At 41.3% G+C, this 220186-nt stretch overlaps 5 protein-coding genes across 7 annotated transcripts; 2 read left to right on the forward strand and 3 right to left on the reverse strand.

Moving 5' to 3' along the window:
* Window positions 1-8341: 8341 nt before the first annotated feature.
* Window positions 8342-85383, forward strand: veph1 (ventricular zone expressed PH domain-containing 1). Its single transcript, XM_030744974.1, has 14 exons — window positions 8342-8746; window positions 8901-9119; window positions 13692-13866; window positions 35381-35544; window positions 37899-38108; window positions 45945-46165; window positions 48185-48388; window positions 51037-51386; window positions 55506-55645; window positions 55993-56127; window positions 67010-67127; window positions 79055-79191; window positions 82647-82700; window positions 83012-85383. Exons 1-14 carry the CDS (start codon window positions 8609-8611, stop codon window positions 83192-83194), a joined length of 2448 nt encoding a protein of 815 aa, XP_030600834.1. The 5' UTR covers window positions 8342-8608; the 3' UTR covers window positions 83195-85383.
* ptx3a (pentraxin 3, long a) lies at window positions 18417-27430 on the reverse strand. Its single transcript, XM_030744975.1, has 5 exons — window positions 27075-27430; window positions 24261-24420; window positions 23448-23878; window positions 19754-20430; window positions 18417-19696 (listed from the first exon to the last, which is right to left on the reverse strand). Exons 1-4 carry the CDS (start codon window positions 27211-27213, stop codon window positions 19775-19777), a joined length of 1386 nt encoding a protein of 461 aa, XP_030600835.1. The 5' UTR covers window positions 27214-27430; the 3' UTR covers window positions 18417-19696; window positions 19754-19774.
* Window positions 85384-87572: 2189 nt separating the features above from the next.
* Window positions 87573-89791, forward strand: LOC115789985 (zinc finger BED domain-containing protein 4-like). The gene is made up of 2 exons (XM_030743609.1): window positions 87573-89068; window positions 89207-89791. The coding sequence occupies exons 1-2, from the start codon at window positions 87687-87689 to the stop codon at window positions 89730-89732; spliced, it is 1908 nt and encodes a 635-aa protein (XP_030599469.1). The 5' UTR covers window positions 87573-87686; the 3' UTR covers window positions 89733-89791.
* Window positions 89792-93018: 3227 nt separating this feature from the next.
* On the reverse strand, window positions 93019-102483 carry ccnl1a (cyclin L1a). 2 transcript variants are annotated; one of them, XM_030743515.1, is made up of 10 exons: window positions 102149-102483; window positions 101836-101910; window positions 101283-101392; window positions 99199-99319; window positions 98976-99040; window positions 96554-96653; window positions 96324-96428; window positions 94988-95238; window positions 94776-94874; window positions 93019-94637 (listed from the first exon to the last, which is right to left on the reverse strand). In XM_030743515.1, the coding sequence occupies exons 1-10, from the start codon at window positions 102386-102388 to the stop codon at window positions 94163-94165; spliced, it is 1641 nt and encodes a 546-aa protein (XP_030599375.1). In that variant the 5' UTR covers window positions 102389-102483; the 3' UTR covers window positions 93019-94162. The 2 variants fall into 2 exon arrangements, with proteins under 2 accessions (XP_030599375.1, XP_030599376.1); XM_030743516.1 differs by lacking the exons at window positions 101283-101392; window positions 101836-101910; window positions 102149-102483 and adding an exon at window positions 100690-100826.
* A 7015-nt stretch (window positions 102484-109498) lies between these two features.
* Window positions 109499-190707, reverse strand: lekr1 (Leucine-, glutamate- and lysine-rich protein 1). Of its 2 annotated transcripts, none has more exons than XM_030744881.1 (12): window positions 190604-190707; window positions 187688-187791; window positions 168538-169067; window positions 153864-153941; window positions 150944-151107; window positions 143419-143497; window positions 133354-133431; window positions 131726-131929; window positions 126201-126276; window positions 122010-122174; window positions 117748-117951; window positions 109499-110433 (listed from the first exon to the last, which is right to left on the reverse strand). In XM_030744881.1, exons 1-12 carry the CDS (start codon window positions 190605-190607, stop codon window positions 109978-109980), a joined length of 2142 nt encoding a protein of 713 aa, XP_030600741.1. In that variant the 5' UTR covers window positions 190608-190707; the 3' UTR covers window positions 109499-109977. The 2 variants fall into 2 exon arrangements, with proteins under 2 accessions (XP_030600741.1, XP_030600740.1); XM_030744880.1 differs by having other exon boundaries at window positions 109501-110433; window positions 143419-143500.
* Window positions 190708-220186: the final 29479 nt, after the last annotated feature.

A 220186-nucleotide genomic window follows, 5' to 3' on the forward strand; every position in this document is an offset into this window, starting at 1 on the left:
GCGTTTCTCTCCCGCTCACACTCTGTTTTCTTTATCTCACCATATTTCCTAACATATCATTCTTTTCATCAGGGTTTGAGTGTAGCTGTTTTCTATACCTCAGATCATGCTGTAATTCCCAATCGTTGATCCACAGCTGCATAACTGCAGGACATAAATTATGGAGAAGTTTCCCCTTTGTCCCACACAAGCATAGACACACACGCACACACACACACACACACACACACACACAATACAATACCTCTACAGTATGCTCGTATGCTGAACCTCGGGGGTCTATCTTTCAAGTCTTAACTCAGTTCTCTGCGGCGATGTGGACCTATTTCCACAGACATCTTCAGGGAGCCTCTTCTTTGTGACTAATTTATCGTACTTATTCATGAAATCCAAGGCATCAGTTACATAACTGATTGGCCCAGTTATAGGATAACTACTAACTTAACCAGAATGTAATCATATCATCAGTATGGAAAGTGGATATGACAGGAGGATTTTGAGGACAACCTCTATCCCCTCATTTTTTTAACATATAGAGTAAAAATGTAAATAAAGTTGAAGACATATCATGACATTTTTTTAAACCACTGAGGACTTTAGCTGTTCAAATTTGCCGAATACATATTTGTTGTTTGCTGTGGTTGTATAAATTAAAGTCACTGTAGCCACTCGTTGAATGATCGGTCAGTGGTCCGGCCAGAAAACTGTAGGTTATAATAGATCACCAAAGTTTGACCACAACCAGCATGGATTTAAAGACTGGCCATCCTCCAACCACCCCATGCATCAAGTTGTATGAGTATGGGCTACACACATATTCTCAGAAATGGATTTCCATTTTTCTACTCAAACCTTTTTGGGGACCAAAAAAGAAATTTAAAACAATGATAATTTTCTCAACCTTTACAGATCTGTTTTTTGTTTTGTTTTTTTAAAATTAAATTTAATGTTAAATCTTGTTATCCAAGTCCCCATTGAGCACCCCTGCATGGTGGTCATGGCTGCATAAGCAAGTGAGTGACCACAACAATGGACTGTGAGCCCTACAGCAATTTTTCTTAAGAGGAAAAAAGTAAACAGACATCCTCTGACATTGGTGCCACCCCGATGTAAGTAATGGTCTCAGCCTGTCTCCACTTCTGTGGCTGTAGACTCTTGGTTTTGCTACAACACAATATTGTTAGAGACAGTTACACTGACGATTAAAACGCACGCACACACACACACACACACACACACACACACACACACACACACATGGTACCAAAAACTAAGAAGAGAAACTTTGGTTTAGGTTGTTGGTTTAGGTTGTCTCTATTCCAACTCCTCCTCCTTTCCTTACCCCAGTCTCCCCACTCACAAATCCACATTATATGAGTTAAGAACGAAAGGCAGAGTTGAACTTTGGTTGATCAACCAAATCTTTTATTCTTCCTCAACATGCTGTTTCTTAATCCATGCTCAGATAGTCTGATATGAATGCAGAGAATGCAGAATGCACGCGCTTTCTTCTATAGTCTCTTCTGTCTCCCCACAGCTCTTTTCTAAAGTATTTGTGTGCGTGTCTGTGTGTGTGTTTGTGTGCCCGATGTCTTGCAGGCTGAGCAGGTGCACATTACACAGAAAGACAGGGCTGACTGAGCAGAGGGAGAGGGGGGGCAGATGGAGAGACGGGGGAGGAAAGGAGGGAGGGCTGGTTTGTCTTCATAGGTCATACAAAAGACTCAGTGTTTTCTCTCCCCCTCTCTGTGTGCTGAGTGAAGACAGTAGTGCCAGTGGTGGAGGCAAGAAAGAGGGAGAAGCCCTTTGGTCGCATTATACTCATATAGCTCCTAACCATCATATTGGCCCCCTAGCACGCACCCTCTATCACCCTTCACCCAGTGGCACACAGCTCACCTTCAACATGTGGGTACCTGCTAGAGCTCTGCATTTAGTTGAAGGAAGTGACAGATGCAACTCACACGTGTTGTTAACTGTGCAACTACAATTTGTATTCGTCGTGTGTGGCGATACATCTGCTCCTGTGCTGTAAACCTTTAGGGTGACGATTGAGTGCAAGGTTAGGCTTGGTTAATAGATTGAAGTCAATGTAATGTCCTCTGAAGTGAGAGAAACGTGGCCGTGTGCGTTTGTGTGTGAGTGCGTGTATGTGTGTGTGTGTGTGTGTGTGTGTGTGTGTATGTGTATGTGTATGTGTATGTGTTTGTGTGTGTGTGTGTGTGTGTGTTCAAAGGCTGCATTCCTAAGCTTGTTGAGCCGTAGCTTGGTGATTAATAGTAACTAGCTGATTGTTTAAGAACTGAAATTCCTCAGGCCCATTTTTTCCTGTGCTTGCACACACAGTCAGTCACACACATGCACACCGGTGCTCAGTTACGCAGGCGGGTTGTGATGTAGTGAGAGCAGGAAGGGATACAGCACATAACAGTATCTCACTAGTAAGGAGACAGAAGTGCATGTAGTACTTATGATACTGTGTATGCTGGATGTAAAGGTGAATGCAAGTATTGTTGTGCACTCAGGTGGAATAATGGAAGCTCAGTATGTGAGGTGTCTGCAGTTCACACAGGGAGTTCAGAACATGGAAACATTATCCTTCCCCTGCTTTATCTCAGTCTGCATCTCAGCCTGTTGGCTCCATTTCATTCTTCTCCCCTCTGTTATTTGGTCTTTTCCATCTCTTCCCCGTGTCTCTTTTCTTCTGTTTCAGTTTGGGTCCAAATATTGTGGACAGTATGCTATCCTTTACCTGACATTAACTGATCAGACCACATTAGAGACTGTATATTAATGCTGGATGTATCCACTGTTTATTTGTGGAGCCTTGAGTTTAGAATTTTGGTTGTTGAAACCAGATATCTGGATACCAGAAATGAGAAATATCTTAGTTGGTACCAACACCAGTAGAATTACACTATTCTTGATACCCAATTCGATATCAAAACAAAGCAATGATCTCGCATACTTAAACATAAACTCTCGTAAAAATGGTTGTTTTAAAACACTGACATAGCAGCAGAATATTTCTTTTAAATGTTAACATTATATTTTGCTGACAAAACCCAGACTGAAATGTTAGGATACTTGCCAAGTACACTGCTAATGTTACAGTTACATTATGTTAGCATAAGCAGTTAATGTTAGCCATTGCTAAAATTTTAGCCTATGGAACAATGTTGATTTTAGTGCTGGCGGTCTCCAACAAAATGGTAAAGCACACTTGAGAATAATGCACGAAGGATAATACTGTGGATATTTTTACTGCAGATTGAAACTTACTCAACTTGAATTCTGGATGCCGGTCTTTTAAGTGTGTCTGTGTATCGGAAGTATGATACGCATTTATATTTGGCCTCCCCACGACTGTTGTCTCTTCTGTCTCATCTTTTCTTTTTCTTAAGTGATCTTGGTAGTGTAGTATTGTTGAAATGGCTGCTAATCAAGAAAAAGGTTGTAGTGACTTGTTGGCTTTGAATAAAATATGGCCCCCTGCTGGTACTGCAACTTAAGCATGCAACTTGTATGCGTTTCCATTTCACACCCGGGACAGGCAAAGTGTGACATCCACACAGTGGTACCAAAGAAAATCAAGTACTGTCATGTTTTCAATTCAGCTATCAACGACAGACGACAGTCAGCGGAGTTTATCCGCTGTCCGTCTGGCGACCGCCCGGCATCTGTTGGCAGCATCCTTCTGATGTCAGGCGGCGTCTGTCTGACGTCTGGCACTGTAAGAACCGGTTCTGGTGACATCCCTAAACCAGATGTTAAGAGTGAAGATTTGACTGCACGCTCACACCGTAGTGAGTGGTAGCTATACACTAAAGCATGCTTTATAATGTTTTTTTTTATTCCACATTGGACAGTAGTTATAAAATAACCATCATGATTTATTAAATACAACATCAAGCTAGCAATGTAAATCACAAACTCATTAGGAAAGTGTTAACTGAGTTTAATAATTCAAGTGACAAGCAGGGTCATTTTTTTCTTTTGACCTTTTTTGCAAAGTGAGGTGTCAATCCCTACTGGCCATTAAAAAGAATGCAGGTTTAAGCCACTTCCTTCTTTGGTTTTCTGCTCAAATGCGCTGCTTACATCCATCTATCATATACAGTTTGTGTTAGAAACACAATATATTGCAGTATAATTCAGTTTCAACAGCTTTCAATGCTCATCATGTCTTTAAAACATAAAAGAGAACATTTTAGTACAAATGAAGTTATGATTCATTAGTATGATTGGTGTATTAGGCTATGACCCATTGAGCAAAAACTTGTTGAAAATACCTCAAACCAATGTTGACATTTGGTATGTCTTTGAACTGTAGGAGGAAACCTGAGTACCCATGCAGGCACAAGGAGAACATGCAGATTTCACACAGAAAGGCTCCAGCTGAACATCCTTGCTGTGATGATCTAATTTGTACCCACATGTATATAAATAGCATGAGCACATTTGTTATATTAAAAAAGGAATTCTCTGTTAATATTAGTCTGTGTACCTAGAGTGGAAAACATGTGGCTGTCTGACCACAACCGCTTCACAACTAAGACACACGTGCTTCCATTTTTGAAACAATGGCTAGTTGTGATGTAGACATCTACAAACATTCACTTTTTTTACAGTTTAAAGTCCAACATGTTGTAAAGAGGACTCTTCAACTTTCACTTTTCAAACAAATTCAGATGTAAAGTGATGTCTTTTTAAAAGTCATGAATGGTCAGCCAGATTTAGCCCAGGAAACAACATCCATAAATGGAATACCTGTTGTATTTCATGTCATACAGTACATCTTATGAAAAAGTTATGAAATAGACAGTATATGGGTTTAGAGTATATGTACACAATGTATATAAAACACACTCATACTATAAATTTGGTAACTCCAATCTTGTGCAGAAAGATCTTGTTATTGTTCCTCTTCACAGCTGTGTGTTGGCCTGTCTTTGTTTGACAGATAAACCTCTTTGCTCTGTGTTTATGGCTGTTTTGTTGTTTTTGGTCCCAGAACCCCGGCTTGGACCAGTAAGAATTCCCGACGTGGTATCCTGGCGATGGTCGGGTTTCCATGGCCATCACTGGCTTGGCAGGAGAGATAACGGCCTCCCAAGTGGTCAGCTTTGTGCTTTCCTTTTGGTCTGGCTTGGGCTCACTCCAATGTAGCTTTCAGGGAAATGGTGTGAGGATGAGATGTGTGATTGTGTGAGGGAAGCTGGTGCAGGAAGCAGAAAATGACACAGATACATATGTTTAGCTGCTCCTCCTCTCAAAGGAGGCAGAGTTCTGCTGTGAGCAAAGTCATCATGATCACAGGCAGCAGACACGCTGTGGGTGGCTGCTTCGGAAAGAAAGTGCGCGCTGAATACTTCAAACAACCCAGAAAACAGTGAAAACAGTGGTGCGCTTATGTGTTTACATTTGCGCTGTGTATAGAAAGTAAGGCGCGTTAAGCCGGGGATATGTCACACTTTTCACTTTTAGAAACAAGCATATGGTGCATGTATGTTTGCATGTATGTTTGCATGCGTGTGTGTGTGTGTGTGTGTGTGTGTGTGTGTGTGTGTGTGTGTGTGTAATCCTTTGCCCTTTCGGTGTCACTTGTAGTGTGAATGCTTTAATGTTTAATTGAGGCTGACAAGAACAACAGTAATAGAAGTAAATGGTTAACGTGCCACTTTTGAGTTCCCACAACTTTAACTCCATTCATAGCACTTTATGGTAGAAAACTGTGTATACTGGGTCTGATACTGTTTCTATTTTAACCCGTTATATGCATTTACATTACTAATCATTATTATCCATCATTTATGCTACAGTATAGAGTGCAGAAAACCTTATATTTCTCATACCTGTGAGTGTGTGTGCAGTTTGGTAGTTAGAGTTGTACCAGATATGTGACGTATTGCTAAGAAGTTATTTAGCTCTCATCATCATGTATTAACTTACTCATGCTGCTAAAACGAGGGCAGAAACAGAAAAACGCTGAAGTAGGGCAGACTTTGAAAAGGAGAGGGAAAGAAACAGATTGACAAAACTCTCCTCTGCAGCACACGTGTCCTCGCCACTCCTGACTTCGCTCATCCCTTAAAATCAGCGGTGCCGGTGCAGTGTTGCCGCAGGAAGAATAAGCGCGGCATGGATTGCCCACCCTTTAAAAAAACAAAAACAAAAACAAAACAGAACGATTGAGAAAGAGGTCTTCTCTCTGTTGCTTGTGCTGCAGCACGTGTATGCTGGCTCCGGTTCATCACTTGTTGTGTACACAAATATTACCCTGAAAAACTCTAACCAGAGGCTCATGAAAGTGCCTGCACAACGAGCAGGATTTCAATTTAGAGATACACCACAAGAAAGGAAGAGAGAATGTGATGGCGAATGCACTTTCTCGTGATTCTTCCTGTTCCTAATCATCAAGCATCTCTCACATTTGGTCTTTGAGAAGACGGGGAAGAGGGGATGTTACGGTCCTGTCTGCATTTATTGCAGTTTTATATGTACTGGTTTTATATGAGAGTGTGGCCTCTTTGGCTTTGAGGATTTTTGAGTGTACCTGCATGTCTCCTCCTGATTGGCTGGCCTGTCAGTGTCTCAGCTGCTGACTGGCCCCAATCAACATCTGGCCGTTTTAAAAACCCTGGTTCCAGCAGCAATATTCTGGTCCTGTCCTTGGCCTCCAAACCTCTGTGACAATTTGTGTGTTTGTTTTGGCACGATCTTAGTTTTGCTAGGCTTTGTGACTATTTGCCAGTTTGTATATAGCACGTGTTATAAATAGATTAACCCACATGTTGTATGTATCACTGAAGCAGAAGGAGTGAACCGCCTTTTCCTTTAGTACAATTTTCTCCTGTTTTTATTTTAGGGAGTTAGGTTTAACACACATCTTTTGTTTTGATTTTGTTTTCACTTAGGGTCTAGGTAACACTGTTCCTTGAAATACAGTATAAGTCAAACTTTGGCCTTGGTTCACCCTGGAGTAATTTGCTTACAGTTATTGGTTTGCATTAATAAATAACACCTTTAACTGAGAATCTCAGGTTAGACTCACACATTCTCCTGCTGCCCAACCAAATAAGAGGGAGTCTTAAATCTTTGCCTTTATGCCTTTATATTTATTTAAAAAAAAAAAAAAAAAGGCTAAACTTATCTGCATACATGATAAATTCTGTCCGTCAAGCTTATCTCACTGTACTATACTATAATACTGTTCCATACACTTTACCAAGAGCCACACAATACCATTTAGCAAGTGGTATTACTGTACCACAAAGTGGGAGCGTTTAGGAACCACAGAAACTCAGGCAGGAAGTGGCAGACCATGTAAAGTTGCCGAGTGCTGAAGCGTATAATGTGTAAAAGTCACCCACGTTCTGCTGACTCAGTAACTGCAGAGTTCCAGACCTTCTCTGGCATTAACATCAGCACAAAAACAGTGTGCCGGGAGCTTCGCTTCATGGCATGGCTGAGCAGCTCCTGTAGGTGTAATGCACATATAGTGTATCTATTATTTCTAACATAGAGACAGGGCAGCACGGGGAATCTCACTCTGTACTTTTCTACATCTCACACAGGTGAGCTTTCACACACACTCACAACTTCACAGTCACATCGTTTGTTACACAGTGGCCATCACGAGCTTCTGTCATATGGACATTTTGGCTATATTGTGACTTTCATCTTTTGCTAAAGACAAAAATGATTTCTTGTGATGTTTTATTGGAAATCAACAATTTGGGGGCTGACAATTATTATTGTTATGGGACTTTGAGCTTTGCAGAAGTGATTTTTTTTTTTTTTTTTTTTATTCCCCACAAATATACAGAGGAATTTCTCCACATAAGCTACTTAAAGGACCAGCCACCTAAATTACTAAACCGAATGTGTCACTCTCAGCTGAACACGCTAAGCTGGGAATCCTGTGCTAATGCTGGTTAACTTTACCCTGCAGGTAACTAATTAACAAAAACGTGACAATAGCATGTTGTTATTAAGTGCTGGATTAAGTTGTATCAGTCTTCCTGTCTGTTTCTTGCAGAGAATGTTATTCCTTTAATTTGGATGTTTTTGAGACCATTAAAAAAAAAACCCCAGTCCTCGGCAGCCTCTCTGACTCGCTCAGAATTGTTTTTCCCAGCTTTTCAAATTACTTCTTGCTGCAAGATGATTTTGTGCACAAAATTACTATCCCAGCATTTCCTTCTCTTTAGTTAATTTAATCCTTCACTCTTTATTTTTGTCCTCGCTCCTTCAGGACTCAGCTGCAGAAAGACCGCCTTCTCCAGAATATGCCTTGTCTCCATGGTAACAGGCCTCAGGCAGACCAAACTGATCCATTCTCGTCTAACTCACCTGGTCCCGGACTGCACTGAAGAGGATTTTAACATAAATTATACAGCTAATAATTCCTAATATGATACAGTCAGTATTGCTGGCAGAAAAGACTAAATTCTATATAAATATCTTTCCAAAACCAGGAGGTGAATGAAAAGGTACTATGTTGTTCAAGACATTATTTCAGGGATTTACTCTTTCTCAGTTAAGTGATCTTAGACTGTGTGGAGGCAGTCCCAGGCTGGTCTCAAGGTCCTAAACCAGGACCAGGATGCATCAGCTGTTTAGCCAAGTGCTGGGCCAGAGGGATCTGTCCAGAGCAGGTGATCTGTTCTCTCTGGAGGACACAGACATCGAAGACTGTCTGTCTCAAGCTCTGGACCAGATTAAGGCAATCTCCTGCTCACTGGTAAGTAGATGTGTTTAGATAGGCACAACCAACACACATAGTTGATATTTATCCAAAAATGACAAGGCAGATGTCATTAATTATTTATGTCCTTATGCATAATTTATTGCTTTTGTCCTTAATTTATCATTGTATTCCTAATTTTATGTGACAGGACTATTTGACCAATGACAATGACCAGGCGGTGGTGGAGATTTGCATAACGCGCATCACCACAGCTATAAGGGAGACAGGCTCCATCGAGCGGCACAGCACGGCGCTCGTGGGACTGTGGGAGTCCTGTCTGGAGCATAACCTCACCCCGCAAGGTGAAAACACAGAAGATACTCCGCATGCGAAAATCGCCTCTGACATCACCAGCTGTATCCTGCAGGTACACACACACGCGCGCGCACACACACACACACACATCATCGTTTACAGCGGTGTATTGGTTTTACGTGGAGCACATAAAGGACATACCTACTCTCATACCTGCTTACACTTGGAACTGGAGATTAAAAGATTTAAGCTACTTCTGCTGCTCATGGGCCCGATCTTTAAACTTACAGTGTTGTGTAAAAGTTTCAAGCCATTTGCGCAGAGTCATTTCTTTTTTCTTCCAATGGAGTGCTTCTTGATGGAATTATGAACCCAGAAAACTACTGTCACATTTTGATCCACCATGCAATACCATCAGGAAAGAAGGATAGTCAGCCTAGTAAAAGCATACTTGGCTAGAAAAACATACAATGAAACACTATCAATCATGGATTGGCCTCCTCAGAACCTGGACCTCAATGTAACTGAAGCAGTGTGAGATCAGCCTGACAGAGAACAGAACAACTGGCAGCCAACGTCCAAAGAACAGCTTTGAGTGTCCTTCAAGAAGCCTGGAGAACTATTCCTGAAGAATCCTTAAAGAAATTCCAAGAAAGTTGCCTCAGAGAGTTCAGGCTGTGTTGAAGTGTAAAGCTGGTCAAAAAAATACTGACTTTCAAGATCATTAGAACTGCGCAAACTCTGTTTTTCTTTTGTGTGTGTGTGTGCCTTTTATACAGTATTATCATTTATGTTTGCATGTTTCCAATTAAATATAAAGAATAAGGGGTGGCTCAGGACTTTTGCACAGTACTCTAACCTCCACTTTGAGCTCAGCTACACACCTGGAAAGTTCCGTGATTATATCTTGCGCAGTTGCAACCTTATTGCGTTAACAGATCTGTATGACTGTGGACAGACGCATTAACAACAAAGTGCTTTAAACTGCATGTGGTCGTTCCTGCTGCTGTCTACAGGACACTCACACACAAGTACACACAGACTCACAGAATGACAAAAGGCCATTGGCAGCATTTTGCTGTAACATATTTTATTATTTTGTTATTACTGATGTATTTTTATGCACTGCCTTACACTTACATCAGTAGCTCTTCTATAAACTGTTGGGTAGTACAGACTGGTTTTCTTAGCTGAGTCCTAAAGCTGTCAAGCTTGTCAGACAAAAGCCATGATTAAATTTAAATAGAAAAATGTAAAAAAAAAAAAAAAGAACTTATTTTTCCCCAAAATAATCATCTCATGACCATTCTGCTTTATCATTTGGTCACTGACAAAGGTTAACGTTAGTTTTGGAGCCCATTGTCTAAAACAGCACATTAAATACCTGGTGGTGGTACACTTTTTTTCTTTCTTTTGCTGGTTAAATGTTTTCCTAATGCACATAAGCCATCCTGTGCTGAAGCTGTTCAGCTCTTTATAGCGTCGGTGGAAAGCGCGAGGTTGTTAAAGCTTTGCGGGGAGAAGGAGTTAAGGAAGGCAAAGTTGGTGCATGAGAAAGAAAAAAAAAATCCTCACAAAATGGTACGAGCATAACAGTGAACATAAAAATTAATAATACATGATCTATTTTAAGAGCTAGTAAACTTTATGTAGTCACTGCTGGAGGGGGGGGGGGGCACAAAAATATACATTTAAACCTTTCCTATTTTCCTCAATTTTCAGACCTCCAGTACTAAAAGGCTTAACAGTAGAGTGACTCTCCTCCACCTTTCCTCTCCCTCCCCCTTTTTTCTTGGGAGAGGGAATGTGCTTAATACCACTGTAATGAGACCGACTCTTCAGGAAAAAGACACACACACACACACACACACACACGAAGGGGAGGTTAAAAGTTCTGAAGGCTCCTTCTGGCTCTGATGTCCAAGCTCCTGTAGTTATCTCTCTCTCTTTCTCTCTCTCTCTCTCTCTCTCACTCTCTGTCTCCACAAATATGTTTCTCTTCATTTCAATTTTCCACATTTCTTTCCCTCCTCACTTCTCTTGCCCTCCGACTACCTTTATCTCTGACCCCTTCCGTTCTCTCTTTGCCTCCCTGTCATTTTGAATCATAAACACTCGTCTTACACTTCCACAGAAACTCCCTCGGAGAGGAGGAGAGATGCACGTAACAGATTCTAGGAAGAAGATTTCAGTTCTGGCTCCTTAACTGTTTGCTACGGGCTCTTTGATCTGTGTCGTCGTTAACGTATGCCATGAGATGACGAAAAGAGACCGGACAAATTAATAAAACAATACATTAATTCATGAAGAACCTGCTACTGACTTGCACCTCATACCCACTGTCTGCAGCTGTCAGACCTGACAGCCTTCACACTGTGTTTAAATCTTCCCCCTTTAGACAGACTAAAAACAGTTTGCACCCTAAAATAACTCAGCTCCAGTAACAACACTGCGTTTTATTGTGATTATTGTATGTAGATTAATTTTGATACCTTTTAATAAAGTGGAGGAAATCACAAAGACTATATTGGTCATATCATATTGGTGGGTAAAATAATTTTTGCAGAGCCTGCACTGCCACCATGTGGCCAAACAGAGGCACAACAGAGGGAGAAAGTACTCCCTGAAACATTGATTGACCAGTTTTAGTTTTTTTGTTTTTGTTTTTGTTGTTTTTTTGTAGATAGCAATTAAATATAAAAAAAAAATTAAAATAGATATAGAGTTACAGGCGTTATTGGTGTATTAATAGAAACAGGTGTGTTAGATGTGGGTACACAAGTGTTACGTAAATATACACTATATTGCCAAAAGTATTCGCTCGTCTGCCTTCACACACATATGAACTTGACTGACATCTCATTCTTAATCCACAGGGTTTAATATGATGTTGGCCCACCCTTTACAGCTATAACAGCTTCAATTCTTCTGGGAAGGCTTTCCACAAGGTTTAGGAGTGTTTATGGGAATTTTTGACCATTCAGTCTCCGCTCTAATTCATCCCAAAGGTGTTCTTTTGGGTTGAGGTCAGGACTCTTTGCAGGCCAGTCAAGTTCTTCTACACCAAACTTGCTCATCCATGTCTTTATGGACCTGCTTTGTGCACTGGTGCGCAGTCATGTTGGAACAGGAAGGGGCCATCCCCAAACTGCTCCCACAAAGTTGGGAGCATGAAACTGTTCAAAATGTCTTGTATGCTGAATTAAGAGTTCCTCTCACTGGAACTCAGGGGCCGAACCCAGCTCCTGAAAAACAACCCCACACCATAATCCCCCCTCCACCAAACTTTACACTTGGGACAATGCAGTCAGACAAGTACGATTCTCCTGGCAACCACCAAACCCAGACTCGTTCATCAGGTTGCCAGAGTGGAAAGCATGACTTGTCATTTCAGAGAACAGATCTCCACTGCTCTAGAGTTCAGTGACGGCGTGCTTTACACCAACTGCATCCAACGCTATGCATTGTGTTTGGTGATGTAAGGCTTGGATGCAGCTGCTCGGCCATGGAAACTCATTCAATGAAGCTCTCTACACACTGTTCTTGAGCTAATCTGAAGGCCACCTGAAGTTCAGAGGTCTGTAGCGATTGACTCTGCAGAAAGTTGTTGACCTCTGTGCACTATGCACCTCAGCATCCACTGATCCTGCTCTGTGAATTTGTGTCGCCTACCACTTTGTGGCTGACTTGTTGTTGTTCCCAATTGCTCCCACATTGTTATAAAACCAACAGTTGACTGTGGAATATTTAGTAGCGAGGAAATTTCACAACTGGACCTGTTGCACAGGTGGCATCCTATCACTTTACACTGGAATTCACTGAGCTCCTGAGAGCGGCCCATTCTTTCACAAATGATTGTAGAAGTAGTCTGCATGCCACAGTGCTTGGTTTATACACCTTTGGCCATGAAAGTGACTGGAACACCTGAATTCAATGATTTGGGTGGGTAAGTGAATACTTTTGGCAACAGTGTAGCTGAGCTGCATTGAACATAAACTTTGTATCCAACTGTCCTCTGGAGGGTGCTGGTGCATTTTAAATTCCATTCCCTCGTTTGTAAATGTTCAGAGAACAAACCTGCGCATATTGTTGTGTCTCTCCCCCTTCTCCTCCGTTCTTATGGCCCATTTTAACCTCTGTGGCACTTATCACACGGATTAAGGAAAATACTGCTGGTGCTCTTTGTTTAAAGTTACTAAATATATTTGATGTGTGGCTTGCTGTTAATGAGAATATCTTCAGGCTATACTGTCTTTTCTAATGAGTGTTCACACCACGCACATATTGTTGGATCTGAAATGGGAAAGGACAGGGAAAGATCTTGTTACTTGTCTTTATGGATAATGTGAAGTGAAGGTTGGGACTGTAAAATTTAGCCTACTTTGCTGCTCCTTCTTTTTAAGATGTAAGCTTAATCCAAGTCAAACATGTTTCTGTGTGTGTGGCACTCTGTGATTGCACTCACTCTGTGTCCTATTGTTCAAAGTTATGGTCGTCGCCCGTTACCCTCGCGTTGCAACAACAAAATACAGTTTTATCTGTGCATGTGTGCTCACTTTGACCAATCATTGGCATGTCTCTTAAAACGTTAAAAAAATAAAACATGTACTATGAGCATGAAGATGACAAGGCTTTCCCCCATGTTGTCTTTGCCTGAATAATCTAACAATAAGTGTCTCCTCAGAACTACAGTTGTCCTTCGGTCATGGTGCTGGCTGTCCCGGTGGCCGTGCGGTTCCTGCAGAGGGGGAACAGGGAGCTGAGCAGGAACATGTCCAGTTACCTCTCGCTGGCCGCTATAGCCAAGGCTGATCTGCTGGCTGAACACACAGAGGCCATAACAGTCAGTGTGCTGGGAGGTAGGATACACATACAAACGCTCACACACAAGAAAGGAAATTGGTCTCCTTAGTTTTGCAGAAAAACACAGATGTTCTAACACAATGCGTGTGCGTGCGTGCGTGCGTGCGTGTGTGTGTGTGTGTGTGCGTGCGTGCGTGCGTGTGTGTGTGTGTGTGGTGGTGGGGTTTAAGACTGTAAGGAGGAGAAGAGCTTTTTCTAACAAGGCTATTATAGGCCTTAACGTGTTTTACTGTAGTTGCTGTTTGGCTTGTAGGAGCAGTTGGTACCATGAGGGATGCTAGTAGATCTGAAACATTAGGATCAACTGTTTCAACTGGAGTGAAATTGGAATTATTATTGTAATCTGCAGTTGTAGCTAAGCATGGAGGATAATATGGTTCATACAGTGCACCTCTTACACATCATCATTTCCCTCTTGGAGCTTTGATGGCAGATAGAAAAACATATATAAGAATTAGTTTAGAGAAAAGAGAATTGCTGCTTTTTTGCACCACTTTCATACGCCGCTGACGGGGCGATCACCCGTGGCGGGTGGGCAGCATCCATTGAAGTGTACCAAACTTAATGGCTAGTTAGCAAGGTTGGGATTGTATATACGGTCACTGGGGCCAAGGCCAAAGGTCAAGGTCATATGGTCCATTTCATATCAAAGAATTGGTTTGAAGGATTTTGATGAAACCTTGCATGATTATTCTCCATATCAAGACATTAAGCAGAGATAAACTCCTGGAGATCAAGGTCAAAAATCAAGATCACATAATTATTAAAACTTTGTTTTTCATGTGACAACAAGCAGGTTTAGTACAGTGGGACAGGCGGTGTTCTTGTTTTTGTCTTGCTTTTTTGTTTGTGGATGCTACAGATAATCATTTTAATTGCTTCTCTTTTCTCAGTTTATCAATAACAGCGTCTTAAATGGGGTTGTTGTTTTTGCTGAAAAACTGTTTTCATCTGATTCTTTTCAAGTATTTCTCCCAGTGGCCAAATAATACCTGCATGCTGTGGTGAAGTGCACATATCCTCTGGAAGCAGAACTAATGTGAGGGAAAGGACTCAGGGAAGAGTGTAAGGTGACATTACCCTTAGGCACTGATCATATTACTGTTTTCTTCAACTTCCCAACTTAACAGCTCAGGTCAGAAAGGGTAACTGAGCTGACCTCCAGTCAGTTGTTAAAGAAGGCTATTCCCTGAAACATGAAACATTTGAAGCCCTTTTAACCCTTTTTAACATACATGTTGCTCATTAGTGAGTTCCCTAAAGGTCCAAGGTCAATAGTCAGCCTTGCTTAATGGAGATCTGTTTACCCCTGAGGCACGCAATCACACACACACACACACACACACACACACACACACACACACACACACACACACACACACACACACACACACACACACACACACACACACACACACACAGGATCATAGGATAATACAAGGGAGGGCCTGTGTTGGGGTTCTGTTAATAGAGCATATGCATTTGGATGTGCTGGTGTGTTTTTCTATATGAATCAGTCTGCACCTTTGGGAACATGCTGAACGTATCAGCTCACATGCAGACACAACACACACACACACACAGACACACACACACACACACACACACACACACACACATACAGTGGATCAGGGTAATCACCTCACACAGTGGGACAGTGGGACGCCCACCATGGTGGCACTTGATGCTCCCACTTTTCTGCCAGCAGCTGTGGTGAAGTGCACATATCCCACATATCCCACTTTTCTGAAACAGCTCATCTCTTCACTGTCTGCTTTTACAGGTGAGATTTTGTCAGAGTTTGGGCTTAGATAATAGATGGAAGACAATTAGCACCCTTAGTTCATGAATTTGTAAATGGTTCCTGATTAAAAGGGGAAAAAAAAGATCTATTTGAATAGATAAATAAGATAGGCGTGGGGGAGGAACAAAAGAGAAACAGCCAACAAAACTTAATGTTGAAGTAACAGCTGCTAAATGATGGCTAAATAAACACAACTTTTCTCTAGAAAATGCTTTCATCACATCCAATCAGTTAAAGCACAAAGGAGTGGAATAAAAGCAATAACTTGCAAAAACAAACACGCACTATTGCACAATTTAAAACACTGACAAATGCAGGGAGTCGTGGTGCACACAGGAAACTGTTGCTTAGGTGCATGTTGCAGTGTGCTGTTGAACCCAGCTTGTGGATTTTCCATCTTTTGAGCACAGGTCACAATAGCAACAATAAATAAAATCTGCTTTGTGATTCAAACACACATTTTGGCTGTTGAGTTTCTTGCCATTTGGGCTTTGAGACATTTGTAAGCAACAAGGCATCTCTGGGACTGTTGTCCTCATGTGACTCTGCTTTTGATTTGATTAATACAGCTTACATATAGTCATTATCCTGCACACGTAGCATTGCAAAGTTTTCTTAAGGCCACTTTAATACTGACAAACCAATTACAAAATAACTACTTGGATTCTGACTATTTGCACTGTTGGCCCTTGCTGAGTATTACGTCACAGTCGAGCTTATGAATGTGATAAATTAGGGAAGGTAATAATAATAATAATACCCCAGTATCACTTCAACATTTACACTTAAGTCCCCACACGTATCAGGTTTCTGATTGCCGGCTCCTCCAGAGACATCTATGTGTAATGGCTGTTTTAAAAAAAAACATTTCTTTCCACTAGATATATGACCCCCGCCTCCCCCCAAAAGCTATATTACACTATGATATTATTACACTACTGGACATGAAAGTGTACAGTAATACCTGGTTTTCTTTTTGAGCTTAGAGAGAAGTGGAGAAAGGGGAAAGAAAGGAGGAAAAAAACATGATAGTTTTAACGTTTTGTACACTAAAGTAGTCCAGTGGCTATAATCCAGCTTGACAGGGGTTGACCAACTGATAGTGGATTTTATTAAATCTGGAATATGACACAAGATGAAAGTGAGCGAGTCTAGCTGGGAGGCTTTTTTTCTTTTTTTTGTAGCAAGCTCATATTTATCTTTCATTGGGCAATTTTTAATGCAGCCGTGGCAGTTTCAGTTTTGTTTTATCCCCTTCTACATCTGCTGTTGATGATGGTTTAGCGATGGATGGACCGCGCATGCATGTGTGTCTACTGCCACATGCAATATTTTCTTCTTCTCTGTTCATGTTGGTGCATGTTGTGTGTAGAATAGTTAGTTTTGTGCATAGTGAGCTTAATAAGTGTGTGTGTGTGTGTGTGTGTGTGTGTGTGTGTGTGTGTGTGTGTGTGTGTGTGTGTGTGTGATTCCTACTTACAGGAAGCCAACAGCAGGATACTGTGTGAAGGTTTTATAGCTACAACGGGGCTCGTCATTATACTATGTCTCACACACACTCAGTACAGGCTTGCTTTGGCCCCATAGGGGTTTAGAGCCAAGAGTTCTTTCAATCTCTGAGTAAAACCTTAAGGTAACAGAGAAGTTTGGAATGTGTCATTATTCAAAGTTGCATGTCTGTTTCGGCTCTACTGCTGGGGGGAAAAAAAACAAACAAAAAATAAAACTGCGCTCTGGTTTGTAATGTTAATAGATGGCAGGGAGAGAAAAGTGAGGGAAGAGGGTGAGTTGTATGTGAGTGAGTGTGAAAGGTGATTTTGTTACAGGTCACAGTTACACGGAGGTTGTAGCTGTGGGAAAAAACTGTGGGTCCATATTTCATTAATGGGCCCAAAGCAGTAAACTGTAAGCATATGTGAGCTGCAAAAAAAAAAAAAAATGTGCAGGCAATTTCCCCACTGTTGCAGACATCACTGTAACAGTTTTAATCAGGAAGAGACTAAATACAGTATAATTTACTAAAGAATCTTCATGGCATAGAGTGCTGTGCAGAAGTCTTGGGGCACTCCTCATTTCTGTATATTTTGCTTTGAAGGAGACAGACTTTCTTGCCAAAAGTGGTCGTAATCAATAATTCTCCACGTGTTTCAGAGTTTTTCTTTGGACATTGGCTGATTTTTCACTCATTTTCAGTTCAGTATTTGTACCTGGCCATTTTCAAACGTGTTTGCCTCTTACGAAAACGCATCATTTGTTCCCATTTCTTTATTTTAACAAGGTGAGTCCCAAAGACCTATTAAACTTGGCAAATCTTGGCATGTGGTGCAGTGTATCCTTAAAAAAACTGAGAAAATTGGACAGCTGGACCTGACACAGGACCTGACAGGTGACCCTTCAGTTGATCCATCAACTGTTCACTTGGAAAAAAATAAAGAAATATAGGGTGGCTCAAGCCTTTTGCACCGCACTATATGTTTTGATTTGATATTGTATCTGCTATATGTCACATATACTCATGTCTGTTGGGAGCTTTGTGATGTAGCTGTGTTCCTTCATGAGGTTTGAGTTCAGTGTTGCAGATGTATTTTTCAGTCGCAAAGCTACAGTCCAGTGACGGTAACAACTGCCCCTGATGAATAGGTCAGCATCCCTCATGACAGCCGCTCTGCTGCTGCTGAATTCTATTTGATTTATCTATAAGATTTTAATGACAGCTAAAACAAACAAACACTGCTCATTTAAAACAGGGGATACTTGTTTATTCATACCTCACTTTATGACTCTAGCCATGTTATGAAAAATATATTTATGTACAAAATACATTCGGTTTTATATTTTCACAATAATAAAAGCAATTTACAGTATAATACAAGACAATTTAGTTCATAAAAGATTGTGTAAACTTTCTTTTATCAAACCTCACAAGACAAAGAAAAAAACACTTCTACTCTTATTACTTTATGCAGGATCAAAAAGGCGACTCCCCCTTATACTTGAATGAGAACTATGACAATCAAACAGGCAAAACAGGAATTACATAACTTGTATGAATGTAAACACTGGTAAGTACAAATTTAGAAATATAATGTTTGGAAATCATTTCAAAGCTTTCAGAGACATTTATGACAATAAAAAATAGTAAGCTGATATAAAGCACTTCTATAGCAGTCAGTCATGCTTAAAATGATAGCAAGTACAGCAGTTTTCAGTCACAGATATTTCATAGATTATACATTGTTCTACAGATAACATTAAAAGACATTATTAACACATCAGTATGACGCCTGTGCTTCTGGTTGTAATGGGTTAGATTATGTGGCTAATTGTACTCACTAAACTGAAAAGGCAGGAAAGCAAATATATTTTCTGAAAAAAAAAAGAGGAAAACAAGTTCTTTTTTTTCTTCTTTTCTTTTTGTATTGACATTTTGACAAGCTGCACTTGGCCATGTCTATACAAATTTCAACAGAAAGATGAAAAATGCATTGTTACTCTGAAACACCCCCCCCCCCCCCCCCACACATATTACACAACACAAGATAATCGCTCCTAATTGTCAGATACCCCTCTTTTGCTTGCTGTGTGGCTGTCTGCTGATTACTCTGTTTACTGGCTCAGAACCCATTCACTTTCACAATAGACTCTTTGTCTTTCTTGCAGTCTAATTAAGTCTTTGGTAAATGCCACTTGCAGCACGTTTTCTGCTAAACTTTTCCAAGATAAGTGTGCATCGGTGGGAGTGTGTTTGTGTGTGTATTACGGTGGCAGTTCAAAAGGCTTTGTTGCAAAAGTAAACTTAAGTCTCTGACAGCATTGACTCTGTCTTATTTGAACATGTCCAAAGTTCACTGCGGTATTAGCAGTCATGGTAATAAAAACTGAGATGAAGAGGAAAATTGTGGTCTCTATAATAAAATAATTAAAACATTTCACTTTAGGAACAGAGACGATAAAAACAGTTGTAAGTCTCCTCAGTTTACAATGAAATTCAGGACAATGATGATTGTGATGCTGATGGCTATTTTCATGATGGAAATAGCCATCAGCATCACAATGATGATTGTGATGCTGATGGCTATTTCCATCATGAAGAGTATGTATTAGTAGGTGAACTGAGCGCCTCCATGTGGCACCATCTCCGTTACACCCCACGCCACTATGTTGCCCGTCTGCTCGCAGCCATGGCCTTCCCGCAAAGCCAGCTGGGAAATCTTGTCCTCTGACAGCACCTTGTCCCACATGTTCACTCCTGTCATCTTCCCCGCAAATGCCAGCTTCGATTCGAACCCCGCCTCAAACCCTGCCACGCCACTCCCGCTGCTTAAAGACAGAGGGCAGCAGCCGTTTCTTTCCTGACCCAGCTGGAGGGAACCTCCGTCAGGTAAGACATGCCCCTCGGCCACCCCCGGAGTGGAGGCCACCTTTTTGCCATCCGCCCATAGGGATGCCAGGCCCTGCTCCGCGGACCAAGCCCCACACAAGTGGATCCACTGCTCTGGGTTCACCACTCCCCGTGCCTCCACCAGGTGAGCTTCTCCTCCGATGGTGAAGAGGACGGCGCTCTGCCTAAGCAGCAGCTGGATCTCATATGGGTTGCGGCGGTTTCCGTAGGTGAACAGCACGGTTTTGTTGGAGATAGTGGTTGGTTTTATCCACATGCAGACAGTGAAGGAGGACAGGGAGAGAGGGACATCTGGTATGACAGAGGTGTAGATTCGACTGGAACGCATGGGGAAGAGGAGGGCCATCTCACAACCTGGGCAACAAGAAGATATGATTGATATTGTGCAAAAGATAATTATAGTCACTGAATTTTGACTTTTCTCCAAACTGTGAAAAGTCAGAATTCTGTTTTTAATCTCAGAATTCTGAATCTGATTGTTTTCAGAAGTCTGATTTTTAATTTCAGAATTTGGTATTTTTTTTTCAGAATTATGACTTTTTCTTTTTACTCAGAATTCTGGAATTTCTGAGTTTAATCTCAGAATTTTCTTCAGAATTCTGAGATTAAAGTTCACAATTCTGAATTCTGACTTTAGTGTTGGAATTGAGTTTTTTTTTTCTGTGTCCTATGAAAAAAGGTAGAATTTAATGACCTTATCCTCTTCCATAATATTGCAACTAATTAGTCCATTACTTAAAAAAACCCATTGTGTGTAGCACTCAAGCACTCATCCAGCAAAAATAAATCCTCCCATTTGCCCACAAACAGTAATGATTTTGAATTTTGTGAGAACAGATGCCTGTAATTTGTGGTAAAAACACTTGGATAACTCCTAGATCATTTTACCCCTTGCTGCCACAGTAATAGTGGTTCAGTTTGGAAAACCAAATGCAATAATTTCAAGGTTATCTTTATCATTTAACTGTGACGGCCCAAAATTGGATGTCAGTTTATTGTTTCTTAGATTTGTCCAGCATCACCTGCATGACAGTGAAAAGAAAATGGTATTACCTCAGTAAACGAGGTTATATTTTTATTGTCTGTCTGTCTGTTGGCAAGATTATGCAAAGAATATCAAGCTAAAATTTGATTAAACTTGGCAGAGAGAGCGATGAAACCATCACTTTTTTTGGTATAAATCTGGATCAATTTAAATTTCCAGAGGTCTTTGTGAGGTTTTGTTCCACAAAATTACCCAACAAAAGTAGATTCAAAGTATTTGGTGGATAACATGTTTTAAGGAGCAAAAACAGCACAAAACAGGGAAAAAGAACATAAAATGAAGCATAACAAACTGATGAAGCAGATGACCTGCAGGGCTGTGTGCATGTGTGACAGGAAAAAAAAAATCTCACGATTCATGATCTTATCACATGACCATAACTGAACTTTAGAGCTCAGTCAATCAGACTTTAATATTTAATGCTGCCACCGACATTTAAAACAAACATTCATTGTTTGGGAAAGTGGCCAAGGTCGATGTGAGGGCACTGGCCTTGACCTTTAAAGGATTTGGAGTGTTAACATTCAGCCTTGCGGGGTTCCACTTTACATAAGTGTTGAGGATGAGACTCAATCTCCACCACAGACTCACTGAGTCCCACAGATATAAATATAATGAAAATATATCAAAATCTAAAGCTTACTCAAGTAAATAACTCAGATTATTGTCTTGCAGTTACTGGCCCCTTGTGGCTGTGGGGCTGCCACTGCTGTGTTGTAGTACCTGTGTGAACAGGACACTGTTCACACACTGAAGGCTGTTTTGAAATAAGTGGCATCATGAGCCTGATTGAATGTAATACAGTCAAGAGTTCAGTTACTGGTCAGGTGATGAGATCATGAATCACTGGAAGTTTTTCCTTTTCACCTCACACACAGACACACACCTTTCTAGGTCATCTGGTTCATTTTTTTTTTTTAATATGCTTCATTATATCCTCTTTTCCCCCATTCGTCTCTTTTTACTCATTCATACACATTCTCCCAAACACTCACTTTTAAGTGTAATGTAAAACCAACTTTTGTTGGTCAGTCCTTTGTGGGACATACATATACCCTTTTGACTGAGGCCTTTCTTGGCAATTTAGTCTACATTACATAATGGAGTGTAAGTGCATGTTGTTGACAAAGCCAGCTTTCAATTATTGGAGTTGGTGTGAGATGTGGGTGGGGTACAGCAGGATTGATAGATCCAGTCTAGCACCCAAGTGTTTTGAGGAAATAGTCATTTATAGTTATTTAGCTCATCTGAAATCATAAAATTATTAGTTTATGATTTCCTTATTTCCTGCACACTGAAATTCTCTTTATGTGAAATGATGATTTAACTCTGGTGCTGTATGTCTCTGTATCACCTGTCTGATTTAGAGAAAATCAAGATTGGGATTTCCAGCTAGATCCTGATAAATCCCAAGAAGTCTCTGAGTTGGGATTACGCAATTAAATACACACAACTCTCTCTCTCCAACAACCAGCTGTAAGCAACAAAGAAAACTTCACTCTCAGTTGTGTTTAAGGTCCATGTCCTAGTTTTGCTCAGAGGTTTTTGGGCAGGATGATAGTTGAAGGTAAAAGATGATACTTGGCGACACTGATTTTGAGCAGAAGAAAATGTGTTCTGAACTGTACACACATTGCACATTATACACAATGTTACTTCCCTCATTTCCCTTTCCTTATCATGCTCTTTTGAGTTTTTTTCTCTCCTATTCTCTCTGTTGTTCTTACCCCACCCATTTTTCATTTGCTCTCTTTCTCCATCCAGTTAGCAGACACACTCCTTGCTTAAACCCAGAGATCTTGTTTCAGGTTCCTGCCACTCAGAAAATAATAGTGAAAAAAATAAATTTTGAACACACTGAGCGTGTGTTTGTGTGTGCTTGTGATGGTTTCCATCTGGTTCTACTTTCCCAGGGTGCTTTAGTGTGGTTTTTGTGGCGACTGACTAATGAGTACACCTCCCTCTGCTCTGTGTGTAGGCCAGATTTATAATTTTGTGTATAAGTGCATGCATAAGATGAATAGTATAATTTAGCCTTTTTGTGGCTTTCATTTGATTTATTCTAGGAAGTAAAGTTGTCTTACTGATATCAGTGATGCTGGTCCAAGTTTACTGACTTTAATTTGCTTTCTAATTTTACATTGTTATTAGTCGGTATTAATGTCAGGAAAACCAGTAGACTTTGTTTTCTGTTTTGTTTGTATGTTTTCATGCTCTTCCTTGAGTTTAATCTTATTTTTAAATTTCTACAAGTACCTGTAAGTATCTGCCAGCTTCAGCGAAATCACTCACTCACGGATGGCTGATAGTAAGATCAATATCGTACCTGCAGGTAATTGTCTTTGCCTTGAAGACTTCAGCACTTTCTCCATCTCCATCCTCATTTTTTCCAGTGCAGCCAGTGCCAGGTCTAAAGTGGCTTCTCTTGTCGTGACTTCTTGCTCATGGTCCCCAGCCTCTTCAACTCTTGGAGGATGAAATCCTGTCTTGGTATTCATCCCTCCTGGGCTGCTGAAGCAGCTGGTCTCCAGCTTGGTAAGTCTGAATGCTTGTGTTTGTGCTGCAGAGAGGAGCTCTTGTAGCATTGCCTCCAGCTGGTTGGAATTCCCAATAGAATTCCCAGCAGCAGGAGAATCCTGATGACTGAGTTTGAGGTGCCCCAGAGTCTCTCTGAGGCGGCTGTCCAGCTGCATGGCCATCCTTCTTCCTGCGTTCTCCACTGCAGCCCCACAGGACCCGCCATACTGAGCTACAAACCTGACAATTCAGAACCAAGGATCAATATGAATGATGTGAACCCTTTCAAGTTAAGAGATTTAATCCTGTGCAGTCAAGAAGCATTTAGCATTCGAATTTGCTAGAATTTCTCAAAAATTTGTTAAATTGAACCAGATCAATTCAGGATTTTGTTCTGAAGCAGAGCTGAGTCGATGTGGCAGTCGATAGAGAAAAATATTTTAATCCTCAGTTGTGTTTTAAAAAGAATGTTTAAAGAGATTGATTAAATATTTAGTCCTTTCTAAGTTGCTCAGACCTTGAATCGTCTTTGGCTTAATCAAAAATACTCATTTCTCTGCTGCTCATCTCCAACCATCATGACCCGATGCTGATTGCATGACTTCCCAGTCTTTCAACCAACCTTAGCATTTCATTGCGTAGCGACCCCATCTCCACCTTGATGATATCATCGGCATACTGAAGCAGCATGTTCTCCCTCATCTGACTGTTCTCCAACATGGAGAACATCTTGTCCCATTTGGTTAGGTCTGGAGAACTGCAGGGGGCTGAAGTTGGTGTGGCTGCAAAGAGGGATGAAAAAAAAAAATAGGGACAAAGAGAAAGAAGGAAAAGAGCAAAGTTTAAGCATCCAACAGAAAATTAACTCATTCAGGTTTCTACAATTTGTAGAGCCAACCACACCCCTCACTCCTGCACCTCCCTGGAGATCCAGACAGATAGACTTTTCCTGCACAAGGAATCCAAGATTTACTCCTTAGGGACTCCTTTAAAATCATGTCGAGATTTATTAATTTTGTCATCGAGCAGGTCTAGGGAAACTGCATTTGTCTCGTCCTTCAACTATACATTTATACTTAATATATATGTAAGGACAATAAGGCAGGAAAAAGATCCAAATATAAACCACTATTAGCTACATTTACAGTAACAGTCAAAAGTTTGGACACACTTACCCATTCTGGGTGAATATATGAAAACTAAATCAACTACAAATCAAACCTTCATTTCAAAAATGTAATGTGTTGAGCTGAGAAAGCTTATTTGCCACATGCAATTGCAGATTTGCTTCCAGGTTTGTCAGAAACTTGGAAAAAGGGAAATGGATTTAATTGTGCTTGAATAGCTAATTGCCAGAAATGCTGTGGTGGGCATAGTGGAGGTAGATGGTAAAAGTACAGATGGGAGCAAAAGAGGATGTCAAGTTGTTGGGAGAAAGATAAGAGCATGAGAAAAGCAAAAGCTTTAGGAAGGTCAAGACCTGCTCGTAGCATGGGTAGAGATAGCAGGAGTCGTCAGAAAAGGGGCGCTAAAACAAAGCCAGGGGGTAAAACAATCCAGGAGTAAGGATATGTAGGTTACTGTATCAGACACACTGTTCTGGTTAACCGTTGAGCCTTTTGACCTCGGTTTATGCCTGCAGACATATGGCAAAAGGGCAGTATTACAGAGCTGCACTGCTTGTTTTGGCTTCCTGTTCTCTAAGTCAATTAGACACAAGGTTCATGCACTCTGGACCCCCTTACCATCCATAAGAGTGGTTTATGAATGATTAGGGTAGAAGTGGATGTAAGTGGATTAAAATAATAACTTTTGGAGAACTATAGGATGTGTCTGTTTTTTTTTTTTTTAAAGATGTGAGTGATTGTTTCTACAACCTACTCTAAATGTACACTTAAAATTGTTGAAGCAGTATTCAACAGGAAATAGGCACTGAGAAGCTGCTTTAATGAGCAGAGGCACAACCTTTTGTATCCTTTTACAACTAGTCAGTGTGTGTTAGAAGAAAGAATCATTTAATAAATTGGTCCACTCATCTGTTGCAGGTTATTTTTTTAGCCTGTCATTCATTTTAAACGTTCCTGTGTCGTGACCCCTGTCATGTGGCCTCATTAATTCAGATTCCTCTCAGAGATTCCGAGATTTGAGCAGGTCAGAAGCAGTGATCTGTGTCTCCTTCCAGCCTTTTGACCTCTCTCCTTTCTCGCACACTTGCACACAACCTCACGTGATTTGTCCTTCTTGCCCCCCCCCCCCAGGAGGCAGAAATAACCTTTTTCCTCGTCTGCTGCTGTGAATTGTGTTTGTTTGTTTTAATATTCACAGTCATTTATTTCAGCCAGTGTAATATTTGCCTCTTTAATCAAATTGCACACTGCGCCCAGTTTTCTGCCCGTTAACTGCTAGTGCTGCAATTACACCTCCTGCGAGGTTTGAAACAACTAACAAAAGCAAAATGCGTGCTGTGAAGCATGTTTTTGTGTGTGTCCAACAGACACACAAAAACACGTACACGCACTCGCACTTTCTCCTTTTCATTCAGACTCTTTTCCTCCCACACATACAGGTCTGAACGAGCATACACGCACACGTGCTTTGATGCTTTCCAAGACAGCTGAGAGAGGAATTTCCTAATGATATACCAGAGTCTTTCTGCTCCTGGTGACCGGTGATTAAAGCTGTAATATGTGTTGGTCCCAAAACTCAAACACAAACTCTGTCTCTGCCAGCTGCCTGTATACTATACAAACTACATGTGCTTTTCTTTTCTGGATTTTCCTTCACTATTTATTGAAAGACACCATCCTAAACATCTAACACTGCAACTTGTGGCAACTTTCAGTTTTAGTGAATCTGTGAAAGATTTGCATTTTTTTTTCTTCTTCATCAGAACGTCTTGCTCCCAGATGATGATATTACTGTCATTCAACACAGTTTCTTCCCATTTTTTTGTGGTTAATGCACAATAAATCTAAAGACTGAGTGTTTTGTCTGTTTCTGCTCCCCTGTAATGCTAAATGGTCCTGTTCTTATAACACTTTCCTGCTATAATTAAGCACTTACGTCTTCATTCACACAAGCACTTTTTTTCTACACCTGCTTTCTAACATTCACACTTCGAAATGCATCAGAGGGCAACTTAAGGTTCAGTATATTGCCCAAAGATGCTTGCATGGCAAGCAGACCGGAGGGATTGAACCACCAACCTTCTGAGTTGTAGGTGACCTGCTCTGCCTCCTGAGCTACAGCCACTCACAGAGGCTGAACATGCAAACTAGTGTCCTGATCTTACCTTTCACATAATCCATACATGAATCCAAACAGAAAATCAATTTCATGCTTCAGAATTGAATCCAGCTGAAGTGATAGACAGTTTTGATCTGATAAACTTGTATGTCCAGCACACACGCACACACTTTAACACTTTAACACTTACGTTCTGGTGTTTCTTGGTCTCCAATTTCATTGTAGTAGGGGTCAGAAAAGTTGACCTCGATGTCGTCCTCATAAGCTGGAGACAGACACACACACACTGACAGCAGGCACGCTGCCTGAAGGAGCCTCCAAAGAAACATGCTGCTGCTGCTTCCTCCTGAATGTGTGTGAGAGAAAATGTCTGTCTGCCTGTGAAGGTTAATGAGTGTGTGTGCTGATTATTTTTTCTTTTTGGTCCTGCTACCTGCTTTTCTGCCTGTGTGTCTGTTGTGCAGGACGGTTAGTCAGGTATGCTGTGTGTGTCTGCTTTGTTTGCCTCTGCTGCTGCTCTCTGTCTGTCTCACGTTCTTCACGAGCTGCAGGTCCACCACTCTCTTTTTCAACCCCTCACTCTCTCATACTGTATGTTGCCCCTCCTCCCTAATGACTCTCCACCTCTCTGTCTCATTAAATGCTGAGCAATCCTTTGGCAAGAAGCCCACTGGTGTAGAGTAATCCAGCCAGAGAGAGGGGCTGCTTGGGTTCGCATATATTCAGTCGTACTTCTTTTTGATACTTTGAGAGTGAGAACCTATGTGCTTAAACGTTGACCTGCTGACTTTAACTTTTTTACTACATGCGACTTGTACTTAAAAGATTCAGCTTGTTGTTATTTAATCACGGACAAGTTGCCCACAGCAATGATAAGGCAATTTGTAAACAAGTCAAAAATTTTAGTTTCAACATTTAATTTTATGATTGTCATATTACTGCCAAAAAAGTCAACCAATACCCAATATTTGGTTCACTCCTTCATACTAACATTAACTCTAAACCCAAGCTTCTCATTACTTTTAACTGCCTTTTTTAGATATCTGAATCGAATCAGTACTGTAAGTTTAACCTACATCATAACTTCCCAGTTATGATGCAGAAATAAATTATCAAGCACACGGGGAAAATCCGCTGAGCAAATGAAGAAATGCCGGAAAGCTTTTCTAAAATCTCTATGCTCCATAAGGCAGTGTGAAAGCAGAGCCCCAGCACTGAGGCGATGAGTAATGCATCGCTGGAGGTTGCCTGTGTGTCATAATCAGACATAACTGCGGCTTCTGTGACCAACAGAGAAGAGGAGAGGTAGAGAGCTAATGGGGGTGGGTTGGGTGTGGGGAGCAGGGAACACAAACCTTATTGATATTTGCCCCATGCAGGGATGCTGTGTGCGTGGGTGAAGTTTAAATGGAACCCAGACAGGAGACAAGTTTCTAAATGGGTTTATTGTTCTCTGTTCATTTATTTATTTGTGAGCCTCACTGCTTCTGTATGCCTATATTTGTGTTTATATACTGTGTGTGCTTCCGTACGGTAGGACAAGATGCCCATTCTGTTGTGTGTGTGTGTGTATGCGTGTGTGCGTGTGTGTGTGTGTCTTCATGCTTGTTTGCGTATATTCAGTAGGATGGAAATAGTGACTTCCTCACGCGATTTTGGGATGTGCTCGCTCTCATCCTGCTCCCTTCCCTCCGACTTTCTGTCAGGCCGTGCCTCTCTTCCATTGTTTCTGTATTTCTTACCCTCAAATGCCTGCTGAAACGCACACTTGGTCACTTGTTATCAGGGTGGAACAGCCTTTTCATTTAGCAACACAGAGAGAGTGTGGGAAAGAAGCAACAAAAGTTGTATCTCTTCATTAGCTCTGTATTTCCAGTCGATTGTTGAAGCTGTTAGAATGAAGCATTAGAATCTTTTTTTTAAAGCTTCTTCTTAATGATCTTTGCAATAAAACACTTTGGGTGTTGTTCCTCTCACCTCTTGGCTGATTTGCTAATTCATAAAACAGAAGGTGAGCAAAATGAATATTCACATGTGACAGTTCATTTCTGACACTCCATTTATGATGCCAACAGCAAAACCTGTGATGTTCCAGTGTACTCCAGTACGGCATCACTGCTGTGTGTAACTGATGCCACAGAAGTCAGTGCAACTGTTTCTCCCATGTTTACCCCCTTATCTTTGCTGTGGACAGTTAGATCAGTTTTCTATAAAGGCAATGAAAACACACTTTTCAAATGTGTGTGTAGTTGGTGCTTTGTCTATTTATGTGAAAACATAGAGGAGAGAGCATGAGAGGACGGCAGGTCTCTTGTAACTAAGCAGAGAGAAGCTAATGAAAATCTGTTTATAAAACTGAGAACTGGAATTTTGGCAGAAAAATCCATCCATTCTTTTTCTGCTGCTTATCCCGGTTTGGGTCACAGGGGCAGCAGTCTTAGCAGAGATCCCTACAGCCCCCTCTCCCCAGCCATCAACTCCAGTTCTTCCAGTTGGACACTGAGGCGTTCCCAGGCCGGCTGAGAGATGTAAACTCTCCAGCATGCCCTGTGTCTGCCCGGGGCCTTAAATACCTCACCTAGGAGGCCTCCAGGGGGCATCCTAGTCAGAAGTCCGAACCATCTCAGCTGGCTTCTTTCAAAGTGGAGGTGTAGCAGCTCTACTCTGAGGCCTTCCCTAATCAGTTAGCTTCTTAGGCTATCTCTACAGGAGAGCCAACCTACAGAGGTTGCTCATTTCAGCCGGTGGTATCCGTGATCTCATTCTTTCGTGAGGGTAAGAACGTAGGAACCCTTTTTCCGACTTAGAAGCATGGCCTCAGGCTTGGAGGTGTTAATTCTCATTCCTGCCACTTCACACTCAGCTGCAAAATCCCCCAAGTGCAAGCTGGAGGTCACTGTCTGATGATACCAGAAGAACCACTTCATCCGCTTCTTGACTCTCAAGAGTGACTGAATCTGAAATTCTGTCTATAAGAGCTTTGAGCTAACTTGGTGATAAAGGGTAGTCCTGACAGAGTCCAGCTCCCACTGGGAGCAGGTCTGACTTACTGCCGGCAACATGAACCAAGCTTTCATCATGATCGTACACAGACCAAATGGCTCGTAACAAGAGGCCAGATTCCCCATAATCCCCAAGCAATCCCCCACAGGACACCCCTGGGTGGTCAGATGCCTTCTCCAAGTCCATGAAACACATGTAGACTGGTTGGGCAAACTCCCCCTCATCCTCAAATGTCCTCAAACGGATAAAGAGCTGGTCCAGTGTTCCACAACCAGGACAAAAACAGCAAAAATAAACTTTCAAGCAATATTGTGTCTCCTAAGGACACACTTGCACTTTTGCTGTAGTTGTCTTCAACAAATCTGGGATGAACCTAACAAAATCATATTTTTCCTGGCTTCTGAACTACACATTTAAAATATGTTATTTTAGATGCACATTTCTTTTCTGGGTTAGGTTGAGGCTTTCTCTGCCAGCGTTTGTGGGAATACCTGGAGATAGAATAGGAGTCAGATGTTGGACACATACACACAGAAAAGAAGCGTTTATATAGGCTGTATTGTGGGCATGTGTGCATTGTAAATGTTTCCATGTTTTGCCTTATGGCTGCCACTTTAGGTGGGAATTCAGCCAGCTGGAAACACATCTTACAGGCTCGTCTGACAGAACAGCAAAGAAATGACTTCACTGCGTGCTCACGCATGAGTTGTTTCCTTGCAGTGACAAATGACTTACATATTATAGTTTATGTATGACTTAGTTACATAGCTTTACACCAAGGGAATATATCGTATCAGCCACACAGATGCGTTCAACATTTTTCCCCAATGCGCTTCATTAAGCGCTGAGTCAGCAGAAAGAAGTGCAGAGAAATGTTTTGTTTGAGGCTTAATAGCCTGAAAGCTTCACCGAGGAGCCTCGGAGACAAACAGAAGACACACACACACGCGCGCGCATGCGTGCGTGCACACTCAGTCTTTGAGCTGGAAGGGGAAGATCATCTTTGCTGGAAAGATCTATCCTACTGCTGCTACTCGACATCTGGCAGTGCTTACTGTGTGCACTTTATGATTTAAATATTTTTAAAAAAAATTGTATTCATGTAACATTTTGATTCATTGTGTACACGTGATGAAAATCCTTCGCGGTCTTTCGATGAATCCCTTCCAGAGATCTGTGCAGTCATGTTTCATACGAGCCTGAATATTTTAAACAGTTTTTTTCTTTTTCTGCGTTGCTGGGGGGGGGAATTGGCTCATCCAACAAAAATATACACAAATGTATGGGCTTTCTGGGAGAGGTTCATCTCATTTGTTTTACATTTTGATTTGACAGATTCTCCCTGCCATCACCCACCTGAGGCTATTTGATTAGTATGAAATATGACTGGCAGGACATGCGTACATGGAATGTGTTTTGGAAGCTGCGTAAAACACGTTAAAGTCGCAAAGCTCTCCAAAATCATCCCTCTGGATATTGTTTGTGCTGATCTCTGCAGTTTTGTCCTGTACCGTAACCCCCCCCCGGTGGAAGAGTTCAGTGTTTTGTCAGGTTATGTACATTGTTTCATACGAAGAGAATGCAGTCATCCAAAATAGAGCAGGAAGACTAGCAGATTAGTCAGTATGTCAGCTGACAATGAAAACCTCCTTCTAGCTTTTTAAATGTAATGTAAAACTTCTGGCACAACTTCAGCTCATTTCAACCCACATTTCCATGTGAAAGTATCTTGATCTTCTTGAGGTTTTGGTCTTAGAGTTTCAGGGAAAGTTTTCTTTTACCATAAAACACGTGAGAATGTTTACTTTCCTTATTGGCCATATCTGGGGAGGGAAAGTAAATAATGGAGGAAAGTTCCTATTAAGGAGTCCATTACACGTACCCAAGCTGTTTCAGTTTGCATGGTCTGACGCATCCCGGAAAATGAAACACTGGGTGGACCACACTTCCAAAATTCACGTTAATTGAGTCAGATTGAGGTCAGATCGCGTCACTGCCACAAACAAATTGCTCCTGAATTTGTTTAGGACCAGACTGAGATCATTTCCTCTAAAGGCTTTCTGTGCAGTTATTTTAGTCTTCGTTCAGGTGTGATTACTTTCTTCACTGCTACCCAGACCAGAGTTTGCTTTTCAATTTAGGAATTTGTTGTCTGTTGTTTTTTTGTTTTTTTAATGTGCAAATACACCAGCTCATGCACCTGAAATCCCTCTCACTGACAGCGGAAGGATGTCATTAAATTTAGCAATCTTTCATACCCCCTTCTACAACATTTTTTCCTCTTAAAAATACACCTCGCAAACTTCTGTGGGGTCGGAGACATTAGGCATTTGCACTTCTGAATGTGATGTATGATGGAGGCTGTAAACTGTGTGACATACAAAATGTATATTTATAGGAAAACTATGATTGCTAACAGCTGTTTCTTCTTTTTTTTTTTTTTTTTAATCAAAGTTGAACGTCTCTGTAGAACTGGTCATTTTTGAGGGACACATTTTGTGATTCTAATGTGACATTTGGAAAACTTGACAGTCGACAGTGAAAATGTCAGAGAAAAATGTCGCCTTTGTGTGCTTCTAAAAAGAAAAACAAAGGTCAGTACATGAGATTTTGTCACAGTGATAGGTTGGGTGTTTGTTGGAATGAAGGTATGAAGGTCAGATATTGTATGAAAACGTGTGAGCAGCGGCACACACACACACACACACACACACACACACACACACACACTCATTAAGTACTGTATACACAGTGCAGTGCAGCAGGAGGAAGTTTTTGCTGTCCATAAAGAACATTAAATAAAATGACAGTTTTGGAATAATGTGCTTCAAGTAATCAAAGACCGAGTTGTTGGGCCACAGAAACATGTTTGGTGCAGACCAAAGACAGCTTTTTAGCAGGTGAAACTCATGGCTTGTGAAGCATGGGGGGAGTTGCTCCCTCATATATGTAGTTCGCCTCATATTAAAATGCTTGAACATAATGTGAGGCCTGTCTGAAAGTTAAAGTTGACCTGAATTGGCCTCTTCAGCAGGATGTTAATCCTACTAGAAAATCTGCCAAGAAATAGCTTGGAAAGAAGAGCTGAAGGGCTACGAATGACCAAGTGGAGAAAAGTATGGCTTAGAATCAAATGGAAACATTATAGTGATTTGAAATGGCCAGCATATGCAAGAAAACCCTGCAACGTGCTGAAGCTGAAGAAGTTTTACATAGAAAGGTGGTGTAAGTTTCCAGGAAGCCAATGTCAGAGACTGGATTACAAGCATGCAAAGATGCCTCCTGAAAGTTGTTTCTGCTAAAGGTAGCAACAATAGGTCCTGATGCTAAGGCAGTACTCACATTAACCAGAGAAGAATACATATTTGTTGAATAAATGATTGACAGAGCTAATTTTCCTTGTGATGTTGTTCAGATAGAGCTGTAGTCTTCACTACAAATATGTGCTTGTCCAAATGTGTCAAAAAATCCAACAGCTCACAATAGAATGCACTTTATTTTTCAAATGACTTTTTTTTTTTTTTTTTTTTTTTTATATGCAAGTGTGTCTGACAGCATAAGGGGCTTAAATAGGTAAGCTGTGTTTCTGGGCAGACTCTTGTCTCCTGCCTTTTAACATTCCTGTAAAAGACCTTTAAAAGCTGCAACCTCAGCTTTGTGGTTATTACAAGCTCTCTCTGTCTTTGCACTAACTGTGTCTGTCTCTTTTTATGGTGATTTGTGTTTAAAGTACAGAGCCTGTGTGTAATAGTCTACGTTAGCGTACATTGTAAGCTACACTTAAAGCAAGAGAAGTGGACATAAATAGAGCCAACCACTGTCTTCTAAATATTATCTTCCATTTGCACAGAATAGTGCAGAACAGTCAAACCTTTCTGTTGGTTGGGTCTAACATTAAACCTGCAGAACTTTTTTGAGTGGACAGTGATTTATACTGTAGTAGTGATAGGGTGCCCTATGACAGCTAGGATAGGAGGTTATAGAGGTTTCAGCTTAAACCACTGCACCATTACATCATTCCTCCTGCGGCATTTTGACTTATTTCTCTGTATACTGCTCACCTGATTTCATCTGACACTCCTCTCCCTGTGATTGGCCAAAGCCTCCTGATGGAGCTAGATTTGCTAAAGCTTAAAAACAGAGCCCAAGTGAGGTGCAGGACTCTCGAATTTCTTTACTGAGCTTTAATGAACTTAAGATGCTGGTAGATTAATTTTATTATGTTTAAACAGTGCCAATCTATCAGTGTTTATGCTAAGGCAAACTTAGCTTCGGAGAGTCAAAGTACTTCTTAAAGCCCTCCTCCCACAGTTATTCCCCCAACTTTAAACACTTTACATCTTCCATTAACTCATATATTTTTCATTCTTTACTATCATTTGTTCCATCTGTTCTGCAAATACTATAAATCCCAGTGCTTTAAACCAAACCACTTCTTTCGCAACATCAAGCTTTAATTTATACAATTTACATCATTTGCAACAGAATCTTACAGCAGTTAAACGTTCAGGGTCAGTCTCTCTTGTGATTGGGCTTTCGGCTTTATGTATACTCAAAAGCCATTGCACAGAATCCTGAAATGTCCTATTGTGAACCTACCATTTGTAAACAAGAGTCCTTGTTCAGTGATGGGAATCATTTAAAGATGTTTTATATGTTGGGCTGTTGGGTAATACTGTGGGATTTGTTGGGCTGTTTGCTGATCAGCGAATGCCTTTTTGCCATTTGTGCGTCACTACGGTCTTTTTTTTCCCCTGCATCAGCATCACTGCAGGAATATTGACAACAAATGTAGAAAATTTCATGCCTGAACAAAGGTGTTGTATCATGACTGGGAATGTGTCTTCTGAGGATGGTGTTACAGCTACTCAAACAGCAAATAAAAAAAGAAATGTCAGTCTTGTCAATCTTAACATCTTTCTTTAGTCAAACACAGAAAGAAACATAGAAAGCAGGCTTGGATAGGACAAAATGCCAAAGTGACCTTTTTTCACCTCCTGTAATAAATGTGCCAGTGGGACACTGACCAGACCGAGCTAATGGCCTCCTCTAACTCCTTATTGACCCCGTTTTGGTCATCCTGCTGCAAACAGCAAAGGAAGAGAAAGGGACAAAAGAAACCTCACAGCAGCATTATTTTACCGTATTAACAAAAGAATGCTTTGTGCTTCTTTCTCACCTTCTACCTCGTCCTAAAATTATTGGTTAAAATTTTGTTTAACAGAAAAAGCAAAGGAGGAGCTGACCTGCTTGTGCTTGACATGGGGTCGTAGGTGCTCCTTGAGTCATGATACATAACATGTAATTTGTGCAATGCGCATACAATGGTCACTTTGTGTTTCATTTGTGTGTGTGTGTGTGTGTGTGTGTGTGTGTGTGTGTGTGTGTGTGTGTGTGTGTGTGTGTGTGTGTGTGTGTGTGTGTGTGCGCGCAAGGCTTTGAAATTGTCTCTGGGGCCTAATGAAAACAGCTGTGTTTCTCTTTCCCCGGCAGGTAACCACATGCTGTTACGAGTGCTGCCCTCAGTCTACCCCAAACAACCAGATACCATTCACCATCACCTAGGCAACCTGACTGCCATGATGCCACAGCTGGAATCCACTGAGCAGCAACACCTGATCAGACTTCTCCAAATGGTCGCTGAGCAACATCCACTTGTGAGTGTTTGCGCTGTTTTCACAATGTTAGAAATAAAGCACACTTGGGGCGCCCGGGTGGCTCTGTGATGGAGCAGGCGAACATGTGCATGTCCCATGTTGCGGTGCAGGTGGCGTGGGTTCAAGTCCCGGCCTATTGCCTTTTTGCCCGCGTCTTCCCCTATATCCTTCCCCCATTTCCTGTCTCTATAGACTGTCAATAAAAACCACTGTGGCCAAAAAAGTAAAAAAGAAAAAGAAATAAAGCACACTTTACTGTGGGTGAAACCAATGATCCATTTTTCCTTCACCAGCAATTTAGAATCACTGGATTTCTAGAAGTGAGTGTTACCACTTTTCAGCCAATATGATAATAAATTCCAGGTAGTTATTCAGGAACAGAGAAATTAGTTTGAGTGATTTTAATTTCTCAAATTTTTGGTATCAAAACGTTTTTAGTTTTAAACAAGTTTTTGACAGATTTCTAAAAATATTTGTGTTTTCTTGTTTTCATGACAGGTGGTCTTATAATCTTGTTAAGTTCTGTACATCGTTTAAATGTCTGCTACTACACAGTTCAAATGCGATTGGTTAAAATAGTTCTTGGTTTGGGCTGTACAAGCAGATGATTGGCTCATTAGGCCGAACCAAGGGGGGGGGGGGGGGTAACCTAGTGATATTTAAACAGTACATACATGCTATGCACTCCAGCGAAGATTTACAAATACTCATTGATCGGTTTAGTAAAGCTTGGCAAGATTTCGGGCTCACCATCAGCCTCAAGAAAAGGCAAGTCATGAGTCAGGGCGTGGACTCACCTCTGGTCATGATGCTGGGAGTTGTCCTTGACTTTGTTTATCTAGGCTCTACCATTTCCAACACACTCTCTCTGGACTCCGAATTAAGCAAACACAAAGCGTCCACCATGATGTCCAGACTGACCAAAAGAGTGTGGGCCAACAAGAAACTGACAGAGCACACAAAGATTCAAGTCTACAGGGCCTGTGTGCTGAGCACACTCCTGTATGGCAGTGAATCCTGGACTCTTTGTGCCTCTCAGAAAAGGAAACTAAACATCTTCCACATGCGATGTCTCTGACGCATTGTCAACATCGCCTGGGAGGACAAAATCTCTAATCCTACACTTCTGAAGCGACACTTCTATCAAAATTTGAAGACACATCAATGCAGCAAACAGAAGCGAAAAGACTCAGACGGAAAGCCCGTTTCCTGAGTGATCGACCAGCCGCTGACTACATCTGCTTGCAGTGTGGAAGGGACTGTCATTCCAGGATCGGCCTGTACAGCCACATTCAGCCCAAAACATTTACCCAAAGTGTTTATCCATAGTCTCTCGAGACTAACGGATGCCAACAACAACAACAACATGCTATGCATAGCATTACATAGTATTGCATTGCTACTAAAAGCTAAAATGAGGTGAATATATTACAGTCAGAACTGATGAGTCATCTGAAAATAAAACACTATTCAGAAAAGTCGTGAAATGCAGCATGTGTGATTGTGCTGCTTCCGCCAGTTGACTCATTTCCACCTATGAGTCAAACGTATGCAAATGAGTGTGTACTGAAATGTAAAAAAAATGCCCTGGAAAAAGGAGAGGATTGAGGAATTGGAGCTTTGCATGTGGTGTACACGTTTCTCAGCAGGAATTCCCTTAATCCTGAATGTTTTAGACTCGAGCTGCTGATGTTCAACATGAATTGCGGAGGGGGGGAAGTACCACATACCAAGCAGAGCACATGGTGGTAAAATTCAGCCTCAGTTGAGAAACAAAACCAGCCATCTGGAGTTATTCTGATCTGAACCCCCCACATAGGCACTGGAAAATATTTTTGCTGTGATTGTAGCTGTGTTTGTCACAGCAGTTACCAAATGTTCAGCATCTTGATATTCACTTACCGAAAGTGATGCAGTATTAAAAAATGGCATTCATGTGGAACTTTTAAATTGCATAACTTATTTTTCATTTGTCAGACAAAATTGTTAACAGAGCAGATACGGTTTGATAGTCTTTCTGAACAAGTGACTCATATAGTAGCAATAGAAGGCCGGGCTCTGGAGGATGTTGTTGGACTGTTCCAGTCCATTATGACCCATACAGATAATGAGGAGGAGCTTTTTATTCACGCTTTCCAGACAATCCTGCTGGCAAGCTTTTGTTTATTAGTCATGAGTCTTTTCATCTCACTCCAAGGTCACTCCTCTCACCTCCGGTCTTCACTGGAAAGATCAACCCTTCTTTTGATAGTTTTTATTTATAATGAATGATGTTTTGTTTTTATTTATTTTCCTTCCCTCTCTCTCTCTCTCTCTCTCAGTGTCTGTTTCTTTCTTTCTTCTCATCCATGCAGATGTTGAGTCCTCAGGTTCCCACATTGGTCAGTTACCTAGGGAACCAGTCTCTGACTGAGGCTCTTTTGGGTGCCCTTGTCGATGTGTCTCAAGCAAGTCCTTCCTCACTGGTCAGCTTTCTGCCAGCGCTCAGGATTGTGGGACAGCAGTTCTCTGCTTTCCTGGCTCATGTGGCCAAAATCCATGGTGCTGTGGGTATCATCAGTGAGGTAAAAACACACACACACACACACACACACACACACACACACACACACACACACACACACTCAAAACATAAAATCAATCATTTAAAAAAAGCCATATCTTCTTGTTCACCTCTGGATCACATCAAGTGCAGTTATTTTTAGATTGTTTCCTGGTAGTTTTCATAATTCTCACATACCACCTGCCCTCCTCACCAGATTTGGCATCCTTTGACTTTGTCTTCCTGTACAAAATAAAATTCAAGTTTAGAGACTTAAGTGTAGGGTGACAGAATGTGACTTCCAAGGAATGATCTGAAAATAGCAGCTGTACTGGAAGTGGTACAATGCTGCCCAAGGAGACTACCTTGAAGGGGTGATGGGTCACGTTTAAGTCAGGTAAGGATTTAGAATTTTAGGAGTGGATTTGGGGAATTACCTGATCGCATCGCTTACATGTGCTTGCAGCAGTTTGCTGTTGCTACAGAAAGTGAAACTGTGTCTTTTAGTGGCACTTCAGGTGGATTGTGACTAGATGATATGCCAGTTTTATAGGTGGCTGAATTGCATACAAAATCTGTGAAAGATGGAAACGAATATGAGCTACATTGGCCTAATAATACAGGGCACATATGGTTGAAAAGGTAGGATTTTTCTTGTGTTGTCCAAGTGTTCCTGGAAAATATGCTGAATCCCAAAGTGAATTCCTGATCAGGTCATTACTTTGCATCAGTGTGTGAATGAGATAAGTGGATACACTTTAAACACTTTGAATAACAACATGACATAAATTCTTATTTTACCGTCTGTTCAAGCATATTAACTCAATTAACTCTAGTTAAAATATGAAGAGAAACAAGTCTGAAGAAAATAACAGAAACAAGTGGAGGTCATTGAAACACACTTAAACAGGCAGGAGTGATTATTTTAATGGGTAGGGAAGAATGAGCACTCATATGACTTGTTCTCTCATGGTCTGCCAAGTATAAAACACACACACACACACACACACACACACACACACTGGATAGGTAGGCTGGGCAGATCCGGCGGTTTGGACTGCCGTCTAACACCTGCATGCGTCAGTGTTCAGTGGAATTGTCTTTCCCAACACGTGCCGACACTTCTTAGGGCTTAGAGGGGTCAGAGACTGTTATTCTGGCAAGTGAAGATCTAATTTGAAGCAACAGTGAAGGAGCAATGTTCTAAGCCTTAGCCTAATGTTGCAAATATAACACAATTTTAGGGAACATTAACCTCAGGCTCTCTGCGTGCTTAGAGCGGAAAATCAGCTGTACTGGAAAATGTATTTTTAAATCTTAGCTGCACATGTGTGAAAATTTGTTTTTGAAATTTGTGAATGTTTTCCATGCATCCAGAAAAATTATCAATAGAATTGGTGGCAAAGGGCAGCCCTGTAAAGTCCAGCACCCACTGAGAACAAGCCTGACTTATAGGTGAGAATGCGAATCAAGCTCTTACAGTGGTTGAAAAGGAAGACCACCGCAATCTGTGTGTCCCTGACTTCCACGCAGCTTCCAGTGAGGCGTATCAACCATGATGGACCAATGACATTCAGAACTCAGGGTTAATCTCATCCCAAGCGGTCAGCCACCAGGGAGTTTTTTTAACTACCTTGGCAACCTCTGCCACAGCAATGAGCAAGTCGTCTTCCCGTTTGTCCCCAGTGCCTGTTTCCTCTGTGGAGGTGTCAGTAGGGATCAGGAGTATACTTTCTCTCCCTGACTACATCCTTAGTTGAGATCATCAGCACTCTTAAGAGCTTGAAAAAAGAAGGCAGCTGGACTTCTTCAGGTTTGTGATGACATTTTGCTCTTAAGACTACCATGACCTGGATGACTGAGAACCTACACAGACATGTCATCAGCACTTCATTCCCATTGTAGGCAGTGTGGGTAAGAGACTACACCCCCTACCCCACCCCCACCCCCCTTGAGCTGCTAGTTTACCATAACCCTTGCATCCTCTGGGTCAAACAGGCACCGGAACCAGGGGGATACAAATATACACACCCCCACTCTGTGCCTCTCACCAGGGGCAATGCAAGAGTGGAACAGAATCCAGCACCTTTCAAGGAAATTGGTTCCAGAGCCTGAGCTGTACATTGAGGTGAGCTTGACTATGTCTAGCCCGTATCTCTAAATCTCATGAACAAGCTTGTGCTCCTTCCCTACCAGAGAGATGATATTTCATGTCTAAAGAGCCAGCTTGACTGCCAAGGTCTGTGCCTCTGACTGCCACCCAATCCACATAGTACCTCCCCATGGGCTAGTTCCTCCTGCTGGTCCCTGTGGCTCATTTGGGCTGAGCCCGTGGGCTAAGGCCCAGTCATAAAGCACTTTCCAGTGAGCCCCTCCCCCAGCCACAGTGACCCCGTCCTGGGGGAAATAACATGGACCATTGATTTCACTTTGTTTGGCCTCTCAGCAAGAACCAGTTTGCCCTGGATGACCTTACGAGGGGAAAACCGTCCCTGACACAGTTCTTGTTATCACTTGGGCGCACAAATCCCTCCACCATGATAAGGTGGTGATTCAGGGAGTTGCTGACCCAATGAATCACGTGTGACCCCCCCCCCCCCCCCCCGTCTTATTAAAACTGATCACAGACACAAGTTATTCATGTCTGTACTGATTCATTCACGGCATTCATGCTTTTGAGTGCTGCTAATACAGTATGACAGCTCCTGTTACATCTAATAACTTCACATTTTGTAGAGATTAAGAATACCAAAATTTGTTTTGAAAGAGACACAATTTGTTCCATGTGCATCATTTAACCTATGGGTTACGCACATGGCTGCCATCAGACGCTGCTCAGTTTGCACTATAAGCATGTTTGTTGAGTTAAAAAAGGGATATTTCAGTCACTGTGGCCTCAAACACTCAAGCTGGTTATAACGCGTTAAACAGCAAATAGTCGTTTTCCTTTTCCTGTCACACTGTGAGGAGGTTCACATCATGGGTCTTGACAAATATTGGATTGCTTTTTATTAAACTTCATAAAAATGAATAATAAAAGTAACACGCAAACTCCACACAGAAAGGCCAAGGTGGATTCAAACCCAGGAGGCAACAGTGCTAATCACCGTGCCACTGTGCTGCCCCCAACAGTAACCTACAAAATTAATTTTGTTCTCTTCAACCTGTGATGTACAGTTAAGCAAATGTTAATAAAATAAATTAATACAGAATGCTTAACAATTATCATAGTGAACACACAGGTACAGCCTCACAGAGCCCCTAATATAGCTCTATATGTTTTGCTGTGTTCTTTTAGTGTTTAAAATGAGCTGTTGTTATTCTGTTTGTATCATCTTCATCTGAAAGTGTTCAGTGTAGACCCTTGTGGGGGACGGGTTTAAAAAAGAACAGATCTCTTTGCAGAGGCCACAAGACTTGAAGTCCAGCTCTTTATGCAACACTGTAATAATACATACGATAAAGACCCACTTCATAGTCAGACTCTGTGTGTGTGTGTGTGTGTGTGTGTGTGTGTGTGTGTGTGTGTGTGTGTGTGTGTGTGTGTGTGTGTGTGTGCGCGCGCGTGTGTGCGCGTGCTTGTGTTGGGGGGGTGAGATTGACAGCCAGACAGGTGAGGGCTCCCACTTTCTCTTTTCCTCTGGGTGCATTTTAGGCAGTTTAACAACAATTTGGGGGAAATTAGCAAAAAAGGAAAATACATTACGACTGTCTCCACATGAAGTGCTCCCCCTCTGCTCGTACACATATACAAACACACACAGAAACCTACATGCACAGAAATCTCAAAGCTTGAAACCATAATAGGTTTTCTATTACTCCAGGGCAAAGTTTCCCTATGAAAGTTCCCTTCCTCCTCAATCTTCTTGTCAGAAAACCTGCCAGCGCAGTTTTAACACACTCACAAATATGCATACGCTTTCAGATACACAGTTTGTCGGACCTCAGTGTCCTGCCTTTCTTCACATTGGAACCATTTGGAAAATAACCAGTGTTTTCTGGGAAATGCCCCTGCTGAGGCCTCCTGATGATGGCAGTGGAGAGAGCCTCCCGTGGGTTCGTGTTTGTGCCCTGCAAACACACACACACACACACACACACACACACACACACACACACACACACACACACACACACACACACACACACACACACACACTCACACAAACACATTCATACTGGGATGCATTTGTTCTTGATTGCACAAGTCTTTCTCTGGCTTCCCTCAGCCACCTGAGGGGAGTTAGTCTATACTGTGTTTGTGGACTTATTGCGTGTTAGATCAGAATATGTCACCGGTGAAAGAAACCCCTTTACACTGTGCGTCCTCGAGCAAAATGAAATAACTGTTGCAAAGCACACAATCCCGCTGTATGTTAAAAAAAAAAGTTCCAGTAGTTTGGCACCTAACCAGTCCCACTCAATTTGTTGTAGAAACACTGTTGAAGCAACTAGATGACCGACTTGTGACTCCTTCTGTTGCTTTTCTTAAACTGTTTCTGGGGGACTGTTCTGAGCTAAAGTTGACTAATTAAGTGTTAGAGTGGAAGAAGCAGAATCTTTCTCTCACTTACTGCTGAGGTCATCTTTTTCACTCTACAGGCATCATTTTATCACTAAGAAATATCATTAAAAATTGTCATCCTCTGAATGATCTGTTTCGAAGCCAACAGATGTGCACCCTTTGATCTGCAGGCATCTGAGGAAGAGGAGTGCTGTCTAATTGCCCCATAGAGATGCGTGGTAATTTGATCAAAGATAATTGGAGTAAAATAGAAGCTACCTCATTTTCTAGCTTGCTCCCATGAGCACATTTCTAACACTAGCAACACAAAAATACCACACATCTGTAGATCAACTCCATGGGGCGCTCACAGTTTTTAAACCATATCGATACGAGTTGCGGTTTTGATTTCATGAGCTGTTTCTTAGCGACATTTCACATGAATTTTGTTTATCAGTTACAAGGAATGCCATCACCACCAACTTTAACTGCTGCTTAACAGGTGATGAGCCTTGATTTGTTTTGGATTTGGATCTTTCTGATTAGCGGAAAAACGCAGAAAACTTTTTTGTTTACATGAAATGTGTTAGCAGCATGTGACAGACAGAGTCTGGCAGTAGCAACAATCCCACCGTAGTTTCTCCAAACAACACATTGTCTGATTTTTCGTTGGCTGCTGACGTCAATTCAGAGACGTGGTGATTCAGCTCTGAACTTATTCTGTACTTAGGGGTGATCCAGTAATATTTACAATGTATTTAAAATTCCTATTTCCTTTGTATTATTATGTAGAAATAAATGTAACAGCTTCTTTAATCTGTAGTAGTACGCCTGGTTCTGTTGGAGGTCTCTTGCTGTTAAACAGGAGTTCTTCTTTCCCACCATCGCCAAGTGCTTGCTCTGATGGTTGCGGGGTTTTCTCTCTAACACTGTAGGGTTTTTGCCTTCCAATATAAAACACAGTCAGACAACTGTTGTAGTGAATTCGCTCTGTATAAATGAAATTGAACTCAATAGAAAAATAATAAGAGATTTAAGATGTAAAAATGGATATTTGCTTGGTTACATTAGATTATTTTTATACCCTGATAGCTTTGTATCAGAGAGGTCACAAAGTCAAGCTCAGCTGATAACAGCTGATCTCAGAGCAAGCTCCTATGCCAGCTGATGACCGTCACTAATGTGCATCCCGCTGGCAAGTCTCAGACGGAGTGTGTTGTTCCAGTTTCTTTAGCCAGTTGCAGCTGCCTCTCCAAGCCCACCCCCACCCCTGCTCCACCTTTTCATGCTCCACCTTTTCATGATGCGCCTGACTGTGTGGCAATTGATTTTAGGCATTATTGGAAAAAATTTTATATATCTGAAAGATAAATATATTCATATGTGTTTTGGAGGTTAATCCTTTTTTACCCAGTAATTTTGGCCATTAATTAATTCATGAAGAGGCTATAGAGTGGCTGCAGCTCTCATGGAAGCTAGGGAAGAAAGGAAAATAAAAATAAATAAATAGATATAATTGGTTAGTGAGCAGGGAGAGGGTTTGGCTTGTCACTGGACCGATGCAGTGTTTTCTTTCTTTGGTTTTCCTTGTTTTGCTTTGAATCCCTCAGTATGTAATGATTTGAACGCACCAGCACAGGTGCCACTGCCAGAAGAGCTCGGCTCAAATTGTCAGTGACTGCAAAGAATGGGCCACAGTTTGAGTCTCCCAGGGGATGTATTTAGGCATTTATTTGTGCAGACAGTCTGAAAAACCCTAATCTCTAGATCTGTGTCAGTCTTCTACAGATTGGCAGATTGGAAGAATATCTTCGACCCTGCCATCATTTTTTTTTGGAAAACATGGAAACTCATAATTAAAAACAGCGAACAGTTCTGTTTTTGAGACCTTCCTGTTATTGTCCTTTTTGGCAGAGTTTTACAAAAGAGTTTAGTTATTAAACCCATAATGTGTTCAGGATATGAAATCAACGCCAAGTGCTGTCTCCAAATAATTAAACATAATTTGAAGATTGAAGAGAGCTTCATATGTCCGGCAGATTTTTTTTTATTTTTTACGCTGTTACTGTGAAGTGTTTCAATTCCAAACGGAAAATGATGCGAGCCCTGCATATGCATATGCTGCAATATTTGGAAGAATTTTAGTAAGTCGTTAAAAAGTCAAATGATCTTGACACTAAAATCCTGAATTTTTGGTAGAGAAGCAGCACACATTCTCATAAAACCTGAGCTCCAGCCGTGCTCCTGATTCTTTTTTGTGCCGGGCTTTGGAAACTCCTAAATACCTGCTTGGCATGTTGTTATGATTAAAAAAAAAAAAAATCAAGTTCCCTCTTTTCTGGTGCTTTTAGGATCCACATAATATAAATGTGGTATCCTACAGAGAGTGTTTGTGAGAGGTCTGAACTGCATTGTTCTCTCCTGGTTACAATGTGTTCTACAGAGCTGTAAACAGAGGCTGGCTCTGTCCTCCACCGGTTCTTATCTCAGTCAAAGGAGGAGAGAGAGAGAGAGTTTTAGGTTTTTAGTTCAAAACCGGGCGTTTTATAAGCCCCGAGAATTTTTAAAAAAAAAGAAGGGTTTCTGCTTTTGACCACAGATGGGGATTTTTTGGCTTTAGTTCTGCCCTAAAACACTGCAAGAGAGCTCTCGCTCACCTTTGATCGTCTGCTGTTACGAGGATTTGTGTGCTCTGTTCAAAATGTGGCTGCTCCTGTTAAAATAACCATCCGAAATGGATGGGGATATAACCTTGCAGTTAAAGAACTGATTACATTAAAGTATGCGTTACACAATGTTGTATACAGAACCGTCTATTGAGGAAGGGGGGAAAAAGTATGGATTGACTAGGTCATATTCTTTGTTAAATATTAGTCTGTCAACAGTCACCAGATTGTATATGTGCCTGATTTCATTTATACAGAAACATGCCGGGAATGATGAAATGCGGTTATTTCCAATGGGAAAGAGATTACATTTGGGAAAAGAAGAAGTTTGTATTTTAAAATGTTTGCTGTGAACCAGCCTGCATGTGTTTGTATTTATGATTGTTTGCCATGATTTAGAAACAAAAGAAGTAACACCAAACCCTCCCAAACAGCCTGGAAGAGGAAAACTCATGTGTGTTGAATTACCATAGCTAAAATGTAGTCTTTCTTCACCAAAACACATGCAAGTCAACAAACCGCCACAAAACACACAACACTGGCCCCTTTTTAAATGAAAAATAAGCTATTAAACCGTAAAATATCAACATTAAAAATCCTCAGTTGTTTTTCTATTCCCTTTGTTTAATTTTAAACCAAGACCAGGATTGACTGTAACTGATACGATGTGTTTGTCTCCTTTCTCCAGACTCATGCTCACAGCTCATTGGTCTACCTGGTGTCCCTTCTGGGCAGCATGGAGCACAGCTTTCACCACACCCTCCTGCTGGAGATCAGAGTTCTGACTGACCGTTACCCATCTTTGCTGGGCGGCTGCGGTAAAGACATCTATAGGATGAGTAACTCTTTCACTGCTATAGCCAGACTTCTGGGAAGACGGCTGGAGGAGAAATCAACCACGTACCGCAGGTTAGTAAACACATGCTAACATGGGATGGCAGGGGAGATACCTACTTTATATTTCTGCATGAAACCTAAAACCTTAAATAGTGTCTCTATAGCCTCTGTCTCTGGATTGTAGCAAGCTAGTATAGAGAGTAGCTAGAGACATCTAAAGTTTTGTTATCAGTGTTGAAAAGTGTTGCTGATTATTTTCTCAGGTGTTACTTTAAGTAAGAACATTACATTACAGTGCGCTATTTCTTCCTTTCATTTAAAAGGGATGTCTACACTTACCAGCCACTTTGTTAGGTACACTTGTTCAACCACTTGTTAATGTAAAAGTCTAATGAGCCTATCACATGGCAGCAACTCAATGCATTTTGGTATGTAGACATAGTCGAGACGACCAGCTGGAGTTCCAACCTGAGCATCAGAATGGGGGAAGAAGATTTAAGTGACTATGAGCATGGCATGGTTGTTGGTGCCAGATGGGCTGGTCTGTGTATTCCGCAAACTGCTGATCTACTGGGATTTTCCCACACGACCATCTCTAGAGTTTTTTTCAACCATCTGGTTGAAACAGATGGTCTGAAAAAGAGACAATTTCCAGTGAGCAGCAGCTCTCTGGGAGAAAATGCCTCGTTGATGTCAGAGCTCAGAGGAGAATGGCCAGACTGCTTTGAGCTGATAAGAAGGCAACAGTAATTCAAATAACCACGTATTACAACCAGGAGAGCATCTTTGAATTAACAGAACATCCAAACCTGAAGCAGAGGCTCACCAAAATTGGACAACAGATTGGAAAAGCATTGCCTGGACTGATGAGTCTCAATTGCTGCTGTGACATTCAGGTGGCAGGGTCAAAATTTGGCATGAACAACATGACATCATGGATCCATCCTGCCTTGTATCAGTGATTCGGGCTGCTGGTGGTGGTATAATGGTGTGAGCGATAGTTTCTTTGCACACTTTGGGCCCCCAAGCATCGTGCCAACAGAACATCGTTTAGATGCCACAGCCTGCCTGAGTGTTGTTGCTGACTATGTCTATCCTTTCATGACCACAGTGTATCCATCTTCTGATGCCTGCTTCCAGCAGTATAACACACCATGTCACAAAGCTCAAATCATCTCATACTGGTTACTTGAAAACCAATAATGAGTTCACTGCACTCAAATGGCCTCCACAGTCACCAGATCTCAATCCAATAGAGCACCTTTGGGAGATTTGCATCATGGATGTGCAGCCGACAAATCTGCAGCAACTCTGTGATGCTGTCATGTCCATATGGACCAAAATCTCTGAGAAATATTTCCAGCACCTTGTTGAATCTGAGCCACAAAGAATGAAAGCAGTTCTGAAGGCAAAAGTGGGTCCAACCCGGTATGAGTCACTATGACATACTAGTCAGTATCAGAAAGAGAATTTACATACTGAGTCGACACATTCATTACTTTGATTGTGACACTAAAATCAAATCTGGGTCCGTTACAGCACGCTGTCATTTAAGGTCATTAAAATATTTTCTTTTTGGTTTTGTATTGAAAACTGTTTAAAAAAACAGTCTGCATGCACAAGATGTGAACACACCATACTATGCATAAGTTGGCCAAGAGTCATCTGGCTGCCCTGTGGGAATGACACACATGGCTCTCTTCTAAATAAGAACATTGTGTGCAGAGTTTGAGGCTTCGAAAAGCTTTGCTTGGGGTCTTTTGGAAGAAAGCTAGAAGGAAAAATGTATTTGAGGGAGGCAGGGTGGTTTATTAGTGAAAGAGCAGGGGGTGAAAAGGAAGCTCTCTTTCAAACAAGTAGAATGTTTGAAGGACATTTGTGTAAAAACAGAAGTAGGGACCAAAAGACAGATTCGGGGGTGGGGCACACAATTGGAACCAGTCATTGTGCGAATGCACCTAACTAAGCAAAAACTTGAAAGAAGGAGAGAGTTTGCTGAAAATATGTCCGCTTGTGCCTTTTCAGCTTCCCATGTACAGCATCCATAATCCAAACTTTGACTCTGTGTGTGCATTTGTTTCTCTGTTACAGGGTGGAAGAGGGGTTCCCATCAGATGGAGGAGGAGGGGCACCAGAGCAGCAACTGCAGGTGAAGATCCAGGCCTTTGAGGAGAAATTGGGGCAGACAGGGCAAGAGGAGGAGGCGGAGGCAGAGGAGGACTCTCCTGCCCCCCAGCGACGCTACAGCCTCAGCCAAACAGTCAGGGAGGAGAGACGTGAGATGAGGTTCAACAGGTCAGTTAGTATGTAACAAGAACACACTTCTGCTCAGTATCTTCTTAAATATGACTTGATAGGAAGACTTATTTTTATGAAAATGTGACTGTTTTTGCTGTCACCGTGTGGCCTGGTGTATTTGAAACCAAGAAGATATTTCTCTTTGTCTGTTTGTTGAAGAACGTAAACTCTACCATAGTTGGAAATGTTGTTTATTTTAGGAATAAAAACACAAATATATCTGTTAAGGGATTATATTGATAGGTGGGGGGTGTAACCTTTGGGGAGTGAGTGTCTATCCCCCAGACAGTAACATAGTGAACAGGTTACATCGCTGTCTCTGGACCACTTTTGACTGAAGCGGCCCAGAGAGAAAAGTTCTTTCTGTGTACTGTGATTTATAACTGGCAGTGTGGCACTGTTGATCAAAAGTGGTGGAGGTGGGTTGCAAAGCGGCTTGCAGCAACAGCTGGAACTGTAGCAGGCTAAAGCAATTACAATAGGGCCGCCTTTATGAGACTGGCTAATGGGATGAGCAAAAGGGTATCAGCTGAACCAGCAGCCAATGTGGGCTGGCGTAGAAAACAGCTGGTACATTAGCTGTGTTTTAGCAAAAATATGCATATCTTTAATTCTTCTGCAATGCACTAAAATTTAGTCTGATGGGGAGGTTTTTTTGTCTTTTTTTTTTTTTATCCATGTTGCAAAACAAATTACTGCTACTTTAATCAACTCTTCATTACCCATTAATCCTTTGGGTCTTACAGTGAGCCCTATGGTGCTATCCACTCTTAAATTTTGGGCCCACCCTCTACTAGGATGCAGTTATTGAAAAATCATCATTTCCCCCCTTCTCTTACTAATGCCTCCTATCATCTGTAGCGTACTCGAGGCATTAAAGTTATCAGTGACCTTTACAAAGATGGTGTCTTTACTAGTTTTCTTTTTTTTTTTTTTTTTTTTAGCCTGTCATGTCTGGTAGATCTTGCAAGCAGAACTGTGATCTGAATGCGTTGTTGTGCCAAACATATTTGCTATTTCAAGATGAGCTCTATAGGTTCTCAATAGGCTCTTCTTGTTGATGTTTTAACCCTTTATTTTATTTATCTGAGTTATTTTTCCACATACTATGTAACAGCCAGAGCTGACAGGCTGAAGAAGAGGAAAATAAAGAGAAGAAAAAGGGAGAGAGAAAGGGAGCAAAAAAAAAGGGGAAAGAGCACAAGTCTATTAATCAGATACTTCATCACTTTAACATATAAAAAAATACTATCAATACTTGCAAAAATAAATTTGTGTGTGAAAAACAAAACTAACAATGCATGTTACGCACACCAACAATTTTGTTGAGTTGTGATTGAGTGGGCGTTTGTGTCTGTGTCATGTTTGTGTCTGTGTCATGGAACGTACTTACCAATGAGGGCAAAACGCTGCAGCTCCACCCATCAGAAGCCAGAGGCAGGTACGGAAAGCCCCCGGAACCCCAGGCCACCAGCAGCCCACCAAGAGCCAGGAAGACCCCCGGCCACTCAGTCCAAAGACAACCGCACACCTCTTTACTAGTTTTCCAGAATTATCTTCAGATTTTAATTTGCTTGCATTTTTACTTTCACATCAGATGCTGTGCCTCTTCTCTTTTACCATGTTTTCCTCTGTCCCTTGAACCTAATCTTAAATCACTCATATCTAGTATATATGGCACACTCATGACTCCTGATACCAATTCTGCAGTCAAAACTAGAACAGCCTGGGAGTGTGAGCTTGGAATTGAGCTGACAGATCAATGGTGGGATAAAGCAGTGCTTAGTATACAGTCAAGTACACTTTGTGCTTGGTTGCCATTTATGCAGTTTAAGATACTAAATAGAGTTCGATTCTCAAACTCGTTTATCAAAAATTGATCCCCGTATGGTGGACCAGTGTGACACACGCCATGCCTCATCCTGCAGCATGAGCCACATGGTTTTCTTTTGCCCCAAACTGTCTAAGTTTTGGAGTGATTTTTTTTTTTTCCAATTCTGTCCAAAGTTTTAGGAACCCTGATACAAAAGGACCTTTTCATTGCAATATTTGGGGTTTTATTTGTACCCCTCATGTTATCATCTTTACAGTACAAAGTACTCACTTTTACATCCATCCTACTCCTGTAGAAGTCCTCCAAATCCCCCAGTTATTGTTTTGTGGCTTAAGGATGTTATGTCCTTTCTCAAAGTAGAAAAGATCAGCTTAACAGTTAAAGGTTGTTCTGTTAGGTGTCTTAAAAACTGGAATGATTTCAATGATTATTTTAATATCTTACTAACTCTCAATGTAGATTGACCCCCGTATAGAATGCCTCGTATAGGCGTTCTATACACTATAACACTTTGTCTAATATATATATATATATATATATATATATATATATATATATATATATATATATATATATAGTTAGTTGCTTTATGTGTTCTGTGTCTTTAGGGAAACAAAACCCAAATGAACCTATTGTAATATGAATGTTGCCGATCCTTTCTCTTGATTAAAAAAAAAAAATACTGTCCGTAATGTCCCCTCATTTCCCCTCATTCCATTTTACTTCAGTGGCTTTCCAACAGAAATGATGTGACATTTTTTATTTGTTCTGCAGCACTTTAACTGTTATTATTTCATGCTCTCTCTCTTAGGTCAAAGAGCCTGGCTCTCCATGTTGTGCGTTCTCGCTCCATCAACTCAGACACCGGGGAGGAAGGTGAAGGGGTGGAGCTCAGCACAGATAGCACCTTTTCCAACACTTTGCCTAATCAGCATTCAGAAAACCATGACGACTCACCTGCTGAGAGGAAACTGACTCCACTAGACAGAGCGGTCAAAGAGGCTGAGAAAGATCAAAGTGGAGAGAAGGATGGACAGAAGAGGGAGCGGGGGGAAGCTGACAGACTCTTCATCCATTTAAGAGACAATATGCAGATGATCAGAGAGTTCTGTAAAGAAATGGTGCAGCAGATCCCCATCCCAGAGCAGTGTGTGATAGAAGGTAATGCATGCTTTCTCTGAGGCCACTGGTAGAAGCAGAATACAGTGTTACTGGCCTTTAATATTATATTAAAGGCAATGGTATTTACGGAGAAGCTGATCTATAAAAGTAGAATCCATGGAGAGAGAGACAGGGGCAGGGTTTATCTAACCTGCTGAACCTGAATGAGATTATAGTCAGACATTGTTGATTAATGGGATGCGGTATGAATATACCTCATCTTCCCCTTTCTTTCATTCCAGCGTTTTGTCTTTCAAACATACAGATGCAGACGCAGTCTTGCACAGCACTCAGCTGACGGTTGATTTGTGCCTCCTAAGCCCCACATTTAAATGGATTTGTTTCTCCAGGGGCACTAGTTTGATTTTAGTTAAGCATGAGCTGATTACAGATTTTAATCCTATCCAGAGGGTATATAAGTGTACTTGCCCTGCCCCCCCCGAGCTTATTAGTTACACTCCTGAATGCCTGTTGTATTTTTTACAACAGGCATACTGGACGCTGATTATTTGTGTGCTAAAAGCTTTCCAGTCACTGAGAATCAGCAGCCCATGACGTGATGAGGTTCATGTGATTTTTCCTGTGGAATTTTCAACCGCCTCCTGTAATTTAGTGGTGGCTAAAACCCCATCCAGACAGCATCAGTCTAGTTAGGGAGGTGCACAGCAACTATATCATGCCCAACATGCCCAATATGTCATATTAATCATTTATATATAAGCCTTTTTAAGGTTTTCTTTTTACATTAACAGTGAGAGGGGAATCAGCACACACACACACACACACACACACACACACACACACACACACACACACAATACACACACACACACACACACACACAATACACACTGAAAAAGTAGCCACTGTTTCAACTGAACTGCTGATCTGTGTTTGCACCCACCAAGGAAACAAGAGAAACATTTGGATGACATCTAATCTTTGCAATTCAGTTTCAAAACCACATCATCTTAATGGGATCAAAATATCATTATTTTCAATGGGAACTGAAAATAGTTGTTAGCTGCAAACCAGGCCTTGAAGAAAGGCTGGTGATTCGATTATAAAATTAAACCAGCTGTGTGTGTGTGTGTGTGTGTGTGTGTGTGTGTGTGTGTGTGTGTGTGTGTGTGTCAGTACTTTTATATTTCCTGGCATTATCACTGGCTGCAGTAACATGCACACATCTTTTCATTCTGATTGAAAATGTTTCAATTGAAAATTTTGGGTCAGCTATTTACATGGAATGTGATTTAATACGGGATCGTGCTTACATGCACCGATGTCCTAATCGGAACAGTGTGACATATTAAAAACAAGCTCCCTCCACAGAGGGACAGTCCAGCTGGGACGCTGTCGTATTTGGAAAGAGGAGAAGTGTACGTCCCCATGCACTTACCTCAAGGTGGAGGGCATGTATAGAAGGAATGCAGCCAGAAAGAAATCAGTAATCAATTTATCTTGTGACCGGCTTACGAAAAGGTTTATTCCAACCCTCTTGGGCCTGCTTATTCTGATTGGGGTGTTTATATGAAGCATTTTTATTCTGTTTGGGGTTAATTCTAGTCTATGACTATATGGCAGCTAAGATATGGTGAACTAGGGTTATAAATACAGAGGGAGTTGATTAGGGCAGTGTGTTTAAGTGAGCAGAGAGGCACTGAAGGTCAGTTGACTGGCAGTGGGAAACGGGTCAGGTGGGAGTGGCTGAGTCTGAAATGACAGAAGAGTCAGTGTGTGGAAAAACAGGCAACCAGAAAGAATCACACAGGCAAAACCTGCAAAGCTAAGTAGAAACAGATGAATGATATGCATATGTAGTGCGCATGCATGAAGTCCATGTATGTATGAGAGCAGTTTTGGTGAGTTTGCATCACCACTTTCCTACCTTCGTGCTAGGAGTGCACACAGCATAGAAACATGGGTTCAAACAGTTCAAATATATTAAAAAAAAAAAAAAACACAACAACTATGAAATCAGAAACCACTTAGATCTCAAACTAATCGAATCATTTCCTAAAACTTTCCGATCCATTTTCACGATTCCACACTCACTCTTCTCATATTTAGGGATTTGACATTTTGTTTTTCACTCAGTTCAGTTTATTCCTGCATATTTTCAGTTTTTCGATTTGTTTCGGTTCACTTGAATTAAACCTTCACTTCCATCTTTTAGCGGCTCCTGTCGTCACCTTTTGCACATTGAAACATTTTTTAACTCGATCCAGGCCCTCCTAAGATGATAAATCAAAATGCATCATAGATTTATTTTACAAAATGAGCACATATAGAAAGAAAGACCTGGTTTGCATACATATTACTGCACTTAAGAACAGACTATTAAGAACAGACTCACACACACACAGAAAACCAGACCCATACATGATACGGCACAGGAGGTGATGATATTTTGATTGACATGTGAGGATGTTATTGCTCCGCCTTTTGGCCTTAATGTCATTTTATCTGAGAGGCAGCCAGGAGTCAAACAGCACCCACACATTACACACATATAAAAACAGGAAACAAGACAGAAAATAACAAACTCCTCCTTTGGCCTCTGGTTAATTGATTAAATCTGAAAATGAATGTAAATATACCTAACACTTGTGAAACACACACACACACTCACATGCTGCATTTCTCTTTCTGTAATTGATGATTTGCATTTGATGGCTCAGGATTAGGTCCTCCTTGGCAATGAGAATCAACCCCAAGGCTTGCAGCATATGATGTCACGGGTGGTCTCAGCTGGATGATGTCATTGTGCTGCTGGCTGACCTTTCCGTGAGCTGCTGACCCTTCATCTCACAGGATGAGGATTACACAGAAGAGTGCGCTCGATTGCTCAGTCCAAACATATATTCTGCACATTTGCACGTGCACACAGAGACAGTAAAAACACACATGCTTTTTGTTGATGCTACATTGACAGGCGGGCTCTTTGCTGCTTGGGCTTTTTCCTGCTAGTTTCATCTCGGTTTGTTGGTACTGCCTGTTGGGTGGGATTCAGTTTCAATCATCAGACTTAGTTGTTCTCTTTCTGTTGCAATTTTTAAAGCATAATTAGCAGCATTAGTGTAATACAACACTTTATAAAGTGTAAACTGGAGCTCATGTACAGCATTGTGCAAAAGTCTTTAAGCACCCCTCATTTCTTTATATTTTGCTTCCAATAACCCAGACGTTCTTGCACTTTTTTAAAGTGCTCTTGAGCAATAGTTCTCCAGGCTTTCTGAAGGTCTTTCAGATGTTTTCTTTGGACATTGACTGCTTTTCCCCTCATTTTCAGTCCAGTCCTTGTACCTTTTTAAGCCACTAACCCTGACTTATGAATTATTCAAGCCAAAAAAAGGCACCTAACTCGAGGGATGAAGAAGCGTTATGTCTACACAAAACAACCTTGGTAAAGAACTGATTCTGAATTGTATCTTTTGGCTCTTTCTTACTAGAAGTCTGTCACATAAACACACTATTTGTTCCCATTGCTTTAGTTGCATCTACAAAAAATGCCAAAGGTAACACGGTTTGACAAGCATATAATAGTAATTTTTGTACCAACAAGGTGATTCCAAAAGAGCTGTTGGCTGAAATCTTGGCATATCTCAGCACGGTATGCAGCGTGTCCTTCAAAAAAGCTGAAGACTGGGCAAGTGGAGGACAAAGAAGAAGTGATGGACCTAAAAACTACCTAGAGCTGATGAACAGTATCTGAAAGTCATATCCTTAAAAAAGTCTGGCCCTTCATGTTGATCCATCTGCTGCTGACTGAAGCCTCATCAGGGTCTCAGTGGAAGGATGCTGTCAGGATGTCATTCTTAAGGAAGGGAAATGGGGAAAAGGCTGAGATGTGCCAAATTACTCAAGAGCTGGACTGAAAATCAGAGGCAACAGGTCTGATGGTGTGATGAATCCAAATCTGAAAACTTTGGTTCAAACCTGAACAGGGGTCAGGGGTTCAAATGCCAGGGCATGTATCCAGTAAGGGTCTCCATGTTTATCTGAGAGACAGAAGTTCATAGGAGGTCTTTTATGTTGTAAGTCATACCGTAGAGAGTTGTTTTGGATTATTTGCTAAATATTGACAAATTTATAATTTTTCCTCTTGTTGTGTGACAGATTCCAGTCGAGGCTGTGTGGCCAAGCTTTCGTTCTCCTGTCCTTTGAAGGGCCACTACTGTCTGTACGCCAAATCCTGCTTCACCCTGACCGGCCGGCAGCCACATCTTTGGATTCACATCATGCTGTTACATTTACAGGTGCACCTTAATATACAAATGTGTTAGTAAGTGTAAGACAAGCACCTAAAATAGCACCGATTGTGATTCATGGTGACATTTGTTTTTGGATGCTGCTTTAATTTTGTGGTATGTTTTGGATTTTTCAGAATTTCATTGTGCAAATGACAACCTTGAATTCTTTACATTTATAAGTAAAACCTGAAACTGTTCAGACTCAATTTGTTGTCTCTTAAACAAAGTTGTATGATGGCTTTAATGTTTTTTTTTTTTTCCTTCTTGCTTGCGTGTCTTCTGTGTCTTTATCCGAGCCACATCTCTGTTTTGAATTTGTTTTTGTTCTCCTGCTCTTGTGTTTTCTCTTCCAGAGTAAATCCAGCGTCCCTCTCAGCACCGGGGACGAGTGTGTCCAAAATCTGGCTTCTCTGTGGGAAAAGACGCAGCTTAAAGGAGCTCACAGCTTTTCCATGGCCATGACACAGCAGACTACCCCACACAGGAAGGTACTGGACCACCACTGTGGGTGTGTGTGTGTGTGTGTATGCGCTCATGGTGCTTCCTCGTAAAAGCTATCTGTTTCCACCAGAGAGGATGAAGTCATTGCTTGCGTCAAAGAAAGAAAGAAAGATAGGGAAGCGTCAGCATCCACTTTGTTTAGATGTGGAACGCACTAAATGGACGTTTTTGTATACAGGGCCTCGTTCACCCTGACTCCTCATCTTTATCATGTCTGTTTGTGCGAATGCATATTTGGAGGGTGGGGAGGGTGAGGAGCAGCGTGTGGGTGAATATGGTTTGGAAGTGGGAGGTGTTCCCCATGCTGTCTCTTCATATGTGTGACAAGCTAAGTGCTCATTAGAAAATAATTAGGCTCGCAAATAAAATACAGCTGTTGTTGTCTTTCTATAAACATGTGTTGGGGTTGCAGCCGGATATGGTTCCCATATGGAGCTTGTATATTGAAAAATACATGCATGCATACAGTGCTGTGAAAAAGCACTTGCCCCCTTCCTGTTTTCTTTTTTTTTTTTGCATATTTCTTACACTTGTGACAAATATGTTTCAGATCATTTGAAGAGCTTGGAAAAAAAAAAAGGCGATCAAACAAATTTTAATATTAGACAAAGGTAACTGGGGTAAATGCAAAATGTCATTTTTAAATGATGATTTCATTTATTAAGGGAAGAAGCTATCCAAACCTACCTGCTCTGTGTGAAAAAGTAATTCCCCCCCTAAACCCGATAACTAGTTGTGCCACCCTTGGCAGCAAGAACCGCAATCAAGCATTTGTGATAACTGGTAACGAATCTTTCACATTGTTGTGGAGGAATTTTGGCCCACTCTTCATTGCTGAATTGTTTTAATTCAGGGTTTTTGAGCATGAACGGCCTGTTTAAGGTCATGACAAAGCATCTCTATTGGATATGAGTCTGGACTTTGACTAGGCCACTTTTGTTTTGTGTTTTTGAACCAGAGGTGGACTTGCTGGTGTGTTTCAGATCATTGTCCTGCTGCATAACTTAAGTGAGCTTGAGCCTCAGAGCATGAACTGATGGCCTGATATTCTCCTTCAGGATTTTCTGGCTGTGCCAAGTTTTCTCCATTTGTGGATAATGGTTCTCACTGTGGTTCACTTGAGTCCCAAAGCCTTAGAAATGGCTTTGTAACCCTTTTCCAGACTGATAGATGTCAGTGACTTTGTTTCTTGAGATCCTTTCTTCACTTTGTCAGACAGCTTCTATTTAAGTAGCTTCTTGACTCAGCAGGTCTGGCGGTAATCAGGCCCAGATGTGGCTCGTGAAATTAAAGTCAGCTTTCCAAAAAATGTGGTTAATCAGTTAATTCATGATTAGGCAAGTTTTAAGTGTAAAAAATATGCAAAAAAAAAAAAAAAAGAAATCAGGAAGGGGGCAAACACTTTTTCACAGCACTGTATCCATTCAGTCATTTCACACAAACACGCACATTTAAAGGAAGCAAAGTTGCTGTCCTCTCATGCATTTCATGTGGGTGTGGACTGGTTCTGCCCTCACTGTAATATGCAAAACAGGGTTGTCATTTCATCTGATTGTAACCACATGACTATTGCAGCCAAGTGAATTCACTTTAATACTTGCAACAATAACCTGAAATCCAACCTTAAACTGTGCTCTCCAAACTATGAGAGGGTGTGTGAACATGTTTATGTCCCCACAAGTAAAACAGCTGTGCGCTCACACACTCATACCTGCCTCACATGCATGCCCATAGGGTAAACAGCCTCACTCTGTCACTGTCTGATTTGATTAGCCACTAGCAAATTAGCTTTCCTGATTGGACACATTAACAATACCACTCATGCCTCTTGTTTGTTTTAGGCCTATAAACGTAGAGATGGAAAAGCAACAATTTTACATTTATTTGCCATAAATACACGCTGATAACACAGTAAATCAGCTGACACACTCTGTGTGGTGTTTGGTCAGAAAAATGACTTGTATGTGACGACATCCACGATGACTTTACAACTTACGAGAATCGTTCACCTTCATTGTTTTCACTTCATGCTCATAAAACCCGGTCGATTCTCATTCCCACAACATCAAATACTGCTGCTTTATCACATCTCTGTCAGCAGATTTTTAAAAAACTACAAAGTCCTCATCAGTTAGTTGGAGGGGTGGCAGCTGTCAGCCACGAAGCTGGGAGCTTTGTGCTGTGCTCTTTGGTTCCCTTTGTTTTGATTTACTGACTCTTTCCTTTTCACCCGCTTTTTTATCTTTGCTTTTATTTGCTGGAAATAAAAGCAAAAATATTACTTGGTCGGTTTTTAGAAAAGATCGTGGATGGTGGTTCACTACATTAACTCTCTCCAGTCTGCATGTTGAAGTTTCCTTTTGCATGATAATGAACCCCAAGAACCCCTACGTAAGGACTCATGGCATCTCTGAGGCGCCACAGGCTTTGATTAAACAACAGCATTTGTTGCCCAGGGAAATAGAAGGGGTCTGTAAAGTTTCAGCACAAATTTTCAACAGTGAAGACATCAAAATGTCTGCTTAAGAAGTTATACTGTGTAAACGAACTGCTAATTGTCATGGTTAAGACTGCTGCCTTCACATTAAAATGTGCTTATTGCGAAGCATTGACAGGGAGCGGCAAATACCGCGTCGATAGCTTTAAACAAATTTGCTCACTGCTGCTAATTTTCTTAGCAGAATGAAAAAACATGCTGATGCCAATAGCTTCAGTTTGGGTGCTGATAAAGATCCAGGAGCACAAAACAAGCAGAGTGACTGATTTTTAATGTTTGTTTTTACTTTAAAATTAGTGTAGTGTTATTATTTTTTTTCAGGGAGGGTGAAAAAAAAAAGAGGCAGTGAAAAGAAGGTGTGAAGAAGGAAGAAAGCCACAACCCTTTTCTTCATCCACATTTCCTCTGTGCTTTCTTTCCTCCCCCTGTGAGACCTACGGCTTCACTCCTGTCACTGTCAGACAAACAGGATCACACCTTATTTAACAACAACAGGAAGAGCTGCAAGACAAGGAAAGCTGTTCCATGTATGAGACAGAAAAGGTTACCAGTTACGCCTGCACTGACAGGAAGATTTAAAGGGAGACCGTTGGCCTTTACGAGGCTTTGGTGATTTAAGAGGGTCTATGTTTGGCTTCTGACATTTTAGGTTAGCATTTTTATGGCACAGAGAAAGCTGGTGGGGGCTAAAATGCAAGAGATGGATGGCGGTAAGGGCAATAAGAATAAAGAGAGGAAAAGGACGGGATATTATAAGGAGCCAAAGATGCAGTATTAACCAAAACTAAACCTATGATTAAAACTAAATGAATCACAGATGGATTTAAAATGATAAAAGGTTAAGAGAATGAAGACATAAAAAGAAAAAAAGAGAGTGAAATAAGGGAAAAGAGGAGCTAAGATGGTCATATGGGATGCAGATGACGATGAAAGGAAAGGTCATGGAAAAGGAAGGAGCTGAAGGCTGGTTAGCAAGGGGTAAACTTTGGTGAGGTGAAGACTAAGGAGTGGGGATTATCTTACATAGAGGGAGGAAGAGAGGGAAGACATGGCACAAGATACGAAAGGAGACAGAACAAAGCGGAAGTCTGAGGAAGGAGGTACTTGAAGAGTATTGTTTGACTTTTTCCCTCAGTTTGCCCGGACCGTGAGGGGTTTGTTGATACAACTGTGGTGAAGATAACGCGATGGAGGGAGAGGAGGGACGAAGGCGGGGACCTTAGAGATAAAGACAGAGCCGAGGCTGTGATTAGATAAAGATGTTAGGGGACAAAAAAGGATAGAGGAGGCAGCTGACCTCTGTGTGTGCCCGTTTGAAATGAGGGTTTATAGTCAGGACCCCCTGCCTGCCTGACAGAGCCGTAGATGAAAGTCCACAGAGACAGAAATAAAGCACGTCACCGTTTATTGCTTTAATCCACCTCACTTCCACTCCCCTTCCCAACACTCCCTCTTCTTATCCACTCACCTTTCTCCAGATGTACACTCCCCTCTCCTCCTCTTCCTGCGTCACAGTCTTCTCTTCTCTCCGCAAAAAAATTCACATATATTAATACAGCCTCATCAACCACATTTTTTTCCCCATTTCTGGAGTTAATACCAGTTTGGCTTCTTAAAAAATGTCTATAGACATCTTTTATATTTTCCCAATATATATTAGATAATCTGGATTTTAAGTGACACATAGATAACCTGCAGGACATGCTTTGCAGATTTGGTGCCTTGAGCATTGTTGCACAAAGGGGCAAATTGAAAGGGGGGGGGGAGTTATATGAGGACAGACAGATTATATTCAGACTCACATAATTCAGCCATTGTTTCTTCCTCTCTTTATTGAATCCACCTTTCTGGTCTTGATGACTCAAATATGGTTGTGTTTGTCCACATCAGGCTGTTGCCCAGCTGCAAATTTGTCTCTCTAATCTTAGCAACCTAAAAGCTCATTCAAAACATATACCGCATATTTATTCTGTGCATTACGGCCTTTCGGCTGCGATAATGTGATTATACACACACGCTGTAGTTTAAGGTTTTCTTGTAATGGACTCTGGAAGCAAATACATCTGATCTTACTCATTTTTCTTTGTTAGTGATTCATTTTTTTTTCCGTGTTATGCAGCAGATGTAGATTCTGCGTCCACTCTTACACATTGTTGCTCAACTTCTGACTCACAGCCTTTTTTTTTTTAATCTTTTTTTTCTCCTTCTGTCTCCACTTGCTGCTTTTAAGATGTTTGCTGTGTAATTGGTAAACAATGTTAAAGCTTTTTAAATAATCAGTTGCATGAACTAAAATGTCCATAGAAATGCTTTATCCAGTTTTTTTTTTTCTGAAAGGCAAGAAAGATGAAATGAAGATGACTATAAAGTATGAAATGATTGAGGAGACTTCTCATCCTCTGGTCAAAACACTGAAATCTACAGTCAGGTCCATAATTTGTTGGACAAAATGCATACCTCTGTGCACCACCACAACGGCTTTAAAGCAAACAATCAGCATGGGCTTGAAGTGCAGACTTTCAGCTTTAATTGAAGGAGTTTTACAAAATTTGTGTATGAACTGTTTATGAATTAGAGCAATTTATATACACAGTACAAAGTAACTGGACTGTTGACTGACGAGCACTTTAATGGCCACATGGTCTGTCTCCTTGTTAATTCATGGCAAGTGAAACAGTCACAAAATCTGAAGATGACTCAAAGTGTTGAATTTGTATTTTAGAGCTTTTCACTGTAATTTTAAATACGAGGGAGTGAGGGAGGCCACCGCGAGGCTGAAAAACCAAAACAAACCTGTTAGAGAGAGATTAAAAAAACTTTAGGTGAGACTAAATCAACAATCTGGTGCATTGTTAAAAATGATGAATGCACTGAACAGGTCAGCAACAGCAAAAGGCCTGAAAGACCACAAAAGACACTGAAGTGGATGATGACAGAATTATTTTCACGGTTAAAAAAAACAACCTCCTAACATCTAACCAAGTCAAGAACACTCTCAGGGAGGTAAGAGTATCATTGTCAAGGTCTATAATTAAGAGACGCCTTCATGAATGTAAACAGAGTTTACAACAAGCTGCAAACCACTGATTACACTAAAGAAGAAGTAGGCCAGATTATTCTTTGCCAGAAAACATCTAAAAGAGCCAGCACAGCTCTGGAAAACATTCTTTGAACAAATGAAACCAAGACATATGATGAATGATGGTGAGAGAAAATTATGGAGGAGAGAAAACAGCTTATAATCTGAAGCATATCATCTGTCAAACATGGTGGAGACAGTATTATGGCGTGGGCATGTATGGCTGCCAGTGGAACTGGGTCACTGGTGTTTATTGATGATGTGACTGCTGATAGAAGCAGCGGGCTGAATGGTGAAGTGTACGGGGCTATGCTCTCTGCTCACATTCAGCCAAATGCTGATCAGACAGCACTTCACACTGCAAATGGATAATGACTCAAAGCAAACTGCAAAAGCAATCCAAGAGTTTCTCAAGGTAAAGAAATGGGATATTCTTCTATGGCCAAGTCAGTCATCTGATCCCAACCCAACAGGGCAGCTTTTCAGTTATTACCCACAAACAAGCAGCAATTGAAGGCAGCTGCAGTAACGGCCTGGCAGAGCATCTCAAGGCTGGAAACACAGCGTTTGGTGATGCCCATGGGTTCTAGACTTTAGACATTCATTGACTGTAAATGATTTTTTATGCAAGTATTAAAACAAAGTTAAAGTTATGTTAGTGCATCCAATTACTTTTGAGCCTCTGAAAATGGGACCATGTATAAAAATGGCTGCAGTTCTCAACTGGTTAATGCAACACTTTTGTTGAGCTCCTTTAATCAAAGCTGAAAGTGTGCACTTCAGCCACATCTTGATTGTTTGATTTAAAATCAACTGTGGCAGTGCACAGAGGCAAAACTGACAAGAACTGGGTAACTTATGGATATAACTGTTGCATTATTACTTGAATTAAAAAGAAAAAGATATATATAAAAAAAAAAAAACTAGATAATTACCAAAAAGTAAATGTCCTGCATTCAGAATCCCACAAAAGCAAAAATACAGACATATAATTAGACAAATGTACTTGAATTTTCAAATCAAAAATATTTATTTTGCGGATAAATGGTGAAATATTTGATTTTTAATTGTGATGCATGAATGTGAATGAAAAGTTTTAATGCTGTAGATAGCTGAGGCATTGCTAGTGCAGAACTTTGTATCTCCTTCTATGATTTAGATCTCAAAAACCCCGAATCCCTCACTTCCCATAATGCAGCCTGATAGCACCTTTTGCTCCTTGGTAAACTTTATGTTTTTTTTACATACACTGAACAAATGTTTTCAGAGCCTGACGAGTGCTTCTTGTGCTGCTCTTTGTAGAACTGGTGGAGTGGTTTTTCAGCTATGTTGCCATTTGGTAGATGAACCCACCTTTGAGTCTTTATAAAGGCGGGCGTAAAAAGTCGTGGCACCATCTGTTGGTTTACATTGGAGCCAGTTTGCAGCTTATTGATGTTTCCTGGAAATACTGACTGATCCACACATGGGCAACATTAGATACCTTCGCTAAATTGCACTAGCATATTATAATCATAATCATCATAATCAGTTAAAACAATAAACGTTCAGCAATATTTCCAGATAGCAACATTTTATGGAGTTATTAGTGTAATTATAAAGCACAGTTGGACTGTGTTTGGAGAAAAATTAGTTTACCTTTTGCAAAATCACTGTTCAATAGGAATACACCGTATTTTCTAATATATTTGTGATGCAAAACCTTAATATGCAAAGCAAAAAAAAATAAGTCAAACAGTCACATTATTGCAGTGAAGTAAATAAATACAGATGCAATATACCTCTGAAATGTAGTGGAATACAAGTATAAAGCAGTGTATTGTGAAAACATGAGGGAAAGTAATTTTCTCTCATTTTTTTTCTGTTCATTCTTTGTTCCGTCTACCCTCATCTACTTTTATTGACCCTCTTTTCTTTCACTCCTGCTCTTCTTTCAAAATTCATAATCTTGATATGTCTGTTTTGCAGCAGATGCCTCCTGAAGGTCACTCAGTCCACTGCACATTATGAATATAATAATGCCACACATGGTCCAGGTTTGTCTGTATTTGCAGGCAAATCCCCTTCATTTCAGTTATTTAAGTTGCAACAACATAAAGAAAGCTCTGATCTGTGGAAGACTGAATGCACATGGAAATCCACGGGGAAAAAAATCAGCTTTCACTTTGACATCTTTCCTCTTTAACATCATGGGGGAAAATCAAAACACACTAGTAGCTCAGTGCAGTGTAGCTACGTTTTTTTTTTTATAGTCATTTAAATCCAGCTGCATTTGTGAGGCTGTTTGCTGAAGTGAGAGCTACTCCTGATGATCCTTTCAGTGTACAAGAGCTGTATTTCAGAGAAATGCCGAAGCTGCGGTAAGTTTCTGGGATATTTGAACTGTGCATTCATGATAAATAGGTTTTGGGCAAACCCACATAACAGCACTATAGAAACACTGTTTTAGTTAAAGGTATTGTAAATTTATGGTAAATATACAGTAAATGTCTAAACTGCTGGCAGGAATCTCTCATTTCCATGTATTTCTCCAAGCAAGAAAAAGAAGAAATATCTCGAGGGTTTGAGTGTCACTGAAGTGTATTTGTGTGTATTCACAGTAAAGTATAACTCTTACCATGTGCAGGAGGGCTTCTGGGATTTCTGCTGGGGGTCCAGTCTTCCATTGTTCGTTCTTCTCACACAGATTGACGCTGATATTTTCAGGATTTAAGTAGCTACTTCTTGGAATTGAGGATCACTTATATATGTGTGATTTTGCATTTGCTGGTACCCTGAGCTGTAACAGCATCAGGAATATTAGTGTAATCTAGATAAAACCAATATATATATATATATATATGAAGTCAGGTCTTTTTTTTTTTTTTTTTCATCAGGTTATGCCACCTGTCAAAAATGTCTGATTGCAATTCTGGAAACTGCTTGAAATATCTTTTACTGCACAGTGTCAAGGGTCTGTGCGTTGCATGTAAACCATAAAGTGATGGCAAGTGAGTGCTAGCTGTCATCACTTTCACCTTCATGCCTTGGCTAAGCCACCTTATGGATGTGTCAGATATCTGCAATGAGTTTCTCATCTTGACTTGACAGGTCAGGTGTTCCTTGTCCTCTACCACCTTCCTTCTTTTTTCTTCTTTTTTATCCACATCAGCTTTGGTGTCCAGAAGGTTCTTTTTTAATCTTTTCTTTAAGTTGTTTTTCAGGGGGACACAACATTCACCACCTTAGTTAATTCAGCCCAACTTTTTTCACATCAGATTCTTCTGCTTTAGCACAGATGCCTGATCTCTCCATGACTTACAGTACCAGTCAAAAGTTTAGACACACCTTCTCATTCAGTGATTTTTTTCATTATTTAAAAATTGTCTGCATTGTAGATTAATACTAAAATCATCCAAACTATGAAAAAATACATATGGAAGTAAAGAAAAACGACAGTCCATCATTACTTCAAGAAATTAAGCTCAGTCAGTCTGAAAAATTTCAAGAACTTTGAAAGTATCCTCAAGTGCAGTCGTAAAGACCATCAAACGTTATGATGAGACCACCCCAGGAAAGAAAGACCAAGAGGTTGCCTCTGTTGAATGGGATAAGTTCATCAGAGTTACCAGCCTCAGAAACTACAAGTTAACAGTACCCCAGATAAGAACCCACCTAAATGCTTCACAGAGTTCAAGTAGCACAAACATCTCAACTGTTCAGAGAAGACTGCGTGAATCTGGACTTTATAGTTGAATTGCTGCAAAGAAGCCACTTCTAAGGAAGCACAACAAGAGGAAGAGAATGGCTTTGGCCAAGGAACACAAGGAATGGACATTAGACCAGTGGAAATCCATCCTTTGGTCTGATGAGTCCAAATTTGAGATTTTTGGTTCCAAACGCCATGTTTTTGTAAGATGCAGAAAAGGTGATGGTTCCAACATGCATAGTTCCCACTGTGAAGTATGGAGGAGGAAGTCTGATGGTATGGGGGTGCTTTGCTGGTGACACTGTTGGTGATGCATTCAAAATCCAAGACACACTTAACCAGCATGGCTGCCATAGCATTCTGCAGCGACATGCCATCCCATCTGGTTTGCACTTAGTGGCAACATCATTTGTTTTTTAACAGGACAATGACCCCAAAAACACCTCCAGACCGCAGAGTGAAGGCAAAGCAGCCAACGAGTGCTCAGCACCTCTGGGAACTCCTTCAAGACTGTTGGGAAATCATTTCAGGTGATTGCCTCATGAAGCTGACTGAGAGAATGCCAAGAGTGTGCAAAGCTGTAATCAAAGCAAAAGGTGCCTACTTTGAAGAATCTAAAATCTAAAACATATTTTGGCTATTTTAACACTTTGAAGTTTACTACATGATTCCTTTTGTGTTCCTTCGTAGTCTGGATGACTTCAGTATTGATTTACAATGTAGGAAAAAATAAAGAAAGAAAAACATTGAACGAGAAGGTGTGCCCAAACTTTTGACTGGTACTGTGTCTTGGGGTAAATGGGTTTCCTTAAATAAAGAAATGGGAGTGTGGCAGTATCCTCTTTCTCTTTAGGCTGCTCCCTTTAGGGATCACCACAGCAGATCATCTGCCTCCATCTCACTCTATCTCTAGCATCCTTCTCTGTTACGCCAACCCTCTGCATGTCTCCTTCACTACACCCATTAATCTTTTCTGTGGTCTTCCTTTGTTCCTCATGTCTGGCAGCTCCATATTCAACCCCCTTTCTCCAGTATATCCACTCTCCCTCCTCTGACATGTCCAAACCATCTCAGCCTTGCTTCTCTAACTTTGTCTCCAAACTTCTTAAACCTGAGCTGTCCCTCTGATATACTAATTTCTAATCCAAGGAAAATTGGAACATCTACCACCTCCAGTTCGGCCTCCTGTCTTTTTACCAGTGCCACCATCTCCAAACCATAGCAGGTCTCACTACCATCTTGTAAATCTTTTCAGTCTTGCTGCTATCCTTCTGTTATAAATCACCTCGACACTCGTCTCCACCCACTCCACCCTGCCTGCACTCTCTTCTTCACCTCTCTCTGTTGCTTTGGTTGGGGGCGTAGCAGTATGCTGGCTGCAAACAGCAGGCACGGTTAAAATGATTCTGATACAATAACAGCATGAACTCTTTGCATATTTTATTTTATTTTTTTACCTGTATAATTCATGTGTTGTTGGACTAGATACATAGTCACTATCGATCACAGCGTCACCACCATGAAGTTTAAATATAATATAGGACAGTTTAATATTTGTGCAGCTCAGCTGTTCCATGTCTTTGTTTTCTTTCTGTTTGTCTCCAGGACCTGGACAACCTTCAGATCCAGCTGGAAGAGGTGCGTTTCTTTGACCTGTTTGGATACAGTGAGGAGGAAGGAGGTTGGCTCTGCTTCATGTGTAACAACCCTGAGAAAGCTACAGGTATAAACACACACACACACACATGCACACACACACACACACACACACACACACACACACACACACACACTAACAGAGGCAATGAGAACAGAAGGTCTTACTATCTGAAAATTGAATCCCTCCACATTTATAAACATTTCAGTGTACATTTCCGCTCTTGCATATCATCAGACATCAAAATTACACACTCTGCCTCACACAACACGTTCTCCTGCACTTTCCCCTGAATTGCTCCCATCCTTTGCTCTCTTCTCTAAACAGAGGAATGAACAACTAAAGCAGGATTTTAGAAGATTGCTTTTTCATCTCTTGTCATTTCAGCAGCTCTCTTGGGCATAGTTTTCTTTCTCTGGGGAGCTCCATGGGATGCTTTCCCTCAAAATGCCTTCAAGAGATATAAACTTTTCTCAGAACAGTGAAGGAAACTGGAGCAAAAACCAGCTGTTACGAAACAGCTGCCAGCCTGATTTAAGCCTTTTAAAAGTCACTATAAGCAGTCAGTCACTGCCACCGTGACTCAGATGTGATTACTTTACTTTGGACCAGTGGCCCCTTTCAGTGAGCACTTTGTGCTGATGAAGTAAGACTTGGAATAATGACCACATCTTAAATCACCTTTGGTTAACAATCTGAGTACGTTTGTGTTTTCTGTTTGCTGATTAGACCTCTACACACTAAAATCATGGTACAGTGGTGATTGAAAGTTTATAAACCATTTTCAGATATTAGATAAAGAGAACCCAATTAAATGAGATGAATATATCAGACTTTGTCCTTTGTTTACTGAGGAAAATGATCCAGTATTTGTGAGTGACAAAAGTACATGAACCCCTGGTTTAGCTGCAAATGTAGAGGCAAAAAGAGGTGGTTTTAATCAACAGATTCCAATCGGGTGCGCGATGGCACTTTGTTTCATGAAACAGTGATCCGTCAGAGTCTGATCTTCATAACCTTGGTTTGTGGAGGTGAATCATGGCCTCCTATCAAGACTTTGAACTGCATCTACACCCAATATTTAATGGAAGACGCTCAGGACCGTTGTTAGAGCCTGAAGTGGTCAGTCGTGTAATAAAGGTAAGTGCAGAATATGCAGAGCATTTTTCTGTAAGAAGGTAGCCTGATGTTATGAGGAAATGAGGGACTGCCTCCTCTGCTCTGAGTGTGTGAGAGTGAGTGAGAGTAACATTAGCTGTATGTAGCCTCATCCCTCTGTGAAAGCATGCTGATAGAGGGAGCTACAACGGCCCAAAATGTGTCTAAGTGGCCCGTGTTAGAGTGAACTGTTAGTATCCAGCAGTATACTGTGTTCACTGCATCCTAAAGGAATAAAGTCCTGTTGGTGCAACTTTCCTTCAGCTTCTGCATCTGCACTGTTCTGCATCTGTCCACTTTGCCAAGTTGGCCCAGACATGAAAGCTAGTAGCCAACTAGGAGACAGGCTAAAGTAAGAACACTTACATTTCCCAGAGGTCTCCCTACTACAGCTACAGTAGGTGCGCGAATCTGGTGGAGGTAACAATCATGGCAGAGCATCAAGTGTAAAACACAGGGCAGACCCAGCAAAACATTTCTTCCAACTTTACCAGCAGCCGACAACTCCGGAGTGCACTTTAAATATCATTTAGAAATACTGAGGAATGTTTTTGCATTGCGTGGGTTTGTGTTCATGGAGATGCTGATGATTGCTGCGGCATCATCATATTTAACTTTTTCCATTTTACATCTAAGCCAACTGATGTAATGTAGCAAACAGTTTAGAGTCAAACTGTTGCTCTGGGTTTAGAAACTCGCTTGTATACTGTACGTCAGAGTTGATGATAAACTGCCTCAGACATCAGAGCAAATGTCTTGTATGATTAGGCACGGTTCCACTACAAGCTATTGGATTGGTTTCTGCAAGGTTTTTGCTACCACTTGTCATAATTCTGATAATGCTTCTGCCTTTCTTAAAAACTCCGTAATCACTAAACACATTTCATTTATGTTGAGGTTTCCCTAATTCTCCTTTATCTATAATTTCACTTCTATTACAGACTATCTGTAATCTGAGGTTTGACAAACTGCTCTTTCTATAACCTCCAAATTAGGGAAATTCTAACCCCACAGTTATGTCTATGTAGGGTCTTTACCTTACAGTATAAAGTGCCTTGAGGCGACTGTTTGTTGTGATTTGGCACTGTAAAAATAAAATTGAATTAAAGTGCATTATGGCATAAAATAAAAAAATACGGAAATCAGCAGTATGCCATATTTAAGTGTTGGGAGGGTTTCTTTAGCTTTATGTAATTAGAAAAATCCTGTAAAAGTCAGGTAGAGGTAAAGACTTGTGTCTGTGACAAAATCTCAAATAGATGAACCTGACCTGGCTACCATTAATATGGTCTTGACTACACTGGATGCTTGGAATAACACGACACAGTCCAGTTCACTTGGAATTGCTTCTTTATAATAATCAGAAATAAGATGAGCTTATTGTGAGTCCATTTAAACAAATGATCTTCATCCATTTAAGTGGTATTGATATTTATATGGCTCATTTTGAGACTTTGCAATCTAGACAATACAAAAGCCAAATGAACGGCATTCTTTGAGCTCTGCTGCACAGAACTAACCGGAGTATTCACTGAGCTGCCTGAATGACTGGAAGGAATGGATGATTACCTTTTAAGTTCATGCCAGTCTGTCTTCATTACAAGAGGCTTTAGAAAGGAAATGGTGATATCCTGTGTGTGTGTGTGTGTGTGTGTGTGTGTGTGTGTGTGTGTGTGTGTGTGTGTGTGTGTGTGTGTGTGTGTGTGTGTGTGTGTGTGTGTGTGTGTGTACAGTACTGTGCAAAAGTCCAGAGCCACCCCTCATTCCTTTACTCCAGGATGCTCTCTTGTCATTTTTTTTAAGTGGTCTTAGACAAACAAAAATAATCATCTAAACATTACAAAAGATGCCCTGCTCAAGGGATGACTCAGTGTTGTCTCTACACATAAGATACAACTTAGCAAAGTTTAAAGGTTATCTTTAAGCACTTTGTTACTAGCAGCCTGTCGCAAAATTTTTTACACACAATTTTTTTTACAGATTTATTTAGTTGCCAGTGCCAAAGTTAACACAGTTTACCAGCCATGAAATAGTATTTTTGCAGCAGGAGGGTGATTCCCAACACGCTATTTGCTAAAAAGCATGGTGTGAAGCATTTCCTTAAAAAAACCTGAGGAAACTGAACAAGTGGACAAAAGAAGAAGTGACAGGCCTAAAAAATTATCTATGGTAGATGAACAGCATCTGAAAGTCATGTAATTAAGAAACGGGAAAAAAAAATCCTATAAAGACCTGACATCAGACCTGAGAAATGGTCTCAGGGGAAGAGTGGCTGTCAGAGGAGGAATGAATCCAGATTTGAAAATTTTGTAAAACACGGTGGAGGCTCTGAAATTGTTTGGAGCTGCATTTCAGCCAGTGGTGTTGGAGATTTTGTCAAAATTGATGAAATTATGAATATCAGATTTTGATCCACTATGCAATACCATCTGGAAAGCATCTGGTTGGCAAACGGCTTCATTTTTCAGTGTGACAGTGATCCCAAAAATGCTCTTCTCTGCATGCTTCTCTGCATGTCTGTCTGAAGACTTGGACGGTTTTTATACAGTAGTTGCTGCTTTTAGCCAATACAGTATTCTTAAAAAGAGGATATGATGTTGAATATTGGTACACTAAAATGATTGACACCGTATTTATGCATGTTTTCAAAGCAGTATCACGCCCACCTGTTGAGTACAAATGTTCCAAAATTAGACTTTAGTGTTTAAACAGTTCAGTTAACACAACACATCACAGTGACACCTGGGTTTGATAAGACACATTAATAATGAGGCCACCAGCAATCATAAAAGAATATATATCTGTACCAAAGTCAGGCTCAGTCACTCAGGCCCTTAAATCAGCTAAAATCACTTTCAATAAACCTGTAAAGAGATATCATACCACTACAGCAAACATGGAAACATAAGCACAGTAAGCTTTAACTAATGAGTTTTTTTGAAGTCATTAAATTTAAATTTTTTCATATTTAACATTTGATATTTATGAGATTCTCAGTTGAATAAAGATTTGCAGTAATTTGGAAATGAATTGATAGGGTGTGCCAATTTTTCTCCATGTACGGTTATAAAATATGTAATGTATTTACTGAAATAGTAGAATCACCCTGTCTGTGGTATTTTAGCAGAAAATGACCTGAATTGCTTAATTCGGGTAAAACGTGCTGTCATCTTTCTGTGCTCTTCTTCTCCAGCCTTGTTGTGCCAGAGATTCCTTCCTTTTTTTTTTAAAGGTCTTTACCTTAAAATATAAACTTGCTGGAAATTATTGCATTTATTCAGCCAGACTGGATTTACAGGAAATGTATTGCACTACTTCAGTCATTGCAGCACAGTGTCTAAATCCGTGCCATGTGAACATGTTTTCACCAAAATGAATATGGTCATAAAACAAGACCACAATGTGCAGTGAGAGCCAAAATGAAAACTCAGAACCATCCACTGGGAACTTAGCTGTCCAACTGAAAGCTGTCCAGTGTTTTAGCTTAAATTACTGTAAATGACAACAGTGACTCAACTTATCAACTCAACTTATATGTGTGCATTTTGGAACTGGAATATTACACTTTTAGATGGCCCTAGTTGTTTTTTCCTTTTATAAATAAAAACATGACATATCAGTTTACGTGTTTACATGTATGCATGCTGGTCATATTACAAGCTGCACCCAGCCAAGGTTTGACTTTATAATGCTTTATATGGCTGCACTACAATGATTTAAAAAAACAAGAACAACTACTTGCTGACTTGGCATGAGTGACTCAGAGGTCTCTCTCTCTCTCTCACACACACACACACACACACACAAACGCGCATGAAGTTTGTTTCATCTTTTAAAGGTAAAGAAGAAAAGAGGGAAAGTTGAAGTTCTTTTCACTGTAAAGGGCAAAGTGGATGCGTGTGTGTGTGTGTGTGTGCGTGCCTGAATACGGCATGTCACGAGTATGCTCTCTTATACTGTGCTCCTTGGGCTTGATGGGTATTTTCTCTTGGACAACATACTGTTCAATATGTACTTAATTGCCAAACTAACAGCAGAGATTTTTTACGAGCATCAGGAAAGAAAGGAGACATTACTCCAAGTACATTATATACAGTCTAAAATATGCATAAAAAATATATCTGGATTGCTGCAGTTTTGTGGATTTGTTCACATTTGTTTATTTCAGAAAGACAAATCCACTGTTTGCAAAAATCTGGAAAACCCCAAGAGTCAGCATCCCAGCATCAATCAGTGAAGACAGAAATTCTAACATTCAGGAATTATGTTGCAAATTCTGGAGGTTTTCTGGCTAAAGAGAAACGTTTATCACACTGTGAAATTCTGAGTGTCGTTACGGTAAAAAGGAGTTTTGCAGCTTAGTGGAATTTTGTTAAATTAAGACAGCATTTCTCAAGGGTGCTTTTGGAGGTTCTGGTGACATCATCAAGCAAGATTAGGGCAGCATGTTAGCTAATACATATGTGACTGTCATGCCCTTTGTACACAGTGCTGCATCATTTATGCAACTCTACTGCCAGACCTTCCATCTTATATTTCTTCTCTTATTTAAAACTTTACTACAGAATTACTTTTTTTTTTTATATATATTATTTGAGGTCCCTGATATGCTGGTTGCATGTTTGTTGTATTATTATGATTTTTTTTTAATTTTACACTCAGGTTTTGATATCATTTAGATGATCAGGTAAAGTTAAACTGAGGTTACATGGAACAGGCAGCTTGAATGTAACAGTGTGAGCAAGACTTTGGAGTCATTGAGGTTTTTTTAGTGGAAACAGTTTCAAAACCATAAATTGAAGTTGGGGGGCAATGACAGGAACTGCAAATCAGAACAATTTATGTGCTAATTCTTGTGTAACAGGACACTTGTAGGCAGGATGTGGCATTAGGTTTGGTGAACCTAAATATGAAAAGGATGCTAGTATATTACTGTATATACAGTAAATGCATATATATATATATATATATATATATATATATATATATATATATATATATATATATATATATATATATATATATATATATATATATATATATACTACCTGGCCAAAAAAAAAGTCACCACCTGGATTTAATAGGTACGAGCCACCTATTGGATAATTACTGCATGTGCAATTATCTTTCAGCTCGCAACAAGTTATTTAACCCCAACTGGTGCAATCAGTTGCTTCTCATTTCTTAAACAACCATGTCGAAAGACACATCGCGTGGTCGTGGAAAAGACGTCAGTCTATTTGAGAAGGGTCAAATCATTGGAGTGCATCAAGCAGAGAAAACCTCTAAGGAGATTGCAGAAACTACTAAAATTGGGTTAAGAATTGTCCAACGCATTATTAAAAACTGGAAGGATAGTGGGGACCCATTGTCTTCGAGGAAGAAATGTGTCTGGAAAAAAATCCTGAATGATCGTGATCGGCGATCACTTAAACGTTTGGTAAAATCAAATTGAAGAAAAACAACAGTAGCACTCAGGGCTATGTATAATAGTGAAAGTAAGAGCATTTCCACATGCACAATGCAAAGGGAACTCAAGGGATTGGGACTGAACAGCTGTGTAGCCTTAAGAAAACCACTAATCAGTGAAGCTAACGGGGAAAAAAAAGGCTTCAGTTTGCTAGGGAGCATAAAGATTGGACTCTGGAGCAATGGAAGGAGGTCATGTGGTCTGATGAGTCCAGATTTACCCTGTTCCAGAGTGATGGGCCCATCAGGGTAAGAAGAGAGGCAGGTGAAGTGATGCACCCATCATGCCTAGTACCTACTATACAAACCTGTGGGGACAGTGCTATGATCTGGGGTTGCTGCAGTTGGTCAGGTCTAGGTTCAGCAGCATTATGTGCTCAAAGAATGAGGTCAGCTGACTACCTGAATATACTGAATGACCAGGTTATTCCATCAATGGATTTTTTCTTCCCTGATGGCACGGGCATATTCCAAGATGACAATGCCAGGATTCATCGGGCTTGAATTGTGAAAGAGTGGTTCTGGAAGCATGAGACATCATTTTCACACATGGATTGGCCTCCACAGAGTCCAGACCTCAACCTCATTGAGAATCTTTGGGATGTGTTGGAGAAGGCTTTGCGCAGTGGTCAGAATCTGCCATCATCACTGCAAGATCTCGGTGAAAAATTAATACGACACTGGATGGAAATAAATCTTGTGACATTGCAGAAGCTTATCGAAACAATGCCACAGTGAATGCATGCTGCAATCAAAGCTAAAGGCGGTCCAACTAAATATTAGTGTGTGAACTTTTTTTTGGTGGCGACTTTTTTTATGGCCAGGCAGTGTATATGATGGTACAATTAGAAGACCAGGAGACCTCTGGGCCATTGTTCTTTAGACAGATATGAACAAGATGGAGATGTTTGACCAAAGTCCAGACCTTTTGAAGTCCAGTTTTCAACCTGATTGAAATGCTGTGGCGGGATCTGAAAAGCTGATTTGGACTTTTGCAGTAAATCTTTGTAGAGCATATGGCATAACCACCAAGTTGACCCTGCTAGCATTCATGCTTGTGTGTGATGTTTCACGTGTTATTTACCTCGTGGTCGTGCCCCGGTGTTTTAAATGTGGTACCAGCTACAATAGGGACGTAGACAATGGGACTTTTTTCCCTCCTGGACCTCTGCTTTGCTGTGGTCAGTTTTTGTTTTGTTTTGGTTTTTTGTTTGTTTTGTTTTGGGGGGTTTTATTCCCACTTCTTTGTATATTCCCTTACATCCATTGTGATACTTTTAACAATCTCCTTCTAGGAATTTGCTTACATCTATGAGGCCTTATTCCTTATATTGACTTGATGGTTATTATTCTCTCAATAATCTATTCAAAAATTGCTGTTTTTTTTTTCTTCCCCTTGCTAGAATTTCCAGGAAGCACACTGGTGACATCGAAGTTTTTTAACATCTGATACTGCACAAAAAGAAAAATAATAATAATTTAAAGACATTTTCATCAATAATTTGGGGAATGCTGACCTTCCTCTAGCTTCCTAATACTGCCACTTACATGGACAGTGAATGACTCACTTTTCAGTGAGTATTTCGAGATTTTACATTTCCCCTTGTAGTTCAGGATACGTGTCCCTGCTCTCCTCACACTTAATGTTCTTGTGGTCCTGAAGCCAAAAACAGCAAACCTCCAAAGTAATACACGCATCCATTTACACGTTGTAAAAGCCGGTCACACTGACAAATACAAATCCATAGAAAGTAGGCTTTTCTTCTTACATGCATTGCTCAGAGAAATGAAAGGAACATTTTGAAAACATCAGATCTCAATGGGAAAAAATAATGCTGGATATCTATACTGATATGGAGTGGTTAATTTGTTAGGAACAAAAGCATGCCATATATATATATATATATATATAAAATATACTCTGAGCCCTAAACTGAACTGTTACGCACCATGTAAATTATTCTATTGTTTGACTTGCACTTTACCAGGCCAGCTGCAATAACGTGCCCTCGTCTAAATACCAGCGACTACAATTTTATATTTTTACCCCAGATATTTATATATCTTGATCTTGTGTGCCGTGGTGTGTGAATTACTTATTTTTATTCTTGTTTATATGTTTTTGCTACTTACTATCAGCTGCAGGTACAAAATACATTTCACTCTGCGCTGCACTGTATATATCTGTGCATGTGACAAATAAACGAAATCTTATATTTAGGCCTGAGGGTGAAATTGGGGTTGTTTTTAGGACCTGTTTCTGGAAATGATTTAGGTCAGAGACGTAACTCATTTCACATTTTTGAAATCCTGTCGCTCCCATAACATTGCAGTAACTGGTCAAGGACCATAAGCAAAGGGGGTCTGGTCAGGTTTAGCACCAAATTGTGTGGTAGGTGATCTGGCCGCACTTTGAAAGCTGTAATCAGAAACAAACTGAGCAGCAATGCCATGCAAAACCAGTAATAAGCAAATGCAGTATCCTGTATGTGCTTATGAGTCAACTTATGCATGTGTGTGTGTGTGTGTGTTTTATGCTCTTTGTCTTTGCTCGTTTGACGTCAGTGTGTCTCAGATGAAAGACTGCACATGCCTGGGGCTGACAGCAAACCCTGGGTTACCTTTCCAGGTGTCTATATCAAAGCAAAGTGATGAGACACAAGGATTTATGCATCACACAACTTTTTAAAAATTGAAATGCACACAGACTAGTACCCTACAGTGGTAGGAGCACTGGAATCAGTGTGTGTTCTACAGTCCCGCATTGCGTTTCTATAAACCGTTCCATTATTTCGTTTGCAAAATGTCAAAACATACCATTAAATACCAGTGAAAAAATTATCAGCCTTGATATAATGTGTTTATAATGCTGTCAGATGTGTTGTTTTTTTTTTTCTTAGCTGTCCGTAAAAGGAAAGGAAATTATGTGGAAACGGAAAAGCAGCAAAGAAGCCCCTCTTTCTTCTCTCCTCTCTTCTGATTTGGGGTTGTGATGACCTTTCATGGTGTGTTTGGTTTGGTTTCAAGCCCCTTTGGGAATCATCTGCGCAGCATGCCCACACATTTAGACAAACACTGATCAGATTGCCTAATCAGTTTTTACCACAATATGGCAGATACAAAGAGCCGCTCTGTTCAGTCCTCTTTCTCATTAAACTGGCGCCAAATCTGAACATGCCGAAACATGCCCACGGAGCACAGCCTCCTGAACACTCCTCCTAGTACACAGTAACAGTTTTCACATATGCACTGCAGCCGTGAACATTTAGAAACATTATGCAGGACCCTAATGTCTGACGCAGTCAGGTAGGCATTAAACACTCTTTAACCTGCCAGCAGCCCTGCAAGAACAGCACAGGTAATTTTCTCACAGCTAGTCTGTGGCTGTCATGTGTCACTTCCAAACAACATATAATGCTCTGCTTCGAGGCACAAGCTCTTCAACTTCTCCTGTGCCAGACATTTGAATTTTCTTGTGTCTCTTTTAACACAGTGTTACTCATCCAGACTGGTTCAGGAAACTTCAAGCTGCCCGGTGCAGGCAGGCACATGGTCAGACGCAGATCTAAGGAGCACTTTGCTTTAGCTTTGCTTCTATTCAAAGAGAACACATTTTCAATACTGCATAATTAGGTTCACATAATTGTAAGAAGCTAAAATCATGATCAGAGTTAAAATTTGATTAATTGTGCCCAGTGTAGTGGTTTACACATTCACCTAACAAGCAAAAGATCCTTGGTTTGATCCTGGGAGGAGACACAAATCCTTCTGGGGTTGCATCAGGATGGGCATGCAGTGTAAAAATCTGCCAAATCAAACATGCAGAGCTGCCTGCTGTGGTGACCCCTTGTGAATAAGGGGGAAGTTGAAAGTAGCTTCTTCTGTGCAGCCCTAAGATGAAACAGTGTTGTGTCTACACATAACACAATGGAAGGGTGGCTGTCAAGAATCCATTCTTAAGGAAGGGAAACAGGGAGAAAAGGCTGACTATGCCAAATTAATCAAGAACTGGAATGAAAACCAATGACAGGTCTAATGGAGTGATGAATTCAAATTTGACATTTTTGGTTTAAATTGTCATCAGTACAGAGCAGATCAGCTGACAACAATGAATACAACACGGAGTGTCTACAGCCATCTGTAAAACATGGTGGAGGCTCTGTCATGGTTTGGGGTTGCATTTCAGGCCGTGATGTTGAAGATCTTGTCAAAATTGATGGAATTATGAACACAGAAAAGTACCTCAGATTTTGATCCACCATGCCATCTGGAAAACATCTGATTAGCAATGTATTCATTTTTAAGCGTGACAATGATCCCCAAAACACTGCCAGTGCAGTAAAAGCATATCTGGATAGAAAAGCACGCAGTGGAACACGATCAGTCAAGGAGTGGCCTCCTCAGAGCCCGGACCTCAACATCATTGAAGCGGTGTGGGATCGTGTTGACAGAGAATGCAACAAAAGGCAGCCAACATTCAGGGAAGAGCTTCTGCTCTTCATGAAGCCTGGAGAACTATTCCTGAAGACTACTTAAAGAAATGACAAGAAAGCTGCCAAAGAGAGTTCAGGTTGTGTTAAAGAATAAAAGTGGTTACATTGATTTTCAGGCTCGTTAGAATTGTACAAACTCTGTTTCTGCCTTACATACTGTATTTCCATCTATGTTTGTACATATTTCAATAAATCGTTGCAGCTTTTTCCCATTTTCCTGGCAAAATCTAAAGAAATGAGGGGCGGCACAAGCTTTTTGCACAGTACTGTACTTCAAAATACTTGAGAGCTTTAGAAAATTACGACTAAAAGTGAAGACAGAAACAAAGAAATAATAAAAAGTAAAGGAAATGCGTCCATATCACTTGCAAAGGAAATTCTCTTCTGTCATTGCCATTTGATTTGAGTTTCAATGTTTGGAGGCCTCAATCAGCTGATGCAGATGGCTGTGGCTTTGGTGAATGGCTGTGGGTAATAAATGGATAACCCATTTTAGCCTTTTTCTATTTATTTATTTTTTGTTTAACTGAGCTTCTTTTGTGTTTTACCTTTCTGAGCTGTTTTGGTTTGTGATATTGTTTTTGTTTTATTGGGCTAAGTTGTTTTTTTATGTTTCAACTGCTTCAACACAAATTTCCCAACTTTTGCCATAAACATGTCTGACCTGCTGACAACATAGGCTGTGAGCACAGTGCTCCTGTCAAGCTGATTGAAGCCTTGAATCTGTTTTGCCAGCTCATGAATAGAAAATAGTGACTGACCTTTTAGTTTTATTGTAAAGTAAATTGGCAAAAGCAAAATCTACTATTATTTATTCTCTTTTTTTCTTTTTTATTCTTCTTTCTCCCTTTATGTTTGTTGTGTGCTACCTAGTTGTAAACCAGGAGGGCCAGCCTTTGATCGAGGGGAAGCTGAAAGAGAAGCAGGTCCGCTGGAAGTTCATTAAGCGCTGGAAAACCCGCTACTTCACCTTGGCAGGAAATCAGCTCCTCTTCCGGAGAGGCAAATCAGTACGTAGACAATGAAAATGAAGCCTCAAACATCGATACACAAACACACATGAATACACACACACACGCATCGTCCCTGTCCTCTAACTTAGAAAGTTGCCAATATGTTTTAGTGTTCTGTGTCATTTAAATCATGATGAAACTGCATGAAACGGTGGAAATCCCACCTCGTGATAAGCTCAGCCGTCCCTCAGGAGCATCTGGTGAATCCAGCTGTAGCAAATCTTGGCCCCGATAAGGACTCTTGGGGGGACTCCCAAGGCCAAAGTGTGATGCTTCAACAACATGACTCACTCTCGCCAACTATGACTCAAAGCAGAAATGATTATGCACAAGTAGCACAGGGCCTTGAACATGATGTGTGAGTGCAAGGAATACTGACTCTCATCTGAGCAAAGGTCCTTGCTTCATCAAATACATGTAGCAAAAGCAGCATGAAAGAAAATATGAGGTCTGAAAAACTGTATGCATTTGTATATGTTACACCACTAGTTCCCATATTTATATTCTAGTTTGTAGTAGTCATCTGCACAAGAGAAACTTATTGAGACTGAGTGTCATCTGGGCTTTAGCCAGTGTCATCTCTCCAAAATCAGAGAAAGGCTCAGAGGAGTTTCTGGAAATATGGGAATATTCAGCAGTTGAAATGCAGAAAACAGCTCGTGCTCTTTTTTTTTTTTTTTTTTTTAAACTTTAAACAAACGTCCAGATGGTAATGGAGTCTATTGTTTTGCAGTCACCACAGATTGGGAAGGTTTTGTGTTTTTGTTCTCAGAGCCCTGTCTATCGCTGCCAGCGGGTTCTGGAGGTGGTTGGTATATTGTGAAAGACGTTTTTCTTGACGAGAACCAAAAAGTGTTTCCTTCATACTGAATGATGAAGCAGCTCTGACTGTCAGAACTGAGACGTTCCTTGTACTCTGGTGCACAAGGGGAAAAAGCAAACAAACACCTTTTTACATATTGAAAACAACTGATTCTGTGGCTCCATAGTGTAGTGGTTAACACAGTCGCCTAACATGTGACAGATTCCTGGTTTGAATCTAGGAAGCGACACAAATTCCTGGGAGGGTTGTATCAAGGAATCTATGCCAGTGGTTGTTGTTGTTGCTGCTGTGCCAAGTTGGTTATCGTGTTCCATCTTTTCTGTGGCCACAATTGATCAGTCATTTTCTTTTACCGTGAAGAGATCTGAAAACTGTTTGCATTAAGTAAACCAATCACCCCGTCTACAATGCTGTCCTGAGCTCCCTCCCCAGGTGCTTCAACCCCCATTCACACCCTTCTTCGGGTGACCTCAATAGCACATTTGATAGAATGGGGTTAAGTCCCACATGGGTTTCACCTGAAACTACTGATTGTAATGACCCACTCCTTTTTCACACCTTGACGCATGTGATTATGCACATGAACAGTCACAACCACCTCCAGGGGACGACCCCACTGTGTTTTAAATACCTGGGTGTCTACACCTTTTGTTTTGAGAACTGAAGAAGCCTTTCGGATGAGAGGTGAAACGTCTTCAAGAAACTTAAAGAAGTCCAATTGCCATTTTTCAACGACCCTGTTATATAGAACATGTAAACACTGATGTTGTTTCAACATTTCACAGCCATGAATTAGAATCAGAAGTCTTATAATAAGTGTTATAATATCCCCAAAATATTTTGACACAAAAGGAATCACAGCTACAAGATGAAAATGTAGATATAAGATGTATGTTTTGGGTCGTTGTCATGTTGGAAGACAAGACCCAGTTTTGCTGCTGAGTGCTTGAAGGTTTCTTTCAAAATCTTCACAAAACCTTCACATCCTTATTTCTTCGTGATTCCTTCCACCTTGACGAGATTCCCAGTTCCTAGAACTGAAGCATCCCCACAGCATAAACTCCCACCACAGTGTTTCACTATAGGGATGGTGTTCTTTGGGTTTTACGCCTCTTACTTCTTTCTCCACACATAAGCAGCATCTCTATGGCCAAAGAGCTCTAGTTTGGGCTCATCTGACCAAAGGACGCGCTTCAAGTATAATCATTCTCCAGACTGCCCTTAGTATACTTCAGTCTGGCTTTTCTTGGTCTGCAGCCTCGCAGTCCATTCCTATGTAGGGTTCCAGTGATCGTCTTCTCTGAGACTACAACTCCTGACTTAGCAAAGTCATTACTAGGGTCGTGGCAGACAGTCTTTGGTCTTCAGACACATCTCCCACTAGTTTTCTTTCCAGAGTCTTTAAAATCTTTGCTTCCTTCCTCTTCCAGGCTTCTTCTGTACCGTGTGGTTCAGAATTTCTTGATGTTACTTATCACCGCAGTCCTTAACACTTGGAAATGCTGTGATAACTTCGTGGGCATGCATTTTGTTTTTGGCATGATGTTTTCTCAAGTGACAGCTCAGATGTTTGCTGGAGTTTTTATACTGTGAGTAAATTGGAAGATAACCATCAGTTTTAACTTGATTTTTTTCAAGACTTGAGCATTACAGAGTTAAAGCACATCATTGCACAGCAGTGGTTTTTGCTATGGCTCAATAAAAAGGTCAGTTTTTCAGGGGGGTAATAATATTGACCCTGGTAATTGTTGTTTTTTCTGAAATAATTCTGCTATTACGTGCAACTAGAAATAACTGAAGCTTTCTAAAGAAAACTAGTATGTTTAGAAATGCTATATTCATAGTATGAAGGTAAATTTAATGTAGTTAAATCGTGTTGAGTCTGAGGGCTTAGATAATCAGCTCAAATCAATCAGCTGTCTGTTTGAATCCTCAGTGGAGAACATACCCTGTGAATGAGTCAACTCCAACTGCTTTCTAGCTCACACACACACACACACACACACACACACACACACACACACACACACACACACACACACACACACACACACACACTAAAGAAAAGATGTGGTCACTTGCCATGAGTTTGCAGCCATATTTGGTTAAGTGGTCGTAACCACATAGCTGTGTTGCAATATGCTCATAACCAAACATCCACACACTTACCAACGCAGACAATTTAAAATGGCACTCATGGTAGGTGGGTAAAACACAGAAAGGAGGGGCTGGAGTTCATTTCCAGCTCTGTAGAAACAGCAGAACGTACTGGAAGCAATGCTAGGAAAAGCTGTTCCTGAAAATGAAGAGGCTACATCTGTGTGGTTTTTCACACATTTCTTAACACACTTTAAGCAACACTTAGTGTCACTGCACAAAGACTGGGTCGTTTCAGAATTGTGAAATATATATTAGACTATGCTGGAGCCTTTTCTTTTTTGTTACTTTCTACTCAAGTTACATTTCAGAGAAAATACTCCATCTTTTTTTTATATATTCTAAGGATAAATGTCAGTTTAGTGTCATTTTGTGGTTTATGCAGCATCAGATGAGAGAAGAACTGCAATTTGCCAAGTATTCTAAAATGTTAATTTCCAAGTAAAATACTTTTTCTCTGTCCTCCCCACAGAAAGATGAGCTGGATGACATCCCAATTGAGCTGAGCAAGGTCCAAAGTGTCAAGGTGACTGTCATCATCTGTCAGAGCCTGCAGAAACGTCTTCACTGCTGATCGCCACGACTGTTATTTTTGACTGTTTAAAGCCATTATATCAAGTGACCAGCGGAGCAGCTCACCTCCAGAAATTCTATTAGAAAACTTGAGTTACAGCTTGACATTGATAAATAGGTTACTATAAATATGAGGGAAGAAGGCAGTGTAAGGCCAAAATACATTTTAAAAAATGACAGCAGCTTTCTCCCGTGAGCTACATGATTAAGTCTGAGTTAATCATCTTCTCTGTTAATCTTCCTCATCCGTATTTTTCTCCGTAGGTGGTAGCCAAGAAGCGTCGGGATCGGGGCCTGCCGCGTGCCTTTGAGATCTTCACAGACAGTAAAACGTACGTGCTGAAGGCTCAGGATGAGAAACATGCTGAGGAGTGGCTGCAGTGCATCAATGTGGCTGTGGCTCAGGCCAAAGAGAGGGAGAACAGGGAGGCTACCACCTACCTGTGAGACCAACACCGACAGAGACGCCCACGTGATGCGAAAGCACAGTCAAACATACACTGACTTCCATTTATTCTAGATGTATGACCTGAAAAGGAAAACAGATAAATGCACTGCCAGGAACTTGTCGGTAGCACTGCAACTTCACACCAGCTCCGTCTTCAGTCACAATAATGATGGAGCGCCAATAAAAAACAATCAAAAAGAAAGATTATGCAGTATTTTTAGACTTAAGACTCATCAAACCAGCAACAAAAGGCTGATGAAGGATGGTGACCTATTTAAAACACGACTATTTACTGTTGCATTAAACAAACCTGCTTCTTTGCAATGCTTCTCGACATATAGACCATCATCAGTGATCACACACGTTTGTTATAGTGTTAAATAAGTTTTGTGGGTTTTGATGTCGCCTGACTGGACCAACACAGCGTGGAGTTTTCAACTTCCTCCTCTCGAAACTGGAGAGCGCTTCGACAACCAAACAAAGCCAGCATCAGCACAAAGTCGGGATTTCTCCGTTTAATGATGCATGATGATTGAGATGTCCAGAGGAGTATTTAACAATGAAGACTTAATCAAAGCACAGACCTCATAAGGACTTGTAGCAATAATGATACTGAGCAGTTCCTCTTGAAAGCAGGAAGAATGAAAAAGGAGCTTAATGGGCAACAGATGGGGAGTGCACCCGATACTGGAATATGGTGTGTGTGTGTGTGTGTGTGTGTGTGTGTGTGTGTGTGTGTGTGTGTGTGTGTGTGTGTGTGTGTGTGTCTGAAAGAGAATGAGCGTGGACCCCTTCAGGAAATAGATTATTTATTTACTGTGTTCATGTATCTGTGTGTGTCCAGTGAAATGGCAACGCAGCGCTGTCTCATTGTGCAGCTGTCAAATGAAGCTATAGCAGATTTCCTAAAATGTCAAACAATTCCCATAATAGGATATGTTAAACTCATTTTGTGTCATGTATTTTGCTTTATTCTGTATTTTTCATCACTAACCTGGGTTTTTCCTAATAGGCCTCTTGGGGGGGGCGCATATAGTTGAGACACAGGGTCTTTGTTCCTCTACTTAACAGAAGTCTTTTAGTTTTGATAGACAAAAAATGTATTATGATTTTTTTTTTTTTTTTCAAAAATGACTCCTTTGGTGAAAGGCCAGTACGACTTTAGCAGGCGGCAACATTTTTACATGCCAGGAACGATCCTCCCAACAAACCCAACTTAAACTTGTGATACTATTTTCTTTTCTGCCTTTGTGCTAAAGTGGCTCATGAAGCAAGTCCCTTAAGAGCCCCGTGCAGTGGTCAGTTTCTGTTCTGTTGCAATCGCGGTAACTGTAGGGAACGCACTATTTCAGGCTTTTTCAAACAAGAAATAATGCAGCAATTTTACAAGGAGCAGTGTCAGCCCGACTGTTGCCTAATAGTGGAGTTTGGCTCACAGGTTTCTAAAAAAAAAAAATCACTGAAGTAAATGAGTGGTTTCCTTGTGGATATAGAAACGTGGCCAGTTCAGTCGTATTGATTTTAGATGACTCGGTGAAAGGCTTTTGTTCGGAGAGTGGAGGTGAGCTGTCATACTTTAAAACAAAAAAAGTGGTGGATGGATGAAGTGGCTCTAGTTCCAGTTCTCTCTTTTCTCTCCTCTAACTCATAGGATGCACCACCTGAAAAATATCCGCCTGTGTCAACACCTCTCTTTAACCCTTGGATGTACGAGTGACTGGACCCTACACTCTTCTGCAAGTGTGTCAAAAGTCGTAGATTCAGTGTGTGTTTTTAGGCCATTTTTGTCATTTTGGTGAAGAATAATCATCTGTTTGATATTCTATATTATACTTTGGTCCGCACATGAATGATTTCATGTTTGAAATATTTTATATCACTTTAAAATTTTGCAGCAGCAGAAAAATGTCAACATCCATTTTATGTGTGTGTGTGCACACAAAATGGGTGTTAACGGAATGGCGTTACCTTGGCTCGCTGGCTTCCTGTTAAATCCAGAATAAAATTTAAAATTCTTCTCCTCACATAAAAGGTCTTGAATAATCAGGCCCCGTGTTATCTTAAAGAGCTCGTAGTACCGTATCACCCCAATAGAGCACTTCACTCTCAGACTGCTGGCTTACTTGGGGTTCCTAGAATATTTAAAAGTAGATTGGGAGGCAGAGCCTTCAGCTCCCAGTTTGGTTTTGGGAGACAGACACTCGCTCTATTTTTAAGATTTGGCTTAAAAATTTCCTTTTTGATAAAGCTTATAGTTAAGGCTGGATCAGGTGACCCTGAACCCACCCTTAATTATGCTGCAATAGGCCTAGGCTGCTGGGTGGTGTTTCTTCTTCACTCACCTCTTTTCACTTTCTATGTGTTTATACCCCACTCTGCATTTAATCATTAGTTATTATTAATTTCTGGCTCTCTTCCACAGCATGTATTTTGTCCTGTCTCCCTCCCCCACCCCCAACCGGTCGTAGCAGATGGCTGCCCCTCCCTGAGCCTGGTTCTGCTGGAAGGAGTTTTTCCTTTCCACTGTTGCCAAGTGCTTGCACGTAGGGGGTCTTCTGATTGTTCGGTTATCTCTGTATTATTGTAGGGTCTCTATCTTGCAATATTAAAAATCTTGAGGTAACAGCTGTTGTGATTTGGTGCTGTATAAAATTGAATTCAGTTGAATTAAATAGTTCATGGGCAGCACGGTGGAACAGTGTTTAGCACTGTTGCCTCACAGTGAGAAGGTCTGGGTTTGAACCCACCTTGGTCAATATGGCTACTGTATATAACTAACTGCACATGCCTGCACACAGATGTGCAATAGATACAGTAATGTTACCTAGCTAATTTCACAAATGTTTGGACACATAACATGACTGTGTCCAAACATTTGACTGGTACTGTAAAAAAATAGGCAAATTTGATGATAGTCAAGAGTCATGAATGCACACACATTTGTGATGTAAGAAAAAAGAAAAGAAAACTTACAAATATCACTTCTGGCTATGTAAAATAATCTTCTTAAGGGGTGACACTCTGTGTGGTCCACAGAATATATATATATATATATATATATAATCAGTTGTTAAGCTGATAAGAATCAAAGTGCTCATGGAATTCCATAGGACATGAATGTGGGTCATTTTTGACTCACCTGCGACAGCTTGGGGCAGTAATACAAAAACTAAAAATTTGTAAAATGCAGAAAAGAAAAGTAAAAATTTTAAATGGCCTGATGTTTTTTGAGGAATGCCTGGAATATGAACTCAAAACACTTTTTCACTACAAAGATATTACAAGAAAATGAATGTCAGTTTTGACCCACTTTTGCATCGAAGGGTTAACCAGTTAAACTCTGACCCGCCTGCACCAGACAACTATTCACACTCAGCTGTGCTGAATCAGTTATTAGATATTCTTTGACACCCCATCAGAGGTGAATGCTGTCTTGGCACTGGTTTTTATTGTTTTTGTTTTTTTTGTTTGTTTGTTTGTTTGTTTTTTTTGTGGGGCGGGTATGCAACATTAAAAATGCCAAAGTTGGTTTTAATTTTAACTTGTTTGACAGATGAGCTAAGTCTCGTTGGTCTTACTTTGCCCTTCAGCTGAAACCCTGTCAGCTGTGTAAATGCAGCCATAACACAGCCTTTCCCACTAGGTCAGGTTACCACTGTTTGTACTTTTAGCTGCCCCCCACCCCACACACACACTCACACACACACACACACACACAGCAGAACTGACCTGCATCTGATTACACATAATATTATTTACATCATGCCTCTCCCTCACATTTTTATACCTTCCTTCCTTATGACCTACTTACACACATGGCTTTGGACCCTAAAGTCAGAGGGATATTCCCCTGTGACTGCACTTCAGTTTTTATAAAAAGTCATATTTATATTCATAGGGGCATGGAAATATCTCAAGAGACTGTGGACAGAAAGGAATTTGATATTCGTGGTCCTAGATGGAAACTTGGTTTACTGAAGTGCAGACGATCAGAATCAATAGATCCTATCATCTTTTTTTCTGTCCGCTATCTTCCTTCTCTGTGTGGTTTTACACCACTGCTGCTTTTAATCAGTAATAATTATTAATTAAACTCTGGCGCTCTTTCCCATAGTTTGCCTTTTGTCCCACCTCTCTCTGCCCGGCCCCCCTGAAACAGGCTCCCTGAGCCTGGTTCTGCTGGAGGCTTCTTCCTGTTAAAAGGGAGTTTTTCCTTCCCACTGTCGCCTAGTGCTTGGTTCATCTGCTTGTTGGGGTTTCATTCTAATATTGCAGGGTCTTTACCCAAACAGTAATAAATATCAACATTGTGTTAAGATAAGGGCATTGCCATTTAGCTCGAAACACCTGACTAGGGTTTAAGCCCGGGATCCGGGATTCCCGGGAAATGCGATCAGAACCATTTCCCGTTTCCCGGGAAACGTAAGACGGGAAACCGGGAAAAAAGTCGCGCACGTCGATTTGTTGTCATACGGTAACATTGATGGGGTGATGAGTCAACAGTACTTACGGTATTGCGGTAACTCAGCAGAAGCGAGGCGCATACAGGCAATGATGTCTACGAACAGTTTTGTGTGGGGGCATTTTACAAAAATAGATAATGACAGCGCCAAATGTATGTTGTGTGACCGAGTCGTCAAATGTTCTGGTGGATCAACAAGCGGACTACGCAGACATTTAGAGTCCAAACATGACAAACACGAAGAAAGGCCATCATGTTCAAAACGTGCTAAAATGCTGGATGGCTACTTTAGCCGAGTTAGCAGCAAGTCTCTTGAAGAAATACTAGCGGAGATGGCAGCTTTTGATGGATTCTCCTTTAATAGTATGGCGAAATGTGAGTATCTGAGATCAGCACTCAAGAGGGATGGCTACACTCTCCCAAAGAATCCCACAGAAATCTCCAAGCAGGTTAGAGTGTTTGCGAACGAGGAGAAAATTAAACTGGCCGAAATGTTCCAAGACATGGTGAAGAAAGGGTTGCGTTTTTCGTTGACCATTGACGAATACACTTCTTCCCAACATAAGCGGTACATGAGCATAAATGTGCACGGTGCGCAAACTTACTGGAATTTAGGTGTCATACATGTCCGTGGAACAATGCCAGCAGAAAAAGTGAAAGCATTGGTTGACGATCAGCTTCAATGTTTCAAGCTTGACATGAACCAACACATTGTGTGCTGCACTACGGATGGAGCATCAGTGATGGTGAAGTTTGGGAGACTGGTGCTGCCGGAATTACAGCTGTGCTATGCCCACGCAGTTCACCTGGCTGTCACAGATGTGCTCTACCACCGTGCCACCTCTGATGGAGAGAGCAAAGCAAGTGAAGAAGAGGAGGAGAGCAGTGAAGACTCTGATGACGAGTTAGCTGTGTGCGAGGATGGGTATCGGTCAGTGAGAGAGGACATGTACAGGAGCGTGGAGCGAGTGCGTAAAATTGCGAGGCACTTCCACAAATCCCCAGTCAGCAACGACAAGCTGAGGGAATGTGTCAAACAAGACCAGGGGAAAGAGTTGGCACTCATCTTGGATTGTCGCACCAGATGGAACAGTTTGGCTGACATGCTGGACCGCTACATTGCACTACACAGACCAGTGACGAAGACCCTCGTTGATATCAACAATGCACTAATCATCACCAACGAAGAGCTTGCACTCATTCAGCAACTCAGCTCCTGCTTAAAGCCGGTGAAGATGGGAGTCGAATCGCTTTGTAACCGTGACACCACCCTCGTTAAAGCTGATGGGATTTTCATCTTCATGATTGACCAGTTGACAAAGCAGGACACCCCCCTGAGCCTTGAAATGAGGGATGCGATTGAGAGGAGATTCATGGAACGGAGACAGAAGAACTTGGTATCTTTGTATAGGTGAGCATTATTATTATTATTATTATTATAGTAGTAGTAGTAGTAGTAGTAGTAGTAGTAACGTAGCCTATTAATTTTGTGATCGGAGAATGAGGCCTTGGTCAATCCGCTCATTTTCATTACTATATTTTTTGGCAGGTACCTTCTGGATCCCGGTGTTCTAGTCGCACCAGCACCAAGGCCCACTGAGATTTTCACCATGCCATCAAGACAGATGCTGATACGGACGGCTAAGGGACTTGTGGAGCGTCTTTTCCTCGGCCGTTTCTCCGAAGAGAGCGCGAGCGAGGGTGATGCAGATGCCAGACCTACATCACCGACTGAAGACGTCTCAACTGAAGGGAACCTAGCATTGGATCTGCAGCAGGCCATTTCAATGACCACTACGCCGGCGTCAGATGAAATCAAAGAGGGTGACCTCATGAAAGTTCTGACCAAAGAGTTTTCTCTGTTCGAAGCTACAAACAGGAGACCGCCCCACCTGCAGCAGTTGTTTGATGCCCTGCATTCTGTTCAGGCTACATCCGTGGAGGCGGAGAGAGCATTTTCTATCTGCGGCCAATTTGTCACTAAACTCCGAAATCGCTTAAGCGCAGAATCTCTCGATGCTCTCTGCTTCTTAAAAGCACACTTTCAGAAAAAAAAGAAAGCTTCCGAATGTTAAAGTTAAGGAAATATTGACAGAAGGGTTCGTTTAATGCGAAAGCATTACTTTTCATTTCAGGCACGTTCAGCCTCCGTTTCAAGCGTTTTAATACACAGTTGTACTTCTTTCCTCTTTAATTTGTTGTTAATTTTATATTATTATATATTGTTATCTTGCATTATATAGCCTATAGTATATGCCTGAACAATAAAGAAATATCTGTTTAACTTCGAGTGTTTCTTTTCCTCGTTTGCAGCCACTTACTAACAATCATGAATTAGAATACGGGCCTAATGTGTGAAGAAGGTCTCATGAAATAGATTACTTAAACATATTTCGCTTTTAAAATGGAGTTGAGTAAAATATCTACAATATCAAAATAGGTTAAGCCAGACACAGGCTACAGAAGGCCTAATTAAAATAAAAATAAATAAAACCCACTTTTTCCCGGGATTCCCGGGAAATTGCTCGTCTTTTCCCGGGATTTGATTCATGCCATTTTCGGGAAAAATATTAAACCCTACACCTGACCCCAAAAAACACATTGCTCACAGAGAGGCAGCGTGATCTATACGTAGTGATCTATAGATCTAATTATGGCTTTCCTGACACTTATCCACAGTTGTTTGTCCTAAAGCAGGTAGACCCATATAAGATGCTTTATGGGTTCATTATAATAATATATTATGGCAAACAATCCCCCACCACGCGCTGTATCATAAAGCTAACTCTTACTGTTTTTGGTTGAACAGTGTTGATTTCTCGATCTTTGACGTGAATGTGTGATTAATATGAATGTCAGAGTTGTGTTCAAGTACCAATATGAGCTCTCAGTGCTGTCATGCTGCCATGTTGGCTTAGTTTCCAAACATTTGGGGCCAATACTTATAGTGGAAACTAGCGATAGTTTTAGAGTTCTGTCTTCATAATGAGTTCTATCTATCTATCTATCTATCTATCTATCTATCTATCTATCTATCTATCTATCTATCTATCTATCTATCTATCTATCTATTGAGCATAGTGAGATTATCAAGATGGAAACAGCCACAGATTTTAACAACCACACAAACTGTACAAGTATTATAGTATCTGAATGTATAGAAATATCAACAATAATATCAGCCTTGTGTGAAGAATCATAGATGTTTTTTGTTTGTCTTTTGCTTTTAATTTTAGCGTGCTGTTTGATCACATTTGATTTTTGATATAAGGCCAGTATTTATTTTTACAGGCGCCACGGTAACACATTGATCGACTCTGGAAAGACCACTGAAACCACAAATGCCAGATTTGACTTTGTCTCCGCCGCGCGTTCCCTTTCTTTCCTCTTCTGTTGTTTTTATATTACTATGAATTAACACTGCGAACAAATGAATGCTGTATTTTATTGAAAATTCAAGAGTTGTTATTGTTATGGACTGTCATATTTGCCTGTTGCACCTTTTGCATGTCTGCCTACCGGACAGAGCTGTATAATAAATCTTTACAATAAATTAACTCGGCGATTCTCAGAATTTTTTGCTTTTCACATATATATATATAGACCAGGAAAGATGATAAATATTGGTTTCCTCCCGTCCCTTCACAGAAACACTGACAGCAGTGTCCGAACTCCAGGTGGCCGTTACATTATCACTGCAAATTACAACTGGGACCTCACGTTAAAGATGCTGTGGGTCTATTAAGACCCTCGGTGCATGCAAACAGAGAAACTCATTGAGAGAAAATAGGATGATTACCAAAGTTATTCCATAATGTTTGTTCCTCGAGACACATTTCTCATGCAGGAACAAATCTGGACCACCTCAACCACGACCCTCGGGGGTGACTCAGTGTGAAGTGTTTTGGAGCACTTGTCAGCGGCTGTATGAGCTGACGCAGCACAGAGCATTTCAGAGCTGGTAGCAATAATCAGATTCAGATCGATCTCAATTAAAACGTAACAAATCATTTTTGACAGCTGGATGTTTTGAGTCAGCCGGGCTCAGCTGATGACGCACTCTGTACACTCAACTCTGTACAATTCAATTGTCTGTGTAGATTCTCAGTCATCCAGGTCATAGTAGTCTCTAGTCTATATCAGGAATTATAAGGCAAATACACAACACTCTCCATCAGCTATCAGTTCAGCAAATACCTGCACAGAGGCACAGGGCGTTTTACAGTTCACCATTTAAAGCGACTGGTAACACATGCGGTGTGCTCATGCAGCGAGCTCCTGTCCTAACAGGAAGAAGTTTATTTAAAGCCATTAATGATGACTGCATACCACCTGCTGACTCTACAGCTGCTTGCTTGGACACTTGATTCAAAATTCTGCCTGAGACTCAGTATCTGAAAACCTGAAACTGCTACAGCACAGGTGGTCTTAATCTGATTATTGGTATGCCGGATGTTATAGTTGCACTGCCTTGAAAACACCAAACGACCTTTCGTGTCAGCATGAGCATGTGGCTCATGGTACTGAGAGGATCTATGGTTTCTGGCAGATGCAATCGCTTACTGTGTGACTGCGATATGATGAAGTGTGTAAGAATGAAAGACTGGAAAGTTTGAGACAGAAAAAGCTGCTTAATCACACAGAGGGGAGATGGACCAGTGACCTGAGTGATGACAGTGTGGCGGGCAATGGTAAAAAAAAAAAAAAAAACGATGTGGAGGGCTCCGACAGCCAGTGAAAGCTGTTTCAGTGAAAACCCAAAGCATCGCTGCTTGGACAAGTAGAATAGTAGCTGAAGCAACACAGTCCACTGACATGTGTCTGTAATTTAGAGGTGACTTTGAATGAGATGAAATGATCCAGTTTTTTTTGCATGCTTTTTTGTTTGTTTTTTTTACTTGGCTGCATGTCAACTGAGTAAAATCTTCAGAAATATCTTCTTTGGTGAGTTTTAGCATGCAGGGTTTGGCTATAATATTCAAACATGCTTCATGTTTGCTTTCTTACATCAAATATCTTATTCAGTGTTTTACAGTATTTGAATAACTATGCATGGGAAGACAGCTGTAAAACACTGATGCGTTAGGCCTGCAGCACCCTCTGGCTGCCATAAATATCATTTCACCTCCCTGCTTCTCATTTTTTAACTGCCACAGACTGACTGACTCAGAATTATGCCCACTCGGATCAGATGGAGGTCCTATTGTGAGTCAGTCCTTTGATCATCTGAGACTTCAGGGTTCATTTAACAAGCAAAATGCAACACAAATCCAAGTGAATTGTTCCTGCCGCTCCAACGTTACCATCTCCAGAAATGCTCACTTTTAATAACAGGCAGAAATTCAATAAAGGAGTGTGCAGTTCAGTGGCATAGCTCATTTATTACTGAATAAAAATTGGACATGAACACATGCAGACTAAAAACCAGTGTAACAAAATGAACAACCCTAAAATATTTTTGCATGAAGTCTGCATTCCCGGCTGGGAGGACAAAAAAAAGTCACCTACAGTATTCTTTTGAAACTGTACAAAATACAGCATCAGCAACAAATACGTGTTCAATAAAAAAAAAAGAAAACAGACTGTGCAAACATTGATCTTTCCTGAATGACATTTATTTTACATTTATTCAGTACGTCCACTGAGCAGTTTGCTTTTATAAATCAAAGCATTCACATTTCGTCAGTGGTCATCAATCCATCTTTACACTGTAAATAAGTCCCCCCCCAATGTCAATAACATATGTAAAAATCAACAACAAAAAAAAAAAAAAAAAAAAAAAAAGGGGGGGGGGGTAAGCCAGATGTTTTGTCAGGATATATGGAGGAGTCTGGAGCTGATGTCACACTGCAGCCTTGCCTCTACCTGTCTGGGCAGATGTTTAAAGAAGTCTCCATACTTGTAAACCTAACAGTAGAGCGCCTCATGGTGGTCCATCGCAGTTGCAGTCTGCCTTCAGATGCAAAAGTACTAACCATCTAAACCAAATGTCAGCTACAGATCTGCTGCTCTGTATGAGACTCAAAGCAACACAAGGTCATCTCAAAGTCATTTGCGTGCCATTGAGACAAATGGTGATTCACTGTGATCAATCATAATACTAGCAAATTTTTTTAAAACTTGAAAATAAAAAAAAATGTAACTTTGGTGGTTAGATGCAGGGTGTGCATGAGAAACTCAAACTAAGCAGGAAGGAGATCTGCTGGTATACAAAAAAAGCAAATCAAATGAAACATGTTCTCCCAGTCAGGGCAGCGAGGACGCTTTGGACTCAACTGGAAGTTTTTGGTCTTCAATAATGCAAGTTTCAAAAATGTCACCTATCATATTAAGCAAATGTTTGGTTAACTTCTGTATTTAATTTTTCAAGGTACATCTGCTGACGTGACTCCTGCCAATGTTAAATATATTCTAATATTCAGAGGACATGTCTAACTTGATTTGCACATACTCAAAATATTATAGTGACCATCAGCTCCAGAGCCAGAGTGTGTTGGTGTGGGTCTCAGCGGCGATGACGACTATGTCCTGAGTGCCCACTACTGCTGTGGTGTTTGCTCTTGTGGCTACGCTCCCTCTCTCTGTCCCTGTCATACGACCGGGACCTCTCCCTGTCCCTCCTGTCTCGATGGCCACCTCCTCGCTCGTGTTTGTGTTTCTTTGATGACAGGTCGAAGGAGCTGCGGTCTCTGTCTCTCTCACGTTCCCTCTCTCTGTCCCGGTCCCTTTCTACTTTGACTGGACTGCGGGACCGCGACCGAGAGCGCGACCGCTTCCTCTTATGACCGGACCCTCCACCTCCGCTGTTGCTATGACGGCCGCTGGGCTTGGAGTCACTATTGCCATGGTGACTGGACTTCGATTTAAGATGGGGGAGGAGGGGTGAGGGTGGATGCCGCCGAGGCGAAGGGCTGCGGCTGTGAGAGCGAGAATGTGAACGAGAGCTGTAGGTCCCTGAGTGGCTGCGTCTGCTGTTGTAACTGCGAAAGCAAAGGAGAAAAGAAAAATGAAGCCAGAGAGACTCAGCCAGTTCAACGAAATCAGATTGTTTAAACATCCTGCAGTTAAAGCTAGACTCATACAGGTTAAAACTTTGACAAGCACACTGTAGCACTTACTGTCTGCGAGCGGAGCGTGATCTCGAACGCGAACGCGTTCTTGAACGAGAACGACTTCCACTTCTACTGTTCCTCCCGATCTTTACCTCCTTCCTTAACCTGGAAAAAACAAACAGTGTGAATTTAAGAACAGACTTTATTAGGCAAATCGCACATGGCAACTGTTACAAATGCAACATCAAAATATCAATGTTAACATGTGCGTTTCTTACCCATTATGTGGACTCTTGTTGAGCTGGGTCCGGGCGTCTGGCTCCTTTTTAACTGGTTTGAGGTTCTGGGGATTCGGGGATTTCTCTTCCACCTTAACCACTGGGGAGGAGGGTTTGGAAGCAGGAGAGAAACCACCCAGTGTGGACAGTGCAGGAGTACCATCAGGATTCAGGCCCTTGGCCTTCAGCTTAGCCTCTGCCAAGAACACCTTTCTTCGCTCCACTTCCTTCTCCAGCTGCTCATAGTTAGGCTAGGGAGAGGGAGAAGAAAAAAATGTTTACACAAAGTCTGCAAAGAGCGCTGACAGCTTCCCCTGTGGCATACAGTGCAGGAATCTCGGTTAGTGCACCAAAGTAAGCTTGCACAATATCTTGACAAAATTGCAGCAAATTAAATTATCCTGTGAACCAACTTTGCTAAATGGAGAAATTTTTGTGGCCAAACCAAAGTCTTTTTTTTTTTTTAAATCTAATGCCAAAGGAAAATTAAATATTCCAGAAAATAAAACAAACACTCTGAATGTAAGCTGCACTGTTTTGGTTTGCTGAATTTTATACGAGTCACCCAACACTTCACCACAAATGCTCTCAGTTATGGCCCGGCCTCTGCTGGTGGTTTTATCAGTTTCCTGTTTTTGTTTTCTGACAATGGCATGAACCAGTGATACAAACACCACCCATTAAGATTAAAGTAACCCAGCTTTTACTGTCATGTCATTTTCTAACTTGCTTTGCTTCAAGAAGTCCCCCCCCCCCAAAAAAGAAAAGTTGCCTGCTTAAATCCCTTTCACGTATAATCAAGTCCTGGCTTTTCAGTGATTTCTGCAATTACCACATGCCAAATGACCTGAGGTAATGTTTGAAGCCTGATGTAACTCTTTGTTAGCAGATAAAGTGATGGTTGGTCAACAGTTACTGATGACGTCCTGCTGGCTTTCAAAGAGGACACTGAAGCACGTCAGGGAGAGAGTGAAAGGACCTTTAATGTTAACTAGCATTTGTGTGTCCCAGTCTGTAAAAGGCTCATTCACCAAATGTCAGATGAAAACCGTGTTTTCTCTGAAAAGGACTCCAAAACTTCACTTTTTAATTTTGAAATACAGATGTGCTGCTGTTTATTTTTATGTTATAACTTGTGTAATACTGACAGTGATGTTTCATTCCCACAATCTTTGCCAAAGATGGACCTCAGTTCACTGTGTTCTAAATGTGCTTTATCATGCAGGATTTGAGGATAATTAGCATCAGTCACAAAACACACTCACTGCAGGCAGACAGCACTTAGTGCCACACAGCCTCCACTCTGAGTTCAGGAAAACCTTGTACTCATATTTACCTTCTTCCTGGTGTAGAGTTTCAGGGTGGTGATGCAGATATCTTTAATCTCATCTTCACTGGCTCCAAACAGCAGGTACCAATGAGGCCTGGATGGCAGCGGTATCTGAAAAAGACATGCAGGTAGTTACTGTAGTTCTAAAGTGCTATTATTAGAGCAAAAATTGTTTTGATGTGCTAATGTGTGAATGCCAGCTCAAAATAAAACATTAATTTAAAAATTCCTCTCACCTGCAGTGCTCGGGCAGCGAGGTATATACAAGCACAGGCGATAGTCTCAGCTTGAAATCTCACAAACACGTTGGTCCTCAGGCTATCATTCATGTAGTTCCTATGGAGACAAAAAAAAAGAAACAAAAACATAGCATCTTCTCTACACAAAACCTTTCGTCAAGCTTTCACTCAACTGCATTAACCATAACCTAATACTGCAGGTCAATATTCTGCAACATTTCTTTATAGTGCCAACTCCTAATCAAGGATTTAACTTTTAAAATATTCACATTTTTAATCTTTTCCACCCATGATTTTGTGAGTGGTCACTTTTGAACTAGCACTGTTAACTGTTTTTTCCTGGAGTGGTGGATTTGACTTTTGAAATAATAAAGTTCCACAGTGCTTGAGTGAGATACAAACTCAGGTTTAACTTTGTCCATTTCTCTCTGGGGCATCCATGAGAGCACCACACATCACAGATAAAGCATGAAGACACAGATGGTGAAAAGTTTCTACCCTCCAAGTCCACGTCATCTGTGTCCTGAGCGTAACCTTGTTACCCTCTAAGGATGATTGAGACATGGGCACATGCCATGTAAGGTGGGAAGCATGCATGCTAACAGATGTAAAACATTTATCTAGGATGCAGCTACCACAAATCTGAAAGGAATTGGGAAGCAGAGCATGTAAGGTGGCATGCAACCGGTATTTTTGGGAGTCAGTGGCATGTGTATGTGCTCACAGTAAGCCCTGTCTAAGTATGGTTCATAACACTGATTCAAAAGGTCATCTGGAGAACATGTTTCACTTGAAGTTAAAAGCTGTCAAAATGGAAGTTGAAATCGCCACTGATTCCACTTACATACAACTCCCTTCTTGTATGCGGCATCAGAGCCTTCTATAGAAGACGTCAGGTGAGAATGGCTCATGGCATAAGCTAAAAACAGATTACGTGTCTTAGGGTTGTCTAGGACAATGAATAAATGAGATTAGACATTGGGAGAGTATTAGGAATGACAGGATGACCAGGTTGTGAATCAGGTAAGTACAGGGTAGCGTGACCATCTATGTCCTTAAGAAACAGACGTCACAAAGAAAAAAAAAAAAAAAAGGGTGATTACAGAGACATGGCGGTGAGACTCCTTAAAATATCAACACTAATCCCAGTAAGATCACTATCAAAAGAGCCACAATCAATGAGGAAAAAAAATCCTAGAGCTAAACTTCCTCTGGACAGCAGTGACACTTTGATTGCCTTGTCTGTGCCAATTTCCAACATACATAAAATTTGTTTGGACTGCCCCAGTGAAAGTTTGCTGCAAATGCTGAAAATCTGCCATTCAGATAATCTGCCTTCAGTCTAACCTGCCTTGAACAAATGACCTGACCTGCCCTTTGACAGGTGAAAACTAACATGCCGACTCTACTACAAACAACACAGTGCCGTTGGATTCTGACTGCTGCGTGGGTGAGACAGGTCCTTGGAGGCAAAACCTGAGAACTGGATCAGCCTGTAAGACAGACACATGTCTGGACACCACGTCAGTTGGGGACAAGACACAATACCTACTGTCAATATAAAAAATAGGCAGGTAAAGTGTTTAAAAAAAAAAAACTGTTCTGGCTAAGTTTACTTCACTGATAAATGCAAGTAAACGAGGAAAAATAAATAAATAAATAAAGTATAAATCTATCTGTAGCTACTTGGCAAATACTTATTACAGATGAAAACCTTTATAGCAAGACCAAAAAATACAAATCCTTTTGGACACCCAAGAGACAACAAGATGATGCTGGGGAAAGGCCCGCCTGCCCGCCCCCTTCAGTGAATCTTGGCATTGGGATTGGCTGTCAGGAGAGGGGCAGCCAGCCAATGGGGGGAGCTTCCTGAGGTCATGTGGTTGGAGGAGGCAGAGTTCAGAGGTTCTTTATGTGACTTACCAGCATGGACTACCCTTTAATCAAAGAGTAGAGAGAAAGGACAAAGTTAAACCAAGTTCCCTGGGCACCGCAAATCAAAAAGACTTTACAGTAAGCCATGTAAGGGCAGACAAGAGAGTGAGATAAGCAGATTTATAACACAAATTTCTCCATCAGGAAAAAAAAAAAAAAAAAAAAAAAAAAAAAAAAAAAAAAAGGTGGAAGGGTTCAAATGGAGTGAGGGAATGTCGTCGTCAGACCTGGGCAAAATGGTCGTTGAATGCTTTTCAAATGAGTGCCCTCAAACTGGCACTTGAATATCACTTATCTGACAGGTGTTCCAACAGATAGGTCTTTCCCAAGTTCCTGGCAGATAAATCAAGTGCTCTTCAGAAATTCAACCATTTGAAACTCGTTCAACTTCATCTTTAGCCCAGGTCTGGTGGCACTTCTTGTAGACATGACACAGGTTGCTGCTGTGGGGGGTTGGTCTGTGAGGAACTATTAAATAACTTACCAGGCCGTCTGCACCAGTGTCTGGTTCTTCTCACATTCCAGGACTTGAAGGTACATGACAATGATCTGGAATCATACACTGAAGTTAAAACACAGCTATAAAGTCCTAGGTGTGTCTCCAAGATCAAACCTGTTCTGAGAAGAATAGTTTGCTAAACCTGTCACCTGTGCAGCAGAGATTCAATAACTACACTGTACTTACTAATTTAAAAAGTTCAACTCACCTTGTGAGGGTGCTTGACATGCACACAGAAGCCCAGCTCCTTCAGGACCCGCCTTTCCGCTTTGATGACTTGGTTTTTGGTATTTATGTAGTTCTGATCAAGTATCAATGGACTTGGAGTCCTAAGTTTGCAAAGGAATCAAAGTAAAATATTGTTTCCCTATTACAATTAAAGTAAAAGATAAAAGAAAAAAAAAAAAAAAAAAAAAAAAAAGACAGTGCCCTTCTGAATTCCTGCACCCCTTCGTTTTTCCCATTTCAACCAACTCAAAGCAGCAGTTAACTGTCTGCATGCCTGACAGTTTGCTGGGGTTTGTGGACTCCTGTGGTTCCAGTGAAAGCTTGTGAGATCCAAAGACAACCCTCAACCCAAAAAACACCCTGTGGCACAGCTTTAACAGAAATATCAACTCAAATCAATGCTATAGTCACTACTTCAACGCACATGAGATGTATCGTACTTCAAACTTATAACAAATTTTTAACACAAAAATGCAAAATCACCACTACTGTACTCTGTCATGACTAATTCTCATTATATACATACACTGTATAGATCCAGGTTAATTGAACAAAACCATGGAACAGGATCACCATAAGCAGATGATCCAAACTTAGAAGAAAATGTACAGTGCAGTTTTCTTTGTCAAGTGACACTTCAGTTTCACTGTCAACATACTGCACTAACCCACAAAACATTCTGGTTCAGCACTGATGGAGACACACTACATATAGCTTTCGTGGGACAAAAATCATTAAAAAAAAGAAAAGAAAAAAGAAACAGAACCTACACCTACCTACGTATCTTGCCTATATGGAACCTAATTGTGCTCACATGTTGTCCACCATGCACCATCCTCCTATTCCACATCATGCTCACAAGATGAACTAAAATCTGGGATGGAACAAAACCACAATGATTTCTAGGAATTGAATCAGCATGACCCTTGTCAAACCAGCCAATTTCAATTTGTTCCAGATCGGTTGTTATTGTTTCTCAAAGATATTTTAATGTGAATGTAATGCTACAAACCACATGCAACAAAACAAAAAACAGAAAACTTTCCTGAATTAAAGTTATTAATACAGCAGGCACGAATCTTTACATTACAAATCTCACCTAAAATCACACCTGTTTTATGTACCTCGCAGTTACACTTATGAAATGCAAAACCAAATTTGCAGCATATAATGGCAAACTTAAAAACTACAGAACATGCACTGACCCTGCACAAAAACCGACATGGACTCAAAGTAACCAACTGATCACTCCAACTCCAACAAACAAGGCGATATTTCTTTAAAAGCCATGGTTGCAGTTGGTGGATGGGGTTTTGCTCTTTAAGCACAATTAAAATGCATGGTGAGGAGCAGTCAGAGAAGAAAACTACATTACCCAAGGGTCCGCAGATTGACGGACAGATACCCAAAGCTTAAGACTGAACCACAGGAGTCCTCAAGGCGCCCCGGGGGCCAAGGACCTTCGGCCAACCTGTCATCCCCGATCCCAGTGCCCCGAAGTGGCTCAGACCACGGGAGTCTCCCGCAGGAGGGGGTGGGGTGGGCCTGGGGGAGGAGGAAGCTCCCCCTCGCATCATGGTTCATGCCGACAGCTTCATCTTACGTACCATTCCACATCACCCAGGCTTTGGTAAATGTAGCTGGTCGCTGTTAGTTGGTTGCAAGGGAAAAAAGAAGTCAAGTTAATGCCAAAGTCTGCAATATTGACATGAACAGATTTCTATGAAGACACAGACACAGATGCTTTGTCTGTGCCTGTGCCTTACAAATAAATGCACTTCAATTGTTGAAGTGAGTCTGTTGAGGCATTAATTTCAGTGTAATGTCAAACTGATGTTAAATGTAGACAATTACACTTCTCAAACTACCAGTGAAGCGGAAACTGAAAAGTTTTAAAATGGTTTAGAGTACATGGATAAACAAAAGGGCACTTTCACAGCAGACACATATCAGCATCAAACATTAAATTACAAAAACAAAAAAAAAAAAAAGAAATGCAACATGTTTCATATATTACACAATTATTTCCAGGAAAAGGACAATGGATTCAATTTGAATGCTTACTTTTTTCCTCTGAGCTGTCTCAGGTGATGGAAAACATTGATGACATCTCGTATTCGCCGGGGCGCTTCTTCGATCTTGGAGGCCAAGTTGATGCAAGCCATAGCAACAATCTGGAAAATAAAATTATAAGCAAAGCGCAAAGTTGGAAGGAAAACCACAGGAAACAGAGCTCACATGTGGTGAAAACAAATGTGAAACAACCAAGACCTAGTTATTGTTTGGTTTGTGGCAGTGTGCTCAATTTATTAAAATAAAATAAAAAAAAAAAACTTTAATCCAGGGCCTACACCGTAAATACTGTACAGATTATTGCTGACGCCTCAAAAGTGATAGTGTTTTAATTATTTAACAAACTATTTTGTACTGTGACCTTGTGTTTTCTTTCGTACTGACAGGATACCTCTCTTTGTCTTGAATTTGTTTAAGTGAAAGAGTTTGACTCGACAACATGGCTGCCACTAACGTAGGTACAACGTTATGCAAGTTATGCTATGCTAACACTGCCGGCCAAGCAGCGGCCCCACAACACTCCAGAAACTCCTAACACACTTACCTCGAAACTGTGCTTGACGAAGGACTTGGAGTAGAAAAAACGATGAAAAAGTACTTGCCCAGTTGCCATTGCGACCTGTCGAAGGGAATAAAAAGCATGACATTTGTACTTCGTCGTGTAAACTGGCCTAACCTTGCACAATGGATCGCCGCCATTTTAATTCCACCACGCCAACGTCAAGAGCTAATATTAGCACACTGCTAACTAGTAGGCCGCGACGTACTGTATATTACAAAAAAAAGCCTTCTAATTGCTGACTGTTCTGGCTTAAACAACCACCGTTAATGTACTGCAACTATTCAAGAGGGCTTACCTGGGGCAAACGGAGGAGAATACCCGCCGACTGAATCAGTTCACAGCCGAGAATGCGAAGGTCGGTCTCCGTGTTGAGGTCGAGGCCGTCGAGCATCGAAGGCGTCGGCGAGAGCCTCTCCTCCGGTATAAGCGAGTTGTCGATCGTAAGGTACACTTCTGAGTAAACTTTGTCGCCAATAAGAATGCCATCGTTGTTAGTAGACGCGTTGGAAGATACAGAGAGAGGACCTGCAGCCATCTTCACCCGAAAAACAACGATTAGCAGATACTGTGAACACAGCCTCCACAGGGCGACGGCGGAGCAGGGTGATTGGCGAAGTACGTGACGTCAACATGCAGCTGAGTCGAAAATGCTGTGTACATCCGCGGTAGTAAATAGAGTCGCAACGTTGAATCGTTAAATTGTTCCAACTGTACACAACCTGAATGTATTTAAATATTCTAAATGTAAGTTAAAAGTATTTTAATAATAATAATCAAAAAATTATCTGTTTTTTATAATGTTTCCACTGCTTTCCTTTTTAAACCAAAAAGTGCTTGGGCACTTAAGTTATCTGATCCTAAAAACGCAAAAAAAAAAAAAAAAGTACTTTATACATGAATTAAATCAGTTATATCTTTGGTATGACCGTATAAAAGTTTTCCCCAGTCACTGCGTGCTACATGTTGCCCGTTAAACGTCACTACCGGTAATGCAGGCTACATTTCCGACGTCACCCAAAGGCAGCAGGAGGAAACGTATCACCGCCGGTCACCACCGACGGTTTCTTTGACGTGATTTACGGGAAAGTCCGGACTTCTCACTATTACCGCTGGAACATATTCATCCGCCAATTTAAACTAAAAGAAGAAAATATTAATGAAATAAGGAAAAAACAAACAAACAGCAGTTTCATTGTTTGTATGCTCTTCTCACAGTCTACGGGGAGTTTGTACTATTTAATATTTAATTCGATGACTTGACTAGGATCGGTTTTAACTTGTAATTTTGTGTGTAGATTTTATATCGCAAACAAAGTAATTTTAGATACTGTATCAAAATAACTGCCCAAACAAGTGTCCACAGGTGTTACCCAGCTTGCTGCAAAGTGACGGGACTTGCTTCTAGAAGGACTTTGGTTATGTCAAAGATGACAGCGCAAAACAGCATTTAGCACAAGGAACACTTTGTTCAGTGACGGCTCATCTCCCAGGATTTTATAGCCAGAAGCCTTGTAGTTACCAAAAACTGTCAGCAGAGGAAACTAGAGACCCACCAATGGCTATAAAAGAAGTTGTGGGGCTCCTCGGGTCATTCAGTTTGTTCTGTGTGGACTTAGATGCTCATCTTTGTCCTATTTCCTCACCAACAAAGCCACAGGCACTATAGTTAACTTATAACTACAGTAAATGTCATCATTTATTCACAAATATGTCTGGTTAACCAGTGGCAGTCTGTGGGTCTCTGGACAAAAAGAACACAGTTATACTGGTCAGTGTCCTAAATCTCCTCTGTGCCCACCTTGGAATTGATCTTTGATTGCAAATGCAACGGCCAGATATTGTGTTCCCTTGTTTGTAATGTGTAGCAGCTTCTGTTGTTTTGTACTGTTGTTTGTGTTTGAGGTTGTAATAATTTTGCTGCCCTCTTGACCAGCCTTTCAGACTGTTTAATTTGAATATTTGATGGAAATAAAATTAATAAAATCTACATGGCTCCTCAAATTTATCTTTTATTATTACACTTACATTGATGCATTTTTCTACGTAAGTTGTTTTTTAATCAGTTTATGAAAATATCTGACATCTTCAAACAAATTGTAATATTAGACGATAACCTGAGTAAACACCAAAAAATTGTTTTTAAACCCCCCCACCGTTAAATCATGAATTAACTGTGATTATCACATTTTTTTTAAACAGCTCAGTCTCAGTTTCACTAGCCACACCCACCCTGATTACTGCCAGACCTGTTGATTCAAGAAATCACTTAAACAGAACCTGTCTGACAAAGTGAAGTGGGCTAAAAGATCTCAAAAAGCGACACATCATGCCACGATCTAATGCTGAGAAACAAAGTCACTGACGTCTATCAGGATAACAAAGCCATTTCTAAGGCTTTGGGAATGCAGTGAAACCAAGGTGAGAGAAAACCTATAACAGTGGTAAACCTTCTCAGGAGTGGCCAACCTGCCAAAATTACCAATCGACTCAATTACTCATTATAAGAGCTCATCAATGACTCATCCAGGAGGTCACAAAAGAACCCAGAGCAACATCTAAAGAAAATCTAAACACCTAAAGACAAAAAAACCATAAACACTTAGATTTGCCAAAAACCATCTTGATGATCCCCGAGACTTTTGGGAAAATATTCTGTGGACTGATGAGACAAAAGTTGAACTTTTTGGAAGGTTTGGTGTCCCATTACATCTGGCTTAAAATTAACACATAAAAAGAATATCATACAAAGAGTCAAACATGGCAGTTTGTCTGATTGTCTGGGGCTGCTTTGCTGCTTCCTGGACAATTTGCTCTAATTCATGGAACTATGAATTCTGCCCTCTACCAGAAAATCCTGAAGGAGAATGTCCGGTCATCAGTTCATGCCCTGAAGCTCAGGCGCACCTGGGTTACACAGCAGGACAATGATCCAAAACTCACCAGCAGGTCCACCTCTGAATGGCTCAAACAAAACAAAATGAATGTTTTGGAGTGGCCTAGTCAAAGTCCGCACTTAAATCTGATTGAGATGCTTTGTCATGACCTTAAACAGGCCGTTCAAGCTGGACAACCCTCCAGTGTGGCTGAATTAAAACAATTCTGCAAAGAAGAGTGGCCCAAAATTCCTCCACAACGATCTTAAAGACTCATTGCAAAGGTGGCAAGGTGGGGAGGGTTCTAGCCAACGGCTGATCACCCGATATCACGCCAGGCTGAGAATTTTATTGGTTTGTTATCACCACAATTAGCAAGCGGGCGTGGCTATTAGCACTAGGTCAGGTAGGTTTGGATAACCTTTTCCCTTAATAAATGAAATCATCATTTATCACCAGTTATCTTTGTCAAATATTACAATTTGTTTGATAGGAAACATGTGTGATGAATATGCAAAAAAAAAAAGCAAATCTTTTTTTTTTTTTTCATGGCACTGTACAATGAAGCATGCTGTACACAGATAACAGGTTACACATTCAACTCAGAGAAAAAAAAACTGCAGATGTTAGCAAATTATTGCCCAGGGTTAAAGTTTGATCCATGTTTTCCACAACCTTTAGAAAGATTTAGCCATGCCAGTTTTACTCATACACTGCATGAATGGGCAGAGTGAGGCCCCCCCCCCCCCCCCGTCATCAACCAACACCTACAACCAGCACCTCCGGCTTACGCAGTTGCCACCACGACAAGAATACGAGCATTCTTTCTCCGGTTGCCCTGGTGACACTAATTATGGGGTGTGGGAGGGCTCACGGGACGGCCGAATTCCGAAACGACCATATCAACGTAGGACAAAGGCGTTCAGGGACGCCCAGTGACGAACAAGGGCTTAGTTATACACACACGCCACTCCCTGGAGCGTGTGTGTGTTTACGAGGAACTTGCACAGATTCCCCAGAGACACGTGTGCATGCCTGCCCTGCTATGATAATTACCTTGACGAGATCACACTCCCAGTGTGTGTGTATTACATATGTGTGTGTGTACATACCCATGTTTGTGTGTAAGGGCAAATCGAAAAGTTAAGAGCCTCATTTGTGACAGCTTTATGCTGTGTGCCTGTATGAAGATGCAGAAAGAGTTTCAATGAGTCATATCAGAGACACTATGAGAAGCACTTTAGTTATATCTACTCAGACCATCTCTCTCTCACACACAGACACATGCCCCATGGGTCGTTTTCAAATACACACACACACACACACACACACACACACACACACACACACACACACACACACACACACACACACACACACACACACACACAGATCAGGAAGGACACCAGGTCAAGGGCTACAAAGCAAGGGCATGAGCAAAGAAACAGTTGCCAGTGCAAGAACAGAGAGGACTAGAAGGGAGAGAGAGCTGACTGGATCAAAAATACAGTGAAGAGGGAATTGCTTTTGAGCACAACGGGGTCAGAGGGGTTGAATACCAAAAGAAGGCCAAAGAGATTAAAAGAATATTGACACAGAGGCAGATTTATGTGTGTGTGTGTCAGAGGTACAGAGGGAGTGAGGGAGAGATGGGTGTTTGTGTTTTGAGGGAGAAAGAAGGAGATAAACAGCGTGCACAGTCAGAGGAGATAGTGAGTGTAGTGGGGACGAGGGGCAGGGAGAGCATTTTATATAGGCAGCAGATATGGTGGTCATAGTGGGAAGAAGCATAACGGAGATAAAAGAAAGGTCAAAAGTCAGAATGTGAGCGGCGCGTGTTCAGATCAGACCCTTTTCATGGTGGACATTTTGTCTTTACAGAGCAGGAAAACTGCATCGCAAGTAATAACAATGATGATGGCTCTATTTTATTCAGTGGCACAGGAAATCACTGTCAGTGAGGCAGCTTGTACAGAGTGTAACCAGCCTTTATTTGATGTTATTAAATCCAATGTTACTTTTCCTGTTTTCACAAATGAAAATGTACACTGTAAAATGGGCCCAAACGTCCAGATACTTGAGGAACTGCTCACTGAATGACTGGAAAATTGTCAAGGACAAATAGCTAGTATTTTTAGTCATATACTAGACAGGTTTCTAGTCTTGTTGTTAGTCATGATCAGTCACCCTCAAGCGGTTAAGAAGCCAAAGAGTAAAGGCCAAAGACTGTTCCTCAAATTTTAAATTCTATTCTGGATTTAACAGGGAGCCAATGAAGAGAAGCCAATATGGGGAAGTATGCCCACTCTTTCTAATCCTGTCAGTACTCTCGCTGCAGCATTTTAGGCCATCTGAAGGCTTTTCAGGGGGGGTTTTATGATAACCTGATAGTAATGAACTACAATAATCCAGCCTAGAAGTAATAAATGCATGAAATCATTTTTTCAGAATCACGCTGAGACAAGATGTTTCCAATTTTAGCGATATTGCACAAATGCAAGAAAGCATTCTTACAGATTTGTTTAATGTGTAAAAATGTTAATATTCCCCATTTTACAGCAGAAATAAACATGTTTAGACCCTGGTACAAAATCTGCCTTAAAAAGCAGAACGATCCTCAGTTCAGTCCTAGCAGCAGACACAAATCGTGAGGAAGTGCATCCAGTGTAAAAAAAAATCTGCCAAAGCAAGAGTGCAGAGCAACCCACTGTGGCGAACCCTTGTGAATAAGGGAGCAGTCAAAATTAACATAGATCCTGATATAAAAACTGTTTTGGGCTGCATAGCAACCCCCCCCCCCCCCCTTTTTTTTATTTTTTATTTTAATTGCTCAGATATTTAAATAATATTAATGCTTAAGGTTTGCTGATAACTTAGTACCTACTCTGCACTGTTAAAAAAAAAGTTAAGAAAACTCAAAGTTTCAAGTTAATATGATTCAAAAGATTTTTCATTTTTCTCAACTCATGCCTGCTGTTGCTGAGTTTACTTTACAAGAGTTCTGGCAACACAGGTTTTCTTCTTCATCTAATTACACCATTCCTGTGGGGTTAATAATAAATATTTTGGTTTGGCACAGATTTTTACACCAGTCACTCTTCCTGATGCAACCCTCCCACTCACCCAGGCTTGTGACCCCCCCCCACCTGCATGAGGTCGGGGTTGTTTTGCAAACATGCAGCATAACCCCAACCGATAGTGTAGGGGTTAGGTAAACATGCTAACCCCTATATTATCAAAATGCTTTAACCTTTCAATGATATTTATGTTGCTCAATAAATAAAATGAAAAGCAAACAGCTGAAATTGAGTTAAAACATTATGTGTTTCTATAGTGTAAGAGTTAGCACACACCTCACGAGTGAAAGGGCATAAAGGCTGACTAGCATTTTTTGTTTAGTCAGCATAGTTTTCTGAGGTTTTTGAAGGTAGTTATCCCTGAAGATACAATCTTATTGCTAGCCTCACAGAAATATTGTAAGTGGCTGAACAAGGAAATTCAAGTTAACTCTTATAAATTGCACTCATCAATGACACAAGCCCAAGAATCTATTCAATCACAGTTTATGGCTGTTCTTTGATTAAAGAATTATTTTAAATTTCAAAGATTCAAAGCTTGACTTAAGGCTCCACTTAGAATTTTTGCTATTTTAGTCTGAACTGTTAAGCTGAACCTCAGAGCCAATATAGATGAGAAACGCTCACAATATTAGAAAGTAAAACTTCTACGGCTCCACGACAACAAAGCAAACTCCATGTGATGAAGACCAGGCGATAAGGCAATAGGATTTGTGAGTACACAGAGTCTGAGCTGAGATTGTTTTGCTGTTTTCAAGCTCCAGATTCCCTTGTGAAGCTCATTTTCTCACTGATTCTGTTAAATGAACACACAGTAGGCAAAAACACCACGATAGTTCCAAAGCACAAAAACGCAACCAGTGCCACATAAATCACACTAAGAGGGAATATTTTGTTGTTTTTATTCGAAGGAAGTCTGCGTTCAATGGAAGTACCAAAACTTACAGCAGGTGGAATTCTGCTCCGGAGTAAATGACACGACTAGAAAACCTAAGTGAAAAATCCAATGGATCAGTAGCAAATTTATTTCTATATTCGTGACAGTCAATTTGGGGAAAATGTTCCCCAGTGACGCGTTATAGTAAATATCTCATTTAACCTTTGGAAAACATATGAGCAGGTTTCACTGACGCACAGTCTTTGTGCCGCAGTGACCTCTCCACACCGACCAAGGTTTTTAGCAGATAAACCATATGTGTGTGTTCTGGCAAACAGGAAATGCTGGCAGGATATAATACCCCCCCCCCACCCCCAAGCACACACCTTTTTCTATGTGAATGAACTGCACGTGTGCATTGTCTCGCAGATGGATTGGAAAAGAGGAACACGGAGAGAGCAAAGGCTTGTGTGCATGTGTGCTAGTAAGCAGGGAAATTAGTTCCATGCCGCACACGCACGCACACACACACGCACGCACACACACACACACACACACACACACACGCACGCACGCACACACACACACACACACACACACACACACACACACACACACACACACACACTTCACACATCTCTCCCATCATGCCAATTTATCCCAAATGTAGGGGAAGAGGAAGAGAGAGGAGGAGGAAGGGATGGAAAGACCTTCCACAGACTGAATGATGTCAATAACACACAAAGCCTCAGGGGAGAGGGCTGGGTAATTGTTGTTGCTCTGTGTGTGTGTGTGTGTGTGTGTGTGTGTGTGTGTCTGTGTGTGTGTGTGTGTGTGTGTGTGTGTGCGTGCGCGCATGTCTGGGGATGCTTACCATACAGTTTCTTTTGTGTTTGCCTGCCTTTTGTTTGCGTCCATGGGTGGCAAGGGACATGCTGTCATGCTCCTTAAAGCTCTGTGTGTGTGTTTCTTTGCGTGTGTGTTTGTGTGCGTGTGGGTGTTTGTGAAATCCTGTGCGTGCCAGTGAGTCTGTGTGAGTCAGGTTGTGAGAGAACAAGTGCATATCTGTTGCAGAGTGTGTGTACTGAGAGTTTACTAGTGTGCAAACAGGACTCAGACAACCTCATCTGTGTGTGTATAAGTTTTGAAGAAGGAAGTTAGACAGATATTTACTTTAAAGAAACACTAAAATCCTATTAAAATTAAAAACATAATTAAATGAGTAAACACTAAAGATCTGTTTTGTGCAGTAAACAGAAGTTTAACACACTTTGTGTCCTTCTTTTCAGCTTGCTTCTTAGAGTTTCTCTTTCCTCCCCATCACTAAACTGACTTTACGTTTGACTTCACTCACTGTGCTGCTTGTTTTCAGTCTGGGCAGCGTCACTTCTTGCTGTTTTTCTCCACCTAACACCCTCCCATTACTCCAGAACTCCAAATTCCTCCCTCCTGCTCCCCCTCCACCTGTGCCCCGGCCTCTGTCTTTGTCTGTGCAGGCAGGGGAGGGCCGGAGTCTGTTTGGGGAGGTTGAGGAGCGAGTAATCGATGCCTGGGCTTGACTGCGGTTGTGTACATTTTTGCTCCTTGGGGGTGTGTGTTTCTCCATGTGATCTGGAGGAGAAGGCCTTAAGGTGCCCTGATGAGACGCCCGGGATTGCGGTCCAAAGAGCTCCTGACGAGTCTGAGACAGAGCCGCAGTTAGCTCCTCCCTCTCCTGACACTCCCGCCTTACTGTGTCCTGGAGTAATGCTACCTGGAGATGAACAAGAAATCAATCTTACTGAGCATTTCTTCAACAACTTTTGTTTCATTTTCAAATAAAGAAGGAACAATTCACCTGTCTCAGCTTACAGTTTCTCATGCATGTATATTAATATTAACCTATTTTCTATGTGCTAATCAGCTTTGAACTAGGCTTAGCTCAAGTTCAAAGCAGTACATCAAAGCTGACTCACAGTCATGCAGAGATTTAACAAACAAAATACACTGTGTGCTTCATCTATTAAATCTCTGCATGACTAGCGCAAATGGCTAAATATTTATGGTTTTAAGGAGGGTTATGAACTGAAATTTGTGACCATAAATCTCAAAGTGATTAACCAGTGTCCTGTGCAGTTTTTCTTGTTCTCTAAAATATGCTTAATACATTTGACTCCACATCAAATATCCCAAAACACAATTTCTGGAAACTTGGAACCTGCATCAGGCTTCTTGGCATCTAACTTTACTACATACAGATAGCACAATTCTTTGCATATTATTGATCCACCACCTGATCTGCTGCAGACTAATGTGGAAACTCTTGAAGGAGTGTTTGTTGTGTCAACCACGGTGTCTCTTGAGGAGACAAAGGAATTGGTGAAAACACTGCCTGACTCTCCGGAGGCTGTCTCTAAGTCTTTGCAGTGAAGGTGAAAGTGCAAGGCCAAGGGATCTTAGAGAGTTCAAAACAGAAGAAGAAGAAGAAAGTGAGATAAACAGAGGCCACTTGCATTTAAAAATCAGCTTTGTAACGGGTGTGAGAAAAAAAGTGACCATTCTGAGCAACTCTGTGACACAAAAGCACTGACACAGTCAAAGAGACACGGTCAGAGAGACATAACAGCCGAGCTGCATGAACACAGTGACAGCAATGTAGTAAAAATAGCAAGCCAAACAGCATGTGCAAAAATCACCTGTTTACCACACACACACAGCTAAGAGTTTACGGCACACAAGGGCCACAGTAACAGTGCATCCCTCCGTTTAGGCAAAGACTTAAAAATTAAAAGCGTATTTTTTTAATGCCCCTCGTAGCTTTATCCTAATTCTACATCTATTTCCCACCAATATGGCACATGGCAATAAAGACTGCGTACTGGCTCATTTAATAACAAGCATGTGCCATTTCAGTGGTTTGCATCATTATGGCCATCTGCTGTTTGATAATGGACACGTGTTGTTTGCAACCCAAAATGGTTAAGTGACAAACCTAAACGCCATAATTTAACCGACACTAAGAGGGGGGAGATTCTTTGTTAGCACTCTGTGTGGACTCAAAGTAATTAACACCACACAATCTTAAGGCACTCAAGCTCGCATGTGGCATGTGTATGTGTACACAACAAAAAGTGTGTCAGTGAGCTGAATTATAGACTGAATAACTTCTATAATCAATTTATTACATTCAAAGAATGATTTTTTTTTTTATCAAATTTTGTTCTGCTGGCCCTCTGGTCTGGTTGCTTCTCACTCAGCTCCTGGCAATGTGTTTATATTGTGAAGTTTAGCACGTTAGCATGTGCTACATTTACTTTCACTCTTAGATGCACTGCTTCGTTTGGCCCATCTACCCTCTCCCCAGTCCTAAGGGCAAATGCAAATGCCCTAGTCGTCTGTAAGACAGCGCTCCTCTCTCAATATTTACAAAGCCAGGGCAGTGTACAGCACCAGATCCTCATTCAGTGCACACACAGAACAGACAGCCAGCTGACTGTGAGGTATTTGGTAGATCTGCAGTAGCTCAAGAAGATTCATAAAATAAGATTAATAAAAACAGTGACACCAATCCACCTAAAGCCTGATAACAAATGCCACCAGAAGCTATTGATTATAAGGCATTTGCGGCACAGTCCTTTAGTGCAAATTAAACAATGGTGCAATTAATTGTTATTTAATGTAACTTCTCATTTGTTGGAAAAAAAATGTGTTAATAACACATGAAATCTGTCTGTCTGTGAACTCTTCATAGACCATCAGGAGTTGAACAAACTTGACACATGGGTACATCTTAGGCCCCTGAAAAGTTCTTATCTATGAACCTATTTCACACATTATGACACCATCATTTTGCCTAGCAACCACCTACCAACAGCTTAAAATGGCCCATCTGTAGCGTTTATCCACCTATAACACCTTCATAAACAGTAAAAAACATGGATGTAGCTTCCAGGTTGGAAAAATGATGATTTTGTCACCCTGAATCACAAGATGAATGAATTTAATCCAGAACGGAGTGAAATGTGGTGTTTTCTGATCTGGCTGAGTAAGCATCGGATGTAACACTAATAATTTTTAAGCTTTTAATATTCTCACTGGCCACGCTATACATCAAACATTCATGAAGCCATTGTTTTCAACTCTCCTAGAGGTTCAAGGAAAAAAAAAAACTCCTTTAATGTGAGTTTTGTGTGTGCTTTTAAAGGGGAACAGCATTTCTGTATTTCCACTTAAAACACAAACACTCTTCTTGATTTGTGAATGTGACTGTGAGATTGTCTCTGTGTATAAATACTGCTGTAGCCCCGGGCGGTACAGCCACATCTGCTTCTCAGAGGCCCATAATGGAGGACATATATTAAATGCATTTTTACCCGCTTTTCACATTCATATTTTATATCTAAATATCTCTGTGTGTGTCTATAATTGTCAGCATATGTACATGTGTTAACAGACGGCTGCGACACAGCTTCCAAGCTTTATGTGCAGCGTGTCACACTTCACGTTATTAAAGTATGAGTGTGCGTGTGACAGTTTGCACGTTAGGCCACTTTGTTTTGGTGTGTGTATGAGTCTCCTCCCTGCATGTTTATATGCAGACATGTAACGGCCTGCGTACATGTGTGTGTGTGTGTGTGTGTGTGTGTGTGTGTGTGTGTGTGTGTGTGTGTGTGTGTGTGTGTGTGTGTGTGATGTCATGCATGCCAGTCTAGCTGCAATCATTAGGGGCTCCTAGTGAGAGCAGGATTACAGGGCTATTAGAAGGAAGTCACACGCGAACTTACAGAGCCCCTGCTTTTAATCTTACATAGTAAACCACATTCCACTGGTAACACACACACACACACACACACACACACACACACACACACACACACACACACACACACACACACCAATACGCATAACATACAGTTTAATACCCTGATCAACAAATACATATTGTATGTAGTGATGTTTAGAGGCTTGCACCCAGAGGGTCCTGCACATGCAAACGTGTGCAGAAAACAGAGGTATACAATTACATGCAGATTTTTTTTTTTTTTTTTGACGTTGCATGTGGTGTGTGCTCTCTGTGTTGTGTGACCTCAGTGGTCAGTGGGGGGTTAAAGGTCAGCTGTTTGTTCCGTCAGACTCAGTGACCTTTTCCTCTTGTCCTGGTCAGCTGCAACAAAGCCACAGACAGACAGGAGGCGGGGAGGAGGGAGACAAGGAGAGACCGGGTGGGGGCTGAAAGTGATTGAGACAGAGACAGCCAACACAAAGAAATAGAGACAGAGTTTGGGTGAGGGGAAGAAAGAAAAAAAAATGCCCCTTTTTAACCAGTTAATGTAAGTCCCACATGTCCCCAGAGTGTGTATGTTTCAGCTTAAAATAACACAAAGCTCATTATTTCCTCCATGCCTGCATGCCCCTGGGTTTGAGCTGCATTTCACTGTCTATAACTTTAAATCAAACTGGAGCTGCTGCTGCACCCGCCCCTTTCAGGAAGAGGTCTGTGCGGAGCGACAGAAACAGACCAGAATCAGACAATTTGCTGCTTCTAACTTTATCTCTGAAAGATCACTTTACATGTACATATTGTCTAAATAACAGCACAGCTGCTGCTGTGTGTTTTATGCATGTGGTGTTTTTCCTCACACAAAGTTACACATCCATATACATGTAATGTAACGCTTGACAAAATGAAAATGTTACTATGTTACTAACGCTAATCTCACCTCTTATATGCTACATGTAACCTGTGTGAAAAATGACTTCAGTAATTGAACTCTGTGTGACCTCTGGGATGCTGTACCACTATGTTTATTGCCTTATACACTGGCCCCGGCACAGTTTACTGAGAAGCACACTGAACATACTGGGAGTACTCAACCCAGATGGGAGGTGTTGTGTTGTAGGCAGACTGAAATGCACTGGAAAAACTGAGTCTGACCTGATATGCTTGCCATGAGAGAGGTGGTTCACAGTGTAACGAGCACTTTAAAACTCGGTGTGTATGCTTCTGCAACACAGCTGTATTTTTTTTAACATTATGGTTAAATAGCAAAGACAGGAGGAGTCAGTGGCACTTTGCGCTATTTAAGTGAGGATCCAGGAGGGCCAAAGTTAGTCTGCCTCTGTCTGACATTTCCTCTGTTGGTGCATGTGCTTATGGCATACACCCCGGGGGCGTTTTTGCTTCTTTATCTGCTGACTCTGCTCTTTTTTGTAGAAGCTCAATAAACTGCTTTGGAACAAACCCTGTTTTTCTCCAGATGATCTTTGTGTGTGTGTGTGTGTGTGTGTGTGTGTGTGTGTGTGTGTGTGTGTGTGTGTGTGTGTGTATGTGTGTATGTGTGTATGTGTGTGTGTGTGTGTGTGTGTGTCTGTGTCTGTCTGTGTGTGTGTGTGTTTTTTTTTACTTTTTAATAAGACCTAAAAATCTAAAATCCACAAGTGACTGGCTAGATAAAATTTCTCAGATTCTTGACCCAACATGACTGTTGGTGAAAGGTCACTGATGGTCAAACACTTGAGGAAGATGCCCAGACACTGCAACAGTATTTTAGCAACAGAATGGCGTAATGATATAACAAGTTCATAATCAAAACCCAGTGATCTGTAACCAACACAGACACAAACATTTCCAAATTAGACAGATCAATACCGCTTTTATAAAGGATGATGAAAGCTTGGGTTTGAATAAGAAAGAGGAACTGGCGTGCTTTAACTACAGACATAGCACAGTAAAATATGGCCCCTTTAAATATGATGAAAAAGAACAGAAAGACAGGGTGGTGGGGGGAAAGAGCCACTGTGCTGAAGGTCCACGGATGACATTAAAAGAGCATGTCAGCTGTGAAATTGGCATAGGGACACCTTGAACTGGCTTAACCTGTGTGGACAGGCACTCTGAACGGGAGGTCGTTGAAGAGACAGTGGGCGGACAGAAAGAGGGGGGAGGGTCATTAGAGGGCTGACAGATTGTAGCGATACAAAGCTCAGCTGCATGAATGAGACATTCATGCAAAGGAAACCAAGGCAATTAAGTGATGAGAAGAAGATGACTTGACTTAACGACCTTTGTAGGAATGGACGGGCCTCGTCTGATGACTCTTCTGTGAATCTTACTTGTACTTTGAAGTTCTAATTGAACATTAACAACTTAAAAAATGTACACACGTATTTTTCACAGTCTGTAATGCATTTTCTTTAGCTATGGACAGTAAACAGTTAAAATAAAAGTGCAAAATAAATGATCCTGAAGCGCTTTTTCTTCCTCGTTTATTACTTCACTGATATTGCTTTAAACTACTGCAGTTCAAAGCGTGGCATGTCTTTTCATACAGTGTGCCCCCTCCTGTTCAGCAGTGTGTTTCAACTGAAGATTAGAAGTTTAGAGCTGCACTAATGAATACTTATATACTAACAGTGGCTCTAATTACTTCTTGTAATGTCAGAGGTGTCCTCAGACAGAAAATTCTTTTTTGTTTTTTTTAGGTATTTCCCATTTTAATTGTTCATGTACATTCCAGCTGGTTTACTTTTGCCCTTTGCTCTATTTTCCTGCTTTTTATGTACTGCCTGTGTTCAATTAGCCAAACAGTCTCTTCAGTATATATACCAACCATTGTTCACCTTACAGTTGCCAAAACTTTTCTGTCCAGAGTCAAGCTTTCCAGGCATTTCCCTTCTTTTTTTCTTTCAAAAATGTCCTTGTATTCCTGGTTGGCTTCTTCACATATGACTTTTGCAGTACTTTTTTGGACTCTGTCATTTACCTCCCCCTTCGCTGACTGCCTATGTGTGTGACCTTTGCCTGGAATAAAACTTTTGGGTTTTTGGACAATGCCTCCTTGTGTCCAGTGTTTGGGTCCTCCTCCTTTGTAAACTATTTTAAGTAGCTAAATGTTTTAGGAAGAAAAATCTGGCAGACTCTGAAGGTGTGCTGGTTTTGATACCAAACAGCAAATAGACATAGCTCTAGATGTAACTAAATGTTAAAAAAGAAAAAGTAAAAAAAAAAAAAATCAGAGAAAATCAGACAAATAAATGATAATATTGCTCCAACACTGCTGAATATGTAACACATTATCCATTATCTAAGCAGTGTTACAATGTTTATGTTGTGTTTTCAGCTTGTTGTGTGAGCCCCAAGTGGCAAAAAATGATATTTAATTATAAGTTTCTGAAACAAAATTGCCCAGAAAGCAAAATAATGATGCAAAAGCGATATTCAGTAATTCAATAAAGCTGCAGGATAAACACACACACGCACACACACACACACACACACACACACACACACACACACACACACACACAAAACAAAAGTTAAACAACAACCGAGGGAAGTTCAGCTGGAGGGAAACACATCCTAAAAATGTGAGATGTGTTTGTTTGTGTGTGTGCGTCCTGCTCCTCTCAAGAATGCCCCTTATGTGTCTCCCACACACACACACACACACACACACACACACACACACACACACACACACACACACACACAAAGACATATCCACATCTACACATTCACACAAAATGTTTGGCAAAGTCAGTTCTGCTCATCACTACAGGAAGCTCTCCTTCCTGTCCCGTCTTTGTTCTTGCTCATAAAATTTGCTCCCTCACTATCTTTCATTCACTCCCTCAAACACACGCACACACAGTGGCCCTCTTTTATTCATTCCTCCATTTGAACTTTTTCTATGTACACCCCATCCTGCTTCCTCTTTGCACTGCTTCCATCTCTTTATGTGTTACTTCGCAATTTAATTCAGCTCCATTTGAAACGCCCTGGCGCAGAAATCCATCACTGCGCACTCTGCTGCCAAAGCAAATAAGAACTCTGTCCCTCTCTCTTCAACTTAAACTTTCTCACTCACTTCCTTCCACTGTGATCAAGCTAATGTAAATACACACTTAATTAATGTAATCCAGCCCTGTGTGAAGAGGGATTACACACAAATGCACCGGTGGAATATGTGAAGCCAATGCAAATATCTTTGTTCTCAAATGCACATTTTCTGTTTTTCATATTCATCTGAAGCCCAAACAACTGAGAAACTTTTGCAACATCGATGGTCAGACAATACCATGCACACACCTCTTCTTGTAGTTCAGCATTCTTCGCAGTTATCAGCTCTATTTCTGCTTTAGCCTGGCTCAGATGCACTGTCGCCTGATTGTGTATCTCCTCCTCTTTCCTCCTCCTCTCCTCATATTGCGTTCGCCTCTCGTCCTCCCTGCTCCTCCTCTCTTTCTGCAGGTCCTCTTGCAGTTCCTGAAGCTTCATTTCACTCTCCTCCAACTAGATAAGAAGATAAGATTTCAGTCTGTTAATATAAACAGTTATTTATAGTAAACAAAAATAAAAAACTATTTAAGCAGGACAGGAGAGTTTTAAGATGTGGGTCTGCTGAAATAATGCTCTTTGGCATTTTGCAATTTTCAGACTGACTCATTAAAATATCTTTCAAGGATTAGAGGGAAATCGAGGCGGCATGAAAGTGGAAAAGCTTCAAGCGTTTCTGCTTCATATATTGGGGACATGTTTTCTTTGACCTCGTCTAGACTTTGTTCAAGAAGTGGGTAGGAGGGGAATTAGCAGTGACAGACACAGTAGGAGCTGAAGAGCTTGAGGGGGGAAATTTAGCGTTTTACTACGCTGGGCAAATTCCCTGCTTGTCAGATTTGTGATCTTAAGTCTGTTTTGTGTTTTGTTGCTGTCTCATAGTGTCAGCAGTTTTGATGTGGGCGGATATATATTTATGAGTGGGGGAAACCTGCTAACCTATGTGTCATTATTTACTGTTATCTCACATCAACTGTCTGGATTTAAAATCTGACAGAGCAATCATTCTCAGCTGAAGCTGGAAAAAGGAAGTGAACTTCTGTGCTAGGAGTTTTCCGACAGCTAATTTAAGTAGGGAGATGAGATAAATAAATGCCAACAAAATATAATTACTGACATAAAACTTATGCTTAAAAACTAGAAATGCTGAAAAAGCACTCCTTAAGACCTGGGTGTTCAGCAATCCACAATAAGACAACACTGTTTACAAATGGAGGAAAATCAGCACTAGAATCAGTTGCTGTTCTCTACAGCAGGCTGCCCCAGTGCAAAGATCACACCAAGACCGCAATGTGCAATCCCAAAGAGGTGAAAAAAAAAATAATGGTGTTTATCGATGGCCGCTGGGAAGGAAACCACTGCCCAGTGAAATAAAAAATGTGATGTACTGCGACAATTTTTGGGTCAGTGTTCTGCAGACAGATGATAAAAACATTTATCTTTCTGGCACAAATGTACAATTGGACAAAGGCACTGCTCACCAACACCAGACTCATCGTAACTGTGAAGCAAGGTGGAGGCAGCTTCATGGTTGAGGACTACTTTTCTAACACAGGGCTCGGACAGCCTGAATTCACCGAAGGAAGAATTAATTGAAAATTGCATTAAAATATTTACTGGAGAATAGCAGGGCAGCAGTCGATGACCCGACAATGCCACAAAATAATAACCAGTATAAAATAAATCAACAGAATGACTGGAAAAGAAGAAAATTCATGTTTTGGAATGACTGAGTCATACTTTTATGAAACTGAGATGCTGTTGCATGAACTGAGGGTTATTTAATGAAGGCCTTCTATAAACTGTCATGGAACTGATATAGTCAGTCTAAGACTACAGTCTAAGAAATAGTCTAAGACTCCTCTTTGTTGTTATGCAAGTCTCATCAACAGCTAGAAGAACTTCTACAAGTTACCAAATTCAGTGGTTCATTTGCTTCTTTCAGCCTGCACAATGTGTTCAATAAGAAAAAAGAATTATTACCATTGTTTTGAATGATTAGCTTAGTCACATTATGTTTCTTTATCATTGTGACTTAGATCAAAATCAGACCATCCATCCATCCATTTTCTTCCGCTTATCCGGGGCCGGGTCGCGGGGGCAGAAGCCTAAGCAGAGAAGCCCAGGCTTCCCTCTCCCCAGCCACCTCCTCCAGCTCATCCGGAGGGACCCCAAGGCGTTCCCAGGCCAGCCGAGATACATAATCTCTCCAGCGTGTCCTGGGTCTACCACGGGGCCTCTTCCCGGTGGGACATGCCCGGAACACCTCACCCAGGAGGCGGCCAAAATCAGACCAATTCAATTCAATTCAATTTTATTTATATAGTGCTAAATCACAACGTCACCTCAAGGTGACCACATGTAATGAATAATGAGCAATGACTGCACAAATCCCAGTATTTTCTTGTAATTCTGTGTCATAATTAGTTTTACAGTCACAGTTTTATATATCAGGATGTAATAAAATACTCACTTACTGCATCTTTAAAGTTAGGCAAATTTATATACAACCTCAGATGAACAACAACACATGATATATTGCACCGTGTCAGTACTGATTTAACAATAAATAAGCAAAACGCAGAAGCAGTGTGTGAAAAATAAAGGCTACCCTTACTCCTTTCATAGGAATTAAGGCCTCAGTCACACAGGCTTAGAGGCCTGTTGGTGAGCATGTGGCAACTAAAGGTCGAGAGAGGAAAAGGTGTATTTCCTGACCATCTGTAAGTGGCTGCTGGCAGTTGCTGTGAAATCAATTGCAAAAGCCTCATCCACATGGACCTAGAGACCAATCAGTGACTGACTAGTAAGCGGCTGTTAGACACTGCTGGCAGTCACTAGGTAAAAATGGTTGCGAGGTATATAGTACAGCACCGAAAACCTCCTTGCAATCGTAGGGTCTTAACCTTACAAAATAAAGCACCTTGAGGCGACTGTTGTGATTTGGCGCTATATAAATAAAATTGAATTGAATTGCTTTGGTCACTAGCAGCTTACTGTGCTCGCCCACATTTTGCACAGTAGATGCCAATTTGTCTGCAAACATTCACCAACTACTCCCAGACTGGTTGTGAAACTGTGAAAAGTGAGACACAAACTAGGAATGGAAAAACATTTGCATTCAAACTATAAGTTGGACCTTACCTCTGCAACCAACACATTTCAAAAGGTACATCTTTTACTTTGAAGGCAAATGTTCACTATTTCTGGTTTGTGTCACATTTCTTCAGGTTTCACTACTGCTAGGGTGAGCAGTTAGTACTTAGTTGGCTAGTGTTTGTGGAGAAGTTGGCATCATTCGTGCAAATTAGGGGCGACTCTGACAATCTGCTAGTGACCAAAGCAGCTGCAAGGAGGTTCTTGGTGCAGTACTTTCTTTGCAATCAATTTCACCACGTGACAGCTAGCAACCTCCAGCAACCACTCGCCGAATGGTTGGGGAATACACATTATTTCTTAGTAAATAGAGGTTGCAATGGTGTCACCAACTGGTTTTTAGGCTTGGGTTATTGGAGCCTAAGAGGGAAAGTAGCAGTGAAGGGCTGATATGCACTTAAATTATTTTTAAAAATCCAAGAGACACATCTCAGCTTTAAATACACTTCAAACCAACTGTCAAGCACGGTGGTGGAAGGGTGATGATTTGGGTTTCTTTTGTAGCGACAGGACCAGGGCACCTTGCAGTTATTGTGTTTACTGTATACAAAAGTATCCAACAGTTGGCCCAAACTGGGTCACACAACAGGACAATGATCCCAAGCACAGCAGCAAATCTACAACAGAATGGCTGAAAAAGAAAAGAATCAAGGTGCTACAATGGATCAGTCAAAGTCCAGTCCTCAACCTGATCGAAATGTTGTGGTGGGACCTTAAGAAAGCTGTGCACAAATAAACGGCTCCAAACATCAGTGAACCGAAGCAACGTTTTAAGAAGAGTGGGCCAAAATTCATCCACATGATGTGAGAGACTGATAAAATCACCACACCAACAACTTGCCAGCTACAGGGAGTGCAAAATCCAACATGTATTCCCACACTTTGAAATGAGCTACTACTTACAAGGAACTTTACACAGAAACTAAGTTTTACAAAAAGCTGGTGCAAGCAGATCCTGGTCTTACATTTCTTGAGGTCGCAAAGTCACAGAGAGAAAACAAACAAAGATAGACACACAGAGAAGTAAAGTGGCCAAAAGAGAAAGGAAAAAGTTGACAGATGGCAAATTACAAAAGAGAACACAAGAACGATGGATGTACTCAGCGAAGCACATGCTCTGTCCTCTTATCTGCAACTTCAGAATAATCTGTCTGCTTGCCATCTGTTCAGATTTCTTTCTCATAATACAGTGAATGAAAGATGAGATATAAAGGCAAAAAAACAAAAAAACAGAAAAGGACAACCACAAAAGCTCAATATTTTTGAACAAAGGCTTTAAGAGCTACATGCATTTTGCTCCCATTTATGTATTGGAATGTGATGCGCTTAATGGTCACGTTTGCCTAACACCTATGCACCTTCTGCTGAAGCTGGGACCTGCCTTGTTGGCACTGTAGAAGCAGTAACTGGTTCTTCTTCCTGTCAGCTGTCAGCTGTAGGTCCACCTCCCTGCGAAGCTTCTCCATCTGCTCCCTCAGGTGCAATGAACTCTGGGATCTCTGCTCTTCTAAGGAAGCAGACAGCTAGAAAATTAGAGGCAAACACAAAGAAAACATTTACACAAGACCAGCTTAGACACATTTATGCTTACATACAATAATGACAACAGTACTGCACTTGCACAATGGCACTGCTAATTAAGACAGAAAGAGACTTTGTCATTGAGACAAAGAACGTCCTCAGACCGGCCTCTGATTCAGATCAAGTGTGGAGCTCTTCGTCACACAAACAGGAAGGAGGAAGGTCACGCAAGGTTTTGTCAGCGTAACAAAAAAAAAAAAAGAGCAAGACACAGACAGAAAATAATAAAACTGGTATATCAAACAACAAACATGCAACCTGAAAATGTGTGGCCAGCAAACCCCACACAAAGTTGTGCTAAATGTAATTCCTCTCTTTCAGTTCTTATCTGCCTCTTCACTAGTAAATATCTAACATCTAATTAGATACTTTTAACAAACGCCGTATTGTTCCATGTTGTATTACATTTCAGGGGTGATGCAAGCTCAAAACAGAGACAATGTCTTAACTCCTTTCATACTATGTGAGAGGAACGCTTTGTTAGAGAGTGCCACAATGATAGCAGTGTGACTGGCCTTGTCACAATACTCTCGCAGTCCAAAAAAGAATTGCTGGAACATAAAACACCAGCTTTGAGAGCGGGACCAGAGTTGCATGCGACATATTTTTAGCCAGGCTTGGCCAAGGCCACCTTGTTTTCTTTCCACCAGCACAAGAGATCAGACAAAGCAAGCACCAGTGCCAGGGACTGGGACCATTGTGACTTTGTATGTGTTTATCTGGTGCATGTGTCTGTGTGCATTTTTGCCTTCAAGTGCAAGAAAAATAGTGGCTGTGGGTGTCAGAGAAAAATAAAAGGGCAGATTGGCGTGTGAAAATGTGTGTATTTGACCTTGTGCGTGCATGCATATTATGGTTTTGGTTTGTTAAACTGTATGAGAGACTAAGATTGCGTGTGTTGGATGAAATGAGAAAACACCACTTCCTCTTTGCTGGCTGAATGTACGTGTGAAGAGCATGGATGGTTTGTATGTGTATATCCTTTTGTGAGCGAGTGTGTGTGTGTATGTACACAGCTGTCGTTTGTATTTAAAAAGCGCACCAGAGTGGCCGCTTCCTTTTCATGGGTATAAATTCATGTGAAATCAGGAAGCCCAGAATGAACAATAACCCATATGGATGTTTGTGCGGGAAGTGTCTTAGTGCAAATCAAGTGTGTGTCAGCGTCTTCACATCTATGTGTATTTATGCTATTTGTGTTCAACTGCTACATTTGTATCTGGCACTTTTTTTTAAGGCTTCAGAGTACAATGCCTAAAACAATTCTGCAATTGAAGTGCTGACAGCTTTAATTCAAGGGGCTTTGGGAAAAAAATTAGCATCAACTGTTTATGAATTACAGCCATGTTTATACACAGTCCCAAATTTTCCAGAGGTTCAAAATTAAGTGAACAAAGTCATATATTTTTAAATATAAGGATTGTTTTTAATACTTGGATGACAATCCTTTGCAGTCAATGACTGCCTGAAGTCTAGAATCCACGGACATCACCAAACACTGCTTCCTCCCTTGAGATGCCCTGCCTGGCCTTTACTGCAGCCATCTATAGGAACTGAAGAGATGCTCTGATGGGTAGAGATCAGGTGACTCTTGGGTTGTCTTTGGAGTATACTTTGGGTCTTTATCCATGGTGGTGCGGTGGTTAGCACTGCTGCCTCATGGAAAGAAGGTCTGGGTTTGAATCGACCTTGGCCCGGCCCTTTCTATGTGGAGTTTGCACGTTCTCCACGTGTCTGCGCGGGTTCTCCACGTTCCTCCCACAGTCTAAAGACATGCATCTAGTGGGGTTAGGTTAACTGGTGATTCTAAATTGCCCATAGGTGTGAATGGTTGTTTGTCTGCCCTGCGACAGGCTGGCGACCTGTATAGAGTGTACCCTGCCTCCCTGCAACCCTGAAAAGGATAAGAGGAAGAGAAAGGATGGAAAGATGGCTAAAGATTGTGTCTCTGAAAGGTTTATCGTGTTTTCAGCCTCATGATGGCCTCCCTCACTTGTGCTGACATCTCTTTGGGCCCCATATTTAAAAGTACAGTGAAAATCTATAAAATACAAATTCAACACTTTGAGTCATCTTCAGATATTATACCTTCTTCATTTGTCATGAAATAACCAGGGAACAGGTCTCTGCGTGTCAGTCAATTGTCCAGTCAATTTTGAGCCTCTGAAAATGGGGGACTATGTATCAAAATGGCTGTAATTCCAAAACATTTAATGCAAAATTTTTGTAAAACCCCTTGAATTAAAGCTGAAAGTTCGTGGTTCAATCAAATTTTAAATTCTCATTTAAAATCCACTGTGATGGTGTACAGAGGCAAAACTGTAAAAATTGTGTCTCCATCTAACAAATTATGAACCTGACTGTAATTTTAGAAAGTGTTTTGTTGGTCGTTGTTTGTGTTGCCCCTCAATTTCTGTTTTCCTTTGATGGAATTAATAAAGAGTTTTCTTCAGAGGAAGTCATTTCAATATCACAAATATTCAGCAGTTTTCTGTTGAAAAACCTTTTAAGGAGCTCTGCAATGATTGACCAAAGCTCTCCGAAGGCAATCGGCAACTTCACAAGCTTTCTAGTTTCACTGCAGGCCTTTGCTGTAAAATCGGTTAATCAATACATAACAAACAATGCTGATTTCTTCCTGCTGAGCCTACGTGAAAACTATTTTTGCCAAGTAATTTTCTGCTGTTAGTCAGCCTAGCGAAAACAGATTGTTCATCCACTCTCTTTTCAGCTCCTTAACAGATGTGCTGACAGACAGACAGATGTTCTAACGACAGAAATGGCTGACGGGGGGGGGGGGGGGGGGGGGGGGGGGTCTTTACAGACTGAACAGGCAGAACACCAGCAGCACCATAAATCTCTGTTAATGTAACTTCAGAGTAAGACAATTTTTCAACCTCTGGCATAGTGTTACGAACAGAGGTTTAAAGAGTGAGTGAGTTTTCTGTGGTGCGATTCATGGGCATAAATGTGTCTTAAGGGTGCGGCAGAGCCGGGGTCGCAGTGAAGGTGTGTATATATCAAGTAAAACATGCTTCTGTGATTCCTGTCTGTTCACAAACATTTTGGTCGCAATCTGTCATAAGCAACGGTGCAGCACTGCTGAATGTGCATCTGTATTTTCTCATATATACATTAATTGGCAAAAACAAAAAAGAAGGAAATGAGACAGAAACAAAATATGAAAGCAGCTTAATTTCCTTTTTTTTTCCCCCTGTGAAATGCCGTCTCTGTTGTGACATACAGCTAAACCTCAGTGACTTTTTGCCACCAGTCAAACAGCCTGCTGCCAGACTATTAAGACAGATTGATTTTGTGTGCATGCATGTTAATGTGTTCAGTTTATCTGGTGTTAAACAGGCTGGTGGTCCTGGAGTCTCGTAATGTTATCCACATTGTGTATGTGTGTGTGTGTATGTGTGTGTGTGTGTGTGTGTGTGTCAGGATTCTCCATATTAGACTCCTTTGAACTGTGACAGCAGCTTGGATGCTCTCCTAAATGTCTCTTTACTTCAACACACAGGAACTAACCCATAAACCGATGCACTCACAGTCACCATTTTAATTTCATTATACAAAATTAAAACAATGCACGGTACAAATTACATCTCTTGTCATCTACTGCTGACCATGCGTCTAAGACTGTGTTTATTTTATAGGGCTGGTATTAATCTTGTCCCCCACACAATTCATCTGCGCCATGTTCCTGTAAATGTTTGACCACATCAAACTGATCAGGCAAACTAAAGATGCCAGGCAGCTGCTAGGCTGCTCACGGCCCTGTGCAGTGCAGTATGGAGACAAATGGGGCATTTTCACAAAACAGAGGGTGGAGTAAATACTAATCCTCTGAAAAAAGGCCTGGATCACACCACACGCTGGCTTACTGCATACCTGCTAAGCATCTTTTCTATTGTTGTGTAATCAATATTAAAAAAAAGTTGCTGTTCATATTAATTAAGAGTTACCTTCGTGGCCAGTTGCTGAGTGAAGTCTTCCTTCATCATAGTCAGGGCTCTGCCATGAGACTCTAGCATAATATCCCTGTAAACACATACAGTTCACTCATTAAAAATAACTTGCTTTGCAATAAAAATGATATATTGCACATATAACGCAATTTTTCTCCCTTTATCAAAACATTGCAACAGTAAGCAAGGATCCTCTGCGTAGGGGGAGGGGGGGTACCATCAGGTCAACTGCAACATCTGAAACCATGTTCAAATAACAACTGCCCTAGGACTAGATAACTCCTCTCCTTACTTGATACAGCAGATGCAAACAGCCATCTGGTCCTAAAACCAGACTGTGTGCATCAAAGGCTTTTCATTCTGACAAAGACTTCATTTACACTCTGTAAATGAAGAAATCCAAGCATAGAGTGACAAAAATACACACATAAACCACCTACAGTATAGCCTATATACAGACAAAAAGCTCCAAAAGAAAGAAAGAATGTGGGCGATAAAGCTGAGACAGCTAGAAAGGGTAAATCTCACTGATTTGTTGATCTTGTGTCCAAATATCATATGTCATTTCAGCAGCTGGCCTGCCTGATAAGATGTGAAGGAGCATAAAATTCAAGGCCAAAACTGAGCTGGCCCTTTTTTTTTTTTTTTTTTTTTTAAATATTTATACAAAGTAATTTGCAGAACAGGCTCTCTGAGAAAACCCTGAGCAACATCAAGGCTTAGAAAACAAAAATCGGTGATTCCTGTGGACAGATATGAATCTTAGCTAAATTAATAAGACCAAAGACGTTGTGGCACATGCACAAACACACACAAGTGGCATGAGAATTCACACATGCATAAAAAAGATTAAGGCCTACACGACAATGACTTACAGTGTGTTGCGTAAGTGGAATCATCTGTATAAGAAAAGTGTTTGCGTTGGGCGATATCTGTGTGTGCAAGCATGCACACAGACGACTCTGTCCATAGCTGACTGCGGTGTAGATGAACTACAGTATAATAATAAAGAGCAACGGCTATATTCCATCTCTTCCTGTTTGAGGCAGACACAATATTATTCACTCCACTGGGTCTGGCTAATCGCATCAGCCTACTCACCCCACACACACACACACACACACACACACACACACACACACACACACACACACACACACACACACACACACACACACACACACACACACACACACACACAAATACAACGAAGCACAAAAATAGATGCAGACAGAGAGACAAGGATGAACAATCCCCAAGAGTGGCCAGTTTGAGGCCAAGATCTGACTCCCATTTAAATGTGTTCCAGCTTTGCAAAAGGATTTAATTTAATTTGAGGAGGTGCGCTCTTATACAAGTATTAAGAAAGTATGCAAGCATTTTTTTTTAGAGGTATGTTTGAAATTCATACCTTTAAAAAAATGCAGACCCATTTCATCACACTGTACACTCCACATAACCAGAGCATAAACCATCTGCTTAAAGCCCCCAAGATATATGAAAAAAAAAACTGCAGTATTTTTTAGCACTTGCAGTCCACTCACAGCACCCACTGCACCACATTAATGACAAAAAAGAGCCCAGAGCTCAACATCCACAGTCTTTGCACAATTCCACCAGGATGAAAATACATAAAGAAGCAGACAGTCCAAAGTATTTCCAATCAGTTCAAGACAACTGGAAATTTGTAATCATATAAATATTAGATCAATACTTCTACCTGTTTCAGTGTGAAGGACAAGAAAGTATTTGTTGTCAAAGTGACGCTGAGAGATAATTACAGTCAGGTTCATAATTTGCTGGACAGTTCAGAGACAGTTTTTGTAGTTTTGCCTCTGTACACCACCACCGTGGATCTAAAATCAAGCAATCATGAATGTGATTGAAATGCAGACCTTCAGCTTTAATTCAAGGGGTTTTACAAAAAAAAAAAACTTGAATTACAGCCATTTTATAAAAGGTCCCGCATTTTCAGAGGCTCAAAAGGAATTATACAAATGGCAAGCAGCACTGGTTCATTCTTTAAAAGAATGAGTGCACTGAGCAGCTCAGCAACAGCAAAAAGCCTGAAAGACCACAGAAAACAATTAAGGTGGATGACGCAGTTGGGTCCTACTCTGCCTGCCACACAGCTGTTCCAAGACAAACACTCCCAAAAAGGTAGGACTATCATTGTTAAGGTCTATAATTAAGAGATGCATTCATGAATGTAAATACAGGAATTTACAGCAAGGTGCAAACCATTGGTTACAGTGAACAAGAAGGTCAGATTAGAGTCTACCAAAAAATATCTAAAAGAGCCTGCACGGGCTCACCAGAGTTTATTGATGATGTGACTGCCGATGGATGCAGCAGGATGAATTGTAAAGTGTGCTCAGATTCAGCCAGATGCTCCGAATACGGATCAGACAGCACTTCACAGTGCAAATGGATACTGACTCAAAGCAACCCATGAAGCAAAGACGCAGAGAAATGGAATTTATAATTATATTTTTCAATGGCCACTTGATTGCAACTCAGTAGAGCAACTTTTCACTTATTAAATTCCAGAATCCAGAAAGGCCCACAAACAGGCAGCAACTGTAGCTTAAGATATCTTTCTAGCAAACGAGCCGTCAGTTGGTGGTTTCAGTGTCACTGCAGCGTCCTGGGCAGCAGCGACAAGGCAGGGATATTTTGAACAGATTAAATGACGTTAATCTAATCGAAACATGTTTCAAGTGTCAGTTTAAATGTGCCGTGACTGATAACCCGAGTTGCTGTAGAGAAGAGTGTCATATGGCCACTGTGCTTATATGAAGCTGTTCAGGCAAGTATTATAGATTTCATACACTGTACAGCTTGCACAACTCTACACAACTGAGAAAATTAGGGTTTTTTTTTGACTATGTGTGTTTTCAAAGCAAAGCCTGCAGACGTTTTTCAGCTTAGCTGGTGAAAAACAACCCTCCAAGTGAGGATTTGACAGTTTTATGAAGCTGAAGACTTAATATGTAACAAACTGCTGATGCATACAGTATTTGTGTATGCCTTTATGTGAGTGTTTTCAGCAGCGCGTATATGCGTCTCACTGTCAGATATAATTCCCCTCTGATTATCAAATAAGTAGACCCCTGCAGTTATGCAGCCTACTGGACCTTTTAAATTTGCAGTGAGTGTGTGCGTGCATGCGTGTGCATCTGTTGGCATGTGTGACCCCCCGGGGAGCATGAGCGTGCAAGTTCAGCCCTCAGAAGGAGGTCTGGGGGGATTACAGGGAGGAATGATGGGAAAATCCGGGAACACTCTCTCATTCACTCACACGCCAGGCTGCTTTTAAGGGCAGGCAAATGCGTTTGTGCGCAGCGAGTGTGTGTGTGTGCCTGTGTGCGCTGTGGCTGCTGCCTCATCAAAAGGTACACTCTATTTGCCTACTTTGCGCTGATAAAATCTGCGCGCACACACGCAGACAAAGAACTCAAATGATGTGCAGCACATCACAAAGGCAATTTCAACTTTTTTTGTGTGCGTTTGTGAATAAACAAAGTAGCTCAACAGCTAACAGGAATCTCCGCTGACATAATACATCCTCAGGGACATGACTCTCCACCTGGAAAGATGATTAAAATTTAAAAGACTAGAATCTTCTAACACTCATCCAGACTTTCAATGCTTTCAAAGCACAAATGGTCTGCCTTGTTAAAAAAAAAAAAAAGAAGAAAGAAATGAATTTACAGCAATAGCAATTTATGAACTGTTAATAAAAGGACGGAGAGCCATAATAAAAGTTCAAGAACCAGACAAGGATGATATAATACTTTCCACCCAAGAAAACCCTGAGAAGATCAAGTGTACACCAAGAGACGAGCTAGGAAAAAAAAAAAAGAGAGCAAGAGAGAGAGTGAGAGGGGTAAACACAGATGAAGGAGATATCTTGGATGTGCGGTTGAAATAAATCTTTTCTATTCTTTTATTAGCCTATATGAGGAAACCCCGAGGTGTTAAACCGCTTCTCTGTAGGGGTAGAAAGAGCGCTTTTGAGTTCATATTTGTCACGAAAACTCTGCTGCTTGAAACCACTTGAAACAAGTCCTCACCCATTTATGGATGAGGAAGCACACAGATACCCCTGACCTCTCTTGACTTTTTAAATCCCCCCCCCCCAACATTCTGCCACTTTCACTGTGTTTTTTCCCTCCTTCTCCCTCCACTTTTCCTCTCCAGCCCGTCCCTCTGTTTTTAACTTTGTGTCAGTTATACTGAATCAAGTGCACGCTGTCATGTTTCGTGTGTGTGTGTGTGTGTGTGTGTGTGTGTGTGTGTGTGTGTGTGTGAGAGAGCGTGTAGATTGTGTGTGGCCCCTGTGACCCATGCTGTGTGCATGCGAAAGCCAGACAGTGTGTGAAGTAACCACTGAAACCACAGTCACGGTCTCCTTCCCTCCTCCCTGAAACACTCCTTGCCTCCTACCTCCCTCCCTCAACCACCTCCTTCATTCTTTCTTTCACTCTATCCTCGCTTTCTCCATAATTCCTTCACTTTCCCCAGCCACCTTCTACTCTCTTCACCATCCCTCTGCACTGTCCTTGTTGTCCGTCCCGCAATCTCACCACCTCCTCAGGCTTACTCTGGCCTGGGGAAAATTTTGCCCGCTGGCTGCTAAGATCGTCCTTTCACTGTCACTTTACAACTGCTTTTCATCAGCAGCTATTTAAAGAGCTGCTGTTCCAAGTTAACGTAATGGGGGTGAATTATCCCTGTTGCTGCAACTAAGCAGTGACAGTAATTTGGCTTTAAGTTTGACTTTATTACACAGCTGCCCCTTTTACTTTTAATCTAGTTTTTAAGTCTTTTTCACATATGCTTACTAAATGGCTTTGTAGATAACATACAGCATAAATAACACATATTTAAATATTCATAAACTTCTGCTTAAATTGGGCAGAGACAGGATAATGTGTGGCACGTACTGTAGAGTGGAATGTGTGTTTGGGGGTGTGCGTCAACAGAGGATGAAGCTGGATCCAGGTAGCGCGCTAAGAGGAAGCACAGAAGGGGTGGTGATAAGATAAGATGCTGCAGATGTGTAGTAAAAGTCTGTAATGTGAGAAGTATAAGAAAGACCAGCGAACAGCGTGTCCTTTCATGGCTCACTGGGGGTTGGTGGAGGCGGTTAAGTTGTCTGCAGCAAGAAAAAAAAAAAGTGCTTTTGTTTCGCCACCTTTTACCAGCCGTCACAGAGAGGGTGATTTTATTTTCACCTTGTGAATCTGTGTGTGTGTGTTTCATCATAGTAAAATGTACTATAAAGGCAGTTTTAAGTACTTTGGCTGCTGTCTGTGGACAGATTTTGTCAGCAGAATCACAACCTTTCAAGGTGCCATCATGAAAGTTTATAGGTGTAAAGATGAGAAATGATACAGTATATCACCTGAGCTACGGGGCCCCTGATTCCATCCTATGGCACACCCCCTGTTCCCCCATTTTTTATGTATCTAACTCCCATAAAGCAGAAATAAATACAATAGAATCATAATCATCACCTTTGCCTCTCCAGTTCTCTCATTTCTTGCTGGATATTCTCCAGAGCTCTCCTCAGTTGTGTCACTTCCTCCATAGCTGCAAAGTACTTCCGGTTTATCTGCTCCTCTCTCTGGTCACAAGTCGACAGCTGCTTCTGTACGGCATCGCATCTTTGTTGGCATGACAACCATTTCTCATGTTTCTCCTCCAGCTCCACCTGCAACCTATCAGAAAGACACAGGATGAGTGCACACACAGGAACTGCACTTGAAAGGTGCAGTGTGAATGCATGTTTTCAACAAATCCCCAAACACATGTGGCACAGGGTGACTCTATACGGGGTGTGGGTGTAAGCGCCAGAGACAGTCTGGTAGATAAGAGAGAAGCCATTTATTCTTCAGCCTTATCAGGCTTTTCAAAGCCGAGAGTCAAGTAGGTGAGACAAACCATTAAAACTGGGACTCTAGTCACTGTTTTTGTTTCCTATAACTAGACAAAGTGTGTCACAAGCACCAAATCATTGTAATCATTCATGAAAACACACAGGAGAAAATAATGAGCATGCTTGTTCTCTATAATATTTGGGCTGGTCATCGATTTCCTCCCTTAATTAGGAGACAGACAAGCAGGATGACATTTTTTGGGGGGGAAAAAACAGAACTTCAACAGAGCTCCAAAGTGGCTTCAAACACAGAAACATATGGGTTCTCATCTCTTTTATCAGTTTTATAGGAACATATCAAAGAAAATTACAGGGACATTCAAGTAAACCTATTTGAAACCATTTGAACTCAGCGTAATTGGACAGATTCACAGAAGGCTCAATTTCAAAATCAGTAACTACAGCATTAGAAAGCATGTACTCATTGGTTTCCCTGCAGAAGCCAAAGTGTTTTGAACAGATAAACATTGTCTTTTGGCACCTATGGTCTCCATTCCTGGGCAATTTACTAAATTGTTGTCTCCTGTTATATTTTCTCTCAGGTGTGGGGGATGTTTCCTCAACCTCTCATCCCTTCTGAAATAGCTTCCACCTCCCCAGTGGAGTGCTGCTTTATGTTGAGCTATATAGGAGCCAGAGGGTTAGATCAGAGGCTGCGGTGTGGGAGGGGAAATAAATCGACAGTATAATTGAACACATCAGGCTGCCAGTGTCTTAGAAAGGGAATACCAGCAGATACCATGTGAAAAAATACACACCCTACATTTAACGCCTGCATGGAAAGATGAGAGGCCTTGTGGGTATACACATGTGGGTTGGGTGTGTGTGACACACATGTGTCTGCCTCTGTGTTAGTGTGATGAACTACCATTGCACTACAGTACCATATGTGTACGGTGGATGAGCGTGTGTGGGTGTGTGTGTGAGAAACATGAATCCACGCCAACTAAGAAGTGCTTCCATCTGTCGTGCCAACTCCACACAAGATTCTGCTGTGTCACTGGCACTTTATGGAGCGTAAGATCTCCCCAAATTATCTAAGAGCTGACAGTTATATAGCCACCTCTCTTTGGGAGGAAGGAGATGGAGCACTGGAAGAGAATGATTGGAGAAGAATGAGTGGGATGAGTGTTGGGATTGTGGGAAAGTTGGAGTAACTGGGAATTTATCAGTATGGAGAGTGGAGAAACAGAAAGAGGAGCAAACCTGAGGAGTTTTGCTCTGTGCCCCTTCTCGGAGTCTTCTAGCTTGGACAGTTGCTCCTCACTCTGTCGCTTCTGCTCCCTGGAGACAAAAAGTGCATGGCATGGTCGATCAGTTTTCAACATTTTTTGAGTAAATTAATTTATGACCAATTTATGACCATAGATTTACTATAGCAAGCATAAATTCCCATACCCACAGTTCACACTCGGCCAGAAGGAAATGCATATTCCCTGGGTATGTTTTTACAATCTCAAGTGTCACTGTAAAGTACTTGAGCAAGATGCCAAATCAATACAGCTGCTATTCTGTGCACTCCTCGACTTGAATCTCCATGTGGAGGAAGCCAAGCTTAACAATGAATCCTCCCTCTGGGATCAGCAAAAGTTCAAGCATACTGTAACTCTTCACGCTTGAAAAGTGGCTGGCTGTCAGTTCACAACTACACTGAACTGCTTTGTTGAGATTCTATTGTAATGTTTTCAATTTAAAATAAATATATGTTTTATTTTGTTTTTTATAGATCACCTCTTGTTCCATGTGCAGCTGCTGCCTCTTCTTGAGAGAGTAAATTATAAATCGGTTTTAATTCAGATAGCGTGTAGCATGACAGTGTGTGGTACTCCCACCTTCTGTGCATACACACACACACACACACACATACACACACACACGCACACAGGGACTTTACCCTAACCCTCCTAACCCTGTCGGCTTCTCAGCCTAATCCCCTCTCTGGCGGCACGATCAGTTAATGTGTTTGTGTGTATGCGTGTGTGCGCGAGTATGTTTTTGGCTGTCTAGCCCTGTGACCTTGCAAACACACGCAATGAGGATATAGACTGAGAAGGTCTGAGCTCAGAGGCAGACAGCCTGTTTTTACTTCCAATCTGACAGATTTTTTTTCCCTGACAACACTCTATAATTTCTATAATCTGCATTTCATGAAAGATTGTATTGCTTTTTAGTAATAGTACAAGCTCCTGATACTGGAAGCCACGTATCAGGATGTTTTGGAGTATTTTCAAAATTCTTAGCAGCAATATGAAACATATAAAAATGCTTCATGCAAACACCTGAATCAGAATAAGCAGGCCTAAACCAACTGCAATTTCAGTGCTGTTTTAAAAGTGCCTGATGCTTCTCTCACGTGCCATCTTAACGTAAATGCGTGGGCATGGTTGAAGGAGCAGATTTGACTGTTGATGATGGTGAGGACGCTTGGACCAACAGTGTCAAATATATCTTTCAGAACAGTGGAGGGCACAGTGTCTAGTGGGCAGATTGTGGATTTCATGGAGGAAATAATCTCTGTAAGAGAGGAAAGTGTAACAGGTTGAAAGCAGGTCAGTTGAGGTGAACAGGCAAAAGAAAAAAGTTAAAAGGCGAGAGGGAGTGGGAATGCTACTCTTAATATTCTGAACTTTACTAGTAAAACAAATTCTAAGAATTCTTCGCATTTGGCAGCAAATGCATGCCAAAGAGATGAGTCGGAGAGGAAGGAATTCCTCAATCAGAAGGACATGAAATGTGTCCATGTGATAGCAGCCAGGGAAAGTATGTGAACGTTAGTCACAGACAGAAGCACAAATACAGGCACATAATGAGAGTAACACTCACAGCTGTCCGGCTGCAGTAATCAGCCTCCCTCTCTCTGTTCCTTTTATCACACATCTCCATCCCATGCTCTCTCCCTCCCTCCCTCCTCCTCTCTTTTTCTCCCGTGCTCTCTTTTTTAACCTCCCTTTCCTCCCGGGCAGCTACCAATGATTTGGAACAGGCCTCTGAGTGCTCCTGCATTCTTTCTGTTTAGCTACAGAATAATGTTCATATTTGTGCCTGTCTCTTTTCTCTCTCTCGCTCCCTTTGTGTTTTCAAGGTCAGAGATGACATGATATCTTCACGATATCTATCTCACGATATCTTACTCCCAACTTCTGTTTCTGTTCTATTTTCCTGGTCTCCTTTCCTGATTCTTTTCCTCGGAGGTTAAAAAAAAAAAAGGGCCGTTGAGGGAGATAAGAATGATTTAGAGAATGAGAGAGGAAGACAGCGGTCGGTGGTGTTTTTGTGACTTTGCAGGCTTCAAAGTGCAGTCAAGTGCACAGCGCACCATGAGAGCGCTGAAAGTCTTTGGGTATATCTGTGGCTGCAGGCGTGTGGCGGACCAGTGTGCACATGGAAACAAAGTCAGACTTGGAAGAATCTATTATCACACATTATCAGTAGATGTGTCAGAAGCAGGTTACAATCACAGCATGAGGGTTCCAGGAAGGTTCCTGTGGGGGGGGGGGGGGGGGGTCAGAATAAAAACAACAAAATCCTATAATTATCTTTTCCATTGAGTGGGGAGTTATGTCACTATCTGTAAACCCTGCATGAACTAAAAATGAGGTGAAAAAGCTTCCTGGTTGTGCAAGATTTAATCAAGGTAACCACAGCAGATGTGGCGTGGGTAATCACAGCTTGACAGCACGTAGCGGTCAAATTAGAGCCGTCACATATTTGCAGCCTTCAGCTGGATGACATTAATCTTTACTCGTCCTACTTGGCCTTATTTTTTTTAGCAAAATTAGACGTGTCACATAGTCAAAGAATGTCTCATAAAAGTGAAGCAAACAAGAAAAACATGTGGGTGTGCCTCTGCAAATTCAAGTGACGAAAACTGCGTGCAGTTTGCTGACGAACAGGCACCAGCAGACAGGTGACAGTCAGCAGAAAATGTGGTGAATCTCAACACCAAAACTGAAATGGTGACTCTCTCTTCGCACCGTGGTGAGAACAGAGTGGTGTTTTTGGTGATCTGCCAAACAGTTACAGGAAAAAGACACTCAGTACTTCAGGGAAATGCATTTATTTTGTGGTGTGTGCTCACAAAAGAGTGGCATTTCTTTTGAATTTGAAAAAAGGATGAGGAAAGGAAAAAAAAGTATTTTTTCCTCAAAGGGTTCTGGCTGATTTTATCTTGCATGAGATAAACAGCAAACTGAGGTGAGGGTGGAAAAAGCAAAAAAAAAAAAAACACAAAAAAGGTCGTCTTCTGTGTCACAGGCAAATGGCAGAGCAAGGACTCATGGGAAACAGGGCCCTGAGATACATCCTGAGATCAGTAGCTGTGTTACTGCCAATATTCACAAAGGCATATGACATAATGAATACACACTCGCTTTAATGCACAGACACACACACACACAGAGCAGTCAGCATGCATCATCCTTATGAAAACAAGCTGTATCACATCAATCACATCAATGCTTTGCTCTTTCTCTCTTGACCTTCACTGATTTCACCAACCACTCTTTCATCTTTCCTCCCTTGCTCCATGCATCCTATCCTATCTTTCATCTAACCCTCTCTTCCAACTAATCCATCCTTTTAACTGGCTCTGTGTCTGTGCTGGATGATCCATGCGTTCGTCCTCTGATGAAAGGACGAGCTCAGTGTCTCCTGCCAATCAGAGAACAGCAGGACGCTTCCCAACGCCTCTTCCAAACGAATCATCCAGAGTTACAGGAGGAGGTTTGTGAAGCTCTCTATGATGCACCGACAAACGCTGTCAAAGCATTCGTTGGGAAAGTTCATCACTGCCCATCACTCCTGCAGGCTTGTCCAGTGGCCAGTAGTATGAATTCTAAATCAGATAAATAAAGATTAATCCAGACAAACAGCAGTATTCACATTATTAAATTAGCATTATATGTATATAGAAGGAAGATAAAATATCCTAAAAAGTCTGTAAGTCACTTTGTTTGTAAATGACAGAACAAGCTGGCCTTGAGTGTCCCCCTGACGTGCCTATCAGATTCCACGGTAGGATCAGAAAAATTCCACAGCTGTGGACTGTCCTCAGATCGCCCCGAAATATGTGCGCTTAAGTGCGTTTCCAAAGCAACCGTCGAGAGCCACAGAAGGACAACAGGTGTGGATGTCTGGTGGAGGTGTGCGTCAAAGGTTGGGAAGTTGTCATGGCAATGCCTTTTGCACAACAAATCTTTTGCTCTTGAATGTCAAGAGTGAATCAAGGGTCCCGGCTCTGGAGCTGTTGCAATACAAGTGAGACTAAAAGGATTCGGGACGCACAGCGACGCGCCTGACCACCCATATAACAGCGACTGTGGGCGGTTTAATCAGCATCAACTGGACAGTGAAAGGAGGGTTAGCGGATCAACTCAGACGTCACATCTGGACCTCAGCTGACTGTCTGCCACACACGAAATCTCAGAGAAATCACTCCCTTGTGCTCATTGTGTTTTCTCAACAGCTACATTCATTCAAGTAGTGTACAAATCTGTGGCACACGCACGGAGTGTTTACCACCTTGTTTACTATATGATCATAAGTTTAGAATATAATATGTAAACCACACAACACTTAAAAATTAGCTGCTATATTTATGCATCAGGGTGAGTTATTACATAACATAAAAATCACAGAGCAAAATATTCTATTTGAGTAACTTGTGATACTTGAAGAACCTTTTGCTAATATTATATTTACTTGCTTCTACATTAGTAACATTATTAATGAATGACTTTTTAAACAGTTTTTTGAGTAACAGATGCTGAATTTATATCAAGATGAGCACCATTATTCACAGTTTCTCTCACACTCAATATTTACTTAATATTACATTTTATGCACTTTATACTTTTGTTCTGGAAACACCTCATTTTATTTCCTGGTAAAGATTTGATCCAAGGATAAGAATTTTATTTTGTACATTTGCTCAAACAGCAAAATCATGCATTTCACTTTCAAACAATAACAAAGTATGTTTCATGTTGCCAGAGTGCAACAAAAAAAAGTCAAACTGGCCTACAGCTACGCTAAAAACTGAGCTGCTGTTTCTTTACCCGTACATGTCCGCCCGTTTCCTCTGTCATCATATCCATACACGCACTTTATCATGCAATAAAGTCTTAGGCTCAAACATATCTGCATGATCCTCCTCACCCAACTCATCATGCAACATGGCCTTAAGGCTGATTTGCCCTATAACATATTACATCCATATGTCAGGGTGGGTTGCGTGAGACTGCAAACATCCCCTTCATTCTCGCTGTCTCCGCATCGATCCCTGTCTTAGATGGATGTGCAGGCTCCACACACGTGTGCACAAAGTCAAATGAAGGTTGGATACATGTATGCATGCAGACGTGTGTACAGAGGGCAGGGGGTCAGACATAATTAGTTTAAAAATAAAGAGTAAAAACAGAATAAGAAAAAAATCTGCTTCATATGAAAGCAGTCAAAAAAGAACAGATGAGAAGAGGACACAGGCATAGAAAGAAATACAGGAACACTTTTGTGTACCAAAGTAAACTGTTTATTAATTAGTGAGTCTCAGTGAAGGGGTGTAGTGTTCTTTGCAATTGATTGATTGACCATTTTTCTTGTTCAGCCGCTTAACACTGACCTATGAATCATTCAAGCATATAAAAACCAACTAACTCATAGAATGAAAGTTTTGTGTCTACACATAACACACAACTTAGCAAAGAACCAATTTTAAATTATATCTTTAGACACTTTGTTACTAGCAGCCAGTCATAAAAACATAATTTGTTCCCATTTCTTTAGTTGAATCGATGAAAAATGCTAATGATAATAGTTTGACAGGCATAGAATAGCACTTTTGCAGCAACAATGGGATTCCTCAAGAGCTGAAGACTTGGCAGATCTCAGCATGGTGTGCACTGTGTCCTTAAAAAAATTGAGGAAGGTGGACAAGTGAAAGACAAAAGAAGACGTGGCAGACCTAAAAAACTATTGACAGAATATGAACACGGTCTAAAAGTCATGTCCTTAAGAAATAGGAAAAAAAATCCATCACAGACCTGACACAGGATCTGAGAGATGCATCTAGTCCATCAGTTGATCTGTCTACTGTTCACTGAAGCTTCATCAGAAATGGTCTCTAAAGAAAGGGTGTGGCTCAAGACTTTTGCACAATACTGCATGTTGATCATAAATTTAGCTGTCTGGAGGCAAGGCACACGTGCAGCTTACCAGTGATGAGACAAACACAGTACTCTATAAGAAGTCATATATACACACATATAAATAAAACTCCACCCCACTTAGTCCCTGATGAGCTTCTGTAACCGAAGACAGCAGCACAAACCTGATGAGACGGAACCGCCCAGAATCACTGACCTCTGAGAATTTAACAGATATTGTCATAATGGGTAAAGGAGGAAACATCAGTGCATGAATCATTGCTTCACTTTTAGTCTGTCAGGTTAAGCATATCCTTAAAGCTTTGATTATCAGAGAGAGGCAGCATTTACACCCCTTGTGTGCAGGGGCACATTTGTGCTCCTGTGTATCCCTGTGCGTGTCTGTGTGCGCACTTTTGAAGTGGATTATTCATCAAACGTTATGATCAACTTCACCATAACAAGATTAAAAGTGTTCTCTATTGCTTAAAAAATAACACCATAACTCAAAACGGGGGAACGTGAAAACACGACCACGGTACAACAAAGATCAGTGTTAGGACAGGTCCAAATATGGAATAATTTATCCCTGTGGAATTTTTGGAGAGTAAAGAAAAAAATAATTGATGGGAAAACTCGACCTGCAGTGACCAGTTAAAGCGTGCATGTGAAAACAGAGAGCACATGCACAAAATACTGCTTAAGCATGCTTATGTGATGAGTAGCCTGGAACAGATTATGTTATGCTTGGTCACTATTATTTATCTAAATAATATGAGTCTGAAAAAAAATTAATTCATGCTTTCAGAGAAACATGCACAGAAGTTTAGCATGTACAATGTTCCCCATTGGTGCTAGATGAGAAATCAAACAGCTTATCAAAGAGCTGTAAAAAGACATTTCACCAAAACAATAAATATCCACCCCATGCTGGGAAGAAATAGGCTGAGACTCACCCGTGGCGCTACAAACATCCTCTTGGGACGCATGAATGTTTGTACAAAATTTGATGCCTAACCATCCAATAAGCTAACTAATTCAAATTTACATGGCAATTCTACAATAGCTGTGGCTTCAGTGGATTTGAGGAACCCTGTATTTGTGTGATTCACTGAACGTCTTGCTGCATTTTTAGATAATCTGTCATGCATCTTTGTTTCTGTGTGTGTGTGTGTGTGTGTGTGTGTGTGTGTGTGTGTGTGTGTGTGTGTGTGTGTGTGTGTGTGTGTGTCTCAAGTCTGAAGGCAGGAAGCATATCACTGTGTAGATTCACAAAGGCACCGAAATGCTTCTTCTATTTCTCCAATTTGCACAGTTGTGTGTGCATATGCTCCACTGCTATAACAATTAACAGACACACTATATTGCAAAGAGTATCTGCTCGTCTGTCTTCACACGCATATGAACTTGATGTGTATAATATGCTGCAGCTCTAACAGCTTCAACTCTTCTGGGAAGGCTTTCCACAAGGTTTAGGAGTGTGTTTGTGGGAATTTTTGACCATTCCTCCAGAAGTGCATTTGTGAGGTCAGACGCTGATGTTGGATGAGAAGTTCTGGCTCAAAGTTTCCACTCTAATTCATCCCAAAGGTGTTCTTTTGGGTTGAGGTTAGGACTCTGTGCAGGCCAGTCAAGTTCTTACACACCAAACTCGCTCATCCATGTCTTTATGGACCTTCCTTTGTCATGTTGGAACAGGAAGGGGCCATCCTCAAACTGTTCCAACAAAGTTAAGAGCATGAAATTGTCCAAAATGTAGCCTACCACTTTGTGGCTAAATTGCTGTCATTCCCAATTATGTCCACTTTGTTATAATACCATCAATAGTTGTATGGAATATTTACTATTGCAGAAATTTCATGACTGGACTTGTTGTACAGGTAGCATCCTATCACAATACCGTGCTGGAATCTGAGAGCTCCTGAGAGCAACCCATTCTTTCACAAATGTTTGTAGAAGAAGTCTGCATGGCTAGGTGCTTGATTTTATACACCTGTGGCCACGGAAGTGACTGGAACACCTGAACTCAATGATTTGGATGGGTGAGCGAATACATTTTTGCAATACAGTGTAAAAACAGTATAAAACCCACTGCTTGTGGCAGAACTTATGAAACACGGCAATAAAACACCCACAAAGAAGAAGTGCAATTTCGCTGAATGTGAAAGTGAAACCTGGTTATCTGAGGTCTGGAATCACTAACAGAACAAATACTACTAACTGGGGAAAAGAATAACTGAGGCTATCAACTCAGTGGCAGAAATGGACAACGCATGAGGACAACAAGAAGGCCGGCACCTGTTGCTTTGTCCAACAGATTTGGTTTGGGGCCACACAGCTGTACATGGAAAATTATAGAGAAGGTACACTGGTCGTTGTAGTAAACAAACTGATAGAACAATTAATAACATAAACATTTAGACATTATGTTCATTTCCAATTCAATATTTTTTATTCTGGGACTTATTCTGGAAGTTGTTTTGCAAGACTTATAGTTCACAAAATCCTTATTTCTCTTACACTGGGGCTTGGCACAGCCCTCAGTTTAGCCACTGTCTGAAACAAACTCCGCTGCCTTTAATGTCACATTCCCTATAAGTCGTCATTCTTCTGAATCTGGTCCTCGGAAGATATGTGGGCCTTCTGTCTTCACAGGCAGAGCTGTATGTCTGAGATCACCTTATAAAGAGTATCCACTCACATGAGTTTTTAAAAAAGTATCTGAAACAGTGTGTTTAGAAAATCCTGAGGCCTGAGCTTTTGAACTTTCACACTTGAGCATATGCTGACCTCATTATCTGAAACACTGGGCATGTTTAACACGATCCTCTTTTAATGAAACATTCCACAGATTCTTATGACGACCCTAGTGCCACCCCAGGAACACAGGTGAGTCTGCACAAAGAGACCACCTCCCCTGCCAGTGCATGGTCTGTTCCACTCTCCACCACATATGCACAAACTTATGGAAATCACAGATAGATATCATCAATAAAACTGACAACACTGCAACAGAATTGCTCCAACTTTGGAATATCCGACACTGGTGCAAACTGCATTTTGATGTTAGGATTTTGAATATGAATATGATATAGCTTATCTTATTTTATAATGCCACTCACACTATGGACATCACATGACTTAATGTTAACTGCAATATTTCTGATTTGTCCACCAGCTTCCTCTGAAGTGTTCCTATTCAAAGAAACCCAAGAGCAGTGAAAACCTGCAGACTGGCAGGAACTGCATAGTTTCTCTGGGTTTGGCACTCCAAAGTCAGGCCCAGTTCCTCATGCAGGTTAAAGAAAACAACCTTTGGAAGCCTAAAGCAGCACATGGGCCAACTATCATCTTAAGTCATAAAATCAGAACAACTCATCAAAAAGGTCCTCCAACAGTGCCACAGCAGGAGTCCTTGCACGTCATTATTATTTACAGCTTCAGCTATTTATTAAACCATCCACAATAATAAGTAATTAAAAAAAACTAAAGTATGCACAAATTAATAATGTGCCCCTGTAAATATAAAATTGGAAGAACTAAGATAGGTGTGCAAACAGAAAGTAATATGCAATGACAATAAAAAGTACTTTCTCATTGCCTTTATGTTAAATTGTTAAACTGCTTTTTTTTCTGCATTGTGTGTGTGTTTTTTTTTAAAGTATCTTTACAGATAGTCTGCATCAAATAACTTTGATATTCAAAACTATCACCAGAATGCGACAAATGCACTGTAATGCACTGCATTACAAAATTAAAACAAATGTATCACCCAGGATCTGGATGGAGTGCAATAAAACAGAGGTTCCTTGTGGGAAAGCTGTTTTACACATTGTGCCTTTAGCTTCTGACCAGGCCTTTGTTTTAGTCTTTACAGTAAAATCCTCTGTTGTTGCAGCCTAACAAGCCTGGTGTGCAGAGCATGAGCGTTTCCTGGTTTTGGTGGTGTCAGTGAGGCTGCACTTGGTTGAGCGAAGTTACACATAGAGTAAAGCCTTGCAGTGACCTGTTCTTTACCCAGCATATTTCAAATACCACACATCACCTGCGTCCCCATCCATGCACGTGTCCTCGTACGGGTGTGTGTGTGTGTGTGTGTGTGTTTTTACCGCATACTGCAGACACTTACATCAGCTGCTGACTTAGGCACTCCTTCTCTTCTCTCATTTTCTGAAGCTCCACATTGGAATTCCTCAACTCCTCACGCACTGCTGTTTACACAGACACACACACAGACAAACACACAGACACACACACACACACAGGTTTACTTGATACAATGAAGATGCGGTACAAACGTACAAAAGTGAACCTGCATAATGGCGCAATCCAGAGGTAAGTCAAAGCCAGGCTGGTCAGACAAAGATGAGAAATGAAACAGAGCAGAGATGTCTATTAGTGTTTCCTAGCACTTGAGCAAAGGAGGACAGCTTGCATCAAATAAAACAATGTGCAAAGGCAACACTACTGGTAATGAGGCAACACACAAGATGCAGAGGAGTAAGAACACAACAAGAGTTGATGTGAGAAAAAACAAATCAAGGTAGAAAACTGAGACACGAGGCACCAGCTGAACACGGGAAAGAGAGGGAGAGACAAAGGATGGGAATGTGTTGACAGAAAGGCAGTTTGAGGGGAACTGGGACTCAGGAGGGGAAACAATGAGACAGTAGGGTAGCCTGTGTTGTTGTGTGTCTGACACAAAGTAGCTGCTGTATTGCTGTTTCTTCCCTTCACTGCCACCTTGATGGTTTGATACAACATGTAGACAAAACCAAATCAATAAATTAAAAAATATGAAATAATAAAAAGTATAAAATAACAGAGCAACATGAAGAAGACGTAATCTAGACGTGTGCTGTATATGGCTCATTTCTATATGCCTAAATCTGAACCTACTATGATCTTGCACAGGTAAGGGGGTATGATATTATTCTGCACAGTGTACAGAACAGGTTTCTCAACCAGTGACTGGAAATATCCTGGCATGTAGCTATCATAAGTGTAAATATCTGCATACCAGCTGCGATCTTCAGCTAAATATATAAAATGGCAAAGACTTGCAATCATAAACTGCATATTCAGCAAGCATGGGCATGTATGGCTGCAAGTGGAACCAGGCCACCAGTGTTTTATTGATGATGTGACTGCTGATAGAAGATGCAGGATGAGTTGCGAAGTGTCCACGGCTGCGCTCTCTGCTCAGATTCAGCCAAATGCTGCAAAGCCAATCAGATAGCAGTGCAAATGGATAATGACCCAACGCAAACTGCAAAAGTAACCCAAGAGTTTCCTCAAGGCAAAGAACTTTAGTATGTCTCCAATTGCCAAATTAGTCACCTGATCTAAACCCAACAGTGCACGCTGTTCAGTCACTGAAGACAAACGTGAAAGCAGAAAGATCCACAAATAAGCAGCAACTGGAGGCAGTAAAGGCCTGACAGAGCATCTCAGAGCAGGAAACACAACATTTGGTGATCATGAGGTCTAGACTTCAGGCAGTCATTGACTGCAAAGGAAGTGTTAAAAATTATCTTTATATTTAAAGTGATGTTAGGTTGTCTAAATTAATATAAACTGCTTCTCAGTCATGTCCATGTATTTCGAGCCTCTGACGGGGGCACTGTGTATAAAAATGGCTGAAATTCCTAAACAGTTAATGCAGTTCTTTTTTTAAATCCCTTTGAATTAAGGCTGAAAGTCAGCACTTCATTCACATCTCTGTGGTGGCGCACTGAGGCAAAACTATGCAAAACGGTCCTGGCTATTAGCATAAACTACTATAAAATTCTTTGTCTCTGCAGTAATTAATCCTGCTGGAAATAAAAGCAAAAAAAAAGATTTTCCAGGTTGGATATAAACATGAATTCCCCGAATCCGGCCATATTTGTCCGACAACTACAATAAAAAGCTCACGTTGTTACTTCTTAAAAAAGAGAGTCACCAATAAAGCCACCCCAATTTAATATTAGGAAATTTTCATTTCGATTGACTGTTAAAATAATAACATATATAAAGACGAAGACCTTCATTTTGACTGACGTGACATGATGCACTGTATTAATACATTTTCACAACAAAAAAAAAAAAAAGTGCAGCTCCTCCAAGTTGCAATAACCACTGCAGTATGTACACATTGTGTTCAAGGTATTTATGACATCTCTGTTATGAAGTAATGGCAGAGCAGTGGAAATTTAAAACATTTTTGCGGTGTTGTCACATAATGCAGGGCGTTACAGCAGGGCATAGTGGCTGCAGGCCTGGAGAGCTCTCAAACCAGCAATGTCAGCCTGACATTCTCCTGCTCCACGTCTTTGTTTTCCTTGCTCTGCCTCACTTGTTCTCTCTTTCACTCTTCCACTCACTGTCTCTCTCCTCTCGCCCCCCCCTTCCAACTTCCACTCTTTCTGTGTCTCTGTTTTGCTATTTCTCTCTTGCCCTTTTTTCTTTGTTTCTTATCTTGGCTCTAACTTCCATACCCTCTCTCTCTCTCTTTCAGCAGGAAAAGGGGAGTGTAGGAGGTCCTTCTCAAACTGGCAATACACTGATAATTGCTTTCTGGTCACTGTGACATGGCAAGGTCTGCCAGGGTAAAGCAGCACAGCTACACACTCAGAAGGACACACGGTAAAGGCAAGAATGCGTGTGCTAAAAGCTGCACACACGCAGAAACACAAGCGCCGCAAAGGCTCGCAGAGAAAGACTCGCAAATAAACACTGCGTGCAGTCGTGTCCAAACAGCAATAGCGGTATAAATACTTGATGGAGCAGAAAGGTTTTTGCCATGACAGCAAATCAGCTGGTCTGACTTTCTCTGCGGCCCTGCTATTGTGTCTCACTGCTAACAAAAAAGACACACACAGTGTAACAAGGTGGCTGTAAAAATTACAGCAACTTACTAGCAGCTGGCCTCAGACATTTTAGAACAGCTTTGCAATATTGTCACTGGGGTGGTAGTTTGCAGAGCTGCAGTCACAGAACATTTTATTTACTCCATAATATACCACAATACAGCACGTAGCTACTCTTGAGTGCCATTACTTTAATCCATTACAACAATAAATAAAACAGCTTCATCGTCAGTTTACTTGCATCTTTCTCCCCTTTGACATATTGACCAAATATGTTGGGCTGGATCGATTGTTTGGTTGTTATTCCCTGATCTGACCAAGTCCTCCCTGGCTGGATGGTCGTTGACGTTTTGTTTATATGGAGAAAAGCACTACATCAATAGCCATCAAGGACCGATTCATTATTTTTGGCAAAGGGAGGAACAGACAGCATGTGAGAACTCAATCCATACAACTCTGGACTCGTCCAACCAATCACAAACTGCCAGATCTAATGTATTTAGTGTTTATGTGTTCTCAACATTTACTTGAACTTGGCTCCAAGCAAACTGATACCATGTCAAAGAAGTTATTAATGTGGTTGCATTCTGTTAACTCAGATGGCCAAAAAGCCAACTGGAAACTTTGCAGCGGTTTGCATATAACAGCTCAACAACCGACAAGGAAGCGCATCCAAGAGCAGAGAACTAACTTGTCTTTGTTAGGCTTGTGTTTAGGGCTTGAGACTTGAGTGTCAACATAACGGAGTTGGCATATTTCAATATGTTTGGTTTAATTATAGGTTTAAGATGACATTTGCATTCAGCTACAGCTTCACCGGCTCCAGCTTCTGTGAGCAGCAGCAGCAGCTCCACTCAGATCAAGCTGGATGTGAAGCCTGCTCTCATTTAAATGGAAAAAACTGAATCATGATGGGATTTTTTTTTTCTTGCCAAGACATGAGGCCTGTTAGCATTATTCCTCAGCAAATCGTATGAGTATGGGCAGGAAACCACTGGTCGCATCGGAGTCTGTTGCTAACATTTAAGCGTAAAGTGGTGAGGTTAAAATTATTCAGTGAGCATATACTTGCTTTTGGGCGAGCAGAACTCTGCAAATAATCCAAGCCCAACACCAGGGAAGATCAGAAAGTCAGTGCAGAAAATATGTATATAAACTCAAGACCAAAAACACATAATCGGCCATATTACCATGGCATAAAAGTATTCTAAGAACAGTGAGAATAAAATTTACTCAATGTATGAAAAAAAGGCAAAAAGATGCAGTTTAACTAATTTAATTGCTTACTAAACTGATTAACTGTTAGGTAAAATAAAATCGGGGTTCACGCTTAGGTTTTGTCAAACTACAGATTATTTTTGGTAGAGCTTCAAAATGTTTTGCATATGATTTCCATAAACTCAGTTTAAACCTGCTTTCGCAAACATGCCGCAACTGCCACAGCTTGAAGCTTAAAGCTGAGGATGGACTAGAACAAAGCAACGCCACTAACAACTCTCACTGACTCCCATAACGTAGCTAAGAAGCAGTAACCCACACTAACAGACCATGTGACAACATAAGATCCTGCACATTCCAGTCACCTTTACAGCTACGCATGCACGCCATGGAATTTTTACTAGCGTCTACATTACAATAATATCACATTCTCAAGCATACCACATGCATTTTTGAGCGTCTGCCCAGTTTATTACGCAAAATAAAAGCACACCACCGTCTGAACTACAGCAGCTTCAGGGGAAAAAACTGATGCAAATGCTACATGCGAAGGAGTTTTACTGTTTCCACCTCGAGTTTATTTTTACTTAAGTAGAACACTAAGGAATGTACCACATGTGCTATGAAATGAAAATGGCTCACTGATAGTGGCTTATTACTGTATTACAGTTCTCCTTTGGGTACCAACTGTACCCCAATCCCTCCCTAAAGGAATTCATAAACTTTTAATAGATTATATCTTTTAAAGCAAATGCATTTTTTACCCACGTTTATATCAAAATGCTTTGGAAATAAACATGCTGCTAGGCGAACAGACAAATGGAGACAGACAGATGTGGAGGCAGTATTTACTAAGCTGTGTGAACATATAGTTGATATTTTTATATTGCTCCTGTCAGTATCAACTCACACATGTACATGGCTCCCAGGGTAAAAGATACTATAGAGTGTTGGGATGGCCCAGGGTGTTGGCAGATGTATGTGGTTCACAGATCGGTCACACACACCCACACCCACACGCACACAAGCACGCACAAATGCATGCACGCACATTTGTATGGCCTTAGTCATGCTTAATCATTTGACTGCTTTTGAGAACTTTTCCATCAAAAAACCCACACTTTCAGACCTCCGGGTCCGTCACCTCTAATGTCAAGTTGTGCACGTCAACTGCTGACATCTGCACAAAAATAAACTCCGATTAATTACGTCTTCATCTTCCTCTAATCTCACCGCGTGTCTTTGTCTCGCTCTCAGTAAAATTCCACACCCCTCGAGGCTTCTCCTCCCTCTTCTTCTCCACCTAACCATAAACCACATTTATCTGTTCACATTGGGCAACCTCCTTATGTTTCCCTCTGCAACCCCCCCCCGCTTGCTGTTCATCTGCTGCTTGGCACTAACCACAGAATGCTGACAGACAGGTAACACAGTTTAAAAGCAGACAAACGCCCATATCAGTTTGCAGTCAAATTCAGGTGACTGGCAAAGGTTTGTGGTTCAGTTTTGAAATTACAGTAATTTATGACAGCAGGGCGAAAACACGTCATTGATTAACCAGCTGGTTGTTGGAAAAAGCCAGCTCTGGGAACTAACTGAATAATTATCTAATTTTTCCTTGTCAGTCAAACATTGCCTACTTTAAGCTTCTGATCTCTGAGAATTTGCTGTGTTTGTTTGTCTTATGCGACAATAAATTGAGTAGCTTATGAAGGATTGGATTTTGTTAAACAAAACACAATGACTTCACTTTTGGTATTTCATTTTTATTTCTAGTCTTTTACTGACAAAAATCTGCCAATAAATAAATAAATGTTGGCTGAAGCTCTGGAATGATGCACAGACAAAACCCCTTTCTTATCTACATTATGGCCGTAATAAGGGAGGGGTTTACACTGACTACAAACTGCTGCTTTTTGTTGCCTAAGGCCCCAGTCACACAGGCCTTAAGACTGGTCAGCAACCCCCTAGAAACCACTGATTGCCAGAGGAAAATGTGTACTGCCTGAACAGTTGCTGACTTGTTGCTGGTGGTTTCTGGCTGTCTTTGAAATCAATTGCTTTCGCAGACATCCACACAGGTCTAAAGAGCGGTCGGTCACCCCCGAAACCACTGGCCACTTGGGAAAATTGTGTATTCCCTGGCCGTCTGGCAAGTAGTTCCTGGAGGTTGCTGGCACACACTATGTGTGTTGGTTGCAAAGTGGCATACAGCGGTCTGCTTTGGTTGCTTTGGTCTCGAGCAAGGTTGGCCGAAGTTTGCATAGAAGAACACTATGCACACCAAGCGGTAGTGAAACTATGAAAGTGCACTGCAAATCAGAAATAGAAAATGTTCTCCTTCAACGTAAAAGTTGTGAATTACCACTCCAACCAATGTGTTTCAAAAGGTGCAACTTTTACTTTGAAGAGAAACATCTTCCAGTCCCAGTTTGCGTTTGCGCTTTTGGAAGTTTTACTACCGCTCAGTGGTTAGTTATCAAGTCAGAGTCTTACATACAAACTATTGATGACTGCAGCAATGCTTACCAACAAAGCAAACATAAAGAGGTTTTCAGTGCGGCATCTTCTTTGCGAACTGAATTCACCCAGTGACAGACAGCAACCACTCACCAACCAGCCGGGGAATACACATTTTTTGCTCAGTCTCAAGGGTCTCTAAGCCCTTGAGACTGAGGCCTAAAATATAAAATGTCAGTATTGGTATAATCAGAAACCAACATGCTAAACTGCTTTTAGAGATGAGATACAACACAGCATTTTTACTCTACATTAAATTTTTCAATGTGTAGTTTTGTTTTACAAAAAATGTACTTTCGCTGCCCATAAGTACTGTGTATATGGACCACCACGCGTGTGTTTGCCAATGTGTGCATTCCTTAGTGTGTATTTTATTATATCCGTTGGTTCGTGCAGCACCTGCCTTTTACGAGCACGTCACTGAACAAACACACTCACACGACATCAGTACAAACAGTAGACCACTTTCTTTGACTTCCTCTATCAAACGCGCTCTTTTTTCCTCTCTGCCATAAACACGCACACACACACACACACACACACACACACACACACTCTTACATTTCGCAGCTGTCTGGAACGTGCAGCAGAGAGAAAAAGACCCACCCATGAGGTGAGCCGGAGGTTAACTCTCCTTCAGGCATTTACTGTCAGCGCCGAACACACACAAAACGCACACATGCACGCTGGCTGCAGTCTTGGTTCACTTGCTTACATCTATTTAAATTTTATAGTCGGAGGTTCCTGTCTAACTTCTCTTTAAAGCTTGTTGCAGTTTGTGTATTAACTGTAAACACACAGGCACGCATACACATTATGATCCATCCATTGTGAGTGCTGCTCTCAGAACTAAAAGAGTCCACGGCACAGTTAAACTAATATTTATTCCTCCTGAGAGATTATTTGCTCAACTCTTTCTGCCTCTTTCATGTCTGCTTTAGCACTGTACGAAAACACATGCTCTGCTTTACTGTTGTGTAAATGACTCTCCTTTGACCTGATGTGTGTGTGTGTGTGCGTGTATGTGTGTGTGTGTCGTGCATATGCATGTGCAGTATGTATTACCTGAGTACACCTGTGTGCTGTGCTGCATTATCTGAGATCTGAAGCCCTGCCAGGCCCTTGTCAGCTGGCTGAGGAAACCCCTTACATCTGTGAGGCCACTGCCAGAGGAGCGTAACAAAGAGAGAGTTGCTTGCAGGGTCTGCCGCTGCCGCGCACAAATACCTCTGAAACACACAAACACACACAAACTCACAGCTTGAAATCGTTTAAAGTTCAGATGAAGCAATTTCCAGAAGAGTCTTTGATTTCTTTTTTTTAAATAAATTGACAGTATTTCATTGCTTTGACACATTTGGTTATAATATCTGGACCTCTAAAGTAAGCTAATTTTTAATGGTGTGGCCTGGAAAGATCATAGCTGGTACTGCAAACTAGGGGTGGAAATTTTTTTGCTCCTTCCTTTCCAAATACTAAGGCTATTACTCCTGTAGAGTTTATCAGTGTGATGAAGAGAGAATTAAACTGTGTCGTTGTTCCCTGGCGTGAAACAAAGAGCATACTGTAAAAACCAGGCTGTAACATTTTTTTGTAAGAAAATTGTAAAGAAAAATATAACGTGCAAATTATGCAAACTTTATATTTAATTGAAAACAGTATAAAGACAACATAAAATGTTGGAACTAAGAAATGATTGTTTTGTTTTTTGGAGACTTAGTGTTTAAAATGTCTTTGAATGTTAGGGTAACATCTTAAAGTCATGCTAGCCCATTATGAGCAACATCTCATGTTCCAGTCCAGTTAGAGACCCTAACTAAATGTTATTCCCTCTTCCTCCCAACATTTCCTAACTATACTGTACACCATCAATTAATAGAGAGCTTCCACACTCCCTCCATACAATTTATGCTGACTGGTAGCGCTGTCAAAATAAAATAAAAAATAAACTGATAATGAGATACTAATAATCAGATTAGATATTCATTTCCAACAGTACCATCTTCGTCTCCTGCAGGAACACAGCCCCTCCCCTCACTAGCAGCTGAACACATGAATTGAGCAACACTTTATGAGGAACTCTGAGAGGTCAGTAAAGCTCCCACTGAATTATTAAATATTTATATTATAAATGTTAACCAGGCCGGTGCACAAATTAACATTAGCCGTTTAACTATTAGAAATTACCCAAAAGCCACATTAGCCATCTTTTAAGTTATTATCTTAACACCATAGTGGCTAGTAGCTATTAACGTGGGGAGCTAGGCAGCACATGTAGACAGGATCATTTAAAAGGATAAAATAATTATTTGCATTAACATTCATGTGGTATTGAAAATAGTATTGAGTATTTTTCTGGGTACTGCTTTCGAGTTTGAAAGTCTAGTATTACGATAATCCTGCTGACTGGTGATGAAGACATGAAGGTGAATCTACGTGCCAGTCATGTCTGCCTCCTTTCATGTTCAAGTTGTACATCTCCACTTTAACCAGAGTCAGCAGGTGTAGCTCCTTAAGGTCAGGTGCAGGCGTACATTTGTCAAGTTCCCCTATGTCGCTTAAATTCTTTGGTTCTCGCTCTGTCATGTATTGACAGTGTTATAGATATAGGCAGTGCATGGCAGGCAATAAATCAGTGGGAGAATATTGGAGAAACATGAAAGGCATGACAAAAATTGAAAGCTAAATAAATGACAGAAGGCAACTGAGGATAAATGTGACCACAGTGTCCTTAAAAAAAGCAAAGCGTGTTTTGGTGTTCAGCACTCTCCCTTTCTCTCTCTCACTCTCTAAGACGAAAAGCACTTTGAGGAACATGAAAGATCACAAGCATCACTCACATCTGCATACATGCACACACACACACACACACGCACACGCACGCACGCACGCACGTCACAGACCAATGTAAAGCATGGAAAACTAGAGCAATGGAATAGAACATTCTGTTATTCTGAGCCCACTTTTGAAGGAACATGTGGGTGAGAGGACGCTGAACAGTTTCCTATTTTCCTGCAGACGCTTGGAAGCGCACAATACAGGTACAGGAACACACATGGAGACACACACAGGTAGACATACACAGTAACAAACAAACATTGCGAGCATGGTTAGGTTTTATGTGCAAAATAACGTGACCGTTTTTGAGAGCTCTGCAGGCTTGAGTGGTTGTTTTTCTTATTCAGGGTTTGTGGTTTAAGGTGATAAAAAAATGAACAGAGTCTCTGACGAGACGAGACAGGACGGGACGAGAGGGCAGACCTTAAGCTGGTCTGCAGTGCCTGCGAGCGTGCATGTGTGCGTGCAGGGTGGAGGGTGGAGGGGAGCATTGGGCACTGCTTGTCACGAGAGCCAGTTTTATAATGTCAGATGACATAAATCATAAAGCTGACAGGACCAAATGGAGGAACAGATATGGGCCAGATCTGTCATTGGTGATAAGTCCTAAGACTGTGGAAAAACAGAGACACAGAGAAAGAGATTGCATGTGTTTGCTCACCACACTGTTTTACTCATTTGGCAGCTTTCAATGCTTGCAGCCTGATTGAGATGCATTTTTTCCCCGACATCTCATCTCCTTTCTCCCACTCTCTTTACCTCTACCTTTCTCATCTGCTCCCATCCTGTCATTAGCCGCTCATGTCTTTTCCATTCTCTTTTTCTATTTCCTGGAATTAACCACTGGGTCAACTGAATTAACCTTCTCTCTTCTTGTTTCCCACTCTCTCTTTTATTGTCCTCCTGCTATCATCTCACACAGTTGTTTCCCATCTGCCCTGGACTTCCCTGCCATGTATCTGGTTCAGGAATAAACAGCCAAGCTGGATGGTGCACACTGATATTTCTCATCTTGTTGTTCTTGCTTTGGCAGGATGGAAATTAAACTTTCAAGCTGTTTTTAGTTTCTTTACAAAATCCTTAACACATTACCACCACTCAAGCCATTTTATTTTTCTTTGATATTCCTCTATGGTCATATATTTACCTGAGAATTTCACCTTGCAGCTTCTCTTTTCCAACTATGTGCTCTGCCTCTTCCTTCATGGCTGCTGCTAGTGCCAATCTATAGAGAAAGAGGAAAAAGTAAATTACACAAAATCTCCAATTTTATTGATACATTTGTAGGTAAGTATTGACTCAGGGGGGCTGAATACTTTTGCACGCCGCACTTTTCAGTTTTTTATTTGTAAAAAATGTTTTGAATCATGTATAATTTTCGTTCCACTTCACAATTGTATACCACTTTGTGTTGGTCTTTCACATTAAATTCCAGTGAAATATATTTATGTTTGTGGTTGTAATGTGACAAAATATTGAAAAGTTCAAGGGGTATAAATACTTTTGCAAGCCACTGTAAATGCAAACTGATATAGGTGCTTGGCAACCTTGATTTTATAGGAATATAAGCAGAACATAACTAGTGGGCAAACAGTTGAATCGAGTCTCCTATTAAAAACATTTATGAATACATGAATTGTGCTCATTGAGGCAGACTGACTCAGATTGATTGCAATGTGCTGGAAATCTGTGTTTATAGATCAGATGGAAATTATTTGCAATCACCAATCTATCTGAGAGTGATTGCAGTCAGTCCAAATCGAACCGCAACAGTCTGGAGACAGGCTGCCTCCCACCAGGCAACCTGTGCAGGCCATCCAATCTCTGGGCAACCAGTTGGTTGCTGCAACTACTTGTAATCGGTCTCCAACAGCCATAAAATTCAACTTAATCACCAGGCATACACTGAATTTTCTTAGTTGCAAGTAGGTTGCTATCATACTTTTACTCTAATGTGACTGACCCATTAACAGTGAGCTAGTTTTCTAAAAGTAGGTCATATAGAAATATGGCCAAATGACAGTCAGGTGCTATATTATCCAGTGAGGTGCCTCTGGTCACAGTTACAGGTGTGTTTTAGGTGTGATGATGGTTGTTCATCTAGTCACCTGCCAAATATTCTTTAAAAGTGACTGGCGGCAGGACAGCAGGGTGGCTCAGTGGTAGAGCAGGTAACCACATTCATGCCAAGAGGCAAAAAAGCTGGCAGCACAGGCTCGAGTCCTGGCCTGTGCTCCCTGCCACATGCCTCCCCTGTCGCAACCTACACTGTCAATAATGCTGCTGTGACCAAAAAAAAAAGTAAAAAAAAATAAAAGTGACTGGCTGCAAGTGCCTTTTATACATAAAATTTCCTTACAAAGATCACAAGAATTATCTAACTAGCAAGAAACCGCTGCAAGCCTTCAAAGCTCCACAGGCTGCAGCTTGTTTTACCTTTTGGTCTCTGTGTCCTGTGGTTCACTGATCTGATTGGATGAAGCTGGACTATGACAGGACATGAGTTTGTGGTTCTCTGTCTCTTTGTATTGGCCCTGGCAACTCACCCTGCCTTGCCGTTGGATAAGCAGTAAAGAGAATGGATGGATGCACAGCCATGATAGTAACATCAAACAAAGGCAGCATCCATCTCTCTCCAAAGCAAGAGGAGCCACTTCATTAATGACTCCCAATTATAAATTATTGATGACATGGAGATGGGATCAGTCAGGATATGAGAGTAGGATAAAGACATTGTGTACTTTTCTACAGGTGAGCTGTCATGAAAGGCTCTGTAAGCTACCATCTAATAGTTTAGGATTAGCAACAGTCCTCTGAGCCTTATCATAGCTGTCAGGACTTTTTTATTTTACTGAGTAAGAGGCCGATTGCATGCTGATCATCAAAAATAGGTCCCTGTCATGTAGCTTTATATTATGGAGAAACTTTTCTTTAACAGTATTAGGAGTAGTGACAATGTGTGTATGAATGAATATACAGAATGTGACTTTTCTGATTATTTATTATTATTAATACCAGGATACAGAAAGTTAACCTAGAAATAAGATGAATGAAAACACAATTTACTGAACAATAAGCTGCTGTAGACATATATTAGCCTAGGCTAATAGACGCCTTTGCTGCAGGGCACAACTTATGCCTTCACTTACAAGGCATACCTATACACATGCCTAGATAGCTAACAAAGTGTGAGGTGAAATGTGTTAATGTAACATTTGCAACAACTTGCTAAAGTATGTGCATATGTGTATGCTGGTTCTTTAGCTGAAGCAGGTACTCAGTGAAGGCACAGTGCTGAGTTGGATGAATAGTTTCACACTTCTAACAACAGCTGTACTTGCAGTATTGAGGAATTGTGTATTTACACATTACAAAGGAAGAAAAAACAAGTAAAAAAAAATACCTGCTGTACTGTACTGTACTGTACCACAGCTGCAAAGCTGTTATCTGCAATGCCTCTACAATTTGGTTTTAAAAAAAAGACATGAGGAAGATAAAGGTTATGATATGTTCTTGCCTACTTGCAAACACGTATAGTGTTGAAACCAGGACAAATGCTTTCTCTGCGGTGTTTTTCAGTTTACATTTTCCAGACAGAAGCAATCAAATCCAACAAGGTTCTGTAATCAAACCAATCAAAGACCCATAACGAGTGAGACTGCACGACCTGGACAGTTACGAAGCAGGAACAAAACATCCTGTTCTCTCTTAAAACACCACTGACAGCAGGAAGAATACGCGTAATAAGCACTCAGAGTTATGCATGGCAGACTAGACAAAACCAGACAGACAATAATCATGAAGCTTAATCAAGAAGTGCAATTTGAGTGACATGTTGGCAGGGGATTTTCTGCCTACACTTTAGAAACAGGTGAAGTAAGCCGTTCAGCGATCCAGAGAAAATATCATTGAAGACAAAAAGAGGCGACTTTCTTTAATTTAATACATCAGCAATAACTTTGTTCAAGGGACATTTACTATTATTAGTAAAAAAATAAGCTAGTCCAATACACGGTTCATAGTAAAATAATACAGTTATTTTTTAACTTAAATAATTTAGTTATTTTTGAACCACAGTTTTCAGATTTTATTGTTTACTACCGAGGTATGGGTGTGGTGATGGAAAGACATCATAAAAGCCAAATCCCACCCAATTTAATTAGGCAACCTTTGAATACACTTACAGGGAGTAATGCATAATACAATAATAATATGATGAATTAACAAAATAAACTGCCAAAGAATGACTCCAAAACTTAATATCATACAGTGCAAAAAATCATGATAAACTCACTTTTGCACTTGGGGAGGGAAATTTTAAAAAATACTACAATTTTACAAGGGGTACAGAGACAATGCTAGATGGCAAAGAAGCATCAATACTGATGGTATTTTAAAATAATAAAATAGCATTATACATAGAGAAAAAAGAAAAAAATACATAATCAAAAATACATACATAAATTATGTTAAATATATAATGAATAAAGATATACTGTATACATAGAGTGTACATTCTTCCACAAAAACTGAATCAGCAGCCTACAGAGTGGAGGAATATGCAAACTGCAGGTTACAAAAGAGCAACATAAAAGCACAATAGGAGTAATATACACTATATTACACACTATATTCAAGAATGGGATGTCACTCAATTTCATGTGCATGTGAAGGCAGATGAGTGAATGCTTTTGGCAATATAATGTATATCAAATGTAATGATCATGTTTCATGTCTAAGGAAATAAAAGCAATTTATAGTTTGTTTAAAAATAAACCATAAATGCTTCTGCAGTTTGCTTTTTATGTTTGTGGTGAAAACTGATCTGAAATATATGAAACTATGATAAGGTTAACTATACATATAATTTACATGACCCATAAATGGTCAGCCATACAACAGCATGTGCCTACATACATATTGTAATCATGACAGCAAACAGACAGGGTCCTTTGTTTATTGTGTTTAGCTGAACAACACTGCATATTCAGTTTGTCTAACAGCCTAACAAAAACCACAGAAAGCATGAGCACATTTATGGTAAAGACAGTCATGCTTAAATGTCAGTTGACTTATGATTCAAGGCTTTCAGTTCCTTTACCACTCAGGTCATATCACCTAATTGAAAGCTCATGTTCCAGCTCTGGTTCTATTCACGTTTCTCGCGTGTGAGTGTGTGTGTTCGTGTACTTTTAAAGAATATTTGGCAGGTAACTAGATGCACGTGCATGAAGAAGCAGCAGTGTTTAATTTTGAGACATACAAGTAAATATGTATGCGTGTGACTTCACTAATATGTTGTGTGTGCGAGATTGTGTGAATTAGTTGTTTCCTTGAGCATTTTAGCCCAAGTTAGATCAAGTCCGTGATCCTTTCTGTATAAAATTGTTTGTATTTATGCCTGCGTGCCTTTGCTCTTGGAGTGATATCAGCCCAGACTCCCACTGTTCACCCATCTGTCCCAACCAGTCTCAAAGCAAGATCAGAATGAACACTGCCTCAAGTAGTGTGTGTGTGTGCATCTGCGTGTGTGCAAATTTTGTCTGTGTGATTATTTTGTATATAAATTTGTCTGTACTTTGCATGCATGAGCTCCAGCTCCTCTTCTCAAGGTGGTAGCTGTCAGTGGAATAACTAGGTAGTGCAGTACCAGAGAGGGCGTCGCGGATTAGAGTACCCCAAACCAACAGACTAAATCAAGCGCCTCATCAACCGTGTCACACGCACACACTCAGGACACACCAAACAGAGTCAGGTGCACACATATCAACAGAGCCTGTCTCAGCCGCAGTGTTACCATGACCGACCAGATCAAATGTTTTCCATTTTGTCGGGCACGTATGTGTCAGAGAATTTTGGAGGTTTGTTTGAAGGTCAACATTACAAAGCTGAAATTATAATCCCCCTGCAGGCTTATTTTCAGCTGCTGACTGTACAAAATGTTTTGTGTCATTATGTCTGTTTAACCCAGATTTTAGCGGGGGGACAAGTGTGACTGAGATACATATGGCCTTACAGGCTTTATGATGTTTCATTAGTGGTTAACTGTGTGATTATTTCTGTAATTATTAGCTGTAATTTTCAAATAACTTTCCAAATTTTTGCGCTGCAGGCCCTTTGACAGTGGTCAAGGTGAAATGAGTGCACGTCAGTGTACATGTGTCGCCATATTTACTTTATTTGCATAAGTGATATTTTTTTTTTTTGGTCATCACTGAAAGTGACATAAAAGCTTTCCCATATCAAAGTATCATCTGTTCACCCAGTGCGTGTGTACGTGTGTGTGTGTATGTTTGCGTGAGCTGACACAGTGTTTTGATCAACACCATGGCAGGACATTCAAAGCAGAAAGCCATTTTACTTTGAGCAAAAAGGAGTGCAACACACACACAAGGTCACACACACACACACACACACACACACACACACTGCACTTACAGCTTTTACATGTTTTCAAAACTAAAAAGCAGAATTGGGTCCTGTCAGCAGCTGGTTAAATGCTTCAGTAATAACTAAGAGCACTTTAATAAGATCTGTCAATCAGCTTCTGTCAATACTTTATCAGCTAAGCGTAATCCCTTACTGGAAAATGCTGCATATGTGTGTGTGAATGTGTGGGGGTGTGTGCGTGTGGACACCTGTCCGCATATATATATTTTGCTTTTTGGTTATCTGGTAACCATGTCAGGGACGCCATAACAGTGATTGCAATCATCAAAACACGCAAACACATATGCACGCACACACGAAAACGGACTCACACACACACACACGCACAAGTAGAAAGCACACATCATTATGAAGCTAACTGAATTAACTCATAGGAAATGAAAATGCATTTGTTTTCCAGCTTATGAATTTCATTTCTCAAAAATAGCATCTTTGTTTCATTTGTGTGTGTGTGTGTTGCTATGCTACTGCTTCAACAAGGATTTGTTGATTACCAGATAAACTTGTCATATTGTGTGTCTGTGTGAGAGACACTGCGCTGTTGACACACAGAAACACAGTAATATTGTTGTTTTTTGTTTATCTTGTTGTCATGAGCCCCCACGATAAATTTAAACCCGCATTAGAGCTGAACAAAGGTCCTCTAAAGTTGAGAGCGCTAGTGTGCAACTAATATGTACACAACATAGACAAAGCAGGGAGCGAGCGAGAGAGCGTCTGTTTGATGTGGTAATGCGAACTTCAGCTTGGATATGTGCTAATACCGCACATGCTGGCTTCCAAGCCTTCTCGACTCTGTACATTACGGCTTGACATATTACCTAACACATACGTGTGGGCAACAGCAGACTGATTTGTGTATTGTTTCTTTGGTTGCTATTGGAAACAAGGAATTGAAATAAAACCACATGAGTGAGTACATAACTAATTTCCCACAAAATACTTCCCTGTTACAAATAGATCCTTTTTTTTTTCTATTTGCCATCCATCATTTGTCTCTCCTTCACTCCCATTTTACCACCTGCAAGTCGTCTTATCATTACTGTAATCCCGCCCCAGGTGTGTGCATATGTGTGCGTGTGTTTGTGTGTGTGTGTGTGCACGCGCTCCCACATGTTTATGATTCATTCTTCATAACTGCCAAGTCTAATTTTTGTTACTGTGTGCAGGAGTAATTATTCTCTCGACTGCAGGTATATACAAGTATATGCAGGCATACACACGGCCTCAGATGAAGGTAAATACATTATACTCACAGTCAGGCACTGACGTATATACAAAACACTGCATTTGGATCAACAATGAGACCAGCCAGCCAAGTAGAAGCAAGCAGAGCGTATAAAAAAAAAAAAAACCCAGACCCTACTCTCAGTGCCATGAGCATGCACACAAGTAACATCATCATGTTATCATTCAGCCTGTCTTCAGTCAGGTAACCTTTGTCTGTCCATACCTATTCATCAACGGCTCATACAAAGGGACCCTTTGGTTCTTTCTGTTGTCCCTCATATTCCTCAAGTCTATTTTTGCCTGGAATATAGTGATGAACTTTTCGGTTCTCTCATGCTCTCTTAACCCTTTCAGATCAATAAGTGACACAAACTGGTGGGCCAACCTCGCTTCATAACCCTGTGTACAATCGGGCACCAGATGGTGACTGTTATCTAAATTTCAGCAAGCACTAACTTTGTTACATAACCAGCCTTGTATCTGCTTCTGAAAAAAATGTAACAACAATAAGAGTAAAAAAATAACACTCAGTCAACTGCTGCCACAGGTGTCCCGACAAAGATTAACGGAGTAGAACGCATCAGATACAAGGGAAAAGACAACGTTTTGTTGTTGCGCCACAAGAACAAACAAACAAGTGAGAACAAGAGTTCAGTTACTACGTACTGCACTCTGAACACTTAGCTCCAAATTCATATGCATATTCACATTTACAGTTTTGTTTCACATCTCCTTCAAATATTTATAACATCCTTTTAAACTGCTGGGTAGAATTGGAGCTGTATGAAAGACTCTGCCTTAGCTGACCCACTTGCTGCATATACGCATATACAGTTCAGAAGTTCACAAATGTATCAACAGAATTTGCATGATTTTTTAACAGGGAGACTGTCCTTTAAAGTTCTATGACCTTAGATGGTATTAAAATAAGGTAAATACAACCTCAGATGAACAACAACACATATACACATTACACTGCGCCATTATTTATTATTATTATTAGAGAAACAAATGTTGCTGTTCATCAATCTGGGAAGGGTTACAAGGCCATTTCCAAACAATCTTAAGTCTATCATTCCACAGTGAGAAAGATTATTCACAAGTGGAAAAGATTCAGGCAGTTGCATTCGCAGGAGTGGACCTCCCAGAAACTTCAACCCAAGGTCAGACTCAAGTTCATGAAGGTGTAATTAGAAAAAGACTCAACAAGTATGGCTTGTTTGGTAGGGTTTCCTCCTCTCTCTGTTCATCAGTGGCTCTATAACTTCCAGATGATTTTTTTTTATTATGTCCTGATACGTAAAACCTTACAAATGAAAGAGCGTGCACTTTCTTTTTAACATGACTGTACTTGTGCTTAAGGTGGGTTTTAAATGTGTGGCAGCCATAGTCCTTTGAAATACTGATCTATCTAACTTAATAAAAGTGCACACAAACGATGTGGGATGTCATGTGTAGATCACATACCTTTATTTTATTTTAATGCAATGTTCCCAAGTCAGTCAGTAAGCAAACACAGCAAGCATAAATGGAACTAAAGTTTGTGTTAGGGCCTTATTAAATAATCTTCTTCCACTTGTGTATTCCCCCTTTTTTTAAAATCATTAAAAAAAAAAAAAACGATTAAACTTTCGACTGTTATTCTGCTGGTAATCAGCTTTGGGTTTCCGTAAAGATGCATCTGCAGATCTCTTTGAGCTGCTTTTTATTGTGAGAGTCAAGTTTGTTTCTTTTTCTAAACTAGAGCCAATAAATATCTGGAACATTGTGTCAGTAAGTGGTACAGAGGACGCAACATAAAAACGTTGCAGTCTACTCTCAAATGATAGAAGCAGACTGTAGGAACATGAAAAAGAAGAAGGCCACAGATAATATGAGACATCCTTGGCCCTCAGTTGGATATTATGCACTTTTCTGGTAATATGACCTGAAAGTGGCACTTGTCTGCTTTCTCCTCTTTCTCTCGCTGTCCTTTTTGTTCCTTATTCATCGAGATCAAAACATCTCCGGGTTGTGTGCGTTTGAAATTGCGTAGCAGGTGACATTTTAAAAGCAGGTTTAATTGCACTTTCCGCATTACTGTTTTTTTTTTTTTCCTCACCTTACTTTCTTCTGTCATCTTCTGCCACACACTTGTTACACAGACACGCACGCATTCACACGTGTCATTAAAAAACACTTGAGGTCCGACGTGACATTTTCGGTTAGGTTTGGTTTGTGTCTAGGGTGTGTTTTATAACGCTACCAGTCAGGTTCTCCAACTAAGCAGACACGCACGCACACACACGCACACACACAAAAGTCTCATCCTGTCAGACCAACACAGGGCCAGCCAGCCAATAGAATATCAAAAGAAGGAAAGGAAAAGGTTTGGTTTTAGTTGTGTGTGTGTGTGGAAGCAGCAAGGCCAGTACTGGAACAAAAAGTGTATTAAAAAAAGGCAGTGCCCTCCTGGCATGAGACATTTGCATTCATTCATATCCGTATAAAAAGAAAGACTGACTGCCTCGCTGTCAGCCCATGCTGGCCTCTCACTGTGTCATTACCTCTGCCTGAACTTTGACATCCTGACCCACCCTTGGCCTTAGACTCCAACTGTGTGTATTTTTGTTTGGGTGTGTTGTTTACATGTGTTTTTTGGCTTCATGAAGAGAGAGCGTATGCGAGAGAGATAATCAGCTTACATGAGACCAGATTGGGGATTGGCTCACCAGTCTACCATACAAATAACAACATAAGGACAACCTAAAACCCAAGTCGCCATATGAGCACACGGCTGTGGTGTACGCACAAACACACACACAAACACTGTAAATTACAGTAAAATATCCATCATTTACCAACCCATACTGGAAGTTTAAACCAGGCTTTGGCATTTCTACTGTAATTTCTTGTTATTGCCCAATATTACAATAATACTGCATACTAGTATTCACAATTTTTCCCACGACACTTACTATGTAGTGAGCAATAAATTAAGCATTCACACTCACATTCACACTTAAGGCCAATTTAGAATTGCCAAGTAATCCCGCATGCCTGTCTTTGGACCCTGGGAGGAAGCTGGAGTACCCAGAGAGAACCCACACATGCAGAACATGTACTCCAGCACTCCCTGTTTACAATATACAGTATTATACCACATAGAGTCACTAGCCATCATTTTTATTTGAATCTCTATAATAAAAATCATTGAGTATAATAAATTCACAATGTGCTTTTGTCTCAATCAGTTCAGCCTACACTCACTGGCCGCTGGCTGGACCCCCTTTTGTCTTCAGAACTGCCTTAATTCTTCATAGCACAGATTCAACAAGGTGCTGGAAACATTCCTCAGAGATTTTGGTCCATGTGGACATGATAGCATCACACAGTTGCTGCAAATTTGTTGGCTGCACATCTATGATGAGAATCTCCCATTCCAACACATCCCAAACTTGCTCTATTAGATTGAGATCTGGTGGCTGTGGAGGCCATTTGAGTAGAGTGAACTCACTGTCATGTTCAAGAAAGCAGTTTTGAGATGATGAGTTTCATTTTCTTAAACTGCGTCCACACTGAAAGCGACTGCCTCATCGCTTATTGTTTTGAAGCTGACAGCTGGTCATTTGTGGATATTCCAGGCTCTAGTTTCCTAGGTAACCATCTAATGTGTTTATTACCAGGTCATATGTCAATCAATGGTATCCTGCATCCTCATCGAACTGGAAGCTGGAAGCTGGAAGTTGAGAAAAGTGCAGGTCCCACGCACTTCATGTCGCCAGTGGATATTTCACCTGTAGTCACTTAAAGCTGAATGTCATTCATGGTTTATGTCTCTGAGGTCTTTGGTTGCCACATTGCTGCAAATTGCTTCCAATGCCGATGCAACTTTAGTTGACAGGAGTGGCACGCAGTGTGGTCTTCTGCTGCTGTAGCCCATCTGCTTCGAGGTTTGATGTTTGTTCAGAGAGGCTCTTCTGCATCCTTTTACTGCAGTTACTGGTTATTTGAGTTACTGTTGCCTCCTATCAGAAGTGTGGCCCTTCTCTGACCTCTGCAATTAACAAGGTATTTTTGCCCAGAAAACTAGTGCTCACTGGATATTTTCTCTTTTTTTGGACCATTTCCTGTAAACCCAAGAGATGGTAGTGTGGGAAAATTCCAGTAGGTCAGCAGTTTCTGAAATACTCAGACCAGCCTGTCTGGCCCCCAAAACCATGCCATGTACTGAAATTATGACAAAAAAAATATTTAGGACAGGTGCCGAGCCAGAGCTACAGGAGAACATGCTATTAGTGTGTTAAACTAATTGGGCAGACAAACACAAATCTGTCAGAATTTAAAAAAAAAAAAAAAAAAAAAAAAAAAAGCAAAAAACATGAATCTAAAACTTTCCAAGTTCTTATGTTTTATATGCATTGCCAGCTTGGTGCAGCAATGGAGGGCAAGTTGGTTTGGCATTTCCAACAGCTCTATGCACTTGAAAAGTCCAGGAACTGAAAGGTTAGTAAGCACCACAGACAGTTTTTACCAGGCCCGCTGCCAAGGGTCAGGCATACATGATGACATCTTATTGCATCAGGCACGTTTTAACTAAAGGACAAGAAAGCTTTCAAGGATGGTAAAGTTGTATAAAAGAATTAAATATAAACACACTCTTCTATTACTTTAGCAATAAAAGGGTAATCGTAGTTGCAAAGACATACAACTATCCTGGAAAAGTGCTACAAAGCAGTGAAGGAATGCCAAAGGATGCTGAGGAGAAACTAAATGACCCTGTGAGTGTTTTTGCTTCAGTTTAAGCTAACCTCCATCAGTGATGCCAGGTCGGACTAGAGGGTTCACTGCTTTGTATAAACAAAGTGAATCTTTTCCAGGCTTCCACAATTATCATTGTGTAATTCACGGGTAAACATTTTAGGGTAAACATTTTAAATATGACAGTGGTGATGGATGTTGTAGCAAAGATTACGTATTCCATTCAGGCCAAGAGCCTACAGAGGTTATTTTAACTGCACACAGGCATTATGTGGCTAAGCAGGGTTAAATTTTTGGCAAGATTCACTGAATTACTGCCTGAAACCAAAAATCTTCTGAAGCTTTCAGAAGCATTCAGAATATTCAGCAGTAGCTTTTGGATTTAGTGTTCCTGACAGATCTCAATGACCTGCTCAAGGAGTTTAATTTAGAGCTGCAGGGCAATGATAAATATGTAATCACTATGATTGGTTTAGTCAACAAGATTAAAAGCAAACTACATCTGATGTCAAGAGGGCTGGAACACTGTGATCTGAGGAACTTTCTTCATATGCAGGCAGAGCCCTGACATCATTCTGTCAGAATTTGAGATGAGTTTTACTCACTTTTCATCCACCATTGTTACCAACTCCATGCTTCCAAAATAGTATCACTCTTCCATCTTCATATCTCTGCTGCTGAGAATAAGATTCTTACACTGCTAAATGACAATAACATCAAATCTAGCGAAGGAGGTTGAGGGCGTTATACGCTTAACCCCTACTGCAATCAATCGCTCATCATTGCAGAGTCAGTCTGCAGTGATGAGCTCAACTCATCTGTGATGTGTCTCTTTGCAACAGGGAACTCGATTCAGCGGGTTGCCATCTGGTTGCATTCCTATATAAAAGCAAGGGTACTCAGCACCAATGCCGTTTTGCAGTTAAATCGCCTTCCTGCAGCAACTATTCATGGAGGAATTTCTGTTTCAAATCTATGAAGTTTCGTATGGACTATGAAAGTAAGCAGTTAATGTGAATTTCTGTTTAATGTTACAGCCTTAGAGATTTGTCCCTTTCATTGGGTTATCACAGTTAATTGGTCTATTATCACAGAATTCATGTAATTGCCAACTTGACCCACTCAATCACAAACTGATAGCAGACTGACTCCATCTTATTGCTCTTTTTTAACCATCTTGAGACATCAGTCACTTTGAAGGCGTCAACTGACTGCAAATGTTTGCAGACCTGGTCCCCATCTTGTTTCAAATACAAGATCGCCAGTTCATTGCACACAGTCCTTATAATTTTGGTCATGCTGCAGTCTCACTATTTTCTCTGGTGTGACTGTAGTATTACGGATCATCCTATTTATACTAAGTCTTTTTTTTTCCTGGCGTTAAAATGATCAAATCAAAGTACAGATTAACAGTGACAGACTTTTTCATTAAAAAAATTTTTAAAAACTATCTTGTGTGTTGTGTGCATTTGAAATACTTGGTTTGGGCTGACAGCCGTTGGCATTGACTGGCAACTTTAAAAGTCAATCTTGGTTCAAAAGAGTTTGAGAAGCAGCACAACCGCACATTTCCAATTTCTGCATCTAATACCTTTCTGACCATGCTGAAGGTGGGTGGAGCAACGTTACACGATCATCACCAAGAACTACATGAAGTCACCAAAACCCATGTTCAAATAATGGGTACAAGATGTCTCAACCAAACAGGCCAAGAAAGAGGGAGGGAAATGTCAATCAAGTGAAAACTCCTCGGTGGGAGGGCCTTTATTTGAACGGCTTCCAACTGAGCTAATGGAAGAACTTTTTATTGAGGGGTTTGTGTTTTAATGAACGACCCTTTTATTCTGTTTCACCCACGACATCCTTTCAAATATTTATGGTGTAAACTGGTAATTTGTGGTTGTAGCTGCAGGTGTGCGCGCAGGTGTGCGTCAGTCACTTGTGGGACGAGGGCTTTAGAACCGTGTCATTGTTTTGTGTTAAAACAGGACAGACTTCAAATACTTTGGGCTGTTCGTAGCATTCTCATGAGTCACGGCATTAAAAGCATTTCCTACATATTTCCCATAAACCCAGTAACGTAATTGAGCCTTTGATGGTTGTTTGTTCATGGACGCCTGCTATTTGATTACCAAAATCTTAAAGTTGATGTAAGTGACACAGCAGGAATCTTCTCCACCTGTTTGTTTGCTTGTGTCTGTGCATGGACCATATTACGGATAAGTGCAAACACACACAAACACAGGCTTTCCCTAACTACACAATGTCAACTTTTCCTGAACCTGTGCATACTGCGCACAAACGCACACACACACACACACACACACACACACACACACACACACACACACCAGCAATTAGAATTAAGTAAAATTCATGTACAGTATGCCTTCATAATAATTACAAACTTTGATCCCTATGCTATACATTTCTAAGCAGCATAAGCAACTCCACTGCTGGTGTGCGCTTACATTTCCCAGAATAGCTGTCAACAGCCCTCTGGAAACATGCCTGAGCCTGTTGCATGCAGCTGACACAGTGCATGTGTAGGCGGGTAGAGACACAGCAATAAATGATGGGCCGAGAAAGCTGGTTTTAATGGAGAAAACTGTCGATCAACTTCCTTCCGTATGAGTGTCCAGTGCCAACGCATGACAGTGAGTACTGAATATAATCTTTCCTCTTGAAATCTGAGGGTCTTAGACAGCCACCTGCAAATGTTTTGCTCTGGTAAAGCATGCTTTGAAGGAAAACTGTTTTTCTTCAGTCTATCAGTTGAAATCAAAAAACAAATCAAACACTGCAAAAACAAAAAAAAATGCAGGTTTTTCAAGAGGAATTTCATCACTGCACACATGGTTATTTGACAAACGCTGTCAGTCAAGCAGCCGTGGGTAAGACAAAATCCTACAATACTGCAAAGCTACAAAACCTGTAGGGATATCTTTTGTACAACAAACACCTCCACACATCCTGATACAGAAATAGACTCTGCCCTCCCATGCATCATTGCTGGACACTGATCCAAAGTGAAAGGCGGTATGTTTTTACTTAACACCAAGTAAAAAAAGAGGCCCTTTCCTTTGGCTGATTATCCTCACATTATAAATCCCGCTGCCTACAACAGGAAGATTTTCTTCCTTTAGACTGAATCTCATATTTTTCCCTTTCTAGGTACATGACAGTGCAGAAGATGACGATAGAAGATATAATTACAGAGCAAAATGTGCTTCGAGATGTGCATATTCACGTGGGCCTGCGGGGTGGTTGATTTGCCTAAGAGTCAGTTTGTGTGTTTTTGTGTGAATAATATGACTCACAGGATAATTGCCCACATGAAACCTGGCAACAACGATCATTTCACACCAGTGATGGGAAGCACAGACACCTCCAAACCTTACCTCTCTTCCAGCTGTTGGAGTTCTTTTCTCAGCTCGTCCGAATTTTTATTGGCCTTTTGAAGTGCGTCACTCAGAACTTTCTCTCTCTCCTCGCTCCTCCTCTCCAGCTCTTCTCTCTGCCTCCTCAGTTTCTCCGCCTCTAAGTCTCCCAGCTCCCCTCTAATTTGACTCTCTTTTTCTTTATATATTTTCTGATGCTCCTCTCCCACCTCTTTCCTCAAACTCTCATATTCTGCTTCAAATTCATCTCTTAGAGCTCTCAGTGTGTTTTGGGTCCTGTCTTCTAGCTCTTCTCGTGTGTTTCTCTCTCTGACTTCGGCTTGTCTCTGCATCTCCAGGTGAAGTGCCCTCTCCCACTCCAACCTGCCCAGCTCCAGTGCCTCACGCTGGGCCTTCTCTCTTTGGGCCGCCTCTCTCAGGTCCTGCAGCTCACCTTTTAACTGAGCCAGCTGGGTGTGGAGCTGATGAAACTCATGGAAGATGAGGTAGCTTACACCGCAGTAACAGCACACCGTCTCACTGCGTTCCATCTGAGGGTAAAAACAAACAAGGTGTTGGAAATACCGATTAATAAAATAATACATAAAGTGCAGCTATTTACAATACTTTGAATAAACATATTTATCATAGCCTTTTTTCTTGGGTAGTAAGCTTATTCAAAGTTTACAAAACTTTAAAATCTTTATATGGTACTTTCTATATGTTCAATCCACACCACACTTGTAGGAATCATAGTTTCTAAGTTATAAGGCATTTTGTCAATAAATCATTAAGTTGACCTTGAAGATCTTGGTGGATGTGAGGCAAATTTTAATGGACATGACCCCCACTCTACACCCCTATAAAGTTTTACCCAAAATCATTCAAAAAATTTTTTGAGCTATTGTGTTTACAGCCCAACTAGCTACATCACTGATGACTTTCATACTAAATGGACAGAAAATTCTGCAGGATGAAATCACTGATTGCCATTTTATTAAATACTTGTAATTGAGGTACTGGTTGGATCAATATTATTATATGTACCAGATATGGAAGAAAGTTGCATTTATGGGCTGGCGACCTTCCAGGATGTACCCTGCCTGCCTGTTGCCCTATTATAGCTGGGATAGTCCCCCAATGTCCCTGAATTGAATAAGCAATTAAGAAAATGAAAGGATGGATGGATGGAAGGATGGATGGATGGATGAACAGGGTTTGAGGTTTAGCACAATATAGATGTTCATCACAGCAGACATTTAAAAACATTTTGGCAAGAAAAGAACAAGTGAAACACATTTCCTGAGTCCCTAAATAGGGAGCATACACAATATAGGACCCAAGTGCTTAGTTATGTTTTTAATGACTTTATGAGCTTATTGTCATTTATGTGAAGGTGAAGTGACTTCTTCTTGCTTTGTAAGTCTTGTAAATTCAGGTTTTACAAGTCTGCCAGTTTTCACGTCTGTTTTCCTTCACATTACACTCCTTACCCTCTTGGCAATGGAGAATCTTCACCAGTTGATGGCGCGCTGACAGTTTTAGCGCCTGGAGCACGACCTGCAATTTAAGAGGAGCGACGCGATGAAAATGATGGGGTTTCAGTACTGACGCTGTTCAGGCAATCATCATGTGGAACGTGAGGTGTTTGGACAATAATACAGATGAGCATGGCGAACTGATTAAGACCCGGAGGTACGCAGTTTGATGTGTTTCATGAAAACGTTGCCTCATATTTCCCACACCGCAGTGTGACCGTTCCGGGCTTCAGGACTTTTCAGGCAGACAGAGACACTGACCTGAGCACTAAGAAGAAAAGTGGAGGGACTGAAATGTGGTGCAATCCCGGACATTTTACTGTGAAGGAACATTTCTGTTGCCCAAATATTGAACTGCTAGCTGTAATTTTTAAAGATATTATTTTGGCCATTCACTTTTATTGACAGGATAGTGGGAAAGACAGGAAAGTGGGGAAAGAATGGGAGGAATGAAATGCAGAAAACGGCCTGGGGAGGACTGAAAGTTGGGCCCTTGCAATAGCCTGCTCGTCTGCTCAACCAAGTGGAGCTATAGCAGTACCCTACTTGTTTGTACTTTTATCTTCCTGAGCTATTCTCTGAGATTTATTTTACTGAACCAAATTATTTTTCATGCTTTAGCTTCTGTAACACAGTAATTTCCAACGTTTTGGATAAAAAGGTATTTTTTAAAATCTTATAAGTACTCCTACTTGGAATGTTACCTGTACTTGTCGAACTACAACATGTCAGCTCTGAAAAAGCAGTTAGCTAAGAAAAAATAATTAAATAAATAACATGCAAAACTACCAATATCAATGAACTGCAATATCTCAAACAACATCAACTGCATGCACACAGCACAAACGAGGAGGCCGTGATGGCGAGAATGTATTACAACCACATGTTGCATAAATGTCGTGAGCTACACTGATTAGTCAGTGATCCTAATTCTGATTAATCTGTGGCAAGTGTTTCACATCAGATTAAGAAGCATATATTGTACAACTCTGTTCATAGATTAATACAATACATGTAAGATCCTATATGTTTGTTTGGAATCAACTTTACGATGAGTTTAGAAATAGCATCAGGTTTGCTGGCACGGGGAACCTTAAGCTAACCATTAAAACAGTCTTGTTCGGCTGACAGCCACAGGCCCTGATATCCACCAAACTCTGTTTCAACCACTGGATCAAAAATATATTTTTACTCTATTTGTCAGCAGTTCAAAGCACTGGATACACAGATACTCTAATCCCTCCTTCAGATATTGGCTTCACCACTCTGTCCTCTCTCCTAAAATGATTTCTGCTTTCTCGGGCTTACGAGGGATCTCTCTTGAGCTTTCATCTTTATGGTGACATGCGGCAGAGAGGCAGCAGATATGTGGATGGCATGCCGTCAGCTCCATGTCAGAAAGCTCCCAGTAGATTGCTACATGATGTAAACAAGATGAAATAAACTTGCAGGACAAAGATGGCACGCTCGAGAGGACGACAAAGAAGATTATTTTATTCAAGACTCGAAGGCTAAGTGATTGCTTTCACCCATTTGAGGATCTATTTGTTTAGGAGGCATATCGCTGTCCTAAATGTAATAATGGCCATGAAATTTGGTGCGTGCAAACAGAGTAGAACATTTATTGGTGGTATTTTAGTGATTCTGTGATTTAGGCCTTGCTTTCTCGTTTTCTAAAGACCATCTACCTTTCCCGGGGGATTGCTGTGGACAACCTGTGAGTTGAGAAAACCTGTGACCTTTCCCTGATTTTTGCCACAAGGCCCCACAATCCATAGTAGTATATGGGCAGTGGTTATTTTTGTGGAGTACTTTATTGGACTCATTTTATTCAACTCCTCCTTTTAAGAGGATATGACAGGAAAGCAGAAAAAAGGTATTACATTTAAAGGGTCAAACCTGATATTTCCGATACAACTGCAGGACATTTTAAATATGTGATATTTCCTTGGTTGTGTATCTTTTGGAAAATGTTAAAGCTTTATCTGTTCAACAGCTAAAGCTTGGCTTAAAATAGAGGTCATGAACAGGACAATTGAATCTCGGGGGTGTACTTAGTTTTTCACAGGACTGCATAGAGTCCAGTGAAAACTTTCTTTTTCGTGTGACTGCAGACGACTTTCAAAATTTCCATCATTTGTCCTTTGAGATGTTCTACAAACAGGCCTAAAGACACGCTGAGATCCTGAACATGAAAGACAGTCAGCAGGACAGCAATCAAAAGAATGGAAGCCACCGCTTCAAAGTCCTGAAAGACACTCAAAAGGGTTTAATTAAATGATCTCCATTCCTGTTATCTCCTGCTTCCTCAGTGTCTTGTGCTTCTTTCTTCTTTACAGTTAAGACAGAAGTCAAAAGGAATGGGAGAGTGGTCATCAAGTTAGAAAGAAAACACACCATTACGGGAAAATGCTAGTCACATGACGAATGATTGACAGGTGACATACTAATCAAGATAGGCCCTGTTTCTCTGTCTCTCCAGCAGCCGCAATCAAGTTTCTCTTTCTGTGCCCACCTAATCAGAGTGCACTGTCCTGCTCTGTGTTAGCATCTTGTCAGTCCATATCAGGTAAAGGTGCAGATTACATCTGCCTCGTGTCATCAAGATAGCAGGAGTCGATCGTTCAGCAGCAATAAAACAAACATTTAGAGGAACACTTTGAGTGCGCTTATTACGCTCAGCAATTAATAACACTGTGATTAGTGAGACAGGGTACAGCTCTGTATACTGGCGCTACTGTGATGCTGAGCTGAAGCTGGTCTAAAGGCTTGCATCAGCTTGCAAGCAGCCTTTAAATGATAATGCTAATATGCTGACATTTAATGTGTATAATGTTCGCAATATTCACCATCTAACATTATCCCATTGCTACACACACACTTGTTAATTCCCACAAATCAGAGCTGAGACTTTGTCCGCACAGTCTTTGTTGTTTGTTCATCTTTTGTTCAGCAGGCCTAAACGCAGGAGCAAGAATCAGTTTGAAAACTTAATATTTTCAGGAGAGACTTTATGTTCAGGTCGATTTACTAAGACGTGGCCCTAAAGATCTCACTAAATTTTATCTTAGAATTCCTATTGTTGGACATTTGGCCCGGTGAAGGTCGACAAACAGGCTGAAGGGGGGAAAAATGAGACAAAGAAGACAGAAAAGAAAGCGAGAGGGACAGTGGCATTGGTGTAGGTGGAGAAAAGCTCCACAAGATGACAACCTATTACATTATACTGGCCACAGAATGCACGCTGGAGAATCAGCCTATTATCTATTTGTGAGTGTATTTGTTAGAGCGAGAGAGACGGGGAGAGCCAGAGAGAGTTAGAGCGTGCAGTTGTGAGCAATATTTGGGGCTCAGGGGGGTTTAGTGTTTACTGTGCAGATGTCCTGTGGTTCCTGCAGCATAGATACAGCAAAGACTACTAAGTGTGTTTGTGTGTCTGTGTGTCTTGTGCGTGTGAATGCGGCTGTATATTTTATTGAAAAATGCTTATGCATGTAAATTTCTGTGTGTTTGAGTGTGCACGTGGAGGGTGGGTGTGATGGGAAAGTTCTTTATGCTAGCCATGATGTAGTCATGAAGCCAGACAAGGGGCAATACACAATGTTAACATGACCTGAGGGCTGAGTTGTGCCTCCACCATGGTTTGACACACATACACACAAACACACATAGCACAGAAAGCTTTCTCACGCTCATACACGCCGGCTCAAACGCAGTCAAAAGCACATTCTGCACGCACGGAGGCAGATGAAAGGCGCAGAACACCGACAAACAAATGGACACATTAAAACCCACACTGACACAAGCGCAAACACGCACACGGCACACACAAAGGACGCAGACATAGACCACATATACAAAAGCAAATTACTCACATAAGCATCTTCAGGCTGACAGGAAACTCACACAATCGCTCACTCTTAACACACGCACACACACACATACGCACACTGAAGGCGCACACATGTATATCACACCCCGAGGGCAGAATGTCTGAACCACCAGTGGGTTGTGTGCTCCCGTGACTAAGTTCAGCCCTGCGGGGGAGACCCCTTGCCCTGGGCACTGACACGTTCACTTCGCACTCAAACCGCAAAAACTAACCTCTCCACACACTCACACGCTGCTACTATTGCCGCACCTGGGCACAGATGCTTGCGAAAACACCTGACAGGAGGAAGAAAGACGAGCGAGAGACAAAGCTGCGAAGTGATAAAAAAAAGAAAGAAAAAGTGAGGGAGTGAGGAGGGAAGAAAGGTCGTGTTGCCCTTTCAGTGTTTCATGCCAGCAGCTGATGCTTCTCTGCTACACACCAGACCTCTTTGTCCTCCAGTGCACACAACACAGTTCTCTCTTTCTCTCTCTCTCTTATCTCTCTTTCATTCTGTCTCCTGATTGACTCCATTAGCATGCTGGACTGTTGCCAAAGTGGTTTAAAACATTAAATTTCAGAACACATACAGCTCTTAATCTTGTACCACATTTGTTTAAATACTCCGACAATGAACCTTGTGTTTCATATGTATGTTTAATACATAGTCACTACAAGAGAGATTGTTATAAAGTCTACATAATGTTTATGCAAACCATGCATTACTGCCTCAGGCTACATTGGTTGTGAAGTAGCTATGTGTGTGTGTGTGTATCCATCTCAGTCTTCAGTCAATAACCACTGACTGATTACCCTCTTTAGAAACATCCCATCTCAGCGTGATGCTGAAAAACTTGTTCATGTGTTTATTACTTCTAGATTGGTCTATTGTAATTCATTATTATCAGGTTGCTCTAAAAGCTCTCTGAAAAACCTTCAGCTGATCCAAAATGCTGCAGTGAGGGTAATGAAGAGTCCTGAGGAGAGAGCATATTTCTCCCATATTGGATTTTCCTCATTGGCTCCTTGTTAAATCCAGAATCTAATTTAAAATCCTTCTTCTCGGATAGACAGTCTTGAATAATCAGACCCCATCTTATCTTAAAGACCTCATATCAGCCCAATAGAGCACTTTGCTCTCAGACTGCTGGCTTATTTGTTGTTCCTAGGGTATTTAAAAGTATAACGGGAGGAAGAGCATTCAGCTTTTGTGGAACTAGCTTCCAGTTTGGATTCAGGAGACAGACACCCTCTCTACTGTTAAGATTAAGCTTAAAATTGACCTTTTTGATCAAGCTTATAGTTAGGGCTGGATCAGGTGACCCTGAACCCTCTGTTAGTTACACTGCAATAGGACTAGGCTGCGGGGGGGGGCATTCTTTACTCACATCTTTTCACTCTCTCTGTGTTTATACCCCACTCTGCATTTAATCATTAGTTAGTACTAATCTAATCTAAACCCTCCCTGAGCCTTGTTCTGCCAGAGGTTTCTACTTGTTAAAAGGGTGTTTTTCTTTCCCACCGTCACCAAGTGCTTGCTCATAGGGGGTTGTTTTGATTGTTGTTTTTTTTTTTGTTTTTTTTTTTATTATGATAGGGTCTTTACCTTTCAGTATAAAGCGCCTTGAGGCAACTGCTGTTGTGATTTGGTACTGTATAAATAAAATTGCATTGAACTGAATTGCTTTAACTGAACATACAGGATGTCTCCAAAACTAATAGGTATGAAGAATATTGTGTATATGCCTGCGTTCTGTGACTTGGAACGCCTTCACAGTACCTGTTATCGCCATAATCCCTATTTATGCCATCAATTAAACATGAAGCTATTACTTCTCCCTTGATGTGAAACATTTTGGAGGGCTGGAGTGGGGGGATTCAAGGTGGAGGGGGCCATTCCATGTGTGTGTGGTTGGTGTCTTTCCGGGTTGAGAGGCATAATTAATTTACATTATGACTTTTAATTGTCTGCATGTGCATTTGTGTGCAAATGTCTCGGCTCATTGTGACTATGCAGACAGGAAACACAAAGAGCTAAGACATTTTACAATTCATTTCCCCTTCTACAGCCACACCAGCACTCCTTTTTCCTTAATTTTACCCCAGTTTTCCTCCACTTTGTCCTTGCCTCTTTCTTTCTCCTCCCAAACAACTGTCCTTTCCCTCCCTCTCTTCCTGCTCATCTCCCTAGGCCAACTCCGCTTCCTAAGCTACAGCTGCCGTGACCCATCTGGCTCGTCAAAACACCAGAAGTGGGTCACTGCCACGAACACGGACCCTTCATGTTGCACACACACACACACACACACACAGATATGCAAACATCAGATACACACACATGGATACACAGTATACCCCCTCATGTTCATTCGCACATCCAAACATGCATTCCGTGACCAAAACTGGCCCGACAGGCATGCAGCTACTTACACAGAAAAGCATGCACTGTGAACACACACACTGATGTATGTACCTGTCTATCTGTGGTCACACATAAAGACATGCAGATTATTTAAAAATAATAAGACAAATGTGTTTCGCATCTTATAAAATGCAGAAATCCCTTTAGGGAAGCAAATATGTTATGAGCACAGTTTCTTTGTTTCCTGACCCCAGAACACTAATGTGAGTTTTGTAACACTATCACTCACACTTTCACCCGACATTAGTGTTCTAGGGTTACAAGACTTAGACTGGGTTGTTTTTTTGCTCTTCTTGAACCTTAAATATATCTTTGGCTTCTGCACTGCAATTTCTTGGTACTTAGACAAACATTAATACCATTCACTATCCAAAACCTGACAAAAAAAAAAAAATCATGTTTTTTCTCTTAATTGTGCTTGTCAAATAAGCAGGAAAGCCAAGGCTTTTGGTACAGCATACATGCTGCACACAGCAGAAAATTGTAGCCAGCAGGCCACTGCAGATATTCACAGACAGACAGACTAAACTGTTTATTGTTGCTAATCCTCAGCACTTGAAAAACATGTCCACTGTTGTGTAATTTTGGAAAGTAAGGCTTGTAGAACTATAAGCCACACTCACATACATATAGGGGCAGAAGTCAAGGCATACTGAAAAAGATGTAATGCTAGAGATGTCATGTTGGGGTACAAGGCACTTAGGCATTTTTTGGGGGGGGTTGCCTAGGGGATTAGAGGTATTAGGATTAGGTTTAATCAAGTGATATGATGAAGGGCGGTGGATTTAGAGGAAAAAAACAAAGGCAAGTGTGCACCCTCATATTGTACCTGGATCCTTCCAAATGTTTCTCTTTCCAGTTCTCTCGCTCCCTCTCTTTCAATCTAGCAAATGCTTTCTCTGTGCTATCTGCTAATCTGGCACTCCATCGTGCTTCTACCGCTGTCTGTCTGTGAAATCACAGACTCGATAGATCACGCAAGCATTTAAGAAGGGATTAAGTAGTTAAGGGACTTATCGGTGTTTTTTTTAATCCCTAATTTTCAAAAATTATTTTCTTTTTTGGATCGCGGGATTATGTGGGCACTTGTGGAGTGTGTACCCTACAAAAAAACACCGTCCAGTTGTGTTCTTGTTGTATCATATGACAAAAATGAGAATTTTTCTTTTTTCAGCTCTTTCACTTTTTGTGTGCATGTAAGAACTTTTTTCTGTGTTTTGGGTTATTTTTTTTTCCCCCCTTTTCTTGTCTGTCGCTGGTGTGCGTGCGTGTTCGTGATTGTGAGTGTCAGATCAAGACGGCACTTCGTGACTGCAGCTTTGTTGATTTTCGCAACGATAAAGACCCCCTGTGGCTCTCAGTGTAGTGAGAGCCAGCACTGAGATTCCACTCATCTGGACCCCGTGGCGCACCACACATCACATGATGAGTGTGTGCGTGTTTTTAAGTGAGAGTGTCAGTGTAGATTTGGGCATGTGCATGAATATTTCCTACTTCCTTGACCATCACACTCATGTGCATGTCTCTGTGAATGAATATGTTTCTATCTCTGTTTATGTGGGTGTGTATGTGCCCGTGTGTGTGGAAGAGAGAAAAGGGAGGGGTGGTAGCAGTCACAAGGCATAGAGGAAAATGCACAAAAGGGGGGGTTGGGAGCCGTGAGTAGCAGAGAGGGGAAAAAAGGGAGTGACCAGACGGACCAGGGAGGGGAATATGGATGAATGAAAGTACAGTAAGGGACAAACAGATCTGGTGACCTCAAAGGCCATGGCACATGATTCCAATCATCTTCATGCTTCCCAAACCATTCAGTGACCCCCCTTGTCTCCCATGCATGAGGACATTGTCAACCTGGACAAGACCACTCCCAACAGGATAAAAATGTTCCATCATAGGATAACTGTGATCACTTTAGCAAAATGTGTACAGCAGCAAATAAGGGAGTGGAGTCCCTCAATAACAGGGTCAAAGGTTAGGGGTTAGTATCTGGATTGTGTGTCTAGATGGAAGATTGAGGAATCCACAGTCACTCACCCACACACACAGATGAGTGTACAAAGACAATAGAGGTTGAATGATCAGAAACAATCACAAGAACATCAGGAAAAGTCAGCTGAGGAGACAAAGGAGAAGTAAGGTTTGAAATGTGTGTTGGAGGGGTATTCTCAGTTGTAAAAAAGTGGAAAAATAATAACATGGGGCCTCAGAGGGGGACATTGTCTAGGTTTGCATGTCTTCTCCTGGCTGGCCTTTTTTCCTGTGGGCCTAGCTGACTATCTCACGTGCTGCTTTGCATGGAGGCAGGGAAAGGGCAGCGGCAGGGAAAGAATCACCTATGGCTCCCCTCGACCGGCACTTGGCCATGCATCACATCACATATAAACACTAGGCGAAGCACAGCACGGCATGGCATGGCACACACACAGGAAAACCCGTAGCCTGAGGAGCAGCGGGCAGAGTTCTGCCTGTGTTCATTTTACTCTGTGTGTGTGTGTGTGTGTGTGTGTTTGAAGATTTTGGTTGTGTGGGAATTAATCAGTCTGCTTATTTAGAAGTGACTTAGTGCTTAACTTTCACTGTGGCTATGTCACTTTCTTACATCCATCCATCCATCCATCCGTCTTCTGCCACTTACCTAAGCAGAGAGGCCAAGACCTCCTTCTCCCTGGCTAATTCTTCCTGCTCAACAAGGCATTCCCAAAACAGCTGAGAGATGTAATCTCTCCAGCATGTCCCAGGTGTACGGCACGCCCAAAACACCTCACCTAAGAGAAGCCCAGGAGGCATCCTGGTCAGATGATCGAATCACCTCAACTGGCTCTTTTCAATGTGGAGGAGTAGAAGCTCTCCTCTGAGTCCCTCCCAAATGACAGAGCTTCTCACCCTATCTCAGAGCTTCGATACCCTTCGGAGGAAACTCATTTCTGCTGCTTGTGTTCGTGATCTCATTCTTTCGGTCACTACCCACAGCTCGTGGCCATAAATGAGTGAAGTAACATAGAGCGACTGATAAATGGACAGCTGCGCTTTAACACTCAGCTCTCTCTTCACCACAACAGACCAGTGCAGAGTCCAAATCACTGCTGATGCAGGACCAATCCTTAACTCTCCCCCTCTACTCTCCCATCACTTGTGAATAAGACCCCAAGATAGTTAAACTGCTCAACTTGGGGCAGCCACTCGTTCCTGACCCGGAGTGGGCACTCCACCCTTTTCCTGTTGAGAACCACACTTGGCCACACACTTGATGCTAATTCTCATTTCCGCTGCTTCACACCAGCGCAAGCTGGAGGTCACCACCTGATGGAGCCAAAAGAAACTCTTCATCTGCAAAAAGCAGAGATGTGATCCTGAGGTGGGGGCCCTTCACCACTTGGCTACACCGAGAAATTCTGTCCATAACAGATATGATCAGAATCACTTCCTCATACTCCAGATATTGGGTACTGCAAAGCGATGCCCTTTTTAAAACAGTCCTAGCATGACACCATTAATTAAATGCTAAAAGTACATTTGCTAACATGTAACATGTGCAGGTTGAAGAACAAAAAAAAAAGGATGGCATATCTGACAGTTATTATAATTGGGTTTCATTTACCATACCATAACGGACATTTATATGTATTAAATAGTCAGAAATATGAAAATGTAAATGCTTAGAACGTAACACAGACTTGCCTTTACCTTAAGTTGAACCTCTCAAAAGCCAATTGTGAGACAGGAGAACCCTTGCAAGTTATCATAAATGTCCAAAACCTTGAACTGTCCTAAGCCCTACACCTTATTATTGTACAATTTTAACCTTTGGATTGCTTACTGTATAGACTACAGTACACTATGATTATATGACACCAGCACTATCAAACCAAGAGAATTTAATGATTCTCTTTGTTTGCTGAGTTTTGAAACTGAGACACAGGCATAAGAGGTTGAGACAGGACAGCAGGGCAACCAGTGAACAAAACGAGCCAGAGAGAGAAGGGGCATTGTAGTCTGTTACATTAATCAGAGTTAGCAGACAACACATGTGCTTCCGTTAGCCCCACTAGACCACGCATCACGACACACGGCTCGGCTCGTCACGACATAGCGTGGCACAGTCAATGGAGAGAGGCTAAAGCAGGTAACGCTGGCTGTGCTGTGTGCATGTGCGTGTCTGTCTTCCTGTGTATCTGTTTTCTATTTTTTTTTTTTTTTTTGGTGAGCCAGTTTGTCAATGAGCCTGTGCCTTCTTCTTATTTATCCTAATTTTGTGTTTTTTATTTGCCATTTAAACTGGGCTGAATGACTGTCTGTCTGACTCGATGATGGTCGAAGCGCAGCAAATGCAACCTCATTTAACCTTCCCCAACCACAGAAAACAAGTGATCGTCTGCAGCGTTTAGCACTTTGCTTAATCCAAAAAAGAAAATATATGAGTATGAGTGAATGAAACAGAGAACATCTGAGTTTAACTGTACAAAACGACTGGTTTTACATCACCTTGTCCTTCTGAGCAAAGCAGAATGTCAAAGTAAACGAATGCTCACAAGAAAATCCCATCTTCAAGCAACACTGTGCCTCAGTTAATGAGGTTTAGTTGAAAGCACCCACAAAACATGGCAGTATTCAACATTAAGTGGTGGAAACAGTCGGCAAACGAAGAGTAAACTTCTCTGTTGAAGAATCTGTGCAAAAGAAATCTTTGGCCCTGTCGCCCATGTGCCCAGATCCAACCTGGGGCATCATGACATGACCTCCAAGGAAGGAGGGCTTTATTACCAGCGCAATAAACCCAGCACATAAATATATTTACAATAATTAATAATGTACAATTGTGTGTATCTTTCAAAACCAACTGTTTCATAACAGCAGCAGTGACCTCATAAAGAACTGTGGGTTATCATGAATTATTGTCACTTTGTATTACGCGGTCCCAGACAACACCCGTGACAATATTGCACAATAATCCCCCTGCTGTCTCTCAGTCATTACAGCAGATCAGCATTCAGCTGATGAAACCCTTCCCTCTCCCCCTCTGTCTTAATCTTTCTGTCTTCTCCCAGATTTAAGAAAAAAGACTGAAAAAGGGGCATGAAAGGTGAGGGTGGAACAGGAATTAACAGCCAGAAGGAGGAAGACAGAGGACACCAATGAAAGGGGGGGATACACTGATTACAGTGAACAGACAACACATGTGCTACCATTACCCAGCAACCTCCTGAAATATTATTGAGGCAGAGGATCGGGAAAAAGGGAGGAGTGCTTTTGGGTTGAAACTACCATTTATTGAAGTGGAGGATAAGTGAGGGAGCGAGAGGAAAAAGACAAACCCAGAAGGAAGCAAAAAAGGGAGAGATGTGTAGCTGGGTGTAATTTACTCAGACATGAGGACTGTGTCTCCTCTCCTCCTTTTTGTCTAGAATACTTTGCCATGCTCATATTAAATATGAATGGCTGAGTGGGAGCAGAACAAGAGCGGCTGAAAGCCCTCAGCAGGACAGTCAAATGATAAGACAAGACAAGAGGTTATATGACTTTGATTTAAACCTCTGCATCTACAACAATAAACGGAAAGAAAAGCTGACCCTTCGATGACGACTGCTGCGTTCGATCTTAAACTTCTCTCAATTTGTAGCAGAAGGTTAAGAACGGGTTGTTCTTCAGCTAAAAAAAAAAAAAAAAATTTTGCAGAACAAGTGCTGAAGTGTTAAAAACGAGTTTCCTGACAGCGTTGCAGAGTCTCAAATATATTTAAATGTTCACTGCCTATATGCACTGCTGCCCTGCTGCCACTCAAATATTCTTTTATTCTTACAAGCGCTGTTTGTAAATGTTAGTGGCTACACTCAAGCACATACAGATTGACTTTACGGTGTATTTGTATTTGTATCAGAGCATGGACTCTGATTGCAGTTAATGACATCAGCAGGTCTGTATCTGCAGACCATTACACGGGAAACAGTGGCTCCATCGATTACACAATTTAAATGCCGAAACAAAAAAAAATTAAGCAAAACACAGTGACTGAGTGACCGAAGCAAGCACTTGGTCCCCAGTTTTTATTTAAATAAAAAAAAAAAAAGATGTTTATATTCATTTGAAAACATGATGGCAATGTGTAAATAAAGTGTTAATGTCTTGCGTAAGTACATTTTCACATGACTCCATCCAGTCACATGAAGTACACCTTTACTGATTGCATAGGAAATAAGCACGTAAGCAGCAGCCAGCTGCTGCTAATCAAATGTGCTTGATCGATCAGTTTGCTGACCCGAAGCATTCAAGTGTTGTGACATAATTCCGAGGCTATATCGCTAAAGCTTGGCCCACACTGGACCATGCAATGATCCCAAGCACAGCATCAAATTGCATACACAATGCTTGAACGGTCGTATTTTACAGACAGCAGAGCCAGGAAGCCAAACTAGTCACAAGCTGATTACCGGCACACGCAGTCCATGTCAGGCCGCATTCTGTCTATATATACATACAGAAATCAAGAGAGTGGTGAGAGGTCATGAATTAAGGTGAGAAAAGTACTTGCTATGTTGCTGGGACTCTGGAGTAGGGATGGGAGCCTTACACTGAACCACACTATAGTGTGAATGCACCAAGTAACAAAAATCACCCACCCCCAGCCCCAAATTATGAATGAAGCTAGAGTGTGACAGATAGTGGATGCATGCCATGGTGTGTGTATCTACAGATAGACGGGGGTGAGTCTATCTGTAGATACAGCCTTTTTTTAAGCACCAGTGTTTTGTCTACGATCTCCTGTTGTGTTGGTAAAGTGTGTGTTGTGCTTTAAAAGGATTCAACATATATGCAGGTGTGTGTGTGTATATTTATGACAAAAATATGAAATCTTCCTGGTCTTACTCTCTTAACTGGTCGTCTCTGATGCAAGCAAAAAGACAATCTTTCACTCGTCTCACTTGCCCAAATAAAGTGAACCGACTGGTCCTGTTTGTGTTTGACGGCTTTTCACAGACCGCGTTTCTAAAGTTAACACCAAGTATTCTGCCCTCTTTCTCTAATTGCTTTTCTTGCTTCTTGTGCGTCTCTTTCTTACTGTGCTTCCCTCTTTTTTTGAAGATGTACGTCTTGTCCTGTTACACTGTGTGTGTTTGAGGTACTCTCGGAGAAGTAAATAGGTATTGTAAGCACCTAATGGAGAACAAGAGGTGCTCTGCTGTTGCATCAAAAGGCTGTGGTGTACTCTGCCGGGTGCTGCACTGAAAACAGTTCATCCTTCTAGGCCAAATGTGGTGAAAACTATGCCAAGAAACAGGGAACATGTCTTCCAACTTAAAGTGTCACTTTGACAACTTGGAGAGAAAAAAAAATGCGAGGAGGGAGTGAAAAAGCTTTGTTCTGAGTTTTGGGGGTTGGTTAAGGACGAAGGATTATGCTGTGTCACTGCTTCTGCAAAAGAAGCGGCCTGAAGCAAAGGGGCCTCAATAAAAATATAGACTGCACATAAAACATCCATATCCCATTTTGAACTCAGATATAAGCATTTTGGTCATTTTTTTTTTTTTTTTTGGAACAAGACGTGGCCCCATTTAGACGAGAGAATGAAGTGCTGAGTCATCAGCCAACACTAGCAGGTGTGGATAGCAAACTACACCAATATATTACATGGGTTCATGTCCAGAGGTCCAGTTCAGCGACTTGAATTAGCTTAAGTGAAGGCAGATGATGTAGTGGGTTAGATTACCTGGTGATTCTAAATTGCCCATAGGTGTGAATGGCCGTCTGTCTCTTTGTGTTAGCCCTGTGACAGATTGGTGACCTGTCTAGGGTGTACCATGCCTCTCACCCTATGGCAGCTGGGATAGGCTCCATCCTCATGGATGCATGGATGGATGGTGAAGTTCTGTGTATGTAGATGGCAACAGATTTACCATTTTTGGCAATAATAGCAAATTGATAAACATACCACATGTAATGTTCAGCTTGATTCCATTCAATTGCAAACTGATAGCAGCAGCAGACTCTGATCCCATTCAAAGAACTGCACTTCAAGGCATGCTTTTTTAAAATTGTTTGCTTTTAATTTGCAAAAAAATATTATGTTGGTCAGGTGGCAGCTGCAAACACCCAACTCAGTTAGCTACTTACTGCAGGTATTTATTTCTTTTAGCTGATGAGCAGCCTGATGAGATGATAATATGCATTTTGAGAGAGTTTTAGCATCTGATAACCCTTCAAATTAAATAATCTTTTCATTGGTACCTGTAGCAACATTCCAACAGCAGCCTGACCATCTGCTTAGACAGTTAGGTTTGAGCTGATTTTCAGTTCAATGGCCACCAATGAAAAAGGGGGCCGGCGGTGTTATCTGGCCCATGAATAATGATTACTAATGTGCCCTTGAGAAAGACAAAGAAAGAGACTGAAGGGAAGTGTGACTGCATTCACATGACACAGGGTGAAACTGGAAAGCAGCAGCATGCGCTCTCAGCGTGTTTGAGTGGAATTAAAAATACCAAATTTTAGGTTCTGATGAAAAAAAAACTGCCAACCTAGCAGAGATAAATTTGTCAGCGAAGGTTCTGCTTTGTATAAAGGATGGATCGGTTAGTATTTTTGCAGAGTTCTTTACTATTTAATCAGCCTCACCAAGATAATAAATTCAGAGGAAAGCCCAAAGTCAACAATAAGAATGTAGGAGAAAACCTACATGAGGAGAAAAATCCATGTTGGTATTTGGTGGTGTTGGACCGTGTCCTGTCCTGAAATGTGAGATTTTTTTTTTTTTGTGAGTGTGAACCTGTGGCTGAATTCTAGTTGCATCCTTCACAATAAACATACTGTTGGCATTAATGTTAAGTGAAAGTATGTGTTTCAGTGCTCAAGTGTGTGTGTGTGGGAGGATGAGGTCTGTGTGTGTGCGTGTGTGTAACAGCAGCCCACCATAAAGCTCAGTGCCAGCCCTCTCCCAGCACACCAGGATTAACAGCACTTAAATGGGCCTGTTAGTACACCACCTCCTCATTGCCTCCCACGCCGACTAGCGCACATAGCACTGCCCACAGCTTTGCACATACAACGCACATGGCCTCTGTGGCTTTTTTGCTCTCTGCTCGACCCCAGATGCCTAAGCCTCCTCCTCCAATAAATAGTGCTGAAGTGCACCCAGCGGGGGGCTAAGCCCAGAACATCCTCTGTTTTACAGACCTATTGGACTCTGGGTAACTGACAGCAGGAGGAACCCAGGAGAGGAGGAAGGTAGATCCTGAATGAAACAAATAGGCAAAAATGTGTCTCCTTCCCCGGCCATTTGTATATTATGCTAATGGCTCTTTTTTGCTCTTTGCTCTGTGTCTGGTTATCACATGCCCCCTGTGACAAATCATACACAGAAGGACAGAAATGGATGGTAGAGGCCTACCACAGAAATCAATAAGAAAATGGATTCCCATTTGAGTCTGTTGGCCATGGAGAGGCAGCAGCAGGCAGAGGGATAGAAAGAGGATGTGTGCGTGTGTGTTTACTATGCATGTATATGAAGGTGTACTGGGGGAGACTAGTGGACTTTGTGGAAACACAGGGTGGAATGGCTATCATTACATTATACCAGGGAATGAACTGTTCACAGCCATAGCATGTTCCAGTAATTACTAGACAGCAGCAGACAGAGGAAGCACAACAGCAAAGAGGAAGCAAAGGGACAACACAAAGTAGTAACACTCAGACTCGTGTTACTATTTTGGGCTTGCTACACTAGTTCAGCCTATTTAAATGGGTCATAAATGACAAATTTAACGTCCATCCATCCATCCATCCATCATCCATCCATCCTCCATCCATCCATCCATCATCCATCCATCCTTCATCCATCCATCCCATCCATCTATCCATCCATTTTCCTCCGCCCATCCTTTTCAGGGTTGCGGGTTGGCTGGAGCCCCAAATTGAACATATTGAAGAATAATCCAGATTTATTGCCACTGGAATATTGTTTTATTGTCTAATGAAAAGGGATGGATCATATCATTATGTCACCTTTTCAGTTTCAATGTGTGTTTAAAGTTTCATATTATTACATTACCAACCAAAGCACATACATCCCTAAAACTGAAATTACACTGTTAACTTTACTGCAGAACTACTAGCTCCAAAAAATGGAGAAGCGTTGATAGCATCTCTCTTCTTTCAGAAAGAAAGAGCAGAGGTACATCCCATGTACCCCATCATTGACTAAGTAAACCATTCATGTGATGAGTCACATCAGGATCTGTTAGGTGAAGTGATAATTATTAAATTTAATGTATAGCAATGAAAAGGGGGAAAAGGAAGGTCCTTAAGAATACAGTTCCAATAATATTTTCAAAATCATGACAGCATTTTAAGGCCATACAGCCCAACTCTAGACAGCCAAAGCAGGAACAGAGTAGACTTTAAAAACAAGGATGCATTGTCGAGCTCCATAGCCTTTTGAGATCTACAGATACAGTAAGACAGTTGCAAAGGTCCCTCTCATTACTAACCAGATGCTGGCTGTAGGGATACTGAGGGTACTATTGTCACTGGAAATGGTGCCAAGTTGGCTGGGCTTCCAACTGGCATGAGACCAACTTACAACCAAGGCAGAAAATGCTCTTTTATGGAAGAGGAAGATCAGCACAGAGGGTAAAACTGCTGATTATGTCCACTGGCCAAAATTCATACAGTGAATTTTTTGATGTGAGAGAATATAAAGAAAGAAAGGGGGAAAAAAACTTTAAAAAAAAATTGATATGTATTAGTGTCTGCTTTGAGAGAATACTTATTCATTTCTGGAAAACAAAGTCTTTAGCGTTAATCATTCCCTTTGCCAGACAGAGAATACACTGATATAAAAGCCAGCAGATACAATATGAAAAGCAAGCAAGATTCCCTGATTATTAACATTCATACCATATGGGACATCATATGGGAAAATGCAACTGCCACCTCACACTGACAACCGTTGCCGTGTTACTTTGAGCGAGCTTTACATTAAAACAGATGGAAGATTAAAAGAGGAGCCATTGTCTCATTTCTTATTCAAATCATATGGATTACTGCGGCATATGGAGAGGGTGCAGCAACGAAGCGCACCTCAGATTGTTACAAATGGGATTTCAACACATTTACATTTCTGAGTTGTAAAAATAAGAACATTTGTTAACAACATGTGTTGCGTCAATATGGTGTTTCATTAGCGTGCTTCTTTAAAGTATATATGGTCCCAAACTGACTGTGTACATAGACTGAAAATTATCTTTTTTTTTTTTTTTTGCTTTTTTAAGGCTAGAATCTGTGTGATCAGATACAAATTCAACCAAATGATCGGGAAGGGCTTCCAGGAACTTTCAAAGCAGTGCTTGCCTTTTGTAACTCTTCAGGCAAAGGGTAGCTCAGAGGACTGTGAAGGGCCACACTCATTTCCCGCTCCTCCACCTCCTCGGCCTCCTTGGATACCTCTCTGTCTCCTAGAAACAAGCAGAATAATCCTAGATTAGGGTTTCATTTTTGAGAGAATGGCGCAGTCATCCCATTTATATAATCATCAGATCCATTACAATTTCACAAAGCCTAGGTGGCATTGTGAAATAGCTTGTTTTGACCAACAGTCCAAAATAATCAATGTAAGATATGATTCAACAGAGAACAGCAGCAAATCGGTACATGAAAATGGATTTTTGGATAACTGACAGATTAACAAAACTGTTGGTGGACAAATCTGCTGGCCATGTAAAGCTTTTAATGGAAAAGGCAAAATGTTGAACATACAGTTTTCCTGTTTGGGGAGATATTACAGTCAAAGTGAAAAGAAAGTACTCAATCGTTCAGCTCTAAGGTTTTATGTATCAGGACATGATAAAATAAATCATCTGGCACTTTGAAGGTCTTAAAATTATTATATATTACACTGTGTCATTATTTGTTAATGACAAAATGATTTTTTTATTATGAACTGAGAATTGAAAGAGGGTGGATTTTCTTTTTTCCATCACCGTATTTGGGAATGTTTGAGCTTCCACCCATAGCGAGTATCAGAAATTAAACAGTCTATGGGGAAATCTAAAGCACCCCCACTAATCTAAAATAACTCTACAAGTATTTCTGTAATCATTCACTGCGACGCTGTGATGAGTCACTGTGTTCTATCGAATATCATCCAGGAAAAACTGACTGCTGTTTTCAGCAGAAAAGTGGGTGGTACTTTTAAACTGATGAATAGCACTTTGCCTCTGAGGTTAATGTAAGGGCAAATCCCTTAGCGTGATGTCCACCATATTAAACCCATTCGTGGTACACTCTATTCAGTAGATTAATCAGTTAAGATTACAGCATTAAGCTTACAAACTGTAGACGGTGGCTTTTTGCTGCTGGAGGTATTTTGGCTTCACAGCCAAACACTAACCTGTGAACTGTTTCAGTTTTCAAGCGTGGGGACTTTGCACAAAACAAGGCTCTAGCAGCTTTTTTGTACTGCGTGTTGTGGTTAATTAAGAATGAGGGTGATATATAGGTGTAAAGCAAGAGAACAATTATTGCTCTCAGTTTGTGTAGTTGCTACAATCCCAGAGAAAGTCTTTTCCCTGTTGTGCAATAGACGCCAGTGAGATGAAGTCAGTCATGCAGGAATGGATGCAGAAGGTCATATGAGGAGAACAGTAATGCAAGCGTAACCGGGCCTGTGTCTATGTGCGAGTGCACGCTTTTAGGGCATTTATCTATCGGCTTGCCATTAGTGAGGGGAACGCAACACACCAACCCAACACTTGACCTCACATTAAATACCTCTGGCTAACTCGGGCCCAGAGGTCACTCCCATCAGATGGCCCCCACGTACCAGATATTAAATACACCTGCGGGCCACTGTCAGATACTGAGTGAGAGGATGCATGGGGAAATGTAAAGCACAGATACAAAGGATTTGGCCAGCAGCACAATGCAAACAGACAGACAAACATCAACAACTGTAAATAATCCAAGAAGTCATGCGAAGGCAGACAGTTTGGTCCTGATGCACCCGCTAAAACCTTCAAGCATTCGCATGTAAACAAGCATGAGTACTCCCTCTGTGTCTTTCACACTCGCACGCCAATGCAGACACACAAGCCCAACCCAATCAAAGAGCAGGCTTCATGCTCACGCACGCTAATAGCCTGATTGCCCCCCTACTGGCTTTAGGCCTTGCATTTAAAACACAGCAGAGATCCTCAATCACTGGCTCACACAACACAGATAAATTAGTGACGCCCTGTGACAGCATTAAGCCAGCCTACCCTTTTTAGTGGACACAGATATAAAGGGCTGATTTTGCATGACAACTGTTCCCCTGTGACATTTTGCCTGCTTTAGCACTATTAATCAATCTAATGAGAGAGAGGCAAGCTGTTCATAAATTCATCTATTAAGCAGGGGGTATAAGCCTGAATCACGAGAGGAAACTTACACAAAAACGCACACAAAAATCCCAAGGGCTCACAGAGGGCTTAAAGAACACAAAGACAAGCACCAATGGCCAAAAAGCATTTTTACTGCTGAGGAAGATGTGCCCTAACAACCTCATATTGAAGGATGCACAAGGAGATTATATAACTGTGTTTTACTATTCCACAAAGACTACTTAAGAAGTGCAGCAGCATGAAGTTTGCAGTAGTGGTTCAGTATATGACAACTGCGTGTCCTTCTTGACTTACACAGACGGCATCAAACTACACGTACAAATAAAAAAAAAAAAAAGCCCAGAGCTGCAAGAAAGTTTTGAATGTGTAGATTCTGATCTGTCACAGATTACCACCTGAGAGGGTTTCTGCAGCTTTACCACGACCCCCAAAACGCAGAGCCACACTGAAGTCCCGCAGCAGCGGGCGTGAAATTGCTTCTATAATATAACGAATCTGAATAAAATATTAAAAACTGGACAGCACTCATAATGCATTACTAACGAAGGCAGACACACATCTAAACGCTAGATCAGCTTTGCAATGTGCGAAGGCTGGGTGAAGCCTTATTTAGAGGCAGGCAAAGCTAATTTAATCATAAACCTAAAACGACTGCAGCTGCTTTTTAGTTAAATATGTGACAAAGTGTAAGGAGAAAAAAAAAGCAGAAGGAGCTGAGTCAAAGAGCAACAACGACAGCAACGGCTAAAAAAAAAAAAAAAAAACTTTCCTAACATTGCAAACAAATCAGTGCGCGTCACAAACTAACCTAACTGGAGTCAAATTAAGGTACAGCCCTGTTTTTGCTGTATGTGTCGACCTCTGTAAAGAACAAACTGCTACCTACCCATTATGAATAGTCTCTTCAGAAAATGAGGCCAAGATATTAACTTGTTTAACCAGAGCTACGCTCCGGCTGTTCCTATGGCTACAACGTACCGGATATTCGACTTTCTACCAAAATAAAAGCAGCCACCGCTGATTGGAGACCTTTGTTATGTTTGACACGAAGGTTTGAAATGGTTAGTTATGACATAGTTGTGACATTGTTTACTTTGTTGCTATAACGGCGTTATTTTAACCTTTTGAGCAACATTTGTCTATTAAGACAGTTGCTTCATCTATCCTTTGGGCAGCTGGAGGCTAAAGGACATGCATGTCGGTAGTTTTAATAATACCCATACTTATCAATTATAAATGGGTATGCTAGTTTGAAATAAGATGTTAATTTCAAGAAGAAAAAAAAACAATAATAAAGAAGATCAAACTACACATACGCCTATTACAAATGAGTACAAATAAAAAAAAATTAATGTATTTAAAAAATGTAAAAATAATATTTAACAGAAAACATATGATTGCATTTCATTTCTCCATCTCTCTGGTGCAGGAGTGTGTGTGTGTGTGTGTGTGTGTGTGTGGGTGTGTGGTGTGTGTGTGTGGTGTGTGTGTGTGGTGTGTGTGTGTGTGAGAGACACAGACCAGCAGTGTCATGTGACGCAGGCCTGTTTTGGCAAAACATGCAAGACTACTGAAACTCTGTGTAAGCGATTCAGTCACTCACTCTAACCTAGTTAACGCACGAGGCTGCCATTGATGATTACCACCACACAGGAAGATGAAACCGGTGTTGCTCTCCTCATGCACTCTGTTAATTCGTGATCGATATAACTAGAGCAATTATAGAGAAGCAGTTAGTTTCCGGAATGTCAGAGCCTTCCTGGAAAGACACCACACTAAGAGCTGTGAGAGGTTTAATGGTTAACTTAAAAAAAAAAAAAAAGTTATTGTGTGCAAAATAGCGACGCACATTGCTATGAAGTCAAATTATTAGAGCTTTTCCTGCTTGCGTGCACAGGTCACACGCCACGCTCTGTTTGGGTTGTGCGCATGTAATTCATTGCCTCAGAACTAATGTCAAATAGCGGCCAGACATTCCCGCAGGAGGGGAGGGGGCGGGGGTGGCTTTTACAGGACAATTGCTTCATAGTAATAAACGGTTAACAAACGTTTTTGGACGCACATTTGTGGCTTTTGCTGTGAAATCATTGCTCTCATTTTTTTTTTTTCGTGACTGATGGAAATCTGTGAATGTCACCTTTCCTAACAGAGTGAGAGCGTGAGGCAGGGTGAGATCTTTGGTCTGATTTTATTTGGGATGCGTGCCGTGCTATTTATGGACCCATCAATGAATCGTGCAGACTCAGTCCCTCTGATGCAAATTGCACTCGCCCACTCAAGTCTAGCCTACCTCCCTTCCGTGCATGTTTATCTGCCTCGGCAGTAGAAAAAAAATAAATCGTGACAAAAACGGGAAAGGATGTACTCATGCAGAGCCAATGAACCTCTCACCCTACCGTGCCAAACGGGGGAAGAAAGGAGACCCTACCCCTCCGCCCCTCCTCTTTGTGTCTCACTCCCTCTTACCCTCTCCAAAACTACTGGCCATATCCCCAAAATCCCCATGGCAAGGGCATGAAAATAAGCACAACAGCAGAAAGTGACCACAGCTGAGACCTTAGTCACGTATAGCCTTTGAAATGTATCAGTTAACGCTTCACCTGTATTTAAATTTGTCATAACTGTAATATAGTTTACATCTATTTCACTTCAGATGATCTGCTCATTGAAGCCAGTCAGGTTAAGTGTTGAGAGCTGTAATTTAAAATTAATAATAATAATAATCACATTGTTCCCAGTCATAACTGTTTGTCGTACCACTGGACTGCATTTTAAGCATTGTCTGTGGCAACAGCAAATTAACCTAATTTGGTAAGGTGCTTCCAGTGTTTGGGGGGGCGCTGAGCCTGCAGGGGCTGGGAGCTCGGCATCTATTGAATCTGTTTCCGGCACGCTATGCTGTGTGGGCAAGTGTATAATGGAGCATTCTGAGTGTCTGCTTGCATGTGGTGTGGTGTGTGTGTGCGTGTGTGTGCAGCGCGGGGGGGCGACAGGAGAAAGCGCGTGTGTGCGTCTATCTGTGCGTGCAAATAAGAGGGGAGGAGGGGCGAGTATGACCCACTCTTCTTTTTTTTTGGCATGAAATCACTAATATTGTCACGCTTGACATATTTAGGCTAGGAAATGAAGGGTTAAAAAAACCCCGCAGTGACCAAATACGCAGGTTGAACCCACCAAAACCCCTGCCAAATATGCCACAGACATAACTGTTATGAAACCACAGGCTTTTCTTTTCATGTTTTGGGATATAACTTTGGTGACATAAGCCAAACATCCCATCCCACACTGTTTTCACTTCGCTCCTCTAGACACGAGCAGCTTTGCTTGTTGTTTTTGTTTGTTTGTTTGTTTGTTTTCCTTCTTCTGACCCTCTTGAGCACGCATTGTCAGCTCCGTGTAAATGCGTGACCTGTCCACCTGTTATCGTGCGTCATTGTGGCTAGCGCTCCAATCCTGTTTCGCCATCCAGGCACTCACTTGTTTCCTCTTTGAGTAAGATAAAAAAAAACCCCATGACTGATTCATGAAAAATCATCAGACCACTGATTTTTTTTTTTTTTTTTTTTTTTTTAATGCCCACACAAGGCACGTCCGAGTGCTCTCCAAGCTTCAGATCCACATATGGGAGCTGGAAAATCAGGAATCAAAATTCCAGTTATAGTCCAGGTTTGACTAAAATATGTGATCATTTAGTGAGCCCAGTCTGAGTGCACAGATGACATATTTTAGACTGAAATATCACCAAACAAGAAACAGGAGAGAACAAATTGCGTTTGTAATGGGTAGGGTCTCCTTGGCTGTGGTGTTACTGTAACCTAGGCAGTCGATGCTTTGACCGCCACGGTTAGGAAGACACACACATTTGGCAAAGGTGAAAGTTAGTCTTTTTTTTTTGTCACTGTTAGCTCAGCTAATATTAGAATTAGTTTTATCTTTAATGATGTTTTCCTTTAAAATCCCAAATCCCTGACAGATGCTGACACAGATGTAGGCTTAAACACCAAGAAGCTCTTCTACGCGACACATTACATAAAAGCCTAATATTATTACCATTTGGTCTGGAGTACTTGTCACATGGACACACAGCACACACACACCTTCTGGATATCAGAATAAAAAAAAAAAAAAAAGAAGAAATACTTTATTTATCCCAAAGGTTTGGAAATTACTGCGCTACATCAGCCAGAACATGAAAAACAACTTCACAGATTAATAAATAAATACAATTTCACTAAAAGAATGGAACTCAAAAGAAAATAAGTGGGGAAAAAAGCATTTCAATCAAAAAAACCTAAATGTGATACAATAAGGAACCTAGATTTAAACTAAATGCAGTTACTGTGGTATGAGATGGTTCAGATTTGCTGTATCTGTCCATGTGACCACAGAGCTGAAACAGATGTCAGAGAACCTGTAAGTGGTGCAGTCGGGATCCGTGGCAGGAGCAGAAGGCTCCCTTGTTCCCCTTTGACACAAGGATATGAGCTTTATTATAAAACTGTCTAATTTCATTTATTAAAACATGTAAACAGCAACACTGTGAGCGCCTTTGGTGACTAGATTGCCCAAAGGTGTGTGCCTGTTTACCCATTCCCTCTCTATTAACCTTGTCACCTCTAGTGAGTGTGGCCATTAGGAACAATAAACCCTGCTGCTTTCAGCTGTGGTTCAGCGGCACATACAATAAGAACAAGCATGGCTGTATATCTTTACCCAGCTCGACTTGCACTGGTCACGAGGCAGAAGGCAGCTTCCTGAAAATGACACGATTCTCAGTTTGGAAATAAAGACACTTGCAGTACCTCATGCAACCATTTGAAGCCACCAGTGAGTGAAACAGCTCGGGATATCTTTTGAGAACTAACTCAGCCATTGTTTACTATATCTGTCCAGTTATATATCTACCAGTTTCAATGTGTGTGATTCTGATTTGCCTCTGTGTCTGTCTGCCTTTGGCCCTTTGTGTGTTTTCTCTCTCTCTCTCACAGCCTAATGGTTTTCCCGTCTACCAGTCCCTTTCTGCTTGAATTTCTGTGCGGCTTACTGGTTGCTTGCCTGTCTTTCTCTCTGTCTTTTTGCTTATCTGTGGGTCTATTAAGTGAGTGTGCATGTGTGTGTGTGTGTGTGTGTGTGTGTGTGTGTGTGTGTGTGTGTGTGTGTGTGTGTGTGTGTACACTGAATGGATTTGCATGAGAGCCAGTAGGGTGACCCTGCTCTCTCACGCCAAGGCTTCTGTGGAACAAATAGGACTGGTCGGATGTCGTGACAGCACTCACATCAGTTTAAATAAGACTGCTTGTGCTGCAGCCGTGCGTATGAGTGTGTGTGTGTGTTTAAGCAAGCAGCCAGGCACGCATTTAGCCAGAAAAAGCTTGTATGTGCGTAGGAGTGAGTGCCTGTGTGTATGTGTGTGCAGGATGGTGTGAAATATCTTGCGAGGTTTGAAGTTTTGTGAGGACAAAGACAGATATTAACAGTTTAATGAGCTCAGTGGGGTTTGCACTGATTGACACACAGGCCAAAACACTCCACGGAGTTCCTTTTTAGGAGGAACAGGTTCGTCCTGTAAGGCCAGCCTGCCTTCTGAATAAATGAACACTGTCGTGGGGTTAAATTGAGTTCACTTGCATACATCACTGCAATTATAATGACCGCAATTGTGATTTAAAACACTTAGTCACGATGCCTGATATTTTAAATAGAGGTGTTATTGTAGAGGGTGCAGCCGCAGGGACTGCTAAATACTGGAATTTAATCACGTTAATTATTTTTGTGTTGTTTGCTCACACAAAAGGTTCTTTTTTTTTTTTTTTGCTGTTTCATATTCTTCCTGCTCTCCTCTGTCATTCAGATTGATATTTCATTAATTTCCTTGTATATTTATAACCACTGACTGCAATCTTTAAAACACATTTTGTATTTCTTAATAGCTTGAAGAGACAAAAGGCAATAAAGTTTAAAAATAAGTGTCATGTTTATAAGAGATTGTTTTCTGGAGTAGACTTGGATTTCTTTGCGTGCGTGTTTGGCGAGTGGCAATGAGCAGAGTGCAATGCAGTGCACACCCTGATATGAACACCATTTATTCTAGTACACTTAAATAATAGCCAACCTAAGGTTCATATTTAAGGGGATGGCAGATCTACCTGTGACTGTTTACAAGTCTGTAGAGGACATTTTTAAATCTGTACCACAAGACCGAACAATGGTGCTGACAGTTATCTTTTGAGGTTGTTGTTGTGTGTGTGTGTGCTTAACATAGCTGTTTACTGTGGGAAAAGCTCCATATAAATGTGTACTTATGTGCTTTGTGATTACAGTTTTTGTCTGTGTGGTACTGCTACTACTTTAGATTTATTGTACTATGAAAAATGCTTATTTTGAGGCACAACCAAAAATAAGCATTTTATGTGCTGTGATGTCATTTTTAGGCAGAGGAAGTGGCATAAGGCTATGTTTCATGAAGACAGTGAGGACAGGGAGTACCCAGATAAACCGCAGAAAACGGAGGGTTGAATGGAGAATGTTTTGGCAATTAAAGCACTGTACTCAGAGTAACAGCTGAGATTTAAGACGTAAAAAATAACAACTATTTAGAGATAAAACCTAAAGTAAATAAACAAAACAAAACAGAAAGCACACACAGAAAGAGAAAGAAGGTCCATCCATCTATTTTTTTCCACATCCATCCATTTTCTTGCCATAAGGCGACAGGCGGGGTACACTCTGGACAGGTCGACAGTCTGTTGCAGGGCTAACACAGAGAGACAGACAACCACTCACAGTCACATCTATGGGCAATTTCGAATCAGCAATTAACCTAACCCTACTAACTGCATGTCTTTGGACTGTGGAAGGAAACTGGAGTACCCGGAGCAAACCCACGCAGACATGGGAAGAACATGCAAACTCCACACAGAAAGGTCCCGGCCAGATGGTGGATTCGAACCCAGGACCTTCCTGCTGTGAGGCAACAGTGCTAACCACAGCATTACCTAGAAAAAAAAATGATCTGTAAGTCAAATCAAAGACATGCACCTGTATCCATCGATGTGTATTATTTACAACTGCTAGAAAAGTTAAATGCATCAGTTATGTATGTGGGAGTATCCTCAAACTAAACTCCCATGAGGCCAGTGAGGATGCCCGCTGAGTTTCTTGCATCACCATGAACCCTGAAGCGTGACGACTGATGAAACAGAAGGAAGACATGCGTCACAGTTGCAGGATGGGGGAGGTGTGTGTGTGTGTGTGTGTGTGTGAGTGATGCGTGCAGCAGATGACTCTTGCTTTGGAAAACCCTTTTGCTGCAAGTCACGAAGGCATTTTTTTGTCTACACTAGCTGTAAAGGGAGTCCTTGGAGCTCTGTCTCAGCAGCGTAGTAGTCCCATAGCACGGGTAACACAGCGTAACACACATGCACAGCCAGCAACCCTGAGGCGGCTATGATTTTGGTCTCCTGAGAAAAGAGGGAGACAGAAGGAGGAGGGGAGAAGAGAGAGCAAGTTTGGGGATATGAGGAGTGTGTACGCGTGTGTATGAGACGTATGAGTGAGCTGGCCGTGAGACATAATTAACGCAGATTAGTGAAGACACACTGAGAACCTGAGTCGGAGCCGTCTGGACCCAGAGACAATGACCTCTGGGGGAGAGAGGCACTCACACGTCAGACTCGCACACAAACTTGGAAAGATCCTGCTTCAGTGGTAAAAAAAATGATAGCATTTAATATGTTTAATCCCATCTTGTAAATCCCAATCGGAACAGTACGTATTTTTAGTCTGTCAACACTCATCAGTTCATGAATCCCTGAGGTATAGCAAAGTTCCAACATGAAAAGCATCAGTGAAGCAATAACAAGATATTAGGCTTTCTGTGATGAATCATCACATAAAAAGCACTTGTCATCCACACATACACTGTATATTCATTTTCACACATGGAGGCGGACTACTTTGGTAATGAATGTGGTTTCTGAATGTGCATCAAGGAAATTTGGTTTGACAGTTGGCTTGCAATAAAAATACAACTTCACAGGTTGAGATATGTCTCACTTGTTAAGTCAGAACATCTGGAGCCAGCTTCATATTAGCATTGCTTATGCACAGGTTGAAAAATGGAGATACATTCCTAAGTCATGGGCATGCAAAAGGCAGACGAAGATTCACAAATCCACAGGAAGACTGTCCCAGCTTCTGATGTGGTGTGAAATCAATATATGCTTATTTTAGGACGTCAGAACAAATAATGCGATAGAGTCCAATGAATGCAGTGGCCATAGCTATGGATGATGTACTTTAATAGTGCATGCACAGACAGAAAAAAAAAAGGGTCCCAAGATGGATCCCTGAGGGACACCACAAAGGAACAAGGAAAATAAAGTCTGTTCTACAAAATTAGTCCTTCTAAATGTTTTATAATATAACCCATTCATTATTTCTATCCATCCATCCATTCACTTCCGCTCATCCTATTCAGGGTCGTGGGGGGGCTGGAGCCTATCCCAGCTATCATAGGGCGAGAGGCAGGGTACACCCTGAACAGGTCGCCAGCCTGTCGCAGGGCCAAGACAGACAAACAACCTTTCACACTCACATTCACGCTCTCATTCACACCTATGGGCAATTTAGTGTAGCCAATTAACCTAACCCCAATAAGTACATGTCTTTGGAATGTGGGAGGAAACTAGAGTACCCGGAGGAAACCCACGCAAGCACGGGGAAAACACGCAAACTCCACACAGAGAGAGAGAGAGAGGCCTGGGCCAAGGTGGAATCGAACCCAGACCTTCCAGATGTTATGCTAACTGTGAGCAGTGCTAAGCACTGTGCCACCGTCTATTTTAATGATCAAGGGTTCATTAAATTCATTAAAACACAACTACAAGTTTGATAGAAAAAACCTAATTTCCTCAAGTTTTTTCTTTTGGTCCCATGAAAGACTAGGGGGGAAAAAAAATCATTAATAAAACACACTTTTTCTTTCTGCAGAATGTCTTTTTAACTTTCACCTCATTACTTTGTGTGTGTGTGTGTGTGTGTGTGTGTGTGTGTGTGTGTGTGTGTGTGTGTGTGTGTGTGTGTGTGTGTGTGTGTGTGTGTCTAGGCAGCACTCCAGTCTGTCATCTCAATCTGATCTCTATCATCCACGGCTGTCTGCCTGGGGTTATCTAACCAGGAGGACCACCCCTGCTGAAAGGAAGAGGCGTGCAGCACAGGAGCACTACTCGTCCTCCACACGTTTTACATCCTCCTGCCCACATCCTCCTACCTCTTATTTCTCCTTCATCATTCGATTACACCTGACCCATTCTCTTGAAGTTTTCAGCCACTGATGAGACGACTGATAATATTCTCATATGCCACAGTTAAAGCCAGGGGATGTTAGTTTAGAGTAAGATAAAGACTCAAAACAGGGGGAAGCGCACTGATTAACACGTTATCTTCTTTGTTTCATCTGCTGAAGTATAAAACATTTTGTCTTACCACTGGACTGAGCAGGCTAACTGTTTCCCCAGGCCCTTTTCCACTCTGCCTCCAATTTGATCCCATTCAAAAAGCACCAATTCCTCTCATGGCTACTAAAAGTCAATATACTTTTTCCACATGTCGTTATGTTTCTGTTTACTGAAGTCACTTTTTCTGATCGGCATGCTAGCGGTAGATAAAAGCCCTCAAACAAGAGGCATGTTTCTCAGATCAGTTTTCAAGTGTCATTCACCAGTTGCACCCTCTTATCCACATATCTGCTTCTAGCCGAGATGGCAATGACCAAATTGTAATTATCAAGACTTGAAAATGGTACAACACAAACTAATGGGTGACACTGTGATGGCCACCCACATCCACAGTCCTTTGTAAAGTCTGTGTTTAATTCTGTTAACAAAAAACTACAGCATCCATCCTGAGCCCATTCCTCTCTCACAAGCTAAATTTGTATCAGTGTTGTAACGCCTAGTTTCCAGATACAAAAACAGAGTCTTTAGGCCGCCTCACAGCTAATGGAAAACCGCCTAAATCAAAACATGGCTGACTCACGTTGCAAGTGGCCCACCCATTATGTCAGCGTTGATGGTTCCTTCCTCACTTCCTTGCTGTAAGATAAGGACTTGGTCTGGCCCTGTGGAGGGGTGCGTGTCTTAATCAAGATCATGCTGTACAGAAACACAAGCAGAATGAACAAATTAGACTTGGCAGGGACCGGAGGAGAGTTTATTAGGATTGGGATCTTGGAAGGCGTTCAGGGATTTGACCCCTGCTTATAAGAAAAAACACGCACACACACCAAAAACACCCATTTTAATTTTGCTACTCATATTGTTTTGTTACTGACTTTGGTGGGGCTACCAACACACAGGCACTGAATTTCCGTTCTCGGTACAGAACAGAAAGTGTGGAAGGCAGGATACAAATTGCTGTTCAGGGCTGCGTTTAAGTACATCATTCTGTTTCTGTACGATTGCACTGCTATACCTGCCTGATCCATTCTTCAAATTTAACACCTGGCAAATGAATCTTTAATTCATGCCAGGCTGCAATCCAAGATCAGATTATAATCCTTTGATCATGAATGAATTCTACCAGTGAAAGCTGAACTTGACATTGTCAGTCTGATCTTTTGCATGGCTAACCAAGGTGTTTGCATTTAAGCTGTCCCACATCAATTTCCCCTTTGGTAATGCTTTCTGCATTTCGTTTTTAATTAACACATGCAGCATAAGAAGGAGCTGACACTGCACACACAGATGTGAGCATTTGCTCACACACTCACTCACTCACACACACACACAAAGCCCCCTAAGCCAGCCATGAATGCTTTCTCTGTACCAGAAAGTGCACATTAACACATCTTTAAAACCTGACATTTATATCACCCCCCCCCACCCCCAAAGGGTTTGCTATATTGGCTGTGGTGCTGTTGGCTCCATTTGAATCCCCAGCTACTAATTAGGCATTTGTTTTGAATTTTTTTTTTCTCTTAATTTTGCCTGGTCGTTACTTTACCCACATTTTCATGTGAAGTATGGACACGCCCAGCTATTAAAACTATCTCTGGGCTCTTGGGGGGGGGATGACACATGAATGACACATGAGAAAGCGAGACAGAAAGAAGAAACTAGCGAGATGGCAGATTATCAAAGCCGCATTCATGAGTGGTTAAGAGGAGGAGCATCCTAATGATAAATGTCTTGTTGTCTTAATGGGAAGCAGGAGAAGAGTTCATGGAATAACACATTCTAGGATCCTGCAGGAACTTACTGGGAGAATACAGTTGGGACTTTTGTGTAATAGGCAATGATTGAGGCTAATTTTTCACAATGCGCTGCATCATCTCTTCTTTTAACATCACTCTAAACGCAATTGGGAACTGTGGGAAGCAACTGTTGTATTTTTGAAAGGAAATATTTTTTACAAATCCGCTAAATTTGACACCATTAGCCATCTCTGGGTCCAAATGCTTCTTCAGTTCCCAAAATTGAACACTGTAAAACCACTGAGAGTTAAAAACTATCCAAATTGCCTTCAGGTCCAATAAAATGATCAGTGTGGCTGTTCTCCCAGGTGTTACAATGAAGTTCAACATCCAGGGATCCATGAAAAAGAAGGTTTAAGAGGTTTTGTCAAGTTAGAGGTTAGCAGGAAGTTAGCTTGCTAGTTTCCACCTAAAGATGATAAATTATAATCTGACTAAAGTATTTCTAAAAAAAAACCCTCAAATGTGCAGCTCTGCTATCACTTTGGACATAAAGACAGGAAAGTAAATGGCAATAATGTCTATACGGTTACTGACGTTGGGCTACTTGGTATATACTGATGTGCTACCTGGTGGCTAGCTACAAAGCTATGGTTAGGCTAATATAAACCCATTAGCACAGGGAAGATGTAGGATAAGGGTTAAATTGTTCTCAATTAAAGTCCACGATGAGGGTCCTGATGGGCATCATATGGCAGGAACAAGATGCTAAAAATGGACCAAACTTCAGCTAAGAGAACATCTGAGGTGATCCATCACTTAACAAATGGATTCTTACACGATATAGGATTTAAGGTGCTCAGCAGGTTGAGGTTTCTTTTGTCAGGGTGACTGGGCTGAACTCTTTTTCTACAGTGCCTTGCTTTTAGAATGTGTTTTGGCACTGACCGTCTTCATGAAATAAGAAACACTGTCCCTGGAAAAAAAAAAAAAAAAGCTATTGTGTTGATGGCAGCTGGTTGTTCCTAATAAATACAGGTGCTGGAAACATTTCTCTGAGATTTTTGGTCCATATTGACATAATGGCATCATGCAGTTCATGCCGATTTGTTGGCTGCACACCCATGATGTAAATTTCCCGCTCCACCTAGGGTCACCAGATGTCCCTCTTTAAGTGGGACTGCACAGCAATTTTATTCTTCTGCCTGTCCCACATCTTGAGGCAATGTCCCACATTTTGACTGGCTCTACAGGACATGCAGTCTGTTTTATATTTAGTACATGTGAAGGCCCTTTTGTTTTTTTAACAGTCAAATGAAGGTTAGCCTCTCAAATGCTTAGCCCATCAGTGAAAACTTTTTTTTTTTGCTAGAAGTATGAAGAAGTAGAAGAAATATGGCATGGAGTAACACAATGTGTGTGTGTCATAACTGGCTAAAAATTGCTAAAACTGTCAGATATACAGTACCAGTCAAAAGTTTTGAAATAGTTTGAAGTGTATCCAAACTTTTGACTGGTACTGTAGCTCTATAAAGGTATGCCAATCTATGGCTGCATCCCTACTGAAACCCAAAGACAGTTACCAGGCAGAACAGCAGCTGAAATAACTGATATAACAGAGAATACGTGAGTGTATAAAGACTATTGCATGACACCATAAGAACAAACTTCAGCTTCTTTTTATTCTTTCTATTTACTTAATTCATAGTTGGAAAAGTTGCATTCAGATATAATATATTGGACTAACTCGCAGCATTGTTATTGTGTCCCACTTTGTCCCACACACTGTTTGTCCCATGTTTGTTGGGCTGTGGTCACTAGTTCCACCGCATCCCAAAGGTGCTCCATTGGATTGAGATCTGGTGATTATGGAGGCCATCTGAGTACAATGAACTGTCACGTCTAAGAAACCAGTTTGAGATGATTTGAGCTTAATGACATGGCGCATTCTCCTGCTGGAAGCAGCCATCAGAAGATGGGCACACCGTGGTCATAAAGGGATGGACATGGTTAGTGACAATACAATAGACTGTGGTGTTTAAACAATGCTCTGTTGATACTAAGGGGCCCGAAGATGCCAAGAAAATATCCTCCACACCATTACACCACCAGCAGTCTGCAAACATGCTCCTGACAACAATATAAAAAAATATATAAAAATTTCTGACTTTCAACACTTGTCTTTGTATTATTTTCAGTTAATATAATATTTAAATGTTTTGCCAACAAATGCCATCTGTTTTAAATTCCATTTTATACATTATTCCTGCTTTTTCAGAAAAAAGGTTGACCTTGTGGATGATCGTAGTTCTGTTTCTTTGTGTAACGCAGGGCATACTGAGACTTATAGATCATTACAAAGTCAGTGTTAAAATAGGCCACTAGCTACTAAAGATACGGCTCAGTATAAATAAAGCTCGTGACACTTTCCCATCTTTAGATATCCACTCATCAGCTGAAGTCGTGAAAGGTTCCTCAGCTCCAGCCCACTGACGCGCTTCCTCACGCTGCAACCAGAAGAACAGTGACGTATGCGCCACACATGTCTGAGTGTGTGTACACACAGCTAGCCACACACACTTCACCTGTGTGTATGAGTGGCTCCTGTGTTGCCTTGACAACCTGCTGCCGTTTCCCTTTTTGTTTGCCCTTGAAGCCAAGAGCAGACTCACGCCAACGCAGGAGCAGAAATCAGAACAGAGGGAGGATGGAGAACGACATCAGTCCAGGCTTTTCTTTTCACCTCTGAGTTAACAACACCCACGGCTCTCCCACCCGCTCTCACCTGTCAAGGAGCAAATGTAGGCCGATTGTGTTGATATGTCTACAGGGAGGGAAGAGAGAAACATGTCTCATCTGTGAGGTTCAGGTTTGAGGTCACGTCTTGGATCCGGCTTTAGCCACTTTCTTGCCAAGAGTTAGAGAAGATAAATGCCGCTCTTTTTTTCCTGTCCATTTAACACAAGAATGCAGCCAGCAGCTGGTTAGCTTAGCTTAGCATAAATGATCAACACAAAGAGAAGTCTGTGTGCACCTAACAGCACATTCTGTGTTGTCTATTGAAGCTCTACAAAAACACACACTTGTCAAGTTGCAGCTTTATAGCGTTACTCTGGACAAGTCATTTTTTAGTTTCTGTTGCTTTCCTGGCAAATTTAACACAATCACGAGGCCCTCAGACAGGCTAAAAACAGAGAGACAAACAATCTTTCATGCTCACATTCACACCTATGGGCAATTTAGAGTAGCCAATTAACCTAACCCCAGTAAGTGCATGTCTTTGGAATGTGGGAGGAAACCAGAGTACCCGGAGGGAAACCACGCAAGCATGGGGAGAACATGCAAACTCCACACAGAGAGAGGGAGAGGCCTAGGCCAAGGTGGAATCGAACCCAGGCTTCCAGATGCTATTCTCACTGTGAGGCAGCAGTGCTAAGCACCGTGCTGCTGCATTGGTTGAAATGTAGTTCTTAAAACTATCACTTAAAACTATGATTATTATATTGATCATTGTCTGATCCTTTTTTTTTATTTTAAGAAGTAGCTTAAAAAATTAACAGCATTCATGAATAAAGCCCTGCGCACGGAAGAGGAAATCTCTGCCCGAATACCCAAAATATTGGCTATTGTCCACAAATACTAAGACATCTGACAGCCTGGATCCATTCTGGAAACCCATCAGCTAACTGTTTCCAGTCTTTAAGCTAAGCTAAGCAGAAATGATTTGCTTTGAGCCTTACGACTACACAATTGCGGGGGTGGTGTAAATATTAAGAAAGAAGCTTGGCGTATTTCCCAAAACGTTGAACTCCGCTTTAATCTGCACTGCTCCAAGCAGTCAAAGGTCAAAAGCTCCCATGAATGTAGCATAAAATGCTGTTTTCATTCAGTTTTACTGTCACGCAGGTCAGCAATAGAATTCAGATGGTACAAATACATTACAGGCTAACAAAGCCCATCTATCCTACCATTTACGCCACTTTCCACTGTAGCTCGTAGTCCCTATCTCACTGAGCAGCTGTGTTTGGCAGTAAACATTAGCTGGCTAGTAAGTACAAACAGCTTAAAGACTGAGTCAGTGAAAATGACCTGGAACACCCACCGTCCTCCACAACACAAATGTGCCGAGTTTGGAACAGAAACACAGCAGAACAGGTAAATGAATACGAGGTTCTGTTCCTCAAGGTCTGGTGTTTCTCTTTCTCCATCTCTGTAGTTTAGGGTGTGTGTAGGATATTTACCAGAGTACCAGACCCTGTAGCTCTGAGCCTACAGACACCCTGCAACCCCCCACCCTCCCTCCATACCTCCCTTTAGCACCTTGTCAAACTCTGTGTATGTGTGTGTGTGTGTGTGCGCGCACATATGTGCAGTTTAATCAAGCGGGACATCGTGACTGCCAAAACAATATCAGATGATTGGGCGACCACGACGCCCCCAAGGCTTGTTGCCAGGGATACCAGAGGAAAGACATAACAACAAACTTACTGAACACACTACAGACAATGACACATCCACGCCGTGGCCTCTGCGAGTTACACTAACAGACTTTGTTTCGTTCAAAGTGTTACAACCCACTCCACCTTGCCCACCTTTCATTCTCTCTGTGTGCCAGTTCTTTTCTGCAGGCACTGTGGAGGAGGTGTGGCTTGTTTCCAATCAGCAACACTGGCAACACCTGGGCCCAGTGTGCCAGCGCTCTACAAAAGCCCTTAGAGCTTAGTTGCTGTGTGGCTCTCCGCCCTGAATACCCTCTTGGTATTTGCTGCTGTCTACATTGAAAACATTTAATAGTTGATCATCAAGTGATGCCAAATAGCCTGTGTTGTGGAGGAAACTCTCTTGAATGTATATTGTTGCTGTTTTATACTGCAGCTTTCCATGGACGTTTGAACGCACAGTGTGGCACAGATTTCCTGGTGTGTTTACAAACTTGCGCTTGAGTGAGCTGATTGTCTTGCTTGAATAATGCATCCTGCGTTGTGTATAAAGTTATTATTATTGACTGTTTCTGCACTAAAAGAAGCCCATGTGCACACAAACTTGTGTTCCAAGTTGCTTATCTGAAATCAGACAGAAATGTCAACTCTATTTATATCTTCAGTTTGACGTTGCCTCTAAACAGTTTCCAATTTCCCGCACCAGTCAGAGCAATGCCCCTACCTGGATCTCATGTCATTTCAGGTCAGTGCTGTTGAGTAGGCGTGGCACATGGGAGAAGACGGCCTTTGGTGCTTTCTGTCAAACTGAATTAGTAAGACACGGTTAACATTTTCGAAAGGGTGTAATTCACCTCAGACTACTGTAAGACCCAAACCTTTTCAAGTAGTTCTGTTGCCTAAGCCTAGCTAAGAAAGAAAACTGACAATGTGAAGCAAAGCCTATCCCTGCTGTTACAGGGCGAGAGGCGGGGTACACCCTGGACAGGTTGCCAATCTATCCAATCACAGGGCTAACACAGAGACAGACAACCAGTCACGCTCACAGTCACACTTCCAGCCAATGTAGAATCGCCAATTAACCTAACCCCATATATGTCTTTGAACTGTGGGAGGAAGCCGAAGTACCAGGATAGCAGACACAGTGAGAACTCAACACATAAATACCCCAAACTGGGTTCAAAGCCATGACTTTCTTGCTGTGAGGCAACAGTGCTAACCATCGCACCACTGTGCAACCCCTTGTTAAATATTTCAAATAAAAAAAAATCAGCAAAACACTGTTTTTATCCTCTTCTTATATAGCCTGCAATTGGAAATGCTGTAGATTAAATGTTGACATTTTTCTAACTCTTTACAGTGGATTAGAAATCTGACATGAATATGGAACAAAAAAATAACTGCCATCTGGTCAGATGCCAACCTTTCCTCCTGTCTGCTGCTGAACAGACAACATTTGATGGCTTTTGATTGACTTCCTCCATCTCCGAGTCTAAGCGAAGGCCAAAGAAAATGAGCAGTGTGTTCACATGCGTCTCCAATGCGAGTATTTCTTTGAATCAATCCGAGGACAGTTCAGCCAGTGTTTCCCCGACACATGGCTAATTGATGTGGCACACAAGTCACACAGTGACTCACGAAGAATACTGTAAGTGGCAGTTATTATTTACCATCTCTGACATTTCCACAATTTTATTTTTCAGGAGGAATTGCTTTAAAATTAATTACTCATCCCTTTAAATCAAAAGACAGAAAAGCCCGCAGTAACATTACTGAAATGTGGCACAAGAATCGCCGTTGAAGACTTGTGGGTGATGGTGTCTTCAGTTTAGCGCAGGATCTGAAAATGTTCGCAGGTCAGATTCTCATCATTGTAAGTTTGCTGTTCTGGTAGGTAACTGAGCTGAAAAACCATGCAATCCAATACAGCTCTGTGTCCATGAAAGGTGAGCCACTTTAGTCACGAGCTGCAGATGGTACAGAGTTCGCAGGCTGACTGCAGAGGCCTGGAATGCAGGCCTGCTGTGGCTAGTTAGCCATCCAGAGCTAAGCAGAGTGCAGCACAGCAAATAAAGTGCATTCTGTGCCTTTCTGCAGCATGGTGTGTACTGTTCTGGTCTCCAGGATAATCAGGACAAATGGAGAGCAGCTGCTTTTTTGAGAAGGGGCGGCAGTGCAGAGAAGGGGGACGCGGTGTGCGAGAGCGAAAAGACAAGAGTGCCGAGATTTTGCATGGGAAAAGAATGTGGATGAAATGAATGGGAAGAGAACATGCCCAAGGCTACGTGTAAGAAAAAAAAGATCCGGCCTGGCACATAGGATGGGAAGTGATATTGGAGGTAAAAGTGCAAGTGTATCATATAATTAGAAGTTTAATGGCTGTGGTTTATGTTAAAGAGAATTTATGACATTTACACTTTCAGGGATTCTTCCGCCTGTGCACGGGGAGGAGAAATGAACGGAAAGGTAGACACGTCACAAATCGTGAGCTGCAAGCTGCGGTGATTCGGTGCTCCCCGGATATCCCAGGGTATACGTGACTCGCGCAGTGGCAGCAAGAGTGAGCTACTAAACTGTGGAATCACCCACTCTGAGTCGCTGCAGGGGCTTTGGGATAATGTATTTTGTCCCATTCATTGCATCTGCCTCCATTTCTCTCTCTCTCTAGTTATCGTTCTCCTTTCAAAGCCAAGCCCCTGTATCCCAAAGGTCCTTTCTCCCTACTCTGCCAGTCACCGGTTCTTTTCATTCTCATCCTCTCTCCTCTAATTTTATTCACTATCTCAGTTTACAGATATCCCTCTTGCTCCCTGTGTGGCTGATGTCCCATACAAAGGAGGTAGGGCCGGCAGAGAGGAGACCACGGGAAAGGAGAAGGGAAGGGAGCTGGTGTTGCAGACCTGCCACCAGGCTGCATACATTCCTCAAGGGCCGTGCATCCTGTTCTTTCATCCCCACCTCCATCGAGGCTCACACACCATGCTGCACGTACGCACGCCTCGCAAACTCAAGCACGCACCCACCACCCAGCCCTCCGCCCACAATGGTGCCCACTCTTCTTCCAGCATGCTCCCTAGGACAGGAAGTGGTGACTTGCTTTCTTTCTTGCCTGCTTGCATCCTCTTCTCCATCACTGAGTCACAACAGCAGCAACTGGGACACGAGGGAGACAGAAAGAATGAGAGCAATGAGAAAAAAGAAGCAAGCAAGAAATAAAATAAATCCATTAACTTATACTACTCCATGTGCAAAAAAAAATTAAATAAATCCAAGTTTTTGAACATGTTACTTAACAGCTGAGTCACATCAAAATGTCTCAGATTCAGTTTATTAGCCACATTATAGATTTTCTGCCTTGCCTAATTATTCCTGTGAACAAACAACCTGAACTACCACAGAAATTTACAGTGCTGCTTCCAGTGCCAGGCTTTGCTCGCAAAATGGAACGATCAGTAACGGGGTCAATCTGACAGGGAAACAAAAAAAAACAAAAAAAAACCGAGAACAGGCAAGGTCAGCCACACGGGAGAAATACCGCTGCAGCACTTTATACATGGTACAAATATGATCTGGCAAAGAGCGAGGAGGAAAACATGCCAAGAGGGAAGACGTTAGGGCAGGGTGAGCAATCACGGAGGTGGGAATCACACGTGTATCTGCAATGAAAGACGCTGCTGAGTACAAGTGAAAGGAAACATCAGAAATAAAAGAACAAGACATAACAGGATCTGTGGCAACTTGTCACATAGAAAACACATTTCTCTACTAACAGCAACGATTTCACCAAACTTGAACCGTCACGGTTATCTTCTAGCATGGGGAAGCACCGCTGTGACATTTAGATTTAAGCTTTTAAGTCTAATGAATAATCACTAATGTTGGTTACATAATCTTAATTGAGTATAGCATTTAATTGTTTCAGGTTTGATTTTTGGATAATGAATTTCTGGTCAAAATCTTAAACGTATTAAGCTAAAACCCAGTGTGTAGTACATCTGGACAGAAAGCTTCCTATTAAGATACCAATGAAACAGCAATATTTCAAAAATGTTTCTGTTTCAATTTGGGTTTTTTTTAAATGGCATACACTTTTTGATGTTTTTGCAGTAGTACCGGTAAAATAAATACACTTGATAAATAAAATTGTGGGCATGGACACGATCACTTTTCCATAGGAGGATCAGATGAAGCCTGGGGGGCAAAAATGTGCCCTAATACCTTTAGCCTGAGTCACAGACTTGAATAGATGAATGAACAGCAAATGCAAGTTCATTTATCATGTCTGGAGCAGCCAGAGTCCCGGCCCATCCTGTTAACAAACACTGCAGCACTGAACATGAAAATGGGATGGGTATGCTGATTCATAGCCTGTCCTCATTTGGCAACCGCTAAGATAAGTCAGTGTGTACTTCAATTATTAAAGGAGCGCACACATCTGAGTAAATGACAGATGCAAAACTCAGTGGATTGGCCTGTGAGTGCGACTGAGTGAAAAGTCTGTGTGTTAGTGTGTGTCAGCATGTGCGCACAAGCTGTAATCCTTGAGGCCTTAGGAAGGTGCAGACACATTCAATCTTTTCCTGTAGCTTCCCATTAATTCCACCTGTATACACTGGGAGTGAGCCGGCTCTTGCCCTTCCTGCCTCCTCCCTCCCTCGCTCTGTTCTTCCCTAACTCAAATTCCCCGGGCTGCTCTCTTCTGATGCGTATTGTTCCTAGCTGCACACTGTGTTCTCAGCCACAGCTCTACCCTAGTTTGAATGGATAGGATGAGCATATTTATTCAAATCAACATCTGAATAGCCATTTTTGCTGGAACACATACGACAGCTGCCACATGGCTGCTGAACTTTTGATAATGTTGCCATGGGAATGGGCACTGGCACAGTGCATGAGGCTCACAGAGCTGAGGTGTTGCCAGCTGTGAACATTTGGGTAGTGTGTATCTGCGCTGCCCACTCACACAATCTCTCTCTCTCTCTCACACACACACACACACACGTTTAAATAACTGTCTTTATGAGGACTAGGTGCTTTGCCCAATCACTTAATCTAAACTTAACCGTCACATGTAAATGCCCAACCTGGGGATTTTGAGGGCCTGTTCGAGATAATCAAACAATGACAGGCCTAAATGTCCTCACATCAATGTCTAATTTGTTCCATACAACACAAAAACACCAACACTCAGCTGCCAAGTAATCTTCATTTAGATGAAAAGAGGGTTGGACAGGTCTCTTTAGAATATCGTCCTTCAAATTTGGATGGTTATATCTTCAGAAGTGTAATTAGTGTCATTATTATGAGGTAATTATGAACTTTAAGGGCTATTTCAGATGTCTTCTGTGCCTCACAGAGAACACAAAGAACAACTACAACTATTTTAACCTTAAGTGACTTTAGCACAAAACCAGAGAAAATTAGGAATAAGGTTTTGAGTGTCATCACAATCTTTTAGGACCTGCCTAGATTGGTTCTATTTAAGCTTATACAGTAGACATAGTCCAGTGAGCACAAAATGCTGTATGTAGTATAGGGTGATTATCCAACATACAAAGCATGTAATCGTGCCTAATATGGTCACTTCCTAAACGAACAACTGGACAGATCTGAAATATTAATACTGGCAAGGCTCATTTTTAAATCTGTCTGAGTCTCAGACTCGTCTTGCAGGTTAGTGACTCACTGTTCAATTCAAGTCAGTTTTATTTATATAGCACCAAATCACAACAACGGTTGCCTCAAGGCATTTTATATTCTAAGGTAAAGATTCCACAGTAGCAGAGAGAAAACCCCAACAATCAGACAACCCCCTATGAGCAAGCACTTGGTGACAGTGGGAAAGAAAAACTCCCTTTTAACAGGAAGAAACCTCCAGCGGAATCAGGCTCAGGGATGGGGCAGACATCTGACAGGTTGGGGGTCTAACATTCTGCACAGTGTAACTGGAGGCCAAGGTAATGCCATTCAGAGTAAGCATCTGGTTAGATACTGTGTTGCTAAGTTTGTAGGGCTGAGTACAATAACTTTAGTTTTACCAGAAATTAGAAGCAGGAGATTAGAGGTCATCCAGCTCCTTATGTCTTTAAGACATTCCTGCAGTTTAACTAATTTGTGTGTTTCACCTGACTTCATGGATAGATAAAGCTGGATATCATCTACATAGCAATGAAAATGTATGGAATGTAGAATTGGTGCTAACTTAGAACCCTGTGGAACTCCATAATTAACCTTAGTGTGTGAAAAAGACTCCCCAGATTAAATGCAGTGTTGAGGCTGTCATTTTCAGCATCTACATAGATTATTTTATCTGAACTGAACACCAAATCAGATAAAAAAAAATCTGAGAAATCAAATTAGGGTGGAAGAGGCTAAGAGTCATGCTTTAAAATGAGTTAAAACTTGGTCTGGGTCTATAGTTAATTAATAAGCTGGAGTGGAAGATTGCTGCTATTCCTCCTCCTCGGCCTGTGCTTTGAGGATTCTGACAGTATGGCTTGGGCTTGTTGATTCATTTAAACTAACATATTTAATCTGCTGTAACCGGGTTTATGTAAGGCAGAATAAATCAATATGTTGATCAATTATTAAACCATTTACTAACAGGGACTTAGAAGAGAGAAATCCATTATTTAACAATCCCCATTTGACTCTTTGGTGCAGTTGAGGATGTTGTATTGTTCTTTCTTTCTGAATTTTTATGCTTCGATCATTCTTTGCTGATTTTTTTTTAGTGATCTGGGAGGAGACAGTCTCTATAGGGATTGGGTTTTGGCAGGATGGCAGGGGGAGAGAAGCTGCAGAGAAGCGTGTAAGACTGCAACACCACTCAGACAGCCAGCAATTTAGGGAGAACATCCAGCTAAACATGTCACTCCTGGTTCGACTGGGAAGGGGCCCAGAGTCCAACATTGTTACACCGATTCAGTATTAACTTTAGTGACCTCCGATTGGTGTAACCGGGTGTCATTAATGCCAATGTGAATTATTATTTCACGAAATCTACATTTATCCTTAGCCAGCAGTTTCAGGGTTCCTTCACTGTTGCCTGCTCTGGCCCCTGGGAGACAATCAATTATGCCTGGTTCTCAAAACAGAGTCACCAATAACCAGAGTTTGTTCTTCAGTGCGTGTGTCACCCAGTGGGGAAAAATTATTTGAGAAATAAACGGGTTGGTGGTGTACCGGGGGCTTCTGTTTAAGGCTATGCTTCCTCCTCACAGTCACACAGCTGTCCTGGCTTCCCGGCTGCTCGGGATCTGCTGGGGAAGACCTAACAGTGGCTAAGCTACCTTCGCCCACTCCAAATACAGGGGCCGGGCTAGCTACAGGATTTTCCATGGCGCAGACCCGGGTGTCCAATTCACTGAGCCTGGCCTCAAACGCTACAAAAACGCTATATTTATTACAAGTATTGTTATTACTAAAGGAGGCTGAGGAGTAGCTAAACATTTGACACACAGACACACAAAGTTCAGGAGGGACAGGAAAAGAAGCCATGCTGTTAGTGACTCGGCTAAGGGCTAAACTAATAACTATGCCAAACTAGCAAATCCCTAAAGACACAATAAATTAATACTATAAATATAATTCACAGGTGATTCAGCAGAGAGTGTGCTTTGGATAAAGCACACCACGAGTACACTATGAAATAAGTAGTCATCTAGAGATTTGTAATTCAACGAGCTACAAAGATTAAGCTACACAAAAACACCATTGTGCGCTGGAAAAGGAAATGGTACATTGAGAGCCAACACCAGATGTGACAAGGACTTGTTAACTGAACTACACAATAATCAGGTGCTACATTAACCAAGTTGTGAAAGCTTGCTGATAAAAATCATGTAATCATACAATGGAAGTGAGAGCCGCATCATTCAGCATGAGAAATATCACACTTTTTGTTCAAAAGATTTTTTTTTTTTGATGACTAATAAATGAGTGGGTATGTGTGTTCCTGTACAACCTTTTTAAACACAATCCTTTAAAGTGACGATGCTTTCATGTCTAAAATCCTAAAACGTCAAGAGAAAAACCCAAACCACAATGACATGGCACCCTTTGCCTTTAAAACGACAGCATATCATCTATACAGACAGTTTGTGATTACTCTAAGTGTTCATTAAGGGTCATTGTCATGCTGTTGAATGAATGTGCGACAAATATCTACATAAAGTACACAAAGAACTAACTTAGAAACATACAGTAAAATGACCAAAAAATGCAGAGTAATGACAGTACAATGGCACATGAACTGGTGAATAATTTAACATGGACAAACAAGCTGTTTTAGCTGCTCTTATGTCTGAGCCATGACTGTTTGTGAGCGGGGAATCATGATGTTTTAACATGTGCTTATTAAGCCTTAATAATTAAGGCAGGGTCCACAGCACTGTAACATGAATAACCTTTTGAACTCGGCACAGGCGAGCTTGGTTTGCATGCATGCTGGCATACATACACACGCATGCACGCATGCACACACGCTCCATATGGCACAATTAACCTCTTGAACTTTAGACAGACAGAGGCAGACAGACCCACGTGATCATAAATGAACATCCTTAGACATCTGCATGCAACCTCGTGTGAGAACTTTTTCTTAGATGAGTTCCCCTAATAAGAGAGCAGAAGATACCTGATTCTCATGCATTTATATATTTATATATATATATTTTTTTTTTTTTTTTTTTAAACATACTGATCCATGCACTGCTGCAGAGAAAAGACTGCTGTGTTCATGGGAGTGGCATGAACCGTTTTCTCTGTGCTTTGAATTGCCTCTTCAAAGTTTCATGGTGTGCCAAACAGGATGTCTTTGAAGGATTCAGGCCCTTTCATCATATATATCGTGATGGCTATACAGAGTGAAATTTTGGCGAATCTGCCATAGATTTACACCATTTTTATTCATTTTTTAAAAAATGTAACTGTATAACTTTTTGAAACACTGGGGACAATAAAAAAAACCATTTAATCTAATGTGTGCTATACTTGAAGCTCTTTGCATTTAAAATGCATTTGTTTCACTGTGCGTTTTTCATAGAGGCACACTTATAAAAGCAGATGCCAAATAAATTTGTCAAAATGTATCACAATAACACACTTGGTTACTCACAGTTACAAACTGTATTGTCCATGTACTTTATGTCCTGCACAGTTGTCCTTGATTTAAAGAATTTAAATCTGTATTTCAATGTATCCACTGTATGTCTGACCCATTACACAACTAGCATTATTTCAGTGAAATAGGGCACACTGTCCCAGACAGTACCAAGAGCATGGCAGTGGTGATAGCTCATCTATTCTCCCTCCCTGATAAAGAAAGAAAACAAGCACAATTAATTGTGAACATGAAAATTTTACAGGTAGTTACTGTTTGTGTCAGGCATGCTTTGGATGAGCAAAATAAATGCACAATAAATGTGGTATACTTTGTATTTTGCTGGCCCAGTATAACCCCAAACAGTTATGCCTAATCCATAAAAGCATTAATAGTGCATTTCTTTCAACAAATGTCAATTTTGTCATGTTCCATAAATGGTGTTTTCTTAACTGTGCCTCCACAGTCAGAGGACAGGCCTCACTGTGTGACCAAAACAGACAAAATGTAGCGAGAGGAGATGACTGACTTCTTTAGCAGCCCACTTTATCTGCTCCTTGTTTAACCTTGGAAAATTCTGACCAAAACATTGCAAAGAGAACAGTTAGTTACTCTCTATAATTATAATGAGCATACAAAATCATAAAATAGCATATTTAAAGTCACATTTTAAGAGCAGGGAGTGAGGAAATTAACATTATTAACTGAATTGGATTATTATTTTACTTTTTTTTAATTTAATCTGTGTGTAAACTATGATCCAGCCAGTAATCGGTCTTCAACCTTCACCTGCAAGCTCTGACAGTGCAGGCCAGCGACTGAGTGCTCCTCAAGCCCACATCCCTGTGTGTCGCCTCCTTCCCGCAGGACTGAACCCCAATTAGATAAACAGGAGGTGACAGCAGGACTGGTGGAGCCAATGAGATACACTGGATGATGATAAAAGGCAAAAGGCGAAAGGGAGATAGACCTGGGCAGAAAAAGAGCAGGCCTTGATTGGATTAAAAGTGAAGAAACTAAAGAGGCAGTCATTTTATTTTGGTCAGGTGCATTTTTTTTTTTTGTGTGCATTTGTTTAGTACTTTCATGCATCATCATGAATTTGTCCAGGAAAGACACAACTAACATTATAGTATATACCTCATAGGCCACTTCTCTGCACAATCAGAAGTGTTCACTGCTATTTATTTTCATCTGTTTCACGTGGTCTTTGGGAAAATTCAAAGTTCCATCTTCAGTCTTCACCACAGTGGAGCTCACTGTGGTGAACTATAACCACTAAATCTTAGAAGAAAAGATACTCTGTATAGCAGTTCGATTTCCTAAATGCTGTACAGCATTAAAGGGAAGTAATAACGTAGCTGAGAAAAAATGAGTAAAGAAAACAAGTGGTGGTGGTTATTAAAAACACAATAAAAAAATGGAGATGCAGAAATGGGAATAAGTGGCACTAAAAAGACAAATATCTACTGAGACACAGATAATGAACTCTGACTTAACCACGATGGCATACATATGCACATGCACATCCAAATTCTTTCTGTGGTCATGTAAAACGCTGCCTAAAGCTCAGCCTCAGGCTGGGCCTTAAAGGTCATGATCTCTATGCCGCGCTCGAAGGTCGCACAAAGTTCATGACACAGGGCCGACCATATTTGGCTGCTTACTCTCTTAAAGGCTTAGAAGTGAATTTGAAATGATAGAGAGAGAGAGGGGGGGGGGGGGGGGGGAGCAGCAACTGGAATGTTCATTGGTTGCAGCTGGGCATGGCTGGAGCAATATGAACCTGGGCTTAAAGCAGGAAGTGAGCGTGTATGCGTCTGTGCATCTGCAGATCTGTGTGCGTACATATGGGCACGCATGTCAGCACGTTTGTGCGGCATGCATGTGAAAGAAGAGTTATGAGATACTGGGCTAATGCAGAGCAAAACTTAGACATTTCCAAATACATACAGTCTGTGTGGAAAAAAGCATGCATGCGTGTCTGCACGCATGGCAGCATGTGTGTGGATGAGTGAGATATTAGAGCAATATAACAAAGCTTAAGCCAGAAGTATGAGGTTACAGGGCAGCGGGGTTTTTTTTGCTGTGGATGCCGGAAAGGCAGACGAGAGACAGAGGGAGTCTTACAGGCATGCTAACTTTACCACTTTCCTTGCCAGAGAGTTGATTTGAACTTATCAGTGACTCTTGAATCACTAATCATTCTTGATCTCGCATTATACATATACATCTATCAAAAGCAAGAGCAGAAAAACATATTTTTGACACCATTACTGGAAGAGTTCATCATTGACAGGGATATTGTTAATTAATGAAATAATGAAATAAATTATGTCAAACTGAGAACGACTGCAGCAGTGACTAAGCCCTGTAAGAACACAAAATACATCATTTCAGAGCTAAAATTCTTGGGTTGAACACAGATGTTGCATCTGAAACTGTATCTCACACGAAGAAATAATGTGTCTGCTTTGTTGCACGGCCTGTGGCAGATTAAACCTGCTATTGTTCTGCTGCTTGTCTCGGCTACATTGTCATCTATAAGATGATAAAATAACACAACAAGTCAATTACAGGCCCTGAATGTAAAACCAGCAAAGGCTATTTTACATCCGCACTACTACATGTTAGAAATCAGTTTGGGAGTGTTTACTGTCTCATTTCTTTACAAAGAAAACCCCCTTTTTACCCATTGAATTATTTAGATTGGAAAATTTAATGAGCTGGATTCAAACTGATGTATGCATGTGTATGTGTGTGTGTGTGTGTGTGTGTGTTTGTGTGTGTGTGTAGGTGCACATTTGAAGCTAATGTACAATGAGACCCAAATTAATTCTAAATCCATCCAAATTGATTTGGATCTGTTTTAGAAGCCTGGTCTCCATTGAGAGTCTTACTTTAAATAAGCAAGCAACATTAAGACACACACACACTCTCTCACACACTCTCTCACACACACACACACACACTCTCTCTCTCACACACACACACACACACACACACACACACACACACACACACACACACACACACACACACACACACAGAGCAAGCAACACACTCCTTTGAATAATTCAAAGTTCTGTCGTTGTTCTTATGATGGCTATACTTTATCTTTCGCTCACACACACTGAGTCCTGCTTGTGTTTCTGCAACCTCATCTCTCCTCTGTCCCTATTCCTTTTTTTTATTAAGCCCTCGTGCATCCCTTGTCTCTCTCATCTCGTCTCTCCTCTCATCCCCTATCTTCATCTTCTCCTGCACTCCTCCTCCCCCTCCTTTCGTCTCTCCTCTCCCAACCCCGGCCAGCAGGTCTACAGAGTAGTGCTTTCTGTGTGCCAGCAGCAATTCCTGGAGGGCAGTCAGGCAAACAAACCCAGTCAGTGCCCACTGCATGACTCACAGAGATACAGAGAGAGAAAGAGAGAGGGAAAAGGGGTAGAATCATTAAGATGAGAGGGCAAAAGGATCTGAAGCTGTTAAGAGCTGATGAGAGGGAACAGAAGGAGATTGGGGTAAAAAAGTGTAAAGAGTGCAAAAGGCGGTAAGAGATTAAGAGGGGGGGGGAGGAAAGAGACTGGGAGAGAGAGGGAGATGGGGGCAAATGGAGGGCAACCTGCGTGATCTCGCATGCACATGAGAAGAGCAGGCACGCAGCTCAGCGAGGAGGCACGAAGAGAGAGCAAAATACCCCCCCCCCCCCCCCCCCTCTATACCTCTGTCTCCCCTCATCCCCTCCTTTCACTCAGGCTCTCCAATTGTTCTCTCCTCTGCCAAAAAAAAAGTGAAGCACAGCACGACAGTCTTATATGAGCGGCCTGATTCAAAGTGCAGGGCTGAGACCGAAGGGTGCACTTAGAGAGAGACAAAGCAGATGAAAGTTAAAGGTTACTGCTGCTGATAGATGAGGCTAGCCACATCAGTATAGCTCGGGCACTTGCAGATAGGCTGTCAGTTACTGCATATCAAATGTTACTGACAGACAGACTGGAGCCTATCCCAGCTGTCACAGGGTGAGAGGCAGTGTACACCCTGGACAGCTCACCAATCTGGCACAGGGCTATCACCAATTAACCAAACCCCGCGTATTTCTTTGGACTGTGGGAGGAAAGCTGGAGTACCTGGAGAGAACCCACACAGGCATGGGGAGAACATGCAAACTCCACACAGAAAAACCCAGCCTGGATTCAAACCCGGGATCTTCTTGCTGTGAGGCTACCCACCAGACCACCGTACCTCCATGTAGATCCTGACTGGCAAAATACCTGGATTCATGGTGTTTAGATGCTAATAAAGTCTTTTTATCTGCCTTTGTTACATGTTAAAACATGCAGCCTGCTTCATATTTATAGCTGCTGCTGATGGTTGCACTTTCAAACACACTGAAAGTTTAATGTGCTAAATAAAAACTACTGGGTATATATACCTCCACTGGCCTAAATGGTAGTGCTGGAAACAAATGCAACTCACAAACAAGCCAGAAACACCAACAGATGAGATAGGAGATATGGAGGGAGATAGTCCTGGAGAGGTTTGTCTGAGAAATGAGACGTGAAGGAGGCAGAGGAGGGGCAGGGCGTTGAGTTGTTCTACTTTTTGCCCGCTGTGAACCATCTCTGGGGCTGGGATAGCTCCTCGCCTCTGCCAGCCTCCCTCTGGACTGCATTAGACATGGTGCTTAGATAATACACTTGTGGGGATGAGGGGAAGGAGGAGCCAGAGGAGGTGGGAGACAGCATGGGAGCATGGGAGATTTTTTTTTTTTTTTCCCCCCTGATTTAAATACCACCGGACCAAGGCAAGAACAAACAATCCCCTCTGAAACACTGCCTGTGAAAAACAGAACTTATACTAGAGCTGCATCTCCATAGAGTATTGTGCGGACCACTAGTTCTTTAAAGCATTTGTTGACATTTTGTGTAAAATAGGCTCATTTGCTTTCTTGTCAAGAGTTAGATGACTAGATTGATGCCACGCTCATAACTGTAGGGTAAATCAGGCTGGAGTGTAGCAGAGCAAGCAGGAGAAACCAACAGTCTGGCGCTGCAGAGGGTGGAAAAAAAAAAAACCCAACCCACCAATGAGCTCACTGAAAGCTCTGTAACTGGCTTACTGCACATCATTCAATCAAAAGCTTAAAACTGGAGCATAGAAAGCTAATTTCCCAGAAATCGACACTGTTTTGGGGCATGAATAACTACAGATGAATATATAAACTGCTGAGGTGGTTTATAATAAATGATTTACAACTACACAATTAAATGTTCATCTATAATTTAAAGATAGTGGCCAATTAAATTGTTCACCTAGAGTTCATACACTGTGTTGCTAAAACTTTAATGCAGACTTCTGACCAGTTGCATAATATAAAATACTTGGCAATCTGCTTCAGCTACAATCTCAAATAAATGTTTCATGCCCTTACGGGGAGCTGATTATGTTCACTTCCAGCTCCATAGTTATTTACTAGAGTAGTTTAAATAAAAGTTTAAAATTATTCTTATTTATCTTATACTTATCTTAACCCTAACCTCGGTGCAGACCCTCAGCAGGCCTTGTGTTAGCTCTTCTTCCTTTGCGATTGACTGCTGCTCATTAAAAGGTTTGAAGAGCAAATAGTTGGGGCTGCTGCGGCCCACTAGGGGAAAAAAAAAAAAAAAATCGCCTGAAACTCAACAATTAGCTTTTGGCTCATTGGGGTTACTTAAAATCGTTGCCGTGTTTAAAAGA

Source organism: Archocentrus centrarchus, chromosome 13 (genome assembly GCF_007364275.1).
Source record: "Archocentrus centrarchus isolate MPI-CPG fArcCen1 chromosome 13, fArcCen1, whole genome shotgun sequence".
Taxonomy (NCBI): Eukaryota; Metazoa; Chordata; class Actinopteri; order Cichliformes; family Cichlidae; genus Archocentrus; species Archocentrus centrarchus.

Coding starts and splice junctions, on each gene's coding strand:
- veph1 (XM_030744974.1), top strand. CDS start 8,609: ATGCATCAGCTGTTTAGCCAAGTGCTGGGCCAGAGGGATCTGTCCAGA. Junction 8,747..8,900: donor AGGCAATCTCCTGCTCACTG/GTAAGTAGATGT, acceptor TTTATGTGACAG/GACTATTTGACCAATGACAA. Junction 9,120..13,691: donor TCACCAGCTGTATCCTGCAG/GTACACACACAC, acceptor GTGTCTCCTCAG/AACTACAGTTGTCCTTCGGT.
- ptx3a (XM_030744975.1), bottom strand. CDS start 27,213: ATGTTTCTTTGGAGGCTCCTTCAGGCAGCGTGCCTGCTGTCAGTGTGT. Junction 23,879..24,260: donor CTACGCAATGAAATGCTAAG/GTTGGTTGAAAG, acceptor CTGAATTGTCAG/GTTTGTAGCTCAGTATGGCG. Junction 20,431..23,447: donor GCAAAGACAATTACCTGCAG/GTACGATATTGA, acceptor CTTGTTGCCCAG/GTTGTGAGATGGCCCTCCTC.
- LOC115789985 (XM_030743609.1), top strand. CDS start 87,687: ATGAGTCAACAGTACTTACGGTATTGCGGTAACTCAGCAGAAGCGAGG. Junction 89,069..89,206: donor AACTTGGTATCTTTGTATAG/GTGAGCATTATT, acceptor ATTTTTTGGCAG/GTACCTTCTGGATCCCGGTG.
- ccnl1a (XM_030743515.1), bottom strand. CDS start 102,388: ATGGCTGCAGGTCCTCTCTCTGTATCTTCCAACGCGTCTACTAACAAC. Junction 99,320..101,282: donor AGACAGCTCAGAGGAAAAAA/GTAAGCATTCAA, acceptor TTGCAAACTTAG/GACTCCAAGTCCATTGATAC. Junction 96,654..98,975: donor ACACTGGTGCAGACGGCCTG/GTAAGTTATTTA, acceptor TTGTCTCCATAG/GAACTACATGAATGATAGCC.
- lekr1 (XM_030744880.1), bottom strand. Junction 169,068..187,687: donor TGCCTGAAGAGTTACAAAAG/GCAAGCACTGCT, acceptor TTTTACCCTCAG/ATGGAACGCAGTGAGACGGT. Junction 143,501..150,943: donor CAGCACACAGGTGTACTCAG/GTAATACATACT, acceptor CTGTGTAAACAG/CAGTGCGTGAGGAGTTGAGG.